Below are 222,103 nucleotides of genomic sequence, written 5' to 3'. Positions count from 1 at the left end.
TAGCCGTGACCTGAGCAGCAGTGCTCAGCTGGCAGCTGGGAGGCAGTGCAGGGTTGGGGCGGGGGGTAGGCACTGAGGGCTCCGGGGGAACTTCTAGTGCTAGGGGGCTCTAAGAGGTGGGGGGCTGGCACTGGAGGGGTCTGAGGGTTAAGTTAATACTGGGGGGCTTTGGGAGCAGGGCTAATACTAGGGAGCTCTAAGGGCCGGGAGGTGCTAAGAGATGGGGTTGACACTGGAGGGCACTGGGGGTGGGGCTAGTAATGGGGAGCTCTGGGGGCAGGGCTGGTACTGGGGAGCTTTGGGGACAGAGCTAATATTGGGGGCTGGCACTGAGAAGGGCCCTGGGGGGTTGGGTGCAGTGGGGCTCTGGAAACAGGAGACTGACACTTGGGGGGAGGGGTCTAGTGAGAGCTCTAAGGGACAAAGGGGGGATCGTCACAAGGATTATAATTCACAATTATCTAGACAAACTGGAGAAATGGTCTGAGGTAAATAGGATGACATTCAATAAGGACAAATGCAAAGGGCTTCATTTAGGAAGGAACAATCTGTGGCACACACATACAAAATGGGAAATGACTATTGAGGAAGGAGCCCTGCAGAAGGGGATATAGGGTCATAGTGCATCACAAACTAAATATGAGTCAACAGTGTGACATTTAGCACACATGATTCTGGGATGCATTAACAGGAGTGTTGTGAGCTAGTCACAAGAAGTCATTCTTCCACTCTACTCTGTGCTGACTAGGCCTCAACTGGAGTATTGTTCCCAGTTCTGGGCACCACATTTCAGGAAAGATGTGTATGAAATGGAGAAGATCCACATCTTTCCTCAAATGTGATGAGCAACAAAGAGAAGAACAACAAAAATTATTAATAAAAAATGACCTATGAGGGAAGACTGAAAGAATTGGGTTTGTTTAGTCTGGAAAAGAGAAGACTGAGAGGGGACATAACTGCTTTCAAGTACCTAAAAGGTTGATGCAAGGAGGAGGGAGAAAAATTATCCTCCTTAACGTCTGATGATAGCACAAGAAACAATGGGCTTAAATTGCAGCAAGGAAGGTTTAGGTTGGACATTAAGGAAAACTTTCTAACTGTCAGAGTGGTTAAACACTGGGGCGGCAGGGTATGTACACCCTGTCACGGATGAGGGTGTTCAGGGGTGCATATGCTGCCTGGTCAACTGCAAGGTCATCAGCAGTTGCTACAGTGTGTAAAGACCCATCTGCGGTCTAGGGTAGTTGAGCTTAGTGGCTCAAGTCAATAATGCTGTCCCTTCTCTCAGGACAGTACAGTCAGAGTCCATGAGTAGCCCTTACTTCAGGGCAGTATGGCCTAAGGGCTGGAGTCAGTAGGTAGCCCCTTATCCCAGGGCAGTACAAAAAGTCAGTAAGTAGCCTCAACCCCTCGGCAGTATGGCCTACTGCCAGAGTTTGTAAGCAGCCCTTGTCACAGGGCAATGTGGCCTCAGGGACAGAGTCAGTAGGCAGCCCTTTTCTCAGGGCAGTATGGCCTCGTGGCCAGAGTCTATAAGCAGCCTTTGTCTCAGGGCAGTGTGGCCTAAGGGCCAGAGTCAGTAGACTTGAGGGTCAGAGACCTAGTAGGGGTACACAGGCCCACCCTGCTCCACCAGGTCCCAATTCAGGGCACTGTGAGCAGCAGATCAGTATGTCACTCCCTCAGCAGGGAATCTGGCCAAAATATGCCAAGTGTACCTGGGTGGGAGAGGCCACTCCTGCACCATTCCTGGGTGACTTTCTACTGGTGCTGGTGGGGCAACATCCCATGTAGCAGTTGAGTCTCCCTATGCCCCAGCAGCGGCTTCTCCCTGGGGCTCCACTGGGGCTGTGTAGCAGCAGTCTCCTAGTCCTTCACTTCTCATTGGCTGGGGATCCTGGTCCTTCACTGGCCCATGCAGACTGAGCTGCTTTCTTTCCTTTTATCCTGCCCCAGCACTTGGAGCATGCCCAGTCTGGTAGAAGGGGCAGGACTTCCTCTGCCCTCAAGGTTTTTAACCCTCCTTCTCTAGTGAGGGGCATGCACACCCTGTTACAACTGAAATAAATTGCCTAGGGAGGTTGTAGAATCTTTATCACTGGAGATTTTTAAGAGCAGGTTAGATAGACATCCATCAGGGATGGTCTACATCAGTGGTGGGCAATAAAATGGTGGCGGTTCGACAGGGTTAGCCCATGGTGGGCCTCCACTATTATGTTTGCCTGTATTTCCGCAGGTACTGGCAATCACAGCTCCTGTTAGCTGCAGATCGCCATTCCCAGCCAATGGGAGTGGCAGGAAGTAGCACAGGCTAGGACATCGTTTCTCCCATTGGCTGGGACCAGCATTCTGAGGCCAATGAGAGCTGTGATCCCCCATACATGCAAAGCTGCAGTTAATTTTGCTGTGGGGGCCTGCCAGGGGCTAACACTAACAGATCAAATCTGGCCTGTGGTCGGTATTTGCGCATCCCTGGTCCAGATGGTGCTTGGTTCTATCATGAATGCAGGGGACTGGACTCAATGACCTCTCAAGGTTCCTTCCAGTTCTACTATTCTATGATTCTATGATCATCAATAAAGAAAAATAATTCATTAAAAAGTATATATATGGAATTATTTCTTAGGCTGTGTGTGAAATTTTGTGCTTGCAGTGATGGGTTTTTTGTTTTGTTTTGTTTTGTTTTTTGAGGAGGTGAAATTAAACTGGAGGAATACAAAAATTGGTTCCTTAAAGTAAATGTCTTAAAGCATTCATCTTTAATTTTAACTCACACTAACACACAGAGAGAATTACCTTAGCCCTCTCTCGCCGCAGCAGCTTGGGGCCAGGTGAGATGCACCTCTCCATGGCTGCTGCATCTCCAACAGGCACAGCTTGGGGACTCTGCCCCCACAGTCTCCATCCAGAGTGAGGAATGCAGCAAACTGCGTCCTTTTCCCTCCTTTCCTGATGAAGGCGAAAAGCCAGCAATGTTCTTATATGAATCCATGGAAGGGGAGTCCCAGACTGTGGAGGTGCACCTCCAGCCAGCCCCCACACCTGTCTGGTGATTCTGTCTCTTTTCTGTAGGGTTTTCTGAGATGCAACCACATACCAGGCACATCTCATTTTCCTGACACAACCAAACCCTTATTTTTCTGGAGCTTCGGGGCGGGGGGGGGGGGGGGGTAGCCGAGTTAGTCTGTTACAGAAAAAAACAACAAATGGTCCGGTAGCACTTTATAGACTAACAAAACATGTAGATGGCATCATGAGCTTTCGTGGGCAAAACACACTTCTTCCGATGACCTGAAGATCTGAAGAAGTGGGCTGTACCTATGAAAGCTCATGATACCTTATTTTTCTGTAAGTTATGATAAGAGAAAGTTGAATACCGAATTTGGTGGTCCTAGCTCCTACCTTTTAGGAGGAGTTCTTGAACAGACAGACAGACAAACTCTCTCAAATATGTAGTAGACTAGCCAATTAGCCCATTATAAAACAGGATTTTCAGGTCTCTCCTCCACGTCGGCCTTCTCTCCTGAGCCTCCAGTTTCTCGCTCCGTCTCTCTCTCTGGGTATGTCTACACTAGAAAGTTAGTTCGAACTAACGGACGTTAGTTCGAACTAACTTTCCTATGCGCTACACTAGCGCTCCGCTAGTTCGAATTTGAATCGAACTAGCGGAGCGCTTAGTTCGAACTAGGTAAACCTCATTTTACGAGGACTAACGCCTAGTTCGAACTAGCTAGTTCGAACTAAGGGCTGTGTAGCCCTTTAGTTCGAACTAGTGGGAGGCTAGCCCTCCCCAGGTTTCCCTGGTGGCCACTCTGGCCAACACCAGGGAAACTCTATGCCCCCCTCCCGGCCCCGGACCCCTTAAAGGGGCACGGGCTGGCTACGGTGCCCGTGCCAGGTGCAAGCCTGCCAGCACCCAGCTAGCAGACCCTGCACCTGGCACGGCACAGAGCCACCCACCCGATGCCCCCCAGCCCACCCCCTCTTGCCGGGACCAGGCTGGCGGCTCCCAGGAGCTTGCCCTGGACCGCAAGAGGCGGGCACCTTCCTGGGCTAGTGCGGACATCGTGGACCTCGTCCACGATCTCCGCACTAGGCACAGGAAAGTGGCCGTCTAGGGCAGGAGAGCTGCCAGCCTGGCCACCCAGGACCAGGTGTGCATGAAAATCAAGGGGGTCCACTGAGACCCCCGACACTGAGCCCTGAGCTTACAATGGCCGTACTGGGTCAGACCAAAGGTCCATCTAGCCCAGTAGCCTGTCTGCCAACAGCGGCCAACCCTAGGGACCCTGGAGGGGATGGACCGAAGACAATGACCAAGCCATTTGTCTCGTGCCATCCCTCTCCAGCCTTCCACAAACTTTGGGCAGGGATACCACTCCTACCCTCTGGCTAATAGGACTCCATGGACCCAACCTCCATCACTTTATCTCACTTCCCTTTCAACTCTGTTCTAGTTCTAGCCTTCACAGCCTCCTGCAGCAAGGAGTTCCACAGGTTAACTATTTGCTTTGTCAACAACAACAACAACTTTCTCTTACTAGTTTCAAGCCTGCTACCCATTCCTTTCCTTTGGTGTCCTCTAGTCCTTCTTTATGGGAACTCAGGAAGAACTTTTCTGAATGCACCCTCTCCACCCAACCCCTGCTTTTAGAGACCTCTATCCTGTCCCCCCTCCGTCTCCTCTTTTCTAAGCTGAACAGTCCCAGTCTCTGTAGCCTCTCTTCATCTGGGACCTGTTCCCAACCCCTGATCATGTTAGTTGCCCTCCCCTCTCCCAGCCTTTCTCTTCCCCTCTCCCACCTCCTTTTCCCAGTCTCCCCCAGTTTTGTTCAATAAAGACAGAGTCAATGTTGGAAGAAACGTTATCTTTATTTTGTACATCAATAAGAAGGGGGGCTAGGGAAGGGCAAGTGGAAGGAGGTGAGGGAGGAATGGGGTACGAGCCCCCGATGGGGAGGACTGGGCTGGCTCTGCGGGCTTCTGGGGGTGGAAGCTCTCCTGCAGCCCCCCAATTACTCCCTCTCCCCAGATGGCAGCCTGCGGCAAGTGCAGCCGGGCTGATGGCCGAGTGGTGTGATGTGCCCAGTGTGGGCACTCAGGGCACTCCAAGCCAGAACTTCTTTGCAAGCGGGGCACCCCTTAGAACTGTGTGTCCGGGGTGGGGGTCGGGACCCTTTAAGCGCAGCCCTCGGCTAGCCTGAGACAGCATCTCCATGCTCTAAGTCCTCCTTTTATGCCCTGCCGGCACTGCTTCCGGCCATCATTAAGCCCTGTTCAGAGTCCACTCAATGTGGACTTACTAGTTCGAACTAGCAAAACGCTAGTTCGAACTAGTTTTTAGTTCTAGATGCGTTAGTTCGAACTAGCTTAGTTCGAATTAACTAATTCGAACTAAGTTAGTTCGAACTAGCGCTGTAGTGTAGACGTACCCTCTCTCTCCTCCTCCTCCTGCCTCCCCCTCTTTCTCTCTCAGCTCTCCTCCGCCTGCTGCCTCTCCCTCTTTCTCTTCTCCTCCCTCTCCTGCCTCTCACTCTCTCTTTCTCTTATCCACCCCTCCTGCCTCTCACTTGGCGGACTGTGGAGCCCAAACAGCCACTTGCGCCACTTGCTCCCCCGCAGCGGCCCGGCTCAGCGGTGCAGAAGTCAGCAGAGCGCCACGGCAGGAGGCGAAGGACGTGACTCAGGCAACAGCGCTGCCCAGAGGGAACAGCCAGGGAGGCAACAGCGCTGCCCAGAGGGAACAGCCAGGGAGGCAACAGCGCCGCCCAGAGGGAACAGCCAGCATTTCAGCGTAACAGAGTCTCAGACACTGGGCTACTATATATATGATTAGAGTATGATAAATGAAAGATATTAGAGGGAAAGCAGCATCTCAATTTTATCAGCTCACTTTGTGAAGTTGACAACACTTTGCAATCAATTTACTTTTCCATTATTTCTATGAAACTCTGACCAAGAAAAATGGGGGGAAACATTTTTGGAAAATGGGTTTGTGAAATGATAAATATAGGCAGAGGAACATGGGAGAAGTAATAGTGCCTGAAACCACTCCTAATTTCCTTGATAAGCTGGCTGACTAGATTTGAAGTTGACTATATTCCTTTTAAAAGGATAGTCAGGATTTGTGGGAAGTCTTCAATGTGATCTGTGTCAGCAGACCTTGTTAATACATAATACATGTTTAGTCTAATAATAATCCCCATTTGCATATCTCTTAGTGCCAGACAATTTACTCATATACTATGCTGTGGAAAGACATTAGCTTTCACTGTCAGAGCCAGACAGAGGTTCCCTTTTACCTCACTTGCTGGAGCTGCTGTCTATACTGATGTTCACAATGTAAGTCTCTACACTGTATAGCAAGGAGGCTGTTGGAGGCAAGCGGGGAGGGGGTGTTCATTGGGGTAGCCTTCCCTTTGAAGGAAGCTGCTGGTTGGCAGACACAGTTTGCATTATTCAAGGTTGCCATGGGCCTAAGTGGTAGTTTTAATAGAACTAAAAATACATCTTAAAAAATTGCATTTAAATAATATGGTAAACAGATATTTGATGTTTTAACAGTAGAAGCATAGTAATAAGCTGGCAGTGATCCATTTCATAAGGAAATAGAGTTGAGATGTGAACATCTACAAGAAGCTGAACAAGTTATTTTAAAAAGTTTTAGTTTCTAAAACTGCTCCCAGTCTACCAGATTCATTTTGTTCCAAGTACAAAAGAGACATCATTGAATAACTTGTATGGATCATGTGTCTATTTCTATAACATTGTGAAGCTCCATCTGACCACTAGAGGGCAACATCAGTTTAGTAAATTGTTTAATGAATTTAAAAATGTTAATACTTCATGGGTGAGAGAGGATTTGCTTTACACACATTTTAACTACACAAACAACTTTTTGTTCTAAGGCATGTGCATTTTTCAAACTTAAACTTAGTTTATTTTTCGGGATACCAGAAAGGGTAAATGTGTTGAGCAGAGCAGCTATAAAAATCCATTATGTTTATATTGTGCTTTTTCATCATAAGTTTTTTATGGACTACTTTCTTTTTTCACTGCATGCTTATAAAATATAACATGTCCCTCCTACCTCTTATTATGAAATTGCCAGTCTGCAACACACTTCAGCAGATAATTTAAAGGAATGAACAGATCAGGTAGCAGTAGAAGACAGTGAGAAAATAAGTGGGATTTGTCTACAATATACATAATTTTAATATAGGAAAACAATACCAGAACCATATGAAGACTTATCAACCAATACAATATGATGATCTGTCTACTTCTGGGATTCTTTAGCATATTTCAGGTTGTGTGGTAGCAGAATGTCAAAAACTGATTGACTTGAATTACATCAGAAATGTTATTCAAGTCACCATGAGTGTTTCACATTCATTTTTTTATTATGCAAAACATACATATGAGGCGCAAAAATCATCAAGTTACATATACTAGCACACAGGTGTTGTAAGGTGCCATGTAAAAAGGCAAATATAAAACTTACTTGTGTGACAACCAGTGCAAATAATCACAGCTATGCCCATTCTGTTCCCCGGCAGAATTTTTTTTTTATATATTGAGACAGATTATACTCCAGAGCTGTCTGTTTGGGGGCAGGGAAACTACTCTTCAAACTATTGGGTGTTCAATATTGTATGTTTTCATAGGCTAGCAATTCAGCTGCTCATAATTTCAGTATGACCTTGTGCCAAGTATGAAACTTTGGTAGTTTAGCAAAATTGCTGCATAATAAGAAAATTCCAATCACCAACTAAAAAGAGTCTCTAATGACATGGAAAAGCAATCAGAAAGCTCTTGGTTCACTTTTTCTCTAATCTGAAATATTGAGCCTGATGCATACACCAGATATCAGTGATGTGAAGGACTCCCCTCCCCCTCCCATCTAGAAAGAATCATCAGTGGTATTAACATATCAGTGTTCCTGACATTGATGGCACCTCTTAGAGCATGAAATGCAGGCCCTTCAAGACACTTGTGACCATGGCACTGCTAGAGTTGGCTGACACTTTCTGAGTACTCTTCCTTGCATAAGGGTAGTCTTTCTCATCCCCCAGTATGTAGCCAGTTACTCTGGGAAAACCAGCATTTTTCATCTCCCCAAAGCTCTGCATCTACCTTCGAAGGCATGTTCCTCTATGTGCAAATGAATCTGTGTTGTGTGCCCTTTCTGGTGTTGATCTTCCACTATATTGTCTCCAGTTCACATTCTTGGAGCATGCTGGAAGTTCTTTTTTCTAGGTCCTCCTTTTCAACCTGTAGGATGTCATTGTCTATAGAAAATCTCTAGCTCACCCTTGAGAAAAGGAGCTGTATATCATGTAATTCATAAGAATATTAATATGCAGACCGTAAAATCAGGTGCAGCCATTCATCATAATTCCCACTACTATGTTCTTAATTAATAATCTGGATTAAATATTCTTTTCTATAATATACTGTATTATCCTCTGTAAAGTAATATATTGCTTCCGGAAGAAAAAAGATTTAAAGCTAGCAAGTTAAAACCATTGTTTCATTGTCCCCCTCCCCTTTAATTTTTTGTGATGCCATTGACTTCAGTGGCATTATTCTATATTTATGCTGCTGTAAATGAGTGGGTAGTCGGGCCAAGTGTGAACACATAAACAGGTTACTTTGCTCACCTAACTTTTTTCCCCTTTTATTCATAGAAAATTGACAATTGATATGTAGAAAAAATCCTTAGGTAGTAGTTGTTTAATCTTATGCACTCAGGATTTCCTTAAAAGGAAATGAGCAGGAAAGTAAAATTCTTTGCTGTTCATCACAGATTGTGAGCTAGATTCTGTAACCAGTTTCCTCATGCACAATCCCGAAGAAGCCAAGCTCTGTGTTAAGGATAGGTACAGGTTGAACCTCTGTAGTCCAGAACTCTCTAGTCCAGAAAAACCCATTGTCTGGAATGATTTTAGTTTGCCAGCCGGATGTCCACTTTTCATGGGTGTAGCCAAGTTTCTCACAGTCCCATAAAGTTTATTTACAGCCACCAGTCCTGGTTCTCAGTGATCTGTGCTGTTATTTAGCTCTAATTTACCACTAAATATCCTTTACCAGCCCAGTAAGTAGTGGAAGTGTTGATAATGCTGCTAGACAATATCGACCTCTGATGGTCTGGAAAATTCTCTGGTTCGGAACCGGTCAGGTCCTGAGGGTTCCAGACTAGAGAGGTTCAACCTGTGCTTCTTGGTAGGTCTGGAGTGATTCAGATGCTATGGAACTCTGTTTAACCTGACTGAAAGATCTATTGAGCTTGGCACAGTAAGATATTTATTATGAGCTGCATGACTTTTAGAGTCATTCTGTTTTACTTTGTCTCTACAGGAATTACTGACTCACTGATTTTTAGCAGATTAGGAGTGATATCCTTAATGTTAGTGAGCAGCCAAAGATGCAGTCTGTCTCTGTCAAATACATATAATACCTGTATGTAATTTTGATATTTTTTACTTTGCAGTGGCACCTGATAACAGAGAAACAGCTTTTTTTCTGTGCCTATTCCAACTAAACAGTGGTGAGCAAATTCTTTGATGGAACCTGTCCACAGTTGTATATTTTATAATGTTTTTCAGTGCCTTCTAACTAACTACTTTCATGCTTTCGCAAGGTTCTGTGGTCTGTTCTGGTGTTAGGGAGGTGTAGAAGAACCTTAATTTAGGGCATTCCGACTGAACAGCATTAGGAAAATCATTTGGTGAATGTTTTGAGTGAATTTTCCTAGTTGCTCTTAAATGTGCCTATTGTTTCCATCTACATCCAACTCCCATTGACACTAATTAAATTCTCTTCTGGTATCAAGAGTAGTTAGGGATAAGATGGCTCTTGTATCGAAATAGCTGATGTGCTGCTCTTTCTTTGTGTATGCATCTTCCATTTATGTCAGTGGGAGTTTCACGTGCTGATAATTCATGGCCCTATGCCAAGTCCCTGCACTGAGTGTCATAACTTTTCAAAACAATTTCCTTAAGAAGGACATGATTTCTGAAACCAGAAATTAATTTTTTGGAAGAGTCCAAAGACAATCTTCCCAACTGTTTCTGATTATCCAACCAGGGCTGCATTTCTCTTATTTTGTTTCACGGCATGAAATAAATCCTTCAGATGCATTTTATTTTTTCATACTCCAGTAACTCAGTCACTGGGTTTGAAAGACGTTCAGATTTGCCACATGCTATATGTTGTTCTGATTGAGGACTGTTTGTTTGGAAAAGAGTCAAAATAATTGGCTGTGAAGTATAGTTATAATGGCCAAATCTTGTTTGAACCTGAATTTGTTGTCTCAAATTCAGTGGCTGTATCCAATTTACAGAAAAAAACGACCCTAACTAGTTATTGCATAATCTTGTGAATAGTCTCTCAGTTTGTGTGAGATGTTGTTCTTTATGGGTCTTTCATGTTTTGAATATTGGTAGAGATAGACAATACCAAAAGGAGAAAAGGACTTGGATCACAGAGCTTTAAAATATAGGTCTTCTGAAATTAAAGCTATATTTAATGAATAGAGTTAATGGATAATTTACATGTGAGAGGATGATGGGGTGCAGAGCATCTTCTACTCCCACTAAAGTCAAGAGGAATTAAGGATGTTTTACTTCTCCAGGAATAACCCTCAGAATTCCGCTGTGCTGTGCTCCTGGTCCCCGACTGGGGGACTCTGCAGCCACCCTGCCTTTTCTCCGGAGTGTCCCCTTGTCCCCCTCTTCCTCATTCCTCCCTGAGCTTCAGAACTGAGCTATTTGTGGTACTCCAAAAGCTCTGGGAGAACAGGAGTGAGGAGTTACTGAGCGTGGGCCTGGCTTTTCCCCCATCAGTGCATCAGCCCAGGATCACCAACAGGGACGCCAGACCACAGACAGTGCCAGAACTCGGAAGTTCGGACTACAGAGGTCCAACCTATACAATGCTCACCTACTCAAGAACACCGGATATAGAAGAAGGGAGCAAGTGTAACCACCACAGGTGGATTTGAACCTGGGACCTCAGCATAAGAGCCTCTACCCTTTGAGCTAAAAGCCAGATTATAGCCCATTCTGTAGATGTCTCTTGTTCTTATCTGTTGCTATGGTCTAAGTGCCACTGCATGAGACGGTGAACCACACTAGCACTACGGCTACACCACAAGCTTTTTCCGTAACAAGAAATGCAAATTGAGCTTCATTTGCATATGTCATGCTCTCATTTGCATTTTCTCTTCTGATCCTTTTTGTGGAAGAGGTTTGTGTGCAAAAAGGCACAGTCTACACAGCATTTTTTGTGCAAAAACCTCTTCTGCAAAAAGGATCGGAAGAGAAAATGCAAATGAGAGTGCGACATGTGCAAATGAGTGCCTCATTTGCATCTCCTCTTCCAGAAAAAGCTTGTGTAGGTGCGTGGGTTACACAAGCACATGCCTTAATATTTTTTAACTGAAGCAAGTTTGGAGTGTATGATATGTGTATATGTGAGGGGTAGGCAATGTGCAATGATTGAATAAAATAAATTTTGTGTGACATTTCACTCATACTTTTTTTTCTCTGTTAAAGAGGTCTGGTCTGGGCCTTCCGTTTTTTCTTAACATAACCCTGTGGAACTTAACAGTTTTTGGTTAATGAATTATTACTACAGTGCGCCACAGGAATCCTATAGCTTCAACAACTATTTTTGGCAATTTCAAGTGTCAAGATTCATAAGCCACCCATGAATATGTGGCTTTGAATCTGAACCTTTTTTTTTCTTTTGGAGCTTTGCTTAAAAAAAAGTTTGGGGGAAAAATAGCATTTTAAATGTATTGTTCAAAGAAAAGATCTTTTAATATGCCAAGATTAAACGGGGATTTTGTTCTGTGTAAGCTCTTTTCAGATCATTCTAAAGGTATTAGATTTTTCACAATTGTAGTAAGGAAAAATTAGTACAAGTTGCATTTACTGCAGAGCCCTGATACTGAAAAAGGCATTGGAAGGGGCTTTATGAGTCAGGGCTATTCAGGACATATTACTCTCTTTTGAATTACAAGGACTCATGTGACCAAGTAAGAAGAAAACAGAATCTATATATTCCAAACTGAATGCACTAATTCTGTATTAATACCTTTATAGCATGGGTGACTGTTATAATTAATACCTTTTAGGGTCTTTATTATTGCCTTCTCTGTTACTTGTCTTTGTTTTACCCCCAGCTGTACTTGAACAGTCTTCATCAATGCCCAGCACTGTAAGGAAATTATTCAAAGAAACTAATGGACATAGAAAAACAGCAAATGAGTCTTCAACCATATATAATTGCTTCTCCCGCCCTCTCATCTTACAAAGAATGAGTTCCAGGCTGTAAAACAGTAGAAATCATTATATACATAATCACTGCAAACTTAAGGGCCCAGATTAATTCCTGGTGCAACTCCCTTTGAAGTCAGTGTGTCAGTTTATACCAAGGCTGAATTTGTGTGTCTAACTTTTTTCTCTTCTTCCCTTATGGCAGGGGTGGGCAATAATTTTTAAAGGGGGGGGCCACTTTTAAAAAAAAAAAATTGAAGTGGTCCAGGCTGCCCGGAAGGGGCGGAGCCTTGGATGGAAGGAGTGTGACCTTTAAATAGCAGAAGTTAAAAGGGCTCATGACTCCCCTGCAGCTCCCAGGCATCACATTAGCAGGGGACAGGAGCTGCAAGCCTTTCAATTCCTGCGATTTAAAGGGCTCGCTGTTCCGGGCCTTGCTGCTGGCGTGTCGCTTGGGAGCCGGGGACACACGAGTCCTTTCAATTGATTTTATTTAAAAGGCTTGCGCCTTCCCCGTAGCTGTTGCCTGACAGCCGCAAGGAAGGCATGAGCCCTTTCAATAGAACCAGTGGAAAAGGCTCATGCATCCTGGCTCCCAGGCAACACATTAGCGAGCATGGCCAGGAACTGCCTTGTGGGCCGGATAAAAGAGCTAAGTGGGCTGGATCCAGCCCACTGACAGGTTGTTGCCCAACCCCGCCTTATGGCAATGAAGAGACATAGGTTGTTATGGTACCTCCTGCTGCCAAGTTGTGAGGGGAAAATGCAAGTCTCAGTTTCCATTTCACTCAGCAAGGTTCCGATATAGAACTCAGTAGAAGGCTTGTTTGTAGAATAAGGAACAAAGGCCCAAAATTATGCCAGTTAAACAAGAGTTTTCCTTACTAACACTTTCAAGATGTGGTCAACAATATTTTTAAACTTTATCTTTATCATCAGCATTTTGAGTAGGTGCTGTTTTGTAAAAACAGGGGAAAAAAGTTTTAAGGAATTTGCCTTAATGGAACAAATATGAGGTGGCATATAGCCACAATGTACACACAAGCATTTTATAAGCCTAAGATAAACTGGGGACATATGTTTTCTATAAGCTGCCCTTGCAGGACCTGGGACACACCAAAATATATTAAATAAAACCTATTTGTGTTCAGTAGCAGTGGTCACTGGGCATTGCCAAGAGTATAAACTTGTCTTATACAAATCCCTCTAATGCTGATGGAAGTTCATTGAGAATGCGCCATGATTCTTTGATTGTTATGAACAGCTCAAATATGAAAAGCTTCAAAATATCCTCTTTATTGTCATCCTGCCTCACAGTCTAAGCAGAGATGGACTGTATGAAATGTGAGGCACTGCAGATAATAGTGTTGGTGAACCAGTAGTGGCCATGCTTATTTTCGGTAAATCTGTATTGAACCAATGATGCAGCTTGATTTTAGGAGGTCCTGCCATGCTATCCTATAGATGCAGAATGGATGTAAAAAGCCCAAGCCTCTTAGGAGAAACTGCCCCTGAAAGTCATAGAAATTTTCTTGAGACTAGGTAAGATTTCAGTCCTAGTGTCCTGGATGAATTCCAGTTTCAGTGATTATGTTCTGATTAGCTATATTCCCTCTGCAATTTGAACTGGTAAAATATTTCTCTTTTTCTTGTCCTAAACAAGGGTATGTCTGCACAACAGCATTTTTCTGGAAAAACATCTGTTTGTCTGGAAAACCTACACTTACATCCCACACTGCTTTGCGTTCTTTTAACAGAAAGTTGAAATAACAGAGGGGTATTTCTGACAGCAGTAAACCTCTTTCTACGAGGAAGAAGCCTTTTTTCCAAAAAAGCTTTTTCAGAAAAAGACGTGTGGAAGCAGAAGAGGGAGTTCTTTCGAAAGAAGGGGCTTCCAGGAAATAACACAGGTGCCCTGATGCTCATTCTGTCCATACTAATGACAACTTAAATGCAAGACAGTGTCCAATCAATGTGCACACTATCTTTAGAAAAAAACACATAGCTTTTTCGTTGCACTTTTGCTGTGTGGACACTCTTTTTGAAAAAAAGTTTTTCCAGAAGATCTCCTCTGGAAAATCTTCTTCTCAAAAAAGCCTGCAGTCGAGATGTAGCCCCAGGTTATGTCTACACTACAGAGTTTCCTGGGATACCAGAGGAAGAGCCTATCAACTAGTTAAGTTAACCGTTACTGAACATCCTTAATATAGTGCAGAGAATTATCAAGCTTGAGAGTTAGAGGAGGAGAATAAAAGAGCAGTGGGGGGAGCTGGGTAAATCCACCCAGGCCACCATTACAAATATGTCCCTCCCCCCCCCCCCCCCGCAAATAAGGCAATGGGCAGATCCTTGAAAGCCTGTGTACTCTCAGGGTATCCCTGTAGAATTTCTATTGAAATGGCTTAGATATGTATTATCAGAGCTTGCCGAACCGCAGTGAGTTCCACTCGCCAGCAGCGCTGTCTGGCGATCTGCTCATGCGCAGATCGCCAGAACCCGGCTCTTCCAGGTTGCAATCTACTCGCCACGGGCGAGTAGATTGCATTATTTGTCAAGCCCTGTGTATTATATAGGGTTGTGGGCTCAGGCACAGCCCAAGTTGTTGCTGTGGTTGCAGCGCTTGGCTGTGGGAGAGCACTCATGGTCTGATTATCTGGAGATGAAAATAGAGACTGAGCAACCTACCACCTCTTGTGGTAAAGGGGAAGGGGAAAAAGAACAGATTCAGGGAAGAAATAAGATGAGAACAAAAAGCATGGAAGGAGAGAGCAGAAACTTTGATTGCCCCTTCAAGTCCCCAATTGGCATTTGATCTGCCACAAGGAATGGGTTCTGTAGAGATAAAGGGAACAATTACTTGCTTTGCTGTGTAAATGGCCCCCACTGGTAACAGCAGAGGCACTGACAAGCTCTGGAGAGAAATGCTTCTTTTTTTTCATATCTCAAGGTTTGTTTGAAGAAGAGAGGAGAAGAGGATGATTGCTCTGAGAGGATCTCTCTGAGGATCACCCGTAGAGGGGTGTCTTGGAAACAAAGAAAACCAAAATGTTCTCTCTCTCAATCTAAGGAAATCTAATTGTGAGTTTCCTATTACCTGTTGAAACTTTGAAGGCGTCTCCCTATAGCGTGTGAGAGAGAAGGTGAGAGACAAAATGTTTCCTATTAATGTTGACTTTGCTTGTGAACAAGATAATCTAACTCCATTCTACTCACTTTTTGAAGGAGCGGCACTTCAAAGAACCATTCCATTTCCAAAGAGAGCCTCGTGGCCAACCGCTTCCCAATAATGTATGATGAAATAACAGCAAATGCATTTATACTTGAACTGGGCTAAGGGTTGGGGAGGGTAAGAATAAGTCCGTTTCTTTTTACACAGTGAGTTTAGAGCTTGTGAAAAGTGTCAGACTGACAGCACTAAAAGCAAAAGCCTCCTGTTAACGCACTAGACAGCGTCCGCTACAACACAGGCAACAGCAGCATAAGCCTTCCGTACATAATACCCTTCCCCCCAAACTACTGTGTCTCATCCTTGCTTTTGTGGTCCCACTGCAAAGAGCGAGCTACAGTCTTGAGCTGAAATCCTAGCCCCACTGAAGTGGGAGTTTTATCATTGACTTCAATGAGGCAGGATTTCAATCACCGTGCCCCATTCAACTCTTGGCCTTGTTGAGACAATCAGTAAAGACATCAATTGTGATAGTGGTTTCTGTGATGTGGTAGCTACAAGCACGTTTGCTGACCAGTCATAACCCATTAATTGCTTGTGATCACTACTGACTTGGGCCAGAGTCTTACAAAAACTCCCACTGACTTCATCAGGACTTTGTGTTGGTATAAGAGCCTGGAAGCCGACACACATCTCTTTGCAGAACTGGGGTCTTGTACTGTTTTTCAATCTGTGATTGAAAAATTCTATTTTGAGGCAGCAATTAAATATTAATTAACACGAGGAATCCCTGTTAAAATCCTAAATGCACCTTCTCCCCACTCCCATTTATTTTATTCTGACTCTGAGCTCAAGTCAAGTAATATACTACACGTGATCTGACAGATCTGCAGGTGTCGTCATCTGTAGGTGACGTCATTTGTCTCCCTATTTCCTTTTGTGCTCCATTACAAAAATTAATTTCCCTGCATAGGAACTGCATGTAAAGGAAGGAAGGTGCTTTTGTTTTGTTAGTTTTCCCCCTTTGTGCTGTTGTACTACTCATGTTGATCCTATAATGGTAGGTGAATCAGTATCTTCTACTGGAGCAGCTTCTGTTGGTGGAAGTGAGAAGTTTTTGAGTTTCACAGAGCTCTTTCTGAGCAAGAGAAAAAGCATGTCCCTTTCATCAACAGAAGTTGGTCCAATAAAATTTCCCCTCACTTTATCTTGCCTTTCTTATATTGTAAACTCCTGGACAGATTTTGCCAGACCCTGGGCAAGGTGTGTGGGTAGAAGGGGTGGGATTAGGGGCTAACATCCCCCGGGCAGTCCTTCAGCTCCACTTGGCATTTGCTGTCAGAAGCTCTGGGCCCTTGGGCAGTTGTCCCCTTAGACTTCCCATTGGTAAGCCTGCCTGGTTTTATTGCACCTAGAATATCGCACGTAGTTCTGGCCTCTGCATTATAAAAAGAAAAATGCTGTAATATTCCAGTGCTAAAAATAAAACTAAGCTGGACATCTGGGAAGATGTCTTTATGAAGGAGAGCAGTTAATTAGGTAGGGGACCAGTCTCCCATGAGAGATAGTCAAGACACCAGAGTTTTACCAGTGAAAGATTAGATAAGATACTGGAGGGAATAATGTAGAGAAATGTATTGCATGCTTCAAGGAATCAGACTTAATAGCTCTCAGGTAGAGGTTTTTCTCAGCTCTACATTATGTGATTATGGTAGGGAATTAATCACAGATTCAGATACTTGGTTTAAGAGGCTAATCACTGTTATATAACATTGAGTTTACAATTTACATTATATTGTAAAATTGTAATATTTTTTTCTGGAACAGCTTAAACAATGTTATTTTTCCCCCAAAACAGTGGGTCTTGAAGTTCCCTCACCATTGGGATGAAGGAAGCAGTTCACATATCTCTGAGCTAGTATTTGTAGGGGGCCTGCAGATTCAGGCAGAAATTGTCTCTTTGGTTTCATTTTTGTTTAAATTTTCAAGCTTTTTTTTTTTTTTTTTTTTTTTTGCTACCATAGTATTAGAAACTTAGAATCTATTTTTCTTTCCATTTTCTTTTAATGAAAGCTGAGATTCTGATGTAATCACATGACTCAAGAAGCTGGAGCCCTAGGCAAGGGTCTTTAAGGTCTATAGTCTGTCTCCGGTGCTGACATCCTGCTATAAATGATCATCAGGAAAGAACAAAGTAAACTCTGAAATTAAAAGAGTTATTTTTGTTTGTAGTACATCTGAGAACAATAACACCCTTTACATGTAATATGGAAGCTCTCTCAACTTCTGTCCTAATCTGTTGTCTATTGTGGCTGTATGCTATTAAATAGCTGCTGCACTCCTTGGTGGGCAAAAGTGGTACGTATGTCTCTTAGTACAGGACATTAAGTGAAGTTTGTAAAGTTGATGAAAGAAGCTATGTAAGTGCAAGAATTTCCATTCAGTGTTTCTGTGTAGGAAAGAGTAAAATATGTGAGGAAATGAACTTTTTAAAAAAGCTCTTATGAGTTTATTCCTAAATATTTTTAAAAATCTGTTTCTAGTAGTTTGTGATTGTCATTTGGGAGTGGTGAAGCTACATTTAAATAATTGTGAAATGTTGACTGTGTTTTATGTTTGTGTTTTTTTTAATGTGGTCCATATTTGTTCAAAACTATTGCAATTGATTCCGTGAAGGAGGCAAAAAAATAAAACAAAAATCCAGTAACTGTTTTGGGAAATGAGACAGGCACACTTGCACCAATTCATCAGCAAAAGAACATATAATGGCTTTGCACTGGGAAAGATTAAAAAAAATCTTTTGCAGTCCATAGTGATCTCATGTTGTAGTTTCATTTTACAATGCTGCTCAACTTTTTCTAGAGATACTGATACTGAAGTATTACATGACTCAGCCATTCCCCTGGGATTTCCAATGCAATCAGCAGGCCGGATCAGGAAAGGTATATAAGAAACTGATACATATTTAAATGTCAACATTATTCCACCCTCTTGCGTGACTGACTGGCAGAGATTTCATTTTGAGGGCTGGATGAAATGGGATTATGTCGATTTTTTACAAAGACACTGCAGTTTGTAGGCAAAACTCCCACTGAAGTCAGTGTAAGTAGATGGAGTGCAGGGTTGGTCCCATAACTGGAGAGTGGAGCTGCCTGCATATGCAGCTAGTTCCAGGGGCATTACCCCTCATTCAAACACTGTGCGTGTGTGTAACGCACTGCTGCAGGAGTCAGACAAAGGGGATTTAAAAGGAAAGCGGCGCTGGCCCTTCTGCAAGCACGTAGCCTTGCTTGAGCCCAAGGCGCCCGACACCTGAAGCAGGAGCAGCAGTGAGCTTCCTTTGTGCGGCGGCGGCGGCTGCTGCGCTGTGGCTGAAAGTAGGTCCGGCATTCCCAGGTCCAGAGTGGTATCCGCCACCGCGTCGCAGCCCCCTCCCCAAAAAAAAGGAGGAGGGCGAAGAAAATAGTCCCATTGGAATGCGACAGCGGCTGCGGGAGGCGCCTCTTCCCCGGGGGACGCGGCCCGCTTGTGCAGAGCGGCCCGGCCGCGCGCTCGCCTTTGTCGGGGGCGCGGCGGGCTTTGTGCGGGCGCAGGCACCCGGAGGAGGGCGCTGCGTTGGGGCGCCGGGCCGGGGGCGGGGCGGGGGGCGTGTATCCCTGCGCCGCCGCTGTGCGGGGAGGCCGGAGTTGGCGTGGGGATCGCAGCCGCTCGGGCACGGCGGCGGCATGGAGGGGAGCCTGGGCTCGGCGGGTGCCACGGGGCCAGGCGCCTGCTAGAGGCAGACAGCGAGGGGCGGGGAGGACCTGCAGCTGCTCCCCCCCCCCCCCGGCCTGGAAGTATGACCTGGCAGCGGAGGTGCTGCTGCTGCTGCTCTCGCTCTCCCCCGCCGCCGCGCCCCCGCCGGTGAGCCGAGCCGAGCCGAGCCGAGGCGGAAGATGGGGCCCGTGCTGCGGAGCCTACTTCTCTGCAGTTTCTGCGCCCTGATGCGAGGTGAGCGGCCACGGGGGGGGAAAGTTGCGGGGGCCGCTGCGAGTGGCCATGTTCTCGGGGCGGGGGGGAGGCCGGACCCAGCCGCCGGGGCGGGGGAGAGGGGCCCAGGGGAAGGGGCAGCGCTCTTCGCAGTGCCATGGAGCCAGCCTTTCTCTCTGGACTAACTTCCCGCAGGCGAGCCCTGCAGGGGCCGGGGGGTGCCGTGCACGGCCTTTTACCTCTCTCCCCCCCTCCCCAGGCGCTTTTAGGGAAAGTCACCTGGTGCGGGATGTGCGTGTGGGTGGGTGGTTGGACTTATTTTTGTTTATCCTGTGTGCTGAGGAGTACACACACACAGAGCAAACTTCAAATAAGATCGGGGTTTGCAGTCGTCAGTGCACGTCAGTCTAGGATGCGAGGCAGACCCTTTGGGAGACGTTTCAGTGAGCAGAGCATTAACATGTTGTGGTGGGTTGGCTGGTTTGTTGTTGTTTGCACCCCCCCCCCCCCCTTATCCACTCCTTAGTGGAAATGCTGAGATATAATTGAAGTTCTGTACGCTTCACTGGAAAAAAGTGTATATAATAATCATGTATTTTACATGCACCAGAATACGTGCACAGTAATCTGTATTGGGTCTCTCCTGGGACTTGAGAGAAGTTTGTTTTTTTAGAGGACTGATTGTAAAGAATGTTGATATATATGTATATATATAATAGAATGAATGAATGAATGTTGATATGCTTTTCAAATAAGGGATTCAAAATAGCTACCAAATGGCACTCATTGTTCACTATAATATAAAATTTAATATTCTCTTCCCTCGTTTTCCTGTATTGCAGAGAACAGAAAGATAACGGAAGGTTTTGTATTCTGTATATTTGATTACTGTAACCATTTCTACTTGTTTACAATCTTTTTTTGGGGGAGGAGACCTATGTTTGTATCTGTCACATAACTGTTTTCCTGTAGTTAATGAGGGAAGGGATTCTTTAATATATCAGAAAAAGGAATCCCATTCTAAATTAAAAATTGGCTTGCAGCCATTAATTTGTTTTGATGAGAGGTTGGCTGAATCAAGATAAGAGCTTGGGGGAAGGGGATTTGTGTTGTAGGAAGAGCATGAGCCAGTTGATCACTGCTCTGGAAGAGGAAAGATTCCCCTCACCCCTCTATCCATGCATCTGTTTGCCATATTGTATCCTCTTGGAGAAATATATTTATTTAAATAGTCTGTGTAACATTTCATACCCTACTTGAGTCTGTAAAGTTCAGTTTAAGTAACTGATTCTCAGACATGGAGGAAAAATAATGTATTTGGAGCAGTACGCTTTATAACTGTACATTTTCCTAATAAAACTCATCTAGTACTGTAATTGTTGTTTTAAACTAGATACTCTTCTCCCCCCCCCCTTAAGTTGCAATTGGCGCATGAGTACACAAGTCAGTGGGATATTGGCACCATGACTGTCATATTTCCAAATCAATCAGCTTGTAGTTGTATATTCTTTGCAAGTGGTAACAGAACTACTGATGTAGGAAACTTTGAAAGATTCCATTTATAAACCATTCTGGATTGTCATTTTTTTCTCTCTTCATCTTTTACTGAAGATATTTGCATCAAAGCAGCATCTTTACTTCTTCAGAGTTCATCTGCTCCTGCTGTTTGTTTTCCCCACCTGAAATCAGAATCTTCTGTCTGTGACATTGCAGTAATTTCCATGGCAGTTAATTGTTACATCAGGTAGGAGAAAGCAGCAGGAGCAGCTGAACTTTGAAGGGACTAAGATGGTACTTTTATGCATGTATCTTTGGTAATAAAGAATGTACATGATTTGCGAGGAGAACTGGATCTGAAGAGATGTGTTCAATTTTCAGGTGTCAGCAGCCCTTTAGTGAGGCAAAGGTGACAATGTCCACAAATAATATTGTCAGACAGTGTTTTTACACAAGAAAAGGTGAAGGTTTTTGTGTATATGTTTGCTACTTGGCTTGTGAATTTGGTTCTGTGCAGAGTGCCAAGTGGACAGTAATGGAGAGTGAAGCCTCTCCTTTATATGTAGGAATGGGACTGGAGTACATTCTTCTTTTGCCACGTTAATTTGCAGCGTTCTGTCTTCTAAGAGTGGCATCTAAATGGGGTTGCCAATTTTGAAGCTGATCTTTGATTTGGATACTTGTCCATCATAAACTGAGCATAGCACAAAGATTACCCAATAACCAGGTGACAGTAGGAATCTTTGATAATTCATTTACCAGTCTCATCTGGATTAGCGCCAGTAAATGCAAGATCCAATTAATTAGGACACTATACCTTGATGATTGGGGCTTGGGGAAAAATATACCAGGCACATACTAGCCAGAGGTTTATACACAATATGTGGGGTCTCTCTGGTTGTGAAACCCTGTTGAGAAGCCTGGTCCCACTAATAGCTCTAGGGAAAATGCTGGTATTCGTGAGGTGGAGATGAACCTGAATCCTGCTAAAAGACTCCATCTTTTATGTTGGCCTCTGACCTTTTATGCTGCAGTGGTGTGAGGGAGAGCAAACCACTGTCTCAGAACCTCCTGATTACTGATGTGGCGGTCACTGCTAATGTACACTTCCAACTTCTAGTTTTATTTTTGGGATTGGGTCTTCCTCTTATCTGAGCATCAGCAATGCTTGCTGTTGCTGCTGCTTGGAGCTTTCCTGAGTGCACAGAGGTGTGAGGATGACCTAATACATGTCAGCTTCACTGTGGTCCATGGTATTTTTAATAGTAGTGAAACTGATCAGAATCTTATTAGATACTCTGTTCTTACTTGGAAGAGTAGTGGTGGGCAATAGGACCTGTTTGTTATCTAAAAAATGTCACCACATAGGTTTACATTTGCAAAGTTAAAAAAAATCGTAAGTGCTAGAAACTTAACTTCTCTTTTACAAAAGAACAGGTTAGATTCTGCAGGAATTGATGTCTTACCTCTTTCTCCCCTCTGGGGAGAATTTCCTAATTGTCACTGGTTAGTGAGTGATTTACTCTTGTCAATCCTGCTCATGCAAGGAGTTCATCAAGAATTGATTGACTCGAAAGGTTATAAATTATATTTATTCACACTTATCACAACATTGTGTTGGACAGTTCTGCAACTGTAGTATATTCAGGATGAGTTCTTGAAGAAGTGGAAATGCTGGTTGGGTAATTGTATTTTGACAAACCACTAATGTGCTCAAAAGGCTTGTTTATACAATGGTACCACTAGACATTTTTTTTTAAAGTCCTCAGTTTTCATTTTGAAAAGCTAACAGGTTCCAGGCTCCCTGGGAGATGAAGGATGCCGCTCAGGCAACATGCTTAATACTAGGGAGCAGAAATGGGGGGGGGGAGGGAAGAGGCATACTCTGTTTTGTTCTGAAACAACTAGGTGGGTCTTGTAGCAGCATTGAGGAGCAGCAAATAAGAGCTCCATTGAATTTCAGATAAAGGGTTTCTTGAGACCTGGAGCCCATAGTGCTGGAGATCAGATCGTAGGTCCTCCTCCAAGTTATTACAATATATTCCCCCCCGTCCCTCAATCCCCATATGTATAAACTATATACCCTTTTAAATTGGCTGTCTTTCATTCCACAGAGATTAGTCTAGCATTCTGCATAGTTTGCCCTTTTGTCAGAAGCTGGGAATGGGTGACAGGAGAGGGATCGCTTGAGGATTACCTGCTCTGTTCATTCCCTCTGGGGCACCTGGCAATGGCCACTGTCAGCAGACAGGAAACTGGGCTGTAGGGACCTTTGCTCTGACCCAGTATGGCCGTTCTTATGTTCTTTGTCATGAGAGATGTATGAAACCAGTATGATCTAAGGTTTGGAAAATGCTATATTTAATACAGTAATTTGCACAGTTGTATTTCACAGTAATTTCCACAGATCCCTCACCACCATCAAATCACCACTTGAAGAATTTTAAAATAAAATAGTAGAAAGATAATTGTAGCAGAGTTTAATGTGGCTGAAGGAAAATATAAAGTAGCATTCTGCCAAAGTGTGTTTAAATGTGATGGAGAGTGCTGGTATTTCTTTTTGGATATAGTTGTGATTTACTTTGCCATTGGTTCATGAAGGGGATGCGGTACTTGTATCTTCCTTTTACTGTAAAGCTATGCGACTGAAGAATTTCTTGGAATTACCACGTCTTACAGAAATATTGTTCAGAGTGACATTATTTTTCAGACTATGAGCAGTCCGGTGGCACCTTAGAGAGTAACAAATATATCATGAGCTTTCGTGGATAAAACCCAACTCATCTGTTGAAGTGGGTTTTACCACAAAAGCTCAAGATACAATATATTTCTTAGTCTCTAAGGTACCATAGGACTACTTGTTGTTTTTAAAGTTAAAACTAACATGGCTACCTTGTGAGATGAATTTTCAGGTTTCCCTCCTCCCTTACTTCCCAGTAAGTGGTCTCTGCTATTCACTTGTTAAGTTTTAGTTGGAAGTGTGAATTTGACTGCAGGGATAGCAGGTTGGGCTGGGGGGATTTGTTGCAGTTGTGCACATTTTTCAGCTAGAAGATAGCAGCTCAGTCAGGAAGTTCCTCTGCATGAGTTCCTATTTGCATGCCTCTGGGAATCAAAGAATTTCCACCCTTTCAGACAAGTATTTCCACGCTTATGGTAATATTGCATCCCAGATGTGCCTGTTTTAAACAATCCACCTCTGTGCACTCATTGCTATACTTATTTCTTGATTTGAAATCAAGTGTGTGTGTGTGTGTGTGTGTGTGTGTGTACGGACAGACACACACTCCTCTCACCATCCATCTTCTCTGGCAGTCAGTCTTTAGAATTCAACACTGTCCTCTTTGTCTGCAGCATATTCATTCTCATTAGCTTCTTGGCAAATGTTAATAACGTGGGTTGGCTTGCTGATGGGTTGTTCTCCAAGACAGTTCAGTTTCTCATACATGGGAGAGATGACTTTGGAATGACACCAGAAATTCAGTTATCCTCAGCTTTTTTGTACAGGACCACTTCCAGTTTGGCAGACTGCCTTGATACCTTTATATACAGAGGTATGCTGCGCCTGAGCAGACTGGTAGTTCTAGGTCCTGTCAGGAGGCCCTCAGCAACTTTGGGCAGCTTAAAGGATTCCACCAATACAGATCTCATAAACTGTGCTACATTCTATGCTACCATCCATTTCTGTGAAGTAGCACATTGGGGCATATTTTAATACATCTCTTTTTGCTGAAAATAAAAATACTGGTAAGGGATTTCCTGTAACCACAGATGTTTACCTCATGGATGCCTGATGGATAGAGCTTATTATGAAAAGGAAGAAAGCTGCTGTTAACATCAGGCAGACAATACTTGTTCGTCTGAAGCCCAGCTAAGCCATTTGTCCCAGCCATTGACTTAGTATTTGGAGCACAACCTGGATGATTGTTGGGTGAAGGATGCGAGGCTTTGTACAAGTGTGGCATGGATGATAATCCAGTTGTCATGTTACTTACTTCTCTTTTGAGCCAACTGCATACAAGCATTATTGGGATTTTCTCTGTTCTTTATCTGGTTATTGTTAATGGGTAAAAAGAGTATTTGCTCTCCTCTTAAAAATGAATATATTTACACAACCTATTCCACATGTTAATCAGTTTAACCAGAGTTGCATAATTACTTGCTAGTATGAATAAAGATGTAAAATAGTTCTGTGACAGTACAATTTTCCAGGTGTAGGGAGGGGAAAGCATTGCATCTGTAATTATATAAATGTTGGGTGATGATTGCCTTAAAAATTAAATGTTTTTCCTATTTATACTTGGCAGGCAAATTAACACACTTATAAAGACTTAATTTAACTATCCAAATGTTTTTGTAGTTTATAAATATTTATGGAAAGGAATTCACAGTGTGAAAAGATTAGCTACTTGCTCCAAGTGGGCAGTACTCAGTTTGACTAAAATGGTGGTATTTGCATTAGAAATTAGCTTGTTGTAATTGTTTTCTCCTTTCTGTTATGTCCTTGTGTGTAGTTGCTTACTTAAATTGTTTTTCTTTTTATGGTGATTGATTAACTACTGTTTAATATAAGGCTGTACATTTCTAATCAGTTGACAGGACCCCTAAATAACTCTGAAATGGAGTCAAATGTACAAATCTGATGGTGAAGTGGGAATACTATATCATTTCCCCCCTTCCCCCACTGGATTAATAATATGCATCTGGGATTATCCCATTTAAACTGTAGTTTAGTGGACAGCATTCTTTTAGTTAAAGTTTCTGTATTAATTTTGGGAGAATTCCCCAGAGTTTTAACATTATTTTAATATTCAGTGATTCCGATGTGCTAATAATGGATGCTTTATATGTGGGTATGGAAAATGGTTTTGCAAAGGTTTTTTTTTTTTTTGTTACAGGATTACATTGCCCAAATTGAATTACTCTGTATTACAATGAAATCAGTGTAACAGAAATGACAGTATTGTTTTAATTCTGGTTTATTAGGGCCATGTGTCAGTCCTGTGTGTCAAATTTGAAAATTAATCATCTCTGAGAGAGAAGAGAAGGGAAATCTAGTCTTACTCAACTAACTACATGAATAATTCTGTCACTTAGCCAAACTATTTTTACTACTATTCTAATAGAAATGTGAATTAATAAAAGGAAACATTATTTTCCCTTTCAGCCTTTTCCTCTCATTGGTCTCTGCCAAAAACAAACAAAAAGGCTGGGGGATGTTGCTTCATATTACTATTTTTTACTTTAGGTTGCTTTCTAGCAACAAACTTTTTCCCGAGCTGCCTTCACTTCTTAAATATTAAAGATATTTGACAAAAAATATTCAGAGGGAGTGCAATGCATTTGCTTGAAGTCTTGGCCATTGTTAGCCAGTTTCCAGAACTTGTCTGCATGTAAAAAGAAGCAAAAACTTATGATTATTCTGAATTTCAGCTTCTCTCGCTGTATAGCTAGAACAGCAATGAATAAAGAAATTTGTACTCAAAATTATTTAGTTCATTGTGGAAATTCCAAAATTCTCTTGTACTATAATGGTGTAATGGAGAAAATAACATGCAGTGTTCAGCAAAGGAATGTAGCGCACAGTTTAACTGGGAAGTCTTGTATTTACTTTATGATATCGATGTGGAAAAGCAGTGATGTTATAAGGCAGCAGCTGAACTAAGGCTTAATACTCATCCTATATACCATGAACAAAAACTTATAAATAGATGGGATATTTAAAAATCACAAAACTGGGTTTGAACTGAAGTGATTAACCTGAAAAGAAACAGATGGGAGTTTGGTATTTTATAACACTGATTTTATAGGTTTGTTTATCTGTTAATTTTGTCACACATCTTGTCATACATGATGTGTAAGCTGATTTGTATGTTCTGCAGTGGAAATACAGTTGGATCTGTGTTACATTACTTGATCAATAATTTAAAAAAAAATCTGCTATTAATCATAACCACCTCCAAAATCTGTGTCTATTCATTTGGAGTAGAAATTCCATTTCTTAAGGTCAACCCATAGAAAATTTAATGTTTTTGGGGCACTGAAATGTAATCTTTGGATTGGTAATTTATAGTTTTGAGTTAAACTTGGACCGTGTGCATTTTGTTTTAACAGTGTTTTGTTAATCTACATGCCCATCTGACATGACCTTCAGGCTCCCAGTAAGTGGTCAAAGATAATCCTTCTGTGCTGCACGGAAAATATGTAACTGCACAAAAATTAAGAGTTGTGAAGCTATGAAAATGTATTTTAGTCATAATGGAAATCCAGTCTTTTCATTCTCAGCATTCAGTGTGGTACATGAGGCAACAAAATTCGCTGTGCACTAAGTTTAACTGGGAAGTACTCTGAAATGAAGTAACTTTGGATCATTGAGTGATTCATACTTTGTTTTCATCACTATTGAAGAGAATGCTTTAGTTGCAGAGAATTGAGGCTGACAATGTGATGACAATGTAATACTATTAAAACTCGGTACTTTCTCCTTCAGCAAAAGTAAGTTTGTCTTGCCATGGTCCAGTCTGTGCTGTCAAGTCAGTGACATCTTTCTCTTCTGGAAAGAATAGCCCAATATCTGGGTTGGACATGCTAATTTCCTAATTGATAGCTCAGGACAGTGTCTGTCAAAATCTGAAGGATTCTGGTGGTTTCTTTGCATTTGTGAAGACAAACTGTAAAGTCTTCTAATGTGTCTACCCTTAGCATTTATCCTAAGCATGCCAGGATAAGTCATTGAAAGTGTTAGCAAAGGGAGAGAACTAAAAATTGAGATAAACTTGCTTTTTTGTTCACGATTCAAATCTTGTAAGCATTTCCCCTTCTTGTGAGTATGAGAGAGGAGTTAATGGCAAGGGAAACCCATATCACCACAGAGCAGTCTATAAAAGCACAAATCCATTGGTGGGTCTTAAATGAAATGCATTGATTTACAGCTTCATGAAAGATGAGCTGTGGATTTTCAATCACTTCCTTTCCGGCAAAAAGCTAGTATAGGAAACAGTGAAGCCGTCAGGCAGTAGGTATAATGATTTGCATTGATGTGATCGGACCACTATTTTTACCAATCGTCAGAAGGCTCCAGACAGGCAGGTTGCAAAACAATATGCCCATGAAATGTAGAAATCTCCAACTACTGGCTGTAACACCACAAACATTGCTTTTTTGCACATTAGCAAAAGCAAGTGTTCATCAAGTTGAATTGCTGAGTAGCTGCTGCTGTTTGAGTTCTGAAAGCAGTTCTTCTTGGACATCTTGTGCCATGTCTTTAATAAAGCACGGAAAAGTGTTTTGAACAAAAGCATGCTTTTCAGTGCAATAGCTTCTTCCCATCCTATGTCCCAACCCCCCCCCCCCCCAAACAAATCCTATATCAGTTACACAGAGAAAAGGATTTTTTTGCAATAGTTTTCTCTACTGCTGTCTAATTCAAATGAGTACCATATAAAAAGCTTGAAGGGCATTTCCTATTGATGCTGCTAGTTTGAGTAATCAGGTCTGGTGTATTTATTCAAAGTGTCAGGTTTTTGCTGGGGGAAAAAATCCTCAGAGTTATCATTTGCTGATGGATGCCTGATTTCTAAAAGTCACACCAACTTGAAAGGCTTGATACTCTATCACCCACCCCTTCAGAACCCACTACAAGTTGTGTTTTTGAATCAGTCTGTGTAAAACTGTGAGTCATGCTTGTAGTCAGATTTCATCTGAAGTATAATTCGATTAATTTACATCACTTTGTGAAAAGGACATCTTTCTGAATCATTCCTGAGCTCCCATAAAGCATGAACAACCTCTGCAATGTAGTTGTGTTGGACACAGCAGTGCCTTCGTGATTATTCTTGACACATCTGGGCTGTCTCTACATTGGCAAGATTTTGCGCAAAAGCAATTGCAGAGTTGGAGCGGGGGCGAGAGGAGCAGGACTGACCCAGCCATATGTAGATCTCAGGGTGCTGTGTCCCCCTCCTCCCCCCGCAAAGCATGAGTGAGTCCAGCCTGGGGATTCTATTGTGCCCCCTCCACGCTCTCGAGTAGTTACGAACTGGCTGGCTGGTAGACACACTCATGCAGCCTGAGTACATCTAGCAGCCAGGCAGTTTGAAACTACAAACTGATACATCTAGTAATAATAAAATGTACCTAATGAGAAAATACCAGACATGTTATATGTCTGGTATTTTCTCAGTTTGTTTTTATGTTTATATTTTTCGGGTGCAAAAAAAGTACTGAAAAAAAGGGTTCCAACTAAAGTAAAAAGTTTGGGAAACCCATGTCTAACCAGCTTTCTGTCTCTTACACTCCATTTATCCAATCCATATTCTTTAACTTGATGACAAGAATATTGTGGGTGACTGTATCAAAAGCTTTGCTAAAGCTGGCACTGGGGGCTTTGGGAGGACCAGAAACAACTTATTTGAATATTCATCATTTGATTAATGAATATGCAAATGAATGTTACCAGTCCTCCAAAAGGTCGTGAATGGATTTACTGGTCCCCGTGTCAAAAAGTTTGGGAACCCTGGTATAGCCGATTAACAGATAAGCAAACGCTCATAGATTAATGTTACAGACTACATGCATTTCCCTTCCCTCCCTGCCAGTAAATTTTTTAGCAGGCTGGCATTTTCTAATTAGGTAAGTTTTATTATTATTATTAGGTGTTTCAGTCCGTAGCTGCAAACTGCTTGGCTGGTAGATGTGCTCATGCTGCATGAGTGTGTCTACCAGCCAGGCAGTTTGCAACTACTTGAGGGATGGTATGAGCGGGGGGGGGGGAGGGAGGGCAAAATGGAATCCCTGGGGCTGGACTCACTCGTGTGCCTGGGTCTGCATGTGCCCAGGTCAGTCCCACTTCCCGCCGTCCAATTGCCGGCCCACGCTTCTCTTCCCAATCTCCCCTGGCCAGCCTGCTGCCCCCATCCAGCCCTGCTTCCAGTGGCTGGTTCTCCAGTCCTCCTCCTCCCAATCTCCCCCCCAGCCAGCCTTCCCCCCCCCCCCCCCCCCCGGGTCCAGCCCTGCTTCTGCAGCCCGCCAACCCCGATCTCCACCGGACAGCCCTGCTGCCCCCAACCCTGCTTTCACCAGCCTCCCCCCAGCATCTGTGCCAGACAGCCCCACTGCCCCCAACCCTGCTGCAGCCCTCAATCTCTGCCGGACAGCCCCGCTGCCCCCAACCCTGCTTCCCGACGGCTGGTTTCCCCCCCACACCCATCTCCTCCCAGCCCACCCCTCCCCACTCTCATCCCGGCAGCCATGCTGAGGCCTGTTTTTTTTTTTTTTTTTTTTTTCGTGGCCCGGTAGCGGGCTGCAGCCCATAGTTTGGGAAAAGCTGCTGTAGAGGAAACTTAAAGTTGTAGGTTAGTCTACAATTTTCTAAGTTGATAGTAATGATATAACGACATGCACACGAATATATTTGGAAGGCCAACCTCAGTGTCTAGCTTGCCATTTTATGTTTCTTCATCACAATGGTACCTGAGCTACCACAGAGAAGGCTAGTTGTGTTTTGTGATAGCATTGTGAAAAGGAATTTTGTTTGTGGTGTTTCTCCCTTTTTAAATAACGGTTCTTACTAATTTTACTTGAAGCATAAATAATCAAGATGTCATGTGATACTGGTGGTTGAGTATAATTAAATGGATATGTTACATTTTAAAATCTCTGTTTTCATGATTCTTGCCTTCCAATAGATTTATTCATGGGTTACTTATGAAAGTTATACTGACTGCAGAAAGTGTGTGGTAGGCATGCCAAAAAAACAAAAAACCCCAAAAACCCAAACCCACAATATTTGATCAGGTAACTGAACATGGGAAGGTGGGCCTTAGTTTGAAAGAAGACTTCACACAGTTTCTATAGCCCTGGTTTTCCCCTTCACTTTAGTAGTAATTAACATTTTATATGAGATCTTGTATTCCAAGCTGCTTCAAAGTATGTACCGTTAGTAAGGAACATACTTTAGATTGGAAAGCAGCAGCAGGTGAGCAAATCGTGCACAGCACGCTTACCTCAGTTTCCCCTTCACATACTGATTAAACTCTGCTCTCGTAGGAAAAGGTGTCCATGTGATCTTTAGTGAATATATTGAGACCTGTTTTTTTTAATCATCTTATTTGAATTACACACACCATAGGATAGTATGTTAGTAATTTATCTCCTTTGCGAGGGCTGAGAGAGTCTTGCTGAGATTTTAAACTGTGTCTTCAGGTTATCTAGTTAACTTCCAAAGGCTTCCTTTTTTGGGGATAATTGAATTGGCTCTTTTATATACCATTTCTGTGAAACTACTAATGCCTTAAATTGTAATAGCCTGACTTATGCTAATGTGTGTCATTTTTTTTCCTCCACCTAAAGCTACCCCGCTGCTGCTGTATGCAAACCGGCGTGATCTGCGATTGGTGGATGCTGCAAATGGAAAAGAGAACGCTACAGTTGTAGTGGGTGGTTTGGAAGATGCAGCTGCAGTGGACTTTGTGTTTGTCCAGGGGTTGATATACTGGAGTGATGTGAGCGAAGAAGCTATTAAACGAACAGAATTTAACAGAACTGGGAGTGTACAGAATGTGGTCATTTCTGGGCTTTTGTCACCTGATGGGTTGGCATGCGATTGGCTGGGAGAGAAACTATACTGGACGGATTCTGAAACAAATCGGATTGAGGTTTCCAATTTAGACGGATCTTTGAGAAAAGTTTTATTTTGGCAAGAATTGGATCAGCCCAGAGCAATAGCCTTAGATCCTGCAAGAGGGTAAGTCTTTGGTTTTGGGGGGGGTGTGGTTTTTTTTAAATTTTTGGCATGTCCTGTTTATCAGTTATTGAAATTCATTTAACAATGTACTTTTTGAAGATATCTGCATGTTTCTAGTTATGCTGTGACCTTTAAATATGGTACTGCCCTAAACCAGTTTGCATACCAGATGATGGTCTAGGGTTTCTTGCACTTGCTGTGAGATGTGAAATAATTGGCAGTATTGCTGATTTGTTTTTTGTGTATGTGTAAGGGGGCTTGTTGAACATCAGATGTGCAAGCAAACTATGTGAGAAGAAACTAGTCTTTTTGTAATAGCAGTGCAGGGGATGCTAATTCACTCGTCTCTTAATATGTGAAAACAGATGCAGTTTTGTTTGTAAAGCCAACATCTGCCTATGGAGCTGCTGTGCTCTGAATAACTTTTTTTTTTTTTTGGTGTTTGCTCAGCATTTCTATTATGATCTAGTGTAAATGTTGTACTACATGAGGAAAAAACAAACTAATAATGTTCAGGAAGAGGTTTCAGCCCTCAGTTAGAAAATACATTTATTACAAGCATCTGACCCTAGTGCTTTTGGGAAATTCTGTTATAATAAAAACAATGATACTGTACAACTGGTTTAGGGTAGGCATAGTATAAGCTTTCTTCTCCTTAACTCTGATTTCAAGGTCTGGTAGTGGAACTTAGTTGTGACTTGCAGTACTCTCTGGTTATTCTCTTCTGAGGGCCTCTCCTAAATGGCTGCTATCAAGCATGCTAAATTCAGTGACAGGTTTGGGATGTACAGCACCTTTAGGACCCAGGGGGTGCCGGATTATCAGATATGCTGGACTATCGGAAGGGGGGGCTATGAGGAGTCGGGGGTGGGGAGGATGCTGTTTCAGCAGCGGCTGAATCAGGGACGCCTGCAGCAGAGCAGCTGGAGTGCTGCCGGGTTGGTCCGGTAGCGCCGACCCTTGGTGCTGCGAGACCAACCTGGCAGCACCCCAGCTGCTCTTGGGGACACCTGGGGCAGAGCAGCTGTGGGGGCTGCCGGGTTGGTCCCTCAGGTCCCGTAGCGCTGCCCCTCGGCGCTATCTGGCGGCACTCCAGCTGCTCTGCCTTCAGCTTCCCTGATTGAGCAGCTAAATTGGGGAAGCTGGGGGCAGAGCAGCTCCAATGGTCCGGCTGCCCGGAGCACTTCCGGGTTCCTGATAGTGCCGGACCATTAGATGCCGGACCAATGGAGTTTTACTGTAGATGAATATCTACTGAAGTTTAGGACAAGACCATGAAATGCATGGTGGCTTGTGATGTTCTTTTTAATGCTGATGGTCTCCAGAAGGGAAAGACTGGTGCAGTAACCTAGTGGCTCACTTTACACCAACATTTGTTTTCTTAAAAATTGAATATAGTCCACAGTGCAGAGTAGCTTACAAATAAAGTGTGTTTTAATTTAATTTGATTGAGCAAGAAAGTTCACCTGTATCTGCAATAGTAAGACAACTGTCAGAGAGGAGAGTGCTTTTGTTTTATTATACTGGTCATAAGTCAAAATTTTTCTCCTGATCATTAAGCACAAGGATGGAAACATGAAAAGTATGAAAATTATTTTTTCTGTTTCAGTAACACTTCTTTATTAGGGATGTTAACAATTAAGTAATAGGGTAACAATATGACCATTGAAAATCTCAGCAATTACTCGGTTATCTGTGCTGTGGGCGCTGCAGTATAAAGCTTAGCTTAGCTTTATACTGTAGAGCCCATAGCAAAGCCTCCCTGGAAATGGGACTGCCAGCCCCCTGCCTACTCCACTACTGGGGAGGAGGCTTCACTGTCAGCTTTGCTGCTGCAATGAAGCCTCTTCCCCAGGAGCAGAGTGGGCAGCCCTTGTCTGCCCAGCTCCTGGGGAGGAGGCTTCGCTGAGTGTAACCAGCACTGTTAACCAATAAGCATCCACTTATCAAGTAAATAGTCGGTTATACGCAAACATCCCTGTTATTGATGGCTGCATAGATAGATGTGTGCTGTCTGGGAGTTTTATATTGGTGCCCATTGGCTCTGTGTGGAACCTACAATGAAGCAGCCTAATAGTAAAAACTAGAACTTGAGAAACAAACCCTGTCACTCTTCTTATGCTCAGTTGTTCCTTATTTCAGTTTTATAAAGTAAAATGTCTTGGCAACTAAATAAGGTTTAATGAGAAAATATAGTGACCATTTTCAGAAAAGTCTAATCTAAAAGGGATGTAAAATCCTGCTAAAAATGTTAACCAGTTAAACTATATGTTTAATCAGTCTGCGGTGCAGTGGGCCCAGCCTGGCCAAATATAGCCCCCTGGGTGGGGGGGGGGTCTGCTCAGGACAGGCTAGGTTCTGGTTAGCCGGTTACCAGGATAAGCTTGCCAATAAGGCAGTGCTTACTGGATAACCAGCTACCCCTCTACATCATTAATCTATCTAGTATAAAATAAGGATGTTAAAGACTAGTCAACTATCCGATACGCAGATAGTCAACTAGTTGATTTCTCTCCCCCGCCCCTTGCTGCCTCAATCAGATAGTGGCAGCAAAATGGGGAGGGAGAAGGAGGGAAGAGGTTACATCAAGGGCAGTGCCGCAGCTGATCCCAGGCTCCGTGCCACATTTCTGTGGAACCCAGGATCAGCTGACACTGGGTTCCGCGTGGAATTTCAAATGGCTAGTGCAACATGGAGCCTGGGGTCAGCGGGGGACTCAAAGTCCCCCTCTGACCCCAGCCTCCATGAGTTTGCTTTGGCTTTGAAATGCACAAGAACCCCCATTGGAGACTCGTGTACATTTCAAAGCAGGCACGCCATGTGCAGTCCAGAGTCAGCAGGACTTCCCGCTGGTCCCAGGCTGCACTCAGTGTTCCGCATTGCTCCTTTGAAATGTACAAGAGCCCTTGCTGGGGCTCTTCTACAAAGGAGGAATGCAGAAGTGATTATTGAGGAGTCGATGGAAATTCCATTGACTACTTGACTAGTAAATTAACCACTATTTAACATCTTTAGTATAAAGTGGCATGTGTAAGAAGTCCCCGATGTTAGCTGAGTTGGTTGTGAAAACCTTTAAAAGGTGTTGATACATTTGATGTAGAAATACAAAAGTACTGAATTGAATGTGTGTGCACCATTAAAGCAGTTTAATTTTATTTAGATGTTGCATCATGACTTCTTGGCAGTGCCCCATTAAATTGTAACATGACTTTTGAGTTTTCTAACCACAGTTTTCAAAACAAATTTCCCTTATCCCCAGTTGCACTAGTTTTTCAGGCCTTCGAGAACTTTGGAATGGCTCTCGTATTGTTGTCAGCCAGGAAGTTGCCCCAAACAGTGTTGGCCAATCTGCGGAATGGAATGCTCTCATAGGGAATGTTGCTCTAGTGGAGATAGTGGGAAAATAAATGGATGGGGTAACCATCACTATCACTGCCAAAACCTCCTAGCTTTATGTATCATTATTGGTAGATTATGCATGGGGAACCAAGTATAATTTTTTTTTTTGGTTGGCATTTTTATATACAGAAAGCCAGCGTAACTTAAAATGCATAGAGGTATTTCTAGCCAACTGTGTAGACATATGGCCTAAGCTTCAGGTTTTAATTTTCTGCGCTGCAGTTGATTATTTGACAGTTATTTTCCTGGCAGTGGAATAAACTCTGTATGTGTGGTTCAGTGGGAGGGGAAAGGGATGCTATAGTCAATTGAAGTCACTGAGAGTTTTCATTACTGTTTTAGAAGACGGTTCAACCAAGTCCCAATCCCCTTTTTCGGGACTGTTTTGTCAACCTACAACTGAAGCTGTTCTTAATAGTGGTGCAGCTGATGAAAATGCATAAACAGACATTTTCTACAGACAGCTTTATTTATTAGTTTTATGCAAAAAGAAAAAAATCAATGTTAAAGAGTTGGTGATAAAGTCTCGAGGAATGTGCTACCAAGACTAACTAGTTTTTCTCACGTCTGGGTATACTGTGAAGTGAAAAGGAATTTTAAAAGTCTGCTGGAAGGTCTAACTAATGTCCTACATTTCAGTGGTATATTTTTAATTTAGCTAACTCCAGAGTTAAAATAATTGCTAGTAAAAACTCAAGTAAAATTTTATAATCAGTTCACATTGTAATAATTTTCATTTACTGGGTGACATCGCACAGAGTAGTGTACTGTTTTTCATGACAGTGTAGGCTGATTTCCCGATATGTGGTGGAGGTAGTTCTTAAGTTTAAACCTTCTCTAAAGAAATGGAATGATTTTTCTCATGCTTCAATTTACATATCATACTCTTCTAGTTATTACATGTCTCTTTTTATTGACCCATATTGTTTGACTACAGTGTCAGTTGCTACACGTGTTATAGATCAGATGCCAGTGTGGAATTGGTGGCATTGACACACACAATCCAGTATTTATTCATTTTAATTAAAAATTGTAATAGCACATTGTAAAACTCATTTGAAAAAGTCTCAACCTGATTTAAATCAGTGATGTATTTCAAAATTGAGGGATTTAAATCAATTATGTAAATCATAGTGAATTGGTTATTGGAATCATTCTCTTGCAGAGAAAAGGGCTGTATAAATTTAGTAAGATATCAATGAACAGAGTTCAGAAGTTGGTTCAGTAGAAGATAGTACCTCACCCAACTTGTTTCTCTTGTCCTGGGACCAACACAGCAACACCAGCATTGCCATTTCAATGTAATGCTTGCTCAAGAAGTTAGAACTAAACATGACTGTAGGAGTGATTTTTAGTATGCAGTTTTTGTATGCCATTTGAGGCATTGTATGAGGCTTGTAATTGCTTTAATTAGTCTAATTTTTCTAGTGGAGACTTGGCATACCTATACATTTTTACACACTGTCACCTCAGTGACAGGAGCAAAGTGACTATTGTAAGAAGATACAAGTAAAAAAAAAAAAGTGGACGAAGAGTTCCTTTTTCTGACTTAAATCCACAACCAAAGTAGTGGAGTAAATTATCTAATTTGGAAAAATGGTGCCCTTAATCTGGAATAAGAATATCCACATACAGAGTTCATTAAAGAATACATACATGTGTACACAGGCCCTTCAGCATGAATGTAAATTTATTTGCATGTCTAGTCCCCATAACCTGAATCCTTAGAGTTAAGTATGTATATAACATTTGCATCATTCAGATCTAAAATTTTATTAACATTTTATTTTTTCCCCTTGGTGGCATAACATATTTGAAACTTGAAAACAAAAAAGTGTCTGTTAACAATACAAAGTTATTTAGACTTTCAATACAGTAATAAACTGACCGTTTTTATACACGCAGAAGCCAAGGTTTTCTACAATAAGAGTATGAAGTTAGTGCAAAGTGCATATGAGTAACTGGATGGTGGGAACTACAGGCAGGGGAATTTCTGGCACCACCTTCTGCTGCCAACACTCTCTCAGTCATAAGAATATAACATAAGAAGCTTTATATGCTTCTCTCTCTCTCTCACTCGATGTGCCGCAGCCCTGTAAACAGTGACGTCTCTGATGCTTTAGTTAGGCAAAACGGCTAGGTTATCTTAGGAGCACCAGTCCCAGAAGCTCTGATGTGGGAGTGTGGCCTTGTAGAAATGCTTCAGTTTTCTTGTTCAAGTTGAGTATTTCAGAAGTTGGTGTGAGCCGCAACTATTGCGCAGACAATATGCTTGTCAGTTTTGCATTGGTGTCTGTACTGTTCTGATAGTAATGATGTTTAATGAGATACTGGATTTGCCTTTTCACGATAGATGAGCATTTTAAGTGTGAAGCATCTTAGAATTTCAGAGTTCAGAGCATTTTTTCACCCTACTAACAATTAGGAAACTAATTAAAGAAGTACAAAGCATCAACTATAGCCATTTAACACGAAGAAAGTAAAGAACGAGTAACATGTAAATCAAAATCTTGATTTAAATTATTAGGGTAGTCAATTAATTGCAGTTAATGCCTGTGATTGATTGTAATTTTTTTTAATTATGTTTTTTTTTTTAAACATACCCCTGTGCTGGGAAGGAGGCACTGGCAATAGAAGGACCCGTGTCGGGTCTGATGCAGTAACCCAGTCCTCCTCCAGTAAGAGAGAAGAGGAGGTGACTTCCGTCCCAGTTCCTATGGAGAAGTAAGGATCCTGATCCTTTGCCTCTCACACTGGATGGGGCTGGAGCGTATTCCATAGAGAACTAAGGTCTAGGTAAGCTCAGCCTCCCTACACCAGACTCTCCCCCCTGTGCCATATTGGTGCTAAGTCCCTGAGGTAATAGCCACCCAGCTCAGTAAAAGGAGCTGAGCCTGGCCAGCCCAGTAGCAGCAGCAGCAGCAGCAAGACACCTCCATCACTGTCCTCCTCCATAAGTCATTGGTTGCTCCCATCATCACCTCTGTCCTCCTGGGACCCCTACCTGCATTAAAGTTTTAAATTGTTTCATTTCTGAGTGCCATTATGTTAAAAAAAAAATCCTACATTTGTAAGTTCAAGTTTCATGATAGAGAGATTGCATTACAGTAGTTGTCTAAGGTGCATTGAAATATTTTTTTCTTCTATTTCTTTTCAACAGAGCAAATATATATAGTAAATAATATAAAACGAGCACCGTTCTACTTTATAGTCTGTATTGTAATTGAAATCTGTATATGAAATGATAGAAAATGTACAAAAATATTTAAATGGTGTTTAACAGTGTGATTAATCATGATTAATTTTTAATTGCATGAGTAATCTTGATTAATTTTAAGGTTTGACAGCACATTTAAATGTAAGAAATCAGTTTAATTTTGTAAATCATTATTTCCTTGAACCCACCAGCAGACCCAGAGTAAGAAGGGTTTTTAAGGGTTGCAGCCTGGGGTCTCCTTACCCTGGGGCCTAGGATACAGCCTGTAAAGCCTCTGTGTTTGGGGTAGCCTTTCCTGGTGTTTGGGGGGGGGGAGTGAGGAATCAGAAGCCTTCCTTCCTACCCTCCACTGGCTGGAGCCCTGTTATTGGGAGCACTGGGAAGCTCTGACCTCGCAGCTCCTATTGGCTGGAAATCTTGGCCAATGGAAGCAACCAAGGGTTGTGTCTGCAGGTGAGCACAAGGCAGCACGGAGACACCTGGTAGCTGCCCTAGGTAAGTGCCCCAATCACCACCCTAGCTACTCCTAGACCCCACACTGAGCCATGAGCCCCCTCCTGCACCATAACTTGTGGCCAGGCCCTGCATCCCCAGCCCAACCTCCTGCCCTGAGTCTGCTCTCACATTCCAAACCCCTTAGCCCCAGCCTGGAGCCTCCTCATGCACCCCAAACACTTCATCCCTATCCAAGTGCCCACACCTCCAGCTAGAGCCCTCATTTCCCAAACCCTGAGCCCCTTCCCCCCCCCCCCCCACGAAATCCCTTGGCCTCATCCCCGCCACAGATTGTCAATGTACAGAATTAATTTTATTATGTGCACTAATATGGAGGTGATGTGTTGCACATCATCTCCATATTGGTGCATATAACAACCATCGTTGCACACTTGGACATAAAAAAAATTAGAGGGAACACTGCTTGCAACCAAAACCATTAAGGAGAATTCTAATATAGCTGTGCAGTGGTAAACCAATTCTTCGTGGCTGATGCAAGCACACTACTGCTTGAATTACAAACTATTCAGTTCTCTATTGTAGGCAAAACCACGCTAGAAGTTCGGAGGTCAGCGGTTTCACACTGAATGCTTTGAAAATCTCTATTGAGGGATGTTGGGTCCTAGCCATTGTATAGGTGCGAGAAAACTCATTTTCAAAATTGAAAACAATTTTTTCAGAAGACGTTTTGTGGCATAGGATTTGCAATATGTGAATTTGTATTTGCCTCTGATTTCTAGTCAATTGCCAGAATGTTTATAGGCACTTATGTGCTAAATTCTTAGAAGAAAGAAACCAATTTTATTGTTTGGACTTTGAAGATTGCTTTTTAAAAACTTAACTTAATTTCCCTTATGAAATGCAGAGGGGATGAATATAACTTGCTTTTATAGTTTTAAAAAAATATGATTTTACTAGGAAATTGTACACACAATTATAAATAAGTACAATAATAGTAATGTAATTTAATGCTTCTTTAGACTTTTAACACAAATTCCCTTATTACCTGTTCAAATCTGCACAGAGCCACACATCTCCTCCAAAAAAATGTGCAAGAGTTTGTAAATCCCACTTACTTTGTTTCATGTGGCTATTGGGCTTTGGTTTAAAACGTTTGAAATGTTTTGCATTGAGTACACCTAGTTGCTGTGGTGAAAAGGGTTATATAAATTAATAAAATAACTGTCAACTTAACATAAAAGTTTAATACAAACTTGAGATGTTTACATGCAGTGTTTGCTCAATAACTTAAGTTAAATATTTAAAATGAAATAGTAATTTCTGTTCTGCATAAATTGCCCCTGGTGGTATGCATATGCTCATGTTTTATTCCTGCTTTCAATCCCTACAATTACAACTAATGACTTCCTGCACTATGAAGCCAGATTGCATTTTTAAAATGTATTGGTGAACAATTTTTAACTAACACAATTTAATAAAGGGTACTGTTGGAATTAAGCTGAAGAAATTGCAGAGCTACTGGCATTAATATTTACAAACTCATGGATGACCGGAGAGGTCCTGTAAGACTGGAAACGAGCTAACATAGTGTCTGTCTTTAAAACGGGGGAAAAGGGAGAGCCAGTAAAGAAAGTCAGACTGACTGGTCTATGGATACAGTACCTGGGAAGCTACCCATGTAACACATAAAATGTTCAGTTTGTGAATGCCTGGAGGATGAAAGGGTAATCACTAGAAGTCAGCATGGATTTGCCAAGAAGAAATGCCAAACCAATTTGGTTTCCTTCTTCACCAGGCTAGTTGTTTTGTAGGATGGGGGGAATGTGGAGGTCAAGATACACCTGGACATCAGCATGGCTTTTGACACAGTCCCACATGACATTCTGATAGATAAGATGGAGCAATGTAGGCTTGCCAGAACTGCCATTAAGTGGATACATACTTCTTTAAACAACCACAAACAAAAAGTGTCAAGTTGGGATCCACAGGGTTCTTTTCTGGGTCCATTGTTGTCTTAGCGCCTTGATTCATTACCTGAATGTAAGGGTAGAGAGCATCCTGATCAAGTTTGCAGATGACACAAAGCTTGGGGAGGTTCCCGATACTGAGAAGGTTACAGCTAAAATTTAGAAAGATTTTGATAAATTGGACAACTGGACTAGAGACAGAAAAATGAAAGCCAACAGAGACAAATGCACGGTGCTATTCTAAGGCTACATCTACACTGCAGGCTTCTTGCACAAGAAGCCTTTTGCGCAAGAGTTTCTGCGCAAAAACTTCTTGCGCAAGAAGCACTTCCACACCTCAAAGCGCGTTGCAAGAGTGATGTGCTCTTGCACAAGAGAGTGCCTACAGTGCATGGATGCTTTTGCGCAAGAAAGCTAGAATGGCCATCAGAGCACCTGTATTTTTTCCCTCTGGAGCACCCCCACTTGCCTTTTTGCGCAATACCTGTAGCGCAAAAGGGAGTTACCTATACCGACAAAAGCCCTCTGTTCTGCTGTTTTACTGCTGATTTACTTGCGCATTTGAGGTGTGCACACTCTGCAGTTTTTTGCGCAAAAACCTTGCAGTGTAGACATAGCCTAAGGGAAGAAACCACCCTCCCCCCCCCCCCCCAAAAAGAGAGTATAGTAGATTTAAATTAAATTTCAGAAAAATTGCCTAATGTAGGGGCCATGTCCACTCTAAAAAAGTAAGTAGACCTAACAAGCAATTACTGTGGTGATGGGTGTCCACTCTGCACCTTTATTGGTGGTATGCATCCTCACCATTCTCTCACTGACTTGAGAGATGAGTGATAGTAATGTAGCTGTGTTAGTCTGGTGTAGCTGAAGCAAAATACAGGACTATGTAGCACTTTAAAGACTAACAAGATGGTTTATTTCAGTGGTCCCCAACGCGGTGCCCGTGGGCGCCATGGTGCCCGCCGGGGCATTTGTGTGTGCCCACCGACAACCTGGGCTGGCCCCACCCGTGGCGCACAGGAGGCGCCAGCCCCAGGCGCGCGAAAAGCATCGGCGCCGGGTGTGCAGCGCTTGGGCAGCCCCAGCCCCGGGGCAGATGCAGGCGCTCGGGCGCGTGGCGCCTGAGCGGTGCCAGTGCTGGCCCCAGGAGTGCGGGTCGGGCGGCAGCGCCGGCCCTGGGCCCACGGCACAAGACGCTTGAGCGGCCTCGGCCCCGGGCGCAAGGCGCTTGGGCGGCCCCGGCCCTAGGGCACATGCCGGCACCGGGTGCAAGGGCATCCCAGTCCCTTGGCATGCCCCGGGACATGCGGCCCCACCTCCCGGGCGCCTGGCGCGTGAGTGGCCCCACCTCCCGGGTGCCCGGGAGCCTCTAAAGGTTGGGTACCACTGGTTTATTAGATGATGAGCTTTCGTTGGCCAGACCCACTTCCTCAGATCAAATAGTGGAAGAAAATAGTCACAACCATATATACTTAGAGACAGTGCTTGGGAGGGCACCCTAAGAGCCTGGGCCGGTGAGGGGCCACCTCGATTAGTGAGTGGGCCAAGAGTGGCCCTCCTTCACCTCAGTGGACCACAAGATTGTCATAACCAAGCTGTCTCCCGTGAAAGGGTTGCTTTGCTAACTACAGTTACGTACCTAAAATTTGTGGGGTGTGCCAATTGAACCGTAGCAGCACTTTAATTGGATGCAGAGGATGTGCGTGGCTCTCACAATGTGGTGTGCAATCAGCATGTACCTCACTTGGACATGCATGTCAGTTTTTTTCCTTCCTGTATGACAAAAGTATGTGGACAAAAACCAGAAGAACCTATGGGCCACACATGGAACCCCAGTGGACTGCAGGTTGCCCACCACAAGCCTGGGCTTTCAGATACACATGCAGCTTCCTGCCTGGATCTCCACTGCACCTCAGACTCTCTGTTCCCTGCTCTCAAGGAGCCTGGCTCTCCCAGCTCCTGCCCCTGCCAGCTCTAACTCCCCACCGCTGTGGGGCAGCTGTACTGATGGCAGTAGGGAGCTCAGATGTCTGGGTGGTCTAAAATTAACTTGGGCAAGTCAGTCTTAGGCCTCCTTCTCTTTGTAAATCATTGTGGCCCAGGTCACCATCTTCCCTTCCTCCTAAAATACATGCACCCTTTAGCAAGGCAAGAGTAGCAGCAAATAGGGATGTCAACAATTGGTTGACTACATGATTAACTGATGAGTCTAGGCTTTGTTTAACAGTCAACTACTCACATTTTCCCCCCTTAAAAGCTGTTTTTCCCTCAGCACCAGCACCCTGTCTAATGTGTGGAAAGAAAAATGATTCTGTAGTAGGTCAGGGGAATTCAGTATGAAAGACACATGCTGAACATCTCATGAAACCAATAAAACATCATTAGAGTTTCTAAGTGTTGTAGATAACGGCTTTCTAATCTAAAAGGTACTGCACCCAACAGGAGGTAGCTCTCTCTTGGATCTTGTGAAGAATTAATCACTGGATTGGAAGTTGATAGCTGTCTATAGGCGCGTGATCATACCCTGATTAGAGTCAATAGGACGAAACAGAACGGTCCATACCAGTCACACACATACTTTGCACTTCAGAAGAGCTAATTGCACAAGACTGTGCAAAATTATGAGTGAAGTTAATGGGAAAACTTTAAATAGAAAAATGGGAAAGAAAATTGGGATGGTCTTGAAGAATTTTAGATGGCCGCAATCAAGAAAGAGGACTGCACTGGCTAAAACTGCGTCTTAGTTTAGTGGTGAAGTGAAGGCAATGATTAGAAATAACAACAGTACAACACGTAACCCAGGTAGACTACATATTATGAAATGTGGAAAATTGGTAATAGCAATGCAGAAAAGGAAATGCCACAACCTGAAATTTTGGGAACGTTTTAGGCATTAGTGATTTGGGGTAAAATTGGAAAGCAAAAAGGGAGGAAGGAAAATGAGCGACACATCTGCCTTGCCAGCTTTTTAACACAGCCACAGTTTTCAAACCATTGCATATAGATCAAAAAACTGGTTGATGGCTCCAGTTAACACCTTCCAGCATAACAATACTCTGTTTCTTCTACGCATACAGTTTAACATTTTGACACCTTCAATGATTTTTCTCCCAAAAGGGAAAGAAGAAATAATGGTGGAGGAGGGGGAAGGGCCCCCTGCCCTGATTTCCCACTCCACGTCTCCCTCCCCCTCCCCCCAATACCTGGGTGCTTGGAGTGGGGAGTCCTCTGTGAGAATGGAGGCCTTAGAATGTGGGGGCACATAGAGCCCCTGCCATGGGTTGAATGGAGAGTTTGGGGGGAAGTGGGGGGTAGGGGTGTTCACAGAACTGCTGAAATGGAGAAAATGGGAGGGCCCTGATTTGGAGGAAAGGGGATACATACAAGCAGAGGGGAGTTGCATGCAGTTCCTCAAATAGAGAATTGGAGGGGCACAGAGGGAGCTTGTGAGGGTGGGAATGCAGGGTGAGGAACCCCTGACACGTACAGTGAACTCAGCTAAGAAGCTGGCCTGATGGAGGCTGGATCCGGGGCCTGCCCCAGGATTTGGGATGGGGGCCGGATGCTGTGGCCAGAAGGGGGTTGGTTCCCAACTGGGGCCTTGTTGGCCAAGCTTAATTTTAACCAAAGTAAAATACTATTTCCAACGCACAAAGGTTTCAACATTGTCTTTATTAATGGCAGGGGTGGGGATCCTTTTTTGAGACGTGGGCCACTGACCCACAGAAAATTCAGTTGGGGGCCACACAAGTGAGAAGCAAAAAAAAAAAAACCCCTCCCCAAACCCCCAGTCCTCACTGATGTGGCCCCCAACTGAACCACCTCACTCCCCTAGTGCTCCAGCCCCAGAGGGTGGGGAAGAGATGAAGTTGAAGGCCTCAGGCCCGATTAACTTTTCTGGGCTTTCAAGATTAGTGGATTTTATGGGTCCCCTAGGCTGGGGGGGGGGGGGGGAGAATGAGGGGTTCATTGTGTGGGACAGGTCTGTCAGTGAGTGGGATAGGGATGGGAGTACAGGATCTGGACAAAAGGATGGGTTGCAGGAGAGGCTGAGGGTGTGAGATCTGGGTAGGAGGCAGGGGGCAGGAGTGGTCTGGGGATATAGGGTGTCTGGCTGGGGGGCAGTGCAGGAGTGGTCTGGGGACAGGGTGTTTGGCTGGGGGGAGGGAGCGGGCTTGGGGGCATGGTGTCTGGCTGGAGAAGGAGCAGGAGTGGATTGGGAGGTGGGGTCTTGGTAGCAGGTTGAGTGAGGGGCCTGGGGTGCAGGGTCTGGGCACGAGGATGTGGGAGGGCTCATATTGGTCCCAGGGCCCCGTGCTGGTCCCAGGGCCCCGTGCTGGTCCCAGGTTTGTCCTCTTGCTGCTCCTCTTAAGAGGAATCTGTCCAATGGATGTGCAGGGAAAGGCTCCAGCCAGTGCGCTGTTGTTCCCCAATCCTGGGAGGGTGAGTGCTACTTCCCCGCATAGTGTGGCTTGCGGCTTTCTCTCCACACTGCCTCTCAGCGCTAGCGTTCCAATCGCACAGGGGAGGAGCGAGGGTGAGGCTCCAGTGCCAGGCAGAGGGGGCCAGGCAGCTCAGGTCACTGCTGCCGGTAGGGTTGCCAGATGGCTGAAAGAAAAATACCGAACCTCCCCCCCTCTCCCCCCCCCCCAAAAAAAACCCACAGGGAAAAAATTTTGTTGAAGGAAAAAGAAAGGGGGGGGGGGGAGGGGACCAAAGTTGCTGAGGGGGGAAAAAAAAAACCCACTCCAAGAACCTGGATCACTGCTAGCGGTTACCAGGTAATTATTTAAAACAACACCCCCCCCCCAACACGCTTCATGGGGTGGGGGGGAGGGGCGGGGCCGGCCAGGAAGGGAGTGGTGCTGGCCGGGAAGGAGGTGGCCTGGAAACAGCTAAGGGGGTGGGGGGGAGCAACGGGGCTGTCTGGAGGAGGTGGGGGGGAGCAACGGGAAGCAGGGCTGGTCGTGGGGGGAGGGGTCGGGTGGAACGGGGCTGGCTGCAGGATATTGGGGGGCGGGCCTGGCTGGGAGGAAGGGGGAGCGGGAAGCAGAGCTGGCAGGGCTGGGAGGTGTGCAGCAGGGGGGGCAGGAGGAAGGGGGAGCGGGAAGCACGGCTGGCGGGGTGTGTGTGTGTGTGCAGAGGCGCTGGCTGGGAGGAAGGGAGAGTGGGAAGCAGAGCTGGCAGGGGCAGAGAGAGGTGCAGCGGCACTGGCCGGGGGAGACAAGAAAGAGGAACGGGCCGGCAGGAAGCAGAGCTGTCGGGTGGTGCAGGGAGCTGGCCGGGGAAGATCAGGAGGGGAAGTGGGGGAGAACTGGCCGACCAGGAAGTGGGGGGAGGGGAGGTTGAGCAACTTGACTGGCAGGGAGAGGGACTGACCTGGACACTTGCTGCCTGTCCCGCGCAGACTCCTGGCGACGCAGGAGCGAGAAGGAGGCTTCCCCTCCTCACACTCAACCAATTGATGGCTCTCGGCAGCAATCGCAGCCCCACCTCCCAGCTGGGATTCCCAGCTGCTCCCCCACCCACACCAGGCTTCTGTCTGGTGCGTAGCCAGAAAAATCAGAAAATACTGGACATTGCACACGTCCGGTATTTTCTGATTTTTTTTTACCAGACAGAGCGTGCAAATACCAGACTATCTGGTACAATACCGGACACCTGGCAACCCTAGCTGCCAGATGCATCCTCGCTTGCCTTGCAGAAGCACCACTCACTGCTGCAGTCCGGTGTGTGGGAAGGCCGCAGGCAGGCAGCCTCGGGGCTGGGTTTGGGTCTCACCAGGACGGATCGGCGCTGGGCCGAGGACGCAGCCACTCAGGGTATGTCTAGACTGCATCCCTCTGTGCACAGAGGGATGCAGATTAGGCATGTCGACATTGCAAATGAGGCAGGGATTTAAATATCCTGTGCCTAATTTGCATAAAAATGGCTGCCACGTTTTGCCGACTCAGCACTTTGTCAGCAAAAAGCGGCAGTCTAGGGGGGATCTGTCAAGAAAGAAAGCCTTTTTCGACAGATCCCTTATGCCTCCTGCAAGGCTTTTTCGACAGATCCCCCTCTAGACTGCTGCTTTTTGCGGGCAAAGTGCTGAGTCGGCAAAACGTGGCGACCATTTTTATGCAAATTAGGCACAGGATATTTAAATCCCTGCCTCATTTGCAATGTCGACATGCCTAATCTGCATCCCTCTGTGCACAGAGGGATGCAGTCTAGACATACCCTCAGGATGTGGCAGAGGATGGGGTAACTCTCCCCACGCCTGGTGCTTCTTTTGAGCCTGCTGGCCCAGCAGCCTGAGAGTGTTAAGAACAAGAGCAGTGCAAGCAAGTGACCCTGGAGCAAGTTGTGCGGTTCTGAACAGTGTCTGGGGCAGGGAGCCCATGGGAGGGTGGAACCTGTGTGGGTAGTTTTCCCTGCTGTTGGTCTCCATGCTACTATGCACATTGTGGAGCACGTGAGGGAACTTAGTAAATCCCATGGGGGAAGATTTATTCTTTCTGCCCCTAATGGAGCGATCGGTGCCCATCGATCCAGTAGGTAGTGAAGACATGCCCTGAGTTCTGTATTGTATGCTCCCAAGTTGATCAGATACGACTTTTGTTTCAAACTAGTTTACTTTCTAAATCAGCCAGGGGGATTAGTTAAGATCTTCTGCCACTGTAAGGGAAAGAACAGGTGTGGAAATTGAAACCAGGCTTTTGTATGAGAGACTGTTGTACCCACGCCTGATGCGGAAACTGTATTGAGTCTTAAAAACTGAATTGCAAAGCAAAACTAAACCTGATTTGTGTGCCAGATATCCCAGCCAACTAAACCCTGAGTGGGATTCAGCACAGAAAGAATAACTTCTTTTTTGAATCCTTGCTCCTTCAGAAAAGTAATTATTTATTTGCTATAGATGTTGTAGTTCAGTGCATAGTAAAATGTTATTGATACTGTGGATTGAAATAATACTTTAGATATGTCATTATGAGGGGCAGGGGTAGGAGGGAAGTGAGCAGTAGGGATGTGAAGGACTAGTTGTCTATCTGATAAGCAAATGCTTATCAGATAGTCAACAGGATAATTGATTAGTCACTCCCTACCCCTTGCTGCCTCTATCACAGGGTTTCCCAACCTATGGGTGGCTACCTAAAGATGGGTTGCCATTTCATTTCAAAAGGGTCGCCAGGTGGCTCTTAAGGAGCCATTCACACAGTTTTTGAATTGCCCTGGGTCACCAAGTCTTCCTGAATTGTCAGAATGGATCCCCATCTGGAAAAGGTTGGGAACAGCTGCTCTATCAGATTGAGGTGGGGGGGGGAGGGAGGAAGGAGAGAAAGGAGAGAAGAGGGAGGTACTTTAAAGCAGCAGTGCGGAAAGAAGCCCAGAGTCAACGGGAGGGGGGTCCCCAGCTGACCCCAGGCTTTGGCGCTTTTGCCTTTGAACTATAGCAATGGCCCTCAGGCTGTTGCTACATTTCAAAGGGAGAGACGCTCTATCCACTCATTGAATAGTTGATGCAAAAATGCATCAACTACTCAATCAGTCAAGATTGTGGTGCTGTCTTCAGGACTGCTTAGTGGGAACTTTCACTAGCCAGACATTGGAACTACACAGATTTATGCTCAGTGAGCCTGATTCTCTGCTGTCTTTGACTTTCTGTGTAACAGCACTGAACTTAGAACAGCACAATGATTGTGGTTCTGTAGTAGTGTGGTGAATATGTAATATATTAATGAAATCATTGGCCCAAACATTCTCCAGAATTGACAGGCCTATAAACTACCCAGTTGATCTAAATTGTGACAGATACAGAAAAAAACTCTTTAAAAAAAAAAATGGTAACCTTGAAACAAAGTTCAGACAGTTTTGTAAATCAGCCATGAAGTGTAGAAGTGCAACCTGTTTTAAATTAGAAAATTAATTTTTAAAGGAGTATTATCAACTACTTTCTTAATAGCTTTGGTGTTGTTTTCTGTCCTTACGATCTATAATATCCTTTCAGATGCTTGAAAATCAGACTAATTTTCAAAATATTTGTCCTCCCTTTTTGGTAAACATTTTCCCCTAATATTTATTTCTATTAGTGTCTAGTTTGATGTAGGCTTCCTTGTTTGCCTCTTTTCTACCATGTTATTAAGGACAACCAGAATGTACTCAACTAATCAAAGTTCTAATTTTGTGTCCATCATCATGGTTTTTTGGGTCATCTTTAAAAATTCAGGAAGCACACACTTTTCTCTCCCCAGCCTGCCCCTATCTCTTCTCATCTCTTTCTTTCTATTTTTTGGGGGGTAGAGATGGGGGGGAGAGATTACTGAGAGAGAACTTGTTCTAAATTGAGCTGCATTTTGTTCATAGATATCCCTAACTCTGAGGAATGAACTGCTTTTTCATGAGCCATTTACTGAGGTCTGGTTTGCGATAGGTCAATGTAAAGCATCTTACATTGACTTAACTCTGTAAGTGGGCAATGCTGGCAGTTACATGCGCTGCAGGCTCTGCATAATAAAACTTATACTGCTGAACCTGCAGCACAGCTGGCTCCCCGGGAGTGGGGACCGCAGTCGGGAGCCGACGCATCTCAGGAGCCAGCTCATAGTAAACTATACCAAATGAAAGTGGAACCTGGGCTCTCATCCATACTCCTGGGCATTGCAGGCTAGCTTGAGTGTAGGAACAATAAAACTTGGAAATGTTCTCATGTGTGGATAGGTGGGAGATTAGGGCAGCAAGTGGTGTTAACTCAGAAGTGGAAAGACAGTGCAAAAGTTACGTCTCTTGCATGTACAGGTCTGATGTACAGGTCTGATGTTTCAAATAATAGTTTTTTTCCAGTGAAAAGTAGCTGTTGTGGTGTCACAGGTCCGATGATGCATACCCAAGGGGGGAAGGACAGAACCAGGTGGACAGTTTTAGCAAATAAAGGATATTTATTTATGACAGTGATGAATTTATAGTATTTATTCTAAGATTTTTAATAGACTGTGTTAATAATGAATGTACAGTATTTATTATATTCTACGATTTCTAGTTAAACGTGTCAGAGATATAAGGCTGGGAATGGCAAGGGGAATAGTCTCTATTCTAACAATATCCAGCTACACTAATTAAATAAGAGTGATAACTACAAACTCTATGTACTTCCCAAAACAACTACAACACTAAGCTTATACAACAAAGAAAATCAAATCATACATACCAACTTACACAGCACACGGAACATTTCAAAGATATCGGTTCGGTTGCGAAGGCCTTGGTTACGCCCGAGAGTCGGGGGAGGTGGCTGGTCGGTTGATCAGGCCGGCAGCACTTTGAAATACACGGGAAGGCACACGCATGGTGGTACGTGTGTTGCGAAGACCTCCTAGAGCGAACTGTGCCCTGGGTATTTATCCCCAAATCTGCACATCGCTTTCCCACGCTTGCATATTACCATATATGGCCCAATGGTCACCAAGTGGTAGTCTGTGTCCCAGGGGTTGAGCCAAAACTGTGCAGGTTTCATGAGACCAGGTAAGCCCCCCAGTTCTCACGCCAAGGTGACGGGTGGGAGAGTCTGAGGCTATTTTCCCCTTTTCACACCTTCCCTTTTTCTAAAGGCAATGGTATGCAGGAAGGGTGGGGCCGGTTTCTCCCAAGGAGTACCGCAGCCCACTATAGCAAGAGCTGCCTGGCCAAACTTTTTTTTTTACTGGGGGAGCAGTTTTTTTTTTCTAACAGTGGGAGTTCATGATTACTAATTGTGAAGTGGCTCTTTCAGGTAATTTAAGCAGAGATTGCATGTAGAGGTTGTAGATAAGGATAAAATTTTTTAAGTATGGCCTGCTATTCAAAAGGAGGCAAAAAGACAGCAAGTAGGGATGTCAGTGTGTGACCATTCAGGTGGAGCTATGGAGATGAGCTATGGTGCTTTGGAGCAGTTGCAAGGATTTATGTACTTATTTTTAAAAAGTTAGCATTTCATTCCTAAGTACAGAGAGTTAGTCATCAAGCCTGGAGGTTGCACATGCTCATATTACTAAGAAAGTGCCTGACATGAGAGGATTAAGTATTCTTGCTAGCTGTGAATGGAAAGGGCAAGCCTTCGGTGTAGGATTTGATAGGCCAGGGCTGCACTAGTAGCACTTTGCTGGCATGTATGCACATTTTTGTCAGTACCATTCATTCAGCTCTCTCCTCCTACCAAGCAAAATAAACTATGCCAGCAAAAGTGCAGTTTTGCTTGTATGGCTTGGTGTGCACTAGCAGATTTTATCAGCACAGCTATATCACTTCTGTTTACATCTGTACCAGCAAAAGTTTGTAATGTAAACCTGGCCTTCCTTGCAGAGTGTGAAGGGTGTTGTTTCTGGTGTGCCACAATAAAATGACCCTTCCTGCCTTTTGGGGGGGTGTGGGTGTGGGGGTGTGTGTGTGTGTGTGTGTGTGTGTGGTGCATTCTTTGAGTAACACAATTTAATTTGAATCTAGAGAAGATTAAAACAGACAACTACCAACACATTTAATATGAAGTAACTGTTCTGCATTTGCCAAACAAATACATAAATCACAAGTTTGATATGTGCTGTGGTAAACGGTACAGGGAAGGATGAACCACAGTTTAGGGCAGATGTATTGTCTCCCTCTCCCCTCCCCCCATTAAAACCAATACAATGAAAATCTTGGTCTGCTTTGTCAAGCTCTTCAGGGTGGGAGGTGTGATATAGCATGCTTTCCTGAATGGCACTTACCACGTTTGTGGTGTTCCAGAATAGCAAAAATCCACATGGTTTGTAGGAGCAGAGTTACTTCCAATAGATCGGTAATTGTAGTCTAGGTCAAAGCAGTATCCTAAAGCTTACACTGTGAGGGTTTAAAAGTGCAGTAAGCCTAAAAATGGCTTCTTAAACTTAAAATGTGCAAATAATATAACCTCAATGTAACTTTAAACCTGAAACTTTAAACAATGGAAATGTTTTTCACTAGTACAGTGAGCCCTCGCTACTTCGCGGTTCGACCATCACGGATTCACGACTTCGCGGACTTTTTTCATTACATTATGTATATACGTGAATCCGCGATGGTCGAACCGCGAAGTAGCGAGGGCTCGCTGTATACATGTTAAATATACATGTCCCTACTTCGCGGATTTTCAACTATCGCGGTCGGGTTTGGAACCTATCCACCGCGATAAACGAGGGTTCACTGTATTGTTGAATAATAACTTAGACTCTACTGGCACATTGTATGAACCTTAATGCTTTTGTTAAAAAAAACATTGTTTTTTGTTTTCTATATGAAAAGCTGTTGACAGCATTCTGTGTGACTATGAATTCTCCTCCTACTCTTCCCTTCCCCTGTCCCCATTTAACACCCACTTTACATTTTTATTTCCCAGGGGTTTCTTGACCCTTTTTAATTTTATATCTTAATTTTGGTGATTCAGCATAAAGTACTTTTTGTGCATTGAGGAAGAGAGGAAGAAAGCATTATGTTTTTTCTCACTAAGCCAGGCACAGTAAAGATGTGAGGTTAATATTGTGCAACTAAAAGCAGTTAAATCATTTTCCAAATAAAACTGTGCAAATATGGGATTATTTTAAAATTTAACTTGAATGATAAGCATTATCTAACATTTTTCATGTTGTTTAAAATGGTATTGAAGTTAAAGGAACTGTTGTTTTCTTACAATGCATTAACCAGGCACGGGATTTTTTTTCTGCTTTATTTTTATTGTGTTGGTGTATTGAAACAGCTTGCCTCTGAAAACACAACATCATGAGAAATTTCCATCTCTTCCTTTATCTCTTTCTGTTACTTAAATCCATGTAGAATTTTTGGAGAGTACAGTTGGAATAAAATGCCATACTTCTATCACGATTCTGACATTTGTAATTTCAATTGGTTATTGACCTAGTTTCTTGAATTTTTGTGTTTCCAGAATTGTTTTTATATTCTTCATTACATGTAGTTGGCTTTCATATTTATTTTTTGTAAGATCCCTTACAAAAGTTTCATAGAAGCATTAGAGGTAAATCTTCATCATATATACTTGATTAAGCAGTCTGCCATGTTATTTGCTGTCTGAGACAATTTAAAACATTAGAAACGGTGAAAATACAGTGTTTTCTTTTTTCTTAATAAGCCTAGGTGTAGGTTGTTGCTACGCTAGGCGTAGTTCTTCTTTGTATGATCTGGAAGCCCATCTTTGTATGTTCTGAGTGGGAATTTCCATTGGCCCTTAAATCATACAAGGGATTACAATTATATGGATGAGAAATTATTGGCATATATATGGTTCAAGCCAGCACTCATCATCTTGCTGGCAGACTGAAAACTACTTGGCTACCCTTGTCCGTGGTGAAATAAGAGATTTGTTTAATTAAAGGTTTGGTCATTATTCATAGCCACTAAAAACATTAGTATTTAACAAATTACATAGTTCCAATCAATGGTTTATAACTAGACACCAAATTTGTATTTAAACAATCTTCTGTAGTATAAATATACAGTTTAATAGTGAGATTTGAAAGGAATTTAAAATGAGTTATTTTCACATAAAAATGAACTAATTTAGCATTGTTGGGCAGATTCTCAGCTGGTATAAATTGATGCAGTGCCAGCAAAGTCAAGGTAGCTTAACCAAGTTACACAATTTAAGGTTCTAGCCCTCTGTAATTCTACCTTCTATATGTGGGTGAAGGATGGCTTTATGGATAAACCACAAGTATGAAAGTCAAGAAAGTTGGTTCTATTCCCGTCTCTACTTGCTGTCCTTTGTAACAATTTACCTTCTCTGTACCTGTTTTCCCATCTATAAAACAGAGATTATATCCATTCACTTCATGTGCGCTTTGAATTAATTACTGATGTGACATTTGTAAAGATATTTTATCATCTCACAGGCAACAAGAACAAGAGTTTAAAAAATACTAATAATTTTTGCAGAGTTTTTGTTGGGGAGGGGGAGAGGGTGTCAATTTTAAGCTTGACCTGACATGGAACCAGAAGGTTGATTTTTATAGGGGGACATCAACAACATTAAATTGACAGTGTTTGGTAGTTATTTGCATTGAGTCATTAAATACTGTAGAAATCGAGAGGAGTTTTGCCATTCCCTTCAATGATGATTGAATTGGAACTACGGATGCTAAATTTCAATTAATAAGCTAATCGAGTAGTCGATGGAATTTCGATAAGGGGAGGTGCTCGCTATCCCCCTGTTCTTCTCCCATTGAAATGTACAAGGGCCGCAGGTGGTCCTTGTGCATTCCAAAGGGAGAGGAGCAGAAGTGGGACTGGTGTGAGCCGGACTGTTTCAGTCCCTGCTCGCGCAAGGTTCCTCGCTGTCACCTGCCCTCTGTGGAGACGATGCTGGGGGGAGGACTGGCTTTTAAGCTGACACCCCCACCCCCAGCACTGGCTCATGCTCCCCCCTCTTGCTGCCTTTCTCTGATAGAGGCAGCAAGGGGTGGGGGTGGGGGGGAGAGGGAGGGAGCGACTAGTCCAGTTGCTACTCAGCTATGTGATAAGCATTTTCATATTGGGTAGTTGGCTAGTCGCTTACACCTTCATAGTTCCAATTAGGGATGTAAGGACTGCCCTTGCAAATAGAGTGGGAAGATCAACTTCATAGAGCTCTGGTTCCTATTTAAGATCTTTGTCTATGCCAGTCTTTCCTTTTTGAAGCCTGACCCTGTGCAAACAACTGGTACTAATCTAAACTTGAAGCAGTCTGAGCTGGAATTCTCATCAGAGGCTGTGCATGGGCACTGGGAGAGAGCTCTCCCAGCGCTCTGTGTAAACCAACTCCACGAGCTGAGGACATGGCCCCCAGTGCTGTAGCCTGGTTCACACTGGCACTTCACACTCCTGTAATTAGATGTGTTTGGGGGTGGGAAACGGGTTTTTTTCCCATACCCCTGAGCCAAAAAGTTACGGTGCCGTATAAGTGCAAGTTTAGACTTAGCCTAAAAGTTGACTAGGAAAAAAATACTAGAAAATAAAATACACCAGAGGGGAATGTTTCTGAACGAATGGAGGTGACTATCACGGGGAGCTATGGGATGCTCAGTTTTCTCAAAAATCAGGCTATTTATTTAAATGCCTTCTTATGTATGAAAGAATTTAACCATAGGGGTCATCTTTCATGAAAGATTTGTCTTCAGTCTCCTCCATTCCTAAACCTAGACATACTTTGTGTGCGTTGTTGTTTTGCTCGCCTTGCATTCCTAATGTATGCTGTGTTCATTCTACTTCTGTGCTAGCTTCAGAATTTATAGTCACATTGTGGCAATGATCAATTGCAAGAGGGGAGACTTGGAAACTCCTTTTAAGTTTCCACTTGTCCTAAAGTTGCAAATAAAAAATAGAAAACTGTCCCATGCAGTGGCTTAAAGGATTTTTTCTCTTTTCTTAGGAAATGTTTTCTTAGGAAAGAACTTATATTGCATATTTTTCTTTGGAAAACAGAGTAGAGCCTGGTTTAAAATCTAAATTCTAGTTGAGAAGGGGTGTATGTGTGTGTAGGCTTAAGGAGAAGAAAAGTGCAAAATAATTTAGGCAAAGTTTATAACTAGCTTTGGAATATTAAATGGAGAGCTTAAAGTATGAATTTGCGATTTCAAAAAATATTTCCTAAGGAAAGAGTGGGAAAAATCCCTTAAGCCACTGCCTGTGAACAGTTAATGCAATTAAGTTCTTTGTCACAGTGAAACATTTTTTGTAAAGTGATGGTTTTTATATTTCATTCTTAGGTCTATAGTTCTATTTTCCAAAAAAGATTAAAGATAATTTTTGCAATGTTGCATCTGAAATTAGCCAGTTTGTTTTCATTGTCTTTCATTGCAGCACATCATGAAGGCAAGAAGGACAAACTTACAATAATATAAGCAGTTATCTAATTAGAGCACTGTTGGACATATGGGTTACGTAAAGAACAACATTTCTGGATTAGTGGTGTTTGGTGGCACACTCATGGTAATAATGGAAAGGCTTGTTTCCTTAATACCAGATCCAGTTGCTTTAAAAAGTGCATGTGTGCACCAAATTAAGTAGGTTGGATGGCAATTAATTGAATAGTCGTGGAACCACATGAACTATTATTGGTTACACAACTATTTGATAGTCCCTGGGGCTGCAGCTGGCAGCCAAAGCACTCCTGGCCCCGCTCCTGGGGAGCCCCCTGCCAGGGCCAGACCAAACCATTCCCGCACCCTGGGCAGACAGGTTAATTGCGCCCTGGCTTGGGGGAGGACGCATGCGTGGCTCTGCCCCTGCGCCAGCACGTGGGAGAGGGCGCATGCACGGTCCCGCCTCCACCGGTGCATGGGGGAGGGTGCGCGGAGCTGGCAGCGGCAGGACGCATGTGCCCGGTCCAGCCCAGCCCGGCTACTGCTGCTGGTGTGCAGCCCAGCATCGGCTGGTGTGCAGCCCAGCACCGCCTGGCGCGGGCCAAGCCTGGCCATGCAGGGCCCCGGGGCCGCTGGGGGAAGGGCACTGCTGGCCTACGCTGTGAGGGTTAACGCGGCCCCCGCCCAGGGTGGCCACTAGGAGCTTCCCGGCTAGCTCTTGCCTTAATCTGGCGCTGCCCCCTGCTACCCCACACTGCTGGCTCTAATACAGAGGCAGCAGCTCCTGTTTGCAGAGGGCCCGAGCTCCCCATGGACAAATTCTGCGCCGGCATCCTATAGAACAGCCTCTGTCCATGGCGAGCCTGTGTTGCAGTGTGGGTGGGGGAGCAGGTGCCCCCCCCCCACTGGTTCCTGTCTGCCCCTGCTGCCTCTGTGGGAGGCAGCAAGGGGGGGCAGGCAGCTCTGCAGAGCAGGGCATGTAAAAGCTGGCTCCCCCTTAATATCTGCTCCCACCTCCTTAGCAAGGGGTGGGGAAAATGTGTGTAGTCGATAAGATTTACTGTCAAGCCCAGGCTCATTGGTTAATCATTGGTTATTGGGCTACACTATGGCATCCTTACACCAAATGTAATTGACACTACGGAATATGGACAAGAATTTGAAGAATGCAGTAGCTGGAGAAGGAGTTAGCAGTTAACTAGTTGTTAGAGCAGTGGTCACCAACCAGTAGATCGGGATCTACTGTTAGATCTTGGAGCCTCAGACGGGTGATCTTGACAGGTTTGACCAAGAGGTTATCAATCCCAGCATTTCATCTGCCCTTCCCCTCCCCAAATTGTTGCACATTTCCTGCCCCTTGCCTTGGAGCTGTCCCCTCAGGAGACTCTGCTTTCTGAGCAGGGCAGGAGAGGAAGAAGAGGGAGCACTGATGTCAAGGTACCCCACTCCCACCCTGTATCCTATCTCCACAGAGCAGAGAGGGGGCACAACAGGACTTGGGATGGAGTTTTCTGGCTGCTTTTGGGAGTAGTGCAGGGCCAGGACAGGGGTAAGCCTGCCCCACTGTGCCACCACCCAAGAGCCACCTGAGGTAAGCAGTGCCCAGCTGGTGCCCACATCCCAAAACCCTACTCCAAGCATGAACTCCATCCTGCACCCCAAGTCCCTGCCCAGCTCCGAGCACCCCTGCATCCAAACACCCTCCCACAGCCTGCACCTAGAACCCCCTCGGACACCCCAACTGCCTGCCCCAGGCTCAGCGCAGAGCCCCTCATGCTCCATATTCCTTAATCCAAGACCAGAGCCTGCACCCCCAACCCTGTGCCCCAGACTGGTGAATGTAAGGAAGGGTAAGGGAGGGAGGGAGGGAGAGAGGGAGTATGGAATGAGCAGGAGAGGGGGCCTCACAGGAGCACACAGGAGGCAGGGCAAGGGTATTTGGGTTTGAGGTAGATCTTGGATTGCATGTAAACTTAAAAAGTGATCTCATGCTTAAAAAGGTTGGAGACCCCTGTGTTAGAGAGATTCTGGACTTGAATTCTTATTTGAGAAAAGTTGCACATTAATAAGTGTCTGTCCAAAGTTTGCTTTGGAGGCTTATCATTTTTCATCTCTCTCCATAGCTTCTGGATGAGTGGATGATTTTCCTTTGATTTGTCTCCATATAACCCTTCTGAATGCAGTCAATAGAACACAGTATGTCCAACACATGTGAAATGACTAACATTTCTCTGATGGAAAAGTTCAGGCTTCTTGGTAGAAACAGCTATGGGAATAGTTAGCCTTTTTATGACTGGCTTTGAAGATACTCTGTGAATTGGGTCTTCTTTTTTAGACTGCCCTGCTGGAATTATTACAGCACTAAAATCTGGCATCTATATTCTGGTTTTGTCAGTGTTGTTAGAGTTGTGCTTTATTTTTACATGCACTGTTCAGAGCTTTACATTGATTATGGCTGAACAATTGACAAGCTTGAAATCCACCTGCAGCTTTCATTCCGGCAGGATAGTCTCACCCAGCCAGCATCTGGAGTTAGAACTGAGTAGTGGTGTCTGCTTTGCCTCAGCTCATTAATTTGGCCAATTAGATCTTCACATGGAACTGTGTCAGATTTGTTTCCCAACTCGTACTCGAGCAAGTGTCTTAATTGGCTACAGAAATGAGTGGGTTCTCTGACCCGTGAGGCAATTGTTATCCTCCTACTCTTCCACCCATTGAGATCTGTGGCATTGAGAATGTGTATGCATGGCTGCCTTGAATTCTGGGCATCTTTTTTAATTGTATTAATAACTTGCATTATGGTAGCATCTAGAAACCCCCAGAAGTCGCATTGTGATGAAAGCCCCATTATGCAGGGCACTGTACAACCACAAAAATTGCAATCCAGTGATACTGTACTTGAAGATGTGTTTTCTGTGTCATTGAGCTTGTGTCAAAATCTGAAAGCTGCAAGAGATTTGAAGTCAAATTAGAAGTCATTCAAGATATTCATTCGGTGCAGTTACTTCATGAATCAGGATAGGCTGGTTTAAATCGGGGCTACTCAACATGTGGCCTGCGGTGCGGCCTACAGCCCATTTGTTTGTGGCCTATGATGTGGTTTGGGTTTACATGGGGCTCAACACGCAGACCATGGGTGGGATCCTTTGAACATGGCTTCCACTGGGAACATGCTCCACAATGGCAAAGCATCTCGCAGGTGGGGGTGAGCACTGAAAGACACAAGTGGACGGGCTGGTTGGAAGAGATGGGTACGGGGTGTCAGTGTTTCCTACCCTCAGGGAGGAGGTGCCGGGAATGCTGGGGCATTGTGGGAAGTGCTTTGTATTCATGCCCGTCAGTGTGAAAGAAGTTATTTGCATATATATTTGCATGTATATGCAACCACACTTAAATTGCGGCCCTAGGCATGTGCTGTGAGTATAGTTGTGGCCTCCAGGGCTTCCAAAGTTGAGTAGCCCTGGTTTAAATCAAAGTGACTCGAATCTGATTTGCATCAGCAAGCAGGAAACCTGGATTTAAGTAATCAGTTTTATTTATGTTTTTTCCACTTGCTCTTTTTAGTAACTTTCATAAAGAAAGCCTGACTATTCTTCTTATTTTTTTTGGTAACCATAAAGCATATTTTTTTGGAACTTTGCATTAAACTTCATTTTGCTAACCAGGAGGATGCACTGTATCTCTACACATTGATTTATGCACTTAATTTGCTCTTAGGTTTCTAATGTGTATATATATATTGTTATGAAATTAATAAATAGTGAATGACACATTTACTAGATTACATTTTCTGTATATGATTTGTGTCAAATTCTATTTGGATGAAAATTCAAATGAATTAAAAATAGACATAGTACTATAAATTAGTTTATTAAATAAAAATACCTAATGTATGTTGGATACTTAAGTTATCAAAGCTGGTTTTTACTGAAAACCAGCTAATTTATTAAACTAAGTGTTTTCTCTAGTTAGTGAATTGAAGGACATAATGGCCAGAAACAATTATTTCAAGTTTTTAGAACAGGTTCATGGAATCATAGAATCCTAGGACTGGAAGAGACCACAGGAGGTCATCAAGTCCAGGCTCCTGCCAAAAGCAGGACCAATCCTAACTAAATCAACCCAGCCAGGGATTTGTCAAGCTGAGACTTATAAATCTCTTGGGATGGAGATTCCACCACCTCCCTAGGTAACCCATTCCAGTACTTGACCACCGTCCTAGTGAAATAGTTTTTCCTAAAACTTTGAATCTCTCTAATCCAGCACTCTCTGGTCTGGCAACATCTGTGCTCCAGCATGACTTCAGTTGGCAGGATTTCCACTTATCATGGGTGTGGCTACATTTCCCACAGCCCCATAAAATGTATTTACATTCACCAGTCCTGGCTCTCCCTGTTCTGTGCTGTTATTTAGCTCTAATTTACCCCTAAATGTCTTTTAAGAGCCCAGTAAGCAGTAGAAGTGTTGGTAATGCTATTAGACAATACTGACTTCCTATGGTCGGGCAAATTTTCTTGTTGGGCGCTGGTCAGGTCCCAAGAGTGCCAGACTAAAGAGGTTCATCCTTCACTATTTCTCATCCTCTCACCTATTTATATAATGAATTAAAAAAACCCTTTTCTTTTTCTGTTCCCAATCATTTTCTTAACTTTGAATGAACTAGTCATTGAACTGAACTATTTGAATATGCTGAAATGAAGAAAATATTCTCTGTGGATGAGGCCACTGATGTCATACTCTGATTCCAGGTGCTTAGCCATTGACTTCCACTAGTTCAGTGGTTTGACTTTTTTTAAAACTTGGCAGTAAATAATGTACTGCTGGATATTATTTTTTATTATATTTAAATTAATACATGATAAGTTAGGCTTTAATATAAGTTGTCAATTTCAAATTTAATTTTAAATTGGTTAATTTAAAAACATATCTTTAATTTAACAATAAATCCAATTTAAATAAATAAAACCCATCAGTTTTTATCTGCTTTGTTATGGTTTAGGATGTGATGCTGCGAAGGGGATATTTCAAAGAAAAAAGTGAACCACCAAAGTAAATGCTTCATTTTAGACAAATACCTACTGGGAAGACTGAGGACTTTCTACAGCTAAATGCATTGCACAAATGATATAGCTAAACTGAAATGAAATATCAAAGATTTTTTTTTCAATTGTACAAAAAAATCCCTGGATGTTGGTGATTCTGTGGCCAAAACGGTATAGAGTGAACTGAAGATAGTACTTAGTCAAATTTTAAAGGCACTTGAGACGTTCCATGAAGTCTCTCTCTTCCTTAAGTGGAAAAAATAAAGCAGCATTCAGAGATCGTGGCTGCAAAGATGACCTTCCTAGGAGAGGTGTTGATTATTTTTCTTAGGTTTATTTGGATGTATTCAGTTGATATTTTTGTTCATCTGTTTATAGACATGTTAAGTACAAGCAATAACTGTTTTGATAACCAAAGACAAGCTATAAATATTTACATTAGAAAGTTTAAACTCATTGAGGACATGAGGATTTTGGGAAACTAGCTGTCTCCCATTCGCTGTTGAACAGGACCTGTGTGGAGACAAATTCAAGACTGAGCTCTTTAGGGTATGAACTATCCTGTTCTATCCTGATTTCAGGCCTTTGGGCACTAATGGTCATAAATATAACAATAAACAGGACACTTGGATTTTGGTTTGGATTCTATCATAGCATGCAACAGGCCTTGGGTGTTGAGAGATGACATTAATACATGAGTTTGTACAAGCTGTGATGAATTTACCCTTTAAGACACAAGAACTAGTTGAGATAAACAAGGACCACATGCTAAATTATTCTGAACTGCTGTTGGAGACGTTCTGGTTGCTTGGAGAGAGAGAAAGAGAGCGAGAGAGCGCACACCCATATTGGCCCCAAATGCACGGATTCTGTCATTTCTAACTACATTCTTGTGCAAACTGAGCTTTTCAATTATGTGAAAAACAAAACGCAATCCTATTAAAAAAAGTGAAAATGCTAACATTACTCAGATTGAGTTACACCTAGCAAGGGACATGAAAGGTAATAAGAGGTTGAAAATACATTAAGATCAAAGGAAAGATGAAGGTCCTCTGCTTAGTAGGGAAGAGAGATAATAAATAATGAATGATATGAAGAAGGCTGAGGACTTTAATGTCAGTTTTGTTCCAGTCTTCACTAAAGAGGTAAATTGTAACCACATACTTAACACAATATTAACAACAAGGCGTAAAGAATGCAAACCAAAATAGAGATAGTGTTAAAGAATATTTAGATAAGGTAGATAAGATTAATGTTAGCAAGGTGTGATAAAATTCACTCTACATTACTTAAGGAACAGATTGAAGCAATCTTGGAACCATTAGTGATTATCTTTGAGAACTTCTAGAGGATGGGTGTTGTCTCAAAGAATGGGAGAAAGGTACTATGTTTGCCTACCTTTAAAGGAAGAACAAAGAGGACCGAAGTTTTAGACCAGCCAGCCTAAACTTTAATACTGGTAAGATACTGAAACATATTATTAAACAACTAGAAGACTTATCTTGCCTTGCCCAGGTCCTTCAGGGCAGGAAGCTGGTGGTGTGGGAGATGCAGGAGTTAGAAGAAGGCCTTGGAGATGTGGAGGGCAGTGCAGGAGGTTGGTGTTTGTGAGTGTGAGTGTGTGTGTATGAATAAGGTTTTGGGTGTTTTGAGGGGGCTCAGGGTGAGGGTTCCCAGCAACACTCTCTTCTTCCCCCCCACCCTCCAAAATGGCCAGGGATGTTTTCTCTCCCACCCCTCCACCACTGCGTTGAAAGGGTTTTGGCAGGGGGACTGCTTACTTGGTGTGCTGGCAGGCAAGACGGTGGATCCCCAGCTCTACTGGCCACTCTCTTGGTGGATACTATGCAGGTCACAGGATAAAATACACCAATCAGTCAGGGGCCATATAAGTGAGAAGCAGCCAGCATTTTGGTTTTATGTCTCAGTTCTACTGAGACAATGTCACAGGAGCAAAGGCTAAATAAGGAGAGTTGGGTCACATAGAGACTGTAGTGGAAAAAGCTCTCCTAAAAATCATAAGCTACTTAATTTTACATAGCTGAGTATTTTCTGCAATGGACTATGTTTGTGGGTGTGATAGAGAGGGTATTTTTATCAGCAGAATTAACTGTTGCTGTTGCAGGAGTTAGAGGTTGTTGCAATGGAGTATGCAGGATCCTGTTTAGTATAACATTGGTCTATTTGTAAAGTTTTTGCAGAATGGTGCCATGTCTAAAATGGGCAGTTGCATTGATGAGGATTTCATTGATGGTTTGTGATTGTAAGCTCCTCAGATATCAAATTAATAAAGGTTTAAGTGCACCTTGAAAGGGGGAGCTAGTTACTTGATAATTTGGTTCAGGGTCAAGTGGTTATTTGAATTAAAGTAAAACTTGTCAAACCACTTTTAGGTCCCGAATATAATTGCATAGATAAACAGGGGAGCTCTCAAAAGGCAAGTTTCCATGTGTGACTCTTACATGATGAAGACTTAGCTCTTGTGTTCGGAAGCAAATCTGACTATGACATCATGTAATAAGCATATAGACTATACAGTCATTCTTAAAATGTCAGTCAGTGTTTAATACAGGTATGATCAAAATGTGTTGCAAACAGTGTAGTTAGGTTTCATGATTTGTATCCTGTCTTAATATCATCTAATAAAGTTTGACTTTTGTGGCAAGCATTGACAATAATTACCATGCAAACTTTTGCTGAGAATTTTATACTAGTCACTTAAAAATGCCGATGTTAGTATTATGAATGGAGGGGTTAGTCTTACTGAAACATTGGTACAGTTTTGTATGGTGAGAATGTTTTTGCTGTAATGTACGGGTTAACACAGAGGCTTTTATTTGAGACTGGCACATAGTTGGGATGCATGTTGTCTGTATATTACTGAGCAAACATTTGCTCTTGTCACAAGTTTTTTAAATTTAGATAATTGATGTTCTGTTACTGATTTTGCTTCTGACTGGATGATCTTAGTATAAGGTAGGGTTTCCCAACCTCTGGGTCCGGACCTGAATATGGGTTGCCATTACATTTCAAAAGGGTCGCCAAATGTCTCCCCAGGTGGTTCTGCCCCTCCTCTTCCCCCCGTTTTTGAATTGCCTTGGGTCACCAAGTCTTCCTCAATTGTCAAAATGGATCCCCATCTGGAAAAGGTTGGGAACCGCTGGTCTAAGAGGTAGCCGTGTTAGTCTGTAACTTTAAAAGCAACGAGTAGTCCTGTGGCACCTTAGAGACTATATTGTACCATGAGCTTTTATGGGTAAAACCCACTTCAGAAGAACTTGAGTGAAGAAAAAAGAGGGACTATCAGAATTTATAACAGAAAAAGAAGGCAGAGGGAAAAAGTGTAGCTGTCAATAGTAGTGTCAGTACTAATAAGGCTAATTGAGTGGGCTGGAAGTGTCCCATTTGTGGGTTTTGATGTCAATGATGTGTTAAATGTAAAGAAGACTGTTTTTTTTTTAAATGGGCCATCCCATTAATGCCTTTGTTCAGTCCAGGGAAACAGTGTCAAATTTGCATATGAAAGTCAATTCTGCATTGACTTGTGAAATTCCTTTGTAGAAGGATGGCTACTTTTAAATCTATTAATGAGTGCACATGCTCATGTTCCTTTACGGGTTTTTGTATGATACCATTTCTAATATCCGATTTGTGTCTATTAAAACTTTTTTCACAGACATTGTCTGGTTTGGCCAATATACCTGGCAGAGGGGCATTGCTGGCACTTGATGGCATACAAATTAATGGATATGCAGTTGTGTGAGCCTCTGAAGTTATGATGTCGCTTGTATAGCTGTGTGGACAAAGTTGGCAATGGGGTTTATGGATGATCTTTGGCAAGTCACGTAACCTGTTCATTCCTTCCTTTGTTGTAAAATGGGGATAATGCACAATCACCCTTTATAAAATATGTAAAGGTCTACTGATGGACAGTATGCCAAGTTGTTGAAGTACAGCGTAGGGATGTTAAAGACTAGTTGACTATCCGATAAACATTTGCTTATTGGATAGTCTGTTGACTAGTCGATTCACCCTCCCCCTCTATGAGAGAGAGGCAGCAAAAGGGAGGGGAAGGGGTACTTCAATGCAGTAGCACCACACAGCTGAGTCGGGCATCGGTTGTGTGGCGCTGCCACTTTGAAACCCCAAGGCAGCGTTTCAAAGGGACAGCTGAGGACTCCCCAGCTAACCCCTGGTTCTGAGCGGTATTTCCCCAGAACCAGAGGTGCCAGCTGACCCCGGGTTCTGGGGAAATGCCACGTGGAACCGGGATCAGCTGGGGAGTCCCCAGCTGACACTGGGCTCCACGGCTGCCCCTTTGAAACGCGTGGAAGCAGCGTTTCAAAGGGGCAGCCGCTGCACAGCTGATCCCCGGCTTTTCAAAAGAGGAATGTTGAAGTGCCTATTGACTAGTCGAGTAGTTGATGGAAATTCCATTGACTACTTGACTAGACACTTAACCGCGTTTTAGCATCCCTAGTATAGCGTTCTACGTGCACAACATTGTTTTCTTTCTCTAGCTTCAAGTTGAGAGAGGGACTGGAGTCTTCTGTTTGAAGAACACCTAAGATGAACCAGCACTGATTCTGCTTTGTTTCTGTGTTTAAAAGATAAAGTAGCAACTGCCCTATCCCATGTTCACTTTCACAGTTTATATTGTCAAACACTTTAGGCTACTCTATTAGTGGGGAAAAGGGTAAGCAAATTTTACAAACCCCAGTATGACTACTAAAGCTTTTAGGATAATTAAAACAACAAATAAACTCACATTAGAGAGTTTGAGACTTAGGCATTCTCCTGCAGTGATAGAAACCTGAACAGAGAAAGTATGGGGATAATGAACTAGCAAGTAAAATTATCTATCTGTCAAAAACAACAATCTCATCTGTTGTTAATTTGTATTTTGTCAGAGTTGACCACATAAAAGGTGAAACATGTAATTCTCAACTGGTACTGGTAATGCAGTAAGAGAACTTCCTGATCGAATAGCTTTTAAGTCTTGAAAGTGTTTTGTCTAAAAAATTGTATCCAAATATATCTCCCTGTTCCAAAAGCAAAAATCCCTTCCTGTCATCTACATTTGAGAAGGCCAGAAAGCAGTTCATATTTGTACTTTACCTGCATTTTCTGCTTTCTTGATAATTGAAAATGTGTATTGTATCCTTTTGCTTTCTGATGGATTCCCTTTTCCCTCCTCCAAATATTTTCAATCTGCAGTGTTACACTTGAAGACCATGGGTTTTTGCTGTTGTTCATTAACTAGCTAGAACAGACTTCAAACTGTGTTTCCAGTGGAAGCTTAACCAAATGAACAGAATGGGAGTCATTGCCTTCAGCAATACTGCTGTAATTACTGCTTCAGTGTACAAATGGCTTTTACAGGATCTGTTATCCAGGGCATGTGTACGCTGATACAGAGGCAGCATCAGCACAAGGGAAGGGAGGGGTCTGCGTGTTACCGTGAAGGATAATTGATGAGCCCAGGCTCATTGGTTAATTGTGTACACTATCCCATCCCTAGTGCACACGGAGGTTTAGATTGGCATAGCTAAATCTATTAAGGGTGTGGATTTTTCATGCATCTGACTGATGCGGCTGTGGCTAAGTTCCCAGTGTATCAGCCCCAGCCTTCCACATATTCCTTACCAAAGATGTTGCTTGTATTTTGCTACTCCTGCTGCCGTGACTAAAAGTGAAAAGTGTTTGAGTGCGGGAGACTTGATGGGGGGTGGCATCTTCTACTCCAGATCTTGGATCACATGTAAAGATGTTGAGAAAAGCTGCTGTAGCAGCATTGGCAAAAATTCTTCTGCACGCTAATTAGCTCCTCTGAGGTTCTTCAGTTTATACATCTTAGCTTTATAAGTAGCTGAGGAGGACAGTCTGAATATTTCTCTAAGACTTTTTTTACACTTTGGTTGCACAGGATCCGATGTTTTTTAAAGTTAGCAGTGTTGGTTGAAGAATAATAAACTGAGGGCCAGCAAAACTTCCTTTACAAGAAGGTGAAAGCAAATTTTTAAGGCATTTTTTCAACTGGGTAGATACATGGCGCTTTTTCCTTTTATAAATACTGTTTGTATTTGATCATCTTAATAGGTTAAATGACTAATTGACTCCAAAAAAACTACTAGGCTTTAAGTGGATGAAGAAATATTTTTAAATGTTTTCTCATTAATTATAATAACCTAATAAAAGCTTGAAATTGAAAGTTTTATTTAAAAAATTCTACTTCATATGAATTCTTCATTTATATTTGTCTTTTTATAGAATGCATCTGCTGTTCCAGTTAACTTTGCATAAGTGAAAAACTGGGATGTGGCTGTCCCACGAAACAGACCAGTTTTTTAAAAAGGCATTGTAATGGGCCTGAGATTGTGGCATTCACAACTGGAAAACCAAGAAGGAAACAGTTGTCCTCTTCAAAGGATTCTAATGTCTCCCAGTTAAATTCTTCTTGTTCCTAAAAAGAGGGTGTGGGATTCAGTCTGTCCTAATTCTGGACCATGTTAAATCCACCATAAAGGTCACTGAAGCCACGTTCCATGGTTTTAAGCTACTTCAGTACATCTCTGTTTACACTGGAAACTTTGAGCTACTGCATGCTAGAGCCCAGGGTCAGCTGGGGGACTCCCCAGCTGATCCCAGCCTCCATGTGGAATTTCCGTGGAACCTGGGATCAACGGGGGAGTCCCCAGCTGACCCTGGGTTCTGAGGAAATGGTGCACGGAACCTGCAGTCAGCTTGGGGCGTACCCAGCTGACCCCGGGCTCCATGTGGCATTTCAAAGTGGCAACGCAGCATGGAGCCCAGAGTAAGCTCCATGAGGGTGCTTCCTTTTGGAAATGCACAAGAGCCTTTATTGGGGACTCTTGTACATTTCAAAGCTAGCCCACATACAGCCTGGAGTCAGTGGGACTTTCGGACACTGCACCCCCTCCTGCAGTACAAAGAAAAGCAGAGTGAGACGGGGAGGAGGGCAGGCAGGAGCTGGCTTCTGCAGAGCTGTTTGCCCCTTGTGCTGATGCCTCTGTATCAGAGGAAGCAGCGTGGAGTGAGGAGGTGGGAGTTCGTGTGCGTGGGGAGCCGGCTTAAAAGCTGGTTTCCTACAAGCACCTGTTCCCACTTGCCCGTAAATGTTTAGCATGTAAACATGTAACTGCTAACATTTTTAGTGGTTACACATTTACACAAATACACTAGGGATGTGTTTTAATATCCCCAGTGCATACCTTGGAGATGACCTTCCGGTAATAAGATCCACAGATCCAGCTGATTCCGGAGTCATCTGGATCATCCATAATAGGAATGGAGATTGACATTTTGTTTGATGAAGTTATTGCTATGCTGTGCACTAGGAAATCTGTTGTGCCTTTTATTCAAAGTACAATTAACACAATTTGTAATTTAGGAAAGTAGAATGTGATTATGCTGGCTGTAGAAGTTGTCAGAGGAAATTTCTGGTGTTGGGGCGTTTCCTTGTTTCCTGTGACTGACACATCTGGTTCTGCTCACTTGTTCAAGCAGACTGCACTACCTAATGTACTGGATTTGTGGACCTTAATTTATTTTCAACAAATATAATTTCAAGTAAGCAAGGATACATTTTCCTAGTCTCCTGAATGAGTAGAATACACCCATTACACAACTCAGTCCTTCCCCACAAATTTTCCTCTGGTCTGTTGAGTAGTCAACCAGAAATACAGTGAGTTTTCTCTTTCTCCCCCACCTTTGTCCCTTGCGTGCCTGCCTGCTTGCCCTAGTTCAAGAATCAATATCCCCCTCTTCTATGTTAATGCCCCAAAAGAATGTGTGCATAACACTCCTAGCAACTTCAGAATAAATTGACTTAATTTTGTATTTTCTTGTTTTGTTGGTTTAAGACTCCTCACCTGCTCTCTGCTTTTCCACTCACATACACACACTGTACCATTATCACAGCTAGTGATGTTAAATTTCAAATAAGTAACTAATCGAATAGTTGATGCAATTCGCATTGACTATTTGATTAGTTAATAGGGCACCTCTGCCTTTCAAGTGTAGCAACAGCCTTAGGGCTATTGCTACACTTCAGAGGTGAAAGTGCTTCCCACTGCATTTCAAAGTGGCAACGCTGTGTGGAGCCCGGGGTCAGCTGGAGATTCCCCCGCTGACCCTGGGCTCTATGTGGTACTGTCACTTTGAAATGCTGCATGCAGCCTGGGAACACTCCAGCTGGCCCCAGGCTGCATGGGGTGTTTCAGAGTGGCAATGCTGCATGGAACACGGGGTCTGACCCCAGGGTCCACGCGGGGCAAGATGGGGGAAGTGACTAGTCAACTAGTTGTTCACATCCCTAATCACAGCTATCTTAGGTGACATGTAGTGCAGCTTTACCCTTCTCCTTAGGTCCAGTTAGTTGTGGGGTTTTGGTGTAATAGTATGTTGTAATAGTAAGGATTAACCTGGGATCTCCACTGTGTACCTCACTTTTCTGGACATGTGTTTTATGTAGACCTATGGCTTATTTTCCACTTATGCTAACTTTGTATTTCTAACCAGCTAGAATAAACCTGAGTCTTAATCCCATCAATTTTTTTTAACTCATTTGCACAACCAGAGATCCACTCTGTCACATATATTCAATTCAGAAGATGATTTTTCAATAGTAATTCTCAATAAATCAGTTAAAAATTGTGGTAAAATTGGATCACTACTATGAAGGGATTATTGTTCATGATTATAATAAAAGAACATATTGTCATCTGGAGCAGGGTAGTGGAATGGCCAGACTGACTGTTACCTGATATAAAAGCAATAAATTGAATTCCATTAATTTGAAGTGTGTGTGTGTGTGTGTGTGTGTGTGTAATTTTCAGTAAATATGTTGCTCTTTTGAGCTTTCATGATACCTGCATGGTAGTAAGAGATACAAACTCAAGTTATGTGTAATTTAGTGTAAAAAATCACTGCAGAAGTAAGGTTGTTTGGTAGTATGTTCTTTTTTTTACAGAATGTTGAGCTGAGCAGAACTCAGTCATCTGAAACCTAAGACATACAGATTTTTTGTTTTGTTTTCACCAAAAGTTTTAGTGATTAGCCATCAAACATAGTGCATGCCAGTTAAAATGTTAATATGAGACTAAAATAGGGAAAGAACAAGTTAAAAATTACAAGTTAGATGTCTAGAAGCTGTTCAATTTGCTCACCACCTGTTTTGATCTTTTGACTTAAAACTGGTTTCCTCGCTTCCCCCAGCAAAGTGATATTGAAAATAGTGTAGGGGACAAAGTATAATGGAAACATAGAGACAGCATGGAGAACGGGGAGGAACCATCTTGATACTAAAATGTTTAAAAGAGGAAAGCTAACTGATCTACTGATCTAATAAAATGCTGTTCCCAGCTTCAGATTAATAATTGCATCATTCACTTGTGTGGCATTGTGTGTTGAAGATTTAAAAGCATTGCAGACCTGAACTTCTCAATCTTTCCTCTAATTGCTTTTTTCCCATGGGAGGCCAGGCAAATAATGAAACATGTAAGTTGAACTTTACTTCCAAGTTCTCCTGACTATATTGGGTTGCACCGAGTTAAACTATTTCATTAGCCCAAAAATATAACTAAGGCTAAAAATAAATTAATGTCTATGAAAGCCACATACGAAAAGGCAGCCCTAGGGAAAGAGTTCTAGCAACAGATGCTTGGAATATGTGTGTGCATGAAGAAGTGGGATTCGGTGCAAGAAGAGAGAGGTTACTTTGCAGAGTTAAGTGTACATGCTGGTCAAAGGAAAAAAAACCAGTCAATCTAAGAAAGGGACTGGTCCACCAGTCAGAAGCCCATATTTTCTAGCAAATCATTCTGCATGTGTGAGATACATTGTCAAATGCTAGGTTAGCATTTACCTTCATAAAACAGGTGTCACGTGACACGTTACCCATTATATGCTCAGAATGTGGCAAAAGTTTGCTTGTCATTACATGTGTTTGAACCACTTTTATTTAGAAAAAGGATTATTGAGCGGGACACTGGGATGATTTTATTTTAAAAAAAACCCTCAAAATTGTATTTCTGCGGCTATGAAAGATAGACTTGAAGACCTAGCACCTTCATGGTTATTTGAAGATAATTAATGGACATTTGAGTCTCTATCCCAAGAGTACTCTACATGTGGCCTGCGGGTGGGATCCTTTGAACATGGCTTCTTCTGGGAACATGCTCCACAACAGCGAGGCGTCTCGCAGGTGGGGTGAGCATTTAAAGATGCAAGTGGACACGCTGGCTGGAACAGTGGGGTACAGGATGTCGTCATTTCTAGCCCCCATGGCGGAGATGCCGGGAGCACCGGGGCATTATGGGAGGTGCTTTGTATTCATGCCAGTCAATGTGAAAGAAGCTACTGTATTTGCATATATTTGCCTATATAATTGCAAGTATATGCAACCACACCTAAGTTGCAGCCCTTGGTATGTGCTGTATCATTGTGGCCCCTGGGGCTTCCAAAGTTGAGTAGCTCTGCTTTATCCCCTTCAAGAAATTCACTTGTACATCGGATATAAGTATTGTGCGGGGATGTACTGGCTCAGGGTGCATCTAGACTGCGTTTTTCTTTCGAAAGAAGATACGCAACTTTGGCATGAATTTGCATATCTTCCGAACGCTTTTTCAAGAGTGGTTTTTTCGAAAAAGCAAGCAGTGTCGATGCAGTTCTTTCGGGAGGAAAAATACCCTTTTTTGAAAGAACCAGGTTTACAGACTGCTTGCTTTTTTGAAAAAAACCCAAAAAACCCTCTTTTGAAAAAGCGATTGGAAGAAGATATGCAAATACACACCAAATTTGCATATCTTCTTTCGAAAGAAAAATGTAGTCTAGATGCACCCTCAGAGGGAAATATGTATTAATTGTGTCCAAATACGTTGTTTTCTAGTTAAAATGTCTAGATTGCCACCATAGCAGAATTTCCCATAAGTTCTTAAGCATCAGGTGTTTTGAAGATTTTATTCTTTAGTTAAATCTAGAAGGTGCATTCAAAGCATTTTGAATGACTGTACAACGATGGTGGACTGGGATGGTGGAAGAACTGGTAGTTCTGACTAGTGTGAGGATGAGGATTTTAAACAAGGTGTATAATTTGCAAGTGCCAACAATGTGTATCTGTGGAGAAACTAGATCTAAGTATTGAAATAATTCTTTTCATTAGTGCTCTGTAAATGAACTCTTCATATTACTCAGCTAAGCTTGGTCTTAGGCCATATCTACACTACAAAATTAGTGTAGCCCAGTACTGACGTTAGACTTATTGGCCTGTAATTGCTAGGATCATCTCTAGAGACCTTTTTAAAAAATTGACATCACATTAGCTATCCTCCAATCATTTGCCATCTAGTCTTGGTGACTTATTACTGTTAAGTTTATCAATTTGTTCTCCTCTAATAAGACCTCAGTCTTATTGGTCGCCTAAGTAGAATGGCTATTATCCACCAAGAAAAGACCCAGGATTTAAATGGTTGTTAGCTGGCGCAGCATCTCAGGCTCAGTTCACCAGCCCTTCCTTTGTTGGTGGATTGTAGTATGTAGAGAAACTGGAGATTGTGGAAGAAATACTACAATCCTCTGAAAAATGTGTAAAAATCTAAAATTTGCTCTGACAAATACTTAGGAATTATGTAGCCTAACCTAGCAGCTGAGAACATGATTGAGGAAGGACTGTTCTGTGGCCTATTCAACAGTTGGATAGGTATGGCTAACAAAAGTAATCCTCTTTAAATGTAGAGAGCATTTAGAGATATCCAAGAACAATCTGAATTTTCCAGGAGGCCTCTGTCTAAATAACACTGGTGACAGCTTACACCTGTTAAAGGATAAGATTACATGTGCTTTTGCTGAAATAACACAATGAATTAAGCACTGGTTCCTCCTTGGTGGTTTCTCTCCTGCTTTGGGAAATGTATGTACTGGATACATTATCTTATATCTGAACAGGGTACGTTTTCTTTCCTAATTCAGATTCTTGGTGATATTCAGTTACACTCATTCCCTTGCCTGGCAGAGAGATGGCTGCAGTAAATGAGTACTTCAGGAGACCAAATTAACAGATAAGAATTGTCACCATCAACCTACCCACCTTCCTTTTCCTCCTTACTGTAGACTTGTTATTCTAGCTCAGAATCTCCCCCAACTAGATGTTGGCCCATATTATAACACATGATAAAATCTGGCAAAGTTGATAGCAAACAGCTCGCATGACCTTGAATTAAGATTTTAAGATGCTAAAAAGTTGTTACACATGGGCCAGGTCTACACCACTTGGTTGCTGGTATAATAAAGCTAGTAATGAATGTGATTTTAAAAAATACTTAATTTCTCATTCACTGTTAGTGTAAATGTAGAAGAATTGGTTTTTCTGGAATAGTTTATTTTGTTTGTATATCTGGTACAAACTGTACCTACACTGGGAGGGTTTACCATTTGATTCCATGTAGGTTCTGATGCTGCACTCATTTCCATAGTATCTGAGCACCTTTCAGTAGTTCATTAAGCAGCATAACCGTACATCTATACATTCGGCAAAGGAAGATGTGTACTCAGTGCAACACAAAGTTTTGGTTATTTGTATAAAATGCATCTTTTGTTACGTATTTACATTAGAGAAGGCACCTTGGACCTGGTGTGGAAAGTTGTGGTTTGTGATGGTTTGCAGTTATTGGAGGAGTTCCATGCTCTTGTACCTCCCTCTCTCCTCCCCCCAATTAAGTTTTATCTCTTGTACAAATGAGCTTTAACTTTACAGTTGAGAGTTGCTTTGTGCCAGAGGAGCTGATGTAACTACACTGACAAACTCAGAGTATAAACAGGACCTATGGTAATTCTCACAGGATAAGTGTAATCAGTAACTTTAAATGTTGTGTTGTGGTGTAGGAAGGATGAGAGAAGAGAGAAACATCAATGTTTGTGTCTGTTTTAATGCAGAATTCTTGATTTCTGCTCCTTGAAGCCGAAGAAACCGATCTGATTATGATTAAATAATGAAGACTCTTTTTTATGGAGGAGAGGTTGGAGATGTTTGCATGTTGGCTGCTGACTGTATGCCATGTTCTTGCCCAGTGCTGTTTGAAATGGCAGAATTTTGATTCTTTGTTTATAAAGCTGTGTGTTAAATTGGAAATTTATTAACTTTTCAGTTTTCATTTGGAAGATTCAACTGAACTCTAAATCTACTATGGAAAAAAAGGGGGGGGGAGAAAAAGTGATTTAATTCTCAGTTTCAGCTCATATTTCTGTCTCAGTTTCCCAGATGCTTCCACTGTATTGTCTGTGGGGAATAACTGTAAAGGCTGGGCAAGCTTTCTCTTCAGCTCTGTAAAAGCTTGTCTGTTGGCTTTTGTTCAGCCCTCAACCATGCACTCCGGCAGCCAACAATTCAGTCTTTTCTGTGTGGGTATTTTTCCCTCAAATGAACATGTGGATTACTTTATTGACAGTGTTGAGTCTTAAGTATTAGTCAAAGTTTATACAGTATTTCAGACTGACCTGTCCTCCTCCTTTTTCATCTATTGTCAGGTTGCTGGCTATTTATGCAGTGTAATTACTGTACAGAGATGGATTATTTTAAAGAGTAACTTATTGCACTCTCTAAATTTGTCATCATTAAAAGCCCCAGTTCATGAAAAGCCCTTTAGCAGGTGCTTAAAGTTAAACAATCCTGAATTTAGCGTTATTGAATAGGTAGCAGTGGGATCTGGATACTGAAGCCTGAGAGAAAGGGAGGAATTGTGCTGCAATTGAACATGGGGCACTTCAATAAAGGAACAGCTGCTAATTGTGTTACAAATGTAAGTGATAACTCTAAATAGCAATTTTGCTATCTTGTTTTGCCTTCAGCTTCAAAGTGCTTAAAAAAAAAAAGATGATAGAACTTCAGTAACCCTGTGAGAGAGAGATGTTACTGTCTGGTGCTTTAAGAGGTTTGGATGCATAGAACAGATATTGGCTCTGAAGGACAGCTGTATGATTTTCTTTTTTCAAAGGATGTAACTAGAATTGTACATTTATGTTTCCAATTGTTACAAATTTGAATATGAATACCTGAGCGAGGACCCTGGAGTTGGGCCCACTGTCTCCAGACTTCAGCCTGTGCATTAAAAAGCAGACAGGACTTGTATATTTGATTAAAGTCTCAGAAGAGACCAAAGAGACATTATTCTCCCCAATTAGGGTACGTCTAGACTAGATGCCTCTGTCGCCAGAGGCATGTAGATTAGGCTACCAGACATAGTAAAATGAAGCGGCGATTTAAATAATCGCCGCTTCATTTAAATTTACATGGCTGCCGCGCTGAGCCGACAAACAGCTGATCAGCTGTTTGTTGGCTCAGCGCGATAGTCTGGACGCGCAGGTGGCAACATCAAAGGTATTTGTCGACCACCCAGGTATGCCTCCTGGGATGAGGTTTACCTGGGTGGTCGACAAATACCTTTGATGTCGCCACCCGCGTGTCCTGACTATCGCGCAGAGCTGACAAACAGCTGATCAGCTGTTTGTCGGCTCAGCGCGGCAGCCATGTAAATTTAAATGAAGCGGCGATTATTTAAATCGCCGCTTCATTTTACTATGTCTGGTAGCCTAATCTACATGCCTCTGGTGACAGAGGCACGTAGTCTAGACGTACCCTTAGACATGGGCATGGATACACGGTTCAGTCAGCAGTTATTCAGAGCAAATGTTGGCATTGATTTCTGATAATAATAATAGAAACCCCAAAAATATTCTCTACTTTGGTCAAGGAGAAAAATGTCAGAATCCTGCTAGCAAAAACCAGTAGCCACTACTAATGTTCTAATTGTTTGGACAAGACTGTATTTCAAATAAATACTTAGAAAAGTTTATGGATTTAGTCTTGAAAGTTTACGCATTAATTGTGTAAAATTGTATGCAATCAAGACTAGTGCATGGAATCAATATTTCTTTAAAAGCTGATTGCAGGGGACTTCATGAAGTTACAAGGTATACTTATGTCTGTGTATTGAAGTCTTTAAAGGGACATAATATCCATGTGACATCTTTGTTTAAGCCGTTTGAATCCTCATACGTAGTGGTTGGACTTGACCTTGAAGAGTTTTTGGTTGTGTTTTACATTTCCTTACTGGTGATGAAGATTAAATTAACTTCTCTGAACTGGAATCTATATACCTATGCCCTAATTTAGCAATTCATTTTTGTCACTGTGTCAGTGTGAAAATGGCAGGTGTTTAGGAAAGCATTGTTGTGGACTCTCATAGTAGACTTTTAATTGTTATTTAAATAATTACTTTTTTTTACTGATTGCAGAAGAGAACTTCATGTGTTTTATGGTGGAGATATATAAAGGTAACTCGGACATCACTATGTATTCTCTCATCTTACAAAAATGAGACATCCATTCAAATAGAAAAATAAATTAAAATGTACTGTATCGTTACACTTTTTATGTCCAAGAGCATAGCAGGACACAGCTTCAGAACACTAACCACTACTAGATAGGAAGCATGGACAAGATTTTTACAGCATCCTTGAAAGCGCGTGGCTTTGATTATTGTTAGAGATAGCAGAAGGGACTATATAATCGGGCAATTAATGTGCTAATCTGGTTTCATTTAATGATGGGCAATTGTAACGGTGCACATTATTTCATGTAACTTATAGGATTGCAAGTTCCACTGTAAGCAAAAGTGTATTTTATGTTTCAAAGTTGTGTTTCATCGCCAACGCTTCTCTCTAATTTTGTTTATAAGCCCATTGAGTAATGTGGACCTGGTCTTCTACATTTCATATCACTCCAGCCTGTTGTTGCTATTCAGAAAAAGCCAAATAACAGCAATATGAAAGCACTGATAGACACCCATCTCCCCGCCCTCCCCCCCTCCTGCATTCCTTTAGCACAGGGGTGGGCAAGATGTGGACTGCAAGCTGGATCCAGCCTGCCAAGCACCTAGAACTGGCCCATGGGCTTCCCTGACAGGACCTTCAGACACAGAACGGTCGGCTACTTCAGAGCAGTCGCACACTGCTATAAGTTGCTGGCTGCTCCCTGTGGCTCTCTGTTCTGGGTGCTGCGGGCAGAGGGAGGCTTCACAAAACTAGCCAATGGAAACTGAGAGATTTTGCTGGGGGTGGAGGCAGGACATGAAGCTTCCCCTGGTGCCCCGAGTAGAGAGCCACAGTCAGCCATTTTGAGCAGCCTAAGGCTGCAGCAGGCAGTGAGCCTGCCTCAGGGTCCTGCAAGGCTGCTGGTTGGGAGCTGTCTATATAAGTGTCTTCCAGTCACAGCCTGCCTCTGGCACCCCAACCCCTGGTCATCACTCACTCTTGTCTCAGGTCACCATCCAAATCCTCTACAACCTCCCTCCCATCCTCCAGGTCCCAACTCTTTCCCAGACCCTGTACCTCCTCTTACAGCCATTGCCCAGGCCAGAATCCACTCCTGTGACCCATCTTTACATGTAATGCACCCTCCCATCCCTGCACTGCAACCCTAATCCAGGGAGGAGCAGGGGTGATTGATGGAAGGGCTTGGAGACAGAAACTGCTTTGTACTCACTAGGGATGTAAGAATGTAGTCAATTAACTGTTAACCGATTAACTGATAACCAAAAGCTTATCAGTTAATGTTATAGACTATCCCTCAGCAGCAGCTCCTGTCCCAAGGGACTAGGTCTAACTCGACATTGTAACATGGCACACAGAGTTGAAATAATACCCTGGCTTGGCTAAGACACCCCTCTGTCCTGACCAAATTTGAGTGAATGTCATTGTGAGTTGGAAATACACGATGTAAGAACTGTGACCTATGAGGAAAAGTGAAAAAACTGGGCATGTTTAGTATTGAAAAGAGAAGACTGAGGGAGCATCTGATAAGCATCTTCAGATATGATAGAGACTGTTACAAAGCAGTTGTTCTCCATGTCCAATGGAGGTAGGACATGAAGTAATCAGCTAAATCTGTAGCAGGAAGAACTTAGGTTGGATGTTGGGGACAACTTTCTAATTATAATAGTATTAAGTACTGAAATAGACTTCAAATGGAGGTTGTAGAATCCCCATCATTGGAGATTTTTAATAACAGGTTAGACAAAGAGATGGTCTAGATCCGTGGTCACCAACCCGTCGATCGCAATCGACTGTTCAATTGGGAGGGCTCAACAAGTCAATCGCGAGGAGTTCGGGGGCCCCCCCATTTCCGCCCACCCCCAAGAAGCCCCACTACCTACCTCCAGTGACAATGGAGAGGTAGTGCCGGCTTCCTGCGGGGTGGAAGGAAGTCAGGCAGCTGCGTGCCACTTCTGACGTTTCAGAAAGTGCACTGGCTGTTCCCCTACCCCAAACACCAGCACGGTACAACCACCAAGGTCTGTGGCATGCGGGTGACTTGCTGCTTGGGAGGGGTTAGGATTCCCCAGAGGAGGCGCATGCTGGGGCTTCCCTCCTCTGCAGGGGGGAGAGGGGAGAGGGGAAGGAGTCCCAGGAGGAGGCGTGCGCGGAGCTTCCCTCCTCTGTGGGGGAGGCGGGAACCGTGTGCCGGGGAATCCCTGTCCCCAGCCCCCACCAACAACCTGTCCCCACTGGCACTCTGTCCCCTGCTCCCACTTGCATCCTGTCCCCTGCTGTAGAACCCTGCCCCCACTGGCACCCTGTCTCCTGCCCCCATTGGCACCCTGTCTCCTGCCCCCACCAGCACAGTTGGGGCCACATTAGTGAGGCTTTTGGGGGGTTTGGAGGAGTTATTTTATTTTTTTTGCATCTCACTTGTGTGGCCCCAACTGACTTTTCTATGGGTCAGTGACCCCTGACTCAAAACAGGTTCCCCGCCCTTCTCATAAATAAAGACAATGCTGAAATTTTTTATGTTTGGCATATTTTATTTAAAAATGAAGCCAGGCCAACAAAGCCCTCAGTTGGGGCCAAGCCCCCATCTGGCTGCAGCATCATAACACACCTGCACCCCCCCTCCCCGTCCCCAACCTTAGATCTGAGACTATCATACACTGGAACCCTCTCCCACATCCTGAGCCTCTCATATCCCCAAACTCCTGCACCCCCGCATCCTCAGTCTTTTGCCACAACACTTCTGCACCATTCACACACTGCAAATCTGTGTCCTGAGCCCATCATACTCCCAACCTTCCTGCTCTGAGCCCCTCACATTCCCCAACCCAAACTCCTGCACCCTCACATGCACAAGCCTGTGGCTTGCTCAGTACCCCAACCCTCCTCAACCTGGAGCCCCCTACCTGAGCCAGCATTCCCTTCTCCACATCCTCCTGCATCCAAATTCCCTCCCAGAGCTTGCACCTATCACCCTTTCCCACACCCAATCCCTCATTCCCACCCCAGAGCCCACACATCCTGTCTCAACCCAGTGAGGGTATGGCTAGACTGCAGCGGTTTTTCTGGGATTCCATGTCCAGGGATGCGTTTGTTCTTCCGCTTTTTTTAGCGGAAGATTAAGTTAGCCCCTGTATTCCTTGTTCCACAAGGAATAAGGGGGCTTCTGAAAGAAGGGGTTTTTATGATATTTGGCCCAGTCTACATAGGCCAGATGTTGGAAAAACCTCTTCCTACAGAAGAATAGAAAAAAAAGTGGCAGTGTAGCCATACCCTGAGAGTGTATAAGGGCCAGGGATAGCAAGTGACGGAGAGGAGGAGAACAGAGAGGGCGGGGCTTCAAGGAACGGCTGTGGTCTTGGGGAAGGGATGGGGCGGTAGATCTTGGCTTGTTCTGACATTTAAAAAGTGTTCTTGAGCATAAAAAGGTTGGAGACCACTGGTCTAGATATACTTGTTCCAAGGGAAGCTGGGCTTGATGATTTTTGAAGGTCCCTTCTAGCCCTATATTTCTATGATTCTTTGTTAAACTCTTTTGAACCTTGGTACCTTATATTCTCCTCATTGGCTCAACTACTCATTCACACAGAGGTGGATTTTCTAAAATGTTTATTTTTCTAAATTGCAGTGCTGACTAGCTTTATTTCCTGCTCGCTTCAAAATAAACAAAACAAAAAAGACAACTTGCACTGTTAAACAGGATTTTTCCTCAGACTTTTAGTATGTGATATGGCCTATAGAAGGAAAGGTTAATTTGCAAGTCCTGGGAGCAAAAGACCTTTCTACCTGCTCAAACAGTTGAGCTGCCCTCTTTTGTCAACACTCAGCAAGAACTGGTTCTGCTTCGGTTCAATACACCTCTTTCTTTTTAGCTAATTCCCAGGAATCTGCAACCATAAGGCCAAGGATCTGCACGAAAAGGTCAATTGTGACCAAGCCTCTGCACTCTGTCAGCATGTTTGCTTGATATGTCAAAGACTACTTCTCAAAGACTCTCACTAAAGTTGGGAGGGGAATGACAAGAAGCCCCCCTTCTTTGGTTTTCTTTTAATATAGCCAGTGAATTTTTAAAACTAGAGCGATTGCACATTTGAGTTGTTTTGAATATCCTTGTTTTTTGGGGTGGATTTTTCAAGCTTGATCATTTCTTTCTATACATAAAATGAGACTGGAATGTTAGTTCTTGTTTTCCAGGTGACCTGATGTAATATTTTAACTTGGATAATGACTTCAACAGGTATTGAAACTTTTTTTTTTTTTAAGGCAAAGCTTCTTAATGTGTTAGATTAAATGATTTTCAGAAGTGGAGTTCCTAGGTTTATAAAATTCTTAAAAGGACAGTTATTTAATGAAAAACGGCTGTTTCTTTCTCTTACCGTACCAACTTCTCAGAGTAAGGCTTTGTCTACCCTTAAAAGTTTAGATTCAGCTGCAGTAGTGCTTTAAACTGAAAGTTACTCTCCTTACTCTGCATAAGGAGAGTAGCTAACAGCGCTGGGAGTGCAGCTCCCAGTAAGGATCTGAATGTTTGACTGATTAACCAGTGGGGGCTGGAGCAGTTCCCCGCCTGCTGATCCAGCCCCTGTGGTCATCCCGAGCTGCCCCTGTTCTCTGTGCCACAGGCGGGGGGAGAGTGGAGAGGAGAACTGGAGCCAGTGATCGTGGGAGCTGACTTAAAAGCTGGTTCTGTCCAGCACCATCTCCAGGGTGCCACCTGCTCTCCCTCCCCTCCCCCCCGCCTTTATCAGGGCAGGGAGGTAGGGGATGCTGCAGTGAAGCAGCCCTTGTTCTCAGGGGTCCCAGTGGGGAGCTGCCCCTCCCCACAGACGGGTGCTTCCACCAAGCAGCCCTGTTTGTGGTGGACAGGGGCTGCTGGACTCATCACGAGCTGGGACTGAGCAGTCCTGGCTCGTGCGAATCACGGCAGCGCAGGTGGCTCTCAGAGCCAGCATGAGACGGGACTGCTCAGTCCTAGATCGAATTGGCTCCTGGAACTACCCCTGCTGCTGCTCTGCAGAGCGGTCCTATCAACTAATCATATAGTTGATCCAATTATATAACTTTGGATGTTTATCACTAGATAGGCATGCTGACATCTTCAGCTACATCTGAAAATGTTGAGATGAACAGAAAGTAGATGACTTGATTTTCAGGGAAATATCATAATTTTTTTTTTTTTGGCTTTCATTTGGTCCAAAATGTAATTTTTGTATGGAGAAACCAGGGTGTGCGGTATGTGTGGTTTTTTTTTTTTTTTTTTTAACACCATCTGTGCCCCTCACTGGTAAGAAGCATAATAAGAAATTGCAGCATTTAATGGACCCTTAGCACAGCTACACTATTCAGGTAGCTAAAATGCTTTTTGTTTCATCCACACTGTTTCCTGAAAGGACTTCTCTTTCTTCTTTTTTTATGGCATTACTGGAGAAGAACAAGATATAGATCTTAGGAGCTTTTTATCGGTTGGCTAGTTTTTCATTTTGGAATCTAAAAGTGTTCCCTGAATTTTTCAGTAAATTGAGAAATGTCATACTGACAGTCTTTCTGGTGTTAGAAAATAATTTGTCAATTGCTTATATGCATTTACCACATTCTTTTGGTGCACTCTTTCATGCCTTTAAAAATATATATTCTCAGGAAAATCAGCTGGATTCTTAAGTGTTTTCTTTTTTATTTGATACTCTTGAGTTAATATAATGACATTCAGAATAGTCTCCCATGATTTATTTTGTCAAAGCTTGCAGGTGAAAATTCCTTTCGCATAATCAGTTACTTTATGGGAAAATTCCAGGGAGCCACTGTCATCCAGTATCTTCAATAACTAATATATATTTATTATGTGTGTGTTTCATACTATTTTTTTTTTAGAAATCCCTGTCTGCTTCAATACATTTATCTGAATCAGGGTGGGCAGTAATTTTTGGTGGGGGGGGCCAATCCGAGATTTTGGAAAGTGGTCAAGGGCTGCACTTTTCCACCGAAGGTGTGTGGGATCTAGGATGGAGGTTGGGTGCAGAAGGGCACACGAGATAAGGGACTGGGGTGCAGGAGATGGTGTGAGTTCTGAGAGGGTGTTTGGGTGAAGGAGGGGGTTGTGACCTGGGACGGAAGTGGGGTGCAGGGTCTGGGAGGGTGTTTGGGTGCAGGAGAGGATTCTTGCTTGGGGGAAGGATGTAGGAGAGAGGGTACAGGGTCTGGGAGAGAGTTGTGACCTGAGGCGGGGGTGTATGTGCAGAGGGTTTGGATTGTGACCTGGAGAGGGAGTTGGGGTCTAGATGGGGCTGGAGTGCCAGAGGCAGGCTGTAGCTAGGAGGTGCTTACCTAAGCCTGCATCACCTGCAAGGGAAGTATGCTCCTTGCCTACTGCAGCCCCAGATCACTTAGAGCTACAGGCTGTTCCCTCCATGTGGGTTTCAGCTCTGGGATGGGGAGGAGGCTTGCGTTGACCCTAGCCCCGAGACCAATCTCTCAGCTCCTATTGGCTGGTTGTTTCCAGCCAGTAAGAAGTGAGATATAGGCTAGAGTCAATTCCTATTGGCCAGTTGTCTCTGGCCAGTAGGAGTGAGGATTGCGCTGGGGGCAGGGAGATCACACGAAGGTTCCCCCTCCCTCCAGTGTAGAGAGCCACCGGATTGCACTTTAAACCTGCAGCAGCTGTGTGTCTTAAAGTCCCAGCAAGGTGGTCCCCGTGCGGGCTGGATCCGGTGGCTTTGCAGGTCAGATCCAGCCCCTGGACCGTATTTTGCCAAGCTCTGGTCTGGATGGTCCCAATGGATGGCACTTCATATTGCTTCGTTACTAGGCGAGCTACAGCTGTACCTGCTGGAAACCAATCGTGAACACTGGTGAGTTTCATAGGGAGCACTCCAGTGCTGATAATCTCCACAGGAGTTGCTGCACTTCTAAGGGTATGTCTGCACTGCAGCTTTTTTCCAGAAAAACAACACTTACATTCACACTGCTATTGCATTCTTTTGACAGAAAGTCAAAAGAACGGAGGGGTTTTTCTGACAGCAGTAAACCTTTCTACAAGGAAGAAGCCTTTTTCTGAAAAAGCTTTTTCGAGAAAAGGTGTGTGGATGCAGAAGAGGGAGTTCTTTCGAAAGAAGAGGCCTCTGGGAAATAACACAGGTGCCCTGGTGGCCACTGCATCCATACTAATCACAACTTAAAAGCGAGATAGCATTCATAGTGACTGGACGCTATCTTTCGAAAAAGCAGATAGTTTTTTTTGTTGTGCTTTGGCTGTGTGGACGCTCTCCTTTGAAAAAAGTTTTTCCAAAAAATCTCTTCCAGAAAAGCTTCTTCTGAAAGAAGCTTGCAGTCTAGACAAAGCCTGTGACTGGATTGGTATTACAGCTGCTTTAATTCCTCCGACTTTAGAGGTTCTTGGGGACTGAATTGAGCATAATTGGAAAATTGAAGCATTCACTGAGAGAGGCAATACCAAATAACTGGCTGTCCAAATCAAGCAGCTGTCTTTTGCTTTGAATAATGTTGGGGAAGGTAACTGTTTGCCTGGGAGGCATCCCAATTAACTGTCTTAAAATCAGTTAAGCATCATGTACCGAATCTACAATTGCTGAATGGGACTGTTGCATGTGTCATAGTGTGGACTGTCATTTTAATGATACTTAGGGTTGCAAGGTGTCCGGTATTCACCCGGACAGTCCGGTATTTTCGCCTCCTGTCCGGTAAAAAAATTCAGAAAATGCCGGACACCAAAGATCTCTGGTATTTTCTGATTTTTTTTTTCCCCCTGGCCAGGAGGTGAAAATGGCGGGCACCTGGGAACTCTACAAACACTCAGTGCCCAGCCTCCCCACTCACACTTACCTGGTTCCACAAGGCTTCCTGCACAAAATGGCTGCCAGCAAAAAGACCAAGGGGAAGCAATGACTCCCATGGGTCTTAGTGCTCAACCGCTCCCCTGTTCCTATCCTTGCACTCACTCTTAAAGTGGACATGCTGTTTTAATGCTGCTTTATATTAATTTTTGTTTTTGCTGTTTGGTATTTTTGTTTCAACCATCTGGCAACCCTAATGATACTCTGAGTAGGAGCCTAGTTTCTGGATAGATAGTAGAGACTGGAAGTATCTGCTACACTATTGGAAGGCATTAAAGATCAGAGAGCTATGAAACTGGTCAAGTGTGGTAATGAATTTCCATCTTTGTGTGTCCAGTGTCACAAATAACTAAATACTGTCACTAAACAATCTAGACATTTGTTTTCAGCGTGACTTTTTATGCATATCTGAAATATTTTTCCTATAGTATGTATAGTTTGTGAGCTTTTTGGAATAAGGACCCTTTTACCTACTCCCTCTTCATCCCATTTATAGAGGCAAGGTCTACACTGGCAGAGAAAATCTATATAAGACACACAATTCCGGCTAGTATCAGAGGGGTAACCATGTTAGTCTGGATCTGCAAAAGTGACAAGGAGTCCTTTGGCACCTTATAGATTAACAGATGTATTGGAGCATAAGCTTTCATGGGCAAAGACCCACTTCGACAGATGCATGTAGTGGAAATTTCCAGAGGCAGGTATGAATAGGCAGGCCCAAATAAGGCTAGAGATAATGAGGTTAATTCAGTCAGGGAGGGTGAGGCCGACTTCTAGCAGCTGATGTGCAAGTGTGAACACCAAGGCTATGTCTACACTGGCCCCTTCTCCGGAAGAGGCATGCTAATTTAGAACTTTGGAATAGGGAAATCTGCGGGGGATTTAAATATCCCCCGCGGGATTTAAATAAACATGGCCGCCGCTTTTTTTCCGGCTTGGGGAAAAGCCGGAAAAAAGCGTCTAGACTGGCGCGATCCTCCGGAATAAAGCCCTTTTCCGGAGGATCTCTTATTCCTACTTGCAAATATTTAAATAAATATTTAATTCTTTAATCATAGGTGCCTAACTTTAGGTATCTAAAATCCAGATGTGAACATCTGGAATGAAGGGACCAAATTTTCAGTGCGCCAAGAGTCCTTTGATCTCATTAATTTTATCTGGAATTGAGTGCTCAGAACTTTTAACAGCCAGGCCACTATTATTGTCACCCACTGAAGCTGTGCTTGTTTAATGCAGAACTGGAGCTTGTCACTTCTTTGTATTTTTGCAGTTGATACAAACTTTCTAAGCTAAAGCTTTTTTTAAAATTGGAACTCTATTCAACAACATTCTGGGCCATAGTCTGGTAAACTACCCAAGGGAACTAGATGGGTTGGAGAACATTTCTATTTTCCGTGGTTCAGATAATCAGTCTTCTCTTTTCTTTTTCCTTAAAGGGATTTTGGATTAAAATTTAGAGGAAGGGTCTGGGTTTATAATACTCATAAATTTGTGAACAGATTTTTTTTCAGTGTGTATGAGTTTTATAGCCTGCTTTGTCTCAGTTTCATCAGACATAGCCAAAATGGCTAAGTGATTCTGCTTAGTGTTTGGGTGAGATTTGGGCATAGATTAAAGTTAGCAGGCTCAGATTTCATCCTTCAGACTGATATGATGTTGGTTGGAAGGGAGAGGGTAGGAAGCCATTTGTTGGCGTTCTGCCATTGACTTCAAGAGGTCCAAGACTTCAACTCTGGGGCTTATAAACAATGCAAACATTTCTTGCTCTAGTGGTGCTCACAAACCTCACACACACATTTCTGCAATGAAATCTGTGCCTGTTGCATCTTCAAAGCACAAAAAGGCTGTAGTATGTAATTATTTCAGTGAGGACAGAGTCAGCATCTGTGTTACCTATAATGCTGAGTGATGTTGTATTGTAGATCTGAATGAAGGTTAAAAGTTCGAAAGCCTGTAAGCAATTCTGATTTTTTTTTTCAATTCTTAAAACTTTTCACTTTTGTCATAGGAACTGGAAGCAAGTTCACAGTGATTTAGTCTCCTGAAAACAGCTGTACTTTAATTTTTCTCCATATTAGGTATATGCAAAAAGGCATATTAAATTTCTTTATGCAGTTGGAAATCCGTCTGTTTTTGCCTCTTGTACAATCAAAAATAGGGGTGAGATTTTATTTTAACTTTTTTTTAAATTTCCCTCTCTGGGCTGTGGCTAGGCATGAGAAATGTCAATCCACAAATTAAATTATATAGCCAGTAATGAGTAAGTCTAAGACTACTCATAGCTGACATGGGTGTCACAGAAGCCATGGACTTCTGTGACCCCATACATGTCATGTTCCACTTCAGCCCCAGAGCTCTGAGCTGCCACAGGTAGTGGGGGGACTCTGGGAGTTACCACCCAAGATGGATCCTGGAGTTGTTAGCTGCAGTGGAGGTGGGTGTTGGATTCCCCTTGTCGCAGCGGGAATCGGGCTCAGCCCCATTTTGTCACGGTTATTTTTAGTAAGCCAAGGACACTTCACAGGCTTCCGGGAATTTTTATTGCCCATGACCTGTCAAAAAAAATCTGACAATCTTAACCTCCATTCTGAGTAATTAGGAAAAGGGAGATTGTATAAATGAGGATAAGTGGCATATGATAACAAGTGAACACTATATTTTAACAGAAAATACACTGTTTAAATTTCAGAAATGCAATAAAAAACACCTGTACTATACTGTAGTTGCCTTTTATAGAAATTAATGTCCTAAAAAAAAATCCCAGAGCTGTCTCACTTTACCCCTATGATTTGTTACCAACCTCAATTCAATCAAACAAAAATCGTGATCCTGTAAACATTCTAGAAGAATGGAAATGAAGTAGTTAAGTGTGCAGCTTGACTTGACTTAGAGGTGGAAGAGGGGCTTTTATTGAAGCAGCTCTAAAAGACATTAGACTGTAGTCTTGGAAATCCTCGCACTTTCTTTTCTTTTGATTTTTATGTGAGCAAAGTTATTGTGAATATTTCTTCATGGTAGAGTTAATTTGCTTGATGAGCGCTGGAGTCTGAGCTGTTGTGCTGGTCTGACTTAGAGGCGAGCAGCCTCTTTGCAAAGCTGTCCACTCACTTCATTCAGGCTGACATTGAACTCACTCGTATGAGGTGCCAGGACGTGTGGGGGCACATCCCAGCAGTGTTTGTAGTACAGGTAGGTGGATCACTCTGATTCTTTCCCATGAATTGTGGTAGAACTAGTCTGTCCTTCCCAGCAAACAGGGAATTGTTGGAAGAAACTGAAGGACTGATGTCAGCACTTGAGTGTGTTGGGTGTACACTGCCAAGTGAGTTACCTGCCCACGTGAATGTGGAACCTGGGCTGTAACCAGCACTTTGACCTGGACCAGTTGGCCCAGATTGAAAGCACCACCACGCTTGGGTGAGAGATTTTTGTGTGTGAACAGAAGGGAAGAAAGATCTTAAGCCAACGCTTCAGTGAAGAGAAACCTTGATTTTTTTCCCAAAAGAAGCACAGTATATGTTACATATATGTTCATTCTGTGCCATAATCTGGTGTGCTGGATCTGACTGCTCCAAACAATTTCATTGGGACTAAAATCTGCAGGCTTCCAAGTCATGGAGAAGAAAACAAAGAGCTGACTATGGGGTGGTTTTTAAAAAAAAAAAAAAAAAAAAAAGCTATTGGAGAAACTGAACAAAGGTCAAGGGAATTGGTTTGAAATGTTCTAAAATCTTAATGTGAATTTGTGTGGCCATGTATATACAGGCAGTCCCCGAGTTACGTACAAGATAGGGACTGTAGGTTTGTTCTTAAGTTGAATTTGTATGTAAGTTGGAACTGGCACATATAGTATGGGAAACTATAGCCAAACATTTCTCCAGAGCTCAGTTTTATTCTCCCACACCTCACTTCCCTCAGTCCTTTATTCTCAAGCTGAGGTGTCTGCTGAGAAAAGCCGCTCCGCGTCTCCCTGGTCTGCTGGGGGGGGGGGGGGGGAGGGAGGGGGTGCTAGCTTCGTGTCTCCCTGGTCTGCTGGGGGGAAGCAGCTGGTGTGGGGTTGCCTCACCCCGTTTGTAAGTAGGGATCCGATGTAAGTCGGATCCATGTAACCCGGGGACTGCCTGCATTCTGACAAATGAAATGGTCCTGTTTATGAAATCTTGAGGACTTTCCTTTGTCACACAGCTTTCCTTACCTGGTTTTGCTTGAATAATTGCATTTTGTTTAAAAGGCGAACCAGAGGGAGAAGGAAATGAGATGATTTTAGCAACTTAATGAGCTATCGGTTTCAGCCTGAAGGGTTGGTCAAGCAGGGTGGTCAGTACCTTGGAACTTATTAACCTTGGGAAAATATTGTCTGTGGGGGAAAGAAGATGATTTAACAATTTTTAAGGATTCTTTATTCTCTTTGTACAAGTACTGTTGGAGTTGCTTTTTCGAGTTTCTAATTGCACCTTACTATGCAGCTTGGCCAGATAACCTGCCAAAGGTGCAACTTAGCATTTTCTTCTAAAGTAAGATTAGGTTTCTTTTCTTCTTGACAGATAAATCATTCCTCCATGCTGTGTGTTCTTGTCTAGAGAAATGTCATCCATTCTCTCTAAACACCCATGCAGAGTGTAAGTTGAAAGTAGAAAAATTCCTTTTTAAAGAGGGATTGGCCAATATTTGTGGCGTTGTGATGCATTTCTGTCCGCAGTTACAGCATTGTATTAAACACTCATTTTGAGTCTGTAAACATCCTTTAACGGAAAAATATGACCTGGAATTTCCTGACTTTATAAAATAGATAAATAAAATAAATGTTGCCAAGAATAACTTAATCTGCAAATATTTCTTAAGTGTGCTTACATGTCAGTTTTTGCTTCAAGCATGGGTGGTCAGGTCCTGTTCTAGCATGTGGACACCGTACAGTGACATCTTGTGCCTCTGGGTGCTTAGAGCCTTAGTTTTCCCTTGTTGACACAATGTTTTTCCTGGGTTTCTTATCCACCTGTTTAAGGTGTTGGCCCTGTATGTTGCTCCTGTAGGTACATAATAGTGTTAATCCTAAATCCTTTTACCCGTTCAGAAGAGCAAAGTTGTTTTCTCTTACCAGTGGCAAAAGGACAGAATCCTCTGATTATACTCTTCCTGGCCCACCATCTGACGTCCATATGTTTCTTCTTTTTTAGGATTAACTCTGAGCAGGTAACATGTTTTTACATGTCTTTGTTTACACAATTTCCTAAGGAGTCATGTGTTACTGTTTTAAAACTGAATTTCCCAGCCTAGATGGTTCCTTTAATGTGATTTGTGTTAGGGTTTTTTTTTTTTTTTTAAATCAGGTTTTGGCAACCAGTGTAGACAGGGAAACTGTGTTTTAAAAACATATCAGTTGGTTGCTGCTCTCTAAATCCAGCCTTTCATAAAAACAATTTGCCTGCAAGAAATATGCTCCTAGTACAAAATAACAACAACAAAAATAAACCCCCAAAGAAATCAATCCTCTGTTCTCTTTTTCTGCTACTGCATACAATTGCTGTCTCCTCACAATCCCTGCACCTAACGGAATCTCTTCTTCTGTGACCATAGTAAGAGTTACTAGGGGGCTCCGCTCACCAACCTCCCCTCTGGCTGACTGCCTGTTAATCTTGCACTGAGTCTATTGGTGCTCTGCATGGCCCCAAGTCACTGGCACTCTTCTCAACTCCTGCCCACCACACCCCTGGATGGGCCCCTCTGTCCAAACACTCTCAACCAATCCCACCCACCCTTCAGTCACCAGCCAGTGCCCCCTGCCTGCACCGTCCCCACTCCTGCCCTATCCGCCAATAAAATAGTTTATGGTCCATAGCCCACCCCCTTCCTTCCATCCCTAGCCCCACCTCCTTCCTCCATTCCTACCCCCACCATCCTCCTTAACCCCCTCCCCATCTCCTTCCTTTCATTCCTAACCCACCTCCATTCCTACACCCACCTGTACACCCATCTCCATTCCTAGACCCACCCTAACCCCTCTCCCCCACATTGCCTATCCCTACCCATACCACCTTGCTCCATATTCCTACACCCCCATCCTTCCCTAACTCCTCCCCCTCTGCATCCCCATACTGCCCATTCCCCTGCCTCCTTTCCTTTATTCCCCTCACCCCCACCATCCCTCCTTACTGTACCACCCATCCCTACATGCACCCTTCTCCCTTTTCCTCCCACCCTACACTCTAGGCAGGGGTGGCCTGTCCATTTAAGTGAACTAGGTGGTTGTCTAGGGTGCCAAGTTAAATGGAGTGCCAAATGATGGCGCAATATCATTGAGGGGTTTGGAGGAGGGGGCACCGATTGCATGGTTCACCTAGGGTGCCAGTTGCTGGCAGCTAGTCTAGGGCTGCCCCTGACTCTAGGGATGTTAAATTTAGATTAATCGGCTAATCGAATAGTTGATGCAATTTGTATTGACTATTTGATTAGTGAATAAGGGCACCTCCTCCTTGTAAGTGCAGCAACAGCCCCAGGGCTGTTGCTATACTTCAAAGGCAAAAGTGCTGTGGGGAGCACGGGGCCCTCAGGGGACTCAAATAGTCCCCTGTTTGCCCCATGCTCTCTGCGGCATTTCAAAGTGGCAGTGCTGCATGGAGCCCGGGGTCAGCGGCGGAGTCCCTAGCTGACCCTGGACTCCACAGAGTGCTGCTGCTTTGAAATACTCCATGCAGCCTGGGGCCACTTGGCGGCTCCAGCTGACCCTAGGCTGCACAAACCATTTTAAAGCGGCAATGCCACATGGGGCCCAGGATCTGGCCCTGAGCTCCACACGACGCTGAAGCACCCTTGTTTCTTCCCCCCCTCTCCTCCCCGCCAGCCTCTTTTTGATAGCATTTGCTTATCGGATAGTCGACTAGTCTTTCAGATCCCTACTGCACGCACCCTCCCTCAAACAAGCAACCTAACCAGCAAAGACACTGCGCCAGGCCCCTGTGAATGCTGCTGGGCCTCCCCTCTGTAATTTCTCAGGTTGCTGGACTGCAGCAGCAGTTGTTTCCACTGGGGCAGCTTGGCGTTGGTGCAGCCACTTGGGGCACGGCGGAGGACGGGGTGGTGGGTGGCTGGGGATGCAGAGCCTGCTTTCATTCCTGATGTGAATGGGCACCTGGGGTTTCCCCGCCGAGCAGTGGTATGGCACTGCTGCAGCCCCATTTCCTGCGGCGGGCTTATCCAGAGCGGCATCCAGGTCCTGGATGGAATCTCTCCCTGCCCCCAGACACTGTTCAGGGATGGGCAAAGCTGCCTGGCAGCTCTGGCTGCAGCCTTTCGGGAGGCGGAACCTGCCCAAGCTGGGCTGCCAGGTGACTTTGCCGGTCCTTGAACAGTGTCTGGAGCAGGGAGGCCATGGGAGGGCGGAGGCTGCAGGACACAGAGTGACGTGATGATGTCACTCTGTCATCCCGCAGGAGAAACTTTTTTATGTATAGAGATTTTCTATGATTTTCTACTAGGCCATACATAGTCTAATTTCCCTGATTATTTTTTATGCTGATAGGTTATAGGCAATTCATGTAGAATTTCCTCAAATGTCTCGTGGTCTGAGGGAAGAGATGCTGAAAAGAATAATATCAAATTACACTATCGAATTATGTTTGAGAGGTTTTTAGGAAAAAGCAGAAGCAAAACCTAGAAACTGTGTTTCATAGACAATATGTATTATTACCCAAAAGAACATGGCTTCAGAGAAAGAGAGTTCCATCTCTTCTTGAAAACTTCATTTTTTTTCTTGACTAGTATATAGTTCCAAATGATTAGAGTATAGGTTTGAATATAATCCGTATCCTTTCCTTTCCTTTTTTAAATATAGGTTCATGTATTGGACAGATTGGGGAGAAGTGCCAAAGATAGAACGTGCTGGCATGGATGGTTCAAGCCGCTCTGTTATAATAAACACAGACATTTATTGGCCAAATGGATTGACTTTGGATTATGAAGAATGGAAGCTTTATTGGGCAGATGCTAAACTGAACTTCATCCACAAATCAAACCTGGATGGAACTGATCGGTAAGAAATTTTCATGTGACCTATGTAAAAAATGCAATGTTTTTTCTAATAGACTCTGTTTAATAAATACATAAGCTCTATAGCAGTTGATTCAAACCAGTCAAACTTCTATGTTAGCACTTATGAATCTCCAAAAAAACCTCAAACAACTGGGATTTTAATGGGTACTCAAATTTGGGTATGATGGGACCCCCGAGTCTCACTGTTAATTTCCCTGGCTTTCCTAAGTGGATTTTCTATTCCTGCTTGCTGTAAGAATTTTCTTATTAATGACAGTATTGTCATCTCTTGCAATTTTATTTCAAACCTCACACAGTTTGGTCTGTTACTGACATCAGGTAAATCTGGCGGAATCTCTATTTGCATTTTTCTGAAAAAAAAACAAACATTTCTAGCCCTTTTGGTTGTATCTCTAAGGGTATGTCTACACTATGGGGTTTGCAGCTCCGCAAACTAGAAGCTGGATAGGAGCTACCCTTGTAGCTAAGAAGTCTAATGGCATATTAGGTTGCATTAGAAGGAGCATTGCCAGCAGATCAAGAGAAGTGATTATTCCCCTTTATTTGGCAACGGTGAGGCCACATCTGGAGTATTGTGTCCAGTTCTGGGTCCCCCACTACAGAAGAGATGTGGACCCTTTAGCGAAAGTCCAGTAGAGGGCAACCAAAATGATTAGCGAGCTGGAGCACATGACTTACGAGGAGAGGCTGAGGGATTTGGGCTTATTTAGTCTGAAGATGAGAAGAGTGAGGGGGGATTTGATAGCAGCCTTCAACTACTTGAAGGAGAGTTCCAAAGAGGAGGGAGAGAGGCTGTTCTCAGTGGTGACAGATGGCAGAACAAGGAGCAATGGTCTTAAGTTGCCATTTGGAAGTTCTAGGTTGGATATTGGGAAAAACTATTTCACTAGAAGGGTGGGGAACCACTGGAATGAGTTCCCTAGAGTGGTGGTGGAATCTCCACCCCTAGAGGTTTTTAAGTCCCACCTTGACAAAGCCTTAGTTGGGATTGGTCCTGCTTTTAGCAAGGGATTGGACTCAGATTAGCTCCTGGGGTCTCTTCCAACACTATGATTCTAAGATTGGTGCATTCAAGGCTACCTTTCAAGTATTGGCCTTCTTGATAGCCATATGAATGCACTCTTATTTGGATTACAAGGTGTTGCTTTTCTTTATCAAATGAGATCGTCTGTGCATGAATATTCTCCATGTAAATGAATAACATGTAGCTTATTTCTGAGCTGTTATATGGAAATATTTAATAATTCATATTGTCCAACATTAAGTCTCCAAGTTTTCTTTTGCAACCTTTTTGGATTGCTTTTAATTAGTTTATTTATCTGTAAGAAGTTCTTTGTTACTTTGTCTTCAGGCATCCTACTGCCTTAGCAGTTGTTCCTATGTGAACATAAATTCATGATCAATTAATTGGGCCCTCTGAAGAAGCTATCTAGATCTTTAATTTTAATTTGTGGCTAGGTACATAGGCAGCATTTATGAAACACGTGCAGTGCCTTAATGTGGTATTTATTTGTAATCCATGGTTTCCTGCCATTAAGCAGAGGATAAAACCACAACATGGCTGGCTTGGCAGCACATGCCACATACATCCTGAAGGCTGCTTCTTAACAGTCAAAAAACTTTGTTTCAATGTTGCAGCTAGAATTTTTGTAATAGCATTTCTCTGAGGGATTATGACAGCTGTATGTAATATTTTTTTAAAGTGGCATAGATAATTTAAGGCTGGGCATAAGGTTTGTAGTTTAACTGCATTTTGGAATGGCTCTGGAATTGTTGACTGGAAAAAAGAAAACTTAAGCAGAGACAAAAAAATCATAGGAGGTTGTTGATACTGCTGAGGGAGGCAGGAAGAAATCTGGTGCTGTGGGGGAGGGTAGCAAGGGGATAGGGATGGGAGACGTTTGGTGCCCTGGGGAGAGGGCAGAAAAGGGACAGGATGCAGAAGGGAATTTGGTGCCCTTGCAAGCGGGGACAAGAGGGAATGGGGAATCTGCCTTCCTCTCCAATTCCCCTTTACTGCTCAGCAAGCACCTGGGGCACATAGGCTGCTCCAGTGGGGCAGAGAAGTACTGCAACAAGGTGTGAGCTCCACATCCCTCCCAGCTTGTGCTCAGTGACTGCCAGTCCTGCTATCCCAGTTTCCTGTCCCAGTACTGGCTCCATCCAGACCTGTCCCATGAGGCACTCCCATGGTGGGGCTAGCACTGGGTCTGGATACTGGGGCAGTAGCACATGGTGTTGGCAGGAAAACAATGAGGCCAGGTTGAACACCCAGCTGGGGTCAGAAGTCCCAACCTGTAGTTTCAGGGGGCTCTGGCCCACTCAGGCCCACCCCATAGCCATGCCCCTGGTTAAAGCTCTCTTCTAGTGAAAAAGGAGAACTCTTAAATCCAGTTAAGCAATAGGTGCTTTAAAAGCTTCATCTGGACTGAAACTGACCACACGCAGTGCACAAAATCACAGCTTGCCGCCTGGCAAATTATATTCATAAGATCGATTTCTCATCCAATTTTTAAATGACCAAGGATTGTATAATTGTCAAAAGACCCAAATGATTTGATCACACTTGAAACCAGCTTGCAGTTTTTGCCCGATAGAATAAACACATAACTTGCTTTATTTTTTTAATCACCTGTTTTATGCTTTCATGTTTGGATGGAAAAATTAGGGTACTCTTATTATTAACTATACTAAAATAAGAGGACAGCAATGGTGGGAGTCATTGGGTGTGAATAGATAATTAGGGTAGTGCCTGTGGGAAAATACACATAATGTCAAGATCAGGTAAACGTTTACTGTTAAAAGTACCCCAATGATCACAATTGGTATTACCCTCTGTCCAATTCTATATGTGTCAATGTGCTTTCCTAACATGCAGACAAACTCACGTTTCCCAGTGTCTTATCTGTCATTTCCAGTCTTTCCAGCTCCACAGATACCTCACTGTTCCTGCAGGCACTTCTGCATTTTCAATATTTCTTTGCTTCAGGCTTCTTTTCAGCATCTCTCTTCCTAATGGTATCCTGTGGAACAACAAAAACACGTGAACTTTAAATTGTAAACTGAGTTCATCCTTGCCTTGCCTTTGGCTAACTTTTAAAATAATTGTTGGAATTAGGAGAAAATTAGTGTTTATTTGGGGAAAAATGATAGACAAACAAACAAAAACTGCTTTCTGAATCAGGAGTTTATAACCTGCCTTAAGCATCACTTCCAGCAGCACCTAGTTTTTCCTAGGCACATGAGGGATCCATAAACATTCAGAAAAAAGTCAGCATTTATCTTTTATGTTGTATTTTTACAAATCCATTCCTAGTGGGAAAAAAAAAGAGGATCTTTTCATGTCACCGTTTTTAGTTTCTTGAATCAATATCTGAACATTAAGAGAGCAGGAATTAAAACAAGAAAAAATCTTTGAAAACATACAAACTTATGAGGCCTTCTTAAAATACAGACAGACCGACCTAAAAAGGGGTATGAATCCAATCTCCCCACTCCCTTCTGGAGGTCACTTTTTAAAATATACGCATGAACAAAACATACCAAGACACTGTAAAAGTAGCAGAAGAATGGGAGGGCAAGGACAATATCACTGTGATTGTGTGCTGTTGACTTTAAAATGTTAGCTTATTTCTAAACTACAGTAAGGACTCATAGTGTAATATGAAGGGATGTAAAGATGAAGGACATGACCCTTTAAAAATGGAACTTGTATATCATGTAACTAATTGCTGTGTAACCAGGAATCAGGCATTTTAGTAGAAATGACGTCAGTGTTCAGATCCTTAACTAGACATCACATATAATACATTTCAAATAGAATTTTTATAGTCTAATTTTTTTCCCCTTGAATGAGAACCTGTGATCTCTAAAAATGCTATTGGTTGAGTTAATATTTTACAGTACACTGGTGTTAGGGGAAAACGTTTGTTCATGTGGAAGCTAAAGAACCATTGAAACAATAAACAAAAGCAGCTGATTTGACAGAAATTGTATAGTTTGGTAATACGATGTCTTAAATCTCTGTAGATTTGGTTAGTTTTGCCAAGGAGTCAGATGAGAGTACAGAAAAGATTTGCCTCTAGCCTTTTTTGTCTTGCATAATATGAGGCAGAAGACAAAGTTACTAGCAGATAAATGTGTTGTAACAAAGAATCCACCAAGAAAGGAGTATCAAATATGAGACTTCATAGGAGAGAGAGTTTAGTAATATCACCAAATACTATTAATCGAGAAAAGAGTTTCAAGCAAGCCAAAGGAAATGGCGGTTTGGTTTGGCATGTATTTAGAAAGTAATGTATTGAAAATTGTATGTGAAAAGCCAGTGTCTCTTGCAGATAAAGATATCTATATATCTGCATAATTTCTTTGGCTTTCAAAAGGCATTTGACAGCCTGCACAGACCTCTGTTGTGGAATATTCTTTAGTCCCATAGAATCCCACCTAAAGTTGCCAATATAATTAAAATTGTGTATAGACAGGCAAAACGCTCTGTGCGGGAGAACCAGACTGCACAGTGGCTACAACTGGACATTAGCATGATACACAGCAGTGTTCTATCTATTTGACCTTCTGGTCATTATTGAATTTGTGGCAGTCTATTAGCAACATAAACACAAGTAAATCATGGGGAGATAGCAAAATAAAGATCTAGACTTGGCAGATGATATTGCACTGCTGAGTGACTCCCTTAAAGAATCTTCAAAGATAAACTGGAAAAAGAGCATGTAAACAGGGCTCAAAATTAGTAATGCTAACACACATCTCAAGACCCAGCTTGTGAAGTAGCAACATTGCATTAGAAGACAAAAATACCACAAAAGTGAAACAGTTCATCCACCTGAGCAGCGCACTGTACCAGCTAATTCAGAGAGCTAAAGAAGGAGGTGACCGCAAGGATAGGAAGGGCATCCACAGCATTAATCAAAATCATGGCACATGGAAATCAAACAGGTACCATCAGGGAAAAAACCCTTAGAATTTTCAATCTAGACATAATCCCAGCATTAACCTGAGGCCACAAGTACTGGAGATCTGCCAAAATATCTAGCCAGAAAACTAGACACTGTTGAAAATAAGTGCCTGCGAAAGATTCTGGGCATTAGATGGAAAGATTAAATCACCAGTAAAGAGATCTGAGAAATCACCAACCAGTAGCTCTTATCCACTGGAATAGGAAGGAAAGGCTGGGTATATTTGGGGCATTTACTCTGGATTAGAGATGTCAACGAATGGACAACTACACAATTAACTGAGGCAGCAGAGGTAGCAGCGTGGTGGGGGAGAGGGAGCAGAGCACAGAAAGCTGCTTCTGTGGCAGGCCCGACCTCCCTGCTGACAGAAGCTGCTCCACATCTTATGGACTAGACTCTGTCTCCAGGGCATGGAGAAAACTGCACCCCATGGAGCAGCCTCTGTCTATGCAGACAGAGGCTGCTCTGGAGTGGTAGTTCCTGTTTGGCGGGGATTCAAGCTGCCCCTACAGGCCGGGGCTGTTACTGCAGAGCAGCCTCCGTCTGCGGGGAGGTCAGACCCCTGTGGACAGGGGCTGCTGCCACCCTATGCTGCTGCCTCTGTATCAGAGGAAGCAGTGCAGGGCAGCAGGCAGACGGTCTGCGTGGGGAGCTGGTTTTTAAACCGGCTTCCCTTGGAGACCAGCTCTCACCTGCCAGCCTGTGCTGCTACCTCTGATTAAGGCAGCGAGAAAAGGCAGCTGCTGTGAGAAAATGAAGGAGCCCAAGACAAAGCTTAAGAACCACCCTTAATGGGGAGGACAGAGTAGTTAATCTCAACAACATAGAGCAGCTGGAAGCACCAGCAAATGGCAGAGAGGAGTGAAATAGATGAGTTTCTGCTCTGTATGCCCACAGTGATGCAGGAAGGATGTAGTAATAATATGTGAAAGAGAATAATCTTGGTGTTACTGAACATACCAGAAATTGTAGAAATATGCAGCTGTTTTTTTATTCTCTATTTTTGAGTCTACCTACCATTTCTGTATCAAATACTCAATAGCAATCAAAATATATGGATTTAAATTCAACAGGCTACTGTGCTTGTCAGCAATGAAGGATAATATGGTGCATCCATAACCTCTTACTTTCTCATTTATTGCTTACTAGAAAGGGGGATGAGCTCCCTCTAAACTCTGCAAGCTTCTGAATCAAAAATGATTATTAGGCCCAGTGACAATGGTAGCCATGTTTCTTCCAGTCATTTATTCAAATAGTAGTACCTGGTAGTAAAACTCACCCTCTGAATCTGTGGTATGAAATGAAATTTATAAGAAAATCCAGAGAGCAAATTTAAATAATTATATACAGCTGTCGTCTAGCCTCAGGACTTACTGGCCTGACTGCGTCAGTGATGTCCTTGTTAGAATGAAGGATGGTAGTGGAGAAGTTGTTCCATGTCCTTGTTTTGTAAGAGGGAGAGAGGGGAATGGAGTCTCTTTTTTTTTTTTTTTTTTTTTTTTTTTTTTAAATAAAACCAGCAGTATTTCACATTGGAAAAATAATAGTTATTGGCCTATGGAAGACGTGCTTTTGTTTTCTGAGGCGCTTACACTCCTTATCAAAATGAACCAGTTGCTTTTTGTGGGGCTAATTAAACAAAACTGAATCGCAGACAGCTCTCCTGTGAGTAGAGTACTGAGATAGGTTGGCCTGCTTAAGGCAGCTCTTGAATTAATTTTGTCTTCTTTTACCCTGCAGCAGCAGTTCTAATTAATAAGTTAACACATTACTGGCTGAGGGGAAATGCACTTACATGGTCCCTCAGGAAGTGTTCGTGCTAATGAGATGGGTTTAGAGGCCATTGTCAGAAAATATACTTTCAGCAACTGTCAGACAATTGCCTTGCAAGCATTTCCCGGGTTTTTAATTTTACATTTGAGCATTGTGGATCTACTTTTAAGCATGAAATCACATGTGTCCGTCAGATGATTAGTTGTTGTGGCTTTGATGAAAAGTTAGGAAGTTTTTACATTTACAATAGAACCCTTTTATTCTTCTGTGCATGTAATTGATATATATTATATATTGTGATGTATCACATGGTTGCGTGTGTGTATGTGTTCCTTAAAAAAAATCCTTTTTTTTTTTTTAAAGTCCATTGAAATGGCACCATCTCTGAGGTGAAAAATCAATTGCTGTGTTATCACTGCAGAGCAACTCAGAAGAGGAAGGGAGGAATACCCTGGCTAATTTAAATGCAGGGGAGGGAGTAGGTGGGCACAAATTTGAGCTAATTCCCCAACTCTTGCTAGAAGTGCCCTGGGCACTTTATTTCATAAAGATGTAGCAGAGATGCAATTTCCCAATGTCTGGACTTGTGAAGATCTATACGCTAGTGACTCTAGTTCACAATAGGCTGTATATTTATGGGATCTCTGTGTATTGTTGGGTACCAGGCTGAATGGACAGTGCCTTCATCCACCAAAGTGGTATACCAGTAGCCCAGGAATGCAAACTTATCATTGTTAGAAAATAGTATTTACAAAGAACATTACATTTATAAAGAATATTTACAAAGAAACAATAGTTACCTCAGCGGTTTTACAGTAAAACTGTACAAACACGTACAACAGGATTATCATAAAAGTTGCCATTTTGGGAGGGTGGGGGGCAGCAGCCGGGTTCTCCGGGACGTAGCTTGCTTTTCATCCCGTTCCCCAGATGCTAAAAGAATGAGGGGCAAGTGCTTGCAATCCGTGCATCCCTCTCATGCGTGGCTGGTGAAGGGAGATCTGCTGAAGGAAGCTCACTAGCCGGGTGCGAGAAACATCCACAGATTGTAAGCACTTTCCCCTCACTCCCTTAGCGTCTGGGGCAGTGTTTCCGAAATGGTGTTCCGTGGAACCCCGGGGTACCGCAAAGTGAAAATAAGGGTTCTACGAGAAAATTCCATTACAATAACATTTTATTATTTTAAAAAAATGTGATTTTTTTGTTTTTAAATATGTGCAATTAAACTAAATATTGATCTTGTGACCTTGTTTACAATTTATTTAGTATTATCCTTACTTATTTGTAGTCTACTTTTTCAAGTCCATATATTAGACTATTAGGGGTTCCACAAAATTCTTTCCAATTTAAAAGGGTTCAGTGGCCAAATAAAATTGGGAAACACTAGTCTGGGGAATGGGATGAAAAGCAAGCCATGTCCCAGAGCGCATGGCTGCTGCCCCCTCCATCCCACCCTCCTGAAACGGTGCACTTAATTATAATCAGTTAAATTGTATTTTAATTAAAAAAAAAGTAAAATTTAATTTTTTAAAACATTGCTATTTTCTTGTGGAGTGGTTAGTTAAGTTCCATATGTTTTTTAAAACAATTCTTGATTGTATCTACAATATTTCCTTAGACCGTTAGAGAAAATTTAAAGAGCATTTTTAAGAGTAATTGCATAAGTGAAATAGAATTTTCAATGCCTCAAATGAAATAGTGTGGAAAAAATAGCACTTGGTGATAAATCTATTGTTTTAAAATATCTAGTGATCCTTAAAGCAAGACAATAACAAAAAGTGAAATACATAGAAGTGTGAATGCTTCTTCTATCTGTAGAGTTCTTTCAGCATCCCTCATTCATGTGTGATAGCATCCCATGCTACTTCTACCCAAAATTCCTCTTCAGCAGAGTTATTTGAATCAAACTGAACTTTCAGGCCATTTTTGATGTGTACAAATGTAGATTGAAATGAGACCAACAGAACCATTTCACCTTCAACCATTGTTTCACCTTTGGTTTTCAAGGGTAAGGCTTTCATAACTTGATTCCACTCTACCATCAAATGTCTTGTTCAGCTACAAAATTGTACATTTTTAAAATGCATAATACACTTAACATTGCATATGTAATATTTTAGGGCTCTCTTTGCCATTGAAAGTTTTAGGAAGTATGACCAGGCAGATGGAGTAAAAGGCAAAAATAATAGAAATACTATCTGTTTTTAAAAAGTTGTATTATAGCCTGCTTCCCCCCTTTCTCAGGTAACTAGAACTGTGCTTGAGCTGAGATAATGATATTTGAACAAAGCCGGAGTCTGTGTGGTATATGGGAGAAATCCCCTGTAAACCAAATTTAACTTGCTCAATTATTTTAAAAAGACTTATGATATCTTGGCAACAGGAAAAAAACCACAGGCTCCCTGGAGGAATTGAGGTACATTGGACTGGTTTTTGCTGTCACCACAAGGGATGTAAATGGCTAACCAGTAAGCATCGCCCTTAACAGGTGAGGCTTACCAGTTCCAGTTAACCAGTAGGAGCTGTAGCAGCTCCCTGCCAACTCCAGCCCCCCTCTACCTCTCCATTGCAGGTTACATGCTGGCTCCTCGGGGAGCCAGATGCAGAGCCCACAGTGAACCCTCCCTGGGTGCAGGGCCGGCAAGGGGCATAAGGCTTCATTGCAACTGGTCCTACTCCCACAGAGTTAGCTTTGCTGCAGGCTCTGCAGTATAAAGCTTCTTTAAGCTTTTTCTGCAGAGCCTGCTGCACATGTAACCGCTATGATTTTTAGTAGTTACACAGTTACATTTTGCAACGAATTTTTATATCCCTATGTAGAAACCGGTTTCTACACCTAAGTCACCCCTGTGTTGCTGAACACCTTGCTGTCTCTCAGCGTTCCATATTTTGAATACAAATTTTCCAGTTGTGCCCCTCTTCCCCTCCATCAGTGGAATCTGTCCGTGTCCCCCTCCATTACTGCAAGCAGCTGAGCTTGAGTGAAAGCAGAGTTGTGAGCTGTACTGGGGATAGGATAGGAGCTGGGATTAGAGGCAGAGTTGGTACGAGAGGGAATGAAGGAGAGCTGGGCTGGGAATGGAGCGGGGGTGGAACTGGTGAGGGGGGCAGTAGGGGACTGGAAGCTTGGTGCTCTCTCCTCTCCAACTTCAAGGGGGCTGGCCTAGGCCTGGAAGCCAAATAGGAGTTGGAGCAGAGCGGGGCCATAGGTGCTTTGCATCCCCTGGCTTGAAATGGTTTCCATCATTTTACAGGGTTTACTGTTTGGTTCAGTGACTCTCAGGGTCCCCACTGTTAAAACTGTTCCAGCATCCCTGAGCTGGGCTGGAAGCATGGTGCGCCCTCCTGCCATTGGCTCAGTTGAGGACAGAAGGGGGAGCATTGCTTCCTCCAAGACTGCAAGCATGGGGCAAGTGTGTAATTTTGTCCTCTACTTGTGGCCCCGTTGGCCTGACTGGAGCTGTCTGCCTGATATACATGTCAAACTTAGCGAACAGGAGTGGCTGACAGGGAGTTTCATGAGGAAGTTTAGAGCGGGAGTAGGAAGAGGGCTAGATACACTTGACATTCTTTAGAACTTTCATACTAAAGTAAAACTACCTGATGAAATAAAAAGCCTATCAACAACCTATCAGAGAACTTTCTGGGTGTCTGGCTGGTGAGTCTTGCCCACATGTTCAGGGGTTTAGCTGATCGCCATATTTGGGGTTGGGAAGGAATTTTCCTCCAGGGTAGATTGGCAGAGGTCCTGGAGGTTTTTCGCCTTCCTCTGTAGCATGGGGTACAGATCACAGCTAGAGGAGTCTCTGCATCTTGGGGTCTTCAAAGTATTTGAAGGCTTCAATATCTGAGATATAGGTGAGAGGATTATTCTAGGAGGGGTGGGTAAGATTTTGTGGCCTGCACTGTGCAGGGGGTCAGACTAGATGATCATAATGGTCCCTTCTGACCTTAAAGTCTATGAGTAACCTAATCCTCTGCATGAGAGAATGCAGGCAGAAGCCCAGCAGCAGAGTAGAGGCTGTCCTGTTTATTACATCCAATGTAGCATGTATGGTTACCTGCCCTATGGACAGGTGGCATATGTGTGAATTTGGTGCAAGGAGCTCCTGTCCCTCAGAGACCGCATACGGGCTTTGCAGGCCAGGGTGGCTGAATTGGAGGAGCTATGGGAGGCAGAGAAGTATGTAGATGAGGCTTTCTGGGATACTGTAAAATTGTCCCACCTCCAGTCACACAGCCCCAGTGCTGTTAAGGAGGGTGAAAGGCTCAGGAAAGGGGAACATTCAACTGGAGCAGAGGGAAATGATCCCATAGTTGGAACCCTCCTTCTAGATGATGTTGTGTTATCCTCTTGCACTGAGGATACCTCTCCGGGGGAAGGGAACTCCAGTCATTAGGAAAAGGCAGGTGTTGGTAATGGGGGATTTGGTCATTAGAAACATAGACAGCTGGGTTTGCGATGACTGGAAGAACCATATGTGATTTGTCTGCCTGATGCGAAGGTTGCAGATCTCTCGAGACATCTAGATAGACTTATGTGTAGTGTGGTAGAGGAGCTAGTGGTCATGGTACATGTAGGTATCAGTAACAAAGGGAAGGGTAGGAGAGGTTCGGGAAGCCAAATTTAGGTTGCTAAGAGAGAGATTGAAATCCAGGACTTCTGTGGTAACGTTCTCTGAAATGCTTCCAGTTCCATGCGGAAGGCCAGGTAGGCGGGCAGAACTTCAGACTCTCAATGCATGGATGAGATGATGGTGTAGAGAAGAGGGGTTTAGATTTATTAGAAACTGGAGAAACACTTGGGAAAGAAGGAGCCTATACAGGAAGGATGGGCTCCTCTGAAACCAAAAGGGAAGCAGACTCCTGGCACTTAACTTTAAAAAGGTCATAGTGCAGTTTTTAAACTAAGGGCTGGGGGAAAACCAGTGGGTGCAGAGGAGCACATGGATTGGACAGAGACATCTCTTAGGGGAGCTTATATTAATAGAGAGTCTCTATGTTCTAGTCAGGTGGAGAGGATGGAACATGATAAAGTATGGATAGATCAAATGAGAAACAGTCAAATGAAAGAAATGGCAGGCAGATAAATAGTGACAGATTTTTAAAGTGCTTATACACGAACACTAGAAGTCTAATAAGATAGGTGAACTGAAGTGCCTTGTATTAAAGGAGGATATTGATGTAACAGGTATCACAGAAACTTGGTAGAATGAGGGCAATCAATGGGATACAGTAATACCAGGGTACAAAATATATTGGAAGGACAGAACAGGTCGTGCAGGAAGGGGAGTGACACTATGCATGAAAGAAAATGTACAATCAAATGAAGTAAGAATCTTAAATGAACCAAAATGTTTCATAGAATCTCTCTGGGTAGTAATTCCATGCTCTAGCAGTAGGGATATATTATCAACCAGCTGACCAGGATAGTGATAGTGACTATAAAATGCTAAGGGAGATTAGAGAGCTATCAAAATAAAAAATTCAATAATAGTGGGGGATTTCAACTATCCCCATATTGACTGGGTACACATCACCTCAGGACAGGATGCAGAGATAAAATTTCATGACCCCTTAAACAACTACTTCTTGGAGCAACTGGTTCTGGAACCCACAGGGGGAAAGGCAAATCCTGATTTAGTCCTAAGTGGAGTGCAGGATCTGGTCCAAGAGGTAAATATAACTGGATCGTTTGGAAATAGTGACCATAATGTAATAAAATTTAACATCCCTGTGGTGGGAGAAACACCTCAGTAATCTAACACTGTGGGATTGAATTTCAGAAAGAGGAACTACTAAAAAATGAGGAGGTTAGTTAAACAGAAATTAATAGGTACAGTGGCAAAAGTAAAATCCCTGCAAGCTGCATGGAAATTTTTCAAAGACACCATAATAGAGGCCCAATTTAAAGGTATACCCTAAGTTAAAAAACAAAGTTCGCAAACAAAAGAAGCGTTACCATTGCTTAACGAGAGTGAGAGGGAGACGAATTGTTTAAAATGTGGAACATAAGTCCTAGTGAGGAAAATAAAAAGGAGCATAAATTCTGTCAAATTAAGTTTAAAAAGATAAAAAGAAAAGCCAGCTAAAACTCAAAAAGTAATAGCAAAAAGTACTTCAGACATTTTGGGGAGGGAGGGCTAGTTCAGTGGTTTGAGCTTTGGCCTGCTAAATACAGGTTTCTGAGTTCAATCCTTGAGGGGGCCATTTAGGGATCTGGGGCAAATCTGTCAGGGATGGTACTTGGTCCTGCTGTCAGGGGACTGGACTCAATGATCTCTTAAGATCCCTTCCAGTTCTATGAGATAGATATATCTCCATATATTATTATAGAAGCAGGAAACCTGCTAAACAACCAGTGGAACCTCTGGATGTTTGCAATGCTAAAGGAGCACTCTCAGATGATAGTCATTGTGGAGACACTAAATGAATTCTTTGCTTCGGTCTTCATGGCTGAGATGTTAGGGAGATTCCCAAATCTGAGCCATTCATTTTAGGTGACAGATCTGAGGAATTGTTCCAGATTGATGTGTCTTTAGAGGAGGTTTTGGAATAAATGGATCAACTTAACAGTAACAAGTCGCCGGGACCACATGGCATTCATCCAAGAGTACTGAAAGAACTCACATATGAAATTGCAGAACTATTAACTGTGGTTTGTAACCTATCCTTTAAATTAGCTTGCTTCTATACTAATGACTAGAACAGTGGTCTCCAACCTTTTTACACCCAAGATCACTTCTTAAATGACAGAACAAGCCAAGATCTACCGCCGCACACCTTCCTTGAAGCCCCGCCCTCTCTATTCTCCTCCTCTCCATCACTTGCTATCCCCAACCCTTACACTGCTGCCTTCCCCCCCCCCCCCCCAATTCTTCTGTAGGAACAAGTTTTTCCAACATTTGGCCTGTCTAGACTGGACCAAATGTCAGAAAAACCCCTTCTTTTGGAAGTCCCCATATTCCTTGTGGAAAGAGGAATATAGGGGTGACTGAAAGATCATGTTTGCTCTTCCACTAAAAGAAGCAGAAGAACCAGTGCATCCCTGGATGCAGAATAGTTTTCTGGGATATCTCCGGAATCCTGAAAAACTCCTGCTGTCTAGTCGTACCTTCGCTGGGTTGAGACAGGATGTGTAGGCTCCGGGGTAGGAATGAGGGATTTGGGTGTGGGAAAGGGTGAGAGGTGCAAACTCTGGGAGGAAATCTGGATGCAGGAGGAGGTGAATAAGTGGACGATGGCTCAGGGAGGAGGCTCCAGGCTGGGCAGTGTTGGAGTCAGATGTAGGGTTAGGGTACTAAGCAAGTCATAGACTTCTGGATGTGAGGGTTCAGGAGTTTGGGTTGGGCTTTGTGAGGGGCTCAGGGCTGGGGGTTCCAGTGTATGATAGGGCCAGACGTAGGGTCTGGGAGAAAGGGGAGTGCAGGAGTGTTATGATGCTGTGGTCAGATGCTTCACTAATGTGGCCCCAACTGTGTTGGTGGAAGCAGGGGACATAGTACTGGGGAAGAATACTAGTGGGTACTTCGGCAGGGGCCAGGATGCCAGTGTGGACAGAGTTCTGGGGATGGAAGAGGGGACAGGGTGCCCGTAGGACAGGGGACAGGTTTCTGAGGCTGGGGAGTAGGGAGAAGGAGCTGGGGAGTGGGGACAAGGTGCCAGGAGGGCAGGGGACAGGGTGCCAGTGAGGACAGGTTTCTGAGGCTGAAGGACAGGGTGCCAGTGGGGACAGGTTTCTGAGGTTGAGGACAAGGTGCCAGTGGGGACAAGTTTCTGAGGCTGGTTGTCTCATCTCAAAAAAGATATATTGGCATTGGCAGGGCTCGCCGAACCGCAGCGAGCTCTGCTCGCCAGCCGTGCTGTCCGGCCATCTGCGCATGCACAGATTGTTCTGCGCATGCACAGATCGCTCGAACCCGGCTCTTCTGGGTTGTAATCTACTCGCCCTGGGCGAGTAGATTACATAGTTTGTCAAGCCCTGGGTATTGGAAAAGATTCTGAAAAGGACAACAAAAATGATAAGGGGTTTGGAATGGGTCCCATATGAGGAGAAATTAAAAAGATGTGGACTTTTCATCTTAGAAAAGAGGAGACTAAGGTGGGATATGATAGAGGTCTGTAAAATCACGGATGGGTAGGAATGGTGACCCTAGCCTCTGTTTGCCTGTAAATGGATGGCAGGAGAGATGGCAGGGATCATGTGATGGTTACCTGTTGTGTTTACTCCCTCTGGGGCACCTGGCATTGACCACTGTTGGCAGACAGGATACTGAGCTAGATGGACCTTTGTATGATCCAGTATGGCTGTTCCTATGTTCTTAAACTATTCCTATGTTCCTTATCTACCATGGGGCCTGGCTCAGGCCTAGTGACAGAGCAAAACCGTGGGGTTAATGGGAGAGCTGGTCTGAGGGTGGAATGGGGCTGGGAGCATGGCTCTCCCTCCCTGCTCCCCATGGTGGCTTACCATCTTTTTTCCTCCCTCTCCCCAGCTCTGAACCTTCCTTCTCCATAATTTAGGGACCACTGTCTTAGGATTTAACTTGGCTGGGCCTGGAATTCTCTGTTAAACTATTTATTTAACAGCACACCCATTTATGAGTGAATAGCCCAAAATGTCAAGAGTCATGGATATAGAGTTATGGAATAATTCAGTTACATTGTAGATGTAGACAGATACTAGCGAGATAAGTTAAATGAGGAAATAATTCTATTGGACCAGCTTCTGTTAGTGAAAGAGACAAACTTTTGACCTTACAAAGATACCATCTTCGGGTTTGTAAACAAACTCTGTCTTCTAGAGAATATTTCAGTCTAACTTGAATTATACAACTTGCCACAGCAACCAGACCGCCTCCTGCAATGGGCACCAGCTCCTCAGCCCCGCCCCCGGAGAAGTAGCCCCTCGCTCCTAGCCCCTGAGAAACCACCGTCGGGTTTCCTCCCCTCCATCCAGCCTCCCGCGATCCTCTGCTGCCGGGTCTGATCCGGAGCCCGCCTTCGAGACCCCCCTTTTTCGCCCGCCCGGCCAAGCGGCACGCGGAGCCGTCCCTGACCTGGGCTACCTGCTGTCCTGTGCTTGCGCTGGGGCCTCGCGCAGCCGCCTGCGAATCCGTTTCTCCCACTGACACCAATGCTCGGACTCAAGCTCTCTCCTTCCACCGCCGCAGCCACCCTCCGCCTGATTGGTTCCGGTTGGTGCACGCGGAAGAAGGTGGGGCCAGACAAAAAGGTCTCCACGGGCTGGATGAGAGGGCCTCGCGGGCCGCATCCGGCCCGCGGGCCGTAGTTTGGAGACCCCTGGTTTAGAGTAATAGGGCAGATTTGGTTTTTCCTTTTAGCTGACCAGTACACTTACCTTCAAGTGTACCGCTGCAAGGCCTTGTGTGTCAGAAAGAGGTTGGTGTAGGACAGTCACACTGATGTTATGAAGGACTGTGGGGGTGCAAGGAAAGGTGCCTCACCATACCACAAAACAAGTAAAGCGAAACATTGCAGAGTGGATTAGCATTTTGAGCCTCTAGGATTTTTTTTTCATGTGTGGGTTTGTGCACTTATATGTGGTTTAATTGAAATACCACTGAGAGGTTTTCAAGGAAATTTAGCTATGCTGAAAAAGTGGAGATTTTTTTTTAAATCATTACATACCCTTTCCTAGTTAACAGGTAATCAGTTTCATTATGTAAATTTCTGGTGTGGAATCCTTTAAGGGAGAAATTAATACTCAGGTAAAAGTGAAATATCACTTGCTAGGGTAAATGAACTTAAATGTTCAACTGAATTGGCCCATTTCATCCTTTGTTAAATAATTGAGTGGGTTGAGTGGAAACCTTTGGTAAAACAGTTCAGTGGAAACACTAAAGCATCCAACTGGGATTTCTACAACATCAGCTCAACCTATCTCGACCTAAGATTGTTCCCTCATCACTCAGTTGACAAGTAGGAGAGGCCAAGTGTTGTGCATGAAGAACTGTTTCTCTCAAATTATATTATAAGATTACTTGTTTTAATATTTTGGGCTGTCTGTATGCTATTTTGTTAGCATGTGGCAGTGGCGTGGATCACTTCGTTTTTTTCCCTCTTTCACTTTTGAAAATGAAACAAAAACAAAAAAAAGTTGCAACAAACAAAATAATGATTGTTTTACCATCCTTGAATTGCTGGGACATGAGAATAGGTACAGCATCTTTGGGACATCTGCACTACTGTGGTAAGTTGACCTAACCTATGCAACCCCAGTTACATGAATACCGTACTTGGGTACTTAGGTTGCATTACCATTGCGTCTACACTGTTCAAGGTAAACGGGAGAAAAATCTCCTGTTGGTTTTCCTTACTCTTCTCATCTGGGGTAGAATAGAGGGGTTGACTGCAGAGTAATCTGCATTCTGTTAGGAGGGTCTCAACTAGATCTGCTAAATCACCTGCTGGTAGATCGATCTCTATGTTTCGATCCGAGTTGTAATATAGATATAGGCTTTGTTTGAAAGTTGGATGTAGATTGAAATGCACATAGAATAATTCTTAATCTCTGCAACTGAGACTGATCCCTACAACATAGAACAAGAAGAGATGGGAATATAGGGATAAAAGATCCTCCATTACTAGAAATGTAAAGGGTTAACTGGTTAACCGGTAAGAATCAGCCTTACCATCATGCTTACCCAATAACTGGTTACTGATAGTTTGGCCCAGCCCATGGCTGGGCTGTTGTGCAACGGGTTTGGGACTGCTCTGGATGGGCTGTGGATGGGAGGCTGCTCCAGGATTAACCAGTTACACTTAGCATTTAACCACTTAACTTTTTAACCGGGAGATGACATCCTTGTCCATGACTAGTGAATCCAAATACATTCTTTCCATGTGTTGTATCCACTGATGTAGAAATGTTGACACAGGTTTTTAAAAAATGATTATCGTTTATGGGTTCATTAGTTTTGGATGCTACATCATGCAAGGTATGCCGTTATCTCCGTTTGCAGTTGCTTTATTCAGTTTTTGAAACTTCTATCATTTTAGCAAAGAACAGTTTTGACTTAGTAATTGTACTTCCTTAAGTTTGGTGTTATGGAAACGATGAACTGAAACAAAACATTGCTTTAGGTCACTGAAAATTTTTTTTCAGTGTCTATTTTACAATACCATAAGCCATTAGTGTATCCTAATAAGTTCTGTATATAACATGGATAAAAGGATGAAGTTCTTGATGCTTTGTAGATGTAATATAAATAGCTGAGAAATACAATGACTGAAAGTACCCCATATGTTCTGGATTTATTGAAAAATGGTTTTTAGGTAAAATGAGTTTCCTCATTTAATGTAAAGAGGAAATAAAGGATTTACAAAGACATGACATCTTAGAATAAAGAGATGTGGGATAATCGGCAGATTTTGTGTCTAATTGTTTTCCTTTTTAAATTTTGGAAAAATACCATCTTCTGTTTTAGTTTGTGCATTTCTTTAAAAAAGGAAAAAAGTCTGTAAATGTTTTTGTCTAAAATTGAATGTATGTAGTCTGTTCGTGGATTTGGAGTTTTGGGGTGGGCAGCACATTATATAGGATATTGGGGAAATCCCAGCCTGTCAAGAATAGGGATGTGTAACTAGCTACCTCCTACACATTTACAGTTTGGACTCTTTCATCATCAGTAGGTAAAATGTTTATACTCAGTATGGTACCCAAACCAAAACACCCTGTCATTCCACAGCAGGGAAAGATTTTTGGTTGCTCTTAATGTACAATAGATAAATGTACATCAATCTTTTTACTATTCATTCAGTGTGTTTTAAGGTTATGTAACTTTATATAGTGAATTTTTAGTCCTTTCCCTGCCTGCTTCCTCATAAACTATTATACTGACACCTTAAACAAAAATATAAATGCAAATAAATTTAACTTGCAACAGTATTTTCTTTAGGAAATGGCAGACTTCTTGCTAAAATCTGTTTTTAATTTGACTGTGTCTTTGATTACCACGTTGATAATGGAACGGGCTATAGTCAGGAAATAGTGATACATAGGACAAGAGGAATTCACTCTGATAGAAGTGCACTTTCTCTTGTTCCACCACTGAAACAGTATACAATTTGTTAATTTTTTTAAAGTAAGTTGCCCAGGGTGGATAAGCAGGGTAGTGATTCATTAAAAATAAAAAGATGTTTTTAATTGGCCTTTTCAAAAGTTAACTTAAATACTAGCTGCTTCTTTTTTTCAAAACCTATTTACGGTTATGTTGAACAACCCATGGTAAGTCCTAAATGTACTGTAATAGATTACAGTTATTTTAAACTTTAAATTAAAAATATTAAGCAGGGCATATTTGCTTCTAAGTATTTAAGGAAGTCAAACCACTGAACTGGTGTAAGTCATTGGCTAAATGTTTGGAACCAGAGTTAAAGTGCTAAAACAGTTTTATTAGCAATTAGCTCTTTTGCAGATTCAGAGATATTTTCTTCATTTCTGCTTATTCAATTGTTTCAGTGCAGCTAATGAGATCATTCAAAATTAAGAAACAAACGGGAGTAGAAAAAACAGAAAAATATATGTCCTTCTTCAATCTGTGAATAAAAACTAGGTTTCAGAAGATGATTAGAGCTACTAGTTTTAAAATTTTGAAGGACAATTGACAGGAATAGTCAAATCAATTCAAGTAGAGTTGATGTTTTCTTTATTAAAATACATCAATTAGTTTTAAATGGAAAACATGTTTTGACACAACCTCCTTTATTTAACCAATCAAAACCGTTTTAAAATGCTGGTTTTGTGCATTTTTCATTGTTTTATTTTCCCTAAAAATAGAGATTGTAACAAATGACAAGTTAAAAAAATCATCTTATAAATAAAAAATACATTACACAATTTTCTCACATAATACAAATGTAAACATTAAAATGTAAGAAAAAATAAGAATCTGAGTATGTGTAAGTTAGACTATGTAATTGCTTTAAATAAATGTCTATAGAACTTCCTGGTTAGCAAAAAAAGACCGGATTTACTATGATGGTTGATCTTCAACTAAATATAGAATGTTTTAATGTTCACCAATAAAATGAAAATTAACCTTCTTTAGGAAAATAAATACCAGTGCAAATCAAGCTTTAAAACCAGTCATTTAGATCAAGCTTTCCTGCTTGCTTATTTAAATCATGATTAAAATTGGTGATTTTGATGATCCATGAGGTATACAGAGCTAATAAAACTGCCCTCTTATTGCCAATTATAATGCTGTTATTTCCATAGATATCTTAGTCTCAGAGTAGTAATTTGATTATGACACTTAAACTGTAAGTCTTTAAGGAAACTGAATAGCTTGGTAGACTAATGGGATATGCAGTGTCTTTCTTCACATCACTGGTTCATATTGAGCATGGGCTGGTAATTTAGTGATTGAAAGTTTCCATCAGCCATCTATCAGATCTTGTCAGTCCACTTACACTAGCTGCCTCATAATAGGTGCCCTCATTGGAAGTTTGACCAGAAGAGTGGAGGTCCAATTCTCCTTCTCCTTCTACTGGTTACACACAGGCATGACTGTGGTGAGAGGGTGAGCACTTCTGTTACCTATATACAGTAGTTAAATATATGACTTCACTCTCCAGTATTGTTGTTCTGGCACCTTTACTAATTAGTAAATCAAGTTGAAAATTATTCCCCTTTAAACCAAGTCTACACTGGCACTTTACAGCACTATAACTTTCTGGCTCAGGTGTGAAAAAACACCCCTCCCCTGAGTGCAGCAAGTTACAGCACTGTAAAGCACCAGGGAACTAGAGTTGTTAGCTATTTCCCTCGCACATGTGATTTACATAGACTGCTGGGAGAGCTCTGTCCCAGTGCTCATGCCATGACCACACATTCAGTTTAAAGTGTTAAGGATAGCCAAAGCCCCAGTTAGGGATATTAAATTGCATTTAATCAGCTAATCGATTAGTTGATGGAATTTCCATCAGCTATTTGATTAGTTGATAAGGAGGGGAACAGCAGAGCTGCAGCAGGAGTACCAGATGCGAACTGGGGATCGGCTGTCCCAGCTCATGCCTGGTCCCAGACTCTGTGCCTTGGCTTCCCCTGCTCCTCTTCCCCCTTGCGGAGACAGTGCTGGGGGCAACTGGTTTTAAGCCAGATCCCCCAGCACCAGCTCCTCCCCCCGTCCCCTCTCTCTGATAGAAGCAGCAAAGGGGAGGGGGAGCGACTAGTTGAGTAGTGACTTGACTAGTAGTCGACTACTCGACAAGTCGCTTATATCCCTGGCCCCAGTATCTCCTTTCCCCCTCACCAAAACCTTGCAGCCCTTAATGCACATCATATTTGACAAAACTACTTTATAGCAGTCAGAGAGAAAGAGTATTGCTTATTTTATTTTACATCTCTTCCTTCTTTTCCTTTCCCAGCTTTTTTTTTATTAGGATCTAGAGCTGGCAGACTTAGAGTAAACTAAGTTCAACTTCATTGTTGACATGAATTGTGTAGCCACTCTTCAGCAAACTCGCTAATATGGCCCATAGAACATGTTTAGAGAGAATAAAATGCCATTTGGATTAGGTGACCCTACAAATGAACTATGACCACATCTCCTAGTAGCTGCGCAGAAAACTACATGATTTAGATCACAGTGTTATATTATTACTTAGCCTTAATGAAGTACAAGAAACTAGTACCTGTGAACTTAGGTTGAAAGACAGTTTCTACCTGATCTGTCCCTTTATTCACAGAAAAAATAATGTTTGTTTCAGTATAATCACATAGCTGATAGAGCAATGTAGTAAAGTTGCTCTATAGTCTTTATGAACTTTTCCAGATAGGGTTAATCTTAGATTAGGATCATAATTTACTTTAAGAATTTCATGTTAAAGGGTAGATTTTCAAAAGTGCTAGCATCTTCCATTGGTCTCAGAGATATGTTCTCTTTGAGGGCAACTGGGGCATGAGGATGTTTAAAAATCTGGGAGCTTTATTTAGGTTAGGGATGTCAATGTGTAGTTGACTATATGATTAACTGATAAAACTTATTGGTTAATTTTGTCGATTACACGGATTCCCCCCCTTTGCTACCTCTGTATCAGAGGCAGCAAGGGGCAGAAAGCAGGAGTTGGTTGGTGGGGGGGGGGGGGGGAGAGAAGGGGAGAGGAGGCAGCTTCGTGGCAGGCCTCCTCCTCATCCCCCGCAGCCTCTATCCACAGGAAGCTTTGTCTTGTCTGGGAGCTGGTTTTTAAACTTCCTTCTTAGAGGTTGCATGCCACAGATAGAGGCTGCCTCATGGTGGCCTCCCCTCCTCCTCCTCCTCTCCACTGCTGCCTCTGATAGAGGGGGGCCCCCCATACTCTTACAAACTGTTAGATGCAGCAAAGGGGCAGCATGTAGTTGACAAGGTTAACCAATGTTGGAGTAGAGTGTCAGGGGGCTCTGAGAGTGGGGTCAGAGCGCACTAGTTGTCAGCCGCACCCCTGGGGACTATCGAATAGTTGTGTAACCGATAAGAATTCATGCGGTTATACAACTATTCAGTTATCTGATATATAACATTCCTTATGTAGGTACCTAAATGGGAGCTGGGCTCTCTTGAAATTTGTAGCTTAGGTGGTAGGTACTTGCCAAGCACTTTTTTGAAATATGTATTTAGACCATTCTGAAGACTTTTTTTGAGGAGGGCACGGGGCGCATCATTGGAACCTTGGAATTCTGTTTTAATTACTCTGTGATATGTTAAATAACTTGGACTAATTCTGGCTCTGTTGTTGACTGAGTTATAATTAATGATGCAATTGTGAAAGTTTTTAATGGCTATTTGGTGTATATTTTTAAAAACTCCATTATTCTGAGAGCACTAGAAGGTCAAGGTATATTGTGAAAATATTAGGATTTCAACTGAAAACGTCATTATAAAAGTCTCTCACAATGTGTGAACTTCGGTTTCCTCATTTTAATTAGGTGCTAATAAATATCTATCTGACTCAAATGGAGGCAAGTAATAGAGCAGTTATGATTTGACATCAGAGAACCTGTTGCAAAATATAAGGAAACAAGATTTTTATTTAATGTGATGTTGGAACATAAAAGTGACCAACCATTAAATAAATCAACTTATTTTTCTATCAAATTGAAGAGTAGCATTTTTAAAAGACAGCTTATTGTTAAATTGGCTAGTGTGAAAGTACTAGAAACTGCAACATCCTTTAACCAAAAAGCCACTGATCCAGTATTGGTTCATACTTCACAGTACTGTCCTGTTGTTATGCTATTAACACTGACCTGAAAAGCAGGAGTATTGTATGTTGTTCAATTGTTGACTCCATTAGTTGGAGGAGGAAGTGTATGGATGTTTCCCCAACAAGTTATGCAGCCAGTAACTCCTTTCCAGTCAACAAAAGACTTGGAAATGAAGCTGGCTGGTCATTGTGCATATTACAAATCCAGATTCCAAAGAAACTGAACCCGTCCCTAAAGCCCTAATCTTTGGTCAGTAATGTGTCTCCAGAACTTATGGGAAGTGGAGTTCCATAACTCCCTTTTAGAATGTCTGATTTACTTTACAAGTCCTCTTAAGTAAATGCAGTTTGCCAAAATGAGTGTGAGCTGTGCCCACAATTGATTGGCTAGTGGAAATGTATGTCAATTTCTATTCGGTTCTGATTCATCCACTTCTAAGCAGAAGGTAGGTAGTGACACCAAGCAAAGAAGGAATGACAAAAGAGAGATACTAAAAATTGATAACTTTCAGAACAGAACACTGTGTAAAGGGGTGTTTGGAAGTCAGCTACATTGTTTCTTATATATGAAGTAGAATCATAGAATCCTAGGTCTGGAAGAGACTTCAGGAGGTTATCAAGTCCAGTCCCCTTCCCAAAGCAGGACCAACCCTAACTGAATCATCCCAGGCAGGGCTTTGTCAAGCCGAGACTCAAAAACCTCTAGGGATGGAGACTCCTCTCTAGGTAACCCATTCTAGTGCTTCACCACCCTCCTAGTGAATAGTTTTCCCTAATATCCAAAGGAGACCTCCCCCACGCCTTGTTCTTCTTCAAGTGGTTGCTTATGTCCATTTGAAGTAGGTGTGCACACCGCGTGCACCACGTCTTCCGGAGCGTTTTCCCTAGCGGTACCTGTAGCGCCGACAGGGCGCCCTCTGGAGTGGTGCCGCCATAGCGGGGCATAAGTACCCCTGCCGGCGCTGCCCCACCTTAGTTCCTTCTTACCGCAGCGACGGTTGTTGGAGTGTCTCCATATCTCCCAGTCTACTTAGTTAGTTAATGGTTCCCGTTCTCTCATTCGTTTGTAAATAGTTCTCACAGTTAGATAGTTAGGTTCTTTGCTTTGTTCCTTCCCCCGTGGGGGGTAAGGAATGCCAGGGCCGCAATGCTTCAAGATGTGCGCTGACTGCGGGAAGTTTATGCCCGGGGCGACCCACACGACAGCTGTCTTAAGTGCTTGGGTGAGACTCATCTGGCTATTACCTGTAAAATCTACAAGTCCTTTAAGCCCCGTACCAGAAAAGAAAGGGTTTCCCGCCTGAAACTTCTCCTCATGGAGACAGTGCTTCAGCCGGTGCCGCCGGAACAGCCTGCGGTGCGCAGCGCACCGGCTTCCACACGGGAGGCCCCTCACCGGCACCGCACGTCGGCATCAAGTTCTCGGCACCGATTGCACTCTCCCCCGACTAAGAGAGTGAAGAAATCCTGGGGAAGGTCCCCTTCGAAGACAATGTCGGTTGGGCACCGCACTGTGGGCTCTCAGGTGCGTGTATCGTCCCCTCCGCACCGTCGGCGCCGAGGAAGCCTAGGTAGTCCTGGTCGCCTACCTCCACACCGCCCGTCCATGCCAGATACGTTCGAGGCGGCGCAGGACCTTATTAGCCTCACGACCTCCCCTCCATCCTCGGTTGTCTCGGAAGGGTCAAGGTCACCATCGTCGGAGGCTCGGCTGGCTTCGGCTTCGCCCCAGCATGGCCCAGGTCGGCATGCTAAAGTGGCTTATGTGTCGGGACCACCCCATGCGGGGTCAGTACCGATCGCTACTTCGGCACCCTTCTCGTCGCTGAGCTGTCTCACTCAGGGAGTTTCCAGCCATGCGCGAACTGAGCTGCAGTTGAGTTCCTTACCACCTCCCCGCCTGGCGGTGCCGGTACCGTATCTGAGTAGCCATGTGGCTTCCACTCAGACCTTTCTCTCCTCCATGGAGGTCACCCAGGAGCCGGCGTCTGTCTCTGTGCCTTCATCTGCACTGGCATCGACGCATTGGTCTTGTCAGGCACCGGCCCTGGGTACCCCAGTGCCACAACCGCTGGCCGCTACTCAGCTGGCACCGGGCCTGGGCACCCCGGTGCCGCAGCTGCTGGTGACTCAGCTGGCACCGGGCCTGGGCACCCCGGTGCCGTAGCTGCTGGCGACTCAGCCAGCACCGGGCCTGGGTACCCCGGTGCCGCAGCTGCTGGCAACTCAGCCGGCACCGGGCCTGGGTCCCCCGGTGCCGCAACCGTCAGCGAGCCTTCCGACACAGGGCATGGGTCCCCCGGCCCCACAGATAGTGCGGCCACGACGTACTCATGCGGGTAAGCCCGAGTCAATGGCAAGGTTTGCCCCGCTTTCTTCATTGGCTCCACCCTGGCCGGAGTCCGATTATTCCTCGGACTTGGATGCTTCCTCCATCCGTTCGGGTTCCTCGAGGACATCCTCAACCCATAGGTCCAGGTCCAGACATAGGAGGGACCACACTCCACAAACGTGGCCTCCGCACCCACAGTGGCCTTTCTGGACCCCCTGGGCCTACCATCAGTGGCAAGGTCAGCTGCCTCCTTCTCTGGGGTCGGGGACTTCAGGGCACCGTTCCTGACCATCGGCGTGCCTGTCCCGAGCCCCTCCCTCCCCTCTCCGGGCACCTCAACCCGATCCAGCGGCACCGCAACCGCCGGCACCGGAGGTGGACCCATTGGGAGCGCAAGCTACTCAGACGGCTCCGCAGTTGGCGACAACTGTTCCTGTGCCACTTCAGGAGTCGTCATCGTCGTCGTCCCCAGACGAGGCACTAGCAGACCCCGCACCGAGTCTGCCGTCAATGGATGCCCGCACGCACCAGGACCTCCTCCGCTGCATGGCTGCCAACTTGGCCGTTCCGGTGGAACGTGTCATTGAGGACACGGATCCAATGGTGTACATCCTCACGGAAGATGCGCCTGCGCAATTGGCCTTACCGCTTAACAAAACGGTATCAAAGATTACCAACGCCCTGCGGCAAATGCCGGCAACCTTGACCCCTACCTTAAAAGGGGTCGAGAGGCGTTATTACACCCCAAACTCGGGGCATGATTACCTGTACTCACAACCCACCCCCGGGTCCTTGGTCGTGCAGGCCGCGGCCCAAAAGGAAAGACTCCCTCAGCTGGGTCCTTCTCCAAAGGCTAGGGAGCCTAAGCGGCTGGACCTGTTGGGCTGTAAGGTTTACGCCACGGGGGCGTTACAACTCTGCATCGCAAACCAGCAGGCGATGCTGAGTAGGTATGCCTTTAACGCCTGGCAGGCCGTCGAAAAGTTCCGAGACAGACTCCCTGTGGAGGACCTCCAGGACTTCGCGGCTGTTGCCTCAGAGGGCTCTGGACACTGCTCTCCAGGCGGCTCTGGACAGTCTGGACAGGCGGCCCGCACAATGGCGACTGGTGTCGTTATGCGTCGGGGGGCATGGCTCCACGTCTCAGGACTTCCTTCGGATGTGCAGCATACAATTCAGGGACTCGATAATTACGGTGTCCAAAGAAATTCTGGACTCCCTCCTATGGTGGACCCAGGAACCTGTGGTATGCAGTGGGGTCCCTTTCAATACCCCTTCCCCCTCCCTGACGCTGGTCACCGATGCGTCCGACCTGGGCTGGGGAGCTCACCTGGGGCGACACAGAACTCAAGGCCTTTGGTCCCCCTCCGAGCGAGCCCTACACATAAACGTCCAGGAATTGCGGGCGGTGAGGCGAGCCTGCGAAGCCTTCCTGCCAAGGCTCGCCCACCGCTCGATCCTGGTTCGTATGGACAACACAGTGACGGTCTTTTACCTCCACAAGCAGGGTGAGGCGCGATCACCTCCCCTCTGCAAAGAGGCCCTGCAACTTTGGCATTTGTGTGTCACGCACTGTATCACACCTCAAGCGGGATACCTCCCGGGGTGCAAAAACCTGCTAGCGGACACGCTGAGCAGATCCTTTGGAGCCCACGAGTGGACCCTCAAGGATTCTGCTCTCCGCCAGGTTTTCCGCAGGTGGGGTTATCCCCGCCTAGACCTGTTCGCCTCGGCAAGCAATGCCAAGTGCAGGAACTACTGTTCCCTGCTGGGACTGGGGAAATATTCCCTGGGGGATGCCCTGACGACCGTGTGGCCGGAGGGCATTCTCTATGCCTTTCCCCCGTTTCCCCTAATTTCCAGGGTATTGACCAGGGCAAGGACATTTAGGTCCTTGATCATTCTCATAGCCCCCAGGTGGCCCAGACAGTTCTGGTTCCCCATCCTGGTGGACATGCTTGTCCAGGACCCAATAGCACTCCCCCCAGTCCGGGATCTGCTAACTCAACCCTGGGGTGAGGGGATCATGGTTCACCCGGATCTCCGGTCTCTCCACCTAACGGCATGGTTTATCCGTGGTTGAACCAACCTGAAAGGGAATGTTCCCAAGAGGTTCAGATGGTTCTCCTCAGTAGCAGGAAACCGTCTACTAGACAGTCGTACACTGCCAAATGGTGGCGCTTCTTGTCTTGGGCGTCCCGAAGAGGAGTACACTCGTCCTCGTCTCCTATTCCAACTATTCTTGACTACCTTTTCCAGCTTCGGTCTAGTGGCCTATCTTTCTCTTCTATCAAAGTCCATGTGGCATTTCTCTCCGCCTTCCATGTCGGAATGACAGGAGTCTCCCTTTTTTCTAACCCGGTGGTTAAACGGTTTCTTACTGGCCTGGAAAAGCTGTACCCCTTGGTGAGGGCCCCGCTTCCCGCCTGGGACCTTAACGTGGTCCTCCACAGGCTTATGCTACCTCCCTTTGAACCGCTGGCCACGTGTTCCCTGCAGCACCTTTCATTGAAGGTTGCTTTCATTGTGGCTATTACGTCAGCTCGAAGGGTGTCGGAACTAAGGGCGTTAACTGAAGACCCGCCCAACCTTGTTTTTTCCAATAACAATGTAAGGCTACGGCCTCATCCAGCCTTCCTCCCGAAGGTGGTATCACCATTCCACCTGTCCCAGGCGATTTATCTCCTGGTGTTTTTCCCAAAACCCCACGCCTCCTCTAAGAAGCAGGTTCTGCACTCCCTGGATGCCAAGCAGGCGCTGGCGTTCTACATTGATAGGACCAGGCTGTTCCGTAAATCACAACAGTTGTTTATTGCATTCGGGGACAGGGTCGAAGGGTCGCCTATTTCCACGCAAAGGCTATCAAGATGGGTGGTGCAGTGCATCACAGAATGCTATCACCTGGCTGGTAAAAACCCACCCAGGGTGAAGGCACACTCCACCAGGGCGCAGGCGTCCTCGGTGGCCTTTGGTGCCCAGGTACCAATCACAGAAATTTGCAGGGCAGCCACCTGGTCTTCCCTTCACACGTTTACAACACACTATGCGCTACCTCAGCAGGCCAGGGCGGATGCAAGGGTGGGCTCTGCAGTCCTCGAATCTGTGATGTAAATATGTGAATATGTTTCCGGTTGTCTTTGTTCTTAAATGGTACCTTATCAGTGTTGAATTGTTCAAATAAATCAGTTTATTGTTCACCTCACTTCATGACTCTGGTGGTATGACTGCTCCGACCCCTCCTCCGTGGGGTTAGCTTGGTAGTCACCTACTTCGAATGAACATGAGCAACCACTCGAAGAAGAAAAGAACGGTTACTTGTTACTTGTTACTTGTTGTTGTTATTCAAGATGTGTTGCTCATGTCCATTCGACTCCCACCCTATCTCCCCTTTGTCGGAGTGTCCGGCAAGAAGGAACTGAGGTGGGGCAACGCCGGCAGGGGTACTTATGCCCCGCCATGGCGGTGCCACTCCAGAGGGCGCCCTGCCGGCGCTACGGGTACCGCTAGGGAAAATGCTCCAGAAGACGCGGTGCACGTGGTACGCACACCTACTTCGAATGGACATGAGCAACACATCTCGAAGAACAACAGTTACAGGTAAGTAACCGTTCTTTTCTGCCATCTGCCATTACTGAGAATGGCATCTCTCCATCCTCTCTGGAACCTTCCTTCAAGAAGTTGTAGGCTGCTATCAAATGCCCTTCACTTTTCTCTTCTGTAGACTAAATAAGCCCAAATCCCTCAGCCTCTCAAATAGGTCATGTGCTCTAGTCCCCTAATTTTGGTTGCCCTCCGCTGGATCCTCTCCAATGCGTCCACATCCTTTCTATAGTGGGAGGCCCAGAACTGGATGCAATACTCCAGATGTAGTCTCACTAGTGTTGAATAAAGGGGAATAATCACTACTCTAGATTTGCTGGCAGTGCTCCTCCTAATGCACCCTAATATGCCATTATTCTTCTTGGCTACAAGGGCATACTGTTGAATCATATCCTGCTTCTCATCCACTGTAATCCCCAGGTTCTTTCCTGTTGAACTGCTACTTAACCAGTCGGTCCCCAGCATGTGACAATGCTTGGGATTCTTCCGTCCCTAGTGCAGGTGTTGTAGAACAGCTGCTTTTTTAAAAAAGGCAATAAATTACTCAGTTTGAATCTGGTGAGGCCAGATTCATGGATGGTTGATTTCAACATAGCAGAAACCTGAGCATGTCTTCTCCAAAGTTTATATGACATTTTGGGCATGGCTACGGACCACATAGAAGGGGAAACTGGGGTGAGAAGAGATGTCATAGCTATGTGGAAGCCCAATAGATGTAACTCTTAATGACCCTGCTTGCAATAAACATTAAAACAATCTAGTGTAATAAACTATCATAAAAAGAACTCTGGTATTTAACCACTTTGTAATAATTAACATTTTAATACTGTAGCTATTCTTTTAATAGTTGAAAATAATAGTAAAGCTGGAAGAGATGATTGGCTCAGGAGCTTGGTAGTAGATCACAAACCTTTTTAATTCTATATATGTGTCAAGGTTGGAAGTGACTTGAATTATTTATCAGTAGTTTGGCAGGTCTGAAATGAGTTGGTAATCTCAGTATGGCTCTGTGCAATACTTTGAAAAGATAAAGCACTATAAAAGTGCCCAAGGAGCAGTTATTAGTGGATCTAAATACCCCTCACAGCTGGCATTTGTTGGCATTCTGGCAACAATAGATTGGCCGATAGAAAGTGAATTGCCCTTTGTTGCTAATGTGCTTTTCCATGGATAAACAGAAGGCTTTAGTGAGCAATGCTATAAATATAATACCTTTTCATAAATGCCATAGTACTTAACATTCAAAACAAGAGTACTTTTAATTAAATGTGAACATGTGTTTTCTTCCTTGTCCTCTACTAGGCGAGCAGTGGTTGAAGGATCCCTTCCACATCCTTTTGCTTTGACTTTGTTTGGGGACATGTTGTACTGGACTGACTGGAACACTCATTCTATCTTGGCCTGCAACAAGTCCTCTGGGGAGGACCTGCATGAAATACATTCCAACATTTTCTCTCCCATGGATATCCATGTTTTCAGCCAACAGAGGCAGCCAAATGGTAAGAAGCCTTGTTTTTTGTTTTTTGTCCTCCTTCTTCCCTAATTGCAGTATGGAACTGATCTGTAGATGTCTGATATGCCTTTCTTTTTGGGGATAGGAAAAATTGTGAGGGAGCCGGTTGACTCCATTTGCTTTAAGATGCAACAGTTTTCTAAGCAAGGGATTTGAGAAGCTACCCAAAGGGACACTGAATATTCTTTACATTGTTTTTTAACATGAATAAAACATCTCACTCCTGCTCCTCCTCTTGCCTGCCATAGGGATACTGAACAGCATTGCATTTTATGTATTTTTGTAAGGGAGCCATGTGCTGAAGGTTTAAACAATAGGGGACTTTTATTTTTTCCTCTCTTGAGCATTACCTGAAAAGTCTTTTCTTGAATGGAAGCTGTTGTTAATGTGGCTAATGGTGTTAAACAAGCTCAGTTCTGTGCAATAGCCACCATCTTAACCTTTTAGTGACTTTATCTTTCTTGCATGTTGTATTTGTGTACATGCTGCTGCTTGTTTTGGCGGTGAGCAGTTTGTGAGACTGATAAGAGCACAGAGGAAACAAGAATGCTGTGTAGAACCAAATGCCACATTTCCAAGAGAGGAAATATGCAATGTCTGTGAAATTGGGTACAATCATTACCTACTCTTAATGCTTGGAATTAACTTTTGCTTGTTCTGTGTTTATTATTTCCTCCTTTATCCACTTTCCTACCATTGACTCTTACAACTCAAAAGCCTCATGCCTCCTGACATGCAAGATATGGCCATTTGTTATCAAAGACATTAATCTGTGTTATTTATATTCAACAGCTACAAACCCATGTGGAAGTAATAATGGTGGCTGCTCCCACTTGTGTTTGATGTCTCCTATCCAGCCTTCTTATCGGTGTGCTTGTCCCACTGGTGTGAAACTCCTTGAGAATGGAAAGACCTGCAAAGAAGGTAGGCTTTGTTTCTGAACAGTTATTTTGGAAGAAACTTCATGTAGTTTCTGCAAAAAAGGACTTGTCCATTTCATTTGATGATACATAATGAAGAGGCTTGGGGGTTGGAAGTATTGTGGGAAATAGTATGATGGAATGACTTACACTTTTCCCATACAGATGTAAACTATAGGGAATGTTTCCCCAAGACCTGCATAGGCCTGGAAAACTTCTAATTTCTCTTGGACTTTCTCTTAGGCTTATCTCTCTCCTTTTTTAAAGAGAAAGTATGATTTCATGGCTAAAGAATAGGTAGTGGAGAAAGAAGATTTGGAGTCTAGTCCCACCTCCACCACGGATTGACAGTGTGGCATTGGGCAAGTATTTTGAACCTCGATTGTCTCATCTCTCAAAAAGGTGGTAACAGCTACCTTACATGTTGCTTCTTAGGACAGGTGTAGGCTTGAAGCGCCGGATAGGCACAGCTGCACCACTGTAGCACTTACAGTGAACAGGCTTCTATGCTGGTGAAAGAGCTTCTCCCATCTGTGTAGTTAATCCATCTCCATGAAGATGGCACCTATTCTGACAGGAGAAGTTCTCCCACCAACATAGCCCTTGTACACATAAAGTTATGTTGGCATAACTCTCTTGTTCAGGAGCATAGATTTTTCACACTACTGAGCAACATAAATACACCAATATGTCTGTGGTTTATGCCTGGCCTCTATGAATTAATATCTATATAACACTTCTGGTATTATTGTACGTTAACTATTTACACCCCTTCTTGGATAGTGAGATCCATATAATGCTGCTACTTATCCTTTCCCATGCATACCTAATGTCATTGATTGAAACTTTCAAACTTGTATGCCTGAAGTTTAGGTACTAAACTAAAAGTGGCATTACTTCTAGAAGTGTTGAGCCCCCAGAAGTCTAGCTAACTTGTTTGGGAATTGTTGCTGCTAAACACCCCTTCCTGAAAATTCTGTTTACTAAATATAGATTCAGGTGCCTAACTTTAGGTACTCAAGTTTGAAAATCTAAATAATTTTTAACATTGGATTGGATTGCTATAATAATGCTGATGTCAAACAAATGAAGACTAAGTATCGGGATCAAATTAACTTTTGTAAAACATGGCCTTTTTAAATTCAGACTCTCTCCTCACTGCTGAAAAGGTGGTGGTGGTGGTGGGGACATAATATAAAATACATTAATAAATAACATTTTCAAATTATTCTATTTAAATGAATTCTACCTATATTATTTTAACACACTTTTATATTTCAATTTAAAACATTTTCTAGGACTTGTCAGATGCTCGTCAGTGCTGCTTCTTATCTCACCCTACTGCACTCCTTCTGATTGTTTTAACATAGGTAGATCTGTCCGTGAGAACTCTATTAAAATAAATTGCCTCTTGTACACAGAAGAGCAAAAAAAGCATAAAGATTATAAAGCAGCCTTGCAAAAATTGTCATGAGGAATCACCAGCCGATGTACAAAATATACTTTCCCACCCATGCTATAGAGAACAAGCTAATGATGTTTTTATTGCCTGTCAAAATAAATTGAGGCAAGTGGATGAAGAGAATTTATTTTCATAAATAAAAATCTCATATAAAGACTTAAACTCTGATATCTGATTTTGGTATTCACAGCCATAAATTTATCAGCTTATTTTTTTGCCTGGTTCATAATGAGTCAATTTTCTCTTCATGAGAACATGAGACCCTAAACTGTAAATGTGCTCTTGTTCAGATGGCCAGTATAAACACAGAAGAGCTCTATATATATCAGTGGTTTTATTTACAAAGAAAATTACCAGTAATACGTAGAGTATGTGCAGCAGACACTATTGGATTATCATGTTGATATCAAGTTGGGTTCCCCTCTACATTACCCCCTGCACCCCAGTTCTCTGCCTGTGGCACACAACAGTTTAGCCTCCTGAGGTCTGTAATGCTTTGTTCTAATTCTGGTTTTTGTTTTGGTGCAGTGGTGGGTGGGTAGTATTTAGTGGCCTCTGATATACAAGTAATGCCTCTGATCTTCTTAAACTCTATGGCTGTGTCTAGACTACATGGCTCTATCGACGGAGCCATGTAGATGAGGGTTGTAGGCAAAGGGAAATGAAGCGGCGATTTAAATAATCACTGCTTCATTTAAATTTACATGGCTGCCGCGCTGAGCCGACAAACAGCTGATCAGCTGTTTGTCGGCTCAGCATGCTAGTCTGGATGCTCCCCTGCCGACATCAAAGCCCTTTGTCAGCAGCCCTGTTATTCCTTGTGGGATGAGGTTTACCGGGGCTGCCGACAAAGGACTTCGATGTCGGCAGGGGAGCGTCCAGACTAGCGCGCTGAGCTGACAAACAGCTGATCAGCTGTTTGTCGGCTCAGCGCGGCAGCCATGTAAATTTAAATGAAGCGGCGATTATTTAAATCGCCGCTTCATTTCCCTTTGCCCAATAAACAAATCTACATGGCTCCGTCGACGGAGCCATGTAGTGTAGACGTACCCTATGACTGTCTGTTTTTGCTCTCAGGGAATTATTCAAAATAAGGGGCTCACCTATTAAGAGGTGAAATGGAAAAATCTATTTCCTTAGTCAGTATGTGCTAAACAGGATAAGAGTAGACTGTGCAAAACAAAGAAAAAAGGTAAACACCTTGAGCTTTGTTTCACATTCTGTGATATCCCACTGTGGTTAGCTAAGGCCCCAGTGTACATCATTCCGGTAAATTACAGCTGCCAAGAGACTTTTGCTGGGAGGGACAGGATAGGAACAAAAAGGAGTTGGGGGAGGCCTCTGTGTTGGGAATGGTTCAACTTTCAAAGCTGTTATGATTCGCCCATACATTTTGTAAGGGCAAAGTATCTTGGGAAATTGTGCTCTTTCTTTGAGGAGGAGAAGGCGGCAGAGACTTGGGGCTTCTGTGGGTGAGGGAGGAAGAACTTTCCTGAGTCCAGTGTCTGCAGCTCCAGATTGCAGCTGATTCCCTTTGGTAGTTGGGAAATGTCAAAACTGAATTTGGAAGGGGACGGCATAATCCTAATTAAACAGAGAAGGCCAGCAGGATTCCCCAGGCTCTAAGAGGAGTAAATCTATGCCTGCTTATGCGTATACTTCCCCATTAAGACTGTTTACTGATATTAGTGGAATAAACTGATATTCCATTTTTGATCTGCAGTTGGTCTGCTAAATGTATGTGTTGTGGAAAGGGTGAAACAACTCAACTAATTAAAAAATCGATTTTTCCCTGTGAGCCAAACCCATTCAATAAATTTCAGTTGTGCTGAAAGAACAACCAGCAACAAAAAAAAAGGCTGAATAATTAAAGTTTCAGCCCAGGTTTTGAAATGTACCATGTTTTTGACTTTGCTGAGGAAAAAAAGATTATTTCTAGTTAGAGTAAAGAGTAGTGAAAACGAGAGAGAAAGACAATGCTTCTTTCTTTCATGGCAATTTTATCTTCCAGCGGAGGTATAGGAAAGAATCATGATAGCTCTGAAACTAAATAATAAATTGTTTCATACTGAAAGGAATACCTCTGAGAAACAGAGATCCTGATTTTTCTGGTATGTTATATTAGCATGCCGGCCAGAATGGGAAAGATTTGGAGGGTGAGTATTGTGTGTATGTTTGCAGTGGTTTGGCATTGACAGATGATCCTTGCAGCCAAAGGTGAGGGTGGCTGACCCTTTCAGAGCAGTTTCCATGACAACTAGCATTTTTGAGTAGTCTTAGTTTATAGAAAAATGTTTCTTCTAGTGTTTTTTTTAAATAGCACTTTAGTGGAACTTCATTTTTTCTAACTAATCAGAACAATACCTTATCTTTTTTTCCCCTTTCCTGTTTTGGGTAGATTCCATAAACTTCTCTCCAGAGTATTTCAGGAAGTGTTGAGGTATGAGCTGGCATAAAGTTAGTTATTCTTCTCATGACTAATAATACTGACTGGTCAGTCACTTTTAATTTCCACTCTCCTTTCAAAAAAAAACAGTTATCTAATTGGGACTTGGTTTTACTTCCAATGCTAATGCTCTTCCAATATCTGGGTGAAAGTTCAAAAATCCCCATCATTCAGTTCCTCAATCTGTATGTCCAAGGCTGAGCTATTTTGACCATGCACTTTCTACTGCCAATATACTTTACTGATGCTGTCATTGTACTACTGAAAATATAGCTTTCTGTTCTGTAAAAGCACTTTGGGGTGATTTTCAGTATGACATGCACCATATGAAGTTAATTCCGTTAGCTCGGTGACTAAATTTATGCTTTAGGCAAGTAGTTGGATTTTTTTGGGTAAAATTTGAGTTTGTTTTAGAGGCCTATTGCATTCTTGTTGATCTTGGGAAGATCTCCCACGTTTTTTTTTCGAGTGATTGCTTATGTCCATTCTATGTAATTGTATGCATCTAGATATTCCTTTCCCTTTCTCTCTTTAAATAAGAGAGAGACATTTGCCGTTAATTTCTGGTTACTTCTCTTTTTCCTCTGCAAATTCAAGACTGGTAACATTTAGATGAGAAGTCTTGCTGGGGTTCCATCTCTTCTCTCCTCCTGTGGTTGCAGGGGCAGGCTGATGGTGACTTGTACAACAACGGGTGAAATAAAAATCAAGGGAAAGATTTTTAGAGGTATACAGTTTAATTCAATATGTAATAACTACATTGAGAACTGGGGATGTAATAGTGCAGTCGATTAACCAATAAAAAAAAACCTTACAAGTTAATGCTATAGACTACATGCATTTCCCTGCCTCCCCTGCCCCTGCCAGTAAATTTTTTAGCAGACGGCTCAGCAGCCCAGGTCAGTGCTGGCTTGTGCCAGGTCTGGGACCTATCTCCACTGCAGCTCTATTTAAAGTGTAGTAAGAGCCAGGTGGACAGGCAGCTCGGCTCAGTTCCAGCTCACGCTGAGTCTGGGAGCTCAGCCCCTCCCCTCTGCCACTCCCTGCAGACAGGGGCTGCTGCCACCCCACGCTGCTGCCTCTGTATCAGAGGCAGCAGCGCAGGATGACAGGCAGCCAGTCTGTCAGGGGGCTGGTTTTTAAACTAGCTCCCCTTGTGGACCAGCTCCCGCCTGGCACCTTGCGCTTCTGCCTTTGATGCAGAGGCAGCAGCACAGAGTGGCACGGGGCTTCTCGGGAGTAAGACCAGAGCGTGCTGGCTGCTGGCCTCACCCCCGGGGACTATAGATAGTCGAGTAACCAATAAGATTTCATGAGGTTAATTGACTGTTCAATTAACTGATATTTAACATCCCTATTGAGAATATACTCATTATTTATGCTTGACAAGGCACAGAGAGACAATTAGATTTGTGTTAGGCCTGTGTCTTATTTGTGTAGTCCTGGACTGATACCAAAAAAACACTCTTAGCCTAAGGGACCAGCAATGGTTTTAAAGTAAAATAATTTACAGATCACTGGGGCAAGAAGCAGATGTTTAGTTTACACCATTGTGAAGCTGGAATTCATTGTAAAGCTTGGCAGGTCATGACACACTGGACTTTAAAGTTATGTCATTGCAAGTATCAACTTGCTTCTTCCCATTCTTTTCCAGATTCTCTCTTCCTTCCCTTCTCCCCTGCATGTGTTTAAATTAGACATAATTTTTAGCTGTGACTTTCTAGAGAAATGTTAGGAGTAGTAGAACTAATACACTACACGACATATAAGCTCGTGAAGCCAGCTTTTAAACTGCTGCTTAAAAATAGGCTACAGTTTTCAAACATGGGTGCCCTGGAGTAAGGATTTTGTGTCCATGTTTAGATACCCAAATAAGTGGCCTGACTTGTCAAAGCCCACAGGTAAGTGAAAAACATGGAGACCTGGGAGATGGCTCTGAAATGGGAGGGAGCATGGGCAGAATAGCAGAGCCAAAGGAGGGAGAAGGCAGAACTGGGGGACAAAATCATCTCAGATGCCTGTATACAAATGCAAGAAGTATGGGGAATAAGCAGCAAGAACTTGAAGTGCTAATAAACACAACTGTGACACAATTGGTGTTACAGAGACTTGGTGGGATAATACACACGATTGGTATAGAAGGGTACAGCTTGCTCAGGAAAGATAGGAAGGGGAAGAGGGAGGGGGTGTTGTCTTGTATATTAAAAATGTACACACTTGGACTGAGGTGGAGATGTATACACGAGACAGACTTGTTAAGTCTCTGGGTTGGGTTAAAATGAGTAAAAAAACAAGGGTGATGTCATGCTGCAGACCACCTACCCAGGCAGAATAGGTGGATGAGGCTTTTTTTAAACAACTGACAAAATCAGCCAGAGTTCTTGGACTGCATTGGAGACATTTTTTTTATTTCAGAAGATTGAGAGAGCTACTAGGGGGAAGCTGTTCTTGATTTGATTTTAACAAATAGGGAAGAACTGGTTGACAATTTGAAAGTTGAAGGCAGCTTGGGTGAAAGTTGGGTGAAAGTGATCATGAAATCATGATTCTAATTAATGGTAGAAGGGAGAACAGCAAAATAGAGAGATTGGATTTCAGGAATGCAGATTTTAGTAAACTCAGAGAGTTGTTAGGTAAGGTTCCATGGGAAGCAAGACTAAAGGGAAAAACAACTGAAGAGAGTTGGCAGGTTTTTAAAGGGACTTTATTAAGGCCCCAAAAGCAGACTTTTCCACTGCGTAGGAAAGATTGCAGGAGACTACCTTGGATCAACCAGGAGATCTTATGTGATCTAAAAATTAAAAAGGAGTCATATAAAAAGTGGAAACGATGTCATATTACAAAGGGTGTATATAAGCAAACAACATAGGTATGCAGGGGCAAGATTAGAAAGGCAAAAGCACAAAATGAGCTCAATATAGCTAGAGACATAAAGCGTCACAAGAAGATGTTCTACAGATATATTAGAAGCAAGGGGAAGACCAAGGACAGGGTAGACCTCATTGAAGAGGGAGAAACAATAACAAGAAACTTGGAAATGACAGAGGTGCTTAATGATTTCTTTTTCTTTTTTCACCAAGAAGTTTGAGGGTGAGAGGATGCTTAACATAGTGAATGCTAGTGGAAATGGGGAAGATTTAGACGTTCAAATAAAAAAAAAAGCATGTTGAAAATACTTAGAAAATTTAGATGACTTCAAGTCACCAGGGCCTGATGAAATGCATCCTAAAATATTCAAGGAGCTGATAGAGGAGGTATCTGTCTTTAGCTATCCTCTTTGAAAAATCATTGAAGTCGGGAGAGATTCCAGAAGACTGGAAAAGGGCAAATATAGTGCCCATCCATAAGTAGGGAAATAAGAACAACCCAGGAAACCACAGCCCAGTCAGTTTAACTTCTGTGCCAGGCAAGATAATGGAGCAAGTAATTAAGGAATTCATCTGCAAATATCTGGAAGATAAGATGTTAGGTAACAGCCAGCATGGATTTGTAAAGAACAAATCATGTCAAGCCAAACTGATAGCTTTCTTTGATAGGATATCAAGGGTTGCAGATAAGGGAGAAGCAGTGGATGTGATATTCCTAGACTTTAGTAAGGCATTTGGTACAGTCTCACATGATCTTCTTATTAATAAACTAGGGAAATGCAACCTAGATGGGGTTACTATAAGGTGGGTGCATAACTGGCTGGATAACTGTTCTCAGAGAGTAGTTATTAATGGTTCACAATTGTGCTGGAAGGCCATACAAAGTGGGGTTCCGGAAGAGTCTGTTTTGGGGCCAGTTCTGTTCAATATCTTCATCAACGATTTAGATGATGTCATAGAGAGTACGGTTATTAAGTTTGCAGATGATACCTAGCCGGTAGGGGTTGCAAGAGCTTTGGAGGATAGGGTCATAATTCAAAATGATCTAAGCAAACTGGAGAAATAGTCTGAGGTAAATAGGATCAAGTTTAATAAGGACAAATGCAAAGTTCTTCACTTAGGAAGGAACAATGAGTCTCTCACATTCAGAATAGGAAATGACTGTCTCGAAAGGAGTACTTCAGAAAGGGATTTAGGGGTCATAGTGGGCCACAAACTAAATGAGTCAACAGTACAACACTGTTGCAAAAAAAGCAAACATGATTCTGGGATGCGTTAACACGAATGTTGTGCGCAAGATACGAAAAGTCATTCCTTTGCCCTACTCTGTGCTGATTAGGTCTCAATTGGAGTATTGTGTCCTGTTTTGAACACCACATTTCAAGAAAGATGTGCAGAAATTGGAGAAGGTCCAGAGAGGAGCAACAAAAATGTTTAAAGGTCTAGAAAACATGAGCTATGAGGGAAGACTGAAAGAACTGGGCTTCATCAGTTCAGAAAAAAGACGACAGAGAGGGAACATGATAGTGGTATTCAAGTATCTAAAAGGTTTTTATAAGGAGAAGGGAAAAAAATTGTTATCTTGGGCTTAAATTGAAGCAAGGAAGGTTTAGTTTGGACATGAGGAAAAACTTCCTACCTGTCAGGTTGGTTAAACACTAGAATAAATTGCCTAGGGCAACTGTGGAATCTCCATCACTGGAGATATTTAAGAGCCGACATCTATCAGGGATGATCTAGATGAGGGCTACTCAACTTTGGAAGTCCCGGGGGCGACAATGATACTCACAGCACATGCTGAGGTCCGCAACTTAAGCGTGGTTGCATATACATACGAATATATATGCAAATAGCTTCTCTCACACTGACAGGCATGAATACAAAGATTAACCCACACTACACAACACGCAGACCCCATTTAAGTCAGATCTGCTGATGTTAATACAATACAGTATTTACCCGATGTCCACCCATATGACAGTACTTTTAATGAGCAATGACAGTCCAGGAATTTAACTATTAAAACGCATATCAACAGAAGTCCATTACATTGACTCACCATTGTGAAGCATGTTCCCAGTGGAGGTCATGTTGAAAGGATCTCACCTGCACGCCGCATGTTGAGCACCACGTAAACCCAAACAGGCTGTGGACCACGTGTTGAGTAGCCCTGATCTAGATGGTACTTGGTCCTGCCATGAGGGCAGAGGACTGGACTGGATGACCTTTCAAGGTCCCTTCCAGTTCTAGTATTCTGTGATTCAAAAAATACTCAGCCAGTCTCCAGTGAGTTCCCACTAACATCTGACTTTAGGCATCTATATTTTTTTAAAATGTTAGTTTTGGTCTTCAACTTTAATCATGTATCTATTGGCTGCTAAAATTGTCATAAATTGTGAGAGAGATCAGCAAGATGGTAATCAGAGGATCTGACTTTAAAAAATCTGACTGTTTAGTATATGGCATAATGTCAGTTTTTTTGGCATATTGTTAAACGTTAACATTTAAAGGCTTTAAAGTCCAATTGTGGTACAGGTTGCACCTCCCAACCCTGGAATTCTCTGGATGTTCCGGGATCAAAGAACTCTAGTGGCAGGAGGGTAATCCAGGAGGGGCCAGGCTGAAGCAGCGGGATGGGTAGGGGCTGGGAATAGCAGCAGCCTGCAGCAGCGAGGCTGGAGCTGGCAGCAGTCCCCGATAGCCTGCCTCACTGGGACCGGGACGGGGCAGCCCCTGGCAGTGCAGGATTGGGCCACTGACAGCCCACAGCAACGCAGATTGGGACCAGATCCTTGGGCAGCCTATGAAAGCATGGCCGGAGCCTGTGGGCTGCCATGGGGCAGAAGCCTGAGCCTGAGACTTCAGCAGCCCACGGCCACAGGATAGGGATGGGGCTTATAGCAGCTCCAGAATCCCACGTCAGTGTGAGGCCAGAGCCCTGGACAGCCTGCGGAAGTGGGGCTAGAGCCAGAGGGCTGCCACAGGGCTGGGACTGGAGCCTGTGACAGCCCATGGCAGTGTGGACTGCTGGGAGTATGGCAGGCAGTCCAGCTGGGGCAGCAGCAGTGGGGCCAGCTACTCAGGAGGCAGATTTCCTCCTGTCCTTCCCCCCGTCTCCCCCCCCCCGTCTCCCCAGGTGACTTGAAACCTTGTACACAGAACAAGCATGCACAAACTTGAAAATATCTTTCCTCCATTTTTTGCCTTTTTAGTAGGCATACGTGATACAGTGTTTCCTGTATTGTTCATTGGTAGAGCATTTTGGTTTTGGGTTCAATCTTGTACGGAAACTAAACAAAACCACACATTTTAGGTTAAAACACACACATTTTAGGGTAAACTTTGTTACTGTGTGGTCATAGGACAAAAGTTACAAGCCACTAATCTGGGTGGTTTGTTTTGAAAACCCGTAGTGTACTGCAGCTGGATTGGGGAAGGAGGGAGAATGGTTCACAAAATACTGAACTTTTTGTTTCCTTCAACCTCATGTCTTAAGCAGTCTGGTTTGTTCCTTGATGATGATCAAGATGGTGGTGCATGGCCGATGGTTATCCCAGGGGATTTTCAAACTAGGGGTCGCAACCCAGTACTGGGTCATGGAATGTCATGGACTAGGTCTCCCTGCTGCAGAGGGATCAGGTGACCAGTGGAGGTGCTAAGGTAGCTACTTGCCTACAGACTGCACTGAACCCCAGAAGCAGCTGGCAGCAGGCTTGGTTCCTAGATGTGTGGAGGGTTAAAGCACACAGAAGTTGGGAATCTGCTTCTGGCTTCCTCTGGTGCCAGGAGAAGCAGGAAGCTGCCTTAGTTTGCAAACCCCTGGATTATCATGTATATATTTCAGCCTCAGAGATTCACTACTGAGGACAAGGAGAGCCTGCTGAGCTCATCTGAAGTGATAGCTATTCAACGTAAACATCTGATGAGGTGCTGCTCTGCTAATTTAATTCCATTTCCTAACAGAATGACTTTCAAAGGCGAGATCTGGCGAGTTATAACTTGTCCACTTACAGAGATGTGGACAATCACTTTCAAGCAGGTTTTTAACTTTTTATTGTTTGATTGCCCATGTTTTGGGGCTGGGGTTAGTTGTGTTTGATGAGTGGAATGTTTGCTATTCTCCTAGATAAAGACCATGAAATTCCTAGCTCAAAGATCTGGCGTACCACACAGGTTAACTGTGATAGTGAATGAGGTCTCAAAGCGGGGCTGGGCAAAATATGACTGGATCCGGCCCACAAGAGCCTCAGCTTACTTCCTGTCTGCCCAGCCACTTCTCGGCACTCAGTGAAGCCGAGGCCCATGTGCTTCTGTGAATGTTGAGAGCCCGGGTAAAGAGGCAGAGGTTTCTCACACTGCTCCTGCCCCCAGTAGTTCCCATTGGCCAGTTTCCAGCAAGTAGCAGCTGCCTATTTGCAGGACAGACAGAATGTGAAGTTCCTCTTCCCCTTCGTGGTCCCCCCCCCCCCCCAACCCCCACCAAGCTCACCGTGTTTGCAGCACATGGCCTCTGTAGCTGCAGTGAGCAGTACAGGGGCATGGAAGGCAGGGATCCTGGCTAAGGAACTTGCTGGGCTGCTGGCTGGGAGCCAGCCAAAGCCTACTTCTGGTACCTCAGCCCCTTTCTTCCCTAACTCTTTGACCCTCCTTCTGTACCCCTACTCCATGTAACCCAAACCTTGCACCCCTGCTTCAACCCCTATTCATCTTCCTAGAAACTACAACCCCTCCTACACCCTGCATTCTCTCTTGCACTCCTGCCCCAGGTTACGACTTCCTCCCGGACCGTGTACTCCAGGGGCGGGCAAGACGCGTCTGTGGGCCAGACGCAGCCCTCCAAGCCTTTGATCCACTGCCCCCAGGCCAATCGACACTTGGGGTTGGGGAAGCATGCAAAGTATCCCCCCCCCCCCCACCAGGGGCGTGAGGAACCAGAGGGAACCACCAATTATGCAAAAGAGCTGGCAGATGTCTCTAGGTGATGCACACCCCTGGCAGGTCAGGGGTGGGGGGCAAAGACTTCACATGCTCCCCTACCCCCAGGCCAATCAGGGTCTGTGGGTGGGAAGCACATGAAGTCTCCTGGGCCCGCCACCTTCTGCCTTAGGCCACGCCTCCTTCTGAAGTGGCCTGTGACCACTTATGAAATTCATGAAGTGGCTCCCTTCAAAAATTATTGCCCACTCTTCTCTTAAAGACACAGGTCCTAGAGACATGTTAAATGGTAGAGTGACACATCTGCAATGCTACAGCTGCCTTGCATTTCACACTACTTGCGGGGGTGGGGGGGTGGTTCTCCCATTGGTGTTGGTAATCCACCTCCCTGAAAGGCAAAATAGCTAGGCCAACAGTTAATTCTTTCATAGACCTAGCCAGGGTGGATTTGATTTAAATCATGATTTAAATCACTAGTCAGGAAGACTCGATTTAATCATGGGTTTCTGCATAAAAGTGCAGTCTTGTTGATTGTCATAACTCAGAGATAGATCTTAAAAAACAACAAATAGTTCTGCAGCACATTAGAGCTAAATGTAAGTTTCATTTTTAGAAGATACACACTATGCATTTTTAAACAGTGATTTATTTTGAAAACTTCAGATTGGTTTTACAGCCATATCGGAAAATGAATGATTGTTTGGTTATTTCATTTACCAAAGATAATTGAAGCAGATATCTATGAAGTCATTGGGAGGTGAACTATCTCCAGTTCAAGAGGTTAATCATTATTATTTGAAGGATTTTTTTGCCATCCTGTATTAGAAGGAGAACATCATATGACAGACTTTTCAAATTGTTTTACTGAACTAAAACCACAGTATTATGTATTCTGGATTTTTTCTTCACTAGCAAACGTATAATATTTTAACAAAACAATCATATGAATTTTTGAATTTATGTAAATATTCAAGTTTGTTTAAAATTAAGTTTATTTTTGTTAAAATAGTTTTTTTAACTAAAATAGTTAAATGAAATACTTTTTAAATGGAAATTAAATTGATGTCAACCAGGTCAACATGGAAAAACTTAAAATATTGGCTTCTATTCATTGACCTTGATGAAACCTTGCACAAGAGTCCCCAGCAGCATTCTGCATACTGGCAATAGTTTGAAATTATCATAACCATCAGCCATGTACAAGAACATTTTTGAAAGTTACACATTAAAATTACTGGAGCTGCAGGGGGTAGCAGCGTTAGTCTGTTACAGGAAAAAAACAACAAGTGGTCTGGTAGCACTTTATAGACTAACAAAACATGTAGATGGTATCATGAGTTTTCGTGGGCACAACCCACTTCTTCAGATGATCAGTTATCTGAATACTGATTACTGATATCTGAAATTCTTCATATGATGTATTTTGGTTATCTGCAAATCTGATGGTAGTGTATTCCTACCATTTTAACTGTAGTAGATGACGGTAAAGATTAATTATTATTCCAAGATAATATTTTTTTCTACAATTAAGATCAAATGGAAGTATGGGTAAAAGAGGATGTAGGTTTTTGGGGAGGATGTATAGGAGAATCTTTTGTAAATTGACTATGAATAATTAAGGTAGTTGGTGGCAAATTGATTACTTGTGCCTCTGTTACTGTGTATATAAGAATTCAGTGTGTGTTTTGCCCTTGACTTTGAATTAAGGTATTTATGTATTTTGTGGCAATGGTATGTTAACAGGCTTTTGTGGTAAGGTTGCTTGCTTTGTTGTGGTCTTTTGTAACCATGGGGCTGCTAGTGTATGTCTACACAGCAGGTAAAACACGCACCGCTGGCTTGTGCCGGCTGACTTGGACTCAGGCTGTTTAATTGCAGATGTTTGGGCTTAGGCTGGAGCCTGGTCTCTAGATCCTGTGACAGGAGCAGGTCCCAGCCAGAGCCTGGGCTTCTGTCTGGGTCTGGACACCTACGCTGCCTCACAGACTGAGCCTGAGTCAGCAGACATGAACAGCCACAAGCGTTCAGTTGCTGTGTCGCATACCCTGGTAATCATCCGTGTCTGGTTTTCTTTAAAGTTGCATGTTAAAGTTCAAGGAATGCATAAAAATATAGCTGTGGGATGGGGGAAAACCTGCATTGGATAATGCATAAAAGAGTTTTTCACTGGATAAATAGCTTTAAAATGTAGACCTGTATTTCTAAATGAGAAAGAGATGGCTTGAGGTGGAGAATCATACCAATCTTTTTAGTCCATTCCTAAGGAAGAACACTTATTTTAATGCTCTAAACTTCACTTGCTAAAAATCACCATCTTCTTTAGCAGAATTTTTCAACATTTTTTGTGGTGGCAACACTATTTGGACTTAAAAAAAAAAATAGTGTGACATCTGCATCCCTGTCTCCTCTAGAAAAATGTGTGGCCCCCTACCTTAAGCTTGGGGCTTCTTACTTAAGCAGCCACTTGGGCCTGAAACATGTTCATTAGTTTCTGGGTCTCCCAAACAACTGCTCTGCTCTCTGCCCCCTAAACCCAGCTCTGCTTGCAATCCCCCATAACCCATCCAGTGACTCTTTACCAAATAGATAGAAAATATTTAAAATCCCACAAAATAAGTTATAATTGAAAATAAAAATCTATTCAAATTAGGGATGTTAAATATTGGTTAATTGAATAGGCGAGTTACCTCATGAGTTCTTATCAGTAAGTCGACTATTCTATAGTCCGTGGGGAAGTGGCCGGCAGCCAATGCATTTCAGACCCACTTCCAAGAAATCCCCTGCCACTCCATGCGGGGTGCCAGGCGGGAGCTGGTCTGTGAGGAGAACCTGTTCAAAAACCAGCTCCCCTCACAGATCAGTTGCCTGTTGTCCTGTGCTGCTGCTGCCTCTGTATCAGAGGCAGCAGCGCAGGGTGGCAGCAGCCCCTGTCCAAGGATGGTGGTGGGGGGAATGCATGTAGTCTATAGTAGTAACCTACAAGTTTTTGCTTATCAGATAATCAGTTAATGGATTACACTATTACATCCCTAGTTCAAGTACAATGTCAAACTCACGACAAGGTGGACAGCTTATGCTGTGTTCTATCAAAATACCATCTACGGCATTAGTGAACAGATTTTTTTCCCCTCTGTAAATCTAAAGGTATCACCAATACACTTTATTGCAGCATGAGTTTGTAAGCTTGTGCAGTAGTAGTCTTCTCATCTTCATATAGATTTCTTTCATTAGTGGTGTTAATGAAGAGTTAATCCAGCTTCATATGAGTCAGACCCAGAAATATGATGCATTTCCCCCTGTTAAACAAGCCAGACTGATTGACGCAAGAATTTTTCATGGGAGGTCATTCTCATTGTTTTGTGTTAGCTTCTGGTTTCATAGGCATTTCACTGTTTAAACACACATTTTTTTAATTAGAAGTTTTTCCCTATTCCACCAGATACTTTACCTAGGAGAGTTCAGCCCACTCTTGACTCCAGTCACAACAGATTTGTTGATTTGCTTTCTGTGCTTTCATTTGACATGCACATATTACACACACAGAGATTCAACTTTTATTGATAAATATCGGGAAATGTTTGCATTAACCGTATCCACACACCAATGAAAAATATTTCCTTTTGTAATTGAAATTTACAGATAAACAGAAAAAAAATGCTGCTTTCCATTTATTAGTTTAAGGATATTTATCTTGTGATATTGTGATTTTAACATGTGATATTGACAATTTGAATTGCATCAGTTTTATTTTTTGAATCTCAGTATTTATCACTAACTAATTATCTGACTCTCCCATAATTTTCCACAACTTAAAAAGTATAAATTAATAACAGTCTTAAAAATGAACAGGTTTTAAACACTTGAAATTACATATAAAAATATAATTTTGTGAAAGCCTGCATAAATATAACCTATTGTGTGTCTCTGTATATAGAAAATTTTTCCTGAGGGTGATGGCCACAAAAGTGAAAGGGGCCAGAGAGAGAGAGGGGTTGGCATGCGTAGCGAGCATGGGGCACAGCCTGCTAGTAATATATAAAACTTAGGGAAAATTGCATAATGTGTACAATTTAAGTTGAACCAAAAGTGCACTATTCATCAAGACTTACTTAATGTGATGCAGATTTTAATAGCCCGTTTCTACAGCAAGTAACCTCACATTTCTTGGGAATAATTTAGCATTGGATACAAAAGTAACACTGAAGAACTTTGAGCCAGATTCTCAAGAGGTGCAAATCAATCTGAATGCATCACTGAAGTCAGTGGGGCCACATTAATATGTATCAACTGAGAATCTTGCTCAGAATCTACATATTTATTGTGTAGGACTTTTGTGTTAAGGATCATTTTTGTTTGATTTTGGTTTATTCAGGTGCCACTGAGTTACTGCTCCTAGCTCGCAGGACAGACTTGCGGCGGATTTCCTTGGATACCGTTGATTTTACAGACATTGTCTTGCAGCTGGAAGATATCCGTCATGCCATTGCTATTGATTATGATCCTGTGGAAGGATACATCTATTGGACTGATGATGAGGTGAGGGCCATTCGCCGCTCTTTCATAGATGGATCAGAGAGTCAGTTCGTTGTCACAGCACAGATTGCTCATCCTGATGGCATTGCTGTGGATTGGGTTGCCCGAAACCTTTATTGGACTGACACCGGCACAGACCGCATAGAGGTGACAAGACTTAACGGGACTATGAGAAAGATCTTGATATCAGAAGACTTGGAAGAACCAAGAGCAATTGTATTGGATCCCATGGTTGGGTAAGGAACTGTTTATAAATGTTTTAGAAGCTTGTATCATTCAGAAACGTAATGTGGACCCTTCAATACTGGCAGAGATTTATTGCAGCACACTGTTGCCAAATACACTGTGGGTGTATCTAGACTACATGTTTTTTTTTTTTTTAAAGTAGCCTTTTTTCGAAAAAATTTCCCCTGCATCTAGACTGCTGCCGCGTTCTGTAACAGTAAATTGAAAGAACGCGGCAGTTTTTTCGACCGTGGAAAATCTTGTTTTACGAGGAATAATGCCTTTTTTCGAAAGTGCTCTTTTGAAAAAAGGTGGTAGGTAATGCAAACTGTGCTTTTTCAAAAGAGCATCCAGACTGCCTGGGTGCTCTCTTTTGAAAAAGTGGCTTGCTTTTTCGAAAGTATTGGTTGCAGTCTAGATGCTCTTTTTCAAAAGAGGCTTGCAGACTAGACGTGTCTTTTTAAAAGGCAAACAGAAAATCCTAGTGATCTTTCCAGTGAAGTTCAGGCCTGTCTGTATTCAAACATATAAATAATACCATTTTTTATTGTTCTATCAAACTTTCACGGACCTGGATTTTAACTAACATGATTTGGGCAATGCAGTCATGTGAAAATTTAAGAACAAGTGATTGCTATTACCATTTGATTTTGCGGGAGGTCTTATGATTCCAAAGCAAAAATTTATTACTTTAAAAAAATCTTTTCCTCCTATTCTTTTTCTGTTTCTCATTGTGCAGTCTCTCAAAAGTTACTAAATAAATTATTGGTGAACAGTGTGTCAGTTCTGGTTTAAGTTTGTGTTTGTAGATGTCTTGCTGAAAGATTTTGAATAGTCCTCTCCCCAAATGTAAAATACAAGAAAAGCATTTTAAAATAGGAACTGCTGCTTATATATACTGTACATGTGTGCACATAGTGGAACATGAATATTCCATACTCTTTTTGTTTAAAATTAAAAAAACTGTGTTATCTGAAAGTTACCAAAACTTCTACATTTGGCTAAGACAAGTGATGGGTTCTCTATTTCTTTCTCGTCTTTGCCCGTGTTTCCAGATTTGGATAACTAAGTAGAACTGGCTATTAATTCAGACTCATTTAAAATGGTTATACATTTATGAGGATTGCAGTGGATTGTTACATTTACACGTACACGCACCACTGAGGACATACTGCACAGGTTGAATTTGACTACATCAGCAATAAAAATCATGTTAATTTGGTTTAGAAATGTATTGGTCTGTACGTATGACTTCTAATCACACAGTTTTGGTTCAGTAGTGTGAGCAATGAGCAGCATGAAGACTGAAGGAATCAGTTTTAAAGTATTTGTAAACTTCTCTTCTGCTCTCCATTACAGATACATGTATTGGACTGACTGGGGAGAAATTCCAAAGATTGAGAGGGCTGCATTGGATGGGTCAGACAGAGTTGTGCTGGTGAATACTTCGCTTGGCTGGCCAAATGGACTGGCCCTGGATTATGCAGAAAACAAAATATATTGGGGAGATGCAAAAACAGACAAAATTGAGGTTTGTTAATTGCATTTACACTTTTAATTAATTCTACATAGTTAAGACAATAGAGCAACTTCCATTTTTCTACATATATAGACACTGATATATTTTGCTATGAGGCATGAGGCAGAATGGCTGTGAAGGATTTACTTTGATAACAAGAACTCCTGAATTTTAATCCCAGTGACTTTCTCTGTGGTCCTGGGCCAGGTCATTTCACTGCTCTTTTTCCATTTCTGTCTATGAAATGGGAAAAATAATAACCACGTAATAGCTTTGGGGAGTGGCAATGGGTGGCTATTGGGAAGATTTGTTAAAAAGGACATATGTTTAGAAAATAACGTTGGCAATAACACATTGGGAGAAAATTACATAAATGCATGTGCATTTTATTATTTGTGGGTTTTTTTTTTCAATTCAGACCGTTTTAAAATAAATTAGTCATTTTCACATATTTATAGTCTGTTTTATTTCCAAGTTCTTATGTGCTCAGCACAACCTTGTTGGGGGAAAAGTGATGGAAATGATGGAAAGGGAGAGGACAAGAAACACTTCTATTTGCCGTAGGCCAGTTTTTATAAATTTCAATTTTGGGCCAAATTTGATCTCTCATTGTTAGTAGTACAGCCGCTCCCCGAGTTACGAACAAGTTACGGACCAACACTTGGTCCGTAACTCGAAGTGTTTGAAACTCGGATCCCATAGAGTTACATGGTGACCACACTGTTCGTAAGTGCGGATCGCCATTCATAACTAGGATCCGCATTTACGACCGCTCTGGTCGTAAGTGCAGATGGTCGTAAGTGGAGGTGGTTGTAACTCGGGGAGCGGCTGTATACCAGCCTTTGAGATTGTAAACAACTGATATACCATTTAGGTAATAATGATATTTGGTATTGTGCTAAGAAGATTACTACTAGATCTCTGCTGTTTTAAAAAACAAATAGTTCACTTTTTGTTTTGCCTTAGTATAAGATTTTATCCTTGAAGGGAGGAAAAAAAGAGTTCAGAATTAAATTAAACTTAATTTGAGATCCTGCCTGGCCTGTTTTCAGTATTTTATTGATTTTTTTTAAATAGTCTTTGAAAAAGTCAAGTACAGTAAACTTCCGATAATCCAGCACCATAAGGTGCCAGATTATCAGATATGCCGGAGTACCAGAAGGGGGGCTATGAGGGGTCTGGGGTGGAGGTGAGGGTCAGCAGGGAACTGTGCAGTGTGGGAGAGGGTTAGGGACCAACCCGGCAGCACCCCAGCTGCTCTGCCCCCGACTTGCCCACGTCAGCCGCTGCTGAAACTGAACAGCAGCGGACTTGGGGAAGCCGGGGGGCAGAGCAGCTCCAATTGTTCGGCTGGCCGGAGCACTTCCGGGTTTCAGCTGATAGTTCGGCATCAAGAGTGCCGGACCACTGGATGCCGGACTATCAGAATTTTACTGTATTTGGGTTTTACCAATTTTCACCAGTTTTAGTACTGACCCACCCGCCACAGTGTGGGATGGCAGCAGATTCCTCAGGCAGCCGGAAGCCTGCTGGCTCTACCGCAGAGCCCATAGCGCCAGGCAGCTAGCTCTCCGGGAGCCGCAGGGGTACTCCTCGCCATCCTTCCCTCCGTAGTCCCCCCCCAGCCGTACATCCCTGAATAGATTAACCGTGTACCCGCTAGAATTGTTAACGGTTGCAGTTACTGTTTTTAAACCTTTTTTACATCCCTACTTGCCACAAGATGCTGCTTCTTCTCCCCCTCCCTCTGCCCCGAGGCTCTGGGTGGAGCTAGGCATGGTGGGCAGTGGTAAGAACTGCTCAAGGAGACTGGGCTGTTGTGAGGAGCTCTGGAATCCCAGATGCTTTACCTTCCCTAGAGACGCTGAGACACGGGCGGAGCCAGTTGTTGCTTCCATGCCCCCACTCCCTGGCTCAGGGAAGAGGGAGGATCTGAGGTACTCACCCCATAGCAGCCTGGACTCCCTAGGTAGCTCTTACCACTACCAGGCTCTAACTTCTAGTCAAGCCAGGGGTAGGGCCTCAGGAAAAGGAAAGGGGCATAGGGTGGGTATTTGGGAAGAAGAGCAGCAAGGGGACAGCGCCACAGAAGGAACGGGATGCTTGCAAGTGTCCTGGGTTTTTTTGCCTTTTGAAAAAATGTGATGCTGCTGCCCTATATATCCATTGCCCTTAATTTTTTATTTTTAATTATTTTTCACTCACATAAAAAATGTAGAATAAATACTGATAAATGCCCGTTCCTTAAAAAATTAAACCAGAAAAGGAAGGGCCTTATGCATGCTGTAGTGATAGAACTTGGAACTAGCAGTCAAGAAAACTGAGCCTTCTCCTGGCTTGATAATGACCTTGTGAATGTGTGTATGGACAACAACAAAAAGATATTTCTGTGTGCTTATTCGTTATTGTATACAAGCAGCTTTTCCATGCAGAATCATTAAGTAGTGGTTGCATTTTTTGTTTTCAGTGAGTGACATTACTCAAATAGTAATCTTATTGCATCACTAAAGAAGTCAGTGTCCTTTGCAAGCCAGATTTCTGGTTTGTTTGTGCCACATATTTGCTTTATTATTTATTTTTATGCATTGATTCATGCTACGCAGTTCTGGAGCCCCCAGACGATAATAAAACATCAGCAGGGGTTAATGGAGACTGGTAGGGGGTGCAGCAGGGAGCTTTTGTTCCAATTTTATCTGGCAGCCTGCAGCAGGCAGAAGCAGGCTGCGGCTCAAAAGCTTCGTCATTTATCTCGGTCAGGTTTCACTGCTGATAAACTTCTATTGAAATGGATGGCTGCTATTGTGCTTACCAGTGGGGAAGATTTCTCATTGACTTGCGACAGGTTTAAAGCATTTTCCTGCCGTGCTATGAGGTTAAAAATGTATGATCTGCTCTGTTGAATCGGTTCTATGTTTTCCTGCTCAGGTGAATATTCATCTTCTGGACACGTATGCTATCTGTTTTAAGACATAGGCTGGATTTAAAATGGCCAGCAAAACCTGAATTAGAATAGTGTGTGTCTGTCTATCTCTTTGTGTTTATAGGAAGCACATTGATACAACTGGTTTCCTTTCAATTTTTCAGTGTGTTTTTGTTTCAGCTATCCTTTATCCATCCTCTTTTCCATTCTTCTTCAAATCCAGTGAGGACACAGACATACACCTACTGGGGTAGGCTATGAGCAAGGACTGTGTGCTTCCCATACAGCTGTAACCATTATCTAATGTTTTTCAGAGGCAGTTCTAAGTCAGTGTTTCTGTGTGCCCAACTCTATTTATCATGCCTAGTATTACTTTCCCTAACACTGATGATTAATGAGGAGTCTTTTATATCTTGCTTCTTTTCAGCATAAGTACACCCAAGCTTTCAGAATACAGCTTCTTTGGGCAACAGAAAATGGAAGCTATTAAGTTTTTTTTTTGGGGGGGGGGGGGGTACAAAGGTCTTGAACAGAGAAGACCTTATTGTGTATGACCAGAGAATTAAAAGCTTGGCATCTGGAGAATGCTCCATTCTGTATTCTAATCCTGAAATTGTAAGGCTACATTTTCCTCTGATGACAAAACCGTCTATTTCATCAGTATCCTAATAAGGAAATTTTGTTTTCCAAGCATTTAGAAAATAATTGAGACCTTCTTTGTCTCATGGCGTTAGTCTGTATATTGTGAAATATAGATGTATAGACAGGCTCGATTGCTTTTCTTCAATCCCCACTTTTTAATAAAACAGTGAAAATTGAGAGGTAGGAGCAGTCAGTTCCCAGCCAAGTTGAACATACATGTTTTTGCATAGTTACATTTAGAAGGAACCAATAGCTCTTGTAGGTATTAGAAATTAATGCAGTTGAAGCATACATCCGAAACGGCTTTGCCTCTTAATTCTGGCCCTGCTATATTGTGCAAATGAGGTATGTACAGTGGCTGCTCTTTGGACTTGATTCAGCAAAGAGCTCTAAGCACATGCTTATGTATTTTTTTTTCTGAAGAAGGGCCTCAAAGCTCATTCTCATTTGAGGGACTGTTCCGACTGTGTAGATATTCCATATTTTAAAATGGGGATGCCGTAAGCTCAATACTGTTGATATAACCTACGCAGGTGAGGAGCTCTTCTTGTGAGGCTCTGTAGCGGGGTCACTTAATGGCCAGCAAGACTAGTAGGTGGGCTGAAGCTCAGTGATCTCCAAGGGTGGCAGCTTTGTCAGGGCATCTGGTGGCCAAGTTAATGTTCCACTCTGTATTGCCCCCCAGTTGGATTATGGCAGAGGGAAGGGTAGGGGAACTCAGACCCTCCCACTCTACTGAGTCCTGGCCCAAAGGTACCAGACAGAGGTGCAGGGTGTTTCCCATCCCCTTTAGCTGGCAGCCCATACCAGCCTCCCTCAGCCACTTCTACCCCTTTCTCCAATTTGGGGCATAGTCAGAGCAGCCTGCTTCCCTCCTCGCAGAAAGTGGTTCAAATAGACTCAGTGATTCATGTAGTCAAGTTTTTGTAATATATATTTAGATTGCAGTTAGACATCCATGACTGCTCCATGCCCAAGTCAGCTGGGCATGGATTAAAGGGCTATGGAATTGGAGTGCAGAGTTTCAGACTTGGTCTGCAGCCCTGTCTCTGGGACTCTGTCACCTGGCAGGGTCCTATAGCATGGGTTCCGGTCCAAATCCCAACATCTTTGCTGCAATTAAACATCCCCTTAGCTCCAAACCCCAATAGAGTCAGCTGACAGAGGCCAATTCAGGTGTCTTAGTGCAGTGTAAACATACTTTCAGTGTCCGTTTATTCCCCCTTGTCAGGGAGAAGGGGAAAGAAAAAGAGGTCAGATGCCTGGCTTCCTGCTCAGACTTTCCTCTCTAAATTCCTCTATCAAATACCAAAAGGTATTATCTGGCTTCCTTCCTGCAGGCAGCCTCTCCTTCAGGCTCTCCAGCTTGACTTCCAGATGCCCATTGTAGGCTGGCCCTCCATTTGGAACATGCTGCATAGCTGTATGGGCAGGGTGTTCTTGGCCCAGCATTGCTCCTTTACCTCTTTAGTCTTAATGAGAGGTGTTATAAACCCCATCATTGGTTCTCATTGACTTTTTCAGACCGTGAACGATTAAGTGTCACAATACAGACTGTGAGGAAGAAAAATGGCATGTTATGTCCATTTTATTGGTGAAGGAAACTCGGATATGGAGAGGTTAATGACTTGCCCCAAACAACACACCAGGTCGGCCGGCTTCCAGAATAATGGATTACAGGCAGTCCCCGAGTTACGCGGATCCTACTTATGAACGGGGCTTTCTCGCCCCGGAGCTCGCAGGCAGCGAGACCGCCCAGAGCGCAGCGGTCCCGCCACCTCGACCTCCGGGGCGAGAAAAGCTGCTCGGGGTGCCCCTGATCTGCTGGGGACCGTCTCCAGCAGACCAGGGACACCTGGAGCAAAGCCGGGGAGGCGGAGGGGTCCCACGCCTCTGAGGCTTTGCTCTGGCCTCTGAGGCTTTGCTCCCCACCTCTGAGGCTTTGCTCCCGGTGCCTCTGGTCTGCTGGGGACCGTCTCCAGCAGACCAGGGACACCTGGAGCAAAGCCGGGGAGGTGGAGGGGTCCCGCGCCTCTGAGGCTTTGCTCTGGCATAGCCTCAGAGGCGCGGCACCCCGCTGCCGCTTTGCTCCCGGTGCCTCTGGTCTGCTGGGGACCGTCTCCGCGCCCCCCCCCACACACACACAGCAGACCAGGCTTTTGTTGTGGACCCTGGAGTAGAGCAGCTGGGGTGCTGCCGGGTTGGTCCTGCAGGGACCTACCTGGCAGCCCAGCTGTTCTGTCCCAGGCTTGAGATTCAGCCGCTGTTGAAACTGATCAGTGGCTGATTCCAGGAAGCTGGGGGCAGAGCAATTCTGCCTCCAGCTTCCTGTAGTCAGCCCCTGGTCAGTTTCAGCAGCAGCAGCTGAATCTGGAGCCAGTTCTGACTTACATACAAATCCAACTTAAGAACAAACCTATAGTCCCTATCTTGTACGTAACCCGGGGACTGCCTGTATTTAAAAAATAAATTATGTTTTTAACACAGTGCTGTTAAGTGCAGGCGGGTCACTTTTGTGGGATTAAGTGTTTTAAAATAAAACCCCAAAAGAGGAAATAAAGTTAAAATACAAATTTTGTTTCCTAGATGCAAGAACATTAAATGTTAGATTTTGTTGTATATGATAACCTGGATATAGAATAAATGTAAACTATGGTGGGACACTTTAAATATCTTTTGTTGGTTAGTGCTCAAAGAAATCTTGAGTGGTAGTCCATCCCTATGATTGTCTTCATTTTGATTTACATACTCACATGTAGGTAGTAGGTGCTTTAAAATACCATCAGCAATAAAAAGATTGTGAAAATGTCCTTCTTCCTTGTTGGTAGGCCCACTCTGCAAGAACATGATTGTCATCATCCTGACTTTTTAGACATACTACCATTTTATTGTTTTAAAAACAAAACAAAAAAATGTTTTTTGAGACAGCAAAAGGCTTTGTGATACTGATTTGTAAAAGATTTTACCTAGGTGTCATTCTTGTAGACTATGCCTGGGCTCTAAAAATCAGACTAAGTTCTTTCCCTCTCCTGCATTATCACCAATAATAAAGGTGTTGAGCAGGCCGCAACCCCACTTTCTGTTAGTTATAGCCTCAGTGAGATCTACCTATGCATCATATCTACTGCCTTTAATAGACATGCACCTGTATAACTGATTGGAACATGAGATCCCACTACTCTGCCCTGTATACTACTACTATTTATTCTTAGTAATTAGGAAGTGAAATATTAGTTTAGACCTGTGGTCATTATCCAGTCTTCAGCAAAGGCTGGTACTCGATTCTTTTAAGAAAAATGTTAAAACTGTTCTAATGAAAAATTTTGGAATAATTACTCTTCCTCTACCCTGTAAGATGCCACACTCTAATCTTTCATACTTTCTTCATGTGAAAAATTTGTCTGTGATTCTGAACTCTTTCTGATGTTCCTACATTATTGTTGAGATAGGTTGACCTGAACAAAAGTAAATTTATTCCTGGACAGGTTTTACATTTAGTTAAGTAATGAATGGGATTATAGTATTTTTTTTCATTATTTTTCCCTATTCTTTAAACTTCCTAACACTTGATTTACCTATATGAGCATGACTATATATTGAGTCCAGACCAATGTATGTGAGGGTAGTTGAAGTCAGCCATTTTTATTGCCTTATTAGCTTTAAATTGGCTCTCTGATCACTCTCAATCGTGCATACCGAATATATTCTTCCTTCTCTGAAATATCATAATATAAGACTCGTAGAATATTCATATTCCCAATTCATATTGAATTGGGATTTGTGCTCATACTTTACGGTCCCCTCCACTCAAGTGTGATGTTTTCATAAAATTTCTAAGATGCGGTTATTCTCTTTCACCTCTAAACCTAATTTATTTTTCCTGTACCGTTTAGGCCCATGCAATACAATTCCTCCTTAGATGTCAGTCTGCCGTATTATACAAAAGTATGGATGACATTTCTCTTCTATTACTAGGGATCCTTATTTGTCTGTTTTAAACTAATTTGTATATACAGACTTACAAATTATAGTTACAAAACAAATCTACATGTAAACACTTGCTGGCATGTTTTAGATTGTGCTTACAACCCTGTTCATCCTTCATTTCAACTGTAATTGTCTTATTCTTTACTGCCAAATGTTGTTTGTTTTGTATTACTGAGATTACCGAGATCAGGGACTGAGAACCAGAGATGTTAAATTTTGATTAGTCAACTAATTGAGTAGTCGATGGAATTTCCATCGCGATAAAGGGGGCACTCGCTATCCTGCCCTGCCTCTCCATCTGAAATGTACAAGAGCTGCAAGCTGCTCTTGTACATTTCAAAGAGAGAGGCGCAGCAGTAGGGATGCCTCTGCCTCCCCTGCCCCCCTGCGTAGATGGTGCTGGGGAAAACTTGCTTTTAAGCCAGCTCCCCAACCCAGCTCCCCACAGCACTAGCTCCTGCTCCCCCCTTGCTGCCTTTCTCTGATAAAGGCAGCAAAGTTGTGTGTCGGGGGGAGGGGGGGGAAGAACAACTAATCGAGTGACTGCTCAACTATCTGATAAGCTTACATCCCTATGGGGAACCTCAGGCCCGGGGAGAGGACGCAGTCCCTGGCTTGCCTAGATCTGGCCTCCAAGGCTCAGGGTCCCCTCTAGCCCCTGCCAGGTTCTGGTGTGGAAGAGAAATGTGGGGAGTGTCTTGCTTTTTCTCAGATGTGGGTCCTGTGAGTGAGGTTTTGTTTGTTGGGGCGTTTTTTTGCTTCTCACTTGACTGATTTTTTCTGTGGGTCAGTAGCCCCCGACCCAAAACAAGTTCCTTACCCCTGCCCTAGATGATGTCATTGTTGGTTGTCAGGCTATTTGTATGCAAAAGCTGTTTCCCTTTTCCTCTACCCCCTTTACTTGGGTACCTGGTCTGAGTCACTCCCAGCAATAACACAATCTATTGTTTCTGAAATCAGAATTTATCACCAAATAGTAATGGGGGTGTTACAGGTGCTGGATCTGAGGCATTGCTTAATTGATACATTGGGAAAAGCTGTCTGATGGGAAATGGGTGAGTTGATGCAATATCTGCAGTAACAGAACAGAATGTTTGTCTTTGGTAATAGAAAAGAAAATGTAGAAAAGATCTGGGTTTTTTTGCTAATATCCTTGTTATTCATTTGAGGTGTTTCTGTTTGCAGAACTTATGGTTTCTCTCAACACCTAACATGGGAAGAACAATATTAGATTGTCAATAGAATTATTACAAATTTGCCACCTTTACGTTACACCACACACATAAATATATTAGTTTTGCATGCTATTTTTTATCTACATTGGGAATGTTAAGAAGTGGGTAATTCATTAATTGTATAGTCAACAACATTTTTATCGACTACACAATTAATCGGTAAGGGATAGCAGTGAAAGCACTAGTCCTGGCTTGTGCCAGGTCCCAGCATATCCCCCTACTGCGGCTCTGCAATATTAAGGGACTAGGGAGCCAGCATGCAAGGACTCTGGCTCAGTCCCGACTCACGCCAGGTCCCAGCATAACCTCCCACTACAGCTCTGCAATATTAAGGAACTCCTTAATATTGTAGCGCTGCAGTGGGGGAGGGTGTGTGTGTGTGTTGGGACCTGGCACATACCAGTTCCCTGGTCCCCTACAAATGGGACCTGGCGCAAGCTGGGATTGAGCCAGCATCGTGTGCCGGCTCCTCAGTCACTTAAAAATGCAGAGCTGCAGCAGGGGAGGGGTAGATGTGTCTAATCCAGAGCACTAACTGATAAGCTCCTGCTTATTGGTTAATCGTTTAGTCGACTACACTCTTATATCCCTAATATACATGTATACACCCCATATTATACCAACTTATACCTCCCTCAACAATGAAAATCTCTGTGAATTAGAGAGGCACACTTTGTAGTTTATGTAAAATGGGCACATTTACACAACGGAGGCTCTTTGGATTCTTTCAGTCACTCCCCATGAACTCCTGGTGTGCCACCTTCCTTGCACCCCTCTATTTTTCTGATGCCCCCATCCTCCCTATGGCATGGGCTCTGTATGCTCTCCATGTCATTTTCTCCACTATACCAGGGTTCCCCAATTTCCCCTCCATGCTAGGAGCTCTTTGTTGGCTCCCATTTCCCCCCTTACTGCCACTATTTTTATTTATATTCTTTCTGTGTGGGTATCGACATTATAAACTGTGTTGAGAGGAAGGGCAGAGCTGAGATGGGTGTGTTACTCTGGAAAGTGGTAATGGCTGCCATCTACTGGTTCTTTGATCTATAGACAATTACAGAGGTGGTTGGAGTTAGTCAGTTTGCTAACCAGATGCCAGGGGCTTTGTGTGTCCCCTGGTTTTCTTTTCCTCTCTTCTGAATTTCACCCAAATCAACAGGGTTGTGCCCATTGATTCTTAGAACATTCCCTGACATTTTGGAATTTATCAGATGTAGCATTACAAAATTATCATGCTCTGAAATGCCTTCAAGTTGATTTACTACAAGGGAGTGAGGTAATATCTTTGGAAGGTGGCCCAATAAAAGACATTACCTCATCCCCATGGTGTCTCTAATATCCTGGGACCGACACAGATAGAACTACACTGTATACATCAAATTGAGTTTAAGGCCATACAAACCTGGCCAGGTATGAGTTTAAGAATGGTTATATTGGGTCAGACCAGCGATATGTCCAGCTCAGTATGCTGTCTGTGATAGCGTCAATGTTTGCGGAGGCGTGTGTAGCATTTCAGTTATTTAGAATGGGGGGGGGGGGGTTGGTTTTGCTTTTTTGGGTGGGAGAGCATTTTTGAGGAACAATGTGATATGAAAGGTTATTGGGATTTCTTATTCTTTTTATTTTTAAAGGTGTTCTTCTTACAGCAACAAGAAGACTCTCTCTCTTTTTTTTTTAAATTTCATGAAGTGATCACAATACATAGCATTAAAATCATTGCCCTTTCTTCAGAAATAATTAAAAGCCTCCCAAAATCAGGCAAACTGAACCAAACACCAAGAATATGTTGGTCATGTCTTGAAACAATGCTAACGGGTGACAGCACTAAGATGCCTCCCCTCCTCCACATAACTCTATTAGTTGACCATCGTAATAATTCGCCAGCCTTTCCTCCTGTTTTGATGGGAACTGAATAGAAATTTAGGGTGTGTTTGAACAGAGGGATGTGGATTAGGCACATCGCTATTGCAAATGAAGCAGGGATTTAAATATCCCGCACTTCATATGAATACAAATGGCCGCTGCTTATTGCCGCAGCGGCACTTTGCCGGCAAAAAGTGGCAGTCTAGATGGGTATCGGTCGACAAGGAAAGCCTTTTCCAACCGATTTTGTAAACCTTGTTGCACGAGGCATAAGGGATCAGTTGGAAAAGGCTTTCCTTGTCGACCAATCCCTGTCTAGACTGCTGCTTTATGTCGGCAAAGTGCCGCGTCGGCAAAAAGCGGCAGCCATTTCTATTCATGTGAAGCGTGGGATATTTAAATCCCCACTTCATTTGCAATAGCGATGTGCCTAATCTACATCCCTCTGTCGGCAGAGGGGTGTAGTTTAGACACACCCTTACTGATGAAACAGCCACAGTGTTTTGATTAGATTGAGACTACCAGTGAAATGTCAGCAAGTGCTGCTGGAAGTAGAATGTCTTTGCATCTGCCCACTTGTATCACTTGGTTGTTGGTATTTAGAAATTAATTAAATCTAGAATATTTGGCAGAAATTGAGAGACTGAACAAATTGCTCTGGTGCAGAATTCTGCAGTTATTTTGTTTCAGGTGGATACAATACTATGAGATATTACATTGAATATATTATTCACATTGTGTTCAGTTACCAGCATCTTAAAATATGGTAGCAGATTGTTTTGTTTGTTTTTTGGAGTTCTGCACTGATACTGTTTTGTTCAACCTTTTCCCAGAGAGAAGACAATTTGAATTTCTTGTGTGGTTCCCTCCTCCCCTCCCCCACCCATCCCCGCTTTCTGTTGAACTGGTTGCTCTTTCAGTAAAGGTAGTGTTTGTGGTTAAGCCACATCTGTTTCCTGTTGTAGTCTGTATTCTCACTGTGGTCTGAAGTATTTAGAATGGCCTCAGAATGTGAAACCCACACCACACTGTGGTTAAAGCAACACAAACCACTGGAGACACTAGTTCATATTAGAAGATAAGTTTTTTAACCAGGGATTCAGACGACTTGGTTATCAGTTTGGCCGAATAATCCAATTTGGAATCCCACAGTGGAGTACACATATAAGGAAGCCGTGTTGACCTTCTCTGTAGTTTAGACATGGGCTTAGTGTCTTACAGTTAGATTAAGCTACAGGGTAAAACTTCGTACTCTGGATACCAGGCTATGCCCAGAACTCTGGGCTTCAAACTTCACCTAGTGTTCACGGTCCTTCCCCATCAATTCTGACTATCAGTGCTGCCTGGGAGAAGCTCATATCACTTCTTGGTGAAGGATTTGCCAGTCTTTTTACCAGCAGTACCTGAGAAGGGTGGGCATTTTATCTTGGCAGATATCTCATGGAGAAGGCAATGAGACCCCAGTTGGAATCTTTCATACATTGGCTTGAATCAGCAAGTAGAGTGCCTCCTCCTGCAAAGTCTGACTCCAATCCTGGGCAACCCACCCCCACAGACCTCACAGCAAGGCATAGATGGGAAGTTAGGAAGCTCACTCAAGCGTGGGAATAAGTCTTCCTCTAAGTCCATTTTAAAGAAATCACGTGAACCTGTAAGCAAATCCACTGGCTTAGTCCATAAGTCCCAAAGGCAAGACACAGCCCAGAAAACAAAAGCTTTAGAGTAGACCATGCTCCGTCAACACCATCATCCTCTTCAAGTCAATATTTATCCCCTAGGTGTGAAGTCTCTGCCCTCGGCCAGGGGCACAGGTACCTAGAAGGACCCACCAGCTGTTCAGAAGCAAGATCTGTCTTCCTGTATTCTGAAGAAGGCAGTCTCTGGAACTGGTACATCAAGGTCACCCTATCTGCAGCCCAACTTCTGGTGATACAGAAGGAACCCACAGACTCCCCAACAAGAGAGAGATTGGCTTCCCAGGACAACAAGTAGTGCACAACCTTATTGCTTCAGAGGTGCCCTAGATTACCACTTGCAGAATGATTCTGTCCCCCTTTCCTGATCAGAGCAGCTCAGCTGTGCCTTCCCTCCACCTACACTTCTGCCATGAATACTACACAAGATCCAGGAGGACAGGGCAACAGTCAAACTTATTGCCCCTTTATACTCCAGACTGTTCTGGTTCCTCAACCTCCTGTGCATGTTGTTTTGGTCTTTCAGTTACTTTTCCAGTATTTCCCAAGCTCCAGATCCAGTACACTAGCAAGATCAGACATCCCAGTCCACGACCGTTCCACCTCAGGACATGGTATTTGGATGGGCATCATCCCTAGAATGTACATTCACCTCAGTCCTGTGAGACATCCTCCCCAGTAGCAGGAAGGACTTGACTAGGAAATGTAACCCAGCTAAATGGAAACACTTCTCATTCTAGGCACAACAAAGAGGTGTTCTACCAGAAACTCTGGATGTTCCATTCATCCTAGACCATATCCTGACTTTAAAGACATCAGCTCTCTCTCTCTCTCTCTCTCTCTCTCTCTCGGAGGTCTACTTGACAGCGATCAGGACATTCCATTAGCCTACCAAGGACTACTCTATTTTTACTCCCCCACTAGCCAGTCGGTTCCAACTTCCGGAAAGGCCTGATAAGAACTTTCCCACCTCCTCAAAAGATTGCACCCCAACTGGACTTGAATCTTGTTCTTCCGATACTGATAAGTGCCCTCTTTAAGCCTTTAGCTACTTGGGTCATGTCCCTCTGTAACCCACACACCTAGTGGGTGTGGTTCGCTGTGCCATGTAGTGGCACATAGACCACGTACAGCAAGAGATAAGAATGAGTGAGCTGTATAGCCTAAGCTGAGTGCCAGCTGGCTTTATAGCTCAAGCTGTAGAGGCTCCAGAAATCCCAGGTTCAAACCTTCATTAAAGTCACCTTTCTTGTAATATATCAGCGAGGAGGGTCAGCGAACTCAGAGCAATAATGGCAGACCTTTCATATCCTGTGTTCCATAAAGATAGTTTCTTTAAACTTATACCACAAATTTATCTCTAAAGTAATAATGGAATTTCACCGTAACCAATCCATTCACTTACATATATTCGTCCCAAAATTGTATATGTCTCCAGGATGTCTTTTATCTGAAGAGAACAAAACCAATCAGGAAGTCACCAAGATTATTTGTCGCTAGTGTAGAAAGAGTCAGAGGATATGTCATTTCCATCCAGAGAATTTCCAAATGGTTCACTGGCTGCATTCTCCTCTATCAGCCCTTGAACCTCCCTCTCCAATGGAGAGCTCCCTGCACTAAAGCTTAAGCAACCATGTTCCCCTCCTGGATATCTGTAAACTGACCACATGGAGCTCCCGCCACACAATTACCAGACATTGCCCCCTAGTACAGGACTCAGCTGATGATGTGTGCTTTGGTATGGCAATTCTTCATTCACCCATACCATCCTCATCCTCATCCTCACAAAACCCTCCCCCTACTTAGGGCTACTTGTCAACCTCCACAGTGGACTACAGTAGGGACAGTCACTCGAGGAAGAGGGGTGGGTACTTGCCTGTAACTAGAGGTTCTTTGAGAGGTGTGGTCCCTAGCTGCATTCCAATACCCATCCTCCCTGATTCACAGTAGAAAAAGAATTTTATTGCTTCCATCAGCACATGCAGCGAGACAGGCCATGTATGAAGACCCAACTGGCACAACTTGTGGATTCTCTGACTCTCTGTGCATGGTGCACATGCATAACCCAGCCTGGAATGAAGACATGGATCCCACATGTCAAAAAACCTCCAGTTGCAGGTAAATAATCTCCTTGTACTACCCTGCAAACCAGAAAGTCATGAAAGGCTGGTTTATGGTTTCTTTTATCATTTCCTCCCTGCTCCTTTCCCCCACCTTCCTTTCATGGAGGCAAGTAGACTGTTGCTTGCTGATTTTGTAGCATAGCTTTACCATTTAAAGCTTAAGTGAGCTTCTTGTAAGTTTACAGTGGATATTTACAGTAATCTTTTGCTAGCTGTTCCTATGACACTGTCTCTGACACCACTATTGTATCCTGAGATACAATATCCTAGGAAGAACTGGAATTCCTAACAAATAAATACAACTATGATATCATTGGTATTACAGAAACCTGGTGGGATGGGACGCACGATTGGAATGTTGGTATGGAAGGGTACGGCTTGCTCAGGAAGGACAGACAGGGGAAAAAAGGGAGGAGGGGTTGCCTTGTATATTAAAAATGTACACACTTGGACTGAAGTGGAGATGAACGTAGGCGATAGCTGTGTAGAGAGCCTCTGTGTTAAGCTAAAAGGGGTAAAAAATGAGGGTGATGTCATGCTAGGAGTCTACTACAGGCCACCTAGCCAGGTGGAAGAGGTGGATGAGGCCTTTTTTAAACAATTAACAAAACTATCCAAAGCCCAAGATTTGGTGGTGATGGGGGACTTCAACTATCCAGACATATGTTGGGAAACTAACACAGCGGGGCACAGGCTATCCAATAAGTTTCTCGACTGCATTGGAGACAACTTTCTGTTTCAGAAGGTTGAAAAAGCTACCAGAGGAGAAGCTGTTCTGGATTTGATTTTAACAAATAGGGAGGAACTAGTTGAGAACTTGAAAGTAGAAGACAGTATGGGGGACAGTGATCATGAAATAATAGAGTTCATGATCTTAAGGAAAGGTAGAAGGGAGACCAGCACAATTGAGGTAATCGATTTCAGGAAGGCAGATTTTGATAAGCTCAGAGAACTTGTAGGTAAGGTCCCATGGGAAGCAAGACTGAAGGGAAAAACAACTGAGGAGAGTTGGAAGTATTTCAAAGGGACGTTGTTAAGGGCCCAAAAGCAAACAATTCCGCTGTGTAGGAAAGATAGAAAATACGGCAAAAGACCAGCTTGGCTTAACAAGGAGATCTTGCATGATCTCAAAATAAAAAAGGAGTCCTATAAAAAATGGAAACTAGGACAAATAACAAAGGATGAATATAGGCAAGCAACACGGGAATGCAGGGGCAAGATTAGAAAGGCAAAGGCACAAAATGAGATCAAACTAGCTACAGGCATAAAGGGAAACAAGAAGACCTTTTATAAATACATTAGAAGCAAGAGGAAGACCAAGGACAGGGTAGGCCCACTGCTCAGTGAGGAGGGAGAAGCAGTAACAGGAAACTTGGAAATGGCGGAGATGCTCAATGACTTCTTTGTTTCGGTCTTCACCGAGAAGTCTGGAGGTGTGCCTAACGTAGTGAATACAAGCAGAGAGAGGGTAAGTTTAGAAGATAGGATACACAAAGAACAAGTTAAAAATCACTTAGGAAAGTTAGATGTCAGCAAGTCACCAGGTCCTGATGAAATGCATCCCAGGATACTCAAGGAGCTGATAGAGGAGGTATCTGAGCCTTTAGCTATGATCTCTGAAAAATCATGGCAGACAGGAGAGATTCCAGAAGACTGGAAAAGGGCAAATATTGTGCCCATCTATAAAAAGGGGAATAAGAACAACCCAGGAAACTACAGACCGGTCAGTTTAACGTCTGTCCCAGGGAAGATAATGGAGCAGGTAATTAAGGAAATCATATGCAAACACTTGGAAGGTAATAAAGTGATAGGGAATAGCCAGCATGGGTTTGTGAAGAACAAGTCATGCCAAACTAATCTGATAGCTTTCTTTGATAGGATAACGAGGCTTGTGGATAAGGGAGAAGCGGTGGATGTCATATACCTAGACTTTAGTAAGGCATTTGATACGGTCTCGCATGATATTCTTATTGATAAATTAGGCAAATATAACTTAGATAGGGCCACGATAAGGTGGGTGCATAATTGGCTGGATAACCGTAGTCAGAGAGTTGTTAACGGTTCTAAATCCTGCTGGAAAGGGATAACAAGTGGAGTTCCTCAAGGGTCTGTTTTGGGACCCGTACTGTTCAATATCTTCATCAATGATGTAGATATTGGGATAGAGAGTACTCTTATTAAGTTTGCAGATGATACCAAACTGGGTGGGGTTGCAACTTCTTTGGAGGATAGGGACATAATTCAAAATGACCTTAGCAAGTTAGAGAAATGGTCAGAGGTAAACAGGATGAAGTTTAATAAAGAGAAATGCAAAGTGCTCCACTTAGGAAGGAACAATCAGTTCCATACATACAAGATGGGAAGCGACTGTCTAGGAAGGAGCATGGCGGAAAGGGATCTAGGGGTCATAGTGGACCACAAGTTGAATATGAGTCAACAGTGTGATGCTGCTGCAAAAAAAGCAAATATGATTCTAGGTTATATCAACAGGTGTGTTGTAAGCAAAACTCGTGAAGTCATTCTGCCGCTCTACTCTGCACTAGTTAGGCCTCAGCTGGAGTACTGTGTCCAGTTCTGGGCGCCACATTTCAAGAAAGATGTGGAGAAATTGGAAAGGGTACAGAGAAGAGCGACAAGAATGATTAAAGGTCTAGAGAACATGACCTATGAAGCAAGGCTTCATGAACTGGGCTTGTTTAGTTTGGAAAAAAGAAGATTAAGGGGGGACATGATAGCGGTTTTCAAATATCTAAAAGGGTGTCACAAGGAGGAAGGAGAAAATTTGTTCCTCTTGGTTTTTGAGGACAGGACAAGGAGTAATGGGCTTAAAGTGCAGCAAGGGAGGTTTAGATTGGACATTAGGAAAAAATTCCTAACTGTCAGGGTGGTCAAATATTGGAATAAATTGCCAAGGGAGGTGGTGGAATCTCCCTCTCTGGAGATATTTAAGAACAGGTTAGATAGACATCTGTCAGGGATGGTGTAGACAGAGCTTGGTCCTGCCTTGAGGGCGGGGGGCTGGACTCGATGACCTCTCGAGGTCCTTTCCAGTCCTATGATTCTATGATGCTATATTGCAAGTACAGGGCGAAAGTGTGGTAGCTTAACTAATGCAGTGTGGTGGTTACTTTGATAAAGGGGGACATTTTAATGATGACTATTGTTTATTTTATTTGGTCATTTCCACCAAAATCTGTTTGTCTAGGAATGCCCCAAGCTGGCTGTTCTGCTTAGCAAGCACTAATTATTGTGAATTAATTAGTTACAGACAAGTGGTTTATCTTTATGGCTTGGGAGGCAAAAAGTGAAGTCAGCACAGAGAATTAGAACTGTGAAAGTCAGCAAGATGCTGATAAGATAAAATGTGGATGATGAGTTTTACTTAAGGGTGAAGATATTTTGTAAAGGCATGGGGGCAGTTCTGCCTTCTTCCTAGAGAAGCTTGAAGGGGTGGAGAGGCTGGGGGCTTGAGTCAATAAAGGGTGTTAGTCTCAGCTTGCTTTACAGACAATTTTAGAGTGGTTTCATGGTTCTTCAGTTAAGCATCACTCCTTTGTTCAGGCACCTCATTTGTCAAAAAAGAATGTGGAGAGCCATGCATCTAGAAAAAATGGGGAAAGTCAACAGCTGTCGAAAGTTTCTGAAGTAGAATAACAGCACAGTTTTGGAAAGGAAGTCTAGAAATTAAATAGTCTGTAATGAGAAGAGAAGCATTTGGATTTGGTTATTGGTGTTAAAAAGCGTAATGTGTAGACCTAGGTTGGTGAATGTACCTTAATATAAAAATAGGTTTGGAGAAGTGTGCTTATTGTACTTTCAAAAGAATCTTACTGCATGTAGCAATATACATATGATGAAGTAAAATTTAATGTGTATTGTGTGTGTGCATGTGTAAATATACAGCGCTTGCAAATGGGCTAAAACTTTTTGATATGACCATTTCATGGAGTAATTTTGAATTTTATATCTAAGGCACATTTAGAGCCCATTCAATCCAAGCCAGCATACACACAAAGCTTCTATTGTTTTCAGAAGGATTTCTGTCCGTGGAGGGAAGTCTCACAGGATTGGGTTTGCAATGTGAGGAGGGGAAAATTGAGCAATAACAGACAGTTTTGCGACATAATCACTTAGTTGCTTTTTTTTAATCAAAAGTTTGGTATGGTGGAATTCCTTATATTTTTTTTCCAGTGTCTACTTTACTAAAGTATTTGGGGAAAAAAAAGAAATCACTTTTTTTTTTAATAGCATAATGCAGAGCCTACTAGGTAAGAGAGAGCCTGGAGTTTGTTTTCTTCTTGCTTATACCCCCTTGCCCCTCAGGATTGCGAGTTGGAGGAGTGCTCTAGGGCAGTGTTTCTCAATCAGTGGTATGCATACCCTTAGAGGTGCGCGAGAGAAGTCTAGAGAGTACCTCAACACAAGTGAAATTTGGCAAAAAATGTCCTGGATTTTGCCCTGCAAAGGGAATCAGGGAAGGGGCAGCAGCATGTACCTGTCAAATTGAACGTTCGGAGCCACATACTCGGATGTTAACAGCTGATCTGCACACATGCCTAGTAGGAAAAGCATGTGGCTGCAGCAGCTACAGTGAGATCCAGGGCAGTTCCAAGTTGGGGGGGCTTTTGGGCAGGGAGAAAAAAAATCACTTCCATGGCCACCTCTCCTAGTTTGTTGCCTCTCCAGCAGCCTCCTCAGGGTGCTCTAGCAGGGAGGGCAGCTGAACCTGGAGACGCGCAACCTCCCTCCCATTCCCACCAGCAGCTCAGCACAACGCATCCCCATTTCCCCTTCCCTGTGGTACTGCGGAGAGGAGCTAAAAGGTGGTGAAGCAGCATAATAAGCTTTGCTCCAAAGGACCCTATTGCATCAGTGGCATAGCTGGGGGGGGAGCAGCATTTGTCCCAAGGTGCCACTCTAGGGGGGGTGCCAGGCTGGGGTGGGAGCTCACAGCTCTACCTGGCGAGCCCGGCGCTGCTGGGTCACTTGCTCCCTGCAGACAAGCTGCCAAGGCAGGGTCGAGCAGTGGGAGCGGGTACTTCAAAGGACGGTGCCTGGCTCTGGGGGAGGGGAGGGGAGGGGCATTGGGTTAGAGCAGAGGGGCTGAGGGTGCCTGGCTCTGTGGGTACTTAAATTTTTTTTGAAAGGGGTATTTTATAATAAAAAAAAAAGGTTGAGAAACACTGCTCTAGAGGCAGGCTGCTCAACCCCTATGCAAGGAAGTTCTACTAACCACAAAACAGTGCTGCTTCCCCCTCCCCAATGCGGTGGTGTTGACTGACCCCTGAAGCTTATCTTTGCACAGATCTTTAGAGTGAGTCATGGAGAGAATGGGAAACCCTCTGGGTTCTTCCAGGAGTGCACAATACTTATTTAAAACAATACCTGTATCATGTGATTCAAAAGTTTCTGCTCCAGTGCTCCAAAATAAGGAGGTTGGGTAACACTGAAGGTTCTACGGGGGGAGGGGGGAAGTTTGATGATTTTTGAGGCGTTGCAGAAATGAGAACACTATCATAAAGTTTTTTCAAAGCATTATAGTTTCTACAAAAGTTATGCAATATTTTGGTATACAAGTAAAAGTCTTTCTGATAATGTTTGTTGAAAATAAATGGAAATATATTTAAAGTGAATGCAGTGTGTTATACCAGTGATTTCTCTTTGCACACAATTCAGTATTCATATTAAATCCCAATATTGGATAGTTCTGGAGTATGAATGTTGTAACATGATTGTCATAGTGGCATGGAAATACATCTTTTAAAATAATAGTGTCTGTTCACCACAATCACTTTATATTTACTAATAATGTTTAGCACTTACACAATGCTTTAACATGGTCAAGGACCGTACAAAGGTTTTATTAATACTAGTTCCAACACCCCTTTGAGGAAAGTGAGTATGACCCAGTTTTAGCAACAGGGAAATTAAGCTAGAGAACTTAAATATCAGTAACTTACATTACTCTTATTGGGAAGCTTCCGGGGGTAGCTGAGTTGTCTGTACAGAAGTACATTACTGTATACAGTATTACTCTTATTGTTCAGAAGATATTAAATTTAGTGGCAAAGAATACAAAAATAGTTTGTTGTCCTAAATGATGTATGCTGTTCATTGTCCCTGACCCTCTAGTTTGCAGAACCTACTGTATGAAATATTATCATCCATCCTGAGCTGGATTAAGCTGCCACAGGAGGGTGTGTTAACTGACCCATAGGCTGTAGCAGGACTTCCTGACATTCTAAACTTGTATTTGTCCTCCAGACTACACTGCCCTTCCTGTTGAAAACTAAAAGCAATAACAAGAAAGGAGATCAGAGATCTATTGGAATTCTTTGCAGCTATCTGTAAGCATGTGGATAAGGGTGATCCAAGCAATATAGTGTACGTGGACTTTCAGCAAGCATTTGACAAGATCGCTCATGAAAGGGTTTTAAAGAAACTAAATTCAGCTGTATGGAGAGGAAATCCATCTACATGTTTTGTTAGTCTTTAAGGTGCTACTAGACTATTTGTTGTTTTTTAAGTTTTTCCTAAATATTCATGTTTTGGGAGGGGATGGTCTTCTAATGGGTCAGAAACTGGTTTAAAAGATAGGAGGCAAAGGGTTGGAATAAATGGTCTGTTTTCACAACAGAGAGAGGTAAACATCCGAGTTCTTCAAGGATGTGTACTGGCACGGCACCTGTGCTGCTCAACACATTCTTTAGTGATCTGGGAAAAGGGAGTGAAAACTGAAGAGGCAGAGTTTGCAAATGATAAAAAAAAATTATTCAAGATCGTTAAATGCAAAGTAGATTTCAAAGAGTTATAGGGGAAATTTCACAAAACAGAGTGGGTAAAAAAGCCAAACACCTCAGCATAAGTAATTCCACAGTAATGTAAATCTGGAAAAATAGTGTTCTAACTGCACATGTGTAATGATGGGTTTTGTGTTACCATACAAAAAGGATCTTGGATTCACCATCAATAGCTCTCTGAAAATTTCAGTTCAATATGTAGCAGCAGTCAAAAAGTCTAACTGAATGTGAAGAACTATTTGGGGGGGGGGGGAGGGAGGTAGAAAATAAGATGGAAAATACCATAATGTCATTGTATAAATCCATGGTGCCCCCATATCTTGAATACTGTGTCCAGTTCTAGTTGGCCCATCTCTAAAAGGTATAATGGAACTGGGAAAAGGTTCAGAAAAGGTAGATAATCAGGGCATGAAATGGCTTCCTAACAAGGAGGAACTAAAAGATTAGGGCTAAGAAGCTATGTTTCAGGGCAGTGGTCCCTGGACTGTGAGGTGTACCCCCTAAGGCTAAATGGAGAAATGTCTAGTGAGGCACATAGGGCCCCTGGCCAACTGTCAAAGGAGGGTGAGGAGAGAGCGCCACCCAGCCCTGATCTGCCCCCATCTCCACTGTGGCCTGGCTCCTGCTCTGGCTGCAGCCCTGTTCCTGGCTGCAGCTCTGCTCTTGGCCCTCATCCTAGCCATGACTCGGCTTCCAGCTCGGAAAGGGGATTGATGCTGACACTAGGGATATTAAATATTGGTTAATTGAATAGTCGGTTAACCTCATGAATTCTTATCAGTTAGTCGACTATTCTATAGTCCCCCAGCAGCCCCTGTCCGGGGGGAGAGGGACTGAGCTCCCAGAGCCGGCACTAGCTGGAACTGAGCCGGGCTCCCTGCCCACCTGGTTCCTAATACACTTTAAATGCAGAGCCACAGGGGGGTAGGTCCAGGACCCAGTGCAAGCCGGAACTGAGCTGGGCTGCTGGCCAGCCTGATAAAAACTGTACTGGCAAGGGGTTGGGGGTTGTGGGGGAATGTGTGTAGTCTATAGCATTAACCTATAAGCTTTTGCTTATCTGTTAATTAACTATACTATTATATCCCTAGCTGATACACTCCTTTATTGGTAAAGACAGGGGATTCAAGGGGAAAAGTTTGGGCATCGCTGTGATAGAGGCTTGTGAAATCATGAATGGTGTGGAAAAAGCAAATAAAGTGTTATTTACTCTTTCACACAAAGCAAAAACCAGGTGCCATCTGAATAAATTAATAGGAAATACAAACAAGGAAGTACTTGTTTACATAATGCACCAAAATTAACCTGTTTGCCAGAGGATGTTGTGAAGGCCAAAAGTATAACTGGCTTTCAAAAAAAAAAAAAAAAACACACCCCACCTAGATAAGTTAATGGAAGGATAGCCCAAGATGGTCATAGATGTAAACCTGTTTTGGGGGTGACCCTGAATCTTTGACTGCCAGAATTTGGGAGGTGAAGATAGCCTGGATCGTTCCATCTACCCAGTTCTGTTTTTTCCCCAGGAAGCTTTAGTACTGGCTACTATTGGACACAGAATCCTGCGCTCGATGGACCGTTGGTATGACTCAGTAGAGCAGTTCTTACATACTCTTACTGTAGGATTTGCTGAGTCATAACCTTACTTTAGGATCTGTTTATCTGGATTTTGCTTAGGTGCACAGGTCCCCCGTGTGGATGGAGGATTTATCAAAAACATTTCTGATTGCTCAGTTTCTGGTAGTTTGAGGGGATGGGAGGTTGTTCTTCAAGTTGGTTATTAATGGTGGGCTTTCTGAAGAAATTATTCTGCATATTGGCAAGATGTTTCTCATTCAGATGTCTTTGTGTCTGCAGGTCATGAATGCAGATGGCAGTAGCAGGAGAGTTCTGGTAGAAGACAAGCTGCCTCACATCTTTGGATTCACTTTGCTGGGAGATTACATCTATTGGACAGACTGGCAAAGGCGTAGCATTGAGAGAGTGCATAAGCGTTCAGCAGAAAGAGAAATCATCATAGATCAACTGCCTGACCTAATGGGTCTGAAAGCCACTAATGTCCATCAGATCATTGGTGAGTGAGTAAAAATCAGACTTGGGGAAAAAATGTGAAAAGTAACTTCAAGAGCAGCTGAATGGGGTAACAGGTTTCTTTCACACTGTAAAGACACTACCCCAACATGTTAGCAAGAACACAGAAAATCTGTGATTGTATTTAACTTGGATAGGGAAAGTAGGGAATTGTGTCAGCAATGCCCTTCTTCAGGCTTAGAGTTCTCTGTAGCCTGGGTGTCATCTTATGGCTTATCTACCTTTAAAGTGCTACAGACACTGCCTACTCCAACAGAAGGGCTTAGGTTAGAACATTACTCCTGGATTTCTGTGCCAAAAAATTTAAAAATTCTGCACGTAGTATTTTCAAATTCTGCCAAATTGTTCAAATTTTATTTGTAAAGTAAATGTGGAGGCTGTAGCGTGGCATTAAGGAGCACAGGCCACAGCTGTGGGTGACTCATCTGGGTGGTCTAGATATAGTAAGGGGTGAGGCTTGGCAGGAGGGTCTTGATATGAGGGGTCTAGATGCACGGGGCTTCGCCATTTGGGAAAGCAGATCCCTTCTTCTCCAGCTGAGAAATGATGGATGCAGGAGGTGGGTGGGTGGAAGTTTGTAGAGCTTCCTACAGGTGAGGGAGAAATCTGGGTCTGGGTCTCACCCAGCCCCAGATGCTGTGCAGTGGAAGAAGAAGTCCTGTCCTTCCCAGCTCAGCCGTACTAACAGCTGAGCCCAGTACAGGATAGGAACCACCAGGTCAGGTCTTCCACAGTCCTGCCTTATTCTGCTGCCCTTGACTCTCAAAATATAGTGCTGGGGAGGCTCACAGGACTGTTTTTGTGGCTTTCCTTTTCTTCCCTGTCAGAAAGTTGTTCTGTGAGGAAGCTGAAAAATTTGCAGAGGACATTAATTCTGTACATGTGCTGTGGCACAGACTTTCCCCAGGAGTAGAACATGTACAGAATTCAGCTTAGCTATGTGATGTTTTGTATTTCTGTAGCACCCGTGGTTGGTTAATGAAACTAAGACTGTTCTATATGCCTTCATCTCACAGCTTGTCTATGAACTGTGCTCTCTGTGTCTACACAAAAGCAAGGAACCACACAGGTTTTATATGTGCACCGATAGATCTAAGTGGGTACTAAGTTACATGTGTCAAATGCAGGCCTCCTCCCAACTGTTGGGCCTGCATGAAATATGTGTTTGGTGGTGCCAGTGCAGTTTTTAATTGACAGACTTCTTAACACTCACAATCACAATGATGTTCTTTATTAGTTGTCTGAACGAGGGAGAAGTCTGCAATTGTTTCCGTTCTTGAGGTAATTGCTATAGGACAAGGCTGAGTTAGGTTGAAAGGCAATGTACTGTGGAGAAAACTAGCACTGCTGGATGAGAATAATGTCAGATCCTTCTTTTTGTTTCTACTGAATGTGTAGGTACAAACCCTTGTGCCAAAGACAATGGTGGTTGCAGCCATCTCTGTCTGTATAGACCTCAGGGCCTTCGCTGTGCCTGTCCTATAGGCTTAGAGCTTATCAGTGATATGAAGACTTGCATCGTCCCAGAAGCTTTCCTGCTCTTTTCTCGGAGAGCAGACATCAGGCGAATTTCTTTGGAAACCAACAACAACAATGTTGCCATTCCACTTACGGGAGTCAAAGAAGCTTCTGCTCTGGATTTTGATGTGACAGACAATCGGATTTACTGGACAGATATCTCACTGAAGGTAAAAGAGGGAGTCCTCTGTGTACACTGTTCAGTCCTGCTAATTATGGAATTCTCAAAACTCCAGAACTGATCAACAAATAAATGTTGCTGAATTCTAGTGTGATTCAGTATAAAATGTCTTTTCATGCACTGGGCAAAATTCAGATGTGTTCTTTCTAAATTGGCTTTTATGTTTTTTTCATGTATACCATAAATTTGTAGGGGATGAAAGTCTAGCATGTGGTGGAAAACTGAAACTGGGAGAAAACACCACTTAGACGTGAGAGACTAGCATGAATATCTTGTCAAATAGATTGTGGGAGGGAACTGTGTCTTGGGCCTGAAGTAAAAGCTGATGTTTGTCTTCAGTATCCGTTAGTTATGAAGATACTATGCAGTAAGTGACATTTGGTATAAATTATAAGTTATACTAAAATAGCTAGACTAGGTGTGAGTGAAATATTGGCTAGTGTTGCAGATCAGAAACAGGCATAAGGCAGACAAATGTTCAACATCAGTATTTACCAGTCTACTTGTGCGCACTCAATTTCATGAGCAGAAAATTTGTTCAGAAATATAATTGTTGGGATTTTTTTAATAAAGGAAGAATTCTGTAATTACATTGCGGCCTAAACAACAACTTGCTGTGTTCTTGCACTCTGAAATTTAGGAGTTGGGCTCACAAGAGCTCAAAACGTAGCTTATAAATGAGTTTCCGGGAGGGAAAGTGACCAACCTGTTGTAGAGACTGGTTTATCTTGAATTGTGGTTGAAATAGGTTAAATGTGGTTCCCCTGGTTGGTTTGAAAGAGCACTGCAGATAAGGGATTAAGGGACACCAATCTCCAAATTGTGCACATCCTTGGGACATCAGTGGTTCTAGTGCACAAACTGGAAGCAAACAAAATTGAACTTTGTGGTGACTCTGCAGTATTTAAAAACTTGAGGATTAAGTAAAATAGGAGGAGATGGAAGGAAGCTAGTGTTTGAATACCGTTGTCCTTGGCAAAGATATGTTATCTTCAGGCTTCTTGATCATACTTGTATACCAATTAATGGCTAAACTGTGAAATATTATAGAGTTATAGCCGCCTCTTTTATCCTAGAAATGTCCATGAAGTTGAGAGTTAAAAGAGAAATGTTTTGATGAGAGAGAGATCTGAAACTTTTCTTAATTGGAAGTGAAATTAGTTGCCTACCAGCCAGCCATAAACACTGGCGCTACCGAGCTGACTGACTTCTTAGCCAGTCATTGTTTCATCTCCTTGGTGATTTGTGCTGAACTTTTTAGAAAAGGAAGTTTAAAAAAAAAATCACAGCACTGACAAGACATTTGTCACAATCACTGTGCTTGTGTGTTCTGCTCCTCCCTTCTGCTTGTGTACTTTCTTGTATATTTAGATTGTAAGCTCTTTGGGGAAGAGACTATTTACTAATCTCTATTCTGCTTAGCATAGTGGCCTCTGCTGTTGATTGATCCTTAAGGACCACCGAAATAAACCCTTATTAATGATGTATGATGGGGGTAGTTGGGTGGTGTTGAGTGACATATGATGTACAGGAGATTGGAGGATCCTTCTGGCCTTCATATGCTGTCTCTGTGATTCTAAAATATTGCTCCTTGCTGTAGCATAGGAACTGCAGCATAAGCCTGAGTATTCCAAAATGTTTTCCCCCCCTCAAAGCTGGCAGTGAGTTGTTAAGGCCGGTGTGGTGTGTAGAATGCTTAATGGAAGACAACTGAAGTGAAACCTGTTTATTTCTTCAATGACCTTTCATAGGGCATAGTAAACCATCACTCTTGACTAGGCCTGATTGTTAATTGTACAAGTAACTAGCATATCTTCTTCCCCACAAGATGCCTAAAAGCTGAAAGTTTTAAAATGTAAACTCCAATGATAGACTGGTAAAATTCCTAATTTGCCTGTATATTGTTGTTTCCCTGCAGACTATCAGCAGGGCATTTATGAATGGCAGTGCACTTGAACATGTGGTGGAGTTTGGCTTGGATTACCCGGAAGGCATGGCAGTTGACTGGTTAGGGAAGAACCTGTATTGGGCTGATACCGGAACAAATCGCATTGAAGTGTCAAAGCTAGATGGACAACATCGCCAAGTATTGGTGTGGAAGGATTTGGACAGCCCCCGGGCCCTGGCATTAGACCCTGCTGAAGGGTAACTTGATGGCTTAATTTTACATTTACAGACTTTTTAAAAATAACACATGTACTTTCTGTAGGGCATGTTAATGAGGCACCAGTATCAAAATCCTGAGAGAACTCAGCTCGGGGAATATAACCTAGCAATTTAGAATACAAGGGCTGAAGAAATGTGCTCTTAGTGTCCTGAATAATCATTAAGAATACTTCACAAAAATCAGAAGCTCATTAAAAAAGGATTTATATTTAGTTTTTTAATTAATCATAAAATTGAAGTAGCTTTAGGTTTATGGAATCCATTAATTAAAAAAGGTCTATCACACTGAAAAGAAAAATATTTGTCCTTTTAAAATGGAGCTCCCTTTCATCACTGATAGGGTGCTGTGAAGGTATTATGTGCTCTTCCTCTGAGGGGGAGGTGAAGCTCAATGTGAGAGAAAAAGGAGAGAGATTATTTTGGATGGAAGGGACACATTTGGTAGATGGGGGAGGGAAAATAGAGCATCCAAGAAAATTGCCCTACCTGCCTATACCAAATGTAAGATTTTGTAATGAGAGAGGTCTTTTCTCCAGGAACTGGGGCAGGGAAATGGATTCAATCATACTAAAATGTAATAGCATTTTACAGAATGAGAAAAGAACTGTCGTAATACAGCACATTATATCCTTGAAATGCTTTATGAGCATTAACTAATTTATTCCTTACAAAACCCATAACAGAACACTAGTTATGTATTTACCCCTATTTTCATATGAGGAAGAAGAGACAGAGAAATTTAGGGTCTGATTTTCAAATGTCCTGAATTCCTAATTTATGGTAGGAGCATAGAGACTCTGAAAATCAGGCATTGTGTCATGAGTCCAAGACCAAATGGAGTCACTGCACAGAGCTTGGGAGAGTCCCAGGATTTTCAGGTTCCCATTCATTACATAGAGTTGCCTCCCCATATCATCTTTCTCTTGAAAAATAACAGTTTAAGTTTGGTAAATAACAAAAATGGTCATTCAGTATGGGAGAGAGCAAAAATTGCTGTTGTGATATGCAAATCTGAACCAGATATTTTGGGAGTAGGTGTCTGTAATGTCCACAATGTCCCTCAGAGCTGCTTAAACCATGGAATTGCTAAAGGAGGGCTGTGATTTTGCCACTTATTTAGTTTGTGGTTCATTTTCATCACTGGTATTCACAAGAGCTAGCATTTCTCAAAGTTGCTCTTTTTCCCTTGCTGTCTGGCTAGAAATTGGTCAAAGCACTTGTAGACCTGAGTGGTTCTAAATGTCTCACCTTATATTCACACAGGGAACCCAACAGCAATGCTGCTTTACTTGCCTTCCCTCCAGTTTTTAGTTTAAAACAACAGATGTTTGCCAAGATTAGTTCAGGGATTCTCAAACTTTGTTGCACTGCAACTCCCTTCCAACAAGAAAAGTTACTACAATGACCCCTGGAGAGAAGACCAAAGTCTGAGTCTGCCTGAACCCCATTACCCCAGGTGAGGGGCCAAAGCTGAAGCCCAAGTGTGCCAGCCCCAGGCAGGTACCTATATCCCTCAACCCAAGGACTTCAGGCTTTGGATTCAGACCTCAGGCTTTGGCCTTGGGTATTGGTGCTTGGGCTTTGGTCTTGGGCTCCAGCAAGCCCTGGAAATCCTATAAAAACAGAGTTGTGACCCTCTTTGGTGTCCTGGCACACAGTTCCATTGGCTTAGCTTATCTATCTAACCTACTTGGGTGTGTATAATATTATTATAATTTCTTAACTCTTATCTGAGAACCAGATGTTATGTGTTCAGGATATTAGGATAAGCGTAGTACATGGCATAAAATACAAAGAACTTGGTATCATACATATGGAAATACATCCCCTTGCTGCAATCTGGTAATGCCAGAGAACAGCAGGATATGCTTTTGTGGGGATCACGATCGTAGCACTTAGGTGATTTGGATTCTACACGTAGTAGGGTGAAAGCATTACATTGATTCAATAGTATCTGAGATGAAGTATATCTAGGGTTGCCAGGTGTCCGGTATTCACTGAGAGAGTCCGGTATTTTCGGCTGCTGTCCGGTAAAAAATTCAGAGAATACCAGACACCTCAAATGTTTGGTATTTTCTGAATTCTTCCCCAGCCAGGAGGTAAAAATGCCGGGCAAAAAATGCCGGGCACCTGGCAACCCTACAAACACTCAGTGCCCGGCCTCCCTCACCCCCTTTCCCTCCAGCCCCTGCCGGCTCCCAGCCTCCTTGCTTACCTGGTTCCCAGGCTGCTGGCACAAAATGGCTGCCGACCAAAAGACCTAGGGGAATCAGTGCTTTCCCTTAGGTGTTAGTGCTCAACCGTCCCTATCCCTGCACTCACTTTTAAAGGGGACATGCTGTTTTTGTTTTAATTTGTTTTGTTTTATTTTATTTTATTTTGCTCAACAACTTTGGTCTCCTTCCCTTTTTTTCCCCATCAACATTTTTTCCCGTTTTTTTTTTGGGGGGGGGGGGGGAGGCGGGGAGTGTTTGGTATTTTTGTTTCAACCATCTGGAAACCCTAAGTATATCATTACCCAACTGCAGTGGAGAGCTCAGAGATCTGTTCACAAGACCAGAGACTCAGTCTGAACACACTGTTGCTCTTTGTGATTCTAATTTTCCATTAGGAATACTTGAACTTTCATCCTGAACAGTCTATGATACAGCTGTTTGGGCTTGTTGGAAGTACATGGGGGAAAAACTTGAAAATGTCTTGCAGATCCACCACTCTGCCAAATTAATTAAGCTTAGTTCCCACTTGTGGTGAGCTGCCTCAACCAGTACTAAACCTGGAATAATTCAGTTACCTTTCCTCTTCTTTTCCTCTCCAACTACTGGCCATAAGTCATTGCAACTTCCATATCATTTAAATGGAACTTTCCATGGCCTTTCTGATGTGGAGATTTGTATTAGCTATATGCTGGGCACATCTGACTGGGGAAAAGCTTTTCATTTATCCTGCTGGCCAAACATTGGGTTAATGCTGAAAAGGACTAAGTAGGTTTGCCTGAACATTATCATGACTGGAGATAAAGGTGTTAAATTTGGCTAGTTATGTTTATACCCAAATTTTTGAGTGCCGTGAAGTCATAACATTGTGGAAGATGTGCTTAAATACTTGCCGCACTGATACCAAATATTTGCACAAGAAATAAACACCCAGACTGCAAAATCCTCCCTAAAACAGTATAAAGTCCTTAAGGTAATAATTCACTGGAATGTAACACATAATTGTATCCTTGATAAAGTCATACCATCAACTAGCAATGCATAAATTAGTAGGCAACTGTGCAATCCTTTGTACCGCATTCCACTAAGATATGGGATACTTCACGCATGAAAATAGTGTAGCCCTTTGTGGAAATGGGCAGAGAAAGGCACATCAAAGAAATGATGCTCAGATTCACCTATTTTAAAAGAAACATTTAATTTGGAGTTCAGTGGAGGATTGTGAATAGAAGCAGAAGGCAATTTTTGTTGCTTATGCAATGTGCTTTGGACTAATTCTTGATAAAGAACAATGTCTAATCTAATGTACCCAGATGACTTCTTGTTTATTATTAGCTAACACCCGTGAACTAGTTAGGGACGGAAGGGTGCTAATAATGAAGTCCTGGATAAGTTTCCAGCATCGAAACTCTATAAGGAAATCTGACTTTTTCCTACTTTGCATTTTAAGAAAAATATTTAATGTAATATGCTTTAATAAACACAAATTTATAACTCTGGTTTTCTGTTTTTGCTTTTGTGGTGTTTTTTCCTTTCATGTACTAGAAAGAAACTTGAAGAGTCTGTATAAGATAATGTGATATTTCTGGCATTTTTACACAGGTTTATGTACTGGACTGAGTGGGGTGGGAAGCCCAAAATTGACCGGGCTGCCATGGATGGAAGTGAACGTACTACTTTGGTACCAAACGTGGGACGAGCTAATGGGCTAACAATCGATTATGCTAAAAGGAGACTTTACTGGACAGATCTAGATACCAACCTAATAGAATCTTCAAATATGCTAGGTAAGCTACTGTTACTTTTTCTGTGCAGCTGAGTATTTTTAGTGATACTCAGGACAAAGCTATCAATAGATAGCTTTTGGAGTGTTCTGTCTGACAAAAGACATAACTAGCATTTCATTTATTGTGGAGAGGTGGTGGGAAAACCAAGCAGCAAAAGCTCATAGATTTAATACATTTAGAACTGATTTTTTTTAAGTAGATTCCATTGTATGCTTCAGGCATGGAAGTAAGATATGTGTGTATGAGAGAGAGAGAGAGAAAGAGAGATAAGGAATGGGCCTCATGCTGCAGATGGGCTGTTGAGAGAAAGCTAGCAATCCTAGTTAAGGCTGATATTAAACTGTACTGTGTTATTGTTTGAGTTTTTTTTAACATTTTGTGACCTTTCAATAAAGGAGCAATATCTAACATTGTTATAAAAACCTATTATGTTCCCAGTAATTCCTCTTGTTTTCCTCTTTTCCTTTTTTGAAAACAGGCCTAGACCGTGAGGTTATAGCAGATGACTTGCCTCACCCATTTGGCTTGACTCAATACCAGGATTACATCTATTGGACAGACTGGAGTCGGCGCAGCATTGAGAGAGCCAACAAGACCAGTGGCCAGAACCGAACTATCATCCAAGGCCACTTGGACTATGTGATGGATATCCTGGTCTTCCATTCCTCAAGGCAGGCAGGCTGGAATGAATGTGCATCCAGCAATGGGCACTGCTCCCATCTCTGCCTGGCAGTGCCAGTTGGTGGTTTTGTTTGTGGCTGCCCTGCTCACTATTCTTTGAATTCTGACAACAGGACCTGTAGCGGTAAGCCCTAAGCTCAAATGATAAATTAGAGGGGGAGTATGCCATGTGTGTTATTCCAATAGAAATCAATTGTACAAGCAAATGGATTTGATAACAAAAGTGTTTCACTAGAAAAAAGACTTTTTCATTTCTTCTTTATTTATTTTGAATAGTAACAAAAAGAAGACAGATTGCTTTGGTGACAGGAACATGATGTGCTAAATCATGGCACATTTCTACCTTTGATACTGAAAGATTATTAAAAACCTTTCCAGTTCCAATACAAAGTTTTAAATCAGGATATGTGTGTGAAGATGGTAATAAAACTGATTGGATTTTGTTTCTTAACTATACTAAAATCCTATGTGGTAACTGAGTAAAAGGATATTTTAATTTTTTTCCAAGCCAACAGCTTGGCAAATGCAATGCATTCACTTCAGTGAACCTTTTTATTCATTCTGCCAACCAAAGTAAGTCTGGATGAAAAGAGAGGCTGGAAACCCTTCTCCATGTCAGCCCATGAGAGTTACTTCAGGTCCCCGTTTATTTTTTTTTGAGATTTACTAGCCATAAAGCATTAATGGGATTTTGGTGTATGTTTTGGAATGTTGGATGAGTTTTAGGTTGTTGGAGGTGAATTTAGTTGTGACTTATCTTCCAGCTTGAAGGGGTGCTGGCCAGATCTTCCTTCAGAGCTCAGCCCAGTATGGCTAAAGGCATTGCTTTTGAGTGAGAAGAGGCCTCAGATTGCTACTTTCACAGCACTTCCAATTCTTGATCCCAGAGGAGGCAGCAAGCAGACAAACCCCAGTTTTCTTTTTTGTTGTGCAGAGCATGAACCACAAGGTGCTTAGACTGGCCACAAGTTAGTTTCTAGACAAATAATTCACCTTTCTCTCAAAACAGTCTGCCATCACAGCACTCTCAGATCTTCAAATGATGGTCCCTATGTGTATTCCACACGTTGCATACACATGTGCACCATGTGTTTGAGTCAGGAATTTTTTTGTAAGCAGTGGCCATTGGCTTGTATGTGTGCTGTAGCTAGGGATATAAATCCTGTTTAATTAGTTAACCGGTTAAACATTATGTAAACTATGCTGAGGCGCCAATTTCCTCAAACAGAATCTATAGTTCTGCAGCCAGTCTGAGCATGAGCTCTTGATATTGTTTGAAGACATCTGGCAGGGATGGAGAAGATGGAGTAACTGCCTCCATTCCTGCCAAGTCATGGGAGCCCTATTGTACATACTTAGGATCGGTGAAGTGGCCCTCTCCATCACAAGGTCATCATTGTTAGAAGCTTCTTGTGCTTCCACTTCATTGGGCCAAGTACTGCCTTGTTCATGCCAAGAGGAAATGCTTTTTTTCTGGCACTTGGTCAGAGTGTTCCAAGTAATAGGTGACTATCTCTTAAGAAAGGACACAAGTGACTGAACCTTCTAAGGAGAAAGGTCTTCTCGTTCACCAGTTCAGAATTTCAGCTTATCAGGCCCAGTTGGCCAAATATGATTTTACTGATTATGAGAACTTCTGAGGGGCATGATGCCTGCTTCCGGGCTTTAGTGCATGGGTACAGAACCTACAGGCTGTATGCAGCATTCGGCCTATAGTTTGTCCTGGTCCAGCCCATGATGCTTGGGGCTTCCCTCCCACCCATACACCATGTATGGCCCCTGACTGATTTTCCTATTGGTCAGTGGCTCACAACTCAAGAAGGGGTTCCCCACTCCTGCCTTAGTGGATGAGGACAGTTTGGTAGCCAACATTTCCATCCAGGCCATGGTGGATGCAAAAGATTGCATCTAAGGAGATGGCTATGGCCAGTGTTGTTAGAAGAGCTTTGTGGTTACTGTAAATGAGTCTATCGGGGGGCCCGATGGCACCCCTAGCTCTCCATCCCCAGTCCCGTGCTCCCGTCACCCTGTGAATCGCTGTCCGGCGTCCCAGTCAGTTTCACTATTCGCCCAGGGGGCCTCTTTGCGGTCGGAGGCCGCCTGACCTCCCGTAGCGGGGAGAGGGGGTGTCTGGGTCTGCCCCCTCTCACGGACCCCAACCCAAGGCCCTAAGGACTCAGACGCTTGCGTCGTCCGGTCTGGCTGGCGGGGCGTCTGCCGTAACGGGCCAGCCCGCAGGCTCCCTCTGCCCGCCCTGAGCTACTTCCTCTCCCTGCCGGTCCACTCCATCCGCGCCGGCGGCTTACCTCCTCGGCTTGGGTCCCATCTGCTGCACTGCATTGCGGGAGGGCTCTTTCCGAGCTCCCCCCCTCACCGGTGCTGCTCGGGGGTTTAAATCCCCGCGCCGCTTGCCGCCGAAGGGGGCTCCGCCCCCCGTGCGTGGGTCCGCTTCCGGCTGGGCGGCGAGACCACGTGGTGACGTCGCCCCCGGGGTGGCGTCTCCTGGAATCCCTGGCTGGCCAAGGTGCCTCGCCGCGGCGGCCGCCCAGGAGCATCCAGCGCACCACCGGCCGACGACCGCTGGGGCCGCTCAGCCCGCCGATCCCGGAGTGCCTGGCTTTTGCCCGAGTGCCACCAAGTACGCAGCCTCCAGGGGGACCGGAGTGTGTGGCGTCTCTGCCCAGTCACAGTTACAATCAGGTTTTCATGGAGGTACAGAGAGAGTGAGATCTGCATGGGTAGGAAAGATAGCAAGCATGGCAAGTGATCACCCTGACTTACCCAAGATATATTGAATTATCTAAAAATCAAAAAAGGAGTCCTACAAAAAGTGGAAACTCGGTCAAATTAGAAAAGATGAGTATAAACAAATAACACAAGTATGCAAGGCAAAATTAGAAAGGCCAAGACACAAAATGAGGTTAAACTAGCTAGAGATAAAGGCAAGAAAACGTTCTACAAATACATTAGAATTAAGAGGAAGACCAAGACAGCGTAAGGTCATTACTTAATGAAGGAGGATGAACAATAGCAGAAAATGTGGAAATGGCAAAGATGCTTATTGACTTCCTTTCAGTTTTTACTAAGAAGGGTGGGTGGCAATTAGTCATCTAACATAGTGAATGTTGGTGAAAATGGGGTCAGTACAGAAGCTAAAAAAGGAAAAGAACAAGTTAAAAATTACTTAAGCTAGCTGTCTTCAAGTCACTTGGGCCTGATGAAATGCATCCTAGAATACTCAAGGAGCTCACTGAGGAGATCTCAGCTGTTAGCTATTATCTTTGAAAAGTCATGGAAGACAGGAGAGATTCCAGAAGACTGGAAAAGGGCAAATGAAGTATCCATTTAGAAAAAGGGGAAATAAGGACAACCCAGGGAATTACAGACCAATCAGATAACTTCTGTACCAGGAAATATAATGGAGTAAATAATTAAGGAATCAGTTCACAAACATTTAGAAGATAATTAAGAGTCAGCATGAATTTGTTGAGCATGAATCGTGTTAAACCAACCTGATATCTACAAGGCTTGTTATCCTGTCAAAGAAAGCTAAGGGGGAAGTGGTAGATATAGAATACTTTGGAACTCATACTCTCGGTAACATTTCTACTTGTGTACAGACTTTGTCCCCTCAGATTTTTTTGCTTCCTTACAAAAAACTGACTTTGGGGCTTCCCTTTGCTTCCCCATCAGAAGCAGCCATGTGACCTTCCCCAGAGTATGTTTTGGGGACCCGAGGCAGCTGGCAGAGTGGTAAATTACTGTGCGGCATGGGCCAAGACTGTAGAGGACTCATCTGGTGGCTTCTATCCTGCAACTGGGCTCAGTTGCTAGGCTTGGCTGGACTTGGGAGGATGGAACTTCCTCTTCCACTGCACAGCATCTGGGGCTGGGTCAGATCCACTCCCAGATTTCTTCCCAGGATGAATGAAGCTCTGCAAACTCCCCATTCCTGCTTCTTACACCCATTACTCCTCAGCTACAGGGGAGGAATCTCTGTATAGGGAATTCCCCATTCGTCCAACCACCACACATGTAGATCCCCTCGAACCCAGACCCTCCAGCTGAGCCTCACTTCCCCCCATCGGACTCAGAACCTCCCTGATGAGCTTCACTCCCCCAGCATTGGGAGCCACCAAGTCCTTCACACCCAGTCTGTCCTGCTGAGCTCGATTTCCCCACACATACAGAGCCCCCCTATTTGAGCCCCAGCCACCTTCACCTGGACATCTCTGTCAGACCCTCTTACTGTTGCACCCAGAACCCCCAACAAGTCCCTGTGCATCCAGATCCACCCTGCGCCTGTATCCTCCACTGAGCCACCAGCAGCCAGATTGGCCCACAGAGTGTCCCCTTAAACCAGACTTGGACACCCTCACGTTAAGCCCCTCCCTACTTGGATTCTATGCCTGCTTGCCCACACCTGGTGCCCCTGGCATGGAGGGATAGGCCCAATCCTTGCACTGAATCAAGAGTTGGGTGCAGCCTCACTCCTGTGTCCATGTCCCATGGGGAGCTGTACAGTGTCCTCCCACCTCTCTGCAGCCAGTAGCTTGTGATCCCCAATGCCGTGCAGGAGCCTCCACATTCGTTTGAGAAATAAAATTGTCAGAATGTAAATTGTTTTGTCATAGCATGCCCTCCGGAGTACACCAAGGACCACTTGTACGCAAGCAAAATCTTTGTGCCATACCCTTCCTCCTCCTTTACTGCACGTCAGAAGAGTAATTGACGTATTTCATGGACACATTTGTAGCAATAAGGATAATTGAGGGATTTTTGTCTTCGGATGAGAAATAAGTTATAGTCACGTCAAGATCCTGTTTTCATGGAAATGTTTAGTAATAAAGCAGTGAGAAAAATACAGGAAACATGTTACATTATAAAGGAGAAATGTTTCTTAACAGTATGGTTCAAAGTCTTTCATTCGTCATTAACAGCTTTTCAGCCATGTTCAACCCTGGTAGATTTCCAGCTTCTCATTTGTAGGTAATTGGAGACGTAGATTTTTCTGCTTACAATTAAAGTTTTCTCTTGGCCTCTGTAATTGGAGCATGGATCATTTTAACTTTCTCTTGCCTATTTACTTGCTGGTGTGTTTCTGAGCAGTATTCTAGCACAAGTCCTGTCTAGAGGCCAATTCCTCCTTTTGTGGACCACAGCGCACATGTGTGCACACATTCTTTTAATTATGGGAAGGAGACGCTGCTGCGACTAGATCTGGGAACTCAAGCATTCAGAGCCAAAACTGCATGGTTGAGCTTGAAGAACAGTTCCCCAGCTGGGATGCTGTTGTGTTTGACCTGAAATTCCTTCCAGAAGTATAGTTAAAATATATGACTGTTGAGACACTGTTTCAGAATGGAAAATGTTTTTCAAAATCCAAACGGAGTTCCAGAGAAATGGGGAGAGAGGGGAGACGGGAGAGAGCTTAACATGGGGAATTTGCCCTGCCACCACATACAATGAGAGATCCATTTGGATAATACTAATGCTAGAGAAGTCTGAGTTTACAGATATCAAGACAGCAATTATTTAATGCCTTTCCTTTGAAGTTTTTACCCAGTGGACCTCTGAGCATGACAGAAGGTCTCTGGAAGGGAGGAGCAGAGGGATTTGACTCTTTGTGAAGGGAATCGTGCATGCTTTCAGTTACAGTTTCCTTTCTTTTGGTCTAAAACATTCTGTGACTCTGTCACTGGGCTGGCTCCCCCTCAGGCTTACAGCCCTGTCATCATTGGGGTTGCCCACCCTGCATCACCTCCCACCATCCGTGCCCTTTTGGTCCACGCGCCTTCGTTGCGCAGTTTTCGGCCTTAGAATAGCTTTGCTCCGGCCGGGCGGCTGGTATGGCCTAATCAGCAGTGAGGTAGGAGGGGGACTCGGTCCCGCCCCCTCTCCAGGTCCCAACCCAGGACCCTAAAGGCAGCCTGAAAATGCGGCCTGGTTGGTGGGGGTTGCCCATAACTCTCCAGCCCCCGGCAGTAGGAAGCGACTCCGGCACTGACCCCCATCCTGGGCTTCTTCTTCCTGCTCGTCTCTGCCTCTCCCCCTCTTCAGCCTTCCCCCTCTCTTCTTGGCCTTCGCCCTGTTTAAACTTCCCGTCGGCCCCCGCCCCGTTCCTCTGGGTGCGGGCTGATGACGTCAGCTGACGTCTCTCCCTGGCCGGCTGCCGCTTGGTGACGTGCCCCTCCCAAGCAGCCCGGACAGGAGGACTGCCTGGCCGACGCGGGGAGGTCCTGTTCCCCGTGCTGGTGGCATCCTCTGGCGTGCTCTCGGCCGCCCTGTCTCCGCCCAGCGCGTCTACAGGCGGCTGGTGAGTGCGGTGGGCTGGGGATTCCGCGCGATCGGAGTCCGGTGCCCTGTCACAGACTCATATGTCCCTTAAAATGTTTATCAGGTGCTAAAGGACCTTTCTAAATATGGTATTTTGCTGTGTAAGGCAAACTGTGTTGAGTGGAGTTGATTTGCTTTTGTCTTACCTTCTATTAATTAGTGATTAAATGTAGAAAAATCACTGGCGAAATACTTGGAGGGAAATCCAGGTTTTTCAGAAAGCAAAAATAATTTACACGTAGGCCTGAATTTTGTACAGTGTGTCACAGGGCAGACACTCACTGCCACAGCACCTCCTGCCAGGTAGCACTGGGAATTAGCTTGGAAACAGGGCACCTCTCTCTGGTGGGTGTCTCTCTGTGTCCTCCCATCTCACTCCAGCTCTGACCCGCATCACTCTCGGACCGTGGGGTCCTCTTCAGGACACTGCCCTCTGGCAGTGCCCACTCCAGTGTCTCTCAGCTCCCTTTGGGGGAGGTGTGTTTTATCAGCAGTCCTGTCCGCACTCTGGGGTCCTCCCCTCCCAAGAAGACCCTCCCCCCAGTTCCTCTATACCCACCTTGCCTCAGTGACCCACTGCCAGTCTCATCTAGCTCCTGCCTCAGGGGCAAACTGCAGTCTGTAATGGCCACTCATCATTGGCAAGGGTGCTGCCTTTTCCTATCCTGGCTGCCTCCCTGCAGCCCTAGAACTCTTGAGGCCTTGTCTCAGACCCTGCAGCCTGGGAGTGGGGTCATGCCAGAGATGCCCAGCTCTGCCTGCCTTTCCCCAGCATGGCTTTGTCTCAGGAAACCTCCAGCTTCCCTGATAGCCCCAGGTGCCTTCTGCTCCCCAGCAAGAGCAAGAGTGTCTGTTATCCTTCCCCCCAGGAGCCTTTATTTATGTAGTCCTGACTGGACCTTAATTGACTGTATCTGCCTCAGCTGTGGGCTTTGCGCTCAGCCCTCTCCCAGAGCTGGGTTTTACCCTTAAAGGGCCAGTGCAGGGCAGATGCCCCGTCACAAGTGTGAAAATCTTTTTTATGCCAGTGAAACTTTTCTTAGCAGCAGCTACACAAAACTGCTCAAAGTACAGTAAAATCTAGTTTTATTTGGCATGTTGGGTGAATGGGGGATGCTGGTAAGTGGAAAAAATGTTGGTTAACTAAGAAGGGCAAGGAGCTTAGGGTCCTGGAGGAGGTGTGGGGCTAGGAGCTGGGGCATCGGTGAAGGGGAGAAGATGCAGGACAGGTTTCTGAGGACAGGACAAGGAGTAATGGGCTTAAAGTGCAGCAGGGGAGGTTTAGATTGGACATTAGGAAAAAATTCCTAACTGTCAGGGTGGTCAAATATTGGAATAAATTGCCAAGGGAGGTGGTGGAATCTCCCTCTCTGGAGATATTTAAGAACAGGTTAGATAGACATCTGTCAGGGATGGTGTAGACAGAGCTTGGTCCTGCCTTGAGGGCGGGGGGCTGGACTCGATGACCTCTCGAGGTCCCTTCCAGTCCTATGATTCTATGGGCTATGAGACAGCATTTGTGTGGGGGAGGCATGGGAGGGGTGGGTTTCAAGGTATGAGAATGGGAAGGGTGCTCACCTTAGGCTGCTACCCACAATTGGTTACCTATTCCTGCTGCTCCTGGTAGAGGTGCGGCTACGTGACTCTGTGTGCTGTCCCTGCCCTGAGCATTGCCTCCACGGTTCCCATTAGCTGGGAAACAACAGCCAGTGGGACCTGCGGGGGCAGCACCTGAGGGCAGGGGCAGCAGGCAGAGCCACCTCGCTGCGCCTCTATCAAGAGCAGTGGGGATAGGTCTCTGCTCTCCCAAAGTGAGCATCCACTGGGTCAGGCACCCCAAAGGCCCTCCAGTGCCCCAGCCTTCTGCCCAGAGCCCCCTCCCAAAGCGCGCATCCTAATCTCCAGCCCCATAGCCCCTCCTGCACTCTGATCCCTTTGGGCCCATTCCTCTGCCTAGGAGCAGCAGGGACATGTCACCTCTTCAAAGGAGCCGTACGGACCCAGATAGGGAGCTGGCTGGCCCTGCACCAAATAGACTAAATTGGCCTGTCTGTGATGGTTAGACATGCTGGTTTATAGAGCATTCCAGACGGTACAGGGCCGGGTAACACACTGTTACTGGACTGGCCTAAAATAGTAAAGACCAATGATCTTCTCTGGAACCTCACTCCCCAGGTGTTGCCTAACCTGTTTTATCGACTGGAATGGGTGAAATGTCCCACTGCTCATTTTTCCAGGATTGAACTCTATTTTTTTGAGGCTGCTGGGGCCTGTGCAACAGTGGAACTTTGTGGCAGGCAGACCACTGGCTAAAATGCTTCTGTAAAGAAACTCAGGGAAAGTGTTCTAAGTTGATAACCTGGATCTTGTGATAATATAACAAAGTGTGTGTATATGTTCTTGTGTATATATGTATTCTTTCTTTTCTTTGCATCTAGAATTATCCTTGCTTTGTTCATCCCCACACAAGAATTTATTTTAAATGGTAGATGCCTTTAACATTTTTCCAAAAAACAAACAACCAAGAATCTCTGTTTCTGTGCAGATGTGTGCATGTATAGGGTGGGAGGAAAGGGGTGGTTTCTTGATAGCGCTGGTATAGTCGTTGATAGTACTTGGGTATATAGATAACCAATGTTTCTGTTCTCTCCCTCTCTCTTTGTGTTCCTTTTTTAAAGCTCCTACAACTTTCCTGTTGTTCAGTCAGAAGAACGCAATTAATCGCATGGTGATAGATGAGCAACAGAGTCCAGATATCATATTGCCTATCCACAGTCTCAGGAATGTCCGAGCCATCGATTATGACCCCCTGGATAAGCAGCTTTATTGGATTGACTCTCGGCAAAACATTATCCGGAAGGCACAAGAAGATGGCAGCCAGGTAGCGAATGAGAGGAATTGCCAAGAGAAGAGACGCTGTTTATATGAAGCAGTGGTTACATTTCAATAACATAAATAGACTTTCTGCTAGCTCCAGGCTTCAATATAGCTGGACTGAGCTGGTGGTGATGAGAACCTCAATAGAAATGGATAGTTGGATTCATGTAGGAAACACAAGGGAGGCCACAGTCTGTGCAGGGGAAGAGAAATGAACAGGAGAAGGTTCAGTGATTTGATTGTAAGAGATTTGGGACTGCATGTCAAGATGGCATGCAGGTCCTGTTTAGGAGTGGAAGAGTTCTGGGTTAGGTATGAGGAGAGGCACATATTGTGGGGTAGTAGATTAATAGGGCTCTGGATGAGAGACATGGAGCAGAGTTGCAGGAGTTCCACGGGAGCACATAATTGGGAAAGCAGAGCAGAGGCCTACATGGGGCAGAGACAAAGGGTAGTGCAGGTTGAGTGAGGTATCAGTAAAGGGTTAAGTGTAACTAATTGTTCACTGTCACACTTTTCACATCTTTTACTTATTTTTGGCAGTGAACAATTGAAGACATAAATGAATAGGATTCCGTTGATATGCTCTATTAGCCGTCATCCTATTTAGGGATGTTTTCTGTGAATGTCTAAATAATTGAACACCCAAAACTAGTCAGGAGTGCCAGATCTCTCTAGGACTAGCAGAATAAAAAAAGGAGGGCAGTTTCTAGACCAAGCGCTATGGAAAATGTGACAAGCCAAAAAAAGGATTAGGCAGATTTTCCAAAAGTACAAGACAGACTGCTTTATGAAGCACCTGTATCCCTAGAATGTCATGTTGAATTTAGGCCAGACTTTCCAGAGAGAGCTCCAGAGGCTAAGATTTGGTACAGAGAATTTCAGCTGGATCATTATGTCTCTCATAAAATTATCTGGATGGTGTAAATCAAGTTTGTCATAGGGAAGACTGCTTCAGTCTTATCTGTGGAGAGATTATAGTGTCATAATAATTTTCTATGCATTTACAAGGGCTACGTTTCATACCTAGACCAAGCATCGGCACTAGCAGATATCCCTTTACCAATTAACAGCGTTTCCTAATGTGATTTTCCTTCTCCCATATGTGGTGAAAATTATGTAGGAGGATTGATGCAAGAGCGATTGTCCAAGCCATCAGCCAGTCTCTTGGACTGTTCTTTTCCTGCTTATCAGTCTTATAGACTGCTTGGCTGTGTCTACACTGGCAAGTTATTCTGGAAAATCAGCCGCTTTTCCGGAAAAACTTGCCAGCTGTCTACACTGGCCGCTTGAATTTCCGATCTAATGTAAAATCATCAGTGTTTTTCCAGAAAAACTATGCTGCTCCTGTTCGGGCAAAAGTCTTTTTCCGGAAAACTGTTCCGGAAAAGGGCCAGTGTAGACAGCACAGTAGTGTTTTCTGCAAAAAAGCCCCGATCATGAAAATGACGATTGGGGCTTTTTTGCGGAAAAGCGCATCTAGATTGGCCATGGACGCTTTTCTGGAAAAGCGTCCTGCCAATCTAGACGCGCTTTTCCAAAAATGCTTTTAACGGAAAACTTTTCCGTTAAAAGCATTTCCGGAAAATCATGCCAGTGTAGACGTAGCCCTTGAGTTCAGGGATTATTGGTGACATGGACTTTCTGTTGTAGAGAACTAGGTATTCTCTACTTGCATTAATCTATGGCCATGTCTGTACTAAATGGAGGATCGACTCTGTGGAGGTCAATTTTCCATTGTTTGATTTAGCAGGTCTAGCCATGATCCACTAAATCAAACTTTGTGGGCACCACTGCCAACTCCAGAACACCTCACAGTAAGGAAAGTTGACAGGAGAGTTTCTCCCGTGGACCTCCTGCTGTGGGTCCACCAGAGAAATTTAGCTTAAGGTACATAGACTTTGGTTGTGTTATTTACGTAGCTGGAGTTGTGTATCTTAAGTATGGACCTGTCCTATGTACTGAGGAACTGGACTGTCTTAAGGCAGGGGTTCTCAAACTTGTGATACCACGACCCCTCTCTCAGTTGCTCGTGACCCCCCTCTCCATTGCTGCAACCCCCCTCTCAGTTGCTCGCAACCCCCCGGGGGGTTGGGACCCACAGTTTGAGAAATGTTTGTCTAAGGAGTTGGGTTAAGTAAGAAAAAGAGAGTGAGCTAGAATTGCAAGTGAAACATCAAAACAGTGCCCAGAAGAGACTTTCCCAGTGGAAGCCTTGTCTTTAGTGATGTAGCTGGCTCCACTCTTAGAGTATGTCTACACTAGCCCCCTAGTTCGAACTAGGGAGGCTAATGTAGGCATTCGAAGTTGCAAATGAAGCCCAGGATTTAAATATCCCGGGCTTTATTTGCATCTTCCCATCCAGGCACCATTTTTAAATCCCCTTAGTCCGAACTAACTGCCCGCAGCTACACGTGGCTTAGTTCGAGTTAACGTTTGACTGCCGCGTGTAGCCACGGGCAGTTAGTTCGGACTAAGGGGATTTAAAAATGGCGCCCGGATGGGAAGATGCAAATAAAGCCCGGGATATTTAAATCCCGGGCTTCATTTGCAACTTCGAATGCCTACATTAGCCTCCCTAGTTCGAACTAGGGGGCTAGTGTAGACATACCCTTAGAGTGTTTGGGATTTAACTAATATAATCTGCTTTGGATTGGTGAATGAGATAAAAATGTTCAGCAGATAGACTTGTCCTTTAAGGTGAAGTACAGACTCTCATACAGCATCCACAGCCTCTCCAAACTCTGGCACTGGAAGGTGTCAGAGCCACTCCTCCATCTATCTTTGGTACTCCCACGAAGTCCAGTGTCGTCATCAGTTCTTCTGAGCAGCCAAATGGTGCAATTTCCATCCCTCTAGATTTGCAGGGGCAAGTATTTTGTGTCCACTTCTCATTCTGCTCATCAAGGGGCCGAGAGAGAGAACTAACTAAATATGTGTTCCCTGGTTCAAGATTATATTTTGGGGCCCTCTTTGTAACTGTGAACAATTTCATGTATGCAGATATAGCAAAATCATTGTTTCGGTGACATACTTCATGTAATATCCTTCTGGTGATTTCCTAGAGCCTCACGGTGGTGACAAGTCCAGTTCCTAATCAGAACCTGGACATGCAGCCCTATGACCTGAGCATTGACATCTACAGCCGTTACATCTACTGGACTTGTGAAGCCACTAATGTGATTAATGTAACACGCTTGGATGGGAAACCGATGGGTGTGGTGCTGAAAGGAGAACAAGACAGGCCCCGGGCCATTGTGGTGAACCCAGAGAAAGGGTATGTAGTGAAGAGGAGGTGCCCTTTGTGCTATAGAAGGGAAGAAGGCCAATACGGGCAAATTGTCTATACATCTTGAAAATGGGTGCAGTGAGGGGTTCCTCAGAGGGCTCCCCCTACCCCTACCCAACTTCACTTAGCCCTGGTCTAGAGCTAGACATTTGGCCCAGCCTCCCCCTCTCATGAAAGATGTGAATGATTTTGCAACCCTGTGTATCAGTTCACAACACCACTCGCTCAAATTTGGATCAGCTGCCCCTCACACTTGAGGGGTGCTGTAACTCTGTGCTTCTCCCCCACCCCAGTATTGCAACCCTTGGGCACCCATGGGCACTCCCACCCTTGGGAAGAAGTGGAGCAGGCAGCACACCTAGTCCCCAGTAGGGCTGAGGATTGGATCCAAGTTTCTGGAGCTTCATGAAAAGTAGAGATGCAAAAGGAGGATGGGGCCTGGAACTCCCAGAACAACCTGGCTCCTGGTGGGAATGATGCTCTTCAGCCTGACCACCTTTCTGGATTGATAGCTCAGGCTTGGGTGTAGAGCAGAAAGACCATGGGTCTGGGTGCAGTGGGGAAAGTTCAGAACTGGGTGTGGGGAAGCTGGAGGGGAGTACGTGTGGAGCTGGGTCTCGAGCAGTAGAAGGAGTGTGGGCTGAGTGCAGGGAGCTGTAGGAGAATTCTGGTTACATCCTTTCCCTCTACTCTGCCTTCCTTTCCCCAACACAAGCAGGGCAAGAGACATAGCCCCATCCTGCCTAGAAACACCTCCTGTACAGATGGTCAGTTCCATAGGCAGTGCTAGCTGGCTCCCTCCCTTGCACACCAGAGCACTGAGAGGCACAGCAAGCTTGTTTCCTGCATGTATGCTCAGCTCTGGTTGCTTGTTTCCCCATCCTCCTGCCCCTGCAGAGCATCTATGCAAGGGAAGGGTCAGTGTTAGCCCTACATTGAAGATGGTTGGTTTTCCCCAAATCAGTTGTGTTAAATAGCTGCTTCTTCCCTCCCCCTTCTATTTCTTCAGTACAGAAGTAAAGAAAGAAATTTGTCTCTGAGACAGAGGAAAAGAGTTGCTGAAAACCTGCATAATTTACAAATCTGTCTGACCCTAATTCTTCCTGTTACAGGTACATGTACTTCACTAATCTGCAGGAAAGGTCACCCAAAATCGAGAGGGCAGCACTGGATGGAACTGAACGGGAGATCCTCTTTTTCAGTGGCTTGAGTAAACCTGTAGCCCTGGCCCTTGACAGCCAGCTGAGTAAATTGTTCTGGGCTGATTCAGACCTCCGGAGAATTGAAAGTAGTGACCTTTCAGGTAGAGTAGAACTTATGTTCTGTTCCTTTCAGATATTCATTTGCACTAATAGTTGCTCCAATTAGTGCTGTTCACTTCAGTTTCTAGTTTCAAGACCTTAATGAGCTTCCCCCTCAAAGCCAGTTCACAAATAATTACTGCTGTTTGTCATGGGTTTTTATCTGTCAAGCAAACCAGGAAATGTCCATTTGGTGGAAATTTTTTGCTGTAGTGTTAAGTCAACATGCACTGGCTACTACTGGGTTAATTGACACTGTGACGATCCAATCACCCAGGGTTGATTTAGGCAATCTAGTGAAGACAAGTTAAATAAACTACCAATTGCTTGGACATCAACTCTGGTACTCCACCAGAACGAGATAAGTAAGGGGAGTTGACGATAGAGTTTCTCCCGTCAATCCAGCACAGTGTGGACCCCACAGTAAGTAGATCTATGTCAATTACACTACTAAAGTTACACTACTAAAGTAACTCAAATTGCTTAGCTTAGATTGTATCCTGACACACTGCAAGCATAAGCAGTTTGCCCACTGATGTACAATAAGTTAATCAAAGATCCAGAAAAAGAAGTCTTAACTCTTAATCAAGTATTAGACCACACACAATGCCTTGAAATATTGAAAGTTTGCTATAATGTATTCTGGGATGACTTTGACCACCATGGATTCAGCATCTGCATGATTTAAATGACATGTAAGACTTATTCATTCCTTGTTTCTCCTTTTCCATCTGTTAGGTCAATTTTTAGAACACCAAAGTAGAAGGCTGGTGTAAATTATAGCCCGCTCCTTTGTTTTTAAACCATCGTACTTTTTTTTTTAAACGTGCAGCTGTCACATAATTTCATATATTGTTTATTAAATCCTCACCATTCCTTCCATGAACACGGAGGAAATTTTTTTCAAAAACATTCTTACCGTTAGTCACCTGTACTGCAAGATGAATTACAGCAACTACCAGTGTAAATCTTGACTGCTGAGACAGATTGCTAGTTAAAGAATCCTGATTAATAGACTTTTTTTAAAAAATGGAGAGCATACTTTTTCTGCATGTGTGTTCTTAAAAACCTCTTTTGCTTCCTGGATCTGCAAGTGCTGCTACTGTTACAAAGAGAGAGAATATGCTTCATATGTGATTGGATTATAGGCTAGGAGAAAGAAGAATGCTTCCAACAGATACCTTGGGCCCAGTTATGTTCTATTTCTATTGATATCAATTGGACTTCTCAGATGAGTAAAGGCTCATATATCCTGGGGCATGGACTGGAATAGCTCCTCATGTGGACACTAGTTTGAAATAAAAGGTCAATATATTCCAGAATAATTTTTTTTTTTTTTTTTTGGACATACACTTACTATTCTGGAATATATTGGCTTTTATTGTGCTGTGTGGATCCACACAGGGAGCTAGGCTGGAATGGCTGTTCTGGTCAGTTTCCCTCTGTAGATGAGCCTTAAGATGAGCAGGATTTGGCCTTTTGGGCAAGATTGGGCAATTCAGGAGAGTCTCACTCTAAGATCTGAATTATGGAGGAAGGTTGCAACACGATAATATGGATGGAGACACAATACTATCACATGAGCAAAATTTATAAAGTAAAAATTCTGCACTTAAATAGTGTCTATGTTTACTAAATTAAAGGTTGGGCATAATTTTTAATGCTGAATCATCTATAGCCCCTCCTCTCTTGTTTGCTGAAAATTTAGCCTGTTGTAAAGAAAAAAGTAAGTTTTGGACAGTGCATATCTTGAATGAGGAAAGTAATGGCAGGAGGATAGTCCAGTTAGTCATTTTTAAACTGAAGGAAATATGGATTTATAAGCCTTTAGGCTCTTTCGTTATGATGTTTCTGGTGGGACTAATGGCTGCTTTGTCAACTTTGTGGTCCCCACTTTCAGGAAGGATAAATGTCACTGTCTTGGTTTAGTCACAAATAGTAAATTATTCTTGGTCATAAATATGGGTGGAAAAACTGAGGTAGTTGTAGCTTAAAAATCTGTCTCTTAAAGCTTTTGCAATATGCTGAGAAATATCATGCAGATCGCTCACCCCCTTAATGGATCATAAAAGAACTCTATCCAAAAGAGTGAAACAGTAATTTTAAAGGTTGACAGCAATGGTCATACCTTCCCTTTCTCAAGTCTCTCTTTATGCCTCTCCACCCTCTTCTTGGCATCTCACGACTATGACAGATGACTTATACTCATAGATTTCAAGGGCAGAAGGAGCCATTTTGGTCACCTAGCTGACCTCTTGCATTACACAGGCCATGAAACCTCACCTAGTAATTCCTTCATCAAGCTGGATATGTGTCTCTACTAGAGATGTGAAGAGCTAGTCGATAATCCGATAAGCAAATGCTTATCGGATAATCAACAGGATAGTTGACTAGTCATCCCCCTCCCCCTAGTTATCCCCCTCCCCCTTTGCTGCCTCAATCAGGGTATGTCTACACTACCCCGCTAGTTCGAACTAGCAGGGGTAATGTAGTCATCCGCAGTTGCAAATGAAGCCCAGGATTTGAATTTCCCGGGCTTCATTTGCATGAAGCCGGCCGGCGCCATTTTTAAATGCCGGCTAGTTCGGACTCCGTGCCGCGCGGCTACACGCGGCACGGACTAGCTAGTTCGGATTAGGCTTCTAATCTAACCCTGTTCCACGAGGAGTACAGCTAGTTCGGATTAGAAACCTAATCCGAACTAGCTAGTCCGTGCCGCGTGTAGCCGCGCGGCACGGAGTCCGAACTAGCCGGCATTTAAAAATGGCGCCGGCCGGCTTCATGCAAATGAAGCCCGGGAAATTCAAATCCTGGGCTTCATTTGCAACTGCGGATGACTACATTACCCCTGCTAGTTCGAACTAGCGGGGTAGTGTAGACATACCCTCAGAAAGGGAGGGATACTTCGAAGCAGCAGCGCCACATGGAGCTGTCCCCAGATGACCCTGGAGAGTCCCCAGCTGACTCTGGGCTTCGGTGCTTATGCCTTTGAAGTGTAGCATCAGCCCTAGGGCTGTTGCCGCACTTCGAAGGTGGAGGCGCCCTATTGACTAATGGAATACTCAATAAAAAAGGCATTGACTATTCAATCAGTCAGTTACCTGATATGTAACATCCTTGCTCTCTACAGCAGTGGTTGCAGCCCTTTGGGGTTCTGTGTGTGGCCCATGAAACATTTTGTTTATTGTTGCCCATGCACAGGGTTGCCAGATTCTGCTGGGTTTCATCTCATAGTTTTTTTTTCTTACTACTATTACAAAAGCGACACCTATGTAAAGCAAGGGAATGTGAAGTGAGGCATGTGCTGTTTGCACACAACATTGTGAGAACCGTGGGCTCCCTCTGCATCCAATTAAAGCGCTGCTATGGATCAGTCAGCACTGCCCACAAATTCTAGGTACACCAGCCCAGTCAGCAAAACTACCCTATTCCGGGGGATCATCTTGGTGACGACAATCTTGCAGCCAACTGAGATGGAGGGCCATTCATGTGTCCCACTCTGTAGCCTAGGTTGCCCCTCAGTGCTGTATGGATCCATCAGCATCTTTCCTAGGGCCAAATTCATCACTTGTGTAGCTCCAGGTCACTGAGTGAAAGTAGTGTCTATAGTTTAAAGCCATGATTCCTAGGTTATTTGTATAACAGTAGAGCTATGGCACCATAGTTATCCTGGCATAACCCCACAGTGTAGACATAAGCTACAGCAAAAGAGGGGCTTTCCTGTTACTGTAGGAATTAGGGATATAAGCGACTAATCGACTATCTGATAGGCAAAGGCCTCCCCTATCTCCTTCCCTTCTATAAGAGGCAGCAAGGTGGGGAAACAGGAGCCAGTGCTGGAAGGGGTGGGGAGCTGTCTTAAAAGCTGGTTCCCTCAAGCACCATCTCCAGGGTGTTGCCTGCCTCCCCCCCCCCCCCACCCTTAGAGGCAGCAGGGGGTGGAGGTAGGGGAGGCTGCTGCGAAGCAACCCCAGTCTGTAGGGGTCCTAGTGGGGAGCTGGAGATGCGCACACACAGGCACACGCGCACACACCCTCTGCAGATGGGCTGTTGCTGCCAAGCAGCCCCTGTTCGCAGCAGCCAGGGGCTGCTGGACTCAGCGAAAGCCAGGAATAGTCCCAGATGCAGTCGGCTCCTGGAGCTACCTCCATTTAGCTACATCCCATCGACTAAAAGTATAATAGGTTCAATAGTTGATACAATTTGTATCAATTTGTGCATTACTTTACCCATCTTAAAATGGAGATAAGTATTAGTTTAACTTACTGTAAAGCACTTAGAGAGCATCTAATGAAAGACTATAAAATGCAAAACATTGGTAATGATATTAATGAACACTGACTGAAGAATAGAAAACCTATTGAGATTATGAAATAATAAAACACTCAATTTCAATCATAATCATCACAAATAGATAACTGTTTGATCCCAAAAGCAAATTTTGCGCTCACATTCCTTGGGGGAAAAAAACCAAACCTATAGCCTTTTATGTGTGGTGCTCACTGTACTAGTGTCTTTTAAAAAAACATCTTTTTTGGGGTGGGAGGGGGGGGATCATAGTCTAATTGAACGTGTTCACAAGCTATTGCTTGCTGTAAATTTTAAAAAAAAGTGTAAGATAGAAATGACCTGAACACTGCAGAAGATTTGGCAGTGCTTGGATGTGGATCGAAATGTTTCAACTGTGGGTTTTCTATACTGTTAGTTTCTGTGATGCGTGTGTGTGACTAAAAGTAAGTGTTAAGTGCAAGGCATAATAAACTCATTGAATCTATTGCCAATTCACTTAATTCACAGCTAATTATGCAGTGTTATCACAGCTTTTGTGTGTGTGGAGGGACGCTAAATATAAGTTTCTAACCCTAGAGTTGTGAAGGAAATAAATGTAAAAAGCCAATGTAAAATGGTGCAGAGTAAGTTTGCAGGCCATCTTCAGCAGTAGCTCTGAGACAAGTATGAACTATGCTTTCTTTAATCAAAATGGAATTTTAACTCTGAAATCTAACAATGGCTATTTAAAAGTCAGTGCTGTTGAATAATCAAGTGCCTATGAGTTCAGCATAAACATTCAGCTCATGTGCTTCTTCTGGCTGCTGCTTAGGTTGCTAATATGGGGAGCTGAGAGGGAGTCTTCACTGGGGGGAAAAGGTGTATTCCTAACTCAAATTAACTAATACAAAGTGAAAATCTAGAGAAGGCAAGGCAGTTTGTCATTTTCACAAGAGTTTTTCAGGTTGAGTTGGACTATGAGTAAGTTAAGGGTTGCCAGATGGTTTGAACAAAAAGGCCAGACACACTTGACTTTACATCACAATCTACATTACATCTTATTTAGAAAATACCAGACATTTATATTTTCTCATTTATATTTTCTCAATTTGTTTCCTGAACAAAAAGCTCAAATACTGGACTGTCTGGTTCAAAACTAGACACCTGGCAACCCTAGAGTGAGTTAAGGGTTTACATTTTCCTACAAGCCAGTGTGAAAACTACAACGTGCCTTGTCTTCACTACAATTTTACATCATATTGATGAACAGAAGTCAACAACAGGCCTTCCCTTCCCCCAATTCAAGCCCGTGCCAAACTTAAAATTGCTCTTGATCCATTCCATGAGGGATAGGGAGAAAAACTACTTCTCTTTGGAAAAAGTTTTAATCCCCTCATGTGAGCCAAACCCCCAAATTACCGTGAAGCTGAACCACTTGGTAATAGTGACCATAATGTACTTAAATTTAACATCCTTGTGGGAGAAAAAACACCAGAGAAGCCCACCATAGTAGCATTTAACTTCAGAAAGGAGAACTACATAAAAATGAAGACGCTAATTAAATGGAGATTAAAAGGCATGGTCACAAAAGTGAAATGCTTGCAAGCTGCATGGAAGCTTTTTGAAAACAGTATAATAGACTCATATTAAATAAAACATATTTTGAAATGTAAAAAACCCCCCACAAAAAGTGTTATCATGGCTAAACAACAAAGTAAAACTAATGCTTAGAGGCAAAAGTGCATCCTTTAAAAATTAAGTATAAATTCTGTCAAGGCAAGTATAAAAATACAATTAAGCAGGCCAAAAAAAGAATTTGAGGAGCAGCTACCCAAAGACTGAAAAACTTGCAGCAAAAACATGTTCTAAGTATGTCAGGTGCAGGAAGCCTGCCAAACAAACAATGGGGCCACTAGATAATTGTGGCGCTAAAGGAAAGTAAGGCCATCCTGTATAGTGTGGAGAAAGTGAATAAGGAAGTGGTGTTTACTCCTTCGCAATACCCAGGAACAAGGGCCACCTAATGAAACTAATAAGCAGCAGGTTTAAAACAACTGGAAGTACTATTTCACACAATGCAGTTAGTTCTTAATTTGTAATGAAAGGTGTGCTGGGACTCAAGCAAGTTTTTTACTTTCATAACTATGCAGCACCCCAGAGATGCTGGGGTTATGAGCTACCAAACCTATCGATGCCGGCTCTACATCCAGCTGCTTTTAGAATGCATCTATGCATTATCAGTACAATACAGTTTGCAGTACCAAATGAAAAAACTGAATAAGCATAAAGCTGAATTTAATATCAAAGTGACAAAAATGTTACTGTGCTCGCTGTACTACTCGCTATCATATATCATTTAAAAACACCTTCCTTTTTTTTGGATTACCCAGAATCTACCTTGGAACTTCTTTTTCATGGGTGGGTGGGTGTTATATATTGGAGATCTGGCTGCAGAATTTCAATTTGGATTGCTACTGAGGACATTGGGCTTTGTGTGTAATATGCATGTTTGCATCTGTGTAAAGTATGTTCATGATAATATTTCAATCGCTTCCAATTGCTAAACCATAATCTCCTTTCCAAAGGGGCCAATCGAATAGTTTTAGAAGACTCCAATATCTTGCAACCTGTCGGGCTGACAGTATTTGAAAACTGGCTGTACTGGATTGACAGGCAGCAGCAAATGATTGAAAAAATGGACATGACTGGTCGAGAAGGACGTATGAAAGTCCAGGCTCGTATTGCACAGCTCAGTGACATACATGCAGTTAAAGAACTAAACATCCAAGAATACAGTAAGTACCATCCCTCTTCGTAAGAAACAATGGGGGATGAGCTGATACGGGTGGGGAGTTGTGCAGCGTAGGGGATTATTAATGGCATCGGGGGACATTTCTTTCTAGACTATGGATTTAAACCCATCCCAAATGAGTAGTGTCCAAAAGGCTAATAAAGAGCCCATGTGGAATGAGTTTTTCTTGGTTGTGTCCCAGTTGGATAGGAGACCATCACAAAAAGACACTATTGGATTCTGTCACTCGGAGTATATCTACTTCAGAGCTGGAAGATGTGATTATTCCCACCTGAGGAATATCCACTTTAACTCTGATTGAGCTGGCACACTAAAAAGAGAAGGGAAGCCATGGTGGTTCGAGTTATGGTCCTGTCCAAACGCCTAGGTACAAACTTGAGGCGGCTGGTCCCTCCCTCCCCTTGCACTGCTGCAAGTACGCTTTGATTTTTAGCACACTAGTTTGATCAGAAGGAAATAGTGCTGGTCTCTTCGAGCTAGAAATGATGCCTTCCAGTGTAAACATCCCCTAATGGGCAGCAGCCATATGCGTAGTCCTGTGACAGCAGCCAAGAATTGAGTGGCTATAGAGATTAAAATATCATCTTGGTCTAACTTGACATGAATGGGAAGTTGACTGGGGATGGGTGCAGCCCAGTGGAGCCACAGCCATCACAGAGGAAGCAATCACGTTAACATAAGTATGATGTGTGCTTTGAACTGGAGAATTTTTTAGGAAACTGTCTGGGGACATTAATTAAAGCAGATGACTAGTAGCTTTGTTTGCCATTAATCACAGTAAATCTGTCAAGAATTTCAAGAAGAAACAGGGCATCCTTATTAAACATTAAAATGAAAAGACACATTTATCTAGAGTGTACTCATTTGAGTTTTGGAGGCAGTGCAAATGCATCAGACTTTGTAAATCAGAAAAGTTTGCTCTTTTGCAGCCATTTTAAGAAAAAGAGAGACTCTCATTTTAAAGCGTAGGTACCTTTGTTTTATTCCTCTAGAACCAATTCCATCTTTCCAAGAAACAAACCCGTAGGTTTTGTTTACTGTGTTTTTTTTTTAAAGATTGCACTGCATTAATTTTTTTGATCCTTCAATTCACTTATAAATTATAGATGACTAGAGCTGCTTGTCTTGAAGGCTTTCCACTTGAGGAGGGAGAAAAAGAAGCAGGGCAGTGGCCATAATGAGTTCCATACAGGTGAATCCCGTGTCCATATAGAGCCCCTCAGAAGCCAGTGGGCCTCTGCAGAAGTGCAGAGGAATCAACTCTGTCTGTGCTCATGGGATCAGGGCCTGAGAGAGTAAATCTGGATGATTTTTCCCCCAAGGTCTGCCAATGATTTTCTTCACCCTAGATGATCTCAACCAGATGTGTGGAGGTTAATGCATAAAAGATCTTCTTTATAAATTGCAGGACAGCATCCTTGTTCTCAAGATAATGGCGGGTGTTCGCACATTTGTATTGTGAAGGGTGATGGTACAACCCGATGTTCTTGCCCGGTGCACCTTGTTCTTCTTCAGGATGAACTATCCTGCGGAGGTGAGTCGTTCCAGGTGCCTGTATTTCCTTAGTTGAGCCCTTAGAATGGGGTTAGGATGGCCTTCACGTTAGCCTCATGCTTCCATCTGGGAAGGAAAAGCAAATGCCAAGTATCTCTTAACATAGCTCCATAATTGAACCTGTCCCATTGAGTTGCGTTAATTAACTCTGAGGCAAGAAGGCTTTTCAAATATACAAATTTCCATTTGTCCTTACTAAGTAAGTTATTTCAGGTTTTCTTACTCAATAGTCTGTAATCCCATCTGAGAAAGTCGAGCCGCTTCCTTCCTGCCTCTGTTGGTATAACATTTTCTATTTGACAAGCAGGTGGCTTTGAAAACAGCTGTAATTAATGGGACTCTTTAATCAATGCTATGTGCGCTACTACTTTAAAGCACACCACAACACTTTTGTGTGGCTTTCCCAGGACCACCAATGCTAAACAAAGAGCTCTTGGCAAGAGGTATTTTCAAGATAGCTGCTGCTAAACAGCCAGCAGAGGGAGTACAGAGCACTCTTTTGTGAACCTTGCGTAAGTGGCTTATAAAAATACAAATATTTTTTGGGTGCAGTAAAACAGTTGTCATAACTACTTCTGGCAGGCTCAATTTAGGGTTGCATAATTCTTCCAATAAATATCAACAGAAAGTACAAATGAGTTTTTCAGTCTTCGACTTAGCGCCACACCAGAGCTGGGTAATTGGCCCCCTTGGTGACCTTCTCAGCAGAGTGCAAGGATTGACTAACCCACAGAGCTTGGAGGTGATTCTTCTAGAGGAGAATTTTGGCAGAGCACAGTGAGGGGAATTGGAATCTCTCTTGCCAATTTTGTATCTGATCTATGGTTAAACTGAGGACTTTATTTGCTAGTGTGTTGATTTGTCAACTTTTTGCCTTTGCTAAATTCTCTCTCGCACGTGCACAAATTGAAAGCACGAGGTTAAGGATCAACGATTCTTGCACTGAATTTTTTTAAAATACCAAGTTGCTTCCTCAAAATGTTGTAGATTTTTTTGATTCTCGTACCTTTTGCTTTGTATATCTTCTATCCTTCCTTCTTCCTCTTCGTTTTGGCCTTCAAAATCATCCCATGCATGGCGTTCTAAACTGCACATGGGGAGTCGTCATTATAGAGCAATGCAAAATGTTGCCTCTGTGGCCAGGCTCTGCTGGCTCAAAGAGGAGAGGAAAGCAGAGCTCAGGAGCTTCATTCTCTTTCTGTTGACATTTTGAGTGGATTTGTTGCGCAGTTCTGTAGCCAGCAAGACGACATGTGGTCACACAGTGGAAAAAGAACTAACATAATCCAGATATTTTCTGAGTGCAAACTTCATGCTAGGCCAAAAAAGGGCCTCTCTTTTTTTTATAATGCATGCTTACTACATAAGATTAACAGTTACTGTAGTAAATGTTAAATAACTGCTAACAGCTGTGTTGAGATAGCAGGAGTTGACTGGATGGAGCAATTTTTTTTGTCTTTTTAAAACAAGTTTGACTGAACACAGTAATAGAGGGCACATAACTAGACACTGAGTCACAGCACATCCATCTGCACCACATTTTATCCTTTGAATGTTTTCTATACAATTATTGTCGAACATTAAAAAGAAAGCGAGCCATCTTTTGTGTACACAGTGGGGAAAGGGGGGGAAAAGGAGGAAGAGAAACACTCTTCATGTGTTGACTTCAAATTGAAGCCCTTTGAAGACTTAATGAACTACAAGAGAAGGGTAGACTGTGCTGTTGAAAAGGGCGTTGTGGGTGGAGAATTGCCCTTTGAATTTTGCATGCATATGTTTCTTCATCTTGTCTTTGTGTCAGATTGTACTCTAGTGATGTGAGCATTCACTCTGATCTGAGCTGGCTCAGAGCAGCTCAGATCATTGAAGGAGAAAAATTCTTTCGCATGCGGCATGTTTGCCCAAAGAGTTAGGTTCTCCTGCCTCTCTACTTGAAGGTGTGCTGCTTGTGGACATGGATTATTGATGGGTTCATTTGGGTTTGTTTTTGTTTTCTTTTTTTTTCCCAAAAGAACCCCCAACCTGCTCCCCTCAGCAGTTCACCTGTTTCACAGGGGAGATTGACTGCATTCCCGTGGCCTGGCGCTGTGATGGATTCACTGAATGCGAAGACCATAGTGATGAAAAGAACTGTCCTATCTGTTCAGACTCCCAGTTCCACTGTGAAAGCGGACAGTGCATAGACAGCACCCTCCGGTGCAATGGAGAGGCAAATTGCCAGGACAACTCTGATGAAAAGAACTGTGAAGGTATAGTGGATACTTGGGAGTGAGGCATCTAAATACCTTTAAAAATCTGACGCCAGTTGATACAGCACTGGACTAGGAACCAGAGGCTCTTGATTTGATTCCCAGCTCCACCACTTGTTTGCTGTGTGAGCATGGGCAAGTAATTTCACTTTTCTATCTCTGTTTCCCCATCTGTAGAATGGGCTAAAGAAACTGACTGGCCTTTATAAAGCACATTAAGCTCTACTGATGAACACTTGCTATTTTAAGAATGTTATTTCAGGTTCTAAAAATCTCATAGTATTGGACTTAATTGTGTGTTTAGGTGTGTGCTGATACCTCTCACTAATTAATGGAAACTGGGAAAATATTTATTTATTATGTAATATCCAAATACAATGGAATTTAAAGTGGGTGAATGTGTGAATGGGCAAGATTGCAGACAGATAAGAGAGATTTGGAGATATCCACCACCTGCAAACCCCAGCAAAAGGCGGCTGCAAAATGTGCCAAATCCAAATCACCTTTGATTTTTAAAATCTTAGAGGGCTTTTTTATTATTATTAATAATTATTATTATTAATAATAATAAATGCATTTTCATGTTAGCTGGAGTCTGAAGTTCTGTGTCAGTTAAACCAAGCATAACACAGGCAAACTGTCCCATCCGCATCCTTCTTGGCCTGGAGGGGCCACTTCTGAGCATTCCATTTTTCCACATCCATTCATTGCTCTTCTGAGGCCTTAAAAATCTCTGAATCGAAAGGGCTGCTTTAAAGTCAGATGCTATGACCAGGACCCAAGCCAGCCGTCATTTGAGAATGATTAAGCAGACTAATGACCTAAGCCAGATTTCAACAAGCTAACTGATTTTGAATGAAAGTCTCCCTATCCACTACCAGTCTTGAAAGCCATCCTGTCTTTCACATGATTAGGGTCTGATTCTGTTGATAGCTTTTCTTTAGAATGAGAAGCTTCTGGCTGCAAAGTTTTAGGTGGTTTAAAAATGGGCATGCTGATGTGGCGTTGTCTTGTCTGATGCGTGTGAGAAAGCATGCCCTCACCAGTTACTAAGGAAAATAAGAATGTTATTTCTGAGGGCAGCTGCACCTATATTTTTTCTCAGTGGCACCCAACAAGGGCACCCAATACTCATGTCTCACTCTATTCTACCTAGTGTATTCCCAGGCTGCCCAGTTCCCTGCTTTTGCTACATCATTTCCAGTAAGGACAATCTGCTCGTGTCCTTTTCAGAGACAGATAACAGTAATAGCTTCATATTCAAGTTACCACACAGCTGTTTCTAAGTGAACCTACCTTATTCTGAAAGTAAAAAGTGTTGCAGAGAAATCATATTGAAACAGTGCCAGAGCCTGCACACCTATTAATTGGGCATCACTTCACTCTAGGGGTTTCCTTGTGGCTACAACCTCATAGGAGCTTAATGTCAGAACAACCACACAGTTTTATGTGGCAGCCTTCCATTCCTCCCCTGAGGATTGGGGCCCTCCTTGAATCAGGAGTCCTCTCCATATGCTGTACCAGGAAGAAGGCCCCTGAGTCATCTTAAACTCAAGGGGGTTTTATCCAAAGACTCTTCTTTGTCTGTTGGTCTCTGGAGAATCTCGTATTAACTAGTATATGCACATCTCCCCAAGGACTTTCACAGCTCATCACAGGAAGTTTGCTGGCATCCCCCCTTCCTACTAGAAAGGATACATTCAGTTCTATAATAGCATTTACACCATGGCCTTTGTAATACAACATACCACAAAGATACTCTCCCTATTTCAATATGGTTTAAATTGATTCAATCAAGCTTATCTCAGTTTTATCAGTTATGACAAGATATTGTCACTCTGTCACACACTAGTCTAACAATGCCTTGCGTTCTTACTGATAGTCACAATCATACAGTATATAAAATGTACTCTGATCAGTTGACAGCCATTATTACCCAGAATGCAGGTGTTTGGATAATTATTGTTCAGTTTAGTTTTCTCAATAACCATAGGATGACTATACATCCCTTTCTACTCTGTTACTAGTCATAATGTTGTGCCTTGTTTGTAAATTAAACCCTTTTAACACCTTTTCCTCCCTGGAGGACTCATCTCTCCAAACTAATAGTCACATACTCGTGTTTGCACCCTGAATTGGGAGAGTTCCAGTCCCTTCCTTTCTTCCACTTCAGGTTTAAATTGACAATGTCAATAAAAATATTTTGTCCAATGCCCTAGAATTTTTCTCACGTACAGGGAGGGAATGACAGGGCTGGGGAAAGAAAGGGGAGGAAGAAGAGTATGATGAGGATGTTGGAAAAAAATGTTATCTTTTTAGAAAAGTAATAACTTTTATCTTTTAACCGTGTGACAAGGTTTTGTAATTTAATTCTTTTTATCTCATTCAAAATCCAAATATGTAATAGATAATGTGACTAGTAATTATAACTTGTGTGCTTTCTGTTAATTGTATCCAAGGTTAATTTCCTATAAATATTGTGGCCTTCTGCCTCTGAGTTCATTCAGTACAGGATACTACATTTATTACCCTGAAAACAGGAAATCACACACTCAGATTATCACTGTACAGGTTGGACCTCTCTGATCCGGCACCCTTAGGACCTGAACGGTTCTGAACGAAGGAATTTGACGGACCAGAAGAGGTCCCCTGCAGCCAGCTCCCCAGACTACCTTCCCTCCCCAATGTTGGTCCCAGCCTTCCCCCCTTCCAGGCTGCCGTACTGCCCCAACCCCGCTATTGAGGCTGTTGTGTCCCTAGCCCTGGCCTCCCTTCTGGGGCTGCTGGGACTGCTGCATCTACAGCACCAGTCCTGCCACTGGGGCTACCACAGCTACTGCATCTCCAGCCCCGGCCCTGCTATCAGGGCTGCCCACATCCTTGGCCCTGCTGCTGGGGCTGCTGTGGCCTCTGCTGCACTACCTGCCAGGCTCCAAGCCGCCAGCCCTCTTGCTACTGGGGCTCCCAGCCAGGACTCCCTGTTCCAGGAGCACCTGTGGTCCTGCTGGACCACAGATGTTGCTAGATGAGGGAGTTCCAGTTTGGGGAGGGTCCATCCTGCCGTACCCACCTCCAGAACCTTTGCTTTCTTGAGTATCTGACATTGATCATTTCTGGACATTTTCTTCCCTCGCCAGTGCTTTGTTTAACCGATCAGTTCCGCTGCGCCAGTGGCCAGTGCATTGGGAAAAACAAGAAGTGTGATCACCACTTGGACTGCAGTGACAGCTCAGATGAGCAAGGATGCTGTAAGTGTGAATTCTGAGATCAGAAACATGGTGGTAGCCAGTGAAGATGGTTGTTTACCTCCTCAGTTAATTAGAATTCTAATAACCCACTAATAAAGCCACATGCATCGATTTTAAGGTGGCTGCTCTTGCCTCACCTGTTGCTCAAAAAGTAATCCACAGGGATCATTAGAGTGGGAAGAGCTAATTGACATGTCGCTTTTTTGGAATGAAAATTCTTATTCTGACAAATGTCTCAGGTTCAAAAGAGTTACAAAAACGTATATTTTTAAAAATGGTAAATCTTGCTTTATAATATGCATGTATGTGTAGGTGGAAGCACTCTCTGTGCTATAAGAATCTCTTCACAATGTCCTGAGGCTGTCAGACCCATTCTGCTCTGAGTCATGGTTCTCTCAGCCACAGAATTCACAAGTGGTACTTGAAGAACCTTAAGAGTGCTCCTGTCTCTTCACATGGAAAAATGCTAAAAGCTTTCTTTGTGCCTAAAGCTGATGTAATTTTCTGATTGCTTGATAGTTGCAGATCATGGTTTCTGGAATATAATATCCCTTGTGTCTGCCTGCCTTGAAAGCCTCTAGAGCCCTAGAAAAAAAATCATTGCCTTCCAGAATGGCATCATGTCTGGCCGCTGTTGGGCTTGTAATAACATTTCAGAATGGCACTGCCTCACAGAGATGATTCTTCTAGGACAGATGATCAGATGTAGTTGATACCATCAATCTGAAGTGCACACAGGGCAGCCTAAGTGCCTTTGGAAATACAATTGGACATTGGTTCTTTGGTTCTCGTGTTTAGCATCAGTGAATCCTAGGCCATGAATAATAAACCCCAAGACAGCAGAGGAGTGGAAGTAAATGGTATTAATTAGAGTAATGGCATTTCCTCTAGATTTTCACATGCTACTTAGGACAAATGTGAAAAGTAACAGTCTTTAATTACAGGTAAAAATGTCATCCAAGTCCCTAGTGGGCATTTATTCACACCTTGTGTTTCATTAGAAGGCTGTTGTAAGTGGTTTGGAAGCTCAGTAGCATAGGCTTCCAATTTTTCTTTTGGGGAGAGTGGCATAAATGCTAATCTCAGGGCACATCTACACAGCAGGGCTCATGCCAAAATAAGCTATGCAACTTGAGCTGCGTCAGTTGTGTAGCCTAAGTTGAAATAACTTATTTCTGCTTTTGCCGCTGTCTACACTGTAGGCAGTCCGAAGAAGAGCACACTTCCTCCAACTTCCCTTATTCCTTGTAAAATGAGGGTTACAGGAGTTCGAGTAAGAAGTCCTCAGGCTCAATATTATGTTAAAATAACTACTTGCTGTGTAGACTACTCTTAGTGTATCTGAAGTTGTTGAATCTAACCAAAGTTACAGAATCTGACTAACCTCTTCCCATTTAGACACAACGGAGGAGCCAGCACCACAAGCCAACAATACCATAGGCTCGATCATTGGCGTGATCCTCACCGTTTTTGTGGTTGGAGCAATGTACTTTATCTGCCAGAGAGTGCTGTGCCCTCGCATGAAAGGCGATGGGGAAACGATGACTAATGACTATGTGGTGCATGGCCCAGCCTCTGTACCACTTGGTTATGTGCCTCACCCAAGTTCTCTGTCAGGATCTCTCCCAGGTAAGTATCAAGATGTCTAAGCATTTAAAATTTACACTGGTTTCCTTATTCTGTCTCTTAATGGCACTATGTACTTATCGTGGAAGCTCCTGTTCATGCTTGCCAGCAAAGTAGATGTTTGCACCAGGTATATGATTCTAGGCACCTGGCTCTTGGAAGACAGGATTGAACCCTTTGTGGTTTTTTACTCAATTGTTGTTTGATTTCTAACAGCACTATCTACAAGCAGCAGAGTTACTAGTAACAATATAGACACACACCAAAGGATCGATTCTTCCGCTTCTGAAATCCATCCTCTTCTGGGGCTAGTGGAATGGCACCAACGATTCTACACAGCACATAGGCTCAGGAAATAAAGCCAGAGACTTGTCTTAAATTAATGGGAACTTAGATGGAATATAATCACTTGTGTTTATTGGGAATTGCCCTCTCTCAGGGACAAATTCCCTGTATTGGGTACTTGTGGAGAGTTCTATGGAATCTTTAATGATCGGGAGTGATTGTATAAACAGTGATGGGCAACCTAGGCTAGTTATTGAGTCATGTGAGTGGCCCTCCTCCATCTCAGTTGGCTAAAAGATTATCATAACCAAGATGGTCTCCTGGGATAGCGTAGTTTTGCTAACTGCACTTGCGTACCCAGAATTTGCGGGGTGCACTGACTGAATCGTAGCTGTGCTTTGTTTGGATATGAACAGAGTACGCGGCTCTCCCAGTCAATGTTGTGTGCAATCAGCACCCACCTCACTTCACAAGCCCTTGCGCTACATGTGTGTCACTTTTAGGGATGTTGGAGAGCACTTAATTGAATAGTTGTGTAACTGCACAAAATATTATCGGTCACATGACTATTCGATAGTCCCCAGTAGTAGGTCCAGCAGCCAGTGCGCTCCTAGTTCCACTCCTGGGGAACTCCTTGCCACCTCACGCTGCTGCCTCTGTATACGGCTTCCTGCACAAAGCAATTCCTGCCTGCTGCCTCTCATACAGAGGCAGCAGTGTGGGGCAGCAGCAGCCGCTGTCTGTGGGGCCCAAGCTCCCTGTGGACAGAAGCTGCACCAGCATTCCATGGAGCTGCCCTCCCCTCCCCATCGCTGCTGCTGCCTCTGATAGTGGTGATGGGCAGGGCAGGTGGCTTGAAAGCCAGCTTCCCATATGTACCATCTCCTGCCTTGCCCCCATTACCCTCTGCACTCTCTATCCGAGGTAGCAGCATAGGGGGCGGGGGAGCAGGTGGCTCCGCAGATCCAGCTCTCCATGGCACCAACTCCCACCCCCCTTTCTGTCTGATACAGAGGCAACAAGGGGAGAGGATGTGTGCAGTCGATAAGATTAACCGATAAGACTAGGCTTATTGGTTAATCATTTACTCGATCATGTTGACATGCCTAGTCACTTTAGTAATACCAGTAGGGAAAAAAAATGACACCAGCCAAAACCAGCATACCTGCTGCTGCCATCAGAGCTGGGCAGCTGGAAAGAGGTAGCTGCTGGGTGGGAGCCCAGCTCTGAAGGCAGAGCTTCTGTCTGCAGAGCTGGGACCTTAGTTAGCTGCTGCCACTTTCCAGGTACCTAGTTCTGAAAGCAGCAGAATAAAAGTAAAGGAGATATGGGTAAGGTATTGCCACCCTTATTTCTGCACTGCAGCTGGTGGTGTGCTGCCTTCAGAACTGGGCACCGAGCCAACATTGCAACCACTGCTCTCCAGTTGCCTTGCTCTGAAGACAGCACAGAACTACGGGTGGCAATACCATGATCCTCCTAAAATAACTTTGGGATCCCTCTGCAACTTCCTTTTGAGTTAGAACCCTCAATTTGAGAAATGCTGGTGTCTTTGGCGAATTCTGTATAGTATAGAGTAAAAGTACACACAAAGCCAGATTCCATGAGACGACACCAGATTTCATGGTCCATGTTTTGCATGGCTGTGAATTTGGTACGGACCTACCAATGGGATACGAAACTATATGGCTAAATCACAAAAGCTCACTTAGTCTTAATGAATGTGCATGACTCCTGTATGTCTCTTTACAAATAATGAGCTTTTATGAGTCAGTGCTCAGCCTTTTAAATAAAATCCGTACTCTTGCTGCTTTATTCTGATCCAACTGAAACAGAGGTGCCTGTAGATGCTGTTGGTGAGCCTATTGTGGGATTATATCCATGCATCAGCCCCTTTTGCCTTCCTGTGATAAGCTGCTTTTCATAAAAGGGAGCTTTGAGCAGTATTTTCACTATAGTCCAGAGTATAGTCACATGCCTTTTCCCCTTCTGCCAAGCCTCCATCCTAGTCTCCTTTCACTTTGTTGCCAAAACTCACTTTGTGGAAAAGAAAGAACAAAACCTCTTGCCTCTCTCATGCATGAGACAAGCAAAATCAGTTTGTTTTATTCTCAAGTATAGAGAGTGCTGAAGTGTCTTCGCTCTCAAGCCTTTGACATCCATTCAAGTGAAGAGAATCTCTTTCTCTTTGCCCAAGCTGTCATGCAGCCCCGAGCCGGGTTCCACAGTTCAGTGGCTAGAACGTTAAGACGGCATGTTTATTCACTCAGTAACTTCATTTCCCTTTTCCATCTAGGAGACTAGGACTGTTTAATACAGACAGACGTATTTTTCTGTTTTATTTTTGACTCAGGCGCTCATAGTGCCTGTATCCTGTAGAGCTATTTTAGCCTTAATCCCATCCCTTCTTCATTTTTGTTTCAAAGAGTTTAACACTGACGTATGCTGTGTCTGTTGTCTTCTTTAGGAATGTCTCGTGGTAAATCTGTGATCAGCTCCCTCAGCATTATGGCCGGAAGTAGCGGACCTCCCTATGACAGAGCCCATGTCACGGGGGCATCCTCTAGTAGTTCTTCAAGTACCAAGGGCACTTACTTCCCTCCAGTAAGTCACACACTCATGTGTGGATATCTTTCAGCCAAGTCGCAGTGCATGCCAGAGGTCAGCTTTTTGGCAAGGGCTTTGTTTTGGATTTCTAGTCCTAGAACATTTGTTTGGTTGAATGTGGAGTGAGTGAATTTGAAGGAAACGTGTGTGTGCACAGCATGCCCTCATCCATAGCTGCCAAGGAATGTCTTGCTAAGAAAAGTTAGTAAGTGGATTTAGTGGTGGTGAAAGTTGTTGGACTTATTGTCCTAGAGACTGTAAAATCCCCGAACATGGCATGGTTGTTGGATCAGCTCCAAAGGGAAGTCTGTTCTCCACAGTCCTTGCAGGAGTACCAATTACACCTCAACCAAGACTGTCTTGCAGTGATAGCTTTCACGCTATTAAACATATTTATATTCGCATATCACCTAGGAGCTGCAGTCATGGACCGGGACCCCGATGTGCTAGCAGCAGTACAAACCAGCCACTCAACATCCAGACCTTCACCCAGAGCCCCAGCTCTGCTCCTAGCGTTTACCCTTTTCCACCCACCCTTCCAGCGCTGCAGTTGGGGAGAGAGGTTATGGTGCAGAGGCTTACCGGTGCTCCAGCTGAGGAGCGTCGTTGGGGGCTTGGCCTGTTATGTCCACCCAGGAAGAGGGGTTGGAGCATAGGGGCTTACCTCACTCAGCCCTGCTCCACCCGCCTGCCTGCCTGGCACTCCCAGGTGGGGAAGGGGGCAAATCCCTGCACCCCAACCCTGCTCCCTAGCTGGAGCTCCAGATGGGCAGAGCAGGGTAAACCCCCACTCCCTGGGTGTGTGCCTGGAGAGTGGGGGGTGCCTGGCCAGACTGTCCATTGACCCCACAAGACGGGCTGGAGGGGTTGAGGAGAAGGAAGCCCTGATTCCTCCTGGCTGATCCTTCCTGTCCTCCCTCCCCAACCCTGCTGTCATTGCCCACCCACCAAGGGTTCCGTCCTGGCTACGCCACTGGTACAAGCACAGAACAAGCAGAAAATTCAAGCCCAAAAGAGTTTGCAGTCTCACCTCTTAAGTAATCTTGCTCTCCTGTAGCAATGGCTGCTGCTGGCTACTTTGTATATAACCCACAAAACAGCCAGCAGGTGGTGATAAATTGGATTCATGTCAGTGATAGCTGAATTTGAACTGCTGACCATGATGATAAAGGCCTCATAATGTTCTCCCCTTACATTTATTTCACTGTAGTTGAAATATCCCTTTTCCTATAAGACCTAGAATCTGTTCAGCCATATTGAGGCCATGGGCAGCAAAATAACAATACTGGAGATAGCACTGTATCTGGTAACTATGAACAGGTTGTGGCAGTCCTCAGCCAGTTTGCCTAGGGTAGCAGTATGCGTGATGACAATCTAGGATTGGATTGCCTAGTTTAGGTTTATTTTTCAGCAGTAAGTGTTTCCAAATAGCAACAGTCATCAGCTCCATAGGAGGACAGCTGAGTGATAGCCTAGATGGAAATAGGCACAAGCAGTGTTCACAGGGTGTTGAGAATATAGAGAGGAATTTACATTGGGGAAGAGGCCATGGCTTTGTCTTGAGTGCAGCAGTGAGCTTGGCCTTAACAAGAAGTAAAGGTGTAAGCTACAAACTAGTGTTTCTTTAATATTGGGTAGCAATATCATTATGGCTGTATTTATTTTTCTTCATTCCTCTTTATTTTTGTTGTCTGTTTAAAAAATGCCTTTTTTTTTTTTTTTTTAAAGATTTTGAACCCTCCGCCCTCACCAGCTACTGAACGCTCACATTACACCATGGAATTTGGTTATTCTTCAAACAGTCCTTCCACTCATAGATCTTACAGGTAATTATTGGTAAAATAGCCTCAATTGGGATCAAAGCCTCATTTGCAAGTGCTGTACAAATGCAGAGTAAAAGACAGCCCTTGCCTTAAAGTGTTTACCATTAAAGGCACTCATCCTGCAAACCGTTCATATACAGATGTGTAATTTTAATCAAGTGCATTTCCCTCTCTGCCTCATGCATTCCATGTGCTGAACAACATTCTGTAGATGCAGGTATAGGTCCATAGCAAGCCCCACTCCCACCCCCAAAGTTATAGATTCATCCAGTTGACTTTTAAATCCATATTTGGAGGGCTGTGCTATGATGTGTTCAGTGGATCCTCAGCACAGGATTTTTGATTTTTCACTTGATAATCAAGTAGTCACATCTTCCCTGGATTGTTTGAATGCAGTTCAGGTCGCATGGTGGATCAAAACTAAGACGGCAGCTTCTTGGGTCAGTGTTCATGTGTTTGCTTGAAGGACAATGGCCAGATACATTGCCATTCCCTGGCTGGATCCAGAGACCTGAGGTGGTCATGTGTAGTCCCCCAGTGGTTTTTGTGGTTTTTGGGTTTTGTGGTATTTATAACATGCTGCATTGGAAGTTCTGAATAGTCTTTGGGGTGTTTAAGTTCTCATGCCACGGCTGTATCCCCGTGGATAGCTGCAAGTTCCATGTTTGCTAATTCAGAAAGCCATTGCAGACGTGTTGATTTTAAAGTTCCCGTGATGATTGACGTGGGCTGATTCGGCTGCCTATCCACAAGTGGAGATTATCTCATGTCATGGCTGGCTGCAGTCTAGTTGGGAATGTATCTGAGTCCCCAGGGGAGTTCCAGCACAGCGCTAGTTTGGAATCTGAATGCCATTATGGGTCTCTTGGGTCTGTCCTGACAGCCTCCGAAGGCTCCTGGGCAAGGTGGGGGTGGGGAGGAGCAGCTCCGTGCTTCCTGATTGGGTGGAGCTGAGGGTGGCTGGTGCTCAGCACTGCCTGGAATGCAGCACACATGTCCCTCTCTCGCCCCCCACCAAGCCCTTAGCACTGCCTGGAATGAGTAGCCCAGCACTCCAGCACAGCACTTCAGCGGGGATTTAAAGGGCAATTACCCCTTTACTGCCACCCTGTCAGCAGGCCTGGTCCTGAGTGTTGATGAAGTCAGTGAGGATGATCCCTGGGATGGGTATGGGTGTGCCCTGTATCTTTAGAGCTGAACCTCAGATCTGGGCAATATCCTCTGCCCCATCTTGCTGACGGGAAAGTGACCAACTGTTTCACATCCAAAAGGAGAAGCATATCATTGGCTGAAATCAGTGTGTCAGTGCTTTGCCTGGAAGATTGTTTGCAGCATAGCCTCATTGTGTGTAGTGACTACTAAGTTGCCCACAAAGAAGCGGGGTCCTGTGCATTCTGCAGAGCTGGTTGGGGCCCTGATGTACCACCTGATTTCTATCTCTTAATGGTGGTTTGCTTGGTGATGATAGTTACTCCTTTGGGCACTGCAGGAGGTAAAACCTCATATTTTTGATCTCCTGCATGATGTAAATTGCCAGCCTCCCTTCTGGGTGGTAATTGTTGGCTATAAGTTTATAGCCATTGATTTTGTAGCAGTGGGCCTTTTCTTCATTTGTGACATTGAGATATCGACGTTGTTCATCTTCATCATTTTTTCTAGGAAGTCACACTTGGACTGTGAGAGGTCTTCAGTATTCTGTTGGCTGATCTTTACCCCCAGTTTGATCTGCCTAGTATGTTGGCCCTGAAAAGGTAGTCCCTCTGGAGCACGAGCTTAAGTGTCTGAAGGATTGGGGCCAAAAAATTAAGACAAAATACAAGTCTATTAGCAGCATTCTTCTCAAATGTGTATCAATGTGTATCCAACACTTGTCTAAGTTTTCATAAGCTTGCTTATGAAATATATATATATATATATATAATATTTTTTTTCCTTACAGGCAACAGAATGACATCATCACGCTGTCATGCTCTCTGGCCACTTTCGGGGGTAGGCTCAGTCAGCTAGTATTACTAAAAATAATGTACACCACAAATCATGAACCAAAAGATAGCGAGAGAGCCATTTGCTCCAGAAGAATGTATCTTGTGCTATTTTAGGTTTCCTGCATGAATAATATCTTTGCCACACTAATTGTTATTTGGGATTTGATAACTTGAAAAAGATGGCAAGCAAACCTAGGAAGGGGGAAAAAAAAGAGAAGAGAGACAGTTGCATTTGCAGAGATAATGTGGATATGTAGCCTAGCTAGTACATAACATAATTATTTCTGATTCCACAATGAGGAATTTTTTATTTTTAATTGTGTATATATATTTAAATTGTTGATCCTGTTTAAATCCTCTTCCTATTTTTTTTGAGGGAGGGAGGATTTTAAGGAAACTTTAAATATTATAAACTTCTACCATCCCCCCCCCTTTTTTTTAAATCATGCCCTGTGTCACTGATGTTTATGGATAGACATGTATGCTTTTGCCCATTGTTTTTATTTAATGTAATATTAGTGCACACTCCACCAGTCCTCCCTCAGAAGATGGATGTTTAGCCTCTTTGCTCTACTAATTGTATGTTTTACTATATTTGGGATTTTACCACAAACTAGAGCAAGGGGACACCTTTCCAAGGCTCTAGTGCTTGCTGCCTACCCCACTCAGACACAGAAGCCACTCTGGTTGACTATCAGAGGGAGTTGTGTATCTCTTATCAAACACATGTGCTTCCCAATGGGCTTGTGGATAACGAAGCTCCTGGAGCTCAAAAATCATTAAAAGATATGGTCAGCGTACTGCAGGTCAGACTAGATGTTTATAGTGGTCCCTTCTGGCCTTATGACAAGCCTATAAAAGGGACTGGCAACTTAGAAAACAAACTAACACCAAAGCGTGGTACCAGTGTGGATAACTGATTACGTGAAATTGAATCTCATTAGTGACATTGAGCATGTGGTGCAGGGTTCGATGTTTCTAGAACTCCCTCTGTCTCAAACTCAGAAATATATCCTGTTGCTGCTTCTGGTCACCCTGTCTTTGCTCATATTCTACTGTTGACTTTGGTTCTCAGCCAGGGGTATGTGTATGGTGAGGTACACAGAGATCTTCCAAGGGTACATCAGCTTACCTAGATATTCGCCCAGTTCTTATCCCATTGTTTGGTCATATCTAGTCCAATCAAGTGGGTGCACTGCATGCACGGCTGCCAGAAAGTTTTAACCGAGCTGCTACCTGTTGGGTCAGCTGTGGAGCCTCCTGGAGTGGCGTCAGTGCAGCGCCCTATATATGACCCTGCTACCCCGGCTGCCCTTCCATTCTTTCTTACCACCAAGGTTGGCTGTTAGAATTGTGGCTCCTTGGTATTGCAAAAGCCGCGCATCCCTAGCGTTTATAGTTCATTTGTTTGACCATCATTAATAGTTGGCAGTTAGTGTTGTAGCGAGGGGATTTCCCCTCCAGGACCTGGGGCATGCCAAAGTCCCAGGGCTTCAAGTCTTGCAGTTCTTGCCCTACATCTGTGCCAACAAGAGACCTCCATGACTTATGTCTTTGGTGCTTGGGAGAAGCCCACCAAGCGGGCAATGGCAAGATCTTCAAGGCCTTCAAACTCTGGACCAAAAGGATTAGGACTTTTGTCTTAAGCAATTCTTTGTGGAATCCACCCTGTAGTCACAGAGGCAGAACCTGGCACCGAGAGCCTCAGTCCATAGGGCACCACTGTCAGTCCTGTGACCAGTACAGAAAAATGACTCTCTCAGCACCAGCGAGCCTGCTCCAGAAGGTTGCCCTTAGTCTTAACCCCCAGATGGGGGTGATAATAGAGCAGGATGTTGATATCCTGGCTCCCAAAGATCCATCTAAGGTGGCCTTCCTGATAGTCTTGGCTGAGGTGAGTGCGGACTTGACAATCTGGCATACCCCCATCTTTATCCCTCCAATGGCCAGTGGAGTAGAAAGGAAGTACTTTGTCTCTGTTAAGGGCTTTGAATACCTGTTCACCCACCCATACCATGTTCCCTGGTGGTGGAGGAAATGAATGGAAAGGAGCGTCAAGGCCACCAGTCTCTGGCACATGGGAACCACAGCTAAGTTAGCTGTTAAGGGGGAGGATTTTTCTGTGGTAAAATAGTCTCATGAGCTGTAGACTTGCTTATCTGTCTGTGGACTGTGATCCAGGGCTGAATTAATCAACAGAGGATACTGGAAATGGAATACCAAATCCACACACTGTTTCCCCCCAATCTCTAACCCTCTCCTTTCCCAAATCTCACTCCTTTTGTACCTTCTTGACCACAGTTGAGGCTTTGATGTCTAGCCCAAGGTGATGGCTAATTAGTAGAACTAGGCAACATATTTTGACGAGATGTTTTGCTGAAAAATGCAGACTCAGGTCAACTGAAACGTAATGAATTAGTACTGATTTTGACAAATTGTTTCAATTGAAGAAAAAAATTGGCATGTTGACTAATTTTGACATTTCTGAAAAGAAGCATTTCAATTTTTTTTTGGCTAGATTCCCAAGGGGACTTATGCACTGTTCACAAAAAACAAGGAGGGTGGTGGTGGGATACTTGGATTCAAGTCCCTGCTCCCAAGGCACTTGGCTCTTCCACATCCCAGGTGACTGCCCTAACCACTAGGCTGTTGGGTATAAATTGAGGTATAACTGCACGACATGCGGCCCGCAGGGGCTCACTGTGCGGCCCATGCCGACTACGGGCGGTGTGGCCCCATCCAATCCGCCAGCCGAGTGGAGGAGCGGAGTGCCTCCGGGGAGGGGGAAGTGCAGTGATTCTCGCCGCCGGGCTGCCTGCATGCAGCTCCAGTGCGAGGAGGTGGGGCGCGAGCCAGAAGGCGGGATGCTGGCAGACACCAGGACGCTGGTGTGACGTGGTGTTGTGACGTCACGGCTGGCAACCGCCGGATTCAAAAAGGCCCTGCCAGCCCCGCAAACTGGAAGGCAGAAGCCAGGTAGCAGAGGGGAAGGGGCTTATGCTGGGGGTAGGGGGGCAGGTCAGGAGAAAGGGGCAGGAGAGACAAATGCCAGGGGGCCAAGTGGAGAGACACTTTTTGTTTGTTTGTTTGTTTGTTTGTTTTCTCGACAAATTTTTAGCCCGCATGTTCGGTATTTTTTGGGAGAGCATCCCTACTTACAGCCCACAGCTGTTTTCTTTGGAGTAATATGGCCCTCGCCACTTTCCGAGTTGTGCAGACCTGAGGTATAACCACCTGGACCTCCATCACCATCCCTTCCTCCTTGGATTTGTGAAAGGCACATAAGTCGCCTTATTGATTTAGCTTTCCATTTCCTTTGCTTTTATTTAAAAATGGAAACCAAGAAACCTGTTTATTTTGACATGAAATGAATTAGTCTCTGATTTTTCTATTTGCGAAAACTCAGAAATCTTTTGTTCTCTTCAGACAGGGTCTTTTGGCTTGGTTTGGTTTGTTAAGAAGCCTCATTCTGGAAGTACAAGCACTCTGAAAAATCTCAGTTCTACTAATTGTTGTTCCTTTCAGGCAATACAGCTGGTCTGCGTCCTGTTACCTGAGTGTTTGGCTTACGCTTTCTCTTTAAGTGCTGACATCTTTCCTTTGAATTTCCTTTTGTAGCTACAGACCATACAGCTACCGGCATTTTGCCCCTCCCACCACACCCTGCAGCACGGACGTTTGTGACAGTGACTATGCCCCCAGCCGGCGGGTCATGACAGCAGTGGCTAAGGGCTACACCAGTGATTTGAACTATGATTCTGAGCCTGTGCCCCCTCCGCCGACGCCACGAAGCCAGTACCTCTCGGCAGAGGAGAACTACGAAAGCTGTCCGCCCTCCCCGTACACAGAACGGAGCTATTCTCATCACCTCTATCCGCCACCACCATCCCCCTGCACGGACTCCTCATGAGGGGAGCCCCCTCCCCTTCCTTAACTGCCTCCAAAACAAAAGTGTAAATATAAATTGTCCGTATCAGGGAGGGGGGAGGGAGCTATTGGAGAGGGATGAGGCAGAACAGTGTACAGTTAAAAGTTATTAAATGGGGGTGTGGAATACTGGAGATATTTGTACAGAAGAAAAAAAGGATATTTATATATTTTCTTAAATAGCATCTGCTGCTTGTGCCATAAGAAGAAATTTTTGTATAAAAGAATAGAAATTTGTACAAAATTTTTATTTTTGCAAATGAAACAAAAAAAATGCCTTAATCCAGTGAAGTGACCGAGCACATGAGAAAATAGAAGGACCAGGACGCATCACTGTCCAGTGAGGCAAAGTATGGGGTTTGTCAATACCAAAAATGTTTTAAAAATGAGAGAAGTCAGTCTCAGAGCAGCATACCATAGATACTTGGAAGTAGCCAAATAGTCTCTACATTAACTATGGAGGGCCAGCAATGAAAGATAAACTTGAAGAAAGCACAAGACAGATACTTACCATACACAAAGGGCTTTGTTTTCTACAGGAATACAGCAATCATAGCAGTGAATATATATGTTACAGTATTTTATTATGTGTGTGTACAAATATAATGAAATATTAGATATATTGTCACACACTTTTTTAAAAATTAAAATGCATCCACATTGTTTTTTTGCCTGCATTTGCATCATTCCCCATTTTAAAACATTCTCCATTGCTAGAAGTTCAGTAATTTTGTTGGGTACTCTTTTATTTTACCTCCCTCTCCTTCTTGCAACTTCTTTCTCCCCAGATCCATTTTGTTAAATCAGATTTCCTTGTTTAAAGTACTGCTAGAATTGAGCTAATGAAAATTCATCCTCTATATTTTATTAGACTTGTGTTGCAGTCCAATGTTAAGTATCGGGTTTCTTCATTCTGCTGATACCATAGAATTACATTTTGTATCAGGTCAGCCCAATTCTCATGTATTCGACATGGGTAATATGCATATACCTGAATCATTTTAGTTCCTTAAAAACTGTTTTGATTTATTGCCCACAGAATGTCAAATATTTTTATAGCACATATAATATAGACAACATATTTCTAAACTATAAATTTAACTATAAATTGCTAGATTTACTGTAAATGAATCCTGTATCATTGCAATACTTTCAGTGTATAATTAATATCACAATATACAAATCATGTGTATATATATCTATATATATATATATCTATATATATAAACACACACACACACACACACACACACACACACACACACACACACATTTCCTAGTAAGGAAGCATTTAAACATTGTCACTGGGGAGACCAGACACAATCTATAAAAATTGAATTTTGATGATTAAAAATGTTTCCCCCACTGTATTAACTGTTCTTGCTGTGTTCATGTAAGGTAAGCTGGTCTTTTCAGTATGATTTCTACATACCTCCTCTTTTGCGTGGCATGCTTTTAATACCTTAGTATTAACCACTGTGAATGTCAAATTTTAAAATATTCTTAACCAAATCATTTTATATTCTCACCCTATATTTTTGTATCTCCTTATTTAGCTCCCATGGCCATTAGAAAGGGATAGTATGAGTTCTTTTTAACGCTTGGTTTGCAAGAACTGAAGGGTAACATATGATCATCTTAACTCTACCTGACCCTAGTGCAGTGTTTAAGTTAAACAGCTGGAACTAGTGGATCTGATCTTGGGAAGTTTTACATGTTTACTGTTTTCATTGACCTTTTAATGGGAGTTGCAAGAGCACCTCCAAAGATCAGGCCTTTTACTTCACATCACAAAGGATACTGAGGGGCTCCTGAGTACTGGGACTCAGCAGTGCTGTAACCACTCTTCATGAGTGCCAGGTGCTCTGTTACAGTCAGTTTCTACTGGGACATGAAGGCTGAAAACATTCCAGTTTTAAATCCTTTCAATGCTTTTTAGGAAGCTTTGAACAATCATTGCCCATGCTACATTTCAGCTTGACTGTCGGAGCCTCTCATGTTTTGGAATTCTCGCTTTACCCTTCTAAGAATTTAAGATGCCCACGGAAGCTTTCAATCAAAGTAATTTTTAAAAAATTCTGGATTGTCCTCAGACATATTGGAATTGACCAATGGGCCAAGCGTACTAACTTTTGCGGAAACATTCATCCAGCTAATACCTTGAGCTTTATTCTAGGTACTTAGGAAGTTTGGTAGCTATTCCTTTTGCTATTCCTGTTGGTGAAGAAACTTGTTTGTGGTCTCTAAAAGGATGGATGTTGAAGGTCTGATGATGAGCTATAAAAATTCAGTCCATTTACATGAGGCATGGGAGAGGGTGAGTAGAGGCTGGGGTGCTGATCAGAATTGAGACTTCTACGTTGTTTGTTTACATTGTTAAATGTGCAGCATTCCGTGTGGGGTTCACATGTGGAAACTTGCACTAATGAACTCAGAAGAATATTGCATTGTTGTATCTCAGTGTACTGCGATGTCAATGGTCTCTACTTGCAAAATGCTTCAGTGTGCCAATTTTTGTTTCTTTGAAAAACCATGAGGTGGTTCAACTTAAGTTGTGGTATCCTTGTTTCCCTCCTTGATATTTTACAAGGATTTTCTACAAATAAGATATGCTTGTTAAACTTGACTACTGGAGGGGTTTGTTTTAGAAGAATTAGCTTGCTTTGGTCAGAAAGACCAAATTTTGTACTCACATCCAGATACAACTCCATTGAAGTCAGTGATGGGGGGTGCATGTGTGGAGAACATAAGTGAATGCAGAATTTCACCAAATATATTTGAAGTGTATATCTCACTGTGTGCAGCACATACTTAAGCTGCTGCTGCTTCTATTTTAATGAAGGGGGCAGGGAGACTGTCAGATGATGAAGACCAGTTGGAGAGGTTAGTGCTTTTTCTGTTCTGATTTACCAAAGAATTTGGTGAGAAAGTTGAGAGCTACATTTTCACAGATATTTTACATAAATCTAAAATGGAAATCTTAAATTGGGGAGGCTGGAAGTTCCCACTATGTAGATTTCCGTATTACAGGTACATCACTACAACTGGCATCCTTGTAAGGGAACATTCCTGGTGGATAAACCAATTGATTTGACATAGAGACGAAACATTCACTTTTCCTTTCCCATCCAACCAGCCACAGCTTGTGCTATCTCTATCCCACATAAGGGAGCATGTGCTTTGCTACTTTGAAATTGACTGAGAAATGAAGTTTTAATTCCACTGCATATTGGCTTCAAGTCAGCAAGATACTTACATGCTGAAAGTTGGGCATGAATGTAAGTGGTGCTATTGACATGCACACTTAAAATTAGGCACTCTTAAGTACCTTCCTGAATCAGAACCATAAACAGTGGAGCATTTTCCTTAAGTGCACCATGTGTAATTTATCCTGCCTATGCTTCAAAATGTTCATAGCTGAATATCTGCACGTGGAAATACAGTAATAATGAACTGGGAGTGGAGAGAGGTACAGCTTTTTAAAAAACACAGAACATGTTTCAGAAAACATGGGTATAATTTTCCCCAGGTGTACGTACTAGTCGCTACATTTACATCTGTAGCTGTGCATATTTGAATTGCAATAGTCAGGGCCGGTCCTAACCAATTGGCGGCCTTAGGCGATCACCTGGCTTGCCCATTGGGTTGTCAGATGGTTTTAAAAAAAAAAAAAACCTCCAGGGAAAATTTGTCAAGCCAAAAAAAAAGGGTCGGGTAACCGGGGAAACCTGGGGGGAGGATTTGGGAGGTCAGGCCAAAATGCAGTTGTGGCCCGCCCCTAAGACCAGTTCTGTTGGCAGCCCCTTGAATATGGTGGCCCCAGGCGACCACCTGGCTCACCCACCCCTTAGACTGGCTCTGGCAATAGCGATTCAAACACAGTGTTGGTCTCCAAATGTATACCTGGAGTATCCTTTTGCACATTAAAAGGAACCATGCATGGGAGATTTAAGCTAGGAGATATAATATGCAGAGGTCTACCTTGATGCATTGATAGAATGCTATCAGTAGGAAACAATAGAAAAATCTTAATTCTGGTTTCCATGAATCCAAAATTCAACCAAGCTGCCTGCCTACAAACACATTAGGTTATTACATGAAATTTGGCAATATAGAATTTGCATTGAATCAGTTTATACCGGTGGATTAGATTTGCTGTGGAAACTGTAACTTACAATATCCTGTGTTCTAAATCTCAAACATAACTCTGTGCGTGTATGTACACACAGAGCTTTGCTAATATGAAGATGCCCGATTGACAGAGGCAATAATTTTCTGTTCTCCCATTCCCAACAATAATAATTAATCCAGAAGACTCACTCTGCCTCTCTGCACGGAGGTAATGGCAGCTTGTAGTATTGTCTCATTTTACCTAGGCTTAATTACATTTATAAAACATACTACAGAACATTTACAACTATATCCAAAAGAAACTAACACTCTGTCACACTTAACAATAAAAAAGAAAAATTCCATTATGTGATATATTATCATTAGGTTGATAATTAATGCAAATTAATAAGATATTTTTGTGCAATTTACAGCTACATGGAAATCAGTTTGTGTCAGATCTAGCTTACTGATAAATGAAAGACCCTTTAAGCTGCTTGGTGCCTGCAGATATTATGCTCCATTGCTGGCCCATGAAGGGGAATGGAATTTCTGGCATTGTTGAATTTTGGTGATCATCTGGTCTCCAAGTTGTACATTACCCCTCCCTTTATGATGAATGCTTTCTATCAGTGCTCCATTGCATGAATTACACACCCAAACTGAGTTCTGCTTCCTGGCTTTTTTTCCTCCCTTCTTTGCATGTATCCATTCTATCCACATTTTATTGAAAGGCAACTATCATGAATATTTCTGGTCTTACCAAGTTAGCAGACATTAATGGAATGAATTTAAAGTTTTCCCATTCTAGAAGGAAATGCTAAAACTGAAATTCTTGGATCCATTTGTTCAGTTGAAAAAAAATCATTCTTAAAAGCTGATCAGTTATTTTCTGTGTCATATTTTGCCCTTCGTGTGAATATCACATGATGTTGTTATGGGTAAAATCTCTATTTTCTGCACACACCATACAAAAATAGCCTATTACCTCTTGCTTCTACCAGAAAGAATCAGTAAATATGTCACTGATTATTTAATACAAACATAATTTTTAAATTATTATCCAAAGCAGCTTTCTAATTCTGGAAATTTCTTGCTGGAGGAGGTATGGGGGGATGTTGTTTGAAATGTAAGCCTCAATATATTCACCATTTTGACTATGCATCAAGCAGACTAATTGGGAATAGTTCCTGCAGCTAGTAAGTACAGGGCAAGCACACTATGTTCCAACTTTTTTTTAATCAGTAATGGTTCAAAATACTATTGGAAATTGTAGACTGTAGGGCAAATCTCTTCAGTAATTTAAGAGTAGAAGACCTTCATGGGTTCGGTATGTTGCTAATGCAAAATTAATTGGAACTGGGAAATCTAGCTCCAAAGTGATGTGGGGCAAATTGGCAAACTAGATTCCCTCTGGAAGTTAACTTGCTAAAGTGCACTGGCATGGTTGCATTGTTGAAGAGCTGTCCTGCATCCTTCTGAGACTCAGCAAGGGCAGGTCTACACTAGGGGGCAATGTCAACCCAAGGTATGCAACTCCAGCTATGTAAATAGCCTAGCTAGAGTAGACATATCTCAGATCGCATTGCCACAGAGTCTCTGCTGTGCGGGTTGATAGCAGAAACTCCTGTTGACTCTCCTTAAACTTCTTGTTCCAGTGGAGTATGCCCATCAGCGATCAATTTAGCGAGTCCTTACTCCCGGTTAAGTGTAGACCTGCCCTTACTCAGCTGCAGACTTAAACAGTTAAGAGTCAATAAGAGAAAATGAAAGAATCTTTTGTAAAGAGGATACCACCAGGCTTAAGCTGAACTAGCCTTGTTTGCAAGTGAAGGATCTGGTGCTGCTTTCAGATTTTTAATCTTTTTTAAAATTTTATTTGTTTTTATCCTTTTTTGTAAGCTTTAATCACTGTTTGTCATTGTCTTAAAGCCAGCTGGTGTCTCTTGTTCATCGACTTTGGTACGATGGTGCTTTGCAAGGTTGTATTTATATTATAACGGCCAACATTTGGTCAGCCCGTATCCACTCATTCACTAACTATTTTTGTGTAAAATAAAGTGCTTTACTTATAAGCTGTATATAAACCTTGTACAAAAATCCCTTTTCAGTTATTACTATAAACTTGAGTTGTAACAAATGAAATGTTGATTTTTATAATAAAATTAAGAGTGGAAAAAAAACAGAGTAACTTCACTTTTGTTGCATTGTGTGGGAAAAGGGGAAGGAATGCTGAGGTAGGTTTGGCTTCGAGTAAATATCAGAGTGTAATGTCTCTAATACAGGCCCATATGATGCAAATGCTAATAAAAATACTTAATTTAAAGCCCACAAAGAATTGCAGTGACATCAAGTCATTCTATTGACTTCCATAGTGGACTGTTTTCATCTCACTGAGGTCCTAACCTTTTCCCTCCTGCAACCCTTCACCCCCATATCAACATATCGGATCACCTCACAATGTTTAATGTATATATCTTCCTAGCACTAAGGCAAGGCTATTATCCCCATTGTACAGATGAGAAACTGAGGCACAGAGAGACTAAGTGACTTTCCCAATTTGCACAGGAAGTGTGTGATGGAGCACTGTATTGAGTCAGAACTCATAAATCCTATATGACCACCCTAACTGCTGGATCATCCCCTCTGTCTTCCCCAAGGGACTACTTGTGCTCAGAGATCACAAGGCAAGAAGAGATATGTATGATCATATAGTCAAGGGCATCATGCAGCCCATAGAATTTCACCCGGTAGTTCCTGGATAAGCCTATAACTTCCAGCTGAGCTAGCATACCTGTTTTCTGGAAGATACTCAGTCTTGACATTTTAAGCACATACGTGTTTGTAGAAACAGAGACCTAGGCAGATTTTATATGTTACTGTTAATCTTAAAAGAAAACAACTGCTGCTACCATACCAAAGAAGTGGGTTTAAAGAGGATTGCTTAGGGTGAGGGCAGTCATGTAGCAAGCTTTTAAACTTAGGTTAGGAATCTCCTTCAGCGAGAAGCAGTGTGGCTTGGTGGGATTAGTGCTAGCAGGATTCCAGAGTTCTACTCCTAGTTATTCCACATTAAGGGAACTTGAGGAAGTCACTTTCTCTGTGTGCCTCAGTTTCCCCCCAATTGTGAAATGGGAATAATATTTACCAGTCTCACAGAATTACCGTGAAAATTAATATCTATAAAATGTTATCAGATCTTCGGATAAGACATTGCAAAGTGTGTTATGTTGGAGAATTACATAACACATTTCTGTGCTCTGTCTGGAATCCACGCCATCAGCCTCTGGAGCAGGATGGGTGTTGTCTCTCTCTCTCTCTAGTAGTGGCTAGTTGTAAATCACTACTAGAGCTTGAGGAGAGACTGTCCTCCTTTCCCTCTGAAAAGTTACAGCCCCCTTGTGCTGAGCCAGTGGTACTGCAGGGTGAAGGAAGACCGTTTTCTAATGTTGCCATACCCACGGGGCTTATGAGCCCTCATCGATGCCATTCTACACATCAGCTGTGCTGTGCTTTGATGCATAAATGCAGCTGCCTTCCCAACATTAATTTCTTACAATGAAACAAGACGAGGAGGCAGGCAAGACTGTAGAACCCAGAATAACTGATCTGTGTTTCACTGGGGCCATTTCTGAGGGCTATTCTTTTAAGCCACCCTCTGCCCTTCCTTAGGCAAATATGCAAAACAACCGCAGGCCAACAAACTAACTGAAGCTGCTGCCATCCTACCAAGGCTCTTCATTGCACCAGTTATAATGGCCCCCCAAAGTACAGCAGGACAGATGAAATCATGGTCACTAGGGGTGGCTGGGTTAAAAAAATAACTCCAAAAATATTACTGCTTTTTCATATAAGACCTCTGGGAAGCCTGAATTGGATCCCTTTCCTTAGTACCATACAATCCCTGCGTGGCACATAGCTGAGATGAGAGTGTGTGCTGGAATGCTGTGACTGATTCTGTTATCGAGCAGTAAGGGGAAAACCACCTTGAATGTTGCCGGGTGGGAGGGAGGGGGAGCAGAAGATGCATGGGTTACTGTGAAAGGGCAAGAGATGAGCTTTAGGGATCCACCAATCTTGCCAGGGATTCTTTAAGAAGCTGGGAATGTGAAATCCTGTTTTCTCTTGTGCTGTTGCTGTTGTATCAGTTTAACCTGTTTTCGATTCCGCAGGGAAGTTCGGGGCCTAACTGGCAGGAGTTGGCCTGGAAATCCATGTGCCCACCAGAGCAACAGAAGGGACAGCTCAGAGTTTGAAGCTGGTTTTGAATTACCCTTTCATGCATTTCTAATACAAATGTGCTGCTTTGAATGTGTGGCTTTTCCCACTGTGGCCAACTTGAAGGCATGTGCAAGATACATGTTTGGCTCAGTGACTTGAAAACCAAGCCATTTTGGCTAACCAGCAGCAGGCCTCTACATGTGAAGCCTGCCTTCCCCTGCCCATGCTCCCATGCACTAGAGGACAGCTGTGTGGGCAGCGAATGTAGTCCTTTCAGGGGAGGGAGGGATTACTGCAGACTCCAGTAATGCAGACTTCTCATGGAAGAATGTAAACTATTTGCACTAGGCACCTCTGCACTGAGGTCTCATTCTGATTCAGCTGAGTTCACACGAGCTGCACTCTTAGGAGACAGGTGGGGGCACTGCAGTAGAACTCAATGGCTGCTTGGCATCTGGGAAGGATTTTAAAGTTGGCATAGGTGAGAGAATCCCAGAAAGTAGGTGCCCCCCATTTGCCAATATTGCCAGAACCCTTTGCTCCCTCAAACCAACAAGCATATGGAGCCATCTTTCAGTGGCGAA

General features: G+C 43.4%; 1 protein-coding gene across 2 annotated transcripts; it reads left to right on the top strand.

Annotated features, from left to right (window-relative positions):
• Positions 1-18,912: 18,912 nt before the first annotated feature.
• On the top strand, positions 18,913-217,565 carry LRP6 (LDL receptor related protein 6). 2 transcript variants are annotated; one of them, XM_075901099.1, is made up of 23 exons: positions 18,913-19,440; positions 31,267-31,660; positions 91,578-91,775; positions 121,985-122,181; positions 122,988-123,119; positions 139,198-139,594; positions 140,943-141,114; positions 164,221-164,437; positions 165,853-166,142; positions 168,072-168,298; positions 172,135-172,319; positions 172,798-173,124; positions 182,015-182,217; positions 185,279-185,490; positions 186,615-186,805; positions 193,658-193,867; positions 195,293-195,418; positions 197,451-197,687; positions 200,825-200,935; positions 202,334-202,564; positions 205,314-205,450; positions 207,182-207,279; positions 212,880-217,565. In XM_075901099.1, exons 1-23 carry the CDS (start codon positions 19,386-19,388, stop codon positions 213,169-213,171), a joined length of 4,839 nt encoding a protein of 1,612 aa, XP_075757214.1. In that variant the 5' UTR covers positions 18,913-19,385; the 3' UTR covers positions 213,172-217,565. The 2 variants fall into 2 exon arrangements, with proteins under 2 accessions (XP_075757214.1, XP_075757219.1); XM_075901104.1 differs by lacking the exons at positions 18,913-19,440; positions 31,267-31,660 and adding an exon at positions 37,717-37,855.
• The last annotated feature ends 4,538 nt before the right edge of the window (positions 217,566-222,103 follow it).

The sequence above is a fragment of the Pelodiscus sinensis genome, chromosome 1, assembly GCF_049634645.1.
Source record: "Pelodiscus sinensis isolate JC-2024 chromosome 1, ASM4963464v1, whole genome shotgun sequence".
Lineage (NCBI taxonomy): Eukaryota > Metazoa > Chordata > Testudines > Trionychidae > Pelodiscus > Pelodiscus sinensis.
Note: the sequence above shows the minus strand (reverse complement) of the source record. Positions and strands in the feature narration are given on the sequence as shown.

What these genes read in the sequence shown, in the direction of transcription:
- LRP6 (XM_075901099.1), top strand. Translation starts at nt 19,386, where the DNA reads ATGGGGCCCGTGCTGCGGAGCCTACTTCTCTGCAGTTTCTGCGCCCTG. An exon ending in ACTAAACATCCAAGAATACA is followed by an intron (nt 193,868 to 195,292) that starts GTAAGTACCATC and finishes TATAAATTGCAG; the next exon opens with GACAGCATCCTTGTTCTCAA. An exon ending in TCCACTCATAGATCTTACAG is followed by an intron (nt 207,280 to 212,879) that starts GTAATTATTGGT and finishes TTCCTTTTGTAG; the next exon opens with CTACAGACCATACAGCTACC.